This window comes from Ischnura elegans, chromosome 1, assembly GCF_921293095.1.
Source record: "Ischnura elegans chromosome 1, ioIscEleg1.1, whole genome shotgun sequence".
In the NCBI taxonomy this organism is placed as follows: Eukaryota; Metazoa; Arthropoda; class Insecta; order Odonata; family Coenagrionidae; genus Ischnura; species Ischnura elegans.
The window spans coordinates 166,444,613-166,704,246 of record NC_060246.1 but is presented as its reverse complement, the minus strand read 5'-3'; the positions used below and the strand labels follow the sequence as shown (position 1 = coordinate 166,704,246).

Sequence of the window (259,634 nt, the reverse complement as noted above, 5' to 3'; positions counted from 1 at the left end):
TGAATTCGGAAGGATAAATTTTTTTATTTGATAAAGAAATTGAAAATTTTAAAGGAAGGTAAAGGAATAGATTACTGATGGAGTGAATTTGATGGGAAGATTGTGAGAAATACCCAAGTCGATTACGTCGCAAGACCGGGGAGCATAATGTGTGGGTTGTAACGGAGAAAGCGGAAAAAAGGTTTTATTTTTGATGAAGGAATATAAAATTTTACCATTTTCGTCGATTTTATTGCTGTTCCAATACGGGTGTTTAGCGTTCCAGTCGCCGACGAATAAGCCATGAGGAACGGAAAACGGGCGCTCCAGATCGTCTGCGGCAATGGGTTTGTGATAAACTGTTTATATGTTCACGGGACCGGCTTTAGTGTGAACTGAAATACCAAGAGCTTCGAACACTTCAGGAGGGGGAATTTAGGAGAGAATGGGAAAGGTTATTTCGGACAAGGATTGCCACTCCTCCGCCACGCGTGATGCGCTCCAGTCTGTAGATCGTGTAATGTTGTGAATAAAAAGAAAGCGACGGATTTAAGGGTGTTTCATGCAAAAGTATGATGTCTACACTGTTGTCGGCGGCGTACTCAAGGAGTTCGTGATTTTTATTCCGTACGCCGTTGCAGTTCCAAGAGATGACGTTAAGCGTATTAGTGTTTGTGGTTTGCGTGTTCATTGCGTGGCTGTAAGGAGTAGCAATTGGGTAAGTAGGAAGGTTTTTTTTCTCCACGGGTGTGTGGAGAGAGGAGAGTTTGGACCTGATTTCAGTGAACCACGTAAGTAGTTCACTGATTTCTGATGGTTGGATTTCTGGTTCGGGAGACTGGTTGGCAGAGGGAAGAGAAGGAAATTGTTCGAGGTTGGCGGCGGCGGCGAATGAGCGTGTAAGTTGTGGTGGTTGAGGAGCTGATGCTACATTTCGACGGGCGTTCATGGCAGCTTTTGCCTGTCGATGCTTCTCGCAGACACGGTAATTTGCAGTATGCTCCCTGTTGCAGAGCGCACATATTGCTGGAGTATCTTTCTATTTTAAGCATTCCTGACAGAAGTGATTTTCACCGCATTTGACGCATCTTGGCGGAAGACTACAAAACATTTTGGCATTGCCAATTACTTGGCATCTATGACACTGCACAAGAATAGCCTGTTTTTTTTAAATTATCAATTGAGACTCTTATACCAGCGACATAATTCACTTGCATAAGTTTGGCGGCATCGATTGAAGCATCAGCGATTACTTGCACAACTTGAGTAGCGTACTGTGGATAATGACCTTGATCACGTTGTTTGGCTGAAGGCCGAGTTGAAAATATGCGCTTGCATGAAATTATTGGGAAGCCTAACTTCAAAAGGTCAGATTTGATTTGCTCATCGCCAACCGACGGAAGTGTTCCTCGCAACGCGAATTCTCGGCGCCGATTCTCAGAGAGGCAATAGGTACGTGTTGAAGGGAATTTCAAGCTCTGAAAGAATATTCTTTGCAATGTTGAAATCGGAAACTGAAGAACATTTAATGAAGGCGGAGGATTTTGAAGTGGCAAGTGAAATCGGGGGAGAAGGACAAGATTAAATTAGCTTAGCGTGGAGTGATGGCCATTTTGTTGTGTCTGAACCTATTATGGGGGAATTCTAGTCTTAGGAGGTGCAGCAGGGGTAATATCACTAAGTAACATCGCGTGAAGTGCTGGCTTCACAATCATTAACTGAATTAGGAACACATAAACTAACTGAATTATTGACATTAGCATTAGCATTAGATACGCTAGTAGAAGCACTTGAGGTTTGAGAATTGTTTTCCGAAGCACAAGACGTTGCAAGAATTGCATATTTGTCACTCGTTGCAACAATAGGAGTAACAGTGATCACCTTGTTTCTACGTTTGTCATGAACGGTGGTTAAATCCAGGCTCTGACATGGGGAATGCGCATGCGTAAAAAGGCTGATGTGGTTCACATGGGTTACCGTGCTCTGGACCGTGGCGTAGATTATGTTTGGCGGCCGTTGCTGGACAGGCGGTGGCGGCTGCATGGCTGCCGGCGGCGCTGCGGGGGCGGCGGATGAGGTGATGGTGGCTGCAGGCGGCGCTGGGTTGGCATCAGACGGAGGTGCACAGGCGCTGGAGTTCACTGAGGAAATGGTGGCTGGAGGTGATGCTTCCTTGGCAGCTTGTTGAATTCGAGGAATGGTCCCCTAAGGATCTTACTGGCTGCCTCTGGTAGTTTTTCCGCAATGCTCTACAGCTCGCGGATCAAACTGGCGGTATCGTCGTCCAGTGAAACTCCCGGGCTCGTAACCAAGGGCGCGAAGGGCGACCCATGGTCCGAAGCACCAGGAGATGGTGGTGCCGGGTTCGACGCCGTATTGGACTGCTTGGCCGCCACACCGGATGGCCAGCAGCGTGTAACACCTAATTTTGAGTGGTTTGTTTTGGTTTTCGTGTGACGTAATTCAAGCAATAATAAGCAGCAGAGGTGGAGTGAGGTAATTGTTGTGATTGTTAACGGCGCGGGAGGAGATGAAAGGAGGGGGAGTCGGATTGTGATAGTTATGGCGGACGGGTGTTTCCTTGCTCCCGAGTATGTATTATTTAAAGTGAAATAAAATATTTGGAAGTGACGTGAAACGAAGTGAAATTAATCGAAACGTTACATTTTGGCGCCGCAACGTGTAGGGCACGACTTCTCGAGAGGATCGAGACCACGGAACGCCTGAGGAACGAGTCGCGTCGTAGAGAGCGGGAATTCAAGATGGCGGGAGTGAAAAAATTTTACGAACTGAAAAAGGTGGATTTACAAAGTTTGTTGAGGGATCGGGGATCGACGACCCAAGGGGCGAAATTTGAGCTGCAGGAACGTTTAAAACCGCTTTTGATAAAAGAAGGGGTAGATATAGAGACACATGAGTTTGAGATGGAGACGCAGGACCAAGGATACAGAGACCTACGGGTGCTACTAAGACAGATGCTAGAAGAACAGAAGAGTCGAAATAGAAAATGGGAAGAAGAACGGGAGAGTCGGGATAGAAAATGGGAAGAAGAACGGGAGAGGCGAGATAGCAAACAAGAAGAAAGAGACAAAAAGTTTGAGGAGACAATGAAAAGCATCAACGAACGGCTAACGGCGTTTCGGCGAGAAGGTAAGGGGAGAAAGGAAAAACAAGTGGAGGAAGTGCCCGGTAAGATGGCGGACGGATAACAATCCACCACAAAGGCAGCTGGGCTAGATGAGGAAGCAGTCCAACGCATCGTGCGTGAGAAAGGCACGGGACCCGACGTCGCAGTGGCATCCGCGGTGCAGTTGAGGGTCCCGACGTTCGATGGGAGGCATACATCAGGACCCCGTGAGGAGCGTACGTGGAGGACATCGGGAGGAGCGTTCCAGCACAGCCAGCAGCACGGATGGGACTCGAGGAAGTCGCAGCAGCGGGAGTGGCAGGCGTCGAGCCAGCAGAGAGAGGGACGACGAGATAATAACTTTCTCGGCGATGGATACGTTCACCGGCCGGGCGAGAGAGCAGCTGATCGGCGGCCTGCACTAAACAATGTAGCGGAGGCGCGCCAACCGGAGCGACAGCACCTTGTCAATTCCATGATGGCGGAAGGAAACAATCACATAACCGAGCTTAGATCAGCAGGAGAAAGTGACTCTGAGAAGATCGCGAGAATATTTAGGATACGTGAAAATAACGTAAGAAAGGACGAAAATCGGGTGGAGAGAAGAAGGAGGAAAGAGAAAAGGAAGAGAGTACGAGAATACGAGATAAGTGGATTTGCTTACAATGTAGGTCTCATTCTATTGTTTTTTTTCAGTGGTGTGTATATTCAATGTCATGTTGCCTGTATTTGATTCGTGTTTGTTTATGTGTGAATGGGCTGGTGACGTAAATTGAGCCGGAAGGAAGGGGATTAGCGCGTAGGGCGGACAATGATGAATGAATGAGTAAAGTGAACAAAGAAGGGGAGTGATAAGTAAAAGAAGTGTGACAAATAGAATAATAAAATGCCAGTGTGTGAAGTGGAGTGAACTGTGTTTTTGTGATGGAAAGGGGGAAGTTCAAAACTGAAGGCGTTGGGGCCACGCCCGTAACCCATAATACTTTGTTTTTGAAGGCTTTGAAAAAGAAAATTGCATGTCATTCCATTTTCTTTTCCAATGGGGCAAATGTAACACCTAATTTTGAGTGGTTTGTTTTGGTTTTCGTGTGACGTAATTCAAGCAATAATAAGCAGCAGAGGTGGAGTGAGGTAATTGTTGTGATTGTTGACGGCGCGGGAGGAGATGAAAGGAGGGGGAGTCGGATTGTGATAGTTATGGCGGACGGGTGTTTCCTTGCTCCCGAGTATGTATTATTTAAAGTGAAATAAAATATTTGGAAGTGACGTGAAACGAAGTGAAATTAATCGAAACGTTACAAGCGGAAGGACAGACGACTGGCAGTCAGTAGATGGTCCGATTTTCCGGTGCACGAAAAATTTCCGGATCCCGATCCTTCATTGACTGGGCTTTTTCGGCCCTTGAGTTCTTGTTGCTGCTTCTGTTCGTCTTCAGATCACATCTTCAGCATTGCTGAGTGTGCCCTTGGCACGAATAGAGCATAGGAGAATAATTCTCGGCATATAGGACATGACATTTCAAGCGTGTAAGGGAACAGTGTAAGTGAAGGAGAAAATGAAAGAAAGTCTACAAGTGAGCGTGTGCATTGCACTCTTAAGTTTAGGAAGAATAAAACTTAACACATTACGATTGAAATTATTCCCTAAAATAGCGTCATTCTGAAAGACTTAGGTAAATCTAATCGGCTATACATGGCGCCGGCAGGTGGTCAAACATCGGTCCACTGCAATAATCTAATTTTTATTAATGATATATTTTTTTGTTAAGATAGGATTTTCTTTTTTTTTGTTTTATTTAATTTGTTTGGTGGGCAAATGCCTCTTTTCTTGTTTTCATAGAGATTTATACAGTTTTGTTTTCTTTTATATTATTTTTTTTAAGTAAATCCTTCGTGTATTGGATTTTCAATTCTTCCACTTTTTTTTACATTAAAATTACAACCGGTTGATTGAGCTGATTGCTCAATCACAAAGTGGTTGCTTTAAATTAATACCCTTCTACAATAATTGATATTTTAAATTAAATTAGAGCAAAAGATAATAGGAAAGAACTCGATTTTAGCGAGTTAAAATTTCTTGTGTAAGTCTGTAGCTTTTGAAGCGTTTCATTTGAGCTGGATATTTCCAGAGATCTTTTGTAAGCGTGTTTCGTGGAAGAGAGTTATTTGGTCTTATTTCCTCGCCAGAGTCTCTAGGGTTAAAAGTAAGAGGTAACTATTGTCTCATTCTGCTATTTCAATGTTCTAAATGGTTCGTCGTAGCTGCCATTACAACCCGTCTCCGCAAGTCGACGTCCGAAGCACTGTCAATCCCTCCTTTTGTCACATTGATGAATTTCGGGATTATTTTCTTACTGAATCCTTTGATATAATATGTATGTGTGAAACTTGGCTTCACCCTGATGTTTCGGATGATATGGTAAATCTATCTGGTTTTCACTTAATCAGGCATGATAGAATTGGGAAAAAAGGTGGTGGCGTTGGAATATATGTTCGTTCAAATCTGTCCGTGACTCTCCTTTCCCACTCCCCTCCTGCCTACTGCTCAAGGCCTGAATACCTCATCGCTAGTGTTTCTGACGTCAACTCTGCCAATTTACTATTATGTGTTGTTTACCGACCACCCAAGATCGGGTTCATTTCTGATTTTGAAAACGACCTCTGAAATTCATTCGGTCTCTGAAATTATTTAAGTCAAAGGTCTATAGCTTATTGCTTACCGCCACGCTGTAATTTTGATTGTAAATTGTATGTCTTACCGTTGTATACATTGTATAAAACTTGTATCATTGATTGGATATTGTATAATATTTTTCTTTTTTTCTCTATTACTGCTCACAATGAGTAATTGAGCAAATATATTGAAGTATGTATATATGCTTTGTAAAGTGTTTTGTTCTTAGAGGACATCAGTCCTAGAATAATAAATAATCTTTCTATCTATCTATCTTTCTATATACGCCCATAATCCGTCTAGTGGATAGAGACAATCCACTAGATTGGTACACGGACGAGTAATTCTTCGTCAGGTACAGGTTTCAAAAAGTAAATACAACGGACATGTTACTTCCGATGCTACGGCCGGATAACGCCGACTTGAGAGGCGTTTCTGTTACGAGGTTATTACAATCGCTTGCTATTCTAAGGTTTTATGCCACGGGCAGTTTTCAGGTGAGTGATTTAAATACTTTTCCTTATATATTTGCAGTGGTGTGCTTATCATTGATATTATTTGTTAGGTACAACATCATTGCTTTCGTTCTTCTCGCAGTCACTGTATAATTAATAATCATGAAACACCGGGCGTAAAGTATATTAGTTGACGAAAGCATTTATATATGAACTTATTGTAAGCTAAAGGTATTACATACGTGCAACGCTCTAAGAATTTCAGATAAATATTTATATAGTATCTATTTACCATAAAGACCACTTACGACCACTCATTCATTCATTCACTCACTCATCGAGATGGAGATGGGGGCTTAGCGAGGAAGCCGTAAAGACTTTTCAAGGTAACAAAGTAATTAAATTTGTTATATTATTAGGTTTCCTCAGTGTGTGCTTTAATATTAGTATTCAATTGTACTTTTCGAGGCTTGTTTGGAATTGTAATATTGGCAGTAAACGTCGTTCTCTTTATCAGAAGTAATCTTCAGTCTTGTTTTAGTCCACTTAAAAACTCATGCAAAAAATACCAGTGTGTGAAGATGAGTGCGGGCCGCCATTTATATCGTCTAATGGATTTTTTCCATGGGTTTATTTAGAGCAGTGCATTACCGAGGACTTATTCGAGTTCATAGATGATCGGACTTTGGAGCTCTTGATGCCTTTAGCTGGGGATAGGCTCAGGTTCCGAATGAAATTGAGGAGCGAGAGAAAGAAAGAAACAGTTTGTGTTTTGGTACTATTCAAACTTGGAATTTGATTCTTTTTTATTTTTAAATACACGTTTTTATAGGAAATCAGCCTAACATTGCCGATTTCAACGCTTAGTATATGCTTGCTTTCAGGAGAGTGCTGCGCTAATATCAGAGATAATCGACCCTTTTCCTGAGAGTACCCCAGTGATATCAGAGATAACTGACCCTCTAACTACAAACATTGAAGAAGGCACCTCAAACGATGTGCCAAACCAAATTCCTGACAACATTCATGACCAAAATCCATTTAGTGGTAAAGTTATCGAATGAATACATTTGTTTTAGCTTATAGTCAATTTCAATATTCCTTTAATGGCTATAATGACTTCCAGTTACATTATTTTAACACATTTTGCAAGTGATTGCAACCAATTCGCTAAAATTATATATCCATTAACATCATTGTAATACTATTATTCAGTAAATGGCAACTTCTGTTAATGCATGCACATCTGCTAAGTATAGATATCGAATTCCATTTTATAAACATTTTCAAAATAGATCCCTTTGTGTTTCAGATGTCCTGTAGATGTGATTTTATTTCATTTGTGTCACCCGTTTGAATGTTTACAATTGCATTTCGAAGTCCATGGTATGTTTCAAAACCGTTTTGTCATGAATTGCTAGAAATGACTTCGAATTTTCCTCCACAGAACCTAGGGCAGAGATTCTTGTGATTGGCAGAGATTTTCCTAAATTTGTGGAGGTGCCTGCCCAGTAAACACACAGAGCTGCTGCAGCGCTTCACAAGGATGTCAGCGCTGCTACGGCAGCACGTATCAACTGAAGCGCGTCAGCAGCGTCTCAGTAGCGCTTGCATAAAGCGAGTTGTCGAGCAGCGCGTCATATGCGCCTTCGCAGCTCGCGTATGAAGCGCTGCTGCCGCTAGTTGCACACGCGCTGTCATAGCGCTGCAGACTGTCTTTTGAGTTATGCTATAGTGGCGCTGCGTGGTGAGAAAAAGTAGTTACCTGCGAGTGCTTGTTAGAGAGGAAATAAGTGCTGATAGTGCTAAAGGAAAAAGAAGAAAACAAAAAGGTAAGTGACTAATTTCATAATGCTCTTTCATTATAGTGATGAAGTACAATACGACCTTAAAGTACATTTTCCCTCCGTGAGGTTATAATTTATTTTAGCGGGTAATTGTGATTTTTTGCAGTTTTCTTGCAACACGGCTAGGGCTGTCGAGTTTTCACTCACGTGGCGATACTCAATTACTTTTCACTAGCATTCAAAACAATAATATCATTGAAGGATGCCGAAAATAAGTTACAAAAGTTTTCATTTGTTATCAAAAAACAGCGAAGGTATAGAGTGCGAATGGGACTGAATAAACATGATAGCCAATTTAAATCGTTACACGATGATCATGAGAATTCTTCATCGTTAGAAAATCAATGGGTTAGCCATGACATTAATTCCGAAGATGAAGGTTCCATAAATGTTAGTACGGGAGAAGGTGCTGTTGATTTGGAGGACATTGATGTATCAGATGCCTGTTCGTCATCATCAAGAGATTCAGATTGTTCGGAAGGTAACTTGTCAAATGCAGATTTGTATCATGAACTTTCTCTCTAGGCTGGAAATATTCCGAGGCATAAAGTCACCTCCCTCCTGAAAATTCTGAAGAAGCATTCGTGTTTTAAAAACTTTCCTGTAGATGTGAGAACTCTTAGGAAAACGCCGAGGTCATTGGAAGTGGAAAAACTGGGATCAGGAGAATTTGTCTACCTCGGAGTAGCAGAATCGTTAAAACATGAATTAATGTGTTTAAATGATGTTAGTTTTGAGGAAATTAAGTTACAAATAAATGTGGTTGGGCTTCCACTCACAAGAAGTTCAGGGAGCCGGTTTTGGCCCATATTGGCGTCTGTGGTTGATCGCGCGGAAATGGCTAGACCATTTTTGGTAGCCATATACTGGGGGCATCAAAAGCCAATGTCTTGCGAGCAATATCTCACTCCATTATTGAATGAACTAGTGCAGTTTGGAAATGATGGACTCACCTATAGTGGAACACGGATTAGCATCCGTGTTCATTCCTTCGTGTGTGATGCTCCTGCTAGGGCTTTTGTATTACAAACGAAAGGACACAATTCCTACAGTGCATGCCATCGTTGTCATGTTAAGGGGGCAAAGGTGAAAAATAGAATGGTTTTTTTGGAATTGGAGAGTGAAAAAAGGACTGATGAGAAGTTCATGTTGGGTGATGATCCAGGGCATCACATAGGTGTATCTCCTTTGGCAAGGCTATCTACCTTTGATATGGTGAAAGATGTGTCGTTTGATTACATGCACCTTATTTGCCTTGGAGTTACTAGGAAAATGCTCCTTTCTTTAACTCAAGAGACTTGTGCAGTGATGCTGAGAGCAAGAACCCGTGTTAAAATTAATAATGAGTTGGTCAGGATTGCGAGGTACACCCCACATGACTTTCAGCGCAAGCCTCGCCCTCTCACAGAACTCATGCGCTGGAAAGCTACAGAGTGGCGACATTTTTGTATGAATCTTGTTTCACTCATTGCACCTTTTTTTGTGAATGAGGCTGTAAGGAATCACTTCATGTCATTTTTTTATGCCCTAAGAATATTGGCTAATGTCTCCCTTTGTGAGAACAAGCAGTTTTTTTTATATGCTGAGATCCAGTCTGAAAACATGCAGGCAGGGCAGGTGAAAGGAAACCTAAGTCTGCCCTTAAAAAAGGCTGTCTACAATCGCGGCAGGCTCCTACTTGCTGTTGCCACCATGGGGTGGCCGGACGCCCTACGCCTGGCTCCCGGTGTCCCCAGCGAACTACTACGGCTACCACCCGGATTTCAACAGTCGCAACCCCTGCCGCAACCCGCCTTTCCCGGCCCGTGGAAAGGACCACCGCCTGTCAATCAACAACTGCAGCCCCCGCAACAGCCCTTTCACCAGGCACCCCGGCGTGGTGGAGGGCAACGCCGGGGGAGAGGATCAAGGCGCTCTTAGGAGCCCCTGCCTTCACATCGAGGAAAGGGAGCTCGACCTGGATGAGAATGTCCTGTTGCAGTGGGCAAATTCAGCCGAGCCGGGAGGCGCAGGGTCCATCCCCGATACGCAGTCCGAAATCTCCACGCAGGAAAGCGACAGCGGCCTCGATGAAAACGAAGAGGACCCAGAGGACGACTATGATAGCGACATCAGAATCTGGCAAGTCCCGCCCGGAATCCCCGACCCGCAGCCGGAGGATTTCACGGATCTACCGGAACCGGAAGAGGGGTAGATCCTCGACGCGGAAATAACCGTGAGTCCATCAACTGTGCCCGCAGTACAGCCCATTAAACCATACAATTATTTAAAGCATGTGTTTCGCGCTGAGGAAGGCAAAACTAAAAAATATATATATATGAAGTGGACTGTATTATAATTGGACTGTACATGTATGCGTTACAAGAGGAACTGAGACTTGAACCATGTGCACCAGCACCAGCTGACTGACAAAAGACAAAAAAAAACAATAATGAAAAGGCAGTGAGCGCAACTCAAATGTCTTGGCGCCAACATAACGGCCCCCTTGGAACTTCTGGTTCCAAAACAAATTATGTTGTCACAGGTAAAGGACATAGCTTAACAATAGGCCTTTTAACAGAGCCATTGGATGTCCTTAATTGAGCAACTCGAACCCGTCCATCAGGTCCCTTAAACACTTCAGTTATAGTCCCTAAATTCCATGTTAATGGTGGTAGATGAGCATCCTTCAGAAGTACCACCATCCCAGGTTGATAATCTGGATAGGTTTGCCGCCAGCGACGACGCTGTTGCAGGTCCTGTAAATAATCCTTGGTCCAACGGTTCCAAAAATGCTGCAGCCGTTGCTGTTGCTGCTGCCACCTGGAAAGATTACTAACCCTTTCGTCAGAGTAGTCAGGAGATGGTAATTGGGTCAAGGGTTCACCGATGAGAAAATGTGCAGGTGATGAATAACTAACATCATCAGGTTGGTTGGATAGGTAGGAGATGGGTCGGGAATTCATACATGCCTCAACTTGTGCTGGACTGTGGACGGACTGGCAAACAGTAAGCCTCGTTAACTGTCAGTCTCTGATGGGTCATATTGATGAGTTTCGAAACCACTTCACATGTAATCCAGCTGATATCATTTGCTTGACTGAAACGTGGTTGAAGCCTAGCATTTCTGACGATATGGTGGGACTGCACAACTATCACCTCATCCGTCACGATAGGATTAACAAAGTTGGTGGTGGAGTCGGAGCCTTTATACACCAAAGGCTGCACTCAAAGGTCCGGGATACATCGCCTCAGGTCTACGAGAAACGACCCGAGTTCCTGGTCATCGGAATAGCGGGGGAAAACTTTTTCTAAACTTCTATTATTCATTATCTACCGACCTCCAAAAGTTGGGCATATGTCAGATATTGAAAATGTATTTTCTAAATTTAGCCCAACGTTTAAAAATATTATAATTGTTGGTGATTTCAATGCAGACTTGTTCCGCGATACCTATTACAGCACATTCTTGCATAATTTTATATATTCCAATGATCTTTACCTTCTACCGTTGAATGCCACTCATCATACTGAGAACAGCCACACGCTCCTCGAACTTTTCATTGTTGACTCACGAGATAAAGTGTCTTCTTTTAGTCAATCTCCAGTTCCATTTCCGTCAAAAGTCCGTCTTCCCCTTGTGATTACCGCCCAATATCAATACTTTGCGCCATGTCTAAATGTCTTGAAAAGATAGTATTTCAACAAACTGTTGATTACCTCACAACAAATAAGTTATTTGATCCATTTCAGTCAGGTTTCCGCAAAAACTTCTCTACTCAAACGGCTTTAATCAAAGTTTCTGATGACATCAGATCTTCTATTGACAAAAAATTGTAGACCATACTGGTACTGTTCGACTTTAGCAAAGCCTTTGACTGTGTAAACCATAAGTTGCTCCAACAAAAATTGAGAAATCTAAATTTTTCCTGTTCGCCATTAAATTGGTTAATTCATACCTAACCGGACGACGCCAATCAGAAAAAGACTCCAATGGTAATTTGTCTGAATGGGCGTCTATCTCACATGGAGTACCTCAAGGATCAGTTCTTGGGCCATTACTGTTTTCGTTGTACGTGGGAGACCTTTCTGCGTGTATCAAAAAATGCAAATACGTAATGTACGCTGACGATCTCCAAATTTATATACACTGTCGCCCGCACGATTTCTCCGAAACTGTTAAATTAGTAAACGACGAAGTAACTGCTATTGTGTTATGGGCTCAACACAACTGCTTAAAAATAAATAGTAATAAAACCAAATCAATGATAATCGGCCACTCTAGGATAATTTCTAGGCTAAATATTGCCGATATGCCAACGATTGAAGTTCAAGGAACCTTACACAAAAGCGGCTAAAAATTTAGGGGTCATATTTAGCAATACCCTTTCATGGAAAGATCACATTTTATACGTGTCAAATAAAGTTAATGCTGCTCTTCATCAACTAAAACTCCATAAAAAACTACTTGCTATCCATGTAAGAAAGAAGCTTGATTCTACACTAATTTTTCCACACTTCGACTACTGTTGCCTGGTGTTTTACGATCTCACAGCCGAACTTGATATTAAGCTTCAACGCCTCATGAATTCCTCAGTAAGATTCCTATACAACTTGAGAAAAGATGAACATATAACCCCCTACCTTATAAAACTCTCCTGGATGGACATTAAAACAAGAAGAAAGTTTAAATTGGCCTGCTTCATGTTTTCCCTCTTTAAAAATAACGAACCGCAATATATCATAGATTTATATCCCAAGAGAACAACTTTACCTAATGTCATTACCAGAGCCGATCCGAACTATCTCCATATATCACATTATAGGTCCACGACGTTTCAAAAATCATTTACAGTTGCCACCTCAAAATTATGGAATAGCCTCCCATAACACTTAAGGAATCTTCATCCCTACAAGTGTTCCGCAATAGACTATACTTGGTGTTAGGCAGCTCATCCTGATTGGCTTCTTGTACGTTGCATAGACGTGTTTTGTGTGTTTCTCCATTGATGTTTTGTATACTTTTCCTACGCTTTATTTTGATTGATTTGAAAGTTTTTGTAAATGTTCATTTCTGTCGATTGTTTCAATTTATTTTCCTTCCATTGCATTAGATTGACCTTAAAATTTTGCTGTATGTTAATTTTTGTTAATTTGTTAAAGTTGTTTTCTGCTGCACTTGTTTGACTTGAATCTTTTGTGCATGTTGGTTTCTGTTGATTGGTACAATTTATTTACTTCTTTTGTGTTTAAATTGTCTTGAAGTTTTTGTATAATCCCATTTTTTGCTAATTGGTAATATTTTATTTGGTTAAATTTATTGCTGAGCTAAAATCTGGCTACATATAAAAGTTCTAACGGATGTAAATCCGAGAATAATAAAGTATATTTTTATTATTAATCCTTAAATTTCTCTTTTTGTTTTGGGATTTTTAATATTTGAGTGAAAGAAGTGAATACGGTGAATACGCAAGGACTATAAACTGTGAAGTTATGTGATATGGCATAAAATCAATCAGTATGAACTTTACAAGAATTCCATCATATCATATGTTTTCTCTAATGATAAATGTGTGGTTTAATGTAGAGTGAAAAACATGTGCAACTCATCGCATCTAGCGAAATTGCGCATAAAGTGCGGCATGAAAATCTTCTGAAGGACTGTCAAATTATGCATGCCAGATCAACACATACTTTGCCTTAGTCGTGCGAGCGGTGGTTGAAGGGAAAATGTGCTCGTTTCTGTTAGACACTGGGGCCCAAGTGTCATTATTAGTGCGGGGATCGTGTAGCGGGAGCGGGATGAAGCCGTCACAATATCGCATCCGAGGCGTCGCGGGGCGGGTGCTGAAAAGTTATGGTGAGAAGCCGGTGTCTTTAGAAATAGGCGGTTATGTTTATCCAATCAATGTGCAAGTAGTTGAAACAATGGGCGGTTTTGAAGGGATTTTAGGGTTAATTTTCTATGTAAATACGGATGTGTAATCAACCTTCCAGGAAGGGCAATGAAACTAGACGGGCGTGTAATTCCGCTGCACGGGGCTGATGGGGTAGAGAATGATAATTCGGAAAAGACATTTAGTGCGTTCCGGATCACTACGGACAAGGACCATGCGGTAATTCTTTCAGATGAGGAGTACATACCGCCGCAGTCTGGAAAAAGGTTTCGAGTGACTGTATCACGCGCGGCGGGGCGCAGAAATGGTTGTGATAGAACCCAGATTGATTGAAGTGGAAGGGTGCGCCGTTGCCCGGACCCTTAGTAAGGTGGATGAGGAAAACCGGGTAATAGTAATGATGTCTAATTGGAGTGACGAGGGAATTAGAATACGTCGAGGTACGACGATTGCCGCGGCAAACGGTGTGGAAATTAGTGAAGTTCCGGAAAGAGCGATTAGACGCGCGGAGAAGGACAAGTCGGGGTGGGATCTCACGGAAAAACTTGCACACCTTTCAGAGTCGGAAAGGATACCTCTTCAGGAACTAATAGAAAGTTTTCGGGGACTATTTAGTGAAAAGGAATCCATCCCTGTTACTAATCTCGTCGAACATCATATTCCTACTGGCGACGCTCGTCCAATATACCGACGTCCGTATCGGATTCCTTTTCACCAGAAGCCCTTGGTTGAACAATTCGTCCAAGAGCAGTTAAGAACTGGGGTAATATCCCCTAGTTCCAGTCCTTGGGCGAGCCCAATTGTTATTGTTCCAAAGAAGTCTACCGATGGAAAGCCGGCGTACCGTTTTTGTGTAGACTTTAGGGCACTTAATGCTGTCACAATTCCTGACGTGTACCCGCTACCTAACATAGTAGAAACTTTGGATTATTTAGGGGGGTGTCGCTATTTCACTACTTTGGATATGACGAGTGGTTATCACCAGATACCCATGGCTAAAGACTCGCAGGAGAAAACCGCGTTTATTGTCGATAGTGGCCTTTATGAGTATAAACGCATGCCGTTCGCCCTTAGGAACGCGCCGGGAAGTTTTCAGCGGACGATGGACGGTGTACTTAGAGGCCTTAAGCCGGAACGTTGTCTCGTCTATTTAGACGATATTATCGTATTCAGTGACACGGTGGATGATCATGTTGACCGGTTACGCTCTGTTTTCCAACGGCTAAGTGACGCTGGGTTGTCGCTAAAAATGGAGAAATGCAATTTTGCGGGAAGCAGCGTGAAGTATTTGGGTCACGTGATAAGTGGTGAAGGGGTGCGACCGGAATCAGAAAAAAATTAAGCGGTGCGAGATTTTCCAACACCTACTAACGTCCGAGAGCTGCAGTCATTTCTCGGCCTGGCTAACTACTATCGGCGATTTGTAAAGGGATTCTCGTCGATTGCAAAGCCGCTCACAAACCTTAAAAAGGGGAGGGCATTCGAGTGGGACGCTGAATACGAGGCTGCGTTGAGTCAATTGAAATACTCTCTCACTTCCACCCCTGTGCTGGCATATCCTGATTTTCGGAAACCGTTCACGCTGTCTACCGATGCTAGTAATCACGCCCTCGGCGCCGTGTTATCACAAGAGATTGGTGTAGAAGAACATCCCGTCGCCTTTGCATCTCGTAGGCTTAATCAAGCGGAGCAAAATTATTCTGCCACTGAACGAGAATTACTCGCCGTCGTTTGGGCCATAGGATATTTCAGGTGTTACTTATATGGGCGAAAATTTAACATTATCACTGATCATGCGGCTCTTAAATGGTTATTTAGTCTGAAGGATCCTAATAGCCGGTTGATTCGTTGGACATTAAAATTGTCAGAATATGATTATGAAGTATGTTATAAGCCGGGAAAATTGCACGGAAACGCGGATGGTTTAAGCCGAAAAGTTAGAAAAATAATGGCAGACGAGGTAACGGACATTCGAAATGCTCAAAAGGGTGACGAGGAGTGTATTCAGTGGAGAAAGGAGAAACATTTCGAAGTAGTGGATGGTCTCTTGTGCCGCGTAGAGGAAGGAGAACGTAAGATAGTCGTGCCGAAGGGTTTGCGAAATGGAATACTTAAACAGTGTCATGACCATGTGCTTGCTGGTAATTTGGGAGTAGAATCTACTACACATCGTGTGAGTGGGCAATATTGGTGGCCGGGTTGGAAGAGAGATTGCGAGAGGTATGCGAGAGGGTGCGTGTCATGCTTGAGGAGATCCCCCTATGGGAAAACGAGGGCGCCTTTGCAGCCACTGCCGGAGGCTTGTAGACCATTTGAATTCATAGCAATGGATATTGTCGGCCCCTTACCGAAGACGGAGCGCGGGAACCGTTTTGTACTCTCGATTATTGATCACTTCTCGAGATATTTAGTTATGGTACCTTTAAGTGACCAAAAAGCGGTAACAGTAGACGTGGCCTTCGTCCGTGAATGGATACTTAAATTTGGTGTCCCTGAAAAACTGCTATCTGATCAAGGTAGTAACTTCACTTCCGAACTCTTTCGAAATGTTTGCAAGTTATTAAAGATTACGAAATTACTAACGTCGCCATTTCATCCTCAGTGCAATGGGCGTGTGGAGAGGGTACACCGAACCATAGCTCAAATTCTTTCCCACTATGTAAATAGCAAGGACAATAATTGGGACCTTTTAATTGATTACGCCGTCTCGGCCTATAACACAAGCTGGCATCGGAGTGTTCGCCACTCCCCGCACGAAGTAGTGTATGGTGAACGAATGAAAACCCCCTTCGAGTGCCTCGGCTCCTCTCCGATTCTAGTGGACGATTTTGTGTCGCTGCAAGACAGACTAAGGGTAGTTTGGGGTAAGTGTAAACGTAATAATCGCAAAGCTCGAGAGGAACAGGCCAGAGGGGCAAAGACTAGTTTAAGTAATAGGCGTTATGCAGTGGGTGATTATGTTTATTTGACGGACCCGACCATTAAAACCGGCAAAATTCGAAAATTCCACTCCCCCTGGAAGGGCCCCTACCAGATAATAGAAATTCTCCCACCCCACAATCTCAAGGTGCAACTTCAACACCGAACGGTAATTGCTCACCGGGATAGAGTTAAACCCCACCCAAGCCATTTCTCTACCCCTCCCCCTCCGAGTGGAGAGAAAAAAACGGGGCAGGCCAAAAAAGAAACTAGAACTGTGAAATTGTATATGATGCTTATTGTGACGCCACACCGTGGCAAGTTGCCTGGATGTGCCAAGAATTGGATTTAATCGAAATATGGGCACTGCCCAGAGAGACCCCAATTTATGTAGCCGAATGTATTGCCGCACTTATGGCGGCGAATCATATGTTTTCAATCACCCCAATTGGGTCACATGCCAATGTGTATACAGATAATATGGCTGCTATGAATAGCTTGCAGAGGGGAAAAGGTTTAGCGTTTAAGAGAAAATATGTAAAAACCTTGCACATTCCGTTAATAAAGGATGTGTCACGGTATGTGACCTGGCGCTTCGTCCCGACGGCCCAGAATCCGGCCGACTGTCCTTCCCGGACCGTCCTGCCTCCCTATGCCAAGTCGGCGGGCTTCTCGCGGTCCGCCGGCTGGGTATATAGGTAGGGCGAGACTTGGTGGGACAGTTGGTCGGAAATTCACGGGTCGAAAGGACGGGTGCCAGATCTCTCTCTGCAGCGCTGCCGCGAAGCGCATCTGATGCGCATCTGCAGCATTTTGTGTTTACTGGGTGTGCACAATAAATAATATTTTGAGGAATAATTGGTGAGTTTCACAAACCATTGTGCAATGGCCAGATTTTTTACAGTTAATGCAAATCGTATTTACCATAAGTGGCAAAGTAATAGTTTTATTTGGTTATACAAGTTCGTATTACTTTCCATAAGACCTTGAAAAAATTCTGCGTTCTACCGGTGAGGGCAAAATTGTCCTAGGGACACTCAAACAAAAGGGCAAGAGATCTGTTGGCTGTGCGTATCATTGCTCATGAGCTCAGAGATGATCTTGATAGAAGGTACTCCCCAATTTAGGTTTTATTTTTATGCACGCTAAACCCTTCTCAGGTTTTTAAAGTTTTCAATGTTAGTTGTGCGTACAGTTGGAAGCTGTTTAACTTCTATGAATAGTATTGCCTTAAAATCAATTGCCAATTCTTGACTGATTGTAAGTTGGGGATCTACTCTTGCGTGTTATTAGTGTATCTTTGGTTACTTCACAGACTCTCGGCTGATAGACTGACCTATTTGGCAAATAGGATAGTGGAACTGTTCCCCACTGAAAGCAAGGTGAGTACAACCTGGTGATCTGCAGAGCTACCTGGACAAGACATGTAACCTAATTAATTAATTTGAAGTTATTGCAGTCAAGCCTCTTTTCCATATGGATGACAAGGGTTTCAGAGTTACAAGTCTACTTGGTACCATTCCTTAAATGATGTGCTTTGCTTTCAGAAGAGATTTAATGTCTATCTTGTGATTTTGCACTCAAACCATTCCACAGATTAACTATTTTAAATGTTTCATTTCCCTATAGCTTTACTAAAATAAACAATATATATTGTAAGGAAGTCGCTCGCCGTCTTGTGCCAGCTCGGTTCCGCTCTCGGTGTAATGGAAGAATCGCAGAGTCACGTTCGAGTGATGGGTCCAGTATCTGAAACTCATAACACGTTGCAACCTCTCGCGTGGGATCCATCCTCGTGCATGACTCTGACACCTTACTCCGATTAACAACTTGCAACTGGCTCTCGCGTGGGAATTGGTCTCCGCGTATTCCTCCAACACTTTATGCCGTAACACGTTGCAGTATCTTGGCGTGGGAAGGCGTATGATGTGCATGATCATGCGGCCTCTTTCCGGCCAATAGGAGGACGCTGAGAGGGTCACGAGACGGACGCGACACGGGAGGAAGCCTCTTGGACGGAATAGACACGGGGGGAGTCTTACGCTGTATCTCGGAGGGGGAGTTTGTATCTGTGCTAGTGACAATTAAACGTGTGGAACCAGACTTGTCATATCATTCTGTCTTCTACGCACCTGGCCCTTCCAATAAGCTTAGTGCTTACAATATGTACATATTTATTAGTTTTTTGTAAACGTCTACATACATGGAAAATTATGGTGGTTACACAATCAATTCTGCATCAATTACAGTCAACCCCCATAACTGATAAGCTATTATAAAGTGAAAATATATATGTCCTATGTTGTTACCATATCGAATTCTTCGGGTTGCCTATCTCCCCTCTTGGTATTCAATATTTGTCTCATGCCTCTCCTCCATTTCCTACCCAATATTTTCACTCTCAAGAATATAATTATTTATCTGTTGCCTGACAGTGTCCTCTAACTAATTCTCATTTATGGTAATATTTCCAAGTGGATCCTGATTTTCTGCTCCACCTCATACAAAAACCACTCCTGCATACCTTTTGAAACCCAAATCTCAATAGTCCACAAATTACACTCTTCTTTCCCCATGGTTCAAATTTAGGTACCATCTTGAGCCTTTGTTCATGCAAAGATTTTCTTTAATATTTCCCATTTTCCTTCTATTAGTGCTCTTTAACATCTCCATTCTCTTAGGAAAGGGTAATTTCCTTGAAGCTGTTCCTCTCAGCATGGTGTTGTCATTTCAGTGAGATAGTAATTCCAAGAATTTTTTTAATGCCACTGTAAAATTACTTGAGCAATGAAAAATATTTTCAGGGTTGCTGGATATCGATCGATTCAAGAGGAGTATGCGAGACTGGTAAAGGGAAATTATATTCTAAATGGCATAATACCCGTCGCTGCCATTCTAAGCTTGGCCTTATACCAGGGCGGAAAAGGGGTGAAAAAAGAGCACATGAAAGTGTCAGTCAAGGTAATGTTTTGCATCTTAGTGCTAGTCATAACTTGGCATTTTGCAGGATAATTTTAAAAATCTAAATGTTAGTATTAGCTATTAGAGTTATTTTAAAGTTCCTTTACTTAGTAACTAAGATAAAATAGCCATTATATAAATATATTATTAGCATTTAAAAATCTTAGTTCAGGGCAGGGAGCACGTCATTCAAACTGAAGGATCAATCAGGGTGTGGAGAGGGATATTAATAAATTGTGCCATTTGGAGTGTTATGCAGTAATTGATTGCTTTTAATTCAAGTACTCCAATTTTTAACAATTGTCAACCAATACTTGAAGCCACACCAAGGCTTCATTATGGTTACTTTAATTTTTAAAGAATATTTTGAGACAGTCATTGCACAGTGTGCAGAAATAAATTTTTTATGTACTAATAGTTTTATTCCTTTACAGAATCTGAGGTAGATGACAGCCAAGATGATGATGACTCTCACAAATGGCTGAAAAATAATGCTGTGCCCTGGGTTAAAGTTCAGGAATATTGGGGGGGAAAACCCATCAAATTAGACGTCGCTGCCTCCAAAGAGACGGGAAATCAGTCCATGAATATCTGAAAGGGTATCCTGCGTTACGCTTAGATAGAGGCTATATGCTGGTAAGTAATCCATATATTTCATAAAATTTTTGAGCTAAACTTTTATTTTATGAATAGTGTAGTTGGTGAGTTATAGATTTGCAACCAAAACTATTGCAGTTGGAGATTGACTTCACCTCCAAATTTCCAAATAGCTCTATGAGCTTATATGCTCTATGGCCAAAGCTAAGTAATTTTGTCCTGGAAAGGGTAAGCCTTAGAGGAGAGTTGAGGAAGGCACTTGATGAGGCCATTTCACCTGTGAGTAGAAGAAAATTATTAATTGTAAATTAGCACCTGACTTGCATAGTACTAGGACAGATTATGTTTTATTATATTTTCATGTGGAAGAATCTTCATCTTCAGATGAAAGAACAGCTCTAGCTCTCTTGCATATGAGCAAGATTTTCCCTACAGTAAATTCCAGGAAGCAAACCAAATCAGTGCGAGAGTGGAGGCCATCAAAGCTCGAGGCTCAGGAAGCTTTTGTTTTGCATGTAAATGTAAGGAATCAATATTCACACTATATTCATTGAATACATCTTATATTTCAATTTTTTATCTAATTGGTTGATGACATTTATTATGATAATGCAGTTCAGATAATGTAACTTATACCAGAAATATTACTAATTTTCTCAACCCTCAGGTAATTGGGGATCTGGAAACACAGCTTTAGCTGAGAAAGGATCGCCTTCTGAATTTTGGCTGCCAGCTTCAACCTCTAGCAGCTGTGGTAGGACCATCGTGGAGAGAGATACACCAGACATTCTCAATCATTGGCCCCAAATACTTTGAGGTGGAAACTCCATTAAAGGCAGTGGATATCACATTCAAGGCATTTCATGCCTTGAATGCTCAGTATTCTCCTGAAGCCAGCCAAATTTGGCCGTTTATCCAAAGGGCAGTGTACGATATACCTCGTGATCGGAAATTTGAGCCTCACCTTAGTTTTGTAGAGACTCTGAGCCGTCTACTGAGACTCTGAGCCGTCTACTGAGACTCTGAGCCGTCTATTGAGGCTCCGATCCGAGAACAACCCTGTTGGGATCCAGGTGACGGCCGAGAGAGTCAACTGAGGCGGCTGACTAACGGAGGCGGCTGACTAACGCAGAGCCTGTGCGTCATCACCTGCCGTTCGCATAAAAGGCCGTGGCCCGGCATGACAAGGGCAGTATACAACTCGACGTCAAGCCTCGATGTAACTGAGTGACAATCAATTGTTGAACCCGGAGTTGGTGTTTTATAATTAAAAGAACCCTACATGGTGGCAGCGGTGCCAGGAACGCAGCGGCGAGATCCACATGGCGGAAGGCAACAGCACGTTCGTGCTAACAGCAGGCGTGACGGCGCCCTCCCAATTTTCTTTCGTGGCGGAGGATTGGCCGCGATGGGCGCAACATTGGGAGAGATACTGAGTTGCGTCTGGGCTGAAGAAGCAGAGCGACGAGGAGCAACTCAACATGCTGGTGTACGTGATGGGCGAAAAGGCGGAAGACGTACTGCTTAGCCTACAGCTGTCAGCAGCGGATAAGAAGAAATACAAGAAGGTATACGAAGAATTCAAGAATCACTACATGGGACGGGTAAACGTCCTATACATGAGGGCGAAATTTAACCAACGCTGCCAGAAGGAGGGAGAAGCAGTGGATGAATTCATCTCAGACCTGAATCGCCTCATACAATATTGCGAATATGGGTCACTCCAGGACGATCTTCTCCGAGATCGAATTGTGGTCGGAGTCTACGACGCGAAGCTGTCGCAAGCGTTGCAGATGGATCCGGGCCTAACACTGGAAGTGGCTCTACGGAAGGCACGTCAGGCGGAAGAGGTGCAGCGCCAACAGGGGCTGCTGAGAGGCACCCAAGGGTCAACGCATCGCGGAGTGGCATCAGACTATGAGGTTAGTGAAGTAAAGAAGAGGACTAAACCAATTAACGGCAAGCGAGCATCACCAGGGGGATGCAGCGGACAGAGCCAGCACCAGAGATGCGGCAGATGCGGGCGTAGTCCTCAACACGCGTTCGCAACTTGCCCCGCGAGACAGTCAACGTGCCACGCGTGCAGTAAGAAGGGTCATTGGAGAAAAATGTGTAGATTGCGGAAATCCGTGGGGACCGTCGTAGTCCTGGAAGAAGACGACGAAGAAGATATTTATTTCTTGGGAATTGTAGATACTAATGTAGAGCCATGGTGGGTCACAGTCACGCTGAATGGTGTCGATATTAAATTCAAAATAGACACGGGGGCAGACGTAACAGTGATAGGGTCCCTCGTGGTTGAAGATAAATTGCAAGGAATTAAATTAACCCCTACGTCTAAACGACTGGCAGGCATAGGAGGGACGAACTTTTGTGCGAAGGGAAGTTTCGAGGCTAAGCTGCAGTGGAAGGAAAAATTGTGTGATGAAACAATTTACGTAACTCCCGGGGGCAGAGAGGTATTGCTAGGGAGGCCAGCTATTCTGAAGTTAGGAATATTAAAATGGGTCGGGGTGACTTCCTTACGTACCGGGACACCGGAGAAAACATTCCCTGCGTTATTTAATGGACTAGGAAAAATGGAGAAGCGGTATGAAATTCGATTGGAAGATAATGCAAGACCATTTGCAGTGACTACTCCGAGAAGAGCACCACTGGCCAGGAGACCACGGGATGAGGACATAATTATGGCAGAAAAGGATGAAGCGATGGTGAAAGAAGTAATAAAGGCTCTACCAATGTCAGACACCAGGCTGGAAGAAGTCAGAGAAAAGCAAGAAAGAGACGACGTCTTAAAAGAGATAAAGCAATACGTTCGTAATGGCTGGCCTGCGAACAAAGAAGACCTTGAGCTGCCGCTGCGGAGATATTATGAAGAAAGAGGATATCTCAATGAGGGAGAAGGATTGCTTATGCATGGACACGTTTGTTATTCCGAAGGAGTTAAGGAAGGAGATGCTCGATAGGTTACATAAAGGTCATCTAGGAATAGGGAAATGTAGGGAAAGAGCACGAGATGCAATTTGGTGGCCAGGAATATCGGCAGACATACAAAATGCAGTTGAAAAATGCGAAGAATGTCTGGAGAGGCGTCCACAGCCCGTTGAACCCCTGATGCCAACTGCAGTTCCGGAAAGACCCTGGATGATGGTAGGAATGGATATCTTAACCGTCCGCAATCAGAGCTTTTTAGTTGTTGTAGATTATTTTTCCAGATATCCGGAGGTGGCGAGGTTAACAAGCACTACCGCAGCAGCAGTCATCGGAAAAATCAAAGCGATTTTCGCTAGGTTTGGGATCCCAGAAGTTGTTAGATCCGATATGGGCCACAGTTTAGAGGAGAAATGTTGGAATTCGCCAAAGAATACGGATTCCGGCTAATAACGAGCAGTCCATTATTAGCGAGAAGCAATGGCCAAGCAGAGTCAGCAGTAAAAATAGTTAAAAACATTTTACTGAAGGAGAAAGACCCAAATTTAGGATTACTTGTCTACAGGTCAACACCCCTGGAAACCGGATATAGCCCAGAAGAGCTGTTAATGGGAAGAAAATTACGCACAAACCTTCCCATTTCTTCATACTCATTGCAGCCATCGTGGCCGAACCTGAGGGAGCACCAGGAAAAGATGGGAATAAAGAAAGCAAAGGCTGCCGAGAAGTACAATAGAAGACATCGAGCTCAACCGCTGCCCGAGCTGAAACCACGAGACCGAGTTTGGGTGACTGATAGGAAACACTACGGGAAAATCGTCAAGAGACGCAACGAGCCGAGGTCATACGATGTGGAAGTTGACGGCGGCGTTGTTCGGAGAAATCGAGCATTCCTCGTAGCGGCCAAATCGGTGGCGCAGAGCAGCGGGTCCGGAGCGGGGGAATTCCATCGGGGTGAAATAATGACAAGAAGCGGGCGGGTGGTGAGAAAACCAATATGCATGTGTGAGAGATAAGAGGCTAACACTTTCCTTTCTTGCAGAGAAGGGAGGGTGTTGGGATCCAGGTGCCGGCCGAGAGAGTCAACTGAGGCGGCTGACTAACGGAGGCGGCTGACTAACGCAGAGCCTGTGCGTCATCACCTGCCGTTCGCATAAAAGGCCGTGGCCCGGCATGACGGGGGCAGTATACAACTCGAAGTCAAGCCTCGATGTAACTGAGTGACAATAAATTGTTGAACCCGGAGTTGGTGTTTTATAATTAAAAGAACCCTACCCATTGTAAGCAGTGGAAGTACGACCTCACTGCGGGGCGTAGGCCGAGTCTTCGGACTAGCCCTAGCCGGTCGACTCCCAGTCCGTCGTGTGAAGGAAGGAATCTAATTGCGGGCTCCCTATATATTTGGGAGAGCAAGGAGATCCTTGCTTTTTGCTTGGGATTCGCCCGTTGTGGCATGTTGTGCCCTCTCAACTCAACGCCGCTCCGGGGCTGCCTCGCCGCCAGACACCGCCAAACTACGTAAGCTTGGGAGCCCTTTCTTTTCCACTTTCCAAATTATTTCCTTCGCCCCTTCTCCTTTGTTCCGTGTGCCGTGATCGTCTTTTTGATGGGGTTTTGTATTTGTCTTAAGTTCATTTTGTGGCAATAATTACATTTTTTTAATGTATTACTGCCTGCTTACTGCCAACCACCTTCACCAATAGTCCAACTCTGCTGCAAGATTTTAGTGCAGCAATGGATGAAATTCCCTAATTATTTTTATTTGTGTACCTATTTTTCATTAAGATTTGGGTATTTTCTGATAGTGACTTGGTATTTTTCTCTAATTCAGAATGCCTGTATGTGATAATTGTAGAGCAGAAATGTCCACTATTCGTGGTCTGTTTGCTTACTATACGTTTGCTCATCCCATTTCTGACCATTATAGATGTGCAGATAATGGCTGTTTTAGAGTATTCCACTCCCGAAACTCCTTTCGGAAACATCTACAAAAGGAACATAAATTTCTTCTTGAGCCAACAGAAATAATTGACCAAATTCATAATGGACTTGTTGTAGACCAGGATGATGGTGATGATGATGACATGCCAAATCCCTGCAATAATGCCTCTAATGATACTGCTCCTATACCTAAAATCTTTTCTCAGGATTTCATAAATTCTCTTTTCTTGTGCTGATTCATTTGTATCCAAACTGTACAGTAATCCTTGCTTACCAAGGAATCACATCCAAACTATAATCGAGGATGTGGAAACCTTTCTTGGTGGGGGTTTTTTGGAGCTTTTAAGAACTAAAGTGACTAATTCATTAAGGCTATCTAACTGCGATGAGGGAGAAACAGAAGAAGTGCTGAAAATGTTTCAAGCTTTGGAATCTCCATTTAAACATTTGAGTACAGAACATCACCGCCTCAAGCACTTTAAAAACACTGGTAATTATATTCCACCAGAATCATATTTAATAGGCCACACTTTCTGCAGTAAAGCCTCAAAGACTGGAGGTAGAGGTGAAAATGTGGAGGTTACTGGTCACTTTGTTCCCCTGAGAAAGACAAAGTTTTTTGAATTGCCAAATGCACTCAATGATACCCTAAAGTATATGAAATCCTTAAAATCAGATTCCTCATCACTACAGAATTTTATTCAGGGCCAACTTTGGGCTAAAAAAATAGTGCAGTATGCTGAAAATGATATTGTCATTCCCTTGTTTATATACTTTGATGATTTTGAGGTTAACAATCCATTAGGACCTCATTCAGGCAAGTTGGGTGCTGTATATGCTACCATTCCATGTTTGTCACAAGAATGCCAGTCCCTTCTAAGAAATCACTTTTTGGTTCTACTCTTTGACAGTCGGAGTAGGTCTCACTATGGTAACAAGCAGGCATTTCAACCTCTACTAGATGAGTTAAATTTTTTAGAGACTAATGGAATTGAAATAAGTAATTTTGATGAGGTTAAGAATGTGTACTTTGTTCTGGGATTAGTATTGGTTGATAATTTAGGGCTATACTCAGTTCTTGGGATGGTTGAATCGTTCAATGCTAATCATTTTTGTCGTTTTTGTAAGTTGAGTAAGCTAGCATCAACTCAACTTCTAGAAGGTGCCACAGCAAGGAAAATAGCATCGAAAGGATGCCGCCAAGGATCCATACCGGGCCCAACGCTATGGATCATATTATTTACTGAATTCCTGAATCTAGACTTAGGCATGGATGTAATGAGCGCCGCAAATGTCGATGACGGCGTGATTATGACAACCGCAAACAGCAGAAAAGACATAGAAACCAAATCTAACTCTGCATTACAAATCATAGTAAATTGGGGGAAGAAAGTAAAATTAAATTTTGCTGAAGATAAGACAACTATGATGCTACTAAAAGGGAAACTAAAAATAACCCCTATTGTAAAAATGTGTGATGTAAATATTAAACATAAAAATGTTGTCAAATACCTCGGCGTGAACATAGGAGAAGGGCTAAGCTATGCTCTCCACTGCAAATAAATTGCAGGAAAAATTAAAAAGACATTTTTACCTCTAACGCAATTAATAAAGGAATAATACGGATACAAAAGTAAAACTATAACGTGACTGTACACCGGAGTTGCGGTTCCGATCATAACGTACGGATGTGAAGCTTGGGGTGAAGAAATAACTCAAAGAAAAAAATCAAGTTGTATGCTCAAAAGAGCACAAAGAATCGTTCTATTGCGCATCTCAGAGGCGTATAGGACAACGTCCACAGGCGCATTATGCGTCTTAACAGGCTTATTACCAATAGATTTAATAGTTAAAAAGAAACAAATGCAACAAGCCTTAAAAGAACAAGGAAAAGACTCGGGTGAAGAACGAAATAAGATAAGCGAAATGATTATCTCCGAGTGTCAGGAAAACTGGGAAGCAAGCGTATAACCTACAAGTTCGTAGTAGTAGTGTTTGGATTTAGGGTGCGTCGACGGCAAGGTCATTTTGCACCACTACTGTGCTATTTAATTACAATTGTTATGTATAAAGTAATCTAATGCATCTGATGTCTTCGTTGAAAGTGTACATAATTAGACTTTATTAAAAATGTTTATTTCTCTGAGAAACCGAAATGTACAGATTAAGTTGGTAGGGTGGTCTCCTAAAAGGGTTTTTAGGTCTCCCCCTAGATTATTTCGCCTTCGCGCTTCGCGGTACTTAACACAATCTAGCATGATGTGTCTAATACTTAATGGACATTTACAATCCCCACATTGGGGAGGTTCCTTCTCTTCAGTAAAGAGATACGCATGGGTCAGGGGGCTGTGCCCTATCCTCAATCGTGTAAGTACTACTTCCTCTCTCCGATTACTACGAGCTGAGGAGGGCCACGCTGCTACCGTGTCCTTGATGCCACGGAGCTTGTTATTATTTAGAATCCTCCATGACTCCCTCCATTTTCCAAATACCACGTTTCTTAGAGATGCTCGTAAGTCCTCGTGGGGAACCAGCGTTGAGACAAGAACTTCGTTATTCAGAGCTTCCTTGGCCATAGCGTCTGCTATCTCATTCCCGGCTATCCCCTCATGTCCCGGTACCCACAGAAAATGGATATTCAAACCCTTTCTCGAAAGGGTCAGCAGGAGAGAGTGTATTTCTTGCACGATCGGGTGCACGGGTGAGAAGCCAGAGATGGCTTGTAGCGAGCTCCTGGAGTCAGTGCATATCACAAAGGAGCCGCCGTGGTCATCTAGGGCTTCTAGAGCTGTCCTTATGGCATAAAGCTCCGCCGTGTACACACTGCACATCGGGTGAAGCTTTGCTCTGATGTTCCCGTGGATAGGGGAGACCACTGCACATGCACAAGCAGAGTTATCTTTCGAACCGTCGGTGTAAACGGGGGTAAGGTTGGGGTGATTCCATCGGAACATGGCAAACAAACGCTGGTACTCCGAGGGAGTTGTGGAAGACTTCGGTCGAGATCGTGAAAGAATATTCACCACCGGAGTGGGAGTAATCCAAGGGGGGTGTTCCGAGAATGAAACAGGATACACTTCAGGTAGCGTGAATTCGCATCCGCGAATAAAATCGTTAAAACGAACGCTTACTGGTCTGGTTGCTTTAGTCCTTCGGTTAAAAACATTAATAAAACGGGGTTTAAAAAGTAAACTATAACATGGGTGACTCGTCATTGCTAAAATTTTGGAAACGTAGCTACAAAGAAGCCAGGTCCTTCGGTAGCATAGAGGAGGCTCGCCTGCGTCGGTATATATACTGGGAATCGGGCTGGTCCTAAACGCCCCAGTGCATAGTCGCAGACCTGCGTTGTGCACTGAATTAAGTGCTTTCAAATACGTCTCGCGTGCGGACGCATACACGAATGAGCCGTAGTCTAATTTCGACCGCACCAGTGTGCGGTAAAGTAAAATTAAGGTGGTGCGGTCTGCTCCCCAAGATGCGTGGCTTAAAAACTTTAAAATGTTTAAAGACTTCAAACAGTTTACCTTGACAGAATTAATGTGCTCCTTCCAGTTGAGTTTGTGGTCGAGGGTCATCCCCAGAAAACGGACTGATTCCACAAATGGGAGGTTTCTACCACCTAGGTGTAACGTGGGATTTACATGGACGCCCCGAGTGCGAGAAAAGTGAACGCACTTTGTTTTCTCCAAAGAGAAAAGGAAGCCGTTATTTTGGGTCCATTTGTGAAGTTTATTGATGGTGAGTTGCGCCATACGCGATGCATTCACGACCCTAGATGATCTGCAGAAAATCGCGAGATCATCCACAAACAGTGACCCTAACACTGGCTCCTTGATGCAGTGAGCTATGTCGTTGATCGCAATAGCGAACAACGTCACGCTCAGAACCGAGCCTTGGGGAACTCCGTTGTCAAGAGGGTAAAAATTTGACAACAACTGTCCCGTCCTTACTTTAAAAACACGGTTGGTTAAAAAATTTTGTATAAAAATGGGCAAACAGCCTCTAAAACCCCACTCGCGTAATACGCGTAGAATCTTACGTCGCCAGACCCGGTCGTAAGCCTTCTCTAAGTCGAAAAATACGCCGACTACGTGTTGGCGGAGAAGGAAGGCTTCTTGGATGAAATTTTCAATTCTGACCAAGTGGTCCATTGTGGAACGGTTCCGTCTGAATCCGCATTGTATCCTAGAGAGGAGTTTTCGACGCTCCAGCCACCAAATGAGACGTCGATTTACCATTCGCTCCATTAACTTGCACAGGCAGCTGGTGAGAGAAATCGGCCGGTAAGAATTCGGGTCAGCTCGGTCTTTTCCATGTTTTGGGATGGGGACAATGACGGACTCCCGCCAGGACGGAGGAAAATCCCCATTGGCCCAGAGCTGATTAAAAGTTTCAAGGATTTCCAGCAACGCCGATTCCGATAGATTTCGGAGGAAGGCATTGTGGATCTCGTCGGGTCCTGGGGACGTGTCGTGGGAGTCATGAATGGCAGATTTCAGCTCCCAAATGGTAAATGGCATATTGTAGTCTGCCGTTGTTTTAGGCTCCATAAAGGATATAGGGACGTTCTCGAGCCTTTTCTTGAGGATCGCAAAAGAAGGTTCATAGCATTCGTCGCTGCTCACTTTGGCGAGTAATTGGGCGAATACGTTCCCTATCGCAGCTGGAGAAGTGATAACCTTTCCTTCGACTTCTAGGAAGGATATACCTAGATGCTGGCTGCTACCCGATATGCTCCTCACCTTACGCCATACCTGTGCAAGTGGAGTCCTGTGGTTGACACCGGAGACAAAATTCATCCAAGAAATCCTCTTTGCGTCCTTTATTACCTGACGCGCTTTCGCTCTTAGTCGCCGAAAAGCGGAGAGATTATTTGCTGTAGGATACTTGTTGAAAATTCGGAGAGCTTTCTTACGTTTTTTAATGGCTTCTGCGCAGGTTTCATTCCACCATGGCACCGCATTTCTTGGAAGGATGCTTCGAGATCGTGGTATGCTAATTTCGGCGGCTTGAATGATGCTGGATGTCAAAAGATTTACGTTTGTTACACAGTCGTTGTTTTTATCCCACACGTAGTTAAAATTTGAGTTAAAAAGATGCCAATCAGCTTTCCGGACAATCCAACAGCCTGGTCTAATAAAATCGGGGTTTATATTTTGCTCCCTTTTGATTAAAAGGGGAAAGTGATCGCTCCCACTAAGATCCTTATGCACAGAGAGTTTGAGTTTATTGACCAAACTAGTCGATAAAATACTCAAGTCAATGGAGGAAGAATCGCCGCTATAAGAGTTAAAACGGGTTTTCTCGCCGTTATTGAGTAAAAAAAGGTTAAAATCACTAATAAAACTTGATAAAATACGTCCCCTGCGGTTGCACTGTTCCGGGGTGCTTCCCCATAGACGATCGTGAGCATTAAAATCTCCGAGTAAAATAAAAGGCTGAGGTAGCTGGTGAACAAGGGATTCTAGATTAAAACGGGTGACGGGTGCACCCTCCGGCAGGTAAACGTTGCACACCGTTATCGCCTCGGGAGCGTGCACCGTCACCGCTACCGCTTGGAACGGTGTGTTAAGATTTATTCGGGAGGTGTAAAGAGCCTCCCGGACAAAAACCGAAACTCCACCATGGGCTCGTTGGCCACTAGTATCGTCCAGTCTAAAAGTGTTAAAATGTTTTAAATATCCCTTGTCTGTATCTTTAAAACGCGTTTCCTGCAAACATATACAGAAAGGGTTAAAATCATTTATTAAAACAGCCAGCTCCTCCTTATGCCGATAAAATCCATTACAATTCCATTGTAATATAAAATTCATAAAAAGGGTTTAAAAAGGGTAAAAGATAAATAAAAACAGAAAAAAAGGATGTCAATATTGAAACTTGGAGCAGCATTAGCCCGGAAGTCTGTGGAATCATCGCTTTAAGCGACTTTTCCTTCCCTTATTCCTGACTTTTTCGATCTCTGTGTCCGAAATACAGAGATCTTCGTCTATGTCCTCCTGCATCGGTTCCATACCTTTGCCGGAGGGACTAGGAGAGGGAGTTTTCTCTCGCTGGTCAGGTTTTCTGGTGGTTTTCTTTGTTGTATTTTTGGGAGACACTACGGAGGAGTTAGGGGTGTTTTTTTTAGTATTGCTATTGTTACTCGCATTTGTTTTTTTTAATAAATCTATCTGCTTTTCAGGTTCCGTCTGTGTAGAAATGGTGCACTTCTTAACTGGAGCAGAGGCGATTGCGGCAAAGGAACGCGAGAAAGAGGGGGCACTAAGGGCTTTGAACTTTTTCCTTGCCTCCAGGTAAGATATTTTTTCCATAGTTTTTATTTCCATAATCTTCCGTTCCTCTTTCATTTTCGGGCAATCGCGAGAGTAAGCCGCGTGGGTACCCTCGCAATTCACGCAGCAGGCCGCTTCCGCACATTTGTCCCCATCGTGCTTGTCCTTGCCGCAGCGCGGGCAGGTGGCCTTGCCCTCACATCGCGGTGCGATGTGGCCGAATTTTTGGCATTGGAAGCAGCGCATCGGTTGAGGGAAGAATGGTCGCACAGTTACAGATTCGTATCCTAAGAAGACTTTAACGGGCAGTTTGTCTAGAGCGAACGTGAGAATTACTGACGTGGTATTTATCACTTCACCGTTTCGCTTCGTAGTCAGTCTGCGGCAGTCGATGACGCCCTGGGGGGCCATCTCTCTCTTGATCTCTTCTGGTTCCACGTAAAGAAGGTCGTAGTGACTTATTACTCCCTTAGAGGTATTTAAAGTGCGGTGGATCTCGACTTTAACTGGGATGTCGTGTAATTTTTCAGTTTTAAGCAATTTTTCAGCTTGGATGTTGTTCGCAGTCTCTATTAGTAGGGTACCATCTCTTAGTTTTTTCACCGAATTTGGCTCTCCAGTAATTATCGATTGCATAGCTTTTTTTATGAAAAAGGGAGATACCTTTTTCAGAGTGTCACCTTCTTTGGCGCATTTCATAGACAAAAAACGCTTCGAGCTTTCAAAAGACTTTTCTCCTCCGCCCGTGTCCGGGCGGGATCTTTTTGGTGGAGGAAGAGTAATCGTCTCCATGAAAGTAAGAACATAATTCATCCCCTGGGCTCCCCACCCACCACGGAGCCACACATTCGGGACGCCACACCGAGATCCGGTGTGGTCGCCAGGGCTACCCAAGGGATATAGGAACCTTTGATAGGGGGTCTCTTTTGGGTTAGAACCTCCAGCGCGGGGGCCCTCCGAACCCACGCACCTTCGGCCGCCCTACGGAGACCCCCATATCTCCAGCACTAACCCGTCCTGGCGTACGCTCGGAAGGAGCCGCCAAGCTCCCCAGCCGCCAGGAGCCGATTGACCGAGCTGGGCTCTTCTCGGCCGCCCGTTTTTCGGGGAATCCAGGGCCGAAGTGGGGTATTGAACTCCGGCCCATACCGGGTTTCCGACGCCCAGCTGGGAGCCGGAGAACTCACCCACCAGGATCCCCTTCTCCCCCTTGTACGGGTCTCCACGCACGGCAAACACGTGGGTGAATCTGGACGCCAGATGTATCGGCTACTCAGCACAGCAGAGTCACATGCTGTCTGGACGCTATCCTAGCGTGCGAAGGGTTTTTTGACGAGGTTGTCTCCCCGGTGGGCTCGGGTCCGTGGGGGCGCGGCTCCCCAAAGGAAGAGATTACTCTCTTCCCCCCGTGCGGGGACCTACAAGTTCTTCCCAAGCATAAATGAAAGACTAAAAATGGGACACCTAGAATTAGACAAGATCCTTTCACAGTTCCTGACAGGCCACGGAGATTTTCAAGATAAATTAGAAAATTTTAATCTAACAGATTTCAGAGTATGCAAGACTTGTAATCAGAATAAAGACGACACCTATTGGTATACATACATCGACTGCTGTCGATGGACGGACAAGATGAGTTTATGCAAGAGACGTCATTAAATTAAAAAGCGGCCCCCAGGAAATAAGCTAACGCTTTTAATCCTGGGGGGTGGAGTAGGGTCCTGGGGGGTGGAGTAGGGTCCGCGGGGGGCAACCCCAGCTGCCTCCCAAAACCCCCGGCCCCAGGGAGTGGCCCCCGGGCCCAAAAGGTTAAGGATTCGCGAATCCGTTGATCTTGCGTGTGCGTGGGCGATTAGGAAATCGAGTGACAAACTTTTCTGAACTGAAATAATAGTCAAATAGGTGACGACAGACGGTTATCCCTATTTTGGTTCGCATTAAACTTCCCATAGACTAAGGCTGTGAAAAAGATCTTGGGCTGGCCCCACCTCCTCGAGGTTCGGGGCCGGGCAACGTGCTGCGGGCAATAAGTCGGGGACCGGTCTCCGCCCTAAGCCTAACGCGCATCAAAGGACAGTGGGAAATTACGCAGGATTTGATGCAGTAGTGTGTTGAAAGTGAGTGTGTGAAATTGGACTGCCTAGTTGCAGAAACTCTGTTTGTGTGTAATTACTACTGATTGTGCTTAGTGTAACAATATGAGTTCAAAAGACGGAGATCACGTCGAGAAAGAACGTCTTTCACCGTTCCTCCATGCTTCTAAGAACACCTACGGGAAGCGAAAATCCGGAAAAAATGAGTAAGAGGACGGGGTTACTCCTAAACAGCCTAATAACGTATAAGAAACTATTAAGCACGATGGTAACGATATGAGATGATCAGAGAGTTGCTGGAAGAGACTCAAAGGTGTTTGAGATCCCAGCAGAAAAGTAAAACAATAAGTAAATCTCATTATGATGACCACGCGAAGACATTGAAAGACATCGAAAAAATCACACTTAAAATATGTTAGGAAATTGAGAGGCTCAACGGTAAGCAGGAAGAAATGACCGAAATGGTAAAGTTAATTAAAGAACCAAGTAAGACCCCTCGGTCCACCCATGCTCGGTCAATCCTTCTCTCCAATCGTTAAGAGACCCCAAGTATCCGGCTTAAAACAAAAAAACAAATAAAACCAGCCCCTCAATCAATCACGGTTAAACATGAAAATCAAGAATTTAATGGAAAAGAAATCAAAGAAATTCTTGAGAAATCAGTTACACCAGCCGATGAATGAAAAATTTTTACTTTGTTTTTCCACATATACTTCATTAACACGCGACCATGGTTTCGTCGTACTGAGTCATCATCTGGGGATGAATACAATGAATATTCTTCTTATATATAAACCAGAGTAGTGGGGAGGGGGGTAATCAAGAGGTAGGCGGAGGTTGGGAGGGAGGCGGGTTAGGTTTTCCCTGGTTGTAAAAGCCAAGGGGATTTGAGAGGATGGGGATGTAGGAAGGGTCGATGCACCCAAGCTGACTAAATGCAGTGAAAGGTGTCAATTTTGTTAGGGGAAATGCAGTGAAAGGTGTCAATTTTGTTAGGGGAAATGCAGTGAAAGGTGTCAATTTTGTTAGGGGATGAGGTAACAATAACCCCTGGTGTTTAGCGTATCAAATACTGCGTGAAAAGGAAACCTGCGATCCCAACCTCCGTTCGAAGAGCTAACGGGACACAAACTGAATGCCTCGAAGAAACCTGTACCCTAATCCTCCAGACCTTACCACCCAGTGACACAGAGTGCGACGACAAAGAAGAACATCGACTCATAAGGAATCGAGCTTATTCTGAGTGCAATGCAGGAAACGACCCTGAATTCACACCAGCGGAATTAGACGATGTAATAAAGCTACTAAAAAATAATAAGGCACCAGGAAACGACGGGATTAAGGCAGAAACCGTCAAACGTGCGTATCCGCGGATCCGAACCAAACTCCTCGAATGTTACAATTACTAAAAGAAAATACTTCTCCAAACTTGTGGAAAACTGGTGTTTTAAAGATCTTTCCCAAACCAGGAAATGACCAGGGAAAGCCCAGCTCGTACCGGCCAATTACATTATTGCCAGAGCTCGGGAAGGTTTATAAAAGACTGGTCACAATGAGACTGAAGAAACACCTGGTTATAAAAGAATACCCAAGTCCAAGGCAGTTTGGCTTCACAGAGGGTAGGGCCACGAAGGATGCCTTAACGTTGCTCGTTAGAGAAGTGAAACAGGCCGAATAGAAGTGCGTCGTCGGAGTGTTTCTGGACATTGGCGGGGCTTTTGTAATGCGTGGTGCCCCGGCATACTGGATTGCCTTCGAAAGACAGAATGCCCTAAGAACATATTTAACGTGATCAGGAACTACTTAGAAAATCGTTAAATAATATTCGAACTCGAAGGAGTAGGCAAATACAAAACACTGAGTAAGGGATGCCCTCAGGGGTCTGTATTGGGACCCACACCCTGGAACGTTTGGTACAACGAGTTTATTGAATTACAACTTCCCGAAGACGCGACTATAATAGCATATGCAGACGACGGCCTCCTATTGATAAAAATAATAACCGTGCAGACATCGAAAACAAGGCCAACGCAGCGCTTGCCGCGGTAACGAACCGGAAAGTACGTAATAAACTTGTCTTTTCCCGGGAAAAAACAAGGTTTACATTACTCAAACGCAGTCTTCAGCGAAAACCTATCATCAAAATGAACAACGTAACCATCAAATATGAGAAATCCGTGAAATACCTAGGGGTAATGGTCAGTGAGAAATTGGACTTTCTGGAACATACGAAATTCCTCCCACTCATTAAGCTAACAAAGAAGAGAAACGGATACACTACGGAATCCTAGAAAAGTTTTACTTAGGCGTCGCTCATCCCATTATTACTTACAGCTAAGAAGAGAGGTACCAGGAAGTCGTGGGTAAGAAAAAATGTATAAGAAAACTTAGAACAGCCCAACGAACCGCCCTGCTAGGAATCGCGCGTACCGAACCACATCCACCGACACATTATGTGTAATCGTAGTAGTACGTTTAGGGTTACGGGTGCGTCAACAGCTAAGGTCATTAGCGCCACGCGCAATCAAACGGCGACATAAGCATATACTATAATTTCAGTTTAGTGCGGCACTGTTGACAATATTGATGTAAACTTCGAGCCAATCAAATCGAATTCACAAGACCAGTTTTCTTAACGAATTCTATGACGCGGCATAGGCGGCCAGAGTCATCGCCCAGAATACATTCTAGGTTGCCCCTGACGGCTGTCCTGTCTCGCGTAAGCTGATACTCATCACACTCCGTCAAGAGGTGTCTCACAGTCAGGGGACAGCCACAATAGCCACATCGAGGTGGGATCTTCTCTTCAGTGAAGAGATAGGAATGTGTAAGGGCGCAACGACCGATTCTCAGTCTTGTAATGATGACCTCCTCCCTACGATTCCTCCCAACAGAAGAGGGCCACATTGACGTGACCGGTTTGATCATTATTAGTTTGTTACTCGTTACGTTCGTCCATACCTCACTAAACTGCTCGAGGACTATTTTGCGCAGAGCAGTCTGTAAGTCTTGATAGGTTACAAAAGTCGAAGCCTGCGCCGGCAACGTGAGTGCCGCCTTTGCAGCTGCATCTGCATCTGCCTTTTCATTTCCCGTTATTCCCATGTGCCCGGGAACCCATAGGAACGAAGCTTTGCGTCCTCGTTTACATATATTGTGTAGGGCGATTTGAATATCTTGCCCAATAGGGTGCATCGGGAAATAGCGGAGATAGATTGCAGCGAGCTCTCTGAGTCGGTGCATATGATGGTGATAGGGTTGCAATCGCCGGCGATCATCTCCAAAGCCTTCTTAATGGCGATGAGCTCCGCTGTGTATATGCTACACAACAGGCTGAGTCTCATCTGCATGATGCCGTGGTGTGCCGAGGACACTGCGCAGGCACAGGCAGCTTCTGACTTGGATCCGTCGGTATACACGAGTCGACTGCCCTTGTGGCAGCTGATGAATTCATTGACATAACACTGGTACTCTGAGGTAGTGGAGTATGCTTTAAGGAGTCCTTTAAAAGCATCACAAATTTTGGGAGATGGAATTATCCATGGTAGGATGTCGGGGTACACGATTGGAGATACATCCGAAAATTGTATTCCGGAAGCTTCTATGAACTCTTTCAATCGCATACATTGTGACTTAGAGGCTCTCGTTCTTAAAATAAAAATTCTTATAAACTTTGGATTAAAAACAGTGTTAAAACACGGGTGACCTCTTAAGGCTAAGATTTTCGCTGCGTAGTTCAACATCAGGATGTTGCTTCGGTCTGCAAAGGCGGCTCTCCAATGTCGGCATTAATGCTGAGCACCGGGCTGGTGCGGAAGGCAGCAGTTGACAGCCGGAGTCCTGGGGAGCGGAGCGTCGTCAAGGTTCTTAAAATTGACTCGCGGCCAGACGAGTAAATAAAACTTCCATAGTCAAGCCTGGACCGAACAAGTGCGCGATATAATAAAAGCATCATGCTGCGGGCGACGCGCCATGAGGGGTGGGTTAAAAACTTTAAAATGTTTAGGGTCCTAAGACAACTATTTCTTAAAAACTAAATAAGTTCCCGCCAATTTAATCGGTGGTCTAAGTCATACCTAGGAAGCGAGCCGACTCCGCGTACGGAATGGGTTTGCCATCCAGTTTTAAAACTGGAGGGGCGAAGTACCCTCTCTTCCGGTGAAAATGCACACATTTGTTTTTTTCCGCTGAGACTTTAAAACCGTACCTCCGCGACCAGTTGCCAAAGTTATTTAAAGATAGCTGTAGTTGTCTGGCTACAGATACAAGTTTCGACGACCGGCAAAAGATTGCCAGGTCATCCACGAACAGCGAGCTCATAATTGGGGCTTTGACACAATCTGCCACGTCATTGACGGCTATCGCAAAAAGTGTCATGCTCAATACGGAACCCAGTGGTACCCCATTTTCCAGGGTGTAAGATTGCGATACGTCTTGGCCTATTGTAAACTTTAAGGTGCGGTTCTTTAAAAAAATTTCGATAAATATTGGCAGATGGCCTCTAAATCCCCATTTGTGGAGCGTCAAAGGTATTTTTCTGCGCCAGACCCAGTCATAAGTCTTCTCTAGATCGAAGACAATACCAACAACGTGCTGACGAAGGACAAAGGCCTCCTGGATGTGGTTCTCTGTCCTGACAAGGTGGTCAACTGTCGATCGGCCGCGTCGGAAGCCACAATGGACATTGGAAGAATGTTTCGGCGCTCGAGTCACCAAACAAGTCGTCGGTTCACCATTCTTTCCATTGCCTTACACACGCTGCTGGTGAGGGAAATGGACGAGTTGTCAGATTAGATTTATCCTTGCCCTGTTTTAAAATTGTAACAACTATAGATTCGCGCCAGGACGGTGAAAAACTTCTCTCGGCCCAAAGTTAATTAAAACATAAAAGAACTTCTAATAATGATCTCAAATGACAGGGACGGAGGAGGCATTGAGGCAAATTGGACACGTTCTTGTTAACGTGAGGATAGACCTCGTGGGGTTAACCCGTTGCCAGTTTCTGACGTAATATTTCGCGACATAGAATTGCAGACGCTCTGTTTTTGACGTTTTATTTCGTTCTCTATGCCGTGACTGCATGCTACTGCCATCTATAGGGTCTCTCTTGTACTATCAGCTCATAGTTCAGTCGGTTTAGGACATACTGATACTATTTCCCTTCCTGAAGTGAACAGAAGAACACCGTATTTACTTTTTCATCAGTTCTGAAAGCATGGCTGTCCCTAGTAAACGTAAACTGTGTAAGGAGTCAATACTTTCGTTATTAGATGAAGAAAGTGATGAGGAATATGCAATAGATAATTCCGAAAATGATTCTGAGAGTGATACCTCAGTCAGTGATTCAGAATGTTCGGAAGTTGACGCCTTTGAAGAAGCTCTCCAGGATCAAGGAGAACAGTCAATATTTCGAAATCCAAAGGACTTACAGTGGAGTGATCGTGTATCGTGCATTTCAAAATACCAGTTTTCAGGAAAACCTGGAGTGAACGTACAGGTGAAAGATGCGAATGACTCTCTCGAGTTGTTCGAGTTATTTTTCGATGAGCAACTGGTTGAAATGATTGCAACTGAAACAAACAGGTATGCTGAACAACAACTCTCCAATAAAATATTATTGAAATATTCAAGATTGCGTAAATGGAGAAACGCATATTCAGCTGAAATCAGGATTTTGTTAGCCTATTTCCTAATGATGGGCATCATTTGGAAACCTGAAATGAGTTCGTATTATACTCGTAAATCTTTATTTGAAACCCCATCTTTTCGAAAAATTATATCTTATAATAGGTTAGTATTGTTGTTGAAGTTTTTGCATTTTGTGGATAATTTGAATGTTCCTCCAGGTCTAAACAAAAAATTGTTTAAAATACAACCGGTGTTTGAATATGTGAATCAAAAGTTCAGTGAAGTGTACACCCCAAATCAAAATTATCTATAGATGAAAGTCTGATGTTGTGGAAAGGAAATTTAGGTTTTGTGCAGTTCATTAGAATCAAAAGGGCTAGGTTTGGCATAAAAACCTATGTCCTCTCTGAATCAGACTCAGGGTATATTTGGAATATGACTGTATACTGCGGAAAGGACACTGACTTGGTAGCTAGAGAAAATGTAGGGCATACAACAAATGTCGTGATGACAGTTGCTGAAAAGCTATTAGGAAAAGGGTACTCCATATTGTAACCGGTGCCTTCTGCCCGCTTACATAGTGACGCATGAGACGGGAGTGCGAGGTAAAGGAAGGCCGTTTTTTTTCTTTAGATATGTGTTCGTATGAATGTGTGAGTGAGTGTAAGAGGGTTTTTGAGTGTGTGTTATGAATCATTGTGTCCCCATTTGATGTTTCCCTATTTTCCTCCCCACATTGATGTATAATGCTCTCCCCTTCCCCTCCTAAAGTGTGCAAGTCGAACTATTAAGACGAAGAAGAACGTGGTTTCTCCCCCCCCCCCGTGTCCTTGGTGAAGTGACCGTCCAGCCCCAAGTGCATCATCCCTTTCTTTCCCCTGACCCCTCCCTCCCTGGTGTTTCCTCCCCTCAATGGCTATATAACGTGGTGCACCGCAGGAAAAGGGCTTCTATTTTTTTGGCGGTTCCAAGTAAGAAAAAACGCTCCTAAGAGTAGGCGGAGTGTGGGGAGGCAGAGAAGACAAAGTTGGTGGAGAGATCCCGAGAGAGAGAGAGAGAGAGAGAGAGAGAGAGGGTGCCCAATGCGAGTAGGAGTTGTACGGAAGACTCGTGGTGCCGATGAAAAGATCTCCCAACTGTCGCATAGAGGCCATCTCCCACTCGTGAACCTGCCGGAGAGGACGCAGAGCAGCCTACGCCGCGGAACGGAATCGCCACGATCAGCAGATCGAGAGCCCCGAAAATTCAACAAACTGTAAGAGAAAAAGCCACGAAATCCCAATCCCCCCCCCCTCAAGGAACAGAAGAAAATTCCCACTTCACCAAGTCAAGAAGAGAATTCATTAAAAACGTTTATAAAATTCCCCCCGCACAAATAGAGAAGAGGACAGTACTTTCCCCTATTACCGTGTGAATTTCAGTGCAATATCTATTTCGTTGTTTCATATTTCCATTCCCCCCGTTTCTTTTTGTTTTTTTTTTATCCGTTCCCTTTTCTTGTGGTTTTTGTATGGGTTATGAATGTGAAAACGTGTAGCGTGATTTTTTTTTGGGGTTTAGGTTAAGGACTGAAATTTTTCTGTTGTGCAGCATAGTGAATTATGCGTTGTATTTCACTGAATTCAAGGAGAAGTTAATTGTTACTTTTGCTATTGATTTGCTTGTATTTGTAAATGATCATATTTAAACTCATTAAATTTATGTTGAGCGAACTACGCAGTCAAACGGCTTTCTTTATCCGAACGCTACTGTCTCAGGTCTCATCACCCCTAAACTTCCCTCTCCTACCCTTTCCCAAAATCCCATTCCCTCGCCCCAGGTGCACGGAATATCCTCGCTACACCTCTGCCCCCCCCCCCTTTTTCCCTCCAACCCTTCCCCGAATGTGCCCCGCACGGTGGGGTTACAATATATATGTCGCAAGAAACCAGCGTGTATAACGGCCTTAGTAGTGCTTTAATTCCTCCTGGAAAGTTTTAAGAAATAATCAAAAGAATTCGTGATAACACTAACCCCCCCACTCCACATTTCAGCTCCTTGTGACCACGAATCACTATATTTGTATTACAAAATGGCGAAGGCATTACGGCAAGACGGCCGTAGAGGTCAAGGACCGGTTGCGGTTGGTTGTGGAAATCCCTTTGGGAAATAAGGATAGTATATTTGAACGCTATAAGCTTAAGCCTTTCCCAGTTAGTCATCACAAAAAGACGGATTTCGGAAAATGGAGGGTTAGAGACACATTGTTAGAGAACGGGGATCGGTCATATTATACTGTTCTAAATGAAGACGAGATGTTTGATGGTAAGAAGGGCCCTATTTATACGTGTCCGACAAAGTTTGTTTTGCGAACCGGGTCTTGGAGGAGTTGTGAGTACGACTTGTTTATAGGAAAAGGAGCAGAGGGGTGTGAAAGGGAAGGGATTAATTTTACTGAGCCATATTTCGACCCAGTGAATCAAGGGTGGAATTACTCTATGCCAAGCCCATCCCATGTCACAGTTGCGTGTCGAAACTCGGCCACGGCGAGTAGGCCAGACTCTCGCCGACTCGAGGGAAGTGGCATAATTACGAATGTCAGCCACTGTGACATAATGGGAAGCATTTAAAGTTATTGGCAAGTGGGTACCAACGGAGTGAAATGACGGGTAAATTGTTGGAAATAATCTTTCCGGATGTTAGGATAGACGAGGAAAAGGGGGACCTAGATATTGGAAATGATTCGAATCTGGAGGATCTGCGAAACGAACTGGGGCAGGAATTAATGACATACAGGCGCCCAGTGGATTTCACCAAATGGTTAGGGAGACTGAGGACCGAGAGCACCACTACACAAAATGGAAATTGGGGAATTATTGGGGGATTGGGCTCCGTTGGGATAATAGCGCTCTTGTTTTGTTTATATTGGAAGCGGTCGTGGGTCGGTAGTGAATGCATCGGTGGAGCGGCCGAAAGGAAGAGGAGATTAGTCGATGCGAAGAATGTGCGCGTCACGCTATCGAGCTTGGAAGCTTCCGGAGAGGAGGTAGGTGCAGGGCCTGTAGAGCAAGTGGGAAGTTAGCCTGGGGTTTTCTACCCCTCAAAGGTAAATTAAACCGGAATATGGTGTCTATTAATCTGCCTATCTATTTCTATTGTATATGGGCTCTGCAGGAAGAGTAATTATTACCATAGTGTTTAATGTAAAAATGAACTCTTGGTGTTTTTTAGTTGGAATTTTCAATGGGACATGAACTTTTTAATTCTTATACGATTTGTAGTCAATTTTAGAGGGTGTTTGTTTGTTGCATAAATTTTATAATTTGTGTAACTATGTATTTTATGGACAGTACATTATGTGGGTAGCATTGTATTAGTTATATTTATCTAAATTCTGTGTGCTGAATTCCAATTGGATGAATCGCTGAATATAGACAATAATTCCTATTTATTCAGCGATTCAATTTTGGGGGAAATGGTCTAAGGGTGTCGCTTGTCGCCTCGGGTCAGCTCGGTTTCGCTCTCGGGGTAATGGAAGAATCGCAGAGTCACGTTCGAGTGATGGGTCGAGTATTTAAAACACGTTGCAACCTATCGCGTGGGATCCATCCTCGTGCATGACTATGACACCCTACTCCTATTAACAACTTGCAACTTGCTCTCGCGTGGGAATTGGTCTCCGCGTATTTCTTCAACACTTTATGTCGTAACACGTTGCAGTATCTTGGCGTGGGAAGGCGTATGAAATGCATAATAATGCGTCCTTTTCCGGCCAATAGGAAGACACCGAGAGGGTCACGGGACGGACGCGACACGGAAGGCAGCCTCTTGGAGGAAATAGACAGTGTGAGTTTTACGCTGTATCTCGGAGGGGGAGTTTGTACTTGTGCTCTGACAATTAAACGTGTGGAACCAGACTTGTCATCTCATTCTGCCTTCTACGAACCTGGCCCTTCCTATTAAGCTTAGCGCTTACAGTATGCTAAAATAAGGAGCTGTACGTAGGTACACTTGGAGGAACAACGTTTTAATCCTTGTTTCCTCTGTTTAATCCTGGCCTGGAGCAATTCTGTATCCGAGACACAGAGGTCTTCTTCCATGGCATCGGATTGTACATCGTTGGAGGTATTAGGGTGGGGGTTCTATCCCGCTATTTTCCAGCATCCTCTGAAGTAACTTTTGGGGGTTTGTTAGGAGAAACCGCCTTGAGGCTGCTTTTCTTCTCTGATTTTTTTTCTCTTACAGGTGTGTTCTATCTTTGCATTGGGACACTAATGTCTGTTTGCGTGGAGATGGTACATGCACTTTTTGAAAAAACGACTTCGAGAATGTTGGGGCCAAAAGTGACCGGTATTTCTTCCATGCCTCCGAATATGGCATTCTTTCAAGGGTCTTGACCTCCACGATCTTTCTCTCGTCCTTCATTACGGGGCAATCTCGGGAGTAAGCTGGATGCTTACCCTCGCAGTTAACGGAGTGGGGCTCCAACGTACATTTATCACCGCCATGCTTTTCCTTACCACAACGCGGGCAGGTGTTCTTGCCCACACATGGCGTAGCGATGTGGCCGAATTTTTGGCATTTGGAAGCAGCGCATCGGTTGAGGAAAGAATGGTCGCACAGGTACGAATTCGTATCCTAAGAAGACTTTGCCGGGCAGTTTGTCTAAAGCGAACGTGAGGATTACTAAGGTGGTATTAATCACTTCGCCGTTTCGCTTCGTAGTCAGACTGCGGCAGTCGATGACACCCTGGGAAGCCATCTCTCTCTTGATCTCTTTTGGTTCCACGTAAAGAAGGTCGTAGTGACTTATTACTCCCTTAGAGGTATTTAAAGTGCGGTGGACCTCGACTTTAACTGGGATGTCGGGTAATTTTTCAGTTTTAAGCAATTTTTCGCCATGTTGTTCGCAGTCTCTACTAGTAGAGTACCATTCTCTTAGTTTATTGACCGAATTTGGCTCTCCTGTAATTATCGATTGCATGCCTTTTTATATAACAAAAGGAGACACCTTTTCCAGAGTTTCACCTTCTCTGGCGCATTCCATAGACTAAAACCGCTTCGAGCTTTCAAAACACTTTTCTCCTCCGCCCGTTTCCGGGCGGGATCTTTTTGATGGAGGAGTAATCGTCTCCATGAAACTAAGAACTCTTTCATCCCCTGGGCTCCCCACCCACCACGGAGCCACACATTTTGGACGCCACACCGCGACGTGGTGTGGTCGCCAGGGCTACCCAAGGGATATAGGAACCTTCGACAGGGGGTCCCTTTTGGGTTAGAAACTCCAGCGCTGGGGCCTTCCGAACCCACATGCCTTCGGCCCCCCTACGGAGACCCCCATATCTCCACCACTAACCCGTCTTGGCGTACGCTCGAGAGTAATAGTAGAGATGTTTTGATCAGCTATCACAGCGGGGAGGTTGTTTCTCTTCGATGAAGAGGTATGCATGTGTGAGCGCGGTATGACCAATTCTAAGCCTAGTGAAGGCGACCTCTTCCCTACGACTATTCCTGGCTGATGTGGACCAAGCGGTCGTCTCCACTTTGATGTTTCTCAGTTTATTGCCAGCGATATTATTCCACACCTCTTGCCATTACTCCATGCACATTCTCTTCAGAGCGGCTCTTAGATCGTCGGCGGTGATCCTATCAAAATCGATGTTGGTTTTAGTAAGTGCCTTCTTCGCGGCTGCATCCACTATCTCATTGCCTCGAATTCCGACATGCCCCGGGATCCACATGAAAAAAATTGTAATGCCCATCCTGCTCAAAGAGTAAAGGGTATCATGTATGGACTGCACCAAGAGATGGGAGGGGAAGTAATCTGAAATGGCACGGAGTGCACTTAAGGAATCTGAGCAGATTAGATTGGACTCGCATAAAGATATATTTTCCAGAGCATATTTTATGCCAAGATGTTCTGCTGAATGAAAATTGTACTTTGTTTTTCCACATATACATATTTACACGCGACCGCGGTTTCGAAGCAATGTGTCATCATCTGGCGTCACCCTCACACATTAGCGGTTTCCCTTTCCCTCAACGGTCACCCACTCCCACCCCCGCCTATGCTCACAAACATGGAAAAAAATTGTACTCGGTTAATGTCCTCTGTATTCTTCCCTCTCTCCCCTACCTCTCACTCCTTGCCCACCTTTCACTGCATTTAGTCAGCTTGGGTTCATCGACCCTTCCTACATCCCCATCCTCTCACATCCCCCTCTGCTTCTACAACCAGGGAAGACCTAACCCCCCATACTCCCTCCCAACCTCCCCCTACCTCTTGATTACCCCCCCGCCCCCACAACCTGGTTTATATATAAGACGATCTTTCATTGTACTCCTCGCCAGATGATGAAGAAGTGCGTCGAAACCGTGGTCGCGTGTAAATATATATGTGGAAAAACAAAGTACAATTTTCATTCATCATGAGCAACTTCCATAAAGTAACGCCTGAAACCATCAACTTCAATACTGCAGAGCGGGTTGAGTTTAGCTTGGGTCGTGCCGCCAACATAAGGAATGACGGCGCAGGCACAAGCTGATTCGGATTTTGAGCCATCAGTATAGATGGGTATAAGCCGCGGTTTGCGGTCGAGAACTTCTTTAAAAAGGAGCCTGTATTCCAAATCCAAAGTGGAGGACTTAGCTCCCCGCGCTACAGAAAAAATAACACCCCGTCGTGGAATGACCCACGGCGGGTTAGCCGCGGGAGCCGATTTACCGAGCTGGGCTCTTCTCGCCCAGCGTGCAGCCCAGTTTTGCGGGGAATCCAGGGCCGAAGTGGGTTATTGAACTCCGGCCCATACCGGGTTTCCGACGCCCAGCTGGGTGACGGAGAACTCACCCGCCAGGATTCCTTTCTCCTCCAGGTACGGGTCCCCACGCACGGCTAACACGTGGGTGATTCTGGACGCCAGATGTTACGGCTACTCAAAAGTCGAGCCGAGTCACATGCTGTCTGAACACTATCCGAGCGAGCGACGGGGTTTTTTTAACGAGGTTGTCTCCCCGGTGGGCTCGGTCCATTGGGGCACGGATCCCCATGGTAAGAGATCACCCTCTTCCCCCCGTGCGGGGCAGAGAAATGTTTTCTGCCTTCTATTTTTGCTTACGAATTGCTGGTTTTGTAACACCCTCACATCTTTTAATTGCCAAAAGCGATACTTTGTTACCGAAATGGAATGTTTGTTTTTGCTTCGGAACTAATCCAATCCGGCAGTAATTTTTCGGCCGGAAGGTAAGAATAGTAGTTGGGGCAATCATGTTCTATATGGTACTTACTGATGAAAATACATTTCGTGATAAATCTGATTTCCCGTAAAATTTTCAGGGTCGATGTAAAGTTGAAGGTTTGGAGATTATGATGTTTAATTGGCGTAAAAGTAAATGGTCCAATTCTTACACGGCACTTAGGCTGAAGCGTACTTTAGGTGGGATAAAATCTGCTTTCTCAGTTTCATGGACGCCACTTCAGAATGAAAAAAATGACAAAAAAGCATCGCTTTCCCGTAAAGTGCCCTAACGGAGCTCACTTTAGGGCTACATTATCTGATTTAAGAATGTAATATAAAGAATAAATATAGCCGCATGTTGTATTTGTGCTGGAAATAAATGAGGCTCGATTGGCTCGACCGGCACGCCGCCTACCCCGGCTTATCAGCTGCAGTTGTTAGCTCGAGGCCAGTTGCTACCCTACCTGCCGCCGAGCCAGTCGGACTCGCTGAACTGTCAATCACGTGTGTTAAATCATTGAGCCCGGTACACCACAAATGGCGACGAGGATAAACTATGTGGAAACTAGCGTTATGTAACAGATCGATAACGGCTAGGATAAAGGAAGTAATTCTGTGTGATCCAGTAATTGTGAAATGGCTGGAGTAATAGGCTCGGTTGGCGAGTTTGATAGTACGATAGACACGTGGTCGTCGTATGTCGAACGATTTGAATTGTTCGTGGAATGTAACGAGATAAATGCGAGTAAGAAAGTGAGTACTCTCTTAACCGTTGTGGGAGTTAAAACATTTAATTTGATTCGTGATTTGTGCACGCCGCACAAACCATCGTCAAAGACGTATCGCGAGTTAGTAAAGCTGGTAGAGGACCATCTTTACCCGGCACCATCATTTATTGCTGAGCGCTACAAATTCAGCAAGAGAAATCAAAATGAGGGGGAGACGGTAGCTGATAACATCGCAAACCTCAAAAAGCTATCAATATATTGCCAGTTCGGGTCTTCCTTAAATGACTATTTAAGGGATCGCCTAGTAAGTGGCATCAGGAATGAGTCGACGAAACAGCGACTACTTGCAGAGGACAGCTTGAGTTTCGAGCAGGCAGTCAAGATTGCCAGCTCAGTGGAGGCAGCAGAGAAGAACGCAGCAGCCTTGGCTGTCCAAGGAGTCGACAACGGCGGCCGAGTACAGCACATCGCATCGTGGAGAGCAACGCAAAGGATCAACAACCCTACATCGACCAGGTCAAACTCAGTGTCCAGGGATGGTGGTGTGAAGTGTTTCTGTTGTGGGCAAATTGGGCATGTAAAGAATCAGTGCAAATTGTATGGTGTTACTTGCCATAAGTGTGGGAAGAAAAACCACATTGCCAAGGTTTGTCGATCGACGGGTGCGATGACAAGTGCGACAACTGTGCGTAATAATAGTTACGGCCATTCAAGACCACCAAAATGTAAGTCTTTTAATAAGTCTATGTTAAAGCCAAAACACAATTTCGTGGGTTCGGAAAAATGTTCCGATACGCCAAGTGCTTTTTGTGTGGGAAATCAAGCTGACGATTTGCACATCGAAGATATTCAGCATATGTTTGTTATGTATGAGGAACATACTGAGAAAGTCAAAGTTGACCCAATAAGGGTAGATATTGTCGTTCAGGGTGAAATGACTACGTTCGAAGTTGACACAGGAGCAGGTGTGACTGTTATTAGTGACATATTTTACAAGAATAATCTAAGTTCTTGTACGCTTTATCCTAGCGAGTTAAAGCTATGTTCCTATACCAATCAACCGATTGTTCCAATTGGTAAAATTAAAGTCAAGGTCAGCTATCAGAATGTAAATAAACTTCTTGATATGTATGTAATCCAAGGGGGATCACATCCGTTAATAGGACGTGATTGGCTTAAAATATTGGGCATAGACATTTCCTTCAAAAATAAATCCGATCTTTACGGGATTAGCGATTCAAGTAAAATATTTGATAACTTTGATTTAATGGTTAACAATTTAGTAAAAAAGTTCCCTGAAGTTTTTACCAATAAATTAGGCCAGTACAAAGGCGAACCAGTAGAATTAATTCTTAAAAAGAGTGCTAAGCCGAAATATTTCAAGCCAAGACCCATTCCCTTTTCCTTAAAGTCAAAGGTTGAGAGTGAATTGCAACGTCTGGTGGACGAAAAAGTGTTAATGCCTGTACGTAGCTGTAATTGGGGTACGCCAATTGTGCCCGTGTTAAAAGCTAATGGTGACATCAGAATCTGTGGGGATTTTAAGGTCACATTGAACCAGTATTTGGAGGTTGATAAATACCCCATACCTCGCATTGAGGATTTATTTGTAAGCATGCATAAAGGTAGGCATTTTAGCAAAATTGATTTAAGCAATGCATTTATGCAATTGACATTAGATTCTGAGTCACAAAAGCTTTGTACTATTAGCACACACAAGGGTCTCTTCTCTTATTGCAGAGTGCCCTATGGTATTTCGAGTGCTCCAGGAGTATTTCAAAAGGCCATTGAACAAACCTTAGCAGGGTTAGAAGGTACTGTTGTGTTTTTAGATGACATTTTGGTTAGTGCACCGGATACTAAAACTCATTATGAGCGATTGGAGGCTGTGTGTAAACGTCTTAGTGAATGTGGTCTAACAGTAAAAAAGGAAAAATGTAAATATTTTGCAAGTAAGGTTGAATATTTAGGGTTTAAAATTGATAAAGACGGATTGCACACATCCCAAGATAAAGTAGCTGCGATTGTGAATGCACCCATACCAAAATCAGTCAATGAAGTTCGAGCATTTATTGGTCTTGTGAATTATTATTCTAAGTTTATTAAAAACATGTCAACCATTTTAAATCCTATGTATAAACTTCTAGGTAAAGATGTTCCGTTCAAATTTGGCAAAGACTGTCTTTATGCATTCAATGAAGTAAAGAAAATCTTGACGCAAGCACCTGTGTTGGCACACTATGATCCAACACTGCCCGTGAAATTGGCAGTTGACGCCAGCTCCACCGGACTTGGTGCTGTTTTAAGCATAGTCACTCAGGAGGGTGTCGAAAGGCCAGTTGCATTTCATTCGCGAACCTTATCTCCTGCCGAATGCGGGTACTCGCAGATAGATAAGGAGGCATTAGCAGTTGTTTTTGGCGTCAAGAAGTTCAACCAATATTTGTACGGACGGAAGTTTACTTTATGTACCGATCACAGACCCTTAGTAAGCATTTTCGGCCCAAAAAGGGGATTACCTGTTTTTGCCGCGAGTAGACTGCAGAGATATGCTTTGTTTTTATCAGGGTATAATTTTGATGTTCAGTACGTTAAATCTGAAAAACATGGTAATGCTGACGCTCTTTCACGTATGCCATTACCTGACTTACACTCTGTTAATGAAGAAACAAAATTGGTAGGAACTTATTTGCATTGTATAGCTGAGAGTTCCGTACCACTAAATTTTGAACATGTAAGAAAAGAAACACAGGGTGACCCTATCTTAAAGGTGGTGTATAATTATGTAATGAATGGGTGGCCTAACTTTATCTCAGAGGAAAATAGTGGGTTACAGCCATATTTCTTAAGGAAAGATGAACTGACTGTAGAGCATGGTATTATTATGTGGGGGTACAAAATTGTTGTTCCAAGTAAATTGCGCGACTATGTTCTGAACGAATTGCATTCGGGTCATCTAGGTATTGTAAAGATGAAATCTGTGGCTAGAAATTATGTTTGGTTCCCTAATATTGATAGACGAATAGACGACCTAGCTAATAATTGCTCGCCTTGCCTTAGAGAACGTTCTAGCCCTCCCAAGAGTGAACTTCATGTGTGGCATTATCCCGCTTCTCCTTGGGAGAGGTTACATGTGGATTACTTGGGCCCTTTTAAAGGAAAGATGTATTTAGTGGTGATTGATGCTCATACTAAGTGGCTTGAGGTATTTGAAGTTAGCTCTACCTCGGCTAAGGTAACCATAGAAAAGCTCAGAGAGCTATTTTCAAGATTTGGACTACCTGTTTCCTTACATTCCGATAATGGCCCACCTTTCACTTCATTAGAATTTAGAAATTTTATGGTATCAAATGGTGTGAAGCACTCATTTTCGCCGCCATACCACCCTCGATCTGATGGCCAGGCGGAGAGTTCTGTTAAGTATGCTAAGCATAAGTTAAGTTGCGCTTTTGTAGAAAATGCAGATGTAAATATTGCCCTGAGTAATATATTGTTTAGTTACAGAAACTCTATTCATAGTACTACGAATGAAACCCCTGCTAAACTAATGTTTGGCAGACCTTTAAGATCCAGACTAGATCTATTGAGGCCTAATGTGGTCAAGAGAGTGGAACTTAAGCAAGAAAAACAAAAAGAGTATTTTGGTGTTAAGAAAACAAGGATTTTGTTTGAAAATCAACCTGTTCTAATTAGGGATTATCGCTGTAAAGACAAATGGGTTGAAGGGATCGTATTAAAACAATTAAGTGGTGTCATGTATTCGGTAATGTTCAAGTCTGGTTTTGTTTGTAACAGACATATTGATCAGCTCATTGGGATGAATTCCAGCTCAGTGTATGCCAATTCTGATGATGTTAAAACGGGTAATTTCAATGTCAATAACGACGCAGTAGCGGAGAGGTTCCCAAACAAAAACAACCTTTCCCCTCACTCCTCACCCACCTCTAGCATTCCCAGTACACCACGTTTGCCTCACCCATCCCCATCGCTGCAATCCCCGGTTCCTTCTCACTCTGACACTCAGTCAAATGCAAGTGTTCCATCTCCAAGCGAGGGATCAGCTGTTGATAAAAGATACCCTCAGCGCATTAGGAAGCCGGTTGATAGATTTCAATCGCAATGATCTTGTTTATTTGGTTATATTTGAGAGTTTAGTTTAGTGTTTAGTGTTTATATTAGTTTTGTATAGTTTATGCATTGTTACACTGCTATTGTTATTGCTTTATATTTCCAAATATGTGTTTCCAAGGAGTTGTTAAATTTTTGTTTATTGAAACAAATTTATTTTTTTGTTATTAAGTTTTGTTCTATGATGTAACCATTTTTGAAAGGGAGGAATTGTTGTATTTGTGCTGGAAATAAATGAGGCTCGATTGGCTCGACCGGCACGCCGCCTACCCCGGCTTATCAGCTGCAGTTGTTAGCTCGAGGCCAGTTGCTACCCTACCTGCCGCCGAGCCAGTCGGACTCGCTGAACTGTCAATCACGTGTGTTAAATCATTGAGCCCGGTACACCACACCGCACAGACTGATTTTGAAGTTGAACTATGATTTTAATGGTCTAAATCGTCCCGGATATGGCTATAATTGTGGGAAATTACACCATTTGGAGATATTTTGGGTTACGGAAATTAATGGGAATTGATTCATTGATGAGGACAGAGGAGTTGCAACCGGAACTGTAATGTCTATTTTACCAGAAAATACACGGAGCCAGAGTTGATGGAGATGACCCATTCCGTAAATTCTAGTAGAACTCTATCAGCCTGTGTACTATCTAGGAAAGTTAATGATTATATGATAACAGCAAAGTAATTGGTTGAACACGTTGGCATCATATAATTATATTTTCAATACGTCTTAATGATGTGTTTACATAAAGGTTACGCTCATGTGTTGATTTTCTAGAATATCTCTAAAGATATTGAAAATGGTAGCAAAATTGTTTATTACGACGTAAATGGTCTATTAGGAAATGCTTGATTTTTATGTCGTTTCGCCTGCCCAATGTTATTTTCTATAAATTGCATTGTATTATATGAGTATTTCATCCCATGATTTCTCAATTTTCTCTTTCCATATTGTGTTTAACATTTTTGTTTTGTTATTGTGAAACTAGTCGTTTTTCTGTATAGTTTTTTGACTAGGAAATTGAATGTTCACATCGTCGATTTAGGATCACATCAAGAAAGGCATCAATACAGTTTCCTTCATAGTCATATAATTTGCAGCATAGCAATATTTTCTCCAGGATGTAGCATTGTCACGAAATTTTCTGTTGTGAGCTGTGATCTACATTTCAAACTTATAAGTATAGGTTATTACTTTCAAAGTAACTGAAAGAGTATCTTCACTGAGGAAATAATTCCGTTTCTGTCACAAGTAAAGTGTCTCGTAAATGTTGCATGTTGTCCTATTCAATGACACAAAGCGTTGCAAGGTTACTAAACTGTGTGAACTAATTCTGTTCAGTTAATAATGTGTGAGGTACTATAACAAAACAATGTGGAGCTCATGGGGCAAAAAGTTAGAACTTCATCAGTTTCTCAATTTGGCTTGCAATTGCATGTAACCAAAAACGAAATAAGAATGTACTATCTTGAAGGCAGTTTTTCATTGCACATGTGAGTGTGCTTTGCGGTTAGAACAACATTTTTATCTGGCATTGCACGAATGCTTGAACAAAATTAATGGGGTTGTTTCTGCAATCTTGCATTCTAGTCCATTCATTTATCCGGCGTTCATGTAGCATTTTTGTTCTTTTAATTCTTCTAAAAGACTTCTTTTTTTTTCTAAGAAAGTTTTCTAATGATACAATTTCACTTTATATCTTCTACTGAACGCTTATGAGTAGTCAATGATTTTTATATTAATTTCCAGCTACTACTCCATTCCTTTCTCACTGTGGTTCCTTCTATAATGCCAAATCGCAAGGAATTCATGTCCTGCAGTGATCGTCACAAAAGAAGAAGGGCAAATCAAATGTAAAATGAATTTCTGGGTTCAGATAATGTGTGCTTAGTGGAGCAAGAATCATAGGAGAAGTGTGAGGTGAATGAAGGTTCATTGGGTGGCAGTGAATCTCAGCATGAGGTGGCTGATGTTCGTGAACTATCTGATAGTGACGTTTCAGCTTTTCTGCCCTCCGAAGAAATGCCATCAGAGTCAGAGTGAGCTAGAGTCAGAGAGTGAGCTAGAGTCAGAGAGTGAGCTAGAGTCAGAGAGTGAGCTAGAGTCAGAGAGTGAGCTAGAGTCAGAGAGTGAGCTAGAGTCAGAGAGTGAGCTAGAGTCAGAGAGTGAGCTAGAGTCAGAGAGTGAGCTAGAGTCAGAGAGTGAGCTAGAGTCAGAGAGTGAGCTAGAGTCAGAGAGTGAGCTAGAGTCAGAGAGTGAGCTAGAGTCAGAGAGTGAGCTAGAGTCAGAGAGTGAGCTAGAGTCAGAGAGTGAGCTAGAGTCAGAGAGTGAGCTAGAGTCAGAGAGTGAGCTAGAGTCAGAGAGTGAGCTAGAGTCAGAGAGTGAGATAGAGTCAGAGAGCGAAACAGAATTGGATTCAGTAGATGATGTAGATGTTCTTGACAAGATGAGGCAATAGGGTGCTTCTGGAGTGACCCAAACCAAAGTAACAGAGGTAATTAAAATCTTAGGGCTTTTGAACTCCACTGCTTTTTCACTGCTTCTGAACACCACTACATACGCCTACTCAAAGGGTTGCTGGAAGTGAATATTATCACTTTGGAGTAGAATCAAAGCTGTTGAGTCACCTTGAGAGGTACCTTCAACTGGAGGAGTTGGAGATATTGATGCTCCATTGTTGCATTGATGGAGTACCACTAACAAAGAGTACCGGTAGTCATTTGTGGCCCATTGATTTATCCTTTGAAGACTTTCTAAATATACCACATTTTCTGGTTGGACTATATCATGGAACTAGTAAACCTAATTCAGCCTCGGAATATTTTAGGGAGTTCAAAGAAGAGCTCACCAAAATCCTACCTTCATGAGTAGGTTATAATGGTAGAAGGTTCTCAATAGACATAAGTGCTTATATTTTAGATACTCCTGCATTTTCCTTTGCTACCCAAACTGCAAGCCATACTGAGTATTACAGTTGCCAAAGATGTACCACTAAGGGGGAGTTATCTCTAAAACTTCTCATGTAGCTTTCAATGATTTTCATGCAACATTGAGGACTAATGAGAGCTGTTGTATGAGGACTAAAGCAGAGCATCATAAGGGCGGCTCTAAACTTGAACAGATTCCAGGTACGGACATGATAAAGCATTTTCCATATAACTACATGCACCTCACTTGCCTGGGTAACATGAGAAAAATTCTGACAAATTTCATGATGGGGTCTCTCCTGGTAGGATTAACTAGCTCTTCCATAGAGAAAATGTGCCAATTGCTGGAATCATTGGCAAGTAGTATTCCTTCAGAGTTTCCGAGGAAGCCAAGGACACTGAGGGAACTCAGTAGATGGAAGGCTCCAGAGCTCAGGCAAATAATGCTACATACTGGGCCCTTTCTTTCACAAAATTGTCGCTACAGATGTTTTTGTCCATTTTCTCTGCTTCCATTATGCGATGAGATATTACGTGAGTGACACATATTGCCAGCAAAGGAAGAGAGCTAGAAACTTAATGGCTTATTTCGTTGAAAATTTTGCCAAACTATACGGAAAGAAAAGGATCTCTCATAATGTCCATGCCCTTATCCATTTGCACAGTGATGCGGATACATTTGGCTTTCTGGAGAAGGTCGATGCATTTAAATTTGAAAACAGGTTCCAGTCGCTGAAGAAGTTAGTGAGGAAACGTGAGAAGCCTCTGCAGCAACTAGTTAGGCGGGAGTCTGAGTTGGCCCTTGTTCCTCCCAAATCAACTATTCATCCCAAATATACGATATTAAGAAATGCTGAAAGATTGCCTGCGGGAATGAGTTTGCCAGCATACTCCAAGTGTGTCATCAATGAAGTTTGTATGGGCTCAAAGGCGCCAAATAATTGTGCCGTTCTTCAGGATGGCTCTATTGTGATTGTCAATTACATTGCAACAAGGGAAAATGTCATCCATATGCATGGAAAGAAATTCAGAAGTGTAGGCAACTTTTATGAATCCCCCTCAAAATCAAGCAATGTTGTCATATGTATTGCATCGGATTTAGCTCGTCCACACATGTGACCATTGACTGCCCTTAAAGGCAAGGGAATCATCCTTCCTCTATGGACGAAAGATGGAGAACAGGAGTTCTATGTTTCAGAAATAATCCATTCTGTAGTATCGTAGTAAGTTGTTAACGTCTTACAGTAATAAGTAACTGCTGACTCAGGGAATCTCAATGATAGCTAATATGCTATCTCGTTACAGAATGGCCTGGAAGATAGTGGACTTAAGGCTCCCACACACCTAAGCGGCCGCGGTGGCGGACTAGGCCGCGCGGTAGATACGCCCGCTGCGCGGGCACCGCTGTGCACACACCTAAGCGGCCACGACTAGGGAAATGTTGCACTTACACCGAGAGCGAAAAACCGACGAACTCCGACCATTGTAGAGGTAGATATTTATCCAGCATGTACAATGGAGGTGAATAATAGTTCTGGTATTGAAGAGGAAGCAGTACTACTAGCCACGTTAATCGACGAAGAGCGAAGGCACAGGTAATTGCTTTTTGATTCTTACCAGCTTCGGTCATACTTTAATGAGCAGTTTACAAAATTGCGATATCTATTATAAAAAGAAGCGTCGGATATGGTTTCATGAAATAAATCTTTCTCGAGAGGAGGAAGGAGAAATTCACTCCCTTTACAAGAAGCTAAGGGAGCATGATGAGCGATTTTATTTATATTTTAGAATTGATTTAGAATGCTTTGACCAGCTTCTGCATGCTGTGAGGCACGATATCACGAAGGACTTCACTACTGTCGGCGTCAAAACGATGTGCCGCTGTACTTTGCAAATTTATATCTGGACTTCAGTGCATGCCATAATAATGAATAATATGTCACTTTAAAGAAAATTTTATTCTCAATTCTAATTTATTTCTTATTTAATGAAAATTAAAAATGTAGACACGCGAGTGATATAGATTAATAAAGTGGCCTTTGCGAAGTTTTAAAACGCATATTTTGTTGTAATAAAATATGCGTTTATAGTAAATAGGGAAAATGTTTAAACATTATCTAGTCCTACAGTTTACCCAGAATAAAAAATTAAATTGATAGAAACACGTCTGACTTTATTTTCAACTTTTCCGTGATCCGAAAATACATGAATTTTATGTAGTTTAGATTATGTAATGGCATTAAAACAATACGCCGGAGCGAACGAAAGCTGCGTTGCCACGTCTTGCTCGCTAAACTTTACTTCCTGGTAACCAGCACAGGCCTGGCGCGGCCCCGTTTGGCAACATGACATCAATATAAATTATTTACATACACAATTATAAATATTGTTAAAGATTATGGATCATAGAAAATTTTCAAATAAATTAAGAAGTGTTTCTATCAATTTTATTTTTTCTTTCGGGGTAAACTGTAGGACTAGATAGTATTTAAACATTTTCGTTATTTTGCAGCAAACTATGCATTATAATAATACGCAAAAGCCATTTTATTAATGTACATTAATGGTTGCAACTTTTTGTAGAAGATGAATGTTGTTGACGTAGTAGTGTTCCCTAGGTTGAGTTACAAAGTTCATGAAGTTGACAAAACGGCTAATTATATGGTGTGCGGAGGCATTTATTGCACTGACGCGTCTACATTTTTGAATTTTTCATAACACTAAAAATAAATAAGAATTGAGAATAAAATTTCCTGTAAAATGACGTAATATATATATAATTATGGCATGCACTGAAGTCCAGATATAAATTTGCAAAGTACAGCGGCACATCATTTTGACGCCAACAGTAAGTACCGAAGACCTATCGGACCAACAGAGCGTCTAGAAGTTGCACTAAGGCAGCGGTTCCCAAACTTTTTCTTTCCGCGACCCATTTTAGCTCATTCTTTTTAGCCGCGACCCCCTAAAAATGGTCGTCCAAGTTTAAGTACGTTGTTCACCATATTATTAGTATCTCGCGACCCCTTTCCGAACGGCCTACGACCCCCTTGGGGGTCGCGACCCCCACTTTGGGAACCGCTGCACTAAGGTATACTATCGAAAAAATAGTGGAAGAATTAAAATATCAGTCTATTTATGTTCTTTACTCGTTAGCTACGCTACATAAAATAATGTTATTGAAATCGTGCACAAAATTATGACTTTTGAAAGCATTTTTTTCTGATGGATTATTTGTACATGCCAATACAGATATAATTTTTATACCAATATTTTGAGCGCAATAACAAGCAAACTTTTACTAGGTTAAAGTATTAGGCTAACATTTACTTTTGTCAAAAATACCTTTCAAAATTCCATCACTTTGTTCGATTGGTGGAACTGGGGAATGGGTTCCTAAATGAATTACTGTAAACAAATACCAGAATATTTAACTTTAAAGACTTTAATTCATTTAAATGGTTAATCGTTTAATGAGCAATACATTTACGATTTGCAGTAGCTTCCTAGACCTAATGCGCTTATATTTGCAGACTTACGTTTTAATAAGAGAAAACCTAGATATGGATACATTTTATGGCTCATTATTTTTAAACATTAGCCTCAATATAAACCTCTTCTGGTTTATGAATTTTTCCGTAAATAAAGGTACCTACATAGTAAATAAATACGTAAGTACTTCATGGTTCCAGTGGTCTATACAAAAGCGTTGTATTTTTACGGCTAATTGGCCTCTGATGTTTCAATCCTATATTTTTTCTATATATTGAGCATTTGCTTCGCACACATTGTTAATTTCAGGTAACTAAAATATTGAAATGGCTCAGGCTCGCGAGCGATTTCCAAAAGACAAAAAAAGACTTCAATTGGAAAGTAATGCATGCGTTCTTTGATATTTTATAAACCGCAAATTGAATTATTTCAATTATGAATCACCATCGGAGAAGGTACCTGGACAACCAATTTTTAGCGCTACAATGGGTCGAATTACACTAAACATTTTCCTCAGGTAATTGTCTTCTGATGGTTATAAAAAACCTCAGAAGCAAAGGCTAAGTCATGCAAATGTTAACAGACACATATTTAGACCGTTTCGTGTTTGCGTAGCCCCATTTCGTTAAGGCAATCCATTGGAAAATTGAAACTTTGTAGGCGTGAGCAAACGCGGCCTGCGGCCAAACTCGACAGGTCGCGTTCGGCCGCCACCGCGGCGGCCAACCGCTGCACAGGCCGCGGCCGCGCCCGCTACGCCGCTCTGGTGTGTGTGAACGCATTGAACGCTATATTGATAGTTGGCCGCGTACCGCGGCCGCTCAGGTGTGTGGGAGCCTTTAAGGAGCACGGTTGGAAGTGGTGCATGCAAGTTAAGTCCAATGACCGCCCGAGAACAAAGGCGACGACTGCTGTACCTGAGAAATGGCCGTTTACCAACTAGGTTAAATTGTTTTGTTACTGGCCTCCTACGTTCTGCCAGCAAGTCAGCACCCCAGTCAAAAAATGACCCAGCATCAAAAAGACTGGGAAGTTTGGCGTGTGACTCATGCATCTCCACGGACTCTTTGTAAGTGACATTCATTTTAATATCTTTTTGTGCCATTCTCCTTTTGAAATCCATTCTCCTTTGTGAAACGATCGTGTTGTACAAAATTATGATTAAAACCTTTGGTGTTTCTTTTTCGCCATTTAGATGACTACGATTTTGCCAGGGAGGTACTGCAGGGCATATCTGAAGTTACAGATGTGGACGATTTCATTGGCATTAGGAAAGAAATGAAGTATGCAAAGGGAGAGCTGATGAGGAAGAAGAAAGTTCGGGACTTCGAAGACAATGTGATCACTCAAGCGAGACCACTGCTTCCCGCAATACCTGATGATTCCAGTGAAGAAGGTTATTTTTATTGAACTTTCAAATTTGAAATGAATCAAAATTAAAACTACGTTTCAATGTTCTTTTTTGCTTCTTTTGCAGACATGGCAGTAAAATTATCTCAAGGAGTAAGTTGGGAGAATGAAGGTGGTTCCAGGTGTGGAAATGGTATGGAGATTTCGTTATGACATGATTTTACTTTTTGCACCACTCTAAATACTTATTTTCACATATTTTTCATTCATATTGTATTAACTGTTTTCCAATAGGTGGCAGAAGTACATCATGGGCAGCAGCAACAAGAGAAACATCTTACCGCGATGCTCAGTGTGAGTGTGTCAAGGTTTAAATTTTGAATGGTTCAATGATGATAATTTTGAAATATCATTGTGTATTGGTGCATAAAACTAATTTAAGTATTCTTATGCTCTAGGTCAGACCATGGCAGTGAACAAATTTGACTCCAACGAGCTTATGGAGGTCAATGATAAGTTTGACAAGATGCGTAACATCATCCAAGCATTAGACAAGAAACTGTCAAAAATGTGTGCCCATGAGGTTGACAAACACCTTCGCAGGCTTTGTTCCAAGGTTATGGGCTCGGAGATTTCCCAGAAAGAAATAATGGAAAAACTTAGAGTGGGTTCCCGGAGGTATTAGCAGAAAAACCCTCCAAAGAGGCTGTGAACCTTCCATTTACTCTGCCATTTGGAAATTACACTGATTTTTGCGAGGGAATGGCAGTGATGAGGCAGCCCGAAATAATGGAGAATCTGGTGAGTTTATATCAAATATTTATGTATTCTGTCTGCTTTCTTCATTGAATATTTGTATTCTGTCATAGCATCATAGCATCAAGATATGAACAGTGTTGGTGGGAAGGATGAGACTGCCATAGTGAATGCTAATGATGTCATATTAATGTGTTTAGCCGCTAGCTTCCGCCATAGCTTAACATAGGTGACAATGACAGATATTTTAAAAATGATAAATACAATATTTGGCGATAAGTAATTAATGCAAGTAAGTGTAGCGTTCTGAAGGAATTGCAGGAGAAAGAATCCTTCAATATGTCATACCATGTTTATTGTCCTACTAGCTCATTTTATACTGGGAAGACAGAACAATCAAAAGGTTTTATGACATGCCAGAGTCGCCAAAAAGAATAAATACCACAGTCGAAGCCAGATCAGCTGAAGGAGTTGTTGCAAGATTCAAACATGGCAGAAATGATATTAAATTATAGATTTTCACGTTCAAAAGAAAATAGCAACAACCTAGAAGATATCTTTGATGGCTCAGGTTATAAAAGCCTCTCCTTGCATGGCAATTTGTTGTCTTATCCTGAAAACTTTTTCAATAGTTTTATCACTGATAGTGTAGCTCTGGGGAAGCAATCAAGAAAAAAGACCTTATCGCCTATTTATATTTCAATAAATGAGCTGCCTCCCAAAGAGAGAATTAAAAATATAATTCTTTGTGGTCTTTATGTTGGTCCTGAGGATGCAGAACTGTATGTGTTCTTGAAGCCTGTTGTAGAGGAGGCATATAAACTATCAAAGGAAGGATTCTCACGGATGCATAACGGGAAGGAATTGATTAGCAAGGTTATTCCTCTAATAGCAATTGTCGATTCTGTTGCCCGTTGTAAGCTTTTAAATTTGCAGCCTTCTCAGCACCTTATGGCTGCACATTTTGCTACCAAAAGCAAACTCGAACCATGAAAAGGCTTAAATTCACCATTCCAGCGACTCCTGTGCAAGAGCGTACTGTTGAGTTGCATGCTCTAGACTTAGTGAAGATTTATGAGCAACGTTTTGCCTCTAAGGAAGGAGAAAGGGTAGTTAGGGGTGTGAAAGGTCTATATTGTGTGAAAGGTCTATATTGTGTGCAAGGCCTTAATTATTTCAATATTTTTAAAGGATTCCTCGTTGATTACATGAACAACATTCCATTTGGTGTTGCTAAAACATATTTCACCTTAATTAGCCACAGGACTAGAATGAAATTCTGGTACACTTCGAATGAAGTGCAGTTTGCAATGGAAGATGTTTTAAATATAATTGACGAGAAATTGAAAAGAATAACGACTTTCGGCTTCTTTGTTCACCTATAGGCATACGTTTAAAAACAATAATTCTTCTAAATACGTCATTAATGAGAGGAATGGAGGCAGAGTTGCCCTAATTTCACCTTCTTTCGAGTGATAGGCACTAAACATCGTCGTTGTGTAGAAGGCACTAATATTGTGAAGTTCCGAAAGAAAAAGAGGCGACGACAGCCATCAGTTCCGCCGTTACTGGCCCAAACGAAGCGAACCGTGGTATTGTAATATCCGTGACGAGGAGGTCATTTTTGCTCAATCTGACTGTCATTTTGATTACATTCATTGCGAAATGGTCGAAAATTGTGGATTCAAGTATTGGGTAGCGCATGTGAAGTACGCTCCTCCATTTGGAACGGAAGACATCGCTGTATCCAAGCTTCAATACGAGTACACAGGCAAGAAAGGCAAAACTAAGCGAAAACCTTTTTCTCCTCGTTCCTTCCGAGATTATGATATGAATACTTGGTATGTGGCTACAACATGCCAAAATCTTCCTCTGGACAAGAGGATCATTACTACTGCCTGATCGGTAAAATTGCAGGTGAGTACCCTACCGGTTTTTGTTCACAATGAATTAAGGTTATGTATCACCCGTGACCCTGAATGTTTGCGAAGCGCAAAATTGCTAACTTTTTCATGCTTAAGATAAATTCAATAATTTGGTAGTGGAGGGGTTTCGGTACGGACTAAGTGTATGGTAAAATACTATTCCTCGCCTTTCCTTAAAGTGCTTCATTTCAGTTAAGTGATTTTGAATATTGTTTCCATTCATGAAATACTACCAAGCAGCCAATAAGAGACATGTCAACTGACTTGAATAAATTTTACTTAATTTTATCAGGTTGGGAAGAATGAAGATTAGTATCTACCTCGATGATATGGTGTGGATGAATCTTGCTGCATGAATTATTTCTTATTAGATTATACGTTTTATGATGTCTCAATTTTTCCAGCGTCAAAGGAAGACATGCACAGCACTTGTAGTGGAAGAATACGCTTTGGTAACCCTGATGTACCAAGTGATGAGCCAGATACAGAAGCTGATACAACTGAACAAGAAACGAGCATGGTGATGAGAAAAAATTGTGAAAAAGACCGGGTGAGTAACAATGCAATCACTGCCTTATCTACTGGAAAGTTATTCTGTTTAATATCACTGCTAATAATACTTCATCTGCTTTTTCTTCAGATTCGTAAGAAGAATTTAAAAAGAAATAACGCCGTTTTAAGTGTAGACAAATACATGGAAAACGCCATGCTTACAATCCCTCAGAATCAGAATTCTGAGTTGCAAGCAGCCTTGGAAAAAGTTAAAAAAATTTGAGTCAGCTCAGATAATAATGCCTACACAAGCTTAGAGATTTGCCTCCAAGAAGGCTTTAAGGCATTGGACGGCAATATGGCTGCCATTCAGAAAAATTAGTATCTCTTGAGGAAGAAAACAAGACCCTAAGAGAGAAGGTTGAGGAGTAAATGAGTAGTCACTCAATAATTTATTATGAATTAATCTTATGTACAATATCTTAATACTTTCAGGTTTTTAATGTTTTGGTGTGGGGGAGTTTAGTTTTTATTTGTTTTGTTTCATTGATTTCATGGCAGGGGTGTCATTTGTCACACACGGTAAGGATATGTCGGATACTTAAGGGGCACCTACACTCGTCACACTGAGGAGCTTGCTTCTCTTCGGTAAAGAGAAAGTTTTCATCGTCTAATAGGCCACGTGTTGAAGGTCCCCTTGGAGGACAGCACGCGAAGCGGCGACCCGGATTGGCTCCGCCTTTGACACTTAACTACTCCGAACCCTCTCCCGGCAGAGTGAAGTATTCCTGACCCTTTCCCACGATCCAGCCAGCCCATCTTCCCACAAGAAACCTCAAGTTAAAGTGGGTCCCCCGATTTTAAAGTGGTCTGAGAAACATAAAGAGTTTCAATCTTGCTAAGAACCATTAATTTTTGTATCATAATTCTCCCTTTCTCTTTACCCCTTTTGTATCGACTCTCTATATTTAAGTAGAATTAGGAGCTTGTATCGGTCGTATGGGACTTCATTGTTCATAACTGATGACTTTGATTTGACGTGACAAAAGAAAGTCGTCAAGTGTCATTTTCATGTATTTAGATTCACTTCAAGACTTTATTTTCTATCTCTGAAGCATTTAATCCCGTATTCATTTCATCCCTCAATTTTAAATGTAAGGTTTTCCATTTTATTTGGAGTGATCAATCGTGGAAATGTTGTGCCATTTACGTCTCACCCAATCAAGTCTCATCCCACCCCTCGTTAGATTTTAGGAATTTCAGTGTTCATATTGTTTTTTTAACAAATAAATGTTGCGTGAAATTTAGATGCTTTAAACGAGGTTTTTTCGTCGCTGTGCTTCGCGTTTAGAATCGCTTTCTATTACCCAAGTCCCCATCCTCATCACACGCACCAGAACCCACGTGTTTTCCTTGACATCGATATAAATCCTTGTTTCACGTGGTATTCGATGCCATGCACCGCGCCTGGGTAGGTACCGTCACAATACGAAAAATATTCTTGTAACAATGAAATACCCGATTCCTTTATTATTGTGGTTTCTCTCTGTTTAATAGTACAATCATTTCACAAAACGGCTAGGCAATTCAATTAAAAGTAGCATCAAACTAACTTATGAAATAATTTTTCAGGAGCCCTGAGCCTTGGTGGAAACCAGATTCGGCGAAATTGTCCATGCTCTGAAGCAAGCACTGGTGAAGGCCCAAGTTCTCAAGAAGCCATCCGAAGTTCACCAATGAATGCAATGCCATAAAAGGCGAAACCATCTTCAAGCCTTCGAAAAACAAATATTTTGTCTAATTATTTAGACTGAAGAGACAATTAACTAGTCAAATTCAGAATCGCAAAGACTTGTACCATTAGAACAATTATTAACTGTACGTACTCAGAGGCAATTCTACATAGAAATGCTGGAAAAGAGAGGTATTTCTCAGACAGACAACACTTCTTCGTGTAATAATGAGGTAAGTTTCTGTCAATTTGATGTGCGCCACCAACATGGCCAAAGCCCGCGCCAAGCGATTCAAATCTCCCGGCACGAGGGAAGACCACGTGGACCCTCCCCCTAACCTCCCCCGCGTCACCGTCCACCCCCCACGCCAAGGAGAAGGGGCGGACGGATTGACGTCATCGGGCCACGTGGACAGAAAAACCGAATCTCCCCTCACTTCTCCTCGCTTTCCCTTTCCACCCACGCGGACGCCGCAGCAACTTTCTCTTTTCCCCTACCCGGGCCCCAAGACGAGCACTCATTGGCTGGCGTCAGGGCCCAGCACCGAATATAAGGAGGGCCCCGGGACCCGAAAAGACAGAGATCAAGGAGTAGAGAAGAAGAGGAAGCAGCCTACCAGCCTAGGAAGGAAGGAAGGAAGGACGACCTCCACTAGGACAAGGACAAGACCGATGAGTAATCCAGGGCATAGCCAGAGTGAGGCGTCTAAGGACCCTTACGATGGCGTGTCGTGGATGAAAACTCGGGGCAGGAAGAAGAAGGCCGTCGTCACCGGAGTGGTGAATAAGCCGCCCGCCAAGCCCGTCAACCCCGTTCCTGCTCCGCCGCCGCAGCCAAGCCCAGCCCCGGACCCGCCATCAGCAGAATCGGACGCCTCGTACCAATCGGACACGGCGTCCGACACCGAACTCTCACCCTTTCCCTCCCCCTCTCAAACCCCAATCCCACTACACCCGACTCCTTAGACCTCTACCGCCTCCAAACCACCTGCCAATGACACTTCGGTGTTCATTAGCAACCTTCCCGTTTCCATAACCCAGAAATCCTTCTTCTCCGCCTTGACCTCTACCTTCCCTTCTCTCCGCACGGCAGAGGTCTCCGAAATTCTCGCATGAGAGGCGCGCCATGCTCCGCATCCCAGCGGCGTATGGCAGCCTCTTCGAGAGTGCGGAGGAGATTAAGAAGCTGAGCCACCGGCTGGGCGAGCCGTGCGCTGCACTCGTGCGGCGCTCGACCGCTCGGCCGGCAACAACTAACCGCCCCTCTCTTTCCTCCTTTTCAGTTGTGGTGCGCGGCGTGGACAGGACGACCACGGAGGCAGACATCAAGGAGGCACTGGGCTGTGCCGGTCTCCGCTGTATCCGAGTGATGAGGATCACTGCCCGAAGGACCGGCCAACCAACCACCTTGATGAGGGTCATCACGAGAGACGCAGACACGGCGCAGCGGCTCCTGCACGACGGACTAATTGCCTTTGGCAAGCGGTTCCGAGTAGAGCCCCCCCATCCGCCACGCTGCCAACCCGCCCAATGCCGCAGGTGCCAGGGTTTCGACCACCCGACACACAGGTGCACGAAGGATCTTCGCTGCGCAAGGTGCGGAGCGAGCCATCGCTCCGCAACTTGAGAGGCGGAGTATCTGAAGTGTGCCAACTGCGCAGGAGGGCATCACGCCGGGGATTGGAAATGCCCCGTGCGACCGGCAAAACCGGAAGGGTTGGCGCAAACTGTTCCACTAACGTCTTGCACCTCTCTCCCCTCTCCAGGTCCGGCATCCGAGTCCCTCGTTACCAAGGACGACCCCCTGCGGCTCCTGAGCCTCCTCGTGGCCAACCTGCACCCGCAGGAGAGAGCAGAAGTAGCCAACATCCTAGACAACGCGGCGCGTGATGTCCTTGGGTACTCCGTGAAGACGGTCTACTCATGGAATCAGCAGCTGGCGGCAGTGCAGAAGATTGACGGATGAGCCAAACCTACTTTTTCTATTTTATCCTCAGCCCGCCGACGCCGTATGAGCTGCGACCTATCGACTCACCGCTCACCCCGTACGCTACAGTGACCAGGCTGCCACGGCGGATCAGCGACCCGCGGGTGGTGAGAACGCTGTTCGGACCCTCACCCCAGAAGCAGCCATCCGGGAGGCCGACACCCAGGACCAACTAGGCCCCTGCAGACCACCGCCTGACGCCCTTCAGGCATTTTCTTGTTGTTTGTTTTAACCTACTCCATGCATGGAGTAAGGCCACTATGTGTTACAAATATACCAATAAATCGGGGTCAAACTGCAATTGGAGTTTCTGTGTTTACTTTACGCTTGTCTTCTCCCAGTCCACTCATGAGGACCCGTTCCCAGCAAGGACCCCTCAACGACCCGGAAGCGGAGGATACGACAAATTGTAGAAGTTATTCTGTGAATTTCTGTGATTTTTGTAAGTCAATAAACATTTATCGATATGTGAATGTCAAAAATGACCTTTTATTTCTATCTTCCGTTCTTTCACTCCTCTCTACCATTGCTCTTGGTTGTATATACTTTTTGAATATTACTCCGTTTTTGGGAACCACGTTCACGTAATTCTTCTTCATCAATAGCTGCATCTTCATTGACGCCTTCTTTACCTTCCTCATTTCCCACGAAGTCATCATCTTGGGGATGTTTTGCTACATTATGAAGCCCAAAGCAACAGGAAATGGTGGAAGTATCCCTTGAGATAGATCTCGGCAGACGTACTGTAGAAAGGGAAATCTTCTCTTTGACTGGCCGAAACATCTCTCAATTATTACACGTTCCCTTTTGAAAAGTCTGTTATATGCTCTTAGCATTGGTTCCACAGGATTACCCTAGGGAGTCATCAGCCACGGTTCAATGCCATATCCGTCATCTCCCAGTAGTAAATTGACGTAATCTAGCTCGAGCATCAGAATTTCTCCATATTCTACTATCATGTACCGATCCGGGCCACCTCAAGTTAACACTCGTGAACACTTCTTTAGCGGCGCAAGTAGCTTGTACATTTAAGCTGAAATAACCCTTTCTATTAATGTACCTGACGGCGGCTAGGGGAGGCAGGCGAAGTTGCGCAGCGGAATAGTAGTGTACGACTTGGTTGGAATAAAGTTGAGTTGTTTTCGTGTGAGCATTTGGACTTGTCCCCTGCTTTGTTTCCCCCCGAACCCATTTACCGTCGGCGAAGACGACTTAGATTTGGTGTCAGAAGTGGGGGATCTTCGCTGAAATTTGGGGAAGCAACGCCATCCAGTCACAAATACCGTTCGAGGAGAATCACGAATGACGGGTCGTATCAGTTTATCGGGCCGCGAAATGGACTTCCACCAGGCGGTGGACGAGCTATACGCGCAACTACGGCTCCTCAAGAAAGAGAACAAAGGTTTTAGAGCCCGTGTTGATAACATGAAGGAGGAATGGCCAATTACCGGAAAGTCAGTAGCAATGGTATCCTCCATTGATTATTTCTCGCCGCCGCGGGGGAGAACGTGGAGACGTTCTTCTCTCAAGTGAAACAGGTGGAAAAACTTGAGAGTTGAAGCGACGATAACAAGCTGAGCGTGGTCACCCTACGCACTCGCAGGGGGGAAGCCAGAGCACCTGCGGGCGAATGAGAGAGTAGGGCTGTCGCGACATACGATGACGCTCGAAAGACTGTATTAGAAGGTACCAGGGGGTGAAAAACCGACGGTTCTACAGAGAGACGCTTGCTGGCGCCCGCATGGCACCCAGGAAGCGGGTCAAGGAATTTTCAGACTGCATTCGGGAGTTGAACAGCCATACGTGGATGGAGGAGGAAGATGTTGCCGTGGCTGCAGTACGCCAATCTGAAGCGGATGAAAGAGCATCGGACGCGTTTCTAAACAGCCTGCCGGATAGAGTGGGGGTACACACGCGTCTCGCGGAAACCAATTATAAAAATTAATGGAGTGAGCGTCACATACAATAGTGAAGTAAAGTACCTCGGAGTGACTGTGAGTGAGAATCTGACCCTCAAGGAACATTGTCATTACTTAATAAAATAACAGAAACGTTTCTACCTTTATCACAACTAGCCAGGGAGTTACAAGGATACACGTGCGCATCTTGATACCACAATTCGATTTGTTGACTGGAGAGGGAAACTCTTTCTCATTGCGAAATGTTAACGCCTAGAATGGAAGTTGCCAGGATTTGCTGAGGGATGAAGTGGAAAAGAGCCCCTCCGAGGGCGGAGGGAGGAAAGATTTTGAGAGCCTATTATTGGGAGTCGTAAGTGCACGCACACATTCCGCGGTCCATACTTACTACGTTGGAGGAGGAACTATGTTGGTTATTTTTGTGATATGTATTATTATTTCCATTCATTACATTAGAAAGAAAAACTTTATTTCTTGCCGTGGCAGTAAGAGGAAAGAGCCGCAGACTCCTATCATTGACGCGACTCATGTGCGCGTCGCTGTTCCATGTGAAATTCTTGAAACAGGAAATGAGTGATTAAAAAACAAAATATATATTCTTTTGTATCGAAAGAGGAATTCTCTCGCTGAGCCTAATGTTATAAGTTGTGTCTTTATGTTTTGGGTATTGGGATTGTGTTATTAATCACTTATAAATGAATCGCCTATATTAAAGTGAGATTTAATTATTCATTGTGTAGTTTAAAAAAATAATGTGTGCCTTCGGAACATCACTTTTTCTCTGTTAAGGGAGGGCGATTGTAAGTACCTATGTGCGCGTTCATGCCTCTTCACCTCCACCTTCCTGCCCCATCCACCTTTTTCCTTACCTTGCACTGGAGGAATGTGCAACACAAAGGCCGATTGCCGAATTGCAGCAACGGCTCCCCTCCTTCGCCTCCTCCCCACCCTTTGTGCCATCCGCCTTTCCCGGAGGAATGTGAATGCAACGCCCGTTTGCCGAATTACGACAACGGCTGACTGGGGATAAAAGCAAGGTGAAGGAGGAGCAGAGGGAGACTCGGGTGGGCGGTCGCTATGCGGAGTGAGATGTAATAAGTAATGAAGAATGAATAAACATTACTTTCCCAACATCTCTGGAATTTCCTTTCCTAAATCCCTGCCAAATTTGTCCGATCGAATCCGAGAGGAGTAACAAATGCACAATGGAGGTAAGAGACATTTAAAAGCAAGGACAAAGTATAGTTTGGTTGGGAATCTTGTAAAATTATGCCAGCAATACGAGAATAAAACTACGAATTGCCGAAAACAAGATTCAATTTGCTATCATTGCTGCGAATTACACAAATACGAAGATTGTCCAAACAAAGAAAGCAAACCCAAATGCTTCCATTGTTCAACTGCGGAAAAACCAAATTATAGTCCCGGACCGGAGACCGACAATGCCCGGCTCACGTTAAAGCAAAAGAAACGTAATGCCAACGACTCGGTTATGGCGGGGTCTTATGAAGAACTGCAAACAGGACAAATCAATTTAGGCCGGTCATACGCAGCGATGCAGCATATGGTAAGACTCACGCAGGAACTACACATCAACGTTTTATCTATACAAGAACCCTATGCCTATAGAGGCAAACCAAAATTCCCAGATGGACAGATCTTATATGATGAAAAAGCGACCGAAATCAGTTGTTGCACCGTCGCGTCGTCTGGAATAAAAAGCAAAATACAATTAAAATAAGCCAACTCACCGACGGAAAAACGGTCGTCGTAAAAATTAAAAATACTAACAACGAAGATCTTATTTTAGTGAACAACTATTTCAAATTTTCAGAAGAGATTAACGGCTATCTTCACCGGATTGAAGAAGTAATAAATATATTCGGTGGTTTCGAAACACTCATCACAGCCGATGTAAATGCGAAATCCTCAATGTGGCACAGTGAAACGACAGACCAAAGGTTCGAACTCTCAGAAGATTTTATTCTTAGCCGAGACTTCATCGTAGAAAATAAACACTCCGTGTTAAAAACATACGAAGGACTGGGTTATGAAACAAATATCGACGTCACTCTTACGAGAAAAATGGCAAATAAAAATAAAACATGGTGGCTTATTGACGAGTTCATTAGTGACCACAGACTGATAATGTTTAAAGCCTCCCCCGGCAGAAAATTTAACCTCAATATTAATCACATGGACACCAAGTTCAACATAAAAAGAGCAGATTGGAAGCTTTTTGATTCCATACTTCTCTCTTTGATAAACGAATTCCAGGATACACCCAGCCCTGAAGAGCTTTAAGATTTAATATAAGAAGTTAGTGAGACGAGCATGCCAAAAACCTCGGCTATGGACCGAAAAGTCACATGGTGGTCTAATGAACTGAACCTCTTACGTTAACCTATGAGTCTAAACAATAAAATTCTGGAAACGAATAAACATCAGATCCAAAACTAAATACTACGAGAAAAAAAGAACATCGAAAAGGGAAGCTTGGGAAAGGTTACTAGAACGAGGCAATGCAAAACCTTGGGGTCTCGCATATAAAATCATAATCAACACGCACAATGTGGACTTAGATAATGCAAAAATCATCGCTAGAGAAAAGCATTACTTTCCCCGACTCATACGAGAGGCTATCGAAATAGCGAAAACAGCCACATTTAACAGGGTGGACAGCTATTCGCTCTAAAACACCTGGAAGAGACTATTACCCAAACGGACCAATCATAACTCACCTAGCCCAAACCAATCATACGGGCAAAACCCTGCATCAAACACTTCGAACCTGAAGACGCCAGCTGCAACGCCAGCGAAACTGTCATGAAGATGAAACGACGCGGAGGTCAACCCGAGAACCTTGCTATGCAGGTGTAGTGAGTGCGTGCCGCCTGAGTGACAATTGGTTGTGTTACAAGGTGCTGTGTACATGTTTTTTTCGGAGTCACAATAAACTCCCGTTAAATTACATCGGTTTTTGGAGTCTTGTTATTGCTTAACCCGGACTTCGAGTCTTACATGCATAAAGCAGTTCAGTAATGTCCGGGAATCACAAGATACGACAGTTTTACTTGATATTGGCTTTGACGGTTTCCCCATTTACAAAAGTGCTTCCCCTGAATATATTCCCCTGGCCAATATTAGCCAAGAGCAATCAACTTGGTATTCGTGAGATATTTCATGTTGGAATATTTTATGGGGAAGGAAAGCCGAAGGCTTTAGCGGAGTACCTCGCCGAGTTTGTGAAAGAGGTAAGAGATCCGAAGAACGATAATACCATTGCATTTGGAAGACAGTGTGAATTCAGAAACTTATGTGATGCACCCGCACATCAAGTGTATTGCGGATTATTCTAAGTCTGTGATTGTGGAGCATGATTCTATTCATGGATGTGAAAGTTGAGAGCAGGAGGGTGAAAGAGTGGGACCTTTCACAATACACAGCAGTGCAGTTGGCCCGTTAAGGATCCACAATTCTTTCAGGAATAGAGAAGACTTTTCTCATCATAAGGGTGACAGTACTCTGAAAGAAAATGGTAATTTCATTTCTGACATACCTCTTGATTCCATGCATTTAGTGGACCTTGGAACTTAGAGGTTTTTGAAATATATTGTTCGAAGGTAAAATTGTGGCCAGACTGTCAGCTGCCAACAGGCGCCCTTTGGATGCCAACATTGATGAAGTATCACCATTTCTTCCTTATGAGTTCACCAGGTCACTGCACTATGTTTCGAAACGGAAAGCAAGTGAATGTCGACAGTTCCTATAGTATGACGGACCAGTTGTTTTGAGCAGTGTATTGAAGGCCAATGCATTTAAATGCTTTTTGTTGCCGCTTTCTGCAATTTTTACTGTGAGCAATGAGAAATTGATCACAACCTAGGTATATGACGCAGACAAACTTTTTAAAACTATTTGTGTCCTAAAGCACCAAAATTATACGGAGCAAATTCCTGTCCTACAACGTACACAGCCTGCTGCATCTCTATGTGCTGATGTGAAAAATCATGGGCCATTCACGAGGTTTAGTGCATACCCTTTTGAGAGTAAGTTAAGGAATATTAAAAAAAACTTGTGCGGCCCTCGCACCTGCCACTCCAGCAAATATTTGAATTGGGCGTTATGGATTAATACGAAATTTCTTAACTTGCAATGGTGGTCTCTCAACTGGTATCAGGATTGTTGCACCGCAGTTCCAACCATTTTCAGGCTTATAAGAGTATCCTATTTCATCATGGAAACTTAGCATACATAAACTATGGAATCTCTCACGTGAAGCCAGAGTGAATGAATTGAGTGAGGTACTATATAAAGCAATTCTAATGCCCTTTGGAGAAGAATATGTGGTTTTCTCTCTGCTTCATTAGTAGTAGTATTTTGTGTAAGGGTGCCTCGACAACTAAGGTCATTTGCACCACCGAAAAAATCTATAAAATCAAAATTTTAAAAGATACATTAAAAAGGTACTTAAACATTCATAAAAATAAGAGGGGTAGTCAGATGATAAAAAGGTTAGAATTTAAACACTATTATTTAGGCCAGTCTCTATTAAAAACTTAATGACTTGGCTGATACTATCAGGGTCGTCTCCTAGGATGTGCCCTAGGTCTCATTCCTTCTAGACGAGATAACTACCGTATGTTAGCATTGTTATAATTTTCAGACGGCTTGGGGAAAGAAAGTGCCTCCTTAACCTGAATGTGTGTATTTTACTCAAAAATTGCATATTTTAGAGTGGGTGTGGACATTTTTTTTCATGCATAGTAGTATTTATAGTGAAATATTTGTCAGTAAATGCATTATGATCATTGCTATTCTCTTCCAGAGCAAATTTTGCATCATCAACTTTCTACTTTGGTACGATGATGCTGACCAAACAGCAAAAGTAAAACCTTTGAGGGAGACTGCGGCTGTGCCGGAAAGGTGGCTTCTCCCAAATCATGAAAAATGCCACTGGCCACATGATTTCAGGGAGATTAGATCGTAAGTAGCCCATGAAACGTCAGCTGGCCGACTTATGATGTAGTAGTGAGGCACATACGGCAATTTATAAGTGATTTCTCATGTGTTTCATTCTCTCAGGTTTCTTCTGTGTGCACTTATCCAACCTTTTCTTGCAGATTCATATCCTAAAGCTAGGCTAAAATTGTCAAAAGCCTGTGACACTGTCAATTTTTAGTCTGCTGTGTAGAATGATGCAGCACTTCTGAGGAAAAAGAGGAAACCAGCACGGTTTAGCCCTGTATCTCCTACATCAATGGAGAGTGAAATCTCCGAGTAAAATAAAAGGCTGAGGTAGCTGGTGAACAAGGGATTCTAGATTAAAACGGGTGACGGGTGCACCCTCCGGCAGGTAAACGTTGCGCACCGTTATCGCCTCGGGAGCGTGCACCGTCACCGCTACCGCTTGAAATGGTGTGTTAAGATTTATTCGGGAGGTGTAAAGAGCCTCCCGAACAAAAACCGCCACTCCACCATGGGCGCGTTGGCCGCTGGTATCGTCCAGTCTAAAATCGTTAAAATTTTTAAAAAATCCCTTGTCCGTACCCTTAAAACGTCTTTCCTGCAAACATATACAGGACGGGTTAAAATCTCTGATTAAAATGTCGAGCTCCTCCTTATGCCGATAAAAACCGTTACAGTTCCACTGCATGATAAAAGCCATTAAAATTGATAATAATAAATTAAATAAATAGATAAATTAATTTAAAATTGCCAGAGGGAGAGTCAACGCTTAATGCGTCTTCTCTCCTTAGCCTTCGCCCGGATGATTTCTGACTCGGAAATATATTCGTCTTCTTCCATAGACTCTGGTTGGCTACGCGTAGGCGAACCAGATGGACCCGGGGACTGAGATTTTCCACGCCTGCTTTGAGTGGCCACGGTGGGTGTTGTGGTTGGGTTCTTCTTTGAAGAGCCCTGACTAGCATCGTTTTTTTCCGGCGGTGTGCCCTTCTTCGTTGCCGTTTTGGTAGCCTTATCCGGCTTGGCTTGCTTTACATTCTTAATCCTACGTTCTTCCTTCTTTTTCTCTTGAGTGTCTGTATTGTTATTTCTCTCACAATCTACTACGGCAGCATACGAACGGGAGAACGTAGGCGCGATGAGTGTTCAATTTTTTTTCCGGGCTTCATGATATGGCAGGTTTTCCACTGTCTTTATCTCCATTATTTTTTTCTCTTCTCTCATCTTCGGGCAATCTTGAGAGTAAACCGGATGTGATCCCTCGCAATTTACACAGGTTGGTTCAGAGGTGCACGCGTCACCTTCGTGTTTCTCTTTGCCACAGCGCGGGCAGGTGGCCTTGCCCTCACATCTAGTAGCGATGTGGCCGAAACGCTGGCATTGAAAACACCGCATGGGGCTAGGAATGAATGGCCTTACGGAAACAGATTCATATCCCACATAGACCTTGTCAGGAAGTTTGTCACGACAGAAAGTGAGGATGACGGACGTGCTGTTGATCAGCTCACCGTTCCTCTTTGTCTTAAGACGGCGGCAGTCTATTACACCCTGAGACGCCATCTCACTCTTTATCTCATCTTCAGAGACGTAGAGCAGGTCGTAATGCGAAATGACTCCCCGACATGTATTGAGTGTTTGGTGCACCTGGACCTTAACGGGTATTTCGTTAAATGTTGTCATTTTCAATAACTTTTCGCTTTGTTTCGTTGCTGGTTTTAATTAACAGTGATCCTCCCCTTAATTTTTTGGCCGATTCTATGTCACCGGGTATCGCTGCCGACAGAACTCGTCTTATTAGAAAGGGAGACACCTTTGTCAGGGTCTCACCATCATTATCACATCTCATAACAAGGAATTTCCGACAAGCGGTAGACTTACTTTCTCCCCCGCCCACTTCCGGACGGGATCTTTTCGTTGGAGGAAGAAAGTTGTTATCCATGAACTCAAAGCAGAAATTCATCCCCTGGACTCCCCACCCACCACGGAGCCACACATTCGGGACGCCACACCGAGATCCGGTGTGGTCGCCAGGGCTACCCGAGGGATATAGGAACCTTTGATAGGAGGTCTCTTTTGGGTTAGAACCTCCAGCGCGGTGGCCCTCCGAACCCAAGGTGCGTATAATAGGGAGTGGTCTCAGCTGAAAGTGGGGGAGGAAGTGCGTGACGTCACAAGGTTCCTCATTTCCTTTCCGTTCGTTAGAGTTCCTAGCAACTGGCAAAGTATCAGGGTATCAGCGTGGCGTTTCAAGAAATTCACCCCAAAGATTCTATAATTGCGCTAAAATGCCTGGAAAAAGGTGTTCCGTTGCTGTGTGCACGAACAGCTTCTACAAAACTCGAGAACTTAGTGGGGAGAAGCATGTAGGATATTTTAATTTCCCGAAAGATCCTCGTCTAAGAAAGCAGCGGGTAGAAGCCTGCAAGAGGAAGGATGTATGGAATCCTGAAAACGGCCGCGTGTGCTCCGTGCATTTCAAAGATGAGGATTTCGAGCGAAATCTCATGGCTGAGATGAATTTTTCGAGTGTACGACACATTCCAAGCTTGTAATGTGTGGCTACCATTTACTTTGACTTGAAATCTCTTGGGACTTAGGAGATGATGTTCAAGAGACTTCATCATAATGGCGAATATTTCTTATGATAAGTGAGTACTGCTTTTATATAGGAATATGCACTGCCCTTCTGAAGGTCTATTTTAATAGTTCCTTGTCTTTTCCAGTTTTCATTGCATCCTGTTTTGTATTGCACTCTGTTGACTATGAGGAATGTGTACGACACATTACAACATCGTGATGTTTGATACGAAAAGGTGGTTATCATCGTGGAGATGAGTATTTGTATGTGAGGCTACCATGTACTTTGACTTGAAATCTTTGGGTACTTAGGAGATGATGTTCAAGAGACTTCATCATAATGGCGAATATTTCTTATGATAAGTGAGTAATGCTTTTGTATAGGAATATGCACTGCCCTTCTGAAGGTCTATTTTAATAGTTCCTTTCTTTTCCAGTTTTTACTTCATCCTGTTTTGTAATGCACTCAGTTGACTGTTGTGCATGAGGAATGTGTACAACACATTCCATGCTTGTGCTGATTGAGACGAAAAGGTGGTTATCATCGTGGAGATGAGTGTCTGCAGTGTGACGCTACCATCTACTTTGACTGAAATCTGAAAATGTAACATTTGAATGGTGTGGACATTATATAAGTTTGAAAAATGTGAATTGTTTTCCTTTTTAATACCTATATCAGTGATCTCATTTGATGAAGCTGTTATCCATGCCCCAACATTCATGATAAGGACATGCACTGCATGCTAGGTTGTGGTTTCTATTATTGTTCTTGTCCTCTTTGGGGAATGATAATATTCCTGATTAGTCAGCCCTTAAAATTGACAAGTTTCGTCCTCTATTCTTTTCGTTGCACTGCCTTGATGGAAGTGTACTTGGAAATTATGTGCGGAATCCCTTCAATCTTGTTTCACAGCCTATATTTTACTTTCATAAAGATCAAATTATTCCATAATAAGTATTGCTACTTTGTGGGCATGGGGTTCATTTTAGAACTTTCAAATTTCAGATTTGATTTTCTATGTAAATATGTAAGTTACATACCCGGAAAAACGTCCTGTAAATACGTTAAAACTTGACTGAAGCTCGCTTATTGTTTTCCCTTCATTACTTTTTTTGGCGAAATAACTACTGCTGGTGCTCATTTATCTCAGATTACGGTCATCAATTAACAGCGGATATTTATTTTTAGCCAAAACAATTGTCGTGATACGTATTTACATTAGATGAAAATCTTTTTTCTCGATTGCAATAGAACTCCATTTGCAACTTTGAAGTGGCCATGAATCTGCAGTCGCCGTTTTCAGTTATGGAAATACTTAAATAAAATAGAAGTGCTTACCCATTCTTTACGGTAGCTTATGAGTTTCCTCTTATGAGTTTCAAATTTCAAATATGATGATGCATTACGATATTTTACGGATGAAACTATTGGATGTAAGAAACGATAATTCTGCGTACTTTGCTAGTCTTAAGATGCGATTGAAAAGGAAACAGGGTCATTCCGGAAGAGGACACAACATAATCTGATGGCTAATAACGATATTTTTGTTGTAACTCATAAAAATTTGATGCGGAAAGGCGATAACACGACCCGGTTCCTGCTTGTTATTCCCTGGCATACGTCTACGTTGGGAACCTCGTGACGTCACGCCCGCACGGAGTTTCAGCTGGGACCACCTCCTATTATACGCACCTTGCTCCGAACCCACACGCCTTCGGCCGCCCTACGGAGACCCCCATATCTCCAGCACTAACCCGTACTGGCGTACGCTCGGAAGGAGCCGCCAAGCTCCCCAGCCGCCAGGAGCCGATTGACCGAGCTGGGCTCTTCTCGGCCGCCCGTTTTGCGGGGAATCCAGGGCCGAAGTGGGGTATTGAACTCCGGCCCATACCGGGTTTCCGACGCCCAGCTGGGTGCCGGAGAACTCACCCACCAGGATCCCCTTCTCCCCCTTGTATGGGTCTCCACGCACGGCAAACACGCGGGTGAATCTGGACGCCAGATGTATCGGCTACTCAGCACAGCAGAGTCACATGCTGTCTGGACGCTATCCTAGCTTACGAAGGGTTTTTTGACGAGCTTGTCTCCCCGGTGGGCTCGGGTCCGTGGGGGCGCGATTCCCCAAAGGAAGAGATTACTCTCTTTCCCCCGTGCGGGATGGGAAAAATAGCCTTAAATGCCTACGTAATTTTTAGGATATAGAAATTTTATTACCTAAATACCCTTTCTTCTAGTCTCTAAGTGTAAATTTCTTTTATCTTTTTTTTAGATCCACCATCTCGCAGAAGCTCATAAAATGTGCACAAAGAGGGCACAGTGCAGTCTTTGTGGGCATCAGAAGGTGAGTAGCCAAAAATCTGCGCTCATGATATCAAATTCAATGCTCAATTTTTCCTCTTGCTATCTTTTGCTATTTATCTTGGTTTACAGATTTCTTCAAAAATCTTGATTGAATTATGAAACAACTGGACACATGTCCAAGGTCCTAGGTTGTGAAAATCTTAAGTGGTGTTGTAAGAAGAAATAGGTGCCACTTGATCCCTTCCCCATGCAAAAGAAGTGGAAGTGTCCCAGAGAATGGGAATGGAGAAGATAGTGGTGATTGCAATAATGTTGATGTGAGTATTGAAAAAATTATATACCACCAAATGCTTTAAGTTAGGAAGCCACCTGCCTGGCACCAGGACAGTGTCTTTCATTAATGGTTAGTGCGGGTTATTGAATTTAATAGTACATACTATGATTGCACTCATATATGCCTATATTTGATAGGAATGCAAATAAAAGAAGGGGGATGTTTGGTTGGCTAGATTGAAGGGAATGACTCTATTACTGACTCTAGAGAATCAATACATTGAGAGACACTATGGAGCGCCATGTTATTGGTTAATTCACTCCCAACATCAAAATCACATGGAATGGATGGAATTATGTAGTCGCCACTTGTTAAAGTCCCTTATTGATATAATTGCACCAGTTCTTCCACAATTGTGCAACCTAAGATTCACAAATGGTGAGTTTCCTACTGTGTTAAAGAGAGCTGTGGTGATACCCTTGTTTTATAAAGGAGATTGTCCATCTACTCTAAATTTAAAGACCTACTTCTTTGTTATCAGTCTTTTCCAAAATGTTAAAAAAAAAACTTGTAAAAGTTCGAATTTTTAAATTTCTAAGTAAAAATGATGTCTTGACATGAATTTGGTTTCCGTTCTGGAATGCATACCCAAGATGCACTGGAAGGCTTCCTGATGCCAGTTCTGGTTTTGGGACCGATTTTATTTCTTGGTATTGGAGAGGTGCATATATAAATGCTTTAAAACCACTGTTTTTACAGCAAAAAAGAATACATAATTAGATTTATTACAGGAAAAAATAGGAATGAGCATTCATACCCTTTCTTTGTATCTTAGAACCTACTTCCATTAAGACACTAGTATTTTTGCTAAGTTCTTAACTGTTCCATTCTGTTCCTGCTCTTGTCATCAAAACACTCTACATTAATCTCCAATTCTGACAGTTTAAATTACCATTCATCTCTCTTCAAGCATTATTGCAATGATTACACAGCAAACTCACTGTGGTGCCCAGCCTAGACCCTTTAAGTCGCCTTTTACGACAAGCAGGGATACTGCGGAAGTATTCTTGATTCCCCTATCCGCAGGGATGGGCCAGCCAAGGACAAACAAGATAGTTTTTTTTAAATCTCAGAGACAAAAACGTATACCGATGTTCAAATTTTTTCAATTACCAACGACACAAAAAATTGGGATTTTGTTTTGTAGGATGTTGATTCTTCCTGTGCTGTTCTTGAGTGAGAGATATGTACACATTATACAACAACTTGCTAAGAGTTCAGCTTCAAGGAGAGAATCCATCAAGTACTGAGATAAGTGCTTAAAGGACAATGTGTTCACAATTGGGAGCATTGTGAGATCCAAATGGAGGACTAGTTTGCCTCTGGAATATTTTACTTAAGAGAGATCTATGATACTTGATATTTTAAAAAATTGAAGAGGCTACAACTACTTGGGATAATATTTAGATGGTTTCCCTAACTTCCCACATTGCAGAACTACAGCCACTAAAGTAAATGATGCCACGCCTTCAGTTAAATGATTGTTGCTGCACTGACCACTGTGGTCATTACCTTCACTTGAACGAAGGGCTACAGTCCTCACTCCCATGTGATGGGAGGCATAATTGTTGGCTCTCACCAAGCCACTGCATCTTCAGCGGCCTGAAGAATCAGTATCATCCAGATGGCCTATCCTACCCACGGATTGACCCATACCACCTCCAAATGCTTTCCCGCAGAATGCCTCGATTTATAGCCACATTTAATTTCTTTGCTTCATATTGCTCCCTCGGAGACAATCAGAATTAAGACCCATAAGCATTCATAGACATCTCCCTTTACCTTCAAGAATCACAATGACTTGGATGTTTAAGAACACACCATGCCGGTAGACTGTGGTTTGCACATGCACCACATGACCACATCCAGAGTCCATCATCAGCCACACTTCCAGGCTCCTAAAAACAATCGTACCTCAGGGGATGCGAGGAAATTTAGGGAAATACTACTTTGTCCAACTTTCTCAGAAGCATAAAATGAATTATTTAAGCTTAAAAATATTCCTTGTGCTTTCCTGAAACAATAGTGGGCATCATGAGTCTCTCAGATTACCCTTGAGTTATGCCAATGGCAGGACCACAACAATCAACATCAAGGGAGTTCCCAAGGGGGCCCAGATTTTCTCCTTCCCCAACAGTCCCCCCAGCAAAGGTTCACAAATTGAAAAATTAAAAATCTCAGTAGCATATAAAAAGGTCATCAAATATAAGGCTTCATTAAAGCTCTGAGAAGGTTGAATTTTTTAAAAATCACTGAGAGAAACCACCCCCCCTCCCTCCCAACCCAGCCAAATCCCTTGGGCAGCGTACACAGCTGTGACAGTCACAAAAATTCAAAACCATTTAATCAACTATTTTTTTAATTTTTATAGGATTATGAAAGACATTTCATATGAAAATAGCTATAAAAGTGGATCACAAATGGAATATGTAATAATCATTTTACACACTGTGCAAACATTGTTATTTATCAATTGGTAATATTGATCTCTATCAAAAACAGCATCACACCTATGCAAACAAGCCCTAAGGAGTAACATCATTAGGTGGCAGTAACTTCTTCTTTTTTATAATAATAATAATACATGGATAATTATAATAAGGATAATTAACAACCAAATTAACAAGTATTTCTTAGTACTTTCATAATGATTATTGATTTGGTATATTTTTTTAACATAATTGCACAGGCCATACACAGAAAAGCAACATAAGCGCATAGGCAAGATCTGGTGGCATCAATACACAGCATAAATAGCTTGCTCAATGAACATTAAAATGAGACCATAAGAATGTAAAACAATTTTATTAAAACTCCCTAACATAATACACAAGGCCATTTTTCAAATTTCGTTGGTTTCATACCAAATCACATTTCTTGAACAAATTATACGCAGAACAAAGAGCAATTTATAGGCTGCAAGTCCTCAATAATATCAACATTTTAATAAACTTTTAAGAATATAAATTTTTAAGAATCACATGAATATTGAATGTGTGTTTTTAATGCCAAGCTTCACTCAGTAACTCAAAGGCATTTTGACACACGCATGTATTTTGATACTTGGGAAAATATAGTCTAGAGTTTAAATTACAAAATGCCAGTGAAAAATGAGTGAAGTTTTTGAACCTAGCCCTAATGATGTTCACAATATGGTATTTATGTAATGCCTTTTAAATCATTCGAAGCTATCCCTGTCCAAATGCTAAGTAATTAGTATCAAAAACAAAATAAAATTTGGTAAATTATCACAACAAAATGTTAGGATGTATGGTACACAGGTGCACATTTTACACCTGCCATATACTCAGACTTTTCATTTACATGTCCTATTTACAATCACCTCTTCCACATATTGTGCATACAAAAAAGCATATATGTAATAGTTATGTATGTCATATTTACATACTTTTAGTGCCTTTGAATCTTTGCCATTTCCTCTGGCCTATGATATGCACTATGCCAAGCAGAAAAATTATCCAAAAAGAGTCTTCAATCTAAAACAAACTGTTTGTGTAGGAAAGAGAATCATCACTGTTCACAGTATATTCCATTCCAAAAGGACTGAACATCACTGCCAGGAGAACTTACCAAAAATACTATTGCCCTTTCAACCCATAGCAGCCTATGAGTCAGAATTCTCGCACAAGAATGCACACGATGAATTCAGCTAGCATGTTAAAACGTCCAAATTAAACTACTCAAGAATATGAGCTCCAAAAGCAGCCAGAAAAAACAACTTCCTCATCTCTGTCCTCAAGCAACTCCTTTGGCACTTCCACAAGGATGATTCTGATCACCTCCTAAATGAATCAATTTTGCATTCAGTTTTGCTTTGAAGTTGACTGCATCTAAATCACAAATAAGGCTGAAAAGAAAGACAACATAAATAGCATAAACCTATGGACAAATAATTGTGTACCCTGGAGGTAAAGGACATTATGTCCGTCATCCTAATTTTTCAGGAGATAAGTTTTAATATTTTTTAAAAATTTACCCAGCCATTGCTAGAAGGTTAGGAAACAAGTTTACAACATTTTTGCATTACAAAGTTCTTGGTATATAACCAAACCTTCTAATAATTCCAGGTTAAATTTTTTAAAAATCTGAAAACTACTCAGCTGAAAAATAAAGAAGACTTTTTAGTGTCCTTTACCTCCAAGGTACAGTACTGTTTCCTCTGGGATTCACTCTGCCTCTCCTCATTATCTCTAATGACAGTTTTGCTGGCATTGTAGCAAGCTCCTACAAGTCAGTGAATTAAGGATGCAGAATTTCTAACACTTACTGTACCACCACATGCATTGGGGCAGGGCTTGTAAATGCTCAACACAGGATTCTCCACTTCCATGATTTGATTGATTCCCACCGGTCGAATTAAATAGCAAAGCTCTTTCGCTAGGATACAAGTCAACATACATATTAGCCCGCAACAGATATGCTATGCATTGATTGTAATCGTTTATTGCTCAAACTCAAGCTCAATTAATTAATATTGAGCTCAATTTCATATCTAATAGTTGAAAAAACACAGTTAATTATTTACAAGTGAAATGCACTCCCTTGAAAACTGTACGCGAGAACTTGTTAATGTGGTCTAGTGGTTACGGTGCTGTAGTTCCATGTTCAATTGTCATCCATAGTATTTTCTTTTTCATAATTTCCTCAATTTAAGGTTGGGGAGAAGGAGGAGAGGTGGGGTTGGCAGAAAGCTCCCCTCTCCCCTCCCTCCCCTCTTTTTTCCCTTTTCATCAACTATTTAACAACTGTGAATTCTATACACTTTGCCAGAAGATGATACGCTGTATTGAAAGAAGTCGTAAGTGAATAAATCATGCGGAAAAAGCTAAGCCTTATTCTTTCCTGACAGTGCTCGTAAAATGTCAAAAATACACAGTGTTTGGTGTCATTTTCTTCTGAATTTTGCACATAATACGAATATTACAAATCCAATCGAGATACCTCGTCATTTGCAAAAAGTAATATGTAGCATCCCAAATAAAACATTGAAGAACGAACACTGCACTCACCACAAAAGAATGTCAGAGATCAGTGCTTTCAGAGACGCTGGCTGCTCTTGGCTTGACGGGCAGGGTCTGGCAGGAGGAGCTGGTGAATGTGGTCGTCGTCGTGGCGGCAGCCGTGGATGGGATGGGGGGAGGGGGAGGGGTGGGTCGTGGGGGGCGGTGGGGGTGGGTGGCCACCCGGGGTGAGCTGGGAGGCACCGAGGAGACAATGGCCGACGGTTGGCTCGGGTGATGGGGCCCTGAGTTCACAGCAGCAGGCGATGGGTACGTGAAGACAGACGAGCCAGGCTGAACGGCAGGCAGGGGAGGCTTGCCCGAGACCACTGCAAGCAGAGGAGGAAGAATGGGGTTTGGCTTCACATCACATGGACTCACGTTCAAATCCCACCAGAGGCACACGTTTTCAGAGAATGCCCAATCCCTGCGAGAAGTACTGTGTTCAGGGCACTTCCAGCGCAACACTCTGTCCGTCCATCTGAACACAGGTATAAACTCTGTCCCATGAGACCTGCATTACAACCAGACTTAGGTTCGTTAAGTGGGCCATACTTTGATGACATAATAGTGCAAAGTACTGCCAATGGGGACCATATCTAAAATATGCTACGAGATGGGTAAAAACAAGTGAAAATTTGGCCCAAAATCCCTTCACTTTCACGTTTCTTACAGATTTACTCACTTTCTCAGCCCCTAAAACACAATATGGGGTCTTAAGTACTTCAAGGCCCTTGAGGTATGGATTCCTGTTATATTAAGGTTACCAAATTTTAGTTATGTAAATGCATATGAACCTCATATCAATGATTTTGAGATGAGGAAAACACAACTGTTCCCAATCTGGATATATAAGGGTTTGCCCTATTTTTATAGACGATTACAGGCTGGTTTTTAAATATGACAAAATAGCAATAAACTATAAAAGGTATCACTTAGCATTAGATTCCAGTAACCACACATCATTGGCAGGGATCAAAGAAAAAATTAGCTCAGAATATTGCAAAATTAGAGCAAAAATAGGCAACAAAGTTAAGGAACATGGGGTGTTGTAGAAATTTGTTTTAGTTTATCATACACTTGTGGCGTTAACACACGCCTTGCATCGTTTGCTTTCTTGTCGCCTGCTGCTGCTTCCTGTTGGCCACGTTGGATGAGAGTGGTGCCGACAGAAGAAGAAAAAGGGCATACTACAGCGAGAGTATGTGCAGCACTGTTTTTTCAATATCTTCCCCCCCCCCCACCCCCCCCCCCACCCGGCTGGAATTTTTAGATTTGGTGCCTGAGTTCCAAAAGTGCGTAAGTTTTTTTAATTTTTGTGAAGCAAGTCTTTTGACAGGGATCCCCTTGAGAACTTGCACTATCTTTAATTTTGAATACAATATTTTATTTTACCTCAACTATCTCAAGTGCTTGTGTGTGTGCCACAATCGTTGACTTCCCCCATAACCCTCGCACTCAGTCTGAGGTGATCAGGCCCAGTGGCACCTTTAACTATAAATCTTATGCACTGTTGCAAGAAAATCGGGGTTTACGGTCGCACACTTTATACCCATGCTTAGTTCATTCACACAGTTAACAATGGAAGAAGACATCTTGGGATGGAAAGTAATAGAAAATCAAATAGGAAATCTCTGATGGAAAAAATCTCACCTGGCTTGTCAGCCTCATTTCGACTTGAGTTTTCCTTCTCGGCAGAAGTGCTGTCGGACACTGTGCGGTTATGACTAGAGTTGGAGGACCGACGCCTCTCCAATGTGCTCATGTGACTAAGGTTCTCAGGTTTTGGGGGTCTCTCTGGCTTTTCCACCGCCACTGCCTCAGCCTTCTGCACTCTCTCAGGCAAAGCATCTTTCTTCTCTGCAATATTAATCATGATATTTATCCAAACAACTATTTCATCATAATTAACATAATTCTAAGAAGAATAAGATCAATTTTAATGAATTCCATCAGCATCACTGAAACTTGGTTCACAAGCCCCAGCACCAGAGAAAATTTGGTCAAAAGAGTATGGAAAATATAAGTACATATTACACTTCATAAAGTCCGCATTAACACTAAATCACACTCATTTCTTCCATCCCTCAGCATGACACATAGCTCCAGCAATAAGTTTTCGGGGACCAATAGATTGATTGCTCGACCCATCATTTCCCAAGTCACATGATCATTCCCACCCTTGTCCCTTTTTCCATCCCTTATTCCATCACTTTCTATATTAATTACTGTCATTCAATTAGAAAGCCAAAAATGGCATTAGAATCGCTGTTACAGGCAGTGCGTTCTGATTGGCTGAACCAATTGGTAACAACAATGTTTTCAGCCACAGAGAAGAGGTCATATCGAGTGATGTAAAAGGGGTGGCATTTCCATCCCTGGAGCCAACTTCGAAAAAGATTGCAAGAAAAAAGCCATCTTTCCGCCATCATTGGAGCGATAGCTGGAGGTATTGCTCGTAAGGGATAGAAAAAATGAGGATGATGCGATTTAAATGGTACACTAAAACCTCTATGTAGTGAACCTCTTTACATCATAAACCTCCATACTTCATACCTCCCCAACAGTCCCATCAGATTTACATGTAAATTTATAGGCAAACCTCTTTGTAGTAAACCTCTTTATCTCGTAAAACCTCCACTTATCATACCAAGGAGACACCCCCAAGGCAGCCTAACTACCTCCGCAAATCGTACCGAGACAACTTGAGACTATTAACACAGCTGCAATTACGTACATGAAATGAAATTATAAGCAATAAACGCTTCACACTTTTTTTTTTCTTATACACCTTTAATATGCTGTAATTTTCACGTTAATCATTAGATGTGGCCATTTTGTCCCATGTGAGAACATATTGATGCACAATGCTGTTATCAATCTCTGGGCAAATAAATAAATAAAATAAATACCTAACAGTAAATAAGAAAAAAGGTATCCAACTATGCCAGTCATTTTAAGTGACTGTTGAATTGAGAGAGATCAGATTCTTTTCTCTTTAATCATGGTAATAATCATGCGATAGCGCTCGCTTTCTGTAATTATTAAATAATAAATGTAGGAAATGAAAATACACAAAGTAAAAGCCAAATCAATTGAATTCATCGAATAAATGTATGTTCACTAATGCATGCATGTTTGGTTAAACACATACATATAATGGTTTAAAAGACGGTAGTGCCTTTCATTTCTAATAAGGATATGAAAAAATGGTACCTATCACTAAAACCTCTCCATAAGGAACCTCCACACATCAAATTGCCCAAATTTTGGTCACCTCCATTACGATACAAAGAGGTTTTACTGTAATTAATGACGTCATTTTGGGTATCCTACTTGAGTCTTTTAGAATGCCCTTAAGATTCTCTCCTGCACACTCACCTGCCATCACAGGCGGATTGCTGACGGCAGTAGTCCGCACAGAGGGAGGGGGTCTTGAGTGAGGGGGCTCCATATCGCTCGCACTGTGTCCTGCAGCTGCTGACGACTTCTCCCCCCCTACCTGGATGATGGAGACTTGCTGCTTGTCCACCGAATACATGTACGTTCTTTCCAGCATGGGACGAATGGCAGGCTGGCAAAGAAATGGCAAGGCATGCAAAACATTTCCAAAAAGAGCACACACTATATGTTATTCCATGAGAAAGAGGGGAATGCTTGCTTCTGCTAAGGTTGGCAGATATAATGGACACATATTTTAGTTAATGAATGAATCTTTTTAGTTTTTACAGGTTTTAAATGTATAGATTGAGTTAAAATTTTCAAAATTTTGTCATAAGAATCGGTTGATGTAAAAAATATTAATATTGACCAACTCCAATAACTTCAAGACAAATATAGGTGAATCACTTCCAGCCAAAGTCTCAGACTTATCAAACCAGCATTAAATTAAAGTTGATAGCATGCATGATTACACTGAAGACATGAAGTTATAGGCTGAACGATGAAAAAAGAGCAGGGATATGTCATTGGCAATTAGGTACTTATCAAAGGATTAATCATAATTATTGCTCAACTATACTGCCATCCCCTTTCTTTGCATCATTTTTCCTCAAGCCGAGGGTCATAAATTTAAACTAATAACTACAATGAAGGCCCAAAGATGCATAATCTACAGGAAGACCTACCACCATTATTCAAGCTATGCCCAAAAATTATAACCACCACCTCCACTAATGGTCAAGCTATTAACTACAAAGTAACTTATTTTCCATTATAGGAAGGGTAAAACTTCATTTTAGACAGACAGCAAAGCCCAGTAAGGGACATAAGGAAAGACTAAACAAGAGATTAAAATATTAATGGTGCATTTTAGATATAACTATAAGGTTTGAAACAAGGAATTAATTAAATTATTACATCATCAAAGCCTGATAATTACTTCATTAGAGTAAGTAATGAACAAAATAAGATATAATTTCTGCATAAGAAGTTTGCTCAAAGCATACTACATTCAAGAATTCATACGAATACTGGTATTCAAGTATGTACTCAAGTATCTAGAAAAGGTTCCTAGCTACCACGATAGGAACGTGACTATCCAGACAGGTATTTGAATACTAATACGAATACACCAATATCAAGATGAGTAAATAAATACCCCCCCCCCCCACCTAATGTGAATAGTTCCTGGATCACATGTCTCCATGAGCACTCAGTGGCATCGTTCACCCATGCCCTAAATTGCAATTCGTTAAAATATATTGGCAGATGGAAAGGAAATACAAGTTACAAGGAAAAAATCTTCCTTATTCGGCCATCTTCTCGAAAGTTCTAAATAAGAAAACAAGAAACTGACACCCCATTTTCATGAGTTTGTGACATCATGAGACTTCAAGTTCATTTTTTCATTCAACATCAACCTGTCATTGAGAGAAGGAATCGCTCTTAAGAGTGTAAACAAAAACGAACCACCCGAGGCACAAGCACAAAGTCAAGGACTCGCTAAGAAGTCGTGATGATCTTGGCATGATTTCATAGCGTCGTCCATTCATAAGTGAAAGGGATAAAGAATTCAATGTTTCGCTCGAGAAGCAGGCAACACATTGGAAAAATATGAGTGATTTTATTTTGCAATCACTACCAAGTAATATGATTAGAAAGATTAGTGAGCAAGCCCATAAAAGCCAAATGCAAAATTGGATATGAAATTATCCACGTTTAGAACTGAGTATACATAAATATGCAATGGACCAAAACATGACTTCGAGGCCAATCTACTACAAAACAGCTAGCCATTTGTAGAACCCTCTTCTTAATGTTCACAATATTACAGTTTAGAAACAAACAAGCAAATATGGCTGTGCAAATAACAGCAGAAGTCATGGATAATACCACAAGGAATAATCCAAATGCTCAGTCTAAGCAGATGAATTTGAATAAAACAAAAGCTTGATGACGGTTGCAAGAAGAAACTAAAATTCTAACTCCCTGGCTTTACCTCATAAGCAAGAAAACATTACTATTCACAGGTGTATTTTTTTTTTTTTTTTTTAATGGCATTGTTCACTCAGACACAAAATCGCAAGTCATTGAAATAATCGGCCGCAGTGGAAAGAAAAGATTAGTTATGACAAGAAAAAAAATCTACCTCATGCAGTCACTCTCTAATAACTCATAAATAAAAAAAATTTGAAAGTTGCCATTCACTTTATATTGTTGTTAGTGTCATCATTGCAGCTGTGGCTCATTGATTCATTCAAGAAGAAGCACTAACTGAAGCAAGGACTCCCGCACGGAAATGTAAACAACGGCAGACCACACGAGCTTAATGAGGTACGACCACAAGTAGTTGAGACGCATTAATGCACTCAAACGGAGTCAGTGATATTATCAACTAATCTGCAGAAGACCACAGATTTATCTCCATGAATCCCTTGAGAAGCATGTGATGGAACATAAAGTAGGTCTCTTTAATTTTCCCAACAACAGACAATATTTGTTTAAAAAAATGGAACAAACCTATTGTAACAGAAGTGAACAAAAGATGAAATCGAAATGTGTTATTTGTGGTGATTAGAATTACAACAGATAGCAGGAGATAACTATGAGAAGACTGGATATCACGCACATGAAGATGGTCATCAGTTGGTAAATGTCCAAAGCCATGAAAGCCAAGCGCCATTCACATTTGGACGGAAGACATCACAGAAACTGGTTTTTCGAGTGTCTTGGGCAATAACCAACAAGTGCACTAGGCACTCTTAGCGACAAGGCCTCGGCAAATCAACACCACTTCTCTTCCCCTCGACAATCCAAATACCAGCTTCCGACACATTTCCATACCAGCTTTCATTGGCATTTGGGTTTTTTGCTTTCCGACAGTTCACCTCAGCCAATTAGTAGGTCAAATAAATTATTTCAACAGTTAGTAAGAGCAGCATTCACTAGTGTTACAGAGTCAATCAAAAAATGGTAACTCACAACATGATCATTATCTCAGGCTCCTCTCCTAATTCTTATGTGTGGTGGACCCTCATGTTCCCACTTGACATTCATCCCAGCTTATTGCGGTTATGTTTCAGGGTCATTACAAAAGAGATACTTTGCTTGCTAGTTTCAACCTGCAGCATTACGATGAGCCAAGCATTTCAAAGCACACATCAAAATACGGATCATTCAAATTCCTCCATTTCAAACCACAAAAAATATCCATGTTCATTGTATCAACTTCATAGAAGTCTGGGAAAATTGCCCAGTACAACTTGGGTCGATTAAAATATTTTTAAAGAATTGAGCTGAACATTCTAGACAGTGCTGCCTGATGTTATGAGCAGCAAAATTACTGTTGCTTGTCACTTGTCGGGGACAATGGTTGGAAAATGTGAAAAAGTTTCCATGTGCATTACATTCATTTTTAGCACTCACTCTGCCAACAATTCCTCTTCCCTTGAGTCCCCAGTTAAAACAAATACCACATAAAAAATGAATATATTTCGACGTAATGAAATATATTAAGGCTCTTATCACCTCACATCTGTCACACAACTTTATTTCCTTTTGCTTTCACTTATTCCTTTCTCTAATTGCCAGAAAATAAACATAAATTGGATCATGTGATGGGTCAAAACAAAGATGTCAGAAAAGCAGACCCACACTTCCACTATTTCACTCAGTAAATAAATACTATTGCTGCTCATAACTTGGCCATAGTATCATATAAACCATTGATAAAAAGGTACAATTTCAATAGGTATCCATTAAGAATAATATTCAAGGCATTAACCACGACTAGCCAGCAGCATAACTTTACAGAGTCAACTGAAATTGCACATAATGATAGATACACCAAAGGATGAAGTTCACCATGAAAAAATATCTGGTGTAGCCAGGATTTGAACCCAGATCTGAAAATGGCTTGGTGGTGTAACTGGCTAACACACTTGACCAGCAATCATGATATTCAGGTTTGAATCCTGGCTAAGTCAAATATTTTTTCAAAGCGAACTTCATCCTTTGATGGGTCTAACTTTGCACCAATGTGCGTGACTGCATACAACTGTCACTCGTTTCTGCACAGCACATAATGATCATAATTTTGACGGAGGATAAACAATTTGCCTAGACAGGGATTCAAACCTGAGTCCCCCAAATTATTCACAGTGGAGTGTGACTTCACAAAACAAAATAGATTATGCTTCCAATGTCCTTCATGCCCTCAAATGCCAACAAAACTCCAGATGGATAGAAGATGCCTTGGTTGTTCAAGTGGTAGAATACCTGGCATAAATCCAGGAGAACCAGAGTTGAATCCCAGTCACGGCAAATTATTTTTACTCAGTGGAGTTTGGCACTTCAAGAGGATGATGTCTCAAAAATTTAAAATCTCAAGAAAAAAGAGGATAATGAAGGACAACCACAAATTGCACGCGCTAACGATTACAATGCATGAGTTCACCTCTCTCTCATTAAGAGATGATGGAGAGAGCAGATTAACAAATGAAAAAACAGAATGGAATAAGACTGAGTGTTCTACCTGCCATAAAAATATGATTGCCCTACGAAGAGAGTAGAGCACCATTTGACTGGCGACCGGAGGAGCTTGGCTTCACAGCTGCATCCACACTCCTTGGCTCCCTTCCTCCACCAGACTCGAGAAACAGAAAGAATTTTCAAGACGTCCAGTCCAGGAACTTAAGCACAGTTAAAGAGTGCGAGTGCAAGGCTGGGCCAAAAGTTTCTGGAGTTGAGCTGACGAAAATTCTTTCTGTTTCTTGAGTCCACTGGAGTAAGGGGGCGAGGCTAGCCATGGATGCTGCAACAAAGCCAAGCACTGGTTGCTGGGGGAATGGCACGACAGGGAAGCCCCAATAATAGACCAAATAGATCACATCAATCAGAGACTAATGAGGGTAAATGAAAGCATGAAACTTCCACTGTTAGAAATACAAACTACATGGAAACAAGCAGAATAAAAATTATTCTAACAAAATCAGAGGACTGAAAGAGCTAATGAACTTCTCGCCTAAGGTGCTGTCTTTATAATTCGGTCAATTACATCATATAAAACTTTATTAGGAGTTAAAAGCAAAGAAATTGATACCTCCACTGCATAAACGCTCAACAATTGCCCACCAAATAGAATCCGCTCATCTAGTACTATAAGGGCTATCTAGATGAGCATATTTGATTCGGTCGGCGATTGTTGAGCATTTATGCAGTGAAGGTATCGAAATTTTTATAAAAAAGGCTACTTTAAAAATAATAATAATGTTGAAAGATGATACGGAAAAAAATATTATCAAGATCAGGGTAGATTTTAAGCATCAACTTACTACATGATTCTAACAAGAGATTTCAGGTAAAATGGTGCTAAAAATTCAAACCTAACCTGTTGTAATGTTACCTACACAGTACTAAATTGAAAAAATATATTGAACATATTCTTTCAAAAATTTAAAACGTAGGAGGAAACTTGTCTACTCGGCACATAATGAACTGTTGATCACTTTCAGATTTTAAATCTGAATGGATTCAAAGGTTTCTCACATGCAGAAAAAATTTCTTAAAACACACTATGAAATTTTTTATGACAAAATAAGTGTCAAAAACCTCCTCTCAGCTTGAGCAACATTCACACAAATACCGGACATTTTCAGAGTCAATTATGATTTTGAGATAGATTCTTTACCAATGTTTATCCATTTCATACAGATATATAAAACCAGTTGTCCTAAGTTCAGCTTGAAAGGCTGAAGGGTTATGTACAGTAAAACCTGACTCATTCAAACCCACCTATGTTAAAGTGGAGAGGATTCCACGGCAGATGATTCAAAACACCACTTCAAATTTAATTCAAAATCAAATTCTCCCCGTAATTCCCATTTTCATTGGTAAATAAAGTCATCTTCAGCATTTTCATGGGTTGAATGAACAACTGGTAGATGGATCACCACATCAGGTCTAGCAACAGAAGATAGCTGTTGAACTCCATGCAATCACGTCTAAAAACAAGTTCTTCTCTACATTCACCATAAGTCTAGTGACCTCCTAGTGTGTTATTTCGACCTGTGCATGCCTAAACAAACAACTAATCTACACCACAAGGCCAACTAAAAATAAGATCATCAACACAAAAAATTTACTCTGTGCTGGGATTTATGCTCGATATTCACCGATTGTTTTCAACGATTAAAGCTCATTTATCAGTCTTCAAGGACTAATTTCTGCCATAGAGACCAACAGCATGGTAGCTGGCTAAAAATAGGCCAGGACGCCTCCACCAACGAATTCCCCAATTGTTGAATAGCTCAGCTCTCATTTCATTTACCCTCAGTTGAAGAAGCTCAGTTTGGCCATCAACTGCCAAAAATGACTGCTATTTTGCACCTACTGGTATAAATATTAAGCTATGTGATGTTTTCTATACATTTTTGCTTAGTCTCAGAGTGTATACAATACTTTAAGCTGTATAACATCAAGTCCATTTTTTTTGCTCCTTCCATATCAAATTAACGAGGCTTTCCAGCAAATAGTAAATGCCCAAATTTCATTATTGCCCAAGTCTCCCAAATTAAATGGCAACCATTACATTTAAAAATGCATTGTTCTATAAATGGACGAGAATGATAAGATGAATCACAATTATTCCAAAATTCAAACGAAAGGTTGGTTTGGATGGAGATGATGAATAGAAGATAATTAATGGATCCTGCTAAGAGTTAGAAAAGTTAAGCTACTTCATTAAATAGTGAAAACGAGATAATCAATCGAGCACCGAAATCTGATTAAATACAATGTGTATAAAATTCCTTTAAACAAGATTACTCAACTACTTGGTAAAGAATGAAGCAATTAAATGCATGCAAAATTGAGTCTAAACTAATAAATGCAATCCAAACCTTCTACAGGGTTTCTGGTTAGTTGTTTTCTACGTAGACAGGTCTTAAAAACTGAAGGTTTAGGGTGGAAGCCAAAAAACCTTAAATCTTTTCAAACACTGGGTGATACCTCGGAATTAGACGCATCTTGTGTATCGGCAGCTTCCCCACCGTGGGTCAATACTATCGTGGGGGCAGAGGGAATGGTGGTGGTGGTTGGGGCATTGCTGGGCGAAACAGGGGCATGGGACGTCGTGTGGGCCACTGAATGAGAGACGACAGAGGGCCTGAGCGACGGAGGCCTCTCCGGCACGGCCGGTTTGTGTCTCTCAACCACTTCAACAACACCACTGCTCACATCCGCTAGCTCCTCTTGGCTTCCCCTCGCAGGGATTATTGTCCGTGGAGCGGCAATGGGGACCCTTATCGCCTGCGTCAGGGGCACCGTGCATCCCTTGAATCCCCCATCGTCATCGTCCTCTTCGTCTTCCTCCGAGCGAGCCAACGGCGCCACCTCCGAAGACGCCTTCTTCACTGAAGAGTCGTTGGGAATGCATACGAGTGGGCTGGGCCGTGGAGGCTTCTCTGGCTTCTCCACAGGGGGCACTGGTGCTGGTTTATTCTTCCGACGAATGACAGGCTTTGGACTACCATGAGTTGGACTGTAACCATCAAAAGATTTATATTAGCAACACCATTATAGGGATGATCCACACCTCCAAACTCAGAGAGATGACTTCCAGCTGGGCCACGATAATAAGGACTGGCAAACTATTTCTTCCACGCTTATTACCTTCCATGATCAGAGAGACTACTGCCAGACTGGGTCCTCTTCAGCCCCGGCTCCGAGATGGACGACGACGTGTGCAAGACATCCCCACTCCCACTGCTGCTCCTCGTGTGCCCTTTGCGGTGATGTCCCTCCACAGCTGTCATACTCGTGGTCATTCCATTGACAGGGGTACCACCACGACCAAACAATTCATTGCCATTGGTTGATGCCATGCTATCTGGCTTCGATATTGTTTGGTAGAAGTCCAAATCTGAAAAATATACATACCCAACCTAATGAACAAGCCTATGACACCACTGGAAATTTCTTCAAATCACTAGCAAAAATTAATACAACACTAGTGCCTAGCAGAAATTTTGCTTTTACGTGGCAGTTCAGAAATGAGGCCTTTCACTCACATCTGAAATTAAAATTTACTGAAACAATTCAACAGATGGAGGGGAAAGATAAGTTACAACAAAAAAAATATCTTTTGCACTCAGTCATTCACTCTAAAAAGAGTGACGTAAGAAAAGGTTGCCACTCACTTTTCTTGAGTTGGTTACATCTTTAGGATTTAGCAGAAATTCCACCGATGGCAATTTGAAAAATCCACGTTTTCCAAGGGAGTTGCTTAGTTTTTCAGGTGCAACACAGTCCTAATCATAAGCATGTTTTGGCCGAAAACCGCTCATGGGGTCACCAATAATCGGAAGTAAATTCATATTAATGCTGTATGTAACATCTTGAGGTGATAGAAACTTATCAACACATTCAAGTTACCCCAATTAGATGAGGTTCAATATCATTACACATTCCATAAAACTTCAGCACATATATTAACACAAGCGAGAAAAACAGCACAGGAATTATCACACATCCTGATCCCTACAAATATGAGCACCGTTCAAAATCTTCTCCAAAAGATGTCTAACAAACATGTTCTCAATGTGACAGTCAATTTAACACCATGAAATACTCCTACAAGTATAACTGCAGTAGCCTAGACAAAGGTCTAGTAACAAAACTAGGTTCTGCTTACCAGCTTCCAAACATGAGCTGTGAATATGTGAAGAATAATACGTAAGCAACTACCCAAACAGAAAATTCCTTTCGTGGAAATTAAGTGGGAGAGGAGATTGATTTGAAGGAAATAGATTTCCAGGAACAACAAGAACAAAAATGTGATAAATATTAATTTTTCCTTTTCTTAGGGTGCAACACGAGAAACCAATATATCCAATGTTAGTTTTTACCAGATGATGTATGCATCAAAAACAGATTTTCTCATGACACTTGCCAAATTCCCTCAGTTTTACCACACTACATATTTCCAAAAGGACCAAATTTCTTTCAGGATTCCAGGTTCTTCAAGTTTTCCAGGTTTTGGTTCATTCACTCATTCCAGGAGTATCCCTAGTCAATCAAAAGACTCTCTCGCAAGAGTGCAGGCAACAACAAAAAGCACAAGGCCAATGCTTATCCCGGAGGAGGTAGATAAGGGTTTGCAACCAGCTGAGCATGAGTTAGTGACATCATCAACTTCCCAGCTAGCACCAGAGATATGCTACAAGCTACATATCAGAGATATACAATGTGGAGGCTAAAATCCACACTCCTATTTATCTGGGACTTACGCTGGGACCAATTTATCCCTATTTGAAATCAATGTGGCACCGTATTTACAGCATTATATAACATATCTCGCATTTTCCGCAGTAAAATAATACAAATAAAATGTAAGAAAATTTTTCAGAAAACTTTAAATACTACATGCGAGGTAAAGTGACTTTGATATACTTCAACTTGATATTTTCCTTTGAAGATAATGATTTATCGACTGTGTGGTCTCAGAAAGGAAAAAAAATATCACAGGCGTGAGGTGATAGATGGCTGAGGGTGTTTCTTTTTAATTTGCGACATAGTCAACTTTGACATGGCTGTTATCCTACGGAGTTAAGATTCTCCTGATGGTTGTTCAATCTCTTTGCAAGAGTCACAATATGTGCCAGTTGTATTTTGCCGTTAAAATTTCCGCAGCTGAAATTCTGCTGCCCAACCCCTACGTGAGCATTTAAACAAAATGCTTCACGAGTAGGACAAGCATTGCAGGGCAACGGCGCATGCAAAGGTAGGATCGGAACTCTTTCCGCTCCCTCGTATATTCAATGAGGGGCAATAGCTGTGGATATTTGGATCCGAGGTATCCACTCCGACGATCCCTAGTAAAAACTGAAGTTATTTCAATGATATTAAATAATGAGTGAGAATGCTAATACAAGTTTTAGCTTAACTATAAAAACAATCATCCATTTTGGATATTTTGACAATGTGATGTTAATGCTGTTTTAATATGTCTTCGATTAGCCAATTTCCCACGGCCAATATCATCTTTGGTCAATTACCTTGGTGCACCTTTGCCGCAGGTGCAAGAGTATCTTTCTCCAGCACTGAGCCAGCCTTCCTTGCTGTTGTTGTGATGAATGTAAAATATTTTACTAACTCCTATGCACTAGAGGTTATTTGATTGTTGTCACATGTGTTCCCAGTGTGTTGACGCTTTGCACAAAGTTGAGGCTGTCACTTTTGGTCATGAATAGCTCAAGAAGTAGGTGACAGATTTAAAAAATGGAAAATATGGGTATCATTATTTTTCAAACTCTACCACAATCGAAAAACAAAATAAAAATGGTGAACAAACACACTCTTCCTAATTTGTTTCTTTGTGTACACTGATTTCCCTCAGAAAATATCCAACTGTATGCGACTTACCACCAGGGAAAAACCAATCTGCATAACTGACTAGGTTGTCCACAATGAAACTGTGCAGATTGGCCGTATTCATGTTCATCCTGAAAAAAAATCCGAAGCACATCTTCAGTTTTGGGAAAATAAACAACCTCTCACAACAACCACAATGGACAACCTACTTTCCCATGGCTTTTAAAACATGCATCTGTATGCTATAAAACCTACTTCTGACCAATGACCGATTCATACAAATGTTTAGAGTGACAAAGACAAGATAGGACGATAAGTCATAGAATTGATCCCCTTCTCCATTTGTCTGAAACCCTTCGAAAAATTGTCGAAGCACCTAATTTTCTATCCATTACAGAGTTGCCAACTACCTCTAAAAAGTTATGGTAACGAGGAATTTGAACATCGCAGAGAAAGTTAATAATGACACTGAAGTCATTGTGGCAGCCATTAGTCATCACCATGTAACAGTCAGAGAGCCTGGAAGCCATGAACTGTTGGGTAATCCTAAGATTCAATTTATGAAGGTTAGACATCGTGAAATGAAATAAAAAGATCCCAAAGAGACAGATGGCAGACAAAAACTGTAAGGACTGGCAGAGTGACCTGAAAAGGCCACAGGGAAACAAATTTGTCGACTATGACCTTTTGCAGAGCCCCCACAGTGAGTCAAGGCAAGTTTATCTTGGAAGCATGCCAGTTATTGCTCATGCTTACAATAAAGTACAACACAGCTAAGTGCTAAGTGCTTTATTAAATCACCGAAACAGAGGCCAAAAGCAGTCATGGCACAGGTATCCTCCGTCCCCACTTTTTCCTTAGTCTGAGAGTGCCCATCATCATCGTTTCAGTGTGGACTTCTTCTCAGCCAACACAATATTATCGATAATGAATGTACCACAAAATTAACCATGCATTACTACTGTCCGTACAATGAAGCAAATATCCTTTAGAAAAAATTTGCTGATAATGACCATTAAGACTAAGAATGATTTCCCCACCACTCATTGAAAAGCTTTTTACGGCATATAATTGTATGTTACATGATCGCCAATCATATCGACAATTACTAAATTAATCCAAATATATAATTATAATCAAATTAATGGTAATACAATATTGAACTCATATAAAACTACAAAGCACATGACAAATATAACAAAAATTGTTTTTCCAAAGTTTCTGAAGAGGAACAGAGTTCAGACAAAGATCATTAATACAAACTTCTGAATTTTAGGTCCTGTAACTTTCAAAATAAATTCTACTGCTACTACTGCATAATACTACTGCATGGACATGAATTTTTAACTAAACTTAGAGATTGTGCAGCAGCCTCTTGAAGGTACAAGCATATTCCAAGAATGTCCCAAAATCAGCTGAAACTGAGTTTAAGAACTTCCCTAACCTGTTAAGAATTTACGATACGTCCACCACCACCGTAACGCTCAACGATCACCCACCGAATCAAATCCGATTGTATAGATAGCCCTTATAGTATTAGATGAGCGATTTGATTCGTTCGGCGATTGTGCAGTGGAAGTATTGTTTTGACTCCATTTCCATTGATAACTTAATCAGAATCAGTATTTAACAGAAAAGAATTGCAGTTTAATTACAGATATGTCAGCCTTATGCAGCTTAAATACACTTGTATACACCCATTAATTAGACCTAAACAAAAACCAGTGAGAAACCATCATACAGAACGCTGAGGCATTTAAAGTGGATACCAACATCATCCCCACAAAATAACACTCTCTTTCACAGTGAGTGCGAGAAGCCTTGGAAGAGCACTCACCCCATCACGCCACAGCTTTCATCGGCAGCACTCCAGATTAAGTTGGGAGCAATCACTATGGCAATGTTCTGCGGGCTCATTTTGTTCACCTCCTGGTTGCGTGAGAGGATGGCCAAGAATTTGATAAGGTACCTCACATTCTCAAAGTTCTCTTGCGGAAGTTGATGCAACACCTGCCACAATGCCTGAAGTCGCTCCTCATTCGTCCCTTGCACTCTGCAACAAAAATCAATACAAGTTGAAAACCTCTCATGATTGGGGACTGAGATTGGGTTCCAGTGGCATGGCTTCACAATTGAAACGGATCCACAAGACCAAATTCTCAATGGGATCATTCACTGAGGCCCAAAATCACACTTCATAACAATGATTTGATGGATGCAAGGGAAAGATAAGTTGAAAAAAAAAGTCACCGACTAACCGCTTCTCAGCTACTTTTGATTCGGCTTTGCGCATTCCTTGTCATGAACACTATATTTAGCGATTCTTCCCATCACAGATTCCATCTCTCTGAACAACTATATGAACCAGAACTAAAATGTCAAGTGAAAAGTGGACAGCAACTTTAGCATTTATTCATTTTCAAGGTACAACAAAATGGCTGAATGAGGAAGACTTTTCTTACTCCTACTACACTATCTTTCCCATTCTTCCACAGGTGGTCCCCTACTTTCGCACACAATGCGTTCCTGAAAGCGTATACAAAAGCTGAATGTACGAAAGTCAAACCATTGAGTTCCATACTAATAAGGGTTTGCGTTCCAAAAGAGCAAAATATACGTACCAAAACCTTATATTTTGCACAATGTTATTTTTATTAACTAATTTTTAATAATAAATTAATAAAATGCCTCACAGCATATAATTTCTTTAGAAAATATGCAGAAAACGTAAATAAAAGCTAAAAAAAACAAGAATTCCGATGGGTACCACGTGAAACTTTCTCTAGGTGTTTTAGTTGACATTCCCCTTATAATGTCCATTATAAATGTAAATAAATCTCAAAAATCATAACAAAATGCAATTACTGAACCCACACTCTTGATACCTTTAACTTTTAGCACCAAAATTCCTCAGCGGGTGACATCCCTACTCCCCGGGTATCTTGGGTTTGCATATCTTCCGCATATTATTCAAAAAAAGACAAAAGACATACGGAATTAGGATGATATTCCATGCTATGGGGTCGCTGAGGTTTAAATGTCATACATGAATTAAACAGCATCAAACTGAAAAAATTACAAGAATGAAGCACTTCTATTTAATAATTTTTTTGAAAGCTGTGTGTTGGCGTCTAGTCAACTTTTTTGAAACATCTCTTCAATGAAGGCTGAACTGCAGCATAAATAAAGGCCTGCTATAGGCTCCTTAGATAAAGGAGCCTATATCTCGAAAATCACCAAGATTAAAATCAGCACTGCCCTCGATCATACATGTTTTCGCATTGTCCACATGTACAGCCATATTAAACTGTTGAATGTTGGGAAGCGCAGCAAACATTGTGGGAATTTCAAAAATTACTTCCAGACAAGCGTTCAAAAGTTCGAATTTAGTGTACGAAAGTCAAGTACAGGGTGTCTATTTGGAACGTATGAAAGTGTGAATTGTACTAAAGTCAAGGACCACATGTACTCTATTTCACAATAGGGTGGTTTCCTATTTTTTTTTAATTGCCTGAATCGAAAGATTATTACTTTTGGAGTACGTACTTCACCCTTTTAGATTTTTAAATGACGATATCTACTTTTCGCAATTTAATGAAAAGTGAAAAATTTCAAGCCCGCGAAAATGCAACGCCTAAGTATGAATGCTGGGAAAAGCCCATTCCTCGACGGTTTTCAAGTTTCGAGTTTCAGGTGTGACTGATGGCATTGTAGTTCTGATTATGTCACGCTTTCTTGCTCGAGAAAGGAGTGGAGGGTCGCCTCTCCAATGTGTGCCATCCTTTCCCTTGTACTGCTGGCCTTGAGTCCCGTCGTCGTTTGATGCTTCGTGGGCATCCAGATCAGAATCACTGAATTCCTGCTCTGTGTCTGTCACATAGTCTTGGGTATCAACATGATCCTCCTCATTTTCATCTGCCGAATCATCACCTTCCTCTTCAACTTCCTCTAAATATCGCTGGATCCTTCTCTCCGCTTTCTCGTAATTCATCCCTACTTGAGAACAATCAACGTGGAATATATTATTTTTCTCATTGTAAATCCTGTAACATGGGCATGAGAATACAAGCGAATGAGATTGAGAACTAATTCAAAATACCTGCAATATTTTGGACGCCTTCCAAAAAACAGGTTATGTGGGTATCCGAGACAGCAGCGCTTTCATGCAAAGTTTACAAGGTTTAGCGTAGAATTTACTCCCTTCCACTCAACACTGTATGTTATCAAAAAACGTTCAAAATATAAAATGTATAATTCTAAACCTCATCAAGACACAATAATATAAAAAATTCTAATAGTGAAGGTAATTTACCAGCAGAATGATGGGCGACACAGCAAAAGTCAATTCAGCGGGTACCTGATGAGGGTGCTACTCTCGTGTAGCGTGTGTATTCAATGAAAACCCACCGTGGAATGACTAGCAAGCCTCGAACAGCACACAGAAGAACACATGACTGCCGTAATCAAATGGATACAAAGTAATGAAACGGAGAAAGAGCACTATCTCAGTTACGGCGTCAGGCAGTCGAAGAATGGCATAAGAAGTGGCGCTGGTCTCTGAGACCGCAGCTATGTTATATGCTCAAAGTATACATTATAGGCTAAATCTCTCTAACCAACAGGAAAGAAGTTCCCAAGATAGACAAAGTAACGAAAGGATATCCACATTTGTATTCTAACAAAAAAGTTGTAGACCGTAAAGCAGGTGCGCGCTCTCAGAGACCGCACGCCACTCCCGGAGTGTTAAATAGGACGAGGAAGGAGGTAAAATTCCGGACCAATCAGAGACCACCTAGGTGAAGGAGGAGGGTATATATATCGAAACACCGCGACATCGGCATCATCAGCCCTGAGGATGTTGGGAAAGTCTCCCAACGAAACGTCGGCCTACACCATGCAGACCCTGACCCGGTTGGAAACCTGAGAAGCTTTCATCCACGCTATTCACCGGGAAAAGCTCATATTCTTCATCTAATTTCTCATTTTTCTAACTACCAACAGCCACAAAATGAAAGTAACAGTGAATTTCCCAGGGAGGAAGACGGATGTGGCCCAACATTGGGTCACATGGCAACGAACGCATTATTGTTGATGCTCAAACTTTCCAACTACGACTTTCGACACTACTTGAACTTAATCCTGAATAGCCCTCTTAAGACACATGCATTAATGGGTTCTAGGCTGTTGAGATGAAAATCAGCACTGATTTCCCGGATGCAATATCTTCCTTGGGGCATGATAAAACTCTCAAAGGAAATGATACAATACCTAGCAGCAGCCATCCAATCGTCATATAGGTCATGAGTGAAGAGAGGCTCGGGCAGTTCCCGCAGGTATGACTTGAGAGCCCCTGCAATGACATGTGGGTCGTGGTACTCCAACGCAGTCGACAGACTCAAGCAGCAAGCGTCAAAACTCATTTTCATCCTCCTAACCTTAGATGCCCCTGGAAAGTAAACGGAATGATCAAATGCATGAAAGAGATACCACTTAGCACAGTCCTTCTCCATTTCTACAAAGAAGTGTTCACAAGACCATCAACTTAAGAGAAATATTAGCAAAAAAGAAAAGAAAATAAGGTGGGCATTGGAGTGAATTGACGGCTAAGTTCCAATCTCAAGTTCTTAAACCTACAGCTCATTTTGCAATGGAAGTTTGGAGTAATTAGCATGTTCATTAACTTGTATTATACAGCTTCTGTATTTTTCTCTGTGGAGTAGCCCCAAAATTGTTTATTTTTTTAAATCCATTTAAGAATTGCCATTAACATTTATTACTGGAATATTAAGGTTGATATGTCTAGCTTTTAAAATAAAATATTCAGTAAATCTCACGATGGATTATTTGAGAAATATCATTAACCCTTTCGCTGCTGTTCAATCTCCAAAAACCTTCTCTCACATGCGACGAAAAGGTTAAAATGCCTTTCGTGTGACCATGGAGCAGGAACTACCAGGATGGGCATGGTACACCCTCCGAAGGGTCGCTAATCCGGGACCCTATCCTCGACGAACTCATCCACGCAACTCCCCGAAAAGTGACCGCTCTGACTTCATTTTGAAAATCTATAAATCAATCCGATCATAGAAAAATGATTGTTTTCATCGCACTCCTGCTGATCAAGCGATCAAGTATGTCTTTGAACCGTGTTTCTGCGATGAAAAATAATGATTTTGTTAACTTTGCAAAAAAGCATGGCTGCGGACCACCGGATAATGGCCATTTTATCAAAGTTAACAGAATCGTTATTTTTCATCGCAGAAACACGATTCAAAGACGTACTTGATTGCCTGATTGGCAGGAGTGCGATGCAAACAATCATTTTTTGATGATCGGATTGATTGGTTGATTTTCAAATTGCAGTCAGAGCGGTCACTTTTCCGGAGGTAGGGCCCCCGCTGGTAGGGTCCATGAGACGGTCCTGCGTGGGTGAGTTTGTAGAGGAAAGGGTCCTTGATTAGTGGGTCCCTTCAAAGTGCTTCGGCGAAAGTGCTGACCACATGGTACGGAGGAAGAAAAAGTACGTCCACCGCAGTCTGTCGTGCAGACGTACTAGGTACGTCCACAGCAGTGAAAGGGTTAAACAATCATAGATGATATTAAATACATTTTACTGATTTCAAATTTCTTTCATAGAGTCTAACCTTCAAAATGAGCCACAAATCCTGACTTCACGACAATGACGTGAAGTGATAGAGAAGGAAATATGTACACACATGTATGACTCAATGAATGATTTTCAGCAAAAATTGAAATATGCATAAATGGTACAAATGTTTTTGCAAAGCAGTGTTGGGGTATACAGTTTATGGTAAATACAGGAATACAAAATCTGAGATCCTTAGGGACAAAAATTTGGTGAATTGTGATGGAACGACCCACATCGCCTTTTTGTCCACTTCTTAACTGTTCATGATAAAGACGTTATTTAAGGACTAACATCACATTTGTCTTCATTTTTATCCAAAATGCATCAGTTGGGGTAACAAAAGAGAAATGTCAAATCGTAAGAATTACCTAGGAAGTGATAAAAATACAAGCTCATACTTCTGCATTGCAGATTAAAGTAGACATATTCTAGAGTCTGAATACAGATTTTTTCAATGGCCAAACACTGAATTCACAGGGCTTAAGAAACCCAAAAAATCGTAGATTTTCCAAGATTAATGACACTTTCCATAAATGTGGCGTGCCCATTGAAGAACAGAGTGAAACATGTGAAGATAAGATAAGAAGATGTATAAGTTTAGATAAGATAATCAACCAACCTCCAGCAACCCTGAATAGGCCTTCTTCTTCCATACCCAGCTCCAACAAGGCACAGACACACAGTTCAATGGGAAATGCAATTTTCCTTTTAGTCACCCGTAAATGTTCTTCCAAAGGCTGTCCATACACAGGTTTCGTGGCACTATCCTCTATGAGAGCAAAGTCAGAAAAGCAGAAACATTAATATGTACATAATTTGAGACTTTACTCAGTTAAACCTTCCCATTCTGGAAAATGAAAGTCATGCACCTCATAAGGTTCACTCTTTATGCTTAATGGACACATCCTGGGTGTCATAACCCACTAACTTTGAGGAGATATATGTAATGATGTTATGAATCCCGGGTCATTTGGATTAAACATAAATAGAGAACTTTACACAGCGTAATATCTGTACCTCAGAGGTGAAGGACTTCCTAAAAAAACGTCAGTTTTCCTAATTTCTCAGGAGAGCAGTTTTAAGATTTTTTTAAATTTAACCAGTACATAATTACTAGAAAGTTTGGTTACTATACCAACAAAATTGTGATGTAAAAATGTTGTAAACTTGCTACCTAACCTTCTAGTAATTACTGGATAATTTTTTTAAAAATCTTAAAACTGTTCCCCTGAAAAAATTATGAAAACGGACCTTGTGTCCTTTACATCCGAGGTACACATATATACTTTTATTTCTATTAAAGACAATTCCAATTTACAGCTATGCACTGTACATACACATCACCTCAATTGATTTACATTGAATTTTATGGCCCTTTCGTACTAATAACTAATATTAAATTGGGGATAGAAACTGAGCAGGCTTAAACTGGACTGAACCTGATCATGTAAGAATTTTAAGGTCAAACAGACCTATTAATCATAATCATAATTTATTCAACATTAAACATAATACAATGTAATAGTCTTCGTCAAAGAAAAACTAAATCTAGAATATACAATTTAGAGTATTGCTCTCCAGAAATTCATTGAGTGAATAAAAAGCTTGAGTCACTATCCACGAGTGAAGAACACCTTTAAACTTTCTTAAAGTACAATTTCTTGCCTCTTGAGGTAAGTGGTTGAACATGCAAAGTTTAACATGGTCAAAAGAATTTTTTGTAGTTGACAGCCTACAGTGGGGCTGTAACAGATTATGTTTGAGCCTTGTGTTGTAATGGTGGACATCAGCACCAGTTTTATGGCTGTCAATATTCACTTTTACATTTATTAAACATTTAAATATATATAGACCGTACAATGTCATAATCCCTTGCTGCCTGAATAGTGGTTTGCAGTGTTCCCTTACGTTAGAATTGGTAATAATCCTAATGGCTCTTTTCTGTAGAATGAATAACTCTTTAGGTGAGGAAGAATGGCCCCAAACCTCAATGCCATAGGAGAGGTGGCAGTGAAAAATGGCAAAGTAAACTGCTCGAAGATGTTCGGCAGGAATGAGTGTTTTCAGTTTTCTAAGGAGGAATATGGCTTTTGATAACTTAGCAGTTGTAGAGGATGTATGACAATCCCATGTTAGTCTGCAATCAAGGTCAAAGCCCAGTATCTTTAAATTTCTAGTGTGGTACAGAGTAGGGCTTAAGGAGAACACCATTTGTTGGGTTTTATTTGTGTTAAGGGCAAGCCTGTTTGCTGAGAACCATTCTTCGGCCACTGAAAGGATAACATCCGAAGGATAGGTGGGGTCATTTAGATCATGTATGAGAGTAGTGTCGTCAGCATATAAGACTGACGTGCAAGGAAGATGGTGTGGGAGATCATTTATCAAAATTAAAAATAAAAGAGGACCAAGGACTGATCCTTGTGGTACACCATGTGTTACGTTAATAGGGGCAGACAGTGAATTATTCACTAGAACACATTGCGAGCGGTTTGTTAAGTAGGACTCCATGAGTTTTAATTCAGTATTATTGATACCATAATATTGTAATTTTCTAAGGAGTAGTGGATGGGAAACACAATCAAATGCTTTAGAAAGGTCACAAGCTGTTAAAACAAGAGAGTATCTATTTTCAAAAGCCTCCAGTAAGTTATCGACCACATATTTGATGGCAGAAGATGTAGAACGACCTTAACGAAAGCCATATTGAGCCATATTGAGACGAAAGCCATATATATGTATACATAATGAGCAAATGCACCTAATTATGTATTATCTTTATCCAACATCGAGGTCACGACCCTTCTTGTAAATATGAACTCTGAAGAAAGATTACACTGTTATCCAATGCTGAGAATACAAATGGGAAGAGTGCATAAAATTGACGAGTTATCCATGAGGTACAATACAATGAAAAGTTTGTTCAGAATGAGAGGTGATAAGAAAGTAAATAAAAAGTGAACAAAATTAAATTCAATAGATACAAAGATGCAAACACCATTCGAATTTGCATCATGAATACAAAGTAAAAATTAGTGGTTGAAGAAAGTGCAATTTGGCTATTTACACACAAGGTTTATTGCTGCTGACCATGGTTCCCTAATAAATTTAAATTACCAGGGAAACAAAACAAATGAGCAATATGTAAATTCAATTGAAGTGGTGAGTGAGGTACGAGAGGGAAATGGAAGGTGGGAAATTAAATTTATAGTCAAACCTCTTTGTAATGAACCTCTTTATCTTGTAAAACCTCCATATATCATACCAACAAGACACTCCCGAGAAGGCCTAACTACCTCAGCAAATCGTACCGAGACCACTAGAGACTATTAATGCAGCCGCGATTACATACAGTGGAACCTCGTTAAAGCGAGTACACCCATGTCTCGTATAGCGCAATTTCGATTAGCGCAATTTCGATATAGCGCAAATTTGCCCCTCGGGGAAACATTGCAACGCAGTGTAGCCTAATCAAAAATCTTAAACGCTCTCGTGATAAAACGTGAACTTGCGCTAAGTACACACGAAATTTCTATCAATTTACGCATATTAATATTATTTCTTGCCTCAAATCTTCTTTTTTGTTTATATATTAATCGAAATGCATTGCTGTGCAATTGCCAAAAGTATTACTCGTCATTGGGTCTAGATAGCCGGCCTACCGAAGATTTATCTCGTCTCCTTAACAGAATGATAATAAATAATTTAGATCGTTAATTAAGCGTGGGGCTAGTGGAAATGAGTTTTTTTTTTTCAGCAATACGGTTTGAGACGTATTTTTGCCGTCGTAGGTTACCGGGCGATTGACTTCCAGGTAGAGAGTCTACGCTAAAGCCTTCAAGGTCATCGGTATTCACGGAGCGGTGACCGAGTTGCGCATGAATGGCATCAACACATAAAAGGGTCCGCTATAGAGTCTTAAACACAATGGCTTCGTTCCCTCCCCGCAGTCATAGCCCTTCTGCGTCTCAGGAATACAGTTCAGCAGAAGAAGGTGATTTAGATAGAGCCATACAGGGTAAAAACCAAGAGAATATGGCAAAAAATAGGAATGCGTGTAGAAAAATCAAGAATTTATCAAGAAAAACCATTAACCTAGAAGAAGACTTGAGAGAGGTCAATTGCTTTGAAAATGGAGAGCGTCAAAGCCATATTGCGCGGAAGTTTAAACTCACGATGCCTTATTCTGAATAAAGACGAAGCTAAAATATCAGTGACCTCAGCCGCACCAACTTCAACCAAGCGGTCTACACATACGGAAAGTTCATGGTGAATCAGTACAAAAAGACGAGAGTGGTAATCGCTCCGAGACATTAAGTGAAAGCTCCGGTTGGTTCCAGAATTTAAACGGCAAGCAGGTATTTTCAGTGCGGCGATATCAGCTGGTGAATCTGCAAGTGTTGATAGCGCAGCCACCACAACATTTTCTGATGAACTCCAAGCTGTTATTGAAAGTGGCTCCTTTCCCCCTCAACTAGTTTTTAGTGTAGATGAGACGATATTCTTTTGGAAAAGAATGCATTCTCGTTCATTCATTTTCAGGGAAGGAAAACCTGGGTCAGGTTTCAAGGCATTTAAAGACTGTTTCACGTAGCTGCTAATGACTCGGAGGACTTCAAATTAAAATGATTTATCATTCATAAACTCCGCTAGCTATGAAATGGCATTTAAAGTAGCATTTTCCTGTCATTTCGATGAGCGACAAAAGGGCCTGGGTGACACAATAGTTGTTTTTAGACTAGTTTGAAAAATCATCAACTGCCGGCAACGCATTACGATCCCCTGAGATAGCAGATGTTAGCCCACCCGCACGACAGGACGGAATTTCGAAAGCACGTAAGAATTTTTTTTAACGTGAATAAAAGTCTTTGAATGCGTGAATACTATCTTTAAAGATGTTTTTAACTATAAATATTTATAGAAATAACGTTTTCTAAGGCTTTTAATGGGAATATAGATGTTTTAGAGGAAATTCAATACCCAAGACCTATGCTACCAGGAACGCATCCCTATCTTCCCTATGTTAAAACGCTCTCGTATAACGCAAATTCGTATAGTGCAAAGACCCCAAGGAACGCATCCCTTGCGCTATACGAGACATGGGTGTACAGGCTATAGCGAGAATCCCGCTATTACGAGAGATAGCCGATGCCCCATCAATTGACCCTATAATAAGCATGTAAAAAAATTCGTTTTCACGAGGCCCTTCTGGTGTTGGCTCTCGCCATAGCGAGGGTTTCACCAACGGAAAAACTTACATCAAGACTCCTTAATCTCTGCAATTGCTAGCGATCTGTTAGAAATGAAGTTAATGGAGTGCTCAGTCTCAAATGTATGTGGTTAACTGTCGTTCGATAAATAAGTAGGTAATTTTGGTGAAAATATTGTGGAATTAGCATCAAGACTCCTTAATCTCTGTAATTGCTAGCGATCTGTTAGAAATGAAGTTAATGGAGTGCTCAGTCTCAAATTTATGTGGTAAACTGTCGTTCAATAAATAAGTAGGTAATTTTGGTGAAAATATTGTGGCATAAGCATTCGCGAATGCTTCATCTTCTTTTGTTCCTCGGACGGCAGAAAGCAGTCGGCAGCATACCCGCACGTCCGTGAGTGGCATGAATAGAAAGCATTTGATGGCAGACACCATGGCCAAAAGAACACAAAACACGTCTAAGCGAGAAAATAAAAATAAAGGAGTAATATGAGAGTGTCGAAATTAATTTATCTTCCTATTCCCTCTTCACAATTAAAAAAAACAAAAGCGCTCAAATAATGCAGACTATGTAGAGTTATAAGGAGCTTTGTTTGGATGGTTTTGTCCACTCCACTCTGCGGGAACTTCTGAGAAAGGGGCTACGCCTAAGCCTATAGCAAAGTATTTCAGGGATGGATTGCAAATCGAGAATTTCAAGAGTGCGGAAGGTTGATTATACTAATGCAAAGCACCAAAGCGTTATCTCCCCTCATAATTGCTGGTGATGCCTGCGGTTTAAACCCGAAGTTGTGGAAGAAAGGACTCCGATCATAAGTATCTTCAGTAGTATTCCCCGCGTGATATAACATAGACGAAACGGAACTTTTTTTACATCCTACTCCCCGACAAAACCCCTGCAGTACAAGGTATTTCTTGCAATGATGCCTCTAAAGGTAGGTAGTGCGCCTTAGCGATGACGTAGGATATACGATGCAATGATACTCAGCGTGAATTGTCCGGATGGACGTATTTATTCTCCGTTGCGGATTCACAAGGGTGAACTATTCGCATCAGTGGTCGGAGTCGTACTGGCGTTTTCTTCCGTCACGTGGGTAGTCAAGCATCCCCTGGTGGCCGCTGGAAGAACTCACAGAACAACTGACTCTCTTTTGCAGTGCCGTGGTAAACTCCGTGTATTATTTCAAATACGTCGCGAGCGTAACACTCAAAAAGGAACTTTTTTTAACAACGGCAATTTTAATTTCATGTTTTTTCAAGCTTCGCAAACTTTTTACCGTAGGTAATGAAGATATTACATTATCTGATAGAAAAAGTCTTCCAAGGCAGGAACGATATACAACCTTCCACCGTTTTTGACTGCAGAAACAAATGCACTACGTTATTTCACTTCAATGCCGCTTAACGTGCAGGAACAGTAAACATACACCAATGGAACCATTTGAGGCATTAAATAACCACGACACAGTTTTATTAGTTAATTTTTGAATTTTCAGTGGAAAATACCAAAATAATAGAATGATTACGTAACTGAAAGGTGCATAGAAAAATGGCTTCGTCGGTTGTGCATTGGCATAATGATTGACAAGACAATGCTTTGCATGATTTTTATTCAGTGCAGCGCTTATTAATTGTTTAAATAGTTAGTCGTTGTTTGAGTAAGGAAATTTAGTAATGCAAAAAAACATCACCTTTCGTCTGGATTTATGCTTACGTTTATTGGATAGAAATTTATCTGTCGCCGCACCACTACTATTCCTGTGTAACTGTTCACAACAGGTATATTGGCTATTATTTGCTCCACCTCCGGTAAAGCAACAATTCGCTATAGCGAGTGTTTATTGGTGCACCGTGGGGTGTCGTTTTATCGAGGTTGCACTGTACATGGAATGATATTTTGAGCAATAAATGTTTCACCCTTATTTTTTTTCTTAAACACCTATAATATGCTGTAATTTTCACGTTAACCATTAGTTATCGCCATTTTGTTCCACATGAGAGCATACCTAACAGTAAATAATAAAAATGGTATCAAAGTATTACCCTAATCATTTTAAGTGACTGTTGATTTCAAAGAGATCACATAGTTTTCTTTTGAATCATGGTCAAAATCATGCGATAGCGCTTGCCATCTGTTATGATTAGATAATAAATATGTGTTCACCAATGCATGCATGTTTATTTAAACGCATAAATATAATGATTAAATAGACAGTAGTCACTTTCATTTCCAAAGGAAATGAAAAAATGGTGCACATCACTGAAACCTCTCAATAGTGAACCTTCATACATCATACTGTCAAAATTTTGGTCCCCTCCATTGCGATGTAAAGAGGTTTTTCTGTAATATGAAAACTGATTTTAAAATGATATCATGCAAGGGATGCAGACATGGAAGTGATATAACACTCATATCTTTTAGATTTAAAATTGGCACACAATGCTTCCATGGTCCCAGGATTTGAACGAACACCACAAACATAACATTACACAAGGGAGATTTGACTTCACAACTTACATGTTCTTTTCTCCACTGATTTACAGACGTTCACCAATAACACTACAACTTACGGATAAGGAAAATATTGTACCCAGTTTCAAGAGTTCACCAAAATAATGAATGCAAAAAAATAAAATCAAATTGACTCAGAAACTTGCACATAGAAAAATGCACATTGAATTTGTTGTTTCATTTGCTGACACCCAAAAATACCAGTCAATTTGATATTTCCCTGAGAATTCCCCGATATTTCCAAAGAAATAAAAATTCCTAGAGATATCCCGGTCCTCCTGAGTGATAGACACTCAGTATTATATGAACAGAAAAATGTCTGGTCACATAACGACAAATGACCTCAATTCAGCGTAACAGTCACCCACAAACAGGAATTTCAGACGCTAAACACATTTTATAAAGAGCACACTCATAGAAAAAGGTAATTCCAACAATTACTTACTGATATAGTTTTCCAGGTCAGGGATAACACTTCCTAGAATGCTCAAAGCATTTTCATGATATGCACGTTGAAGTTTGGCATACTCGACAACAAGGCTTGCCAGTTGAGCCTCCTTTGAGAGCAGCGTGAACATTTCAGTGGCCAACATGTCCTAGGAAGGGAATTTGACAGGTGCATGAGACAGTCTACAATTAACCAATACATTCAAAGAAACCAATTACAGTAAACTCTTGATTTTACGAAGTCAGTGGGACCGGAAAATTGGCACTTCGTAAAATCGAGTTTCGTAAATTCAAACCTTTCTCATAAGTCACGAAAAAAATGTTCGCTTTTGTTTCTTCCGCCGTTTTTTGTCTTTAGTGGTCTTATTTAAATGTTTTCGGTGGTTATTCTCGGTATAATTCATAGAAAAGGCTTTTTGCTATCGATTTATGATGTGAAAAATCGTTAAATAATTATACCACCATAAAATTCCCATTTCTTGTTCATACTTCAACATCAACGATCGCTAAAGAAATTCCCGACCAGTTTAGAAAACGTAATCAAATAATGAATTGCAATGTTTATTATAAGAATTAACAGTAATAAATTTGTGGTTAGGAGCCAATAGCTACTATTAAGTATGCAAAAGATAGATATTTGTTTCTGACATCCACGGAATTTTAGCGGCAGCCGGCCTAACCGCCATTTATGTCGCCCTCTATCGCTCAGTGACGAGAAAAAAAGAAAAACAAGGGTCTTAGCCCGTTTCCAAAATAACCTTCGTAAGTTAATATTTCGAGTTACTTCGTATTTTCAGCAGAATGTGCTCTATTTTCACTGAGATTCAATTACGATCATAAATAACGTAGGATGTGATTATCTTCTGGCGAATATTTGAAGTAAATTCTGTTTGAGTTCTCCGTCCGACTACTGTGTTCCATCATCTTCGCAGACGTTGCCATAAAAGACCTAATTCTTCATCAGGACTGTATTCTTCATACCGGGTGTGAGGTGACCTATTCATATCGTATGTTTCTCTCCTTTTATGCCGACAGGAGCAAGGTTCCAACCGGAAAACGACAGGAGAAACATCTTACAGTATCGGAGAAATATAGATAGAAACGTTATTATCCACATTGATTGTTTTCCTACAAGAGACGTTTTATCATTTCTCAACGTGGTTAAGTATTGGTTCGCTAGCGTGAATTCCCAAAAAATGACACGCAAAAACCTGTACCGTCACCTCATTTAGTTTTCGTGTTCCTTTCTCCGCCGTATTGAAAGTTAGGCAAAGGATCATTGACATAGAGAAAAGATTTTCTTAATTTAAGCACTAAAAAATAGTCGCGCCATAATCGTAAATAAATATAGTGTGGAAAGAGCAAAGAAATTAATTTCAATTGAAAAGTCAGCTGAGAAGAAGAGAGACAATTATAAGCGCGGCACCATTTTCCCGATAGTGGAAGATACTTCTTCCGCCTCTCTCCCTCTCTCCGGTTAATAACTTCCCCCCGTTGCAGGTAAAGATGAACCATGTCCTTCTCCACAATCGGGGAACGTTCCCAGTGGGTGGGGTGAATAAGAGTGGGATGGGGATTGCCTGAGGGAAGAAGTGTGGTCAGCACAAGGACTGGTGAAGGGGGCAGGACAAAGAAGGGTGGGGAAATGGCCTTCAGCTCTGCCTCAGTCTACTTTTGGGGGCAGTATTTTTTTGCGACGCACACAAGCTCAGTCTCCTTAGGGAGGGAGTGAATGGGAAATGCTGGGGAAGGAGGGGTTTGGGATGCGTAAGGTGGGTGTCAGCAAGATCAGCCAAAGGCGGCAGGAGGGAAGGGACGGCTTTGGAAAGACAGAACCCCAGCATGGGAGAACGGGGAAGCGCGTGAGAAGAAAGTTCATGGTTAGACTTGGAAGTGCGTCTTCATTACGAGAAGCCTGAAATATAAATTGGCGGTAAATAGAGCCCAGTACTTAAGATATTTAAGTTGTTCATTCACAAGGGCCAATATATACACGAAAAGATATTATGGCGCGGATTGCATGTATCAACGTCCATTTCGGGATGTTATTAATTTCTGTTCCCATTTATAAAAGTAGCAAATAGATTTGAAAGAATGATAATCACGAATAAAAATATCTAAATCGATATCCAAACGCACATGAGCAAAATAGATGAATGTATACATACCGATCCATCGCAAGTAATACCGCTCAAGCTTCTTCCGGTATAGGACTTTAAAATCCTGGATAATGCCTTGGTCCAAGGGCTGGGACTTGCTAGTCGAGTTCGGGGGTAAAAAAGAGGACTCGAACATTAGCCAATTTTAGATCTTCCACGTATTTATGAACGGTGGCATTATCCATTATTAAAACAATTTTGCTGTTCTCTCCAGCAATTTTTCTCTGTAGACGTATAACCGTTTGCTGGAAAATTTCTCGGGTCATCCAGCTGTTTTTATTTGCATGGTAAAAAACGGGGAGGGCTTCCAATTTTACATGTTTTAAGCACCGTGGCCTTTCAAATTTCCCAATGACAACGGGCTTATTTTGTCCGTGCCCGTTTGGTTGACGCACAGCCCCACAGTAACACGCACTTTACTCTTTTTCCCCCCATGGCACCTTTGCCCTTTGAAACCCAGGGTTGCGTCAGGTAATGCATTAAAAAATAGCCCAGTTTCAGTGGCCAGCGAGGATGAGCTCGTCGAGGAAAGAGTCCCGGATTAGGGACCCTTCGAAGTGCTTCGGCGAAAAGTAGTCAAGTAGTCTTCGAAGTACGTTCACAGCAGTGCAAAGGGTTAATTAGGGGTGTACGAAATACTCCGCGCGACCTTCCTAACATGTTAAACTACGAATTATTGTCGATGCTATGTTTACGAACAGGCACGTAAATAGGGGCATAATGCTAGCCGCGATATTTTAACTGAACTCCTACTCCCCCTGAATTCCCACAGTGAGATTTTTGGCGACCCATTTATCTCCAAAGTTGCATTATCATTTACGACTTCGCACTTTTGATGGACCACAGTTGGAAGCGCTGATTTTTTAGCTACTTACGCCGGCGTAACTAGTTTTGTTGACAAATTTTTCGCCGTAGTTCGTATAAACGAATGCCATTTGCTCCTAGGGACCGAGCCGAGGTTCGTAAATTCAAAACATTTCGTATAATCGAATAGCGCCATGTATTTAGCATAGGTTTTTCACCGGGACCGCAATTTCACTTCGTATAATCGAAAACTTCGTAAAATCCTGCTTCGTAAAATCAAGAGTTTACTGTACTCAAGTATGCACCTTTACTTTACTTTATTTATTTGCAGACAAAATATTTTGCTGCTTACTACAATACTCTTAAGAGCACTGTGTTATGTGAATGAATGCAACACTGGAAAATAATGATGTAAATAATGAAACATTTCATAAAATAAATTAAGCGTTTAATTGCGCAATGTCTAATTAAATCAAATAAGAATTTCCACCACATTATTCCACAAATAATGTGTATTACCTCAGCATGAACTGAAGAGATGAATTTTAGACTTTACTGATGTGAATATGGTACGCATGCAAATATTAACAAAAAAATTCATTAAAATAAGTGATATCTTTAATCGGACAACAAGAGTAATTGGCATTGAATGTCCCCCACGTGTCCTAAAATGCAGCTCACTCGGTGTCACAAGGAATCCAACATACCCGACACTGTTCCACTTTTTGCTCAGCATCCTCCAATTCCTCTTTGATCGAGTCCACTTTCGCATTGTTGCCACCTCCTCCGGCCGCCCCTCCCCCACTGTGCTTCAGGGCAGTCTGATGCCTGAAAATAAGCAAAACGGACAACGGATAACAAAACTGAGGCATGAAACATAGCCAACAATTTATGGGTCTCTCCTTATCAAATCAATCACAAAAAAAATAGGTTTTGGCACCCACCGACTCCGAATAGAGTATGTGCACTCGGGAGGAATACGAATGAAATGCAGTTTATTCGATAAAGTGTATCGTAAATATCATTACTTTCGATTAACAGCATTAATTGTTGCTTAGTTTGTTTAATAATTACTATTTAATATGCATTGTTTTCGCAACGATATTAGGCAGACGAAAACGCTCATCTATTAGCTCCTCGGTATGTGACGTCATTCTGGTCTATCTCATCAGCGTGCAAGGTGTTTATCGTGTTATGATCGTGTTTATGATTCAATAAACTACGTGTGCATTGGAAAAAGTTGGTGGATCTGATCTGTGTAAAGGGAAATACGTTTAAGTGCTTATCATGGAATCAGGTTTCGTGAGGGTTTCTTCAAATAATATCCCGAAGGTGGATGCTTCAATGATTGACCGTGCTGATTATGTTGGACTATACCTACATGCCTCGGCACGAAGTTTTAATGTTGAACTGGAGCTTTTTTGTTGTCTTGTCTCATTCATAATAAAGAGAAATGGACGGGAAACCTCATCGGAAATTAGGTCTAACATAAGTGAATTAAGTAAGATTGTTTACAGTAGGTAATTGGCCAAAAGTTTGTTAGCACGATTCGAAGGTTTACGGAACTAAAAGTGCCGGTAGGTAGATAACTATCGATATTTGTATTATTGTCATTTCAAATACCGATCATAATTTAATTTATCTATTTAACTATTTTCTATTCTATTATTATTTAACCTACTGACTCGCGAAAAATAATTTTTCATATTCAGTTATGGCCCATGGTGACTGGATGAATATCCATAGTTATAATTATTAAATTGCCATTACTGAGCTGGGTTCTTCTTCATCTGGGCTATTTAAGGTTTTAAACGTAAGCACAAATAACTGAAGTTACATTTTGGTCCAATTTAAGTAGTAATCTGATCTTAATTTCTTAAAAAAAAAATGCACTTTTAGTCGACGTATTTGTTCTTTCGTAGAATTAATGTATTCAAAAGAAGAGTTCTGATTATCTCGATGTTTCCACAAGTTATTTTCAGTTCGCTAACATAGATAGGTCAGTCAGATGTACATTTGCTTGGTTGAGGTTTATGAATAGCATTTGTGAGGTATATCAAAAAATTGGTTATTGAAAACTTGGTCCGGATGAATGACGGAAATCTCTCGGGCTGGAAATCAAATGATTCATAGTTAGATCAGACGATTACTTTTCATTCATTCGGTTTCAATATGCTTCTCGAAGCATTTGTAAGCACAATTTAATAATTGGTTCATTTTATATTTCTTCACAGCATAAGTTTATTGGTTTTCAAGGTACAAGTGTCTTGTTATGACTATATCCATTAAGCGAGGAATCCCTGCGCGCGGTGCATTTCCAAAAAGTAGTCCCGACTTGTGATACGTAAGAATGAGCTTATTTCACATCCGATTTGGAAAATATTAGCATCACTGTGTTTGGAATTAAATTACAAACATTTTGAATACCCAAACTATCACTTTTTATAGAAAATTAGATTTCCGTTTTTTAGTTAGTAGTACGGGTACAGTTACTAAGTTAGTTACTAATTAGTGACTTAGTTTTCACGAATTAAGTCGTACTATTTTCAAGGATCATCACTGTTTAAGTGTCTCTTAATTTTAATGTCATTATAAATCTGCAAACGAACGCAAATGCGAGAACCGAGGAGTAAGAAATACGATTAGGTAGTTCGAGGTAGAAAAGTTGATAGAGTCTTGTCGTCAGCGTAACCGAGAAACAAATGAATTAAAAGATGTAGATGATGGCATGTACACACTTTAAATCTAGTTCATAAGCCATTCCATGGCTTCTTTCCAAACTCAGTATACGCTGTAGAGGGGCTCACCCTAAAGAACAAGGAATGCCTGAGAACACGTCGAACAAAATGACGTCACAGCCTTGAGAATATGGCCGACTGGTGTTTCAGCGCATCATTAATTTTGCAAATTTTAATAATTATTATCTCGCTTAAAAAGTACCTCTCTATTCTCAGACTCGGAATTTAGCCTAATTGAGGTGTAAATTCTTTTTTATGATCACTTCCCAAAAATGTGCACATACTCTATTGTATGAAACTTTGCACACTTTGTAAAATCAAAGTGCAAAAAATCAAGATTTGGTGTTGAGGAGGAGGATAATTTTTAAGATAACACTTAACTTCTTTCAGCAAGATTAGTCATATATTATTTAAGCTCTGATTCAAGGGGATTTAAAAACAATTTCACTATTTTTATGAAATCCCTCATTTTGAGTGAAAAAAATCTTGGATTTTACTTTCTTGCAAACCCTTCTCAGATATTTTATTCACAACTGCCTCTGATGCATTAATGCTTTCAAAATGAAATTCACTAATTTCTGAATGTGCATAACAAATATTGTGCAAATGCCCGAGGGCTTCTTTAATACCAACACCAGGAGGATGAACAGGCACTGCATTCCATCGCTCTTTCATTACAACACTCTCTCCCTCAAGCTACAAAGCTAGCGTGTTGTTCAATTCTGCAATCACTGTTTCTTCATTGATACCAATCTATCTCACTGCAGGAGAGTGATGAAACAGCTGGGTTTATTAGACAAACTTGATTGAATTGTTCAAGTTCATTACTTAGAACATATATCCTGTAATGTTGGAGGACTGGATTTTGTCTCCTCAGCCATACTGTCTTTCACCTCCCCATAACCGGCTGATCTCCAGCAGTTTTTAATGCTCTCCTTAGAAACATGCTCTAGCCATGCTTCCTACAGCATGCAACACAGTCCAAGGACTTGCTTGCTCCATTAACAAAACAAAAAGGTGTGCATAAGCTACACATTTATATATTTTATAAATCAATATCTTCAAAGTTAAGGAAAATATCAAGTTACGTGAGAAAAATGGAAACGTGTTTCATACCTAACTCATCTAACCCACTGACCTTTTTCGTCTTACCTGCTTCAATTCTCCCTTTCTGGAGAACAAATGCTATGTGAGTGACTCATTGGATGCAAAGATGTCTTGATAGTTTTCAACAATTAGATGAAGTGCACAAGATTCAAAAATGGATGAGACAAAATGCACCGTATTTCTTATGTATTTAGGTTTTTTAAGCTCAAACTGATTGAAACAAAGTTTTTTTAGTTATTCAGTGTGGCTGTCGTGGTGCAGCTGAAATACCCAGATTAGCTCAAGGACTACAAGAGGCACATGAAATGCTTCCCACACACAATATATAAATGATAATTAATGGAACAAAAAGATATGAAATAAAAAGATCAGTTAAAATATTTACCGTGTCCTAGCAGAATCCATGTCTAAAATCAGCTTTGCTAGATTTCGTTTATGCTTCAAAATATTAGGCACTTCAGTTTCAAGAATTTGCATTATTGGATTTAAAACTTCTTGCTCTATCCTCAAGTCATGATCAACAACTTCACCAGCCAAAGTGGTTTCAGCCTTCCCACAGTGTGCTAAAATATAGCTGAGGGAAAAAAAGAAAAACATAATACTGAAGGAAAGTAATTAACACAGTGTCAACAAATTTATAAAATCCAAGCAAAGACAATTCAGCTAATGTTCAAGAGGACCAAAACAGTTTTATTAACAGAGCAACTAGAGCCACATAGACAGGAATAATAAGAGACCTCACTGCACTGTAAATATGTCTTGACATATGCACGTGGAATGCGGGTTCACTTCCCAGCCTTTAATCATTAAACAGCTCTCATGGAATACCCTCTGATTAAGGGTGTGATCCAAAGAACACAACGGTAGACTAATGTTTCCACCGCATAGCACTACAACGCTGGCGCGGCAGAGGGCTTGCCCGTAAGCCTCTGCTACGTTCCAGTGGCACAACCAGCTCCATTTCCTACCAAACAATTCACCGTGCAATGAGCACTCTGAGCATTCCTTTCTGGGTGTTACAGCCAATAAACATTTTTCCTTTTTATCTAGGAATTTTTGGTTAATCTAGATTAGCGACTATGCATTATGTCAAGCGCAATATCAGCTCTTAAATTACATTAAACTTCCTCTTTATTCAGAAAAAGAACAACTCAATGTGCAGAGAAATGTATCCTATAACTCCTAAAGGCAATTTTTCCTATTTAAAGAAAACTACTACCAGAAATACAATACATCGCTGCCTTACATAGGTGCCTTTTTTTATTATCACATCACAGGGTTCATGCCATCTACTCAAAAATTTAAATGAAACATGAATGTGAACTGATATACTGACTTAGGACAAAATGGAATTTTAAACTAAGATTATCGTATTATCTCAGTGAGTTTAGGGCTTCCCTATAGCTCTCAGATTTCATTGACACTTTCACATGCCTTGCCACACATGCCTTGACACATGCCTTAAACTGTGTAAATATCTTGTAACTCTTAAAGCCAGTTGAAAGATTCTTTTGTTTAATTTAATTAATATTATAATGGCAATGAGGTTTTAGCTGATCCCTTTTTATGTGTATTTTTGACCAATGCTAATTTTTGCTTTGTTGGAATACTTTGTAAATAGTTTCTACTATTATTATTCTTGACGTGCCTAATATTGTGTACAAACCTTGTAACTAAATCGCTGGGCAAATAAATATATTATTATTATTTATAAATGTAAAATTTGAAAATTTCTCAAAATTTAAGCCTATCTTACAGAAGTAATTAGCACCCTAGCAAAAACTCTAAGACAGATTCCCATATCAGAAGAATAATGCCAATATTCATACAAGAAATTAACATGTCACCATGATAAATTTACAGGAAAAATAGCTTGGACAAATTTTAATAATAATAAGCTTAAATAAATAAAATTAGCACGAATTCTTTGGAATGCGCATAGCCATTTGCTTCCTGTTCTTTTATTCCTTGTTTTGCTGACACAACCTCAGAATGAGGAAAGAAGACATTCCAGGATGAAAAATGACATCAATGGAATGGATAGAAAAGCTTCTGAAAAGACGTAAAGTCAGCAAAGACTCAATTAAATACCAAAACATGGTGTGTGTGTGTGTGTTATTTTGCTATTAGTTCTTCAGAAGCATGATAGATTGCATCCAGTACAAGTTAATTTTTTGCTAACGCCTTACAGCCACGAAGGTTATTTCATTAGGAGTTAAATATGTATCATTTTTTCAACAAATTTATAAAATTCACGCATCATGGAATCTGCTTGACATTATTACAAGCAAAGATAATTCCGTGAGTTTATTCTTTAAAGCAGCCATCAGAATATCCAATATACTTCAAAAACGGCAATCACCATTACTGGAAATAATCATTGAAAAATTGGCTGTAAATCATAAGATGTGCACATTCAGATTCAATAATCATTTACCTTAAAAGATAATTCTCTTCGCCAGCACTACTATCCTGCATTGCATGTCCCAATAGGTAATCTGGGCTCTTTTTCTGTAAAGAAGAATTTTATTGGGTGTAAATCATGACATCACATTCATGCGTATTGCTTCATTGAAACACAGCACCACTGTGCGTAGTTGAAAAAAATTCCCTGAGATTCACAGATTTTCCATGATGATGCTTTGTTGCATAGTGCACCCTAAATATTACCATATTCAGTTCTGATAGGAATATCGAGTCAGCAATAATCCTCAAGACTTAGATTTAAGGGAAATTACAAATAAAAATATTAAACATCATTTTATTATCTGCTCCGCTGTCAAATTATCACAAGAATTCTACACATTGGACTGACCCAGAAGCTGCAGGCATCAGAAATGATTTTCCAAGACATTTGTAAAATTCCATGATTTTCCAGAAGACCAAAATTCACCTGAATATTCCAGATATCCCAGATTAGCAGATACTGCTTATGTCTTTAAATATTGAAATGTAGTGATCCAGAAATGGAAGATTTCCATTTCCAAAATATGCATAAATATGTTGTTGTGAGACGTCTCAGAATAGCCAGCTGTGACAAACTATGCCTCGGGATTTGCACCTTTTCACTCTCAAGAACGCCTAACCTTCCTCTTACCCTTCCTTTCCCCTTCCTATTGAACGAAAACATCCTGGTTCCACTTTCCTATATAATGGCACGGTGGAGATGCTATTGAGGGACACTGACGCACTCAGGGACTCACTCAGTAACTCACAGTTGGAGTCGAAGCGTGGGCCGTATGGCCCGTGCGACCTAAGCGCCTCGCTATCCACCCGTGCCATCACCAGCAGCTCCTCTCCTTCCCGAGACTTTGGTAATGTTCTAAATTTTGGCTATTCTGGACGCACAAATTCACTATTACTTCATGCTTTTTGCTTGAATTGATTTGGGGAATTGGGTTTTTAATGGAAATAAACATTGGGTCAAAAACTTTAAATACTTGTGTGTGATTATTCGCTTCCCGACACCAAGGGCAATAACCCGCACGCATTACAGAAAGATCCAATAATCTGTAATATAGACTGGTGATTTATTTTTGAGATGCACAACGAATCTCAATATATCAACTTCTGAAGCAAGTCTTGCATAAGGCCATGACCAAAGATTACCACACAAAGAGAAGGGGATACAGGAAGATGCACATATATGGAAGAATTAAAAGGAGGTCAAGGCCACAACCATCAACCTCTTGCTGAATGCATATCACTAAACATTACAAATCATTACCTCAGATGCAGATAGAAATGCACATAACCACAGAAAGTCACTTCAGTATAATTTTAAATGTATGAAGTCAATATAGAGCAACTTTTGGCATTGGATAAAGGATTGTCATTCACTTGTCAACTCTGAAATACCACATAAAAGCAGTATGCATCACTTTTAGAAGTTGAACTAAGGTATATCTTTCAGGCAAAGCCATATAGAGTACTTAAGAATCCACCTGACACAATGGTGGACTCATTCTCGCCTCAAATGGACAACTTGTTCCGACTTTCCCAAACCTCTTTACTATCATACAAAATACAAATAGAGCATTTTCTGCTATCTCAGTGCCAGGAAAGTAATGTCAAATTGAATTTTACAGCATACAGAGTAGGGCTGTACATATTACATAGTTTTCAATAATAAGTCAGATACCCACAGTTTTACACCCAAAGTAAATGATACTATTCCAGCTGGGAATTATTTCATAAAAAACGCTAAGCCAGTATTCATTTACCACTGCATTATACTCTACTACCAACGTAGCACTCATTCTTATTAAATTCGATGATTGAATGAATTCAATAACATAAACATTGAAGTCCCTAACATTGTCCCCTACAACCAATGGAATACCCCGATTTATAAATTCATTTGAATACACAAATATTTGCATGAATTGCATGCGATTTTAAACCCAGACTTGCCATCTGGGTGTGCATTAAATACTGATCATCCAACAATGAAAAAAATAATAACATAAAAGATGAAGCTTCATTCACTTCGCCGAAACACGCACATGAATTCGTTTACCCGACAAACAAAAAATGCATGCACCTGATCGAAAAAGTTGCGGCTAATTTTTGATAAGATAGTGTCTGCCCATCAACCAGTGCGGTTAGCCTCAGTTTCAATAATGAGTCATAGGTTTAATTTCACCATAGGTTCAGATTGGTAACAACTGGGCGTGGCAGTTCTTGCCATTCTATTCATCTTACCAGTCTTTTCTCTTTCGCTGTTCCATCTACACCTTGGCCTAATAGAGTTGCAGACAGCTTTTTAGTAGTATTTTGACAGGCAATTCGAATGAATTCCACCCTTTTGTCCGCATCTTGCAGATCATCAGAGAGAACTTCAGTCTTTCCGGCCCTGAGAAATGGAATTTGGTAACACAGAATGAGAATTTAGCACGGGCTGATAGGAAATTCTCATGAAGAAATAAAATAATAAACTTACCTTGAAAAAGTTTGATCAGCAAGCTGCTTGACTCTGAAGAACTGTTTCTTCATCTTTGCGAAATATAAATTGTACTTTCAACAACCAATTGAGAAAAAATGCACGTTAACAACCCCAAGAAAGAAGTTACACATGAGTAACTACATGTAAACTAACAACAGTCACTCCCTCCAACTGTGTAAGGAGTAACATGGGCTTTTGCTAAGTCCATTTATCACAGAGGCCATAATCCTGTAAGAGACCATGTTTTTAAAATGAATTCAATACACCACTATATTGATAAACTCCCATTGCTGAAGTTAATACCCGAAATATAAGCTACAAAATGCCAACTTATGTCACGTTAAGTGAAAAGCACACATATAAACTACAGAAGACAGCGACGGAATGGTATAGGCAGAGCAAGTTTTGGATATTCATGGTATTTAACGCACATCAACAAGATAATCACATTGACTTACCGCAATATTTCTATTGTTATTTCATTCTAGTTTTTTGTCACTTCATGCGCAATGACTCCATGGGTGTCCAAGAATGCCTGACAATCGATCAGTCGCATTGCAGTACTCGATATGAGATCGGCTGCTTTCACTATCGAATTCCCACTATTCCCCGGGAAAATTGAAATCACAATGAAAATACAGTTTAGAAAATTACCTCAGCTCATGCAATCTGTCGTACCATACATATTCGTTTATTTAAAAAGTAATTACGCGATATAAGATGGATTTATCATAAAATACCCCCATAGGAAAATGCTGTTGGCTCTTTTGTTCATTGTGAGTCCAATCTCGTTTCAATAACCATTTTTCTTAACAGGAAGTACAATCCTTCTGCTCATCAAACGGTGTTACAACTGTAGTTTAAATAATAAAAAACTTACTTTACAGCCACATAAATCCCTACAAGTCATCAGCTTCAGCCTTTACAAGCAATAACCGCTATCGTAATAAATCGGTGGCGAATCGCACTCGTCTTTCGCTCCGCTGACGCGCATGCGCAGGTGTGATTGCGTTCAGTCGAAAGAGTGGGGATGTGTTGGCTGATGCATCAGTCATGAAAGCCACCGACAGTGAATGTAAACTCTCAGTGTCTGGTTGACTGCCAGCCGGAATTATAGTTATTCTGTAGTGATACCTTGAGGAACATACATCGCACCATGGAGATCGACAGGAAATTTGTGAACGTCATCATATTAGGATTTGGATTCATGTTCGTTTTCACCGCCTTCCAAACGATGGGAAACATAGAGGTAGGAAATTTCATTAATTAGCCTAATTATTGGGATTTCTGACCTACTGTTTTTCTCTTTATTTTAACGGAGAGGTAATATCCAAGTGTTATTTGTGACGTATACCGAGGATGACTGCATTTTAATTTATAAACATGAGTTTTCCCCAAAGAATTTTCCCAAACAATATTATTTGACGTTGAGATCTCTTACCTTATCTTATATTTACGTATCTAGAAGCACTTCTAGGGCCTCTATGAGGATTTTCTCATGTCTCACGGTGGTAAACAATGTTATTTTTTAATAATCTTTGGGTTTTTTTAATAATAATTATTGTGTGGGCTACTTACATTTTTTTAAATACGCAACTGTGCTTTTATTCGTAAAATTTAAGTTACAGAATTCAGAGATTGTGCATGTTTATATGCTGTTTCGTATGCTCAGGGCATACGATTTGAAGTTGCAGTCTTGATTATAATTTTAGTTAATCCTTGAGAGTGAGTGAATAATTCAGCCTCATGGGAAAGCGTAACTTTTTAATAACTATCTTAGATTTGACAATACTACGGAATGCCTTCTCAACAATGGTGTATGTGAATAGTTTCATTCATGCATTTTACGTCCATGTTTATAATTATTTATCTTAACCATTTTTTTAAATCTGAGGGTACAGATGTATTATTTTTTTGCGTGTAGGTTCTAAAATTAGATTTACGGATTAAAAACGCTTTTTAATAAATTCATAACAATTTCATAACAAAAGTAGGAAATTCGCTTGATAATGTGCCATTAACGTTCATTATTTATATTCCCTTCCATTATTTGTCATTCTGTGTACAATATAGTTGCTTTATCTCGGCGAAATCGGACTATTTATCAGTATTCTCGAAGATGTTGGTGTCGTGGGAGTTTATTTTCCCGCGTCTTATCCCATAAGGCACGCAGGTATTTTTTCTGCGGACATTTTCGAACGCTTGAACCAAGGGGACCTAGGAACCAAGGGGGTCTCTCAAGGTAGTAATTCCATCATTCTGATGATATAGACGAATAATGACCTACCGAAAATTAGAAAATGGCTGTAACGAAGTAAAAGCAATCGAGTTTCTGTTAACGATTACATCTGTTGGTAATTTTTACTTTTAATCGTTACATTTTAAAATAAATTTTTACTCGTAATCATACCTACTCCAAATCTCGCATGAGTTATCGTTACATTTTAGTAATCAAAAGTGAAATTTGAATTTGGCCGATGGGAAAGATTTGTCGATAACCTTCCATCTGCCAAATTCCATCGGCGAATTGCGATTTCGCTGCTGAGTGAACGACTCTATTTTGGTTAAATTTGTTGTTTTTTAAGGATTTTCCACATGGTTTTTCCTCCACTAAGTGATTGTTAATATTGTATGCTGAACCTTGAATATAAAAATTCATTGATCATAAAATGTGGGGATGACGACGATATTGGTGGACAGTTTTGGGTCGACAAACGCCTCCACCACGCCCGTGGCTACGGCACTGAACTGTAAACTATGGCTGTAGGACAACTTTAAATGCTTTGAAATTACTGGGAAATCGCGCGTATTTGAAAAATTTCTCAGCTTTTACTATCCGTGAGAGATCGCGAATTGGAATACAAACGACTTGGATCCTGTACGATAGTTTTTTCATCTCTAAATGCACCGATAATTTCAATCGTATTTTTCGCATTTTCCCCTTTAAAATACATAATGCATTGATGGGAATCGGCCATGTCTGGAGGGCCCGGAAGAGCCTCTATTGCTCCCTTGTGCAATGCGTTGCGTTAGCAATTTATTATTTATTGTTCATTGAGCTAAAGCCATTGTTGGAGCAATCCGCGTGTGTTGTCCAGGCGGAATCGAGACCGCGAGTGTCACCTGGTTGTCCTGACAACCAGTATCACCAAGGCAACGTGTGGCACAGTATTTTTCCCACTTTAACTTATTTCCAACTCAGCGGTTGTTGAAAGACCTTTTTAACATTTCACCATTGGCGGAGAAGTCCGGGACCCTTAGCAGCAGAAATTATTATGGGATATAACTGCGGAGTAGCCAGCGGCTTGCTTTTACGGAGTGATCCGTGTGTGCAAATTGAAGTGCGAAGATTCCATTGACGAAAAAGCATTTTTCTTCATCGGGATTCGAATCTAAATATCATCAATTCGCGCGAATTTTTCTTCCCGGCTTAGCGACTTTTTCCTTGTCGAAGAGTTTTGATTTCAAAAATAAAACTAAATTAATTAAAATTTTCAGTTGTTAACACGGATGTGCCCAGGATCAAAAATAGGAGGGGGCAAAACTAGCTATGGTCGTTCAAGTTGTAATTTTTTTTGTACAGAAAAGCTTTTTGAAACCAAAATTATAAGGAAATTATGACAGCGATTTATTAGTTTTTATAATTATTTGCTTGAAAAAAAAATAATGATTTTTATTTTAGTTCCACGTCTTATACTGATATCAATTTTCTTCAAAAGGAAAATTTGTTCATAACTTTTGTTCTGAATTAAATTTATTTTCTCTTCTCGGGGGGGGGGGTAGATGTCCCCCTCTCCCCCCCCCCCCCGGCCACCCGCCGGGTACGCCCGTGGTTGTTAATGTACTAGTGCAGCTACTAAATTACATAAATTTAACCTAACCTTCAGCGTATTTATTAACTTCCAATGTTTGGATCTTCCGCATTCTCAATATTTACTTCAATGGAGGCCCCTGTCGTTGCCCCTCTTGAAAATGGTAAATTAACGTGTAATCCTTATACTTTCTGTGAGTCTTGGCTTCCGGGCGTTCCTCCGCGTTGAGTTGTCCATAGGTGAAGATAGTTTCTCCATCCATCCTGCTGGCGTCTTTAGGTCAGAAGTAGCAATGCATAAAATTAAGACGGCCAAAGTTATACATCGCCACCTCTGAACTGAAGACGCCAGCAGGATGGCTGGAGAAACTGTCGTCACCTACGGACAACTCAACGCGGAGGAACGCCCGAAAGCCGAGACTCGCATGGAAAAACGCCGCGGAAACCTTATATCTAACTTATACTATCATACAATCCTAAGTTTGGCATCCTGTAATGAGGCCCTCAGTTTATAAGCTTGTTCCATCATTTTCCGTGATCGTCTTTCTCCTTTTTTCCTTCTTTGTCTGCCGCCGCAATTGGTTAATACTTATCTCTGGGTCTTCCTTGGGGGACTGATTCACTTTTCCTTACGTTACATTCCTCACGCAATTATGTACTATGTGTTATGAAATTTGAGCCAAATGGTTTGACCTATCCACCGGTCGTGGGTGGGATTAGCGAATAATATTAATCGTTAAAAAATTAGTTGTATTCAATCGTTATTTTTTTGATGAAAGGTTGTTTTAAATTTTATTCTTTATAAGTTTGCACAAAAACATTCGAAAATAACTTCCATTAATATAATTCGTTAAGTTTTGATGAATGTCGATCTTTTCCAATTATGGTACGAAGCATGTCCAACAGAAAAGTGGGCCAAATAAAACGCTGTCTACGTAAGTAAGATTGCAGTACCATGGGGTCGTTGTGCACGAGAGCAATGAATAAGCCCAGACGATTAAATGTATAATCCCAACGAAAGCGGTGATGAGTGGAGTGGCCGACCAAGTTTCGGAGCGCACTCTTTAGGGGCAGGTCAGCACATGTTGCAGTTATTTTGCCGTCTCGCATCCAGGCATGTGTTTTAGCAATTAACCGATCAACACGACGCAATTTTGATTGCGCGTTAGCATGTACGTCAGATTGCGCAACGACGTGCTCAGTGTAAAACGGCCTTTAGAGACGAGATCACTCACAGGCAATGTCTCGCATGGCTCCTCGGTGACATCGTGTTTGTTATCCATATCGGTGTCAAATGCGATGAAGAGAATCGCCAGAAACCCATGGCAAGTTTAATATAATTGCGAAAAAATATGTTTTGAAGTTTAATTTATGATTGTTTTTTTATTTTAATGCTGAACAAATAATAACTCACAAGTGCGAGTAACTTTTTTTAACTCTAACTTGAACCAGTTTATTTTTCATAAAAGTGAATTTTTACTTTAATTAATTACTTTTGTCTGTATTAACTTAAATTCTTTCAGTTAATCAGTTTATGTTTGTGGTCTTTTTCCCTACTTCTGGCTCCGGGTTCTTGCCCAACGTACTTAGTTCCGAAGTTCCCTTTCTTTTCCCATTCTCTGGCCCACCAAAAGTGCACATAAATCGCAAGAATTCCTATGAGGAGATATCATTTGCCATACCTACAGTGTCCTTTCCACCACCGACCTTGCAGCTCGTCAACGAATCGTGTCGACGGCAGACGACACAGAGAGAAGAGAAGACAGGAAATGCCTTTGTGTGTCAGAGGCTGGCGGACCATGTCTTTGTAGAGGACAAAATGCGACCTTAGCAGTCACATTGCGGGTGCATATTAATTTGGGGGCCATAATATTGAAGTGCTCTTCGCAAAATCCCAGTTCAGTGGAAGCATTCGGTGGAAGATGGGAGGGAAAGATAAGGTATGACGAAAAATAACCATCCCCATTCAGCCGCTCAATCATAATTTAAAAATTAAGTCTACCGCCCTTTTTTCATGCGTTGGTGACTTCGTTTGAGTTTCTGCTCAATGGCTCCTTTAGAGAGAACCGCTCGTTTAAGGAATTAATGTCTCACGAGATAGTAAACAGCATAGAACCACGAGAGAACGATGCGTGCAGCCGAGGAGTAGCCGATGGTCATCCGTTGGGTATAAGTGCGTGACGTCATCAACTAACCTGGAAATGTGTTAAGGTCGTTGACATTTTTTTTATCGCGAATGTCTCGAGAAGTTGGCGACTTTTCGGAAGACGGGGAAATATGTTCAAAAAAGGCTATTCGGGCTTCCAGCCGGGTGGTCTCCCTCCATTCTGCCGACGTTTCGGAACACGAGTCGGGTTCCATCCTCAGGAGGGCTAAGCCCTGAGGATGGAACCCGACTCGTGTTCCGAAACGTCGGCAGAATGGAGGGAGACCACCCGGCTGGAAGCCCGAATAGCCTTTTTTGAACATATTCGCCGGGAAAGCATCAGATTTTACTTCACGGGGAAATATGGCTTTTTAAACTTTATTACAATCGAAGATAAAGTGAAATTGGTGAAAGAGACTGTTGCAAGACGCACGCTTTCTTCCTTTCTACACGACTGTAACCTCTGAGATGTAAGAGGCGCTAACTTGCTCCACCGTTTTTATTTCCTCCGCGAAGCGCGGGAAAAGCGCTTATTCCAATGGCATGTGTCCTTATGGCAGAGTTAAATAAAGCATAACTTTTATGTCTTGCAGCACGCCTCATTTTATGCGCCAATTCATTTTAATTCCAAATATTTGTGCACCAGAGAATGCATTAGTATTGTATACGACGGATTTTCAGGCAATCACTTCCAGAAAACAATAAAAAGTTTCGTCTCTTCTAACAGTCTTTGACGGAAGGGTTCCAGAAACGTAAACGGTTTTATATATTCAAACGGCTCAATTTATGGGTTACTGGTCTTTAATTTGCTATACAAATGCAATTTTGTATTCTGGGGAAAAATAAACCATACAAACTTCAAAGTTAAAAATTACTCAGATCAAGGTATTCTTTTGAACGGCGCACTGGTATACTGGATAAAATCACATTATACGCTTAGTGAGCCATCATTAGCGATTATTTGGTAACTGTGATAGTTATTATACAGCACTTAACGTTAGTAACCAATTATGAACAGCCCAAATAACGCTGTAGGTATGAGAAAGTTTTCATAGCATCCCCTACTATAGTAATTATATTTTCTATTATAATTATATTATAATGATAACTATTATAATTTCAAGCAGTGGACAATCGAAATTTGGGTGGATACGTACGAACATTATAAACTCAAGGGATCCGCGCGTTACGCAATGGCGTATTTAGGCGGGTGTCCTCATTTCGGAAGGGTCTTTGCTCATAATCGCTCCTTCCTCAGTGGACAACAATCAGCAACTACGAGCAATGCTTAGATGGTAAGATCATTATTTGTAAACTGCTCTTTAATTGATCCGAATTTTATGCTTTAATAAATTTAATATATTATTTCCTAACACGATCTATAAAGTCGACAATTTTCAAAATCACTTTAATATGATGACTGAAAATAAACTGAGTCTGATAAAATACTCTAGTAAGTCTGTGCTCAAATATTTACTACGACTGTCTTTTCTGAAAAACCGTGTATATATCGAGTGTATTGTTTTGTATGTAAATGAAATCAATAGCTTCTTTCTGATTTATCTTTAAAAAAAATTGGATTCAGGAATGAAGCGTAGATGGAACTGGTGATGAAAAGGAATGGCTTAGTCATTACTATCATTAATTATAATCTCGAATATGAGTTTCGGTTGACATACCGAACTATAGTTTATTTCCACGTGAAATACGGATCGCTCTGCCAACAGCGACACGAGGGTCGACTTTTGCAAAACCATTTAAATGCGCTGTGGATTGATTCGGCGTAGTTTGTACGAAGTGCTTCCTGTGGTCGTGTTGTTTCCTTGGATAGGCCGTTGTTTGTTTGTTTGTTTGAAATCCGTTGCTTCCCCCTCCCTCCGCGAGTCATTCTCCTTTCTCGTCCACTTTCTCCCCAGCAGAGCGCCTGCCCGCTGCTCACTCCATTATTTTTTTCGCGTGGCAGTCGTATTCTTTTTTATTTCGTCTCCTAACGGCGCTCTGCGTGCAGCATTCCGCGAATGAAGAGGGCGTGGAAATGAGGAGTGACACGTGTCAGGCGTTTTTCACCCGTATTGGCATTCTTAACATAAGTTGCCGCGTTTCCACGGAGAAAAATAAATAAACAATATGTCGCGGCCACATGATTTGTCATAGGGATATCAGGGATACTCGCCCTCTCTGAAAGTACTTTATTTTTCAATCATTTTCGTGTGTTAACGTTTCTTAAAGACATTCTTCATCCGTTAAAAGTTTAATGTAAAACCATTCCAGTTAGCCCATTAGTCCGTGGGGTGAAGATTTCTCAATGGCTTCCAAATGTCTGATTTGATTTGATATGGATCAGATAACTTATTGTGATATCACGTTGATGACCATCATTGTATCACAATTCAAGGGCAACGGCCCTCTTGTGTTTTTTTTTTCAATTGCATGTTGGGATTATCATTTTTAAAGGTGATTGATAGCAGAACTTCCTCCTTTCCGCCTTCGCAAGAATCAAAGTCTAGTGAAATTATTAATCTTCATTCAGTGCAGGAAAAGAGACAACTTTCCCTGGACTATCGGAAAGACATCTAGTGAGGAAATGGTACCTACTGGTCCGGTGTTATATTTCAGGAAGGGCAAAAATATAGATTAGAGCACATGAGACATGTATCCAGTATGAATACAAACCGTTTTGAATATTGCGTCGACCACAATAACCATCAATGATACCCACCTAAAGCCATTGTAGGTAGTGCGCTTAAAATCTACACACTTTTATCAACAACTCAATACATAAATCAAATTTTTATGCAGCATCATGTAGATGTTGGGGGCATCTGGTATATAGTATAGCATAGTTTATATCCTTCCAAATCATCTTTCGCCAGTCTCTTTCATTGCCATATAGCGAATATTTATAGTTGCTAAAGTAACGGATTTTTTTAGTCTTTTCTGGTAGGACAGCGTGCATTTTTGCTGTAATTATTTCCAGCTTGCCAACGTATCTTGTCAATACTCATTTTTCGTTTCATTTAAAGTCCGTTCTCGCTAAATAACTTGACCTGTTCCATATCCCTTCTTTTCATAACTTGGTCTCATCGCTTGGCGCATTCGTCTGCCGCTCCTCGCCTTTCCAAGTTCATCATGTCCACTTTGTTGTGGCCGTAGAATCCACGACTGTTACAATAGAGAAGTCTCCGTTCGGTCACTAGAAATGTTGTTATCCACCGGTCATTGAATGAGTCTATAAAGAGCTCTCCTCTCGGGACGCTCACGGAAGAAGGATGCTGATGTCACATGCCACGAGTAGACCCGGTTGGCGGTGGCAGTCTATGGTTCAGAAGGTTGACTTTACTTTTGTTTTATTTTCCTTGGCTCGGGTGAGGCCACAATCCGACCCTCTCTTCCCCCAAGCCAGGGCTCTATTTACATAGGTATTTAAGTTCATCCTTACAGTGCAAAATAAGGTATCGGTATGCATTATTTTCTTCTTTTAGTACATTTGGTTCAGCTCCTTGGACCTTCAATAGTCAATCGATTGCGAGCTGGTCTAGTCTTATCTTTGCTTCATTCGAGCTCATCTCAGGAAGTCCAGCATTTATGATTATATATATAAATTCATTGAAGCAATATAAAAAAAACAAATACCTTGAATATACATAAAAATATAGGCTGCGTTCTCACCAATCAGTGAATGACATGAATAAAAATCAGATGCTTTAAAAGTTGGAATACAAACGTTAAAAAAAAGTATAATATCCTGGTAATCAGAATTTAAAATTTAAAAGTAGTCAAAAAGGACATTTTAACATAAAATCATTCTAACAATATAAAATTTTGTTATAAAACAATCACATGCTTGTTTTGTTAACAAACAAATTGAGCCATCGGAAAAAGCGATCATAAAATGATAGATGCCTTCGAGACCTGGTTCTGGAGGAGGATGCTCAGTATGAAACGGACGGATGGGGAGAGGGATGAATAGATTTATAGGAGAAAAGGGGAAGACTATGGATCACTGCAAGCGAAAGAAGTACACGTTGGATTGGCCACACAGCAGTTATGTGGGGATGAAAGGAAAAATGGATGGCCCGAGGGACAAATACAGAGGGAGGAGTAGGTACCAATAGGGCAGATGCGGAGAAGAGCATCGGGGAGGTAAAAGAAATGGCATGGATAGTGGGCTGTGGGATACTATGGAATTACGAGGGGTTACTGACCGAAATTTATTTTCGTGGTGATATAAAATATCGAAATTTTAACTTTTCGATACTATTCCTCGTGTGTGCAAAATCTCGACTGCAAAAAATGAGAATAAATTGACCGCTATGCACTCATAGCCTCGATGTGGAAATACTCGGAAAGCGATTAAAATGAGTAAAAAAAATAAGTGGCAACATGAATCAACTTTCGAGGGGAGGCCAAACGGGGCCTCCTTCACCTTTGCCTCTTGTTTTAAGTGTCGAATCCCTAGAGAAACTCATATCAACGCCGCCGTATTTTCCTGTTTGTAAAGATGTGCTTAGATTGATGTAAAGTCAAATCGGGAAACAGAATTACGACCCGGAAATTATTGTTGTTACTTAGCTCACAGGATACGTGACGTAATGATTTTCTGATTATTATCATAATTAACAGTCGTTTCTCGATAATAATAGGCGTGGAGCGCAGTTGTGAAATAACCAGTTAAGTGGACTCGCACCTCCCTCTTAACCAATCGTATTTGTTTACTTCTCTTAGTGACTAAGGGTTGAGGTGATGTGAGACATAAGCCTTAAACGAGCAAAATGCTATTTTAAAGTGAGACATGTTACGTAAAAAAGATGATGTCGGTTTGATGTTCATCCTTACGGCCAACGGAGAGCCAATCAGAGCGCCTCTTCAGCACGGCTTCTGTCAGTGTTGTCACCTATAGGTGGTAATAGTTTATTCAATTGACGACAGCCAATTGTCAAATACGTGAAAATTACTAGCACTACATAGCATAGGTATGTTAAATAAACGAATATCCGAGTGAATACTATTTTCACGCTGCGGTGAATTCAATAATGCATAACATATTAATGTTAATTAAGAGACAAGCAATTTCTTTCAAAATTCGCCTTATGTGTGCTTACGTCCCATGGTAGACCAGCCCTCATTACTCCTAAAAAATATTTCAATCATCTTGAAATCCTGGGTGCATTATTGGTAGAATAGACTTTTTCCCATTTTTCCTGGTAAAAAATTAATGTAAAATCTATTAAAATTTCTATTAAAAATTTAAACCTGTGAAAATAATGGGGTTACAGTACCTAATTCGAGAGATGGGAAAATTTTGAGCAGGGTCTTATTTATATAATCGGAAAATATCAAGATGGTTGCGTAATTTTTAAGCGAGTAATCTGTCACCAATAAAGACCGGATACTGAATAGCTCCTATGAAAGCGGACGTAAACCGATCATCATCATCTTCATGTTGTTGCCAAGGAGGGTTTGCTTGCTGTTGTTTACGTAACCAGGGTAGATGGAGATAGTTGCGGGCATAGGGAAAGTCTCCAATAAATGTAATTAGTAAGCGTGGCGATTTATTTATTTGGTGATGGAAGAACTTCAACGTCTGCGGGAGGAAAAAGCCCGGCTCGATCTACTATTGCATGATTGCAATTAAAGACGGCCACCGAACAGAACCCGCCTGCGGTAATTCGTCGCGTCGTAGTGAAACTATGTATCACCATTTTCGAAATCTGTTCATTTATCAGCAACGTTCATCAATGCAGCATTTAAATGAATTCTGTGTGAATTGTGTGGTTATATAAATTAATAACTAATATCGCTTTTATGCATATAATTATTAATTGTTATTATGTTGTATTTGATTAAGTATTTTTATAACATGACACTCATTTTTTAAATAATTATCGTCATAGTAATCATATAAAAATTAGAAATTGATTGTTGGACTGGAGATGAGATGGGAGGAGAATATAAATTGATTGAATTGAGAAAAATAAGTTAGGGGGGTGATTAAGTGAATCGCTTTGGCGCGACGATATCATATCGCCCGATCGGGATTTCCGCTTATCATCTCAGTTTTCTAGGCTTAGTGAAATAGACGTGAGCACCCGAATCCTGGACGGACATTTCATTATGAATATTAGCGACTTCCACGCAGTCACAGCGGGGTCGATTTCTTACTGCTTCTGTAATAAGTGAGAGAGAGAGAGAGAGATCGGTCCAGCCGCAGCTAAACCTGCTATTCGCGGCATACGTCGGAAATGGGTCACTAGGCTGCCAATCTTGTTTCTCGTAGACCTACGGATGCGAGGGGTCAAATGCGAATTATTGCCCTAGGGTGGAGGCCTATTGGCAGTTGTATGCTTATTCCATACCATACTATACGCAGTTCAACAGTAACTAGCTTAAGATACGCAGCCAGAAATGTGAAAGATAAGAAATGCATCGATATGAAAAGACTATCGGATAGAAGAGCTGCGTCAAACCAATCTTACGACTCTTGGCTTAACGATGATAATGAATGAACCAGGTGCTAAATTCACTTGTCACATATTCGATGTCATGACTGCCAAATGATACGCTATTGCTGACGTTAAAGAAATCTAAGTCATTCGGGAGCAATGAAGCAAGGAAAAATTAAATTCAAATGAAAATTGAGCGATAAAATAAGTATCTTCATTCTTACGTCTCTCTTACGGTGAAAACTCATTGACTCTGGAGAGATTTTCACGAAAACAACGAATAAGAAGCCACTGCCTCAGTCCTGATGTACATCTTATCCATACAAGTACGGGCCTATTTCATAAAATTAAACGCGGTACAAAGATGGAATAACAAGGCTGTCATATTAATTAATAGATCGAGGTGACATTAAACATGGATTAAAAAAAAACTATTTTCAATTCCAATTCACCGGTCAGTGTCGAGGTGTTTGGACTCAAATGATAGCCATATTTGTAAAAATGAACTTAAAGCGTCTGTTTGTCCTTTATGCATTACTACACCATCCATTCGATCAGCATTATTGTTGGCAAGTAGGTGTATGTTTTCATTGAGGAGGTTTATGCGCCATCTAATTCGTCGTGACTGGTCCTCAGGACCCCAGTAGCGGATAGAGAAAAAACTCAAGGAGGGGCGCAAAAGATACATTTAGTTACCTTTTCTTTTATGGTAATAAAAAATAATCAAGTCACATGCAAATTTTAAGAAGGTTTTAATTAAAGAGATTATGTAAAAGTACAAGACAATGCCATCTTATGGTGTAAAATAAGTTAAAATTGTGGTTCTGCAATGTTTGGCAATACGGGCGGCCCCTCTGCGCCCCCCATCTGTATCCGCAACTGCGGAGGCCCCTCATGTGGTGGATCATAAGCCAAGCATCGGTTGCAGTACAGCCGTTTCATTTTATGCTTTCCAGAAAGTATTTCCACTCAACATAGAGGGCTAATTGTTTTATCGGATGAATGAACGTATAAAATATTTGTGTCCTTCCCGAAGAACTCCGACAAACGGTCGAAAATTTTAATCTACCCGTAATAATTCTTTCAATCAATTTTCTTTTTCGATTCTTATTTTCCTAAAAATCACGTTTTTAGCTGAAATTTTCGCAATTTTCTTTAGAACCAATAATTACGTATTACCTGGGCTAAAAGTTTTAGTGATAATAAATAGTTATTGTGACTATCCTTAATTCTTAGTTTGATATGTTTGAAATGTAATGCCCTTTCTGGTACGACAGCATTGGGAGCTCGAAAGAACGTTCATACAACTATTCCTCTTTCTATTAGCCATGCTCACATCTGCTTAAACACTGAGGTAAAAATACATACAAGCAGTAGGGAGTGTTACAGGTTTTGCTAGTGAGTGAGAGAGAAGGTTTTACGGTGGGGAAATGGAAGATTCAGATTAATGTCTATAGGCGAGCGGGAGGGGAACTGCTGGAAGATGGAAAAACCGCGACCCTAATCTCTCGGCCTGAGACCTATCTACGCACGCACGCTTTCCCGTCCAATCCGCTCAGAGTGGCGTCTTGTATGCATCGGGCAATTATCCCGACTGTCAGAGGGCTGCTCGTTCCACCTTCTCCGGGCAGCTGTCAGTACGTCGTCGCGGTTACAGATGACGGCCAGGGATGACACAGGGCGGTCAACGGCCCAGAATATCATAGACCGGCTCCTGAATACATCCCTGCACATGCGTTTCACGTTCCCGGTTGCGATGGACTTGTGGCGGCCGGTTCACGCTAAAGTCTGAACTTTTATTGATTTTATTCATTGTTAAGAAGGAAATTACGAAATCAGTTTGCCATTTTTTTCATTAGTGAATCTCGTCTTGAGAATGAATGTTTTACAGCGCCCCGGAATCACCGTCAAGACGAGCCGTACCGTCAAACAGTCATCCGTGTTTTTTATTCAATATTTTCCCCTGATGTGTGAGCGCGAACATATAACGTCGCCCACGCGATTTCACTTTCTCTGGAATCGGCCAATCGCCCCGCGAGAAAGTCTCCGTCAAAACAAGTGACGGTGCATACGCGATCACTAAACACACATTCGCTCGTGGCGAGGAGTCAACGATTTCAGGGTGGCCAATCTTATGGAAAGTGGTGGAATATCATTGTATCCGGAAAGTGGCGCAACGCTAGGGAAAGTACCTAAAAAAGCATAATAACTATGAAAATGGTTAATATTTATCTCCCCATTACTTATCACTTATTACTTAACTTGAACATGTTATTAAAAGCCTGACACACGCGATCGTTTCTTCCATCCCGTTCAAGCGATTGCTCCAATGATCACTCTAATGATGGAGGGATAAAGACCCCTTCACGAAATCATTTTTCGCGAAGGCTCCAGGGATGAAAATCCGATCCCTTTTTTCCATCTCTCGGCACGCCCTTTTTCCGTCGCTGAAACTATCGCTAGTACAGTCTTTCGGCCAATCAGAACGCACAGCCGCTAAACAGAGATTGTAACGCCACGGTCGGCTTTTGATAGAATGAGGATTGTAATGCGGAAAGCGACGGAAAAAGCGATGGAAAAAGGGAGGGCGAGAATGACTCTGAGAATGATGGGTCGAGCGATCGCTATTTTTGGTCCATGACGGGGTATCGACGGAGCTATCACTCTGAGGGGAGGATAAAATGGTCTCATCTACGAGTACATCCTGTAGTACATAGTATTTCTTTAGCCGCCTCAATGGGTCGTGCGTTCTAATTGTGGGATGTGTTAGGACACCAGTTGTAAAAAAAAAAAAAATGAAATGTGCATTCGATGTTCCGTTCAGCATTTATTAAATTTCTTTATTGCTCGAGGGAAAAACGAATTCCCGAACTGTTTTGCAGTGTGGGAAAATATCTCTCTTAATTTATCGTTTTTGCTGCACGTGGGAATTAGTGAGGTTGTGAAATGATATTGTCAGTGTCGCTCTTGAAGATTCTCAATTGCTCAAGCAATCTAAGCCTAGCGCGCAGCCTCCGAGTCTCCAGCGACTCCTTGTCTAATTCGTTTTACATCTGCGTAACGCTTTCTGCACGCCCGCGGTAGTTTTCTTACTAATCCCTCAGTTTTCCATTGCATTTCATTAAGTTCTTGGATCAAGTCTCTCTGCGCCAGATCCCATTGTGCTCGCTGCATATTCAACGCGTGTCTGGACAAATGCGAAATAGCTCCTATCTTTTTTTCCTTTTTCGTCTGAAAATCTTCCTGCAACACGTTAGAATAATCCTAGACTCTTCAGTGCTCCTTCACAAATATTCGTTATATATTTTCCCCACGATGGGTTTGAAGTTTATTTATTTATTTTTTTATTTATCAAATTGTCCACGTACAGCATAGTTTGCCATTTTATAGTGGTCGTGACGTTGTCGTTGAAGTTGTCGTGACTACCAGACACTTCATCTGTCACCTTCATATTGACACAAGCCACAGCATATACATGGGCATAGTTGGACGACCTACACAATAGATGTGCCGCCGTGCATTTGCTTAGATTGTTCTAGTCCCAATCCATGCTTGGCTGCACTCATGAACATTGTTACATTTAGATGATAGAGAATCAAAGTCCGTGTGATCACTAATTTCGCGATAGATGATAGGGTCGTCATCAAATAAACGTATTTTACTGCCAAGTCGGGAGCTGAGGTCATTCATGTAATTTTCTATAGACCAGTCTTAAACTACAAGGAAAATGTTGGCGATAAAGGTCAACTATACTTACCACGAAAATTTCAAGGTGATATTGAATACCCTTCAGCTGCAAACAGTAAAGTCTGCAATGTACTTCTGTAATGTTGACGATACGAATGTTGTGACTGGCAATGAATTATCTAAAAAGGTTGAGAGAATAATGAAGGAAAATAAAAGCAAATTTACTGTACTTCAGCAAAAGTCGAAGCAGATATTGCATTCTTGATATTGAAGAAGAAGAAAAGGAATTTTTTATTTGGCTCACATATAGTAATATGTAGTATTCTTAATCTGAAACTTGAGGCTTTCGCAATGAGAACCAGTGGATTTTCTAGCCTTTCTTGCCTCATTTAACACACATTCTCCGAGGGAAAACGTCCTCGATTCATAACTGTAAGCTTGAGGTATTTTTTCAGGGACATAACCAATAATTTTTCCTACCTGAATTTAACCGCTTTCCAAAGAATACAATCTGCACAGTAATGAATTTTTCTCGTGCCTTATGTTCCTAACCTATGAAAATAGGGTCCTAGCTAGGAGGCCCGGGCTTGGCCTCCGGGACGTATCCCGGTGTGCCCTCCTGTTCCGAAATTGACAAATTTTACTGTCAGAATACCAACATTGAGCAGTTAACTTGATTTCAATGATACATCATTTAACAGCATAATTAGCACCTGGCTTGAGTAAAGAAAATAATTATTAAATTAATATAATTCAATCAGGTAAGATTCGATTCAATCTCAAGAGGGTAAGGATTAAAATTTCAAAATTTATTTGTTATATTCCGCACCCCGAGACACACACCCCATTGTGTGCATTGTGCTGGTGCCCTCTGGCTATGGCGCCTTCCACCGCCCTGAGAACGGGCCCAGCACAGACCTCATCCGAGCCTATCTCCCGAGGTTGATCCGGGAGGCTGTAAAACTTGCAATCTTGCATCAAACTCCACTTCTGGCATGAAGATGCTGGTAGGATTGCCGGCGATATTGTCGCCATCAGCTGTCGAACAACGCGGTGGAAACTCGAAAAACCGTGGCTGTACTTACCGCGGCAAAAATTGAGGTCAGAACCGTCGCTAACGAAAGCGTATAGGCTTGCTTCTGCATTGATCCATTTTTCGGGGCGTTAAAGAGGAAAAAGTGTGGAAAATCATCCGACTGGATCACACCAATCGTCTTAAGGCAATTTCTCTTGCGGCCAAAGCCATGTCGCGGAGATATCTGTGGAACCATTTCTCCAGGAGTTCACTCCGACCCGAAAACGGAAGTCTTAGAAAGAATTGGATTGGTGGATAGGGAAGATAACCATACCCCCTCTGAAAAAGCGCTCAACTATCGCCCGCCGAATTAAAAATTTGCTCATCTAGGAGCGCAGCGATACGAATCCGCTCAGCTGGCTGTAGCCGGAGCATAAACGCTCACCTCCAATTCTACAAGCTACGGAGGCGAGCGTTTGTGCTCCGTCTAACGACTGAAAAATCAAGTATTTATAATCTAACGGCATGGCATTAAGTCCAATTTCTCTATTTTTATTTTCTCTACTTCAAATTAAAAAATAATTAATATCTGCAAAATGCCATTCTCTGTGAATGATGTACTCCATAGAACGAGTTCTATTCACCATGTGTCGCTACACTGCAGCAGCACATTCAGGAGTGAATACATAGTTACCGTTTTTAGGTATAGTAATGAAGCACCACAAAGGTAGGCCGCTATGGACCACTACAATCTCTATGATATTTATAGCCTTGTATAATATATATAATTTGCTTTATATCGAGCCTAAAATGCTAGGCTTAGATTGCTTGAACAATTGAGAATGGATATCTTTAAGAGCGACACGGAGAACATAATATTAGAGCCACACTATATTTCCAGGACTGACAGAATTATAAATTAAGAACAGATAAATTAAGAGCGATGTTTTGCCGAACGGAATGGTATGGGAATTCGTTTTTCCCCTGAACCATAAAGAACTTTAATAAATGCTAGTCCCAACTTCGTAGAGAACTTCATTTTTATGCGTAGACGGCTGGTCTCCTAGCACCCCCTGCCACACGCCTTTTAGGCGGCTTGCGGGGTATTATGTAGATGTATATGAAAATAATTGCTCTATGGCGGCCGCGCGGGCAGTTGGGAAATATCTGAATTAAGCGTGAATAATTAAAAAAATGTGATGAATTTGAGAATAATGTGAAAAATGAAAAATAAAGTAGAAGGAACGAATAAAATATTTTTCCTGCTGCTGGTTGTTGATTATCATAAAAAACATAAATTAATAGGAAATAACACATAAAAAGGGAATAATTGAAAATGGAAATGAATTCATCGAATAACGCATAGAGGTGAACATAAGGAACGTCGCGTCGTTGCCATCCTAATGTTTATGCTCCGGTTTTGTAATGTTTGGATAAATTTTTTGCACAGCGTGACTGAGACAAAGACGTCTGCGATTTAACACAGCCAGTTTAACTTAATTTTATTCTGAACTACTTGGTTTTCCTTCAATTTAAGGCTTTTGGCGATCATATGGGTTGTATTTATTGTTTTTCGGGATGGCTTCTTTAACTCTCCATTTTTTCTGTTCAACTGGGTAAGTTTTTGAAATTCTGATCTCATCCGCAGCAAACCGTGTTGACCAGCCTTCGACACGACGACCCCAGCTTCCCAGACGGCGCTGGCTACACCAGTCTCTCCGTCATCTACGCCGTCTTCGCAGTGTGCAATTGGATCGCGCCGTCCATACTGAGCGTCACCGGACCCAAGATTGCCATGCTCGTCGGCGCCGTCACATACGCGTGAGTACACTCAATTGACATCTTATCTAGCCCTCCCCCAAATCTGTTGTGTTTTTCCTCAGAATGGCCAGAAATAAGGAATACAGAGGCGATATCATTTGCAAGGGGGAAAAGTAATGCGGGCTTTTGTTTTCGATTCTCGCACTTTTCTCAAATATTTTCAAAACAAAAAGTGCACCACCATTAACCACCACTACGATTATTTTCTTGCAAACCGGGGATCGGGTTGGTCAGGTGGCTAGAATGTTGGCTTCCCACTCTATCGGTCCGGGAGCAAACCCCGGCGGTGGCAAGGATTTTCAGAGGCTGTCCGATCCCTGCTTGAATATTGTGTGGATGGTACTTCAAGTGGAGCCCTTAGATGCGGTCGGATGGGGAACTAAGCCGTGGTCCCCTTGGCGCCCTTCGCTAGGAGCAGGTTAATGCTGACGCCGGGTTTCTCTCCACCCTTCCTTCCTTGCCATTCCATCAAGGCGCCAGTGACCTTAACTGTCGGTCGCCTCATCTAACCTCCGCTTCATGCCTATCTTTTGGTGTTTTTAATTTTTTCTTGTATTGCCAGTAGCCCCGAAAAAATATTTTAGTTTAGCCCAAGTAAAACCGTAAACTTGCCCCATACATGGTAATGAGCAAATTTACTGTGAACGTGTTTACTTATTTCAATTACTAGGGAGACGAATGTGTAATAAATGCGAAGTTTTGTACATCAGTTGTAAACGATGAAAATTAATTATGCTTAGGATTGGAGTAATTATACTTTTTTTAGGCCTAAAAATAGAGTAAATGTACTGGTGGCATGCATTTTTGTGAACTATTTGCAAAAGAAAATTTTACGGTGCAAATGTGTACAACATCATGCAGGAAAACATTATCACCAATGTACAAAATCATTGAAGTTAGCAACTTTGAGCCAATATGCATGGAGGAGATTCCAAGTTATTCCTTTCGCCCTTTTTTCTCATCTCAAATTAGTATAATAATTATGTATTTATAATTATTTTTATCACAAAAAAAATTAAAAACCATCACTCTTTTAAGTGATTACGTGCATGTTTTTATATTTTTATTATTATTTTTAATTATAGTGCATGTTTTTAGCTACGGATTGCTTATAAACTCCGATAAATGCAACAAAGTATTTAGGTACTTTCTTCACCGAAAAATAGAAATCAGTCGCTTAGACCCTCAGTAAGAGGTTTTGGAGCACCCTGTCGCGTATGTTGGCAAGAGGCCTTACAGGAAACAGTGTTGAAACAGTATTCTCATGGATGATATGCATTGCCTCGCGGTTTCGATCGGTGTCCAGTGTAAACACTCCAACCGCCGCGGCGCGCCGCGGCGTGTCTATGTTCTGGCGAATTGACGACGTTTGAGGAGGCATTTCGCTATCGCGCCCGTTTGTTTTTTTGTCAATGGTAATGGTGGAGAAAATTTGCTAGCGATCTTTATCACTATTTTTATCTGGATTGTTTCGTAATTGTCGTGGGAGCTCGCTTAACCAGCATGGGCCGAACTCTCTCTCAAGGTCAATGATAGAGATTTTACCCTATATGAGGACATCTATCGAATGCATAAATCGATTTTAATCGTATTTTTTTGGTGTGTTGGGCCGACTTTAGTCGCGGAAGTGATTGCCATGGAAGCGGCGCAGACAGTCGCTTGGAAGAGCGTGCGCAGGTACTCACTTCCTTGGTCTATTGTGCTCGTAGTCGAATACGCTCCGAACTTGCTAGGAAAATAGCCGGAATTCCATTGTCCCTGCAAGCAGCATGTCGAAAGAATCGCGACCTATCCGGTGAATTCACTATCAGAATGTCTGTTAGCGTGAAATACAAATGTAAACAACTTATCCATTGGCTGGAAAAGGACTTATTGGCTACCATTTTTCACTGAATGTACTCATTTTTAGCTTCCGTAACACAAGTGAAAATTAATTTTCAGCAGGAAAGCAATGGAATGGAATTTTTTTTAATGTGTAATGATAGCAAGAAGAATTAGTAATGCACTTTTCGGAAATAAAACGGTTAATATTTGCTTTCAAAGTGAAGTTGCTCTAACTTAAAATGATTTTAGATGAATTCCGAGACTGATTATTTATGTTTGCTTGCAAAATTCATGAAATTTGTATTACTGTTGAGTCGAGGAGGATGTGCGTAAGTGAACTATCATTTTAAGCGAATATATATCGCTTTCGAATCAAACTCCATGCTATACTCATTTTCGCAGTTGCTTATGAAGTGGGCGTTTTACACCGTTATCCTTAAGATACCAACTCTTGAATTATCTACGCAGCCACTATCATAATTTATCCAATAAGAACGAGAATGGATCCACGAGGATGGAGAAAAATTTGATTGTCTAAAAGCCAAAAAACGTAGCAACCTTGAGTGCCAAGATAACGCATTTTCCATCAGATAGTGGTGAATCAGAGGGTGAGATTTCTGAGATGCTCGTCTTATAACTGGACATCGCGCTCGCTCATCTGAAATACTCTTAAGCATCTGCTTTATCGGACTTAAGCTTTATTCGCGCGCAATTATGATTGCAGTGATTTTCGATGAGGCGTTTTTAATGAGTTGGATACGCGAATATTACCAAGTAGAGGATTCTCCAGTCCGTCTATGGACGTGTCATCATCCACCGCGCATTTTATTGTATTTACAAAAGTCACTACTCGCGTCGCTGAAGGCAGAGTGATCCGAATTGCGCGGGAAAATCAGCTATAATTATGACTGCTTGACTTAATTCATCGTAGTATTGAGTCTATCGAATTCATAATTTTTCAATGTCACTCATTCGCGATTACAAATACGCTACTGCAAATATTCTGAATAAATGGATCACTGGTGCTATCAATTTTGGAAACCAATTAAAATGCGCGGCAACATGAAGCAAGCTTCCGCAGGACGGATTGGGAGGCCTTCTGCATGTCCCCTTGGTTGCACCTGCGAGGCACCGCGCAAGCCACCACCATGGTGTGAGGTAGCACGGGGTGATTCCACGCTAATAGGCATGCAGCACTCATCCTAGCCACCAATCAGAAACGCGCTCGCTTGCCGGACACAGGCCAAGCACACAGTACAGTGAGATGCGGTCAGGCTAGAAACTAGGAGAGGGCTAAGGACACAAACATGCTACCATGCAAATAAAACAACGAGTTAGCAATAGAAAAAAGCGTTTTTCGTGATTCATGCACGATTCACAACATTCCAATAAAATTAATGCTGATGATCTGCATTTAAAAATGTAATAAGTTATGACCTACACGTGCAGGGCCTTTTTCGCCAAGTTCGAGTCAGTCCGTCCCAGAGCTGTCGCAAGGATTATGATCCATTATCGTAGTTATTGTCGAAAAAACGACATTTGAAATCTGTTGGTTCTGGAGTCTGTCTCCCTAATCTTATCCTTGTGATAGTTTCTACCATAGTGATTGGGATCTCTCAAAATATCTTGAACGTCAGGAAAAATTTAGTCTACTTGAAATTTCCGCAAAAGATTTAATCTAAATTTTATCCTTCGATCGGTTATACTTTCCCATTCTAAATTCGTAGTTAACTCAGTTACACTAATATGTTTAAGTCTGTTAATAATCTTTGAAGACTCCAGCCGCTCGTATTCTGTATTCTAACTATGTATACATCCGAAACCATTACTTTTTCATTCCGGCCCCATGCACTAGCGGCGTGCTCGAAATGAGGTGTCACGGAAGAATAAGAACATCCTTTTTGTGAACATCAATTAATCGAAGGGTAGGCGTGGAGTAATAGTAACATAAGCGGATTTAGGGGGGGCACGGGGGCACGTGAAAAACTAGAAACTTAAGAAATAGACTATACTTTTAATGCGGTTATCATTACGTTCGTTTTGTTTTTTGTATCAATCATTTAATCACCCAATAATACACAAAACAAGATCCTCAATCATTTATTTTCAAATTAATAACTTTCACATTAAAATAAAGAGAATATTTCATGTAGTAATTCTTGCATGTTGTTTTTAATTTCAAATATGAAAGGGCCATTTGCCTTTCAGACCCTTGCCCCCCCCCCCCCCCCCCCCCCAGAAAAAATCCAGGATCCGGCCTTGAATGGTAAACTCCTAGATGGCATCGCGGAGTTATCATCGAGTGGAAGAGCGGCAGGCAGCGCCCGTGGCGGCGAGGGCGCTAACTAAGGTCATCCACCCCCACCCACTTCAGTGCCCCGAGTGGTTGAATTGCTTGTCTCCTCTCCTGTTCGTCCTCCACCGCATTGATTGCACCCGCTCGAGGGCATGCCGAAACCATTTGCCCCCTCCCCCCCCCAACACTCTCCCCTCCCACCTACCCAAATCACCTCCACTCATGTCACAGCCAATTGGCTGTGTTCGCCGTTCATTTAATCGTGAATTGTGGAATTGCGTTAGAGTGTAAATTTAAGAGGCATTTTATTTTACATATATCGATCCGTCGCATACTTCTCGAGCTATACGCGGCCTTAACCCTTTCGCAGGTAAGTTGGTGACGTCGCTGTTGTTTGCCCATCGGGTACCCTCTCCTCAGCTAACCCTCGGCCTGATACATCGGGAGCTCGTGCTCCATTGTTGTTCACGCACTCTCCTGATTTCTTCCCCCAATTAAAGGTCCTCCCTCACTGCCTTCGAAACCGAAATATAAGTCCTCTTGTGGAGGAGGATTTTGATATGGGCTTCTGTACACCTGAACTTCAAAATTTAGAAAAAATCTTAACTTTTGAAGCATTATAGTGTTGAAATAAAACAAAAGCCTAATCTTAAGTGCGAAGGAACTGGTTGTTTAGTTAGGTTTTGTGCGATATACGAGGTTCGGTAAATAAATTTTAATCTGGGAAAAAAGTGGAAAAATATACGAAGATATCTTGAATTCCGCATTTGTGTATTCTACTAAAAACAAAAAAAAATAAAAGAAAAAATATCAATTTGGAGTTTTAAAAGGTTCATAAATAATAATGAAAGTAAGAAATTAAATAAATAATGATAATTAAATGTCATTTCATTCCATTTATTAAACTGCCATGTAGTAATACCTATTAGTTAGATTTTCACCCAAACCACAAACCACGCGTAGCACCAACAAAACGAAAAAAATGCGCTGAAAACCGTTGTTTATGTAAACTGGCTGGTTGGGGTGAGTCTGTACTGGATTCACCGTTCGACGACAATTTCAAACATTCCCCATCGGTCATGTAATCGCGAGTGAGGCAGTTTTGGGGCCATTGCGGATTACAGACGTGCTTGCCTATCGGATCAAGTAAGACATAGGATGACCAAGATTGTCACTTGTTCGCTAGACATTCCACACTGTCCGTCCGCCGCGCGTCGAGAGGACACGAGACGACCTCAGCTGGCTAAACATCGAATTAATGAATGAGTTTGGAGGACGCAGACTGCGGGTCGCCCGCGCCTTTTCAACTGACGTACGTGTGTTGGGCTCGTATTGGACGACCTCTCGACGACAGATTGTTTGCAAAGGGACCAGCTTACTTCGTTCGTCCTCTGCCACGGACCCCGAATATAAGGCGCCGACCCAAAAATGAACTTCCTTAAAGAAAATTCAACGCCCAAATCGAATCAGATCTACGTGGGGAGACTGGTAGAACGATGGCTGAAGGAGCATCGGAGGCATTTTAGACTCGGGCAGCCCGACAAGTCTGCTTTGGCTGAACATAGCATCAATATGGACCACAACATGAAATGGGATAGTGCCTAATTAATCTGCCGTTCCAACGACTTCTAGGATAGGCTTGCTAAGGAGGCCATTGTGACTTACGCTTACTGAGGAAAAATACTTTCAATCGAGACACGTGGTATAAACTTAGCAAAGCGTGGAATCTCATTTATAGAAAAAAATGGTAGATTTCCCCCTTTTCATCCGAATTACCTAGTTCCTTACCGCCCATCAGGAATATCATGATTGTTTTCTCTGTGACCTCTAAGCGTTTTTATTTTTCATTTAAACGCATTCATTCACCCTGATGACGGAGGATGAGTCGTAGGTGGAAACGTTGGTCATATACGTGCAACGAATTAAACCGGTGTGAATCCTTAGAAGACTTCACGGAAACTTTCTTCATTTGCAATTCAAATTGGAAGTGGTGTTAAGTAAATTATTATTTCGGCCGATGTCGTAGAATTGTTTCGGGCTTAATCTGATGGAATTCTAACATGTAAGCAAACTAGAAGTTACTGGAAAACTTTCGCGAATACTTTGATTTTCCATAACACCCGGTTTTTAGTGCATTTTTGTGTTATCTTCTCTTAATTAAGCCTGAAAATAATACAATATGGTTTTGAATCGGTCGTACAGTGAAATGAATGCATTATCAGGAAATTCCCAGTACTTGTCTTGCTATTTACTCACATTGAGTGAAAGTGATTGGTGGCCAGCCAAGAGGTGCCTCGGAACAAATTATTCTTCGCAGATAAAGTCTAAATGTTAGAGCCACTCGTGACTTAAACTTTGAAAAAAGCCTCCTCCTAACAAGGCTTCATTGCCACCGCTTTTGCTCTTAAATGAGCTTTAAGAAGTGGAAGTAATAAAAAAGTAGCATTTTTATATTCGATGCCTCTCCACGCATCCCCCACGTATAGTAATCATCTAATTACAATAAGGTGAGAACATGTTATGTAAGTAAGTGAAGTGAGTGTGAAGTTGGAAAAAAGTGCCTTACGGTTTGAGGTGCACGTTGCTTAGCATTATTTACTGTCATTACCGGAAATTTTCTGAGGTTTAGGCTTTATAAATTAGTCTGTTGGTACGAAAGTCATGGTCGAAAAATGAAGACATCTTCCTTCCTAGCACCCTATGAAGTTGCATCGAGCATGTAGCCATTACAAATAACTCGCTAAAAGGTATTTTTCGGACATAGTTGATATATCCTTTGCAGGAAATGATGAAAATTCGTGTTTGTTTTTTACCACGCTTCATTTGGTGGGAAAAAAGAATTTATTGAGCATATCTTCCGAACTGTGAAGACATACCAAGATTTCCAGTATGCCCATCTACAATCTTTGGATATTTAGTATGTACGAGCATTTTTTTAAATTTTAAAATTCCGAGGTCAAACTCGTAGTCAGTGACCTCGAAAAGCCACATGAAACGTGCTTGGGTTGCCGTAGGTTACCGTGTCGTACTTTTCAGTATTCTGGACCACAATGCGGCGCCCATTCACTCACGACGCGACGGCGAAAACGAAAGAGTCCTCAGGTGTTCGAGGGGCTTGCGTAACACGTGCCTCCGTGCACATCCTCCTGCGTGACTTATTCCGTAATGGTGTCGTGGCCATTGATCGGGAATACATCGGTGGGGAAGTGTGACGTCACTTGGGACGAGACCGGCATCAGAATGATTTTTCTCGCGTGACTGCAGTGGAAGGCTACTCATTCTATTCTGAGCGAGACCACATGTTTACGCTTGTAGTATCGACAGCGTTAATCGCCGGGTCCATGCTGGTATGCTGAATTACCTACGAAAAACGATGCTTTATTCGATAAAATGTATTCCAAATTTACTGGTTAGATGTTTATAAGACAACAGGATTTCAAAAGTAGAATCATAACCTATCCCGGCGAAATGTTTACAAAACCTTTTGTCGGGTTCTCATTCAGGTCAGGTTTTCCATGATCGACGTTTCGATGGCCGGCTCTTTTCCGTGTTTGACCTCGGAACTTTAAAATGGAACAGAATGCTCGCAAATAATAAAATCCAAAATGGATCGACTCGATATTCAGGGCAAGTAATTAATGCCATCTGCCCTTATCTAACCTATCGACAATGATCTATATCGAGCGACTAATCGTAGGCCATGGGAAAATCCGACCCGATGGAGAACCTGAGAATGATTTTCAACAGAATTTTAGGATTCGCGCTGAATAGTGTGAACACTGACAGAGTAAGGGGAGCATGTCCTGATGATGAAAAGTTGTTCGTTTTCCGAAACGTCGACGCTATTGCCATCATCATCATCATGATGACGTTGCGAAGCCCGATAAACTTGACACATCCAGCTCATTAAAATCATTTTTCAGATATTTATCGTTTACTGGAGCAGATTTCATGGGATAATTTACAAGGATACTTTCACGGCATACCTTATTAGGATTATAGAACATCATCAGTTGCCGATAATCCTAATATTGGTTTTGTGCGGCTTTCGACTCAGTTCTCCAGTTTACATTAATCTTTTCTCACCTTAGCAGTTTTATCTTTCGCATGCTCAGTACATTTCCATGTATTTTATCTGAGATCTTCCTTTTGCGTTCATGTCATCTACTTGGCTCCGGACGATGTAATTCATCAATCCATCTCAAGATATAACCGATTAGATTTTTCCGTCTTCTTCAGTACTCTCACACGGTTGGTTAATTTTATTTCCGTTATTCTCTTGTAGCAATATATTTCGAATGCCCCTACCCCTACTATCGATTTTACTATCGATGACTCGCTTGCATAGAGTAGCTATCCTCTGGTATCCATGCCATCCTGTATGCAGGATTTGTGAGAGGGTTTAAGGGAATTCTCTAACTTTACTCAAGTGTTGATCGTGCCTTAAACTCGGCCCGGTTGTCACGTCGGTTTTCTTCACTCGAATCACAAAGCTCGCTCAGACTGCACTCCTCAGTCGATTACCCAATTCAAATTCAGTCATCAAAGTTCCAAGATTTCCGACGTCGACCCCTAGTGTTATCAAATGGAACATGTTTCATAAAAATATATCCACGTTCTGTTACACTGTAGCCATGCAAGTTCCTGATGAGCAGAAAACCATGAGTAACAAGGAATTTGAAAAATGATTTTTTTTGCAAATTTTACCACAATTACTCAAGCTCTCTGAACCTCCGAGGTTGAGCGAGGACGATTTAGTTTCTGGAATATTTCCCGTCTTTCAAACTGTTGTCGCTTTAATTCGTAGGCGTAGAGTATGCTGATAAGATGTTTGTCTCGTACATATCCTTCTGTTTTTAAACGCGCCCACTTTCGATCATACTCCTTTTAAAAGGTCGTCTCCGAGTGCGACTTTATGCTTTTTCGTCTCGGGCAATCATGGAGAGAGGGAAAAGGGAGTCGTTTACACGCGCCTTTATAGCGTCGATGGCGGTTTGTGTGTGGCGTCACACTCTGCCTCGGGCAGTCAGCCTCATTATCCCCGGTCCTCTCGGTGTTTGCCGTCTCGTCTGAAATGCGTAAATCATCTCTGGAAAGAAAGAAAAAACATTAAAGGAACAGATTTCTTCATTGTCTCGAAGTAGGCTTCCGCGGAGATTATGACGATAGGCAGCGATTCTTCCGGGTTTCCTTCCGCGTTTATCCATTCTGCCGGACAATATTTCGCCAAAGATCCAGTCGGCTTCCCCAGTCTCCCTCTTCAGTGGACCTGAGGAAGACGACTGGAACGTTGGCGAAATATTGTCCAGCAGAATGGTTAAACGCGGAAGGAAACCCGGAAGAATCGCTGCGTGTAGATTTCTTCATTATCTAATCATGGTTCGCTGAAGTAGCAACATTACTTACGACTTAAGTTTCGTATCGCGTCTCTAATGCTTAAGTTGAAAATTTAGCCTCTTATTTTCTTGCAAATTATTCTTTGATATTATTTGGACTGCAGAAATTTTACACTCTGAACCGCGTTTCACGATCATCATCGACATGAGTCAACCATAATCCTACGATTGGTTTGACGCAGCTCTCCATTCCTCTCTCCCATCCGCTAGCCCTTTCATAGCGACGTATTTCTTCTTTTTTTACATCCTTGTAGCCTCTGTAACTCATTCGGGGCCGTCCCTTGCCCTTCTTCCCTTCCACCTGTCTTTCTGCGATTGTTTTCATCAAGCCATCATGCCTCACAATGTAGCCGATGAGCCCACATAATCAATTCACTTACCATCGCTCAAATGAGACGAAAAAGTTTTTTTCAAGCAAAATATCCCCTCCAGCTTACTACTGACCATCCCACTAATTGTAAGGATTTTCGATGTATATTTTTCATTGGCATAGTAACCCAATAACAAGAGTATTATGTAATGTATTACATACACCACACATTGTATGCACTTTTGGTGTCTAAAGCCTGTAAAAAATTACTGCATCTTCCTTCTTGGCCTCTTCATTTATAAGTAGGTATATTCAATAAAAATATGGAGCGTAGATCGTCAGTTTGTGTGATTGAAGTCCTTCGCCCAAGCTGACGACCTAAACTCAATATTTTAATGTAATTGTAAATAAAATGTCAAAGTAGACATTTTTAAATATTTGTGAAATTTATATTACTCTTCCCATTTAACGCAAAATATTTTCTTGTTATTAACTGAAAATAATATGAAACCTCACCAAAATGAAGAATTTTCAACTTTCTAGTCACATTGTAGTCCAAATTAAAGACTTTAGAAGATTAACTGTTTTCGTCTAGCTCGTCAGAGTAGAGAAAGTAGGTACTGTTGACGGGTGTGAACACTGAAATTATTGAGGTAACGTAGGAAGTGGCCCGCAGTTATTTAATAGCATAGCATTAATCAAATCGCTATTTTCTGACAAGCATGTGCATTGAATTTCTTTCGAGGTCATTTATAGATCTTGAATTTTTATTTGGTGCACTCACCGTCCCTTTTGAGCGAGGAGGGGATTTGCAGAACGTCTCTACATCTGAGTGCAGGCGGACAACGTTTTCCTCATTCGTCACTGTCACCGTGCGCCCATTCTATGACGGGTGGAATCTACTCTGATTCTATCTGTTTTCCTATTAATACCTATCCTAGTTCGCTATCGATCACCATCCCGTCACAATTATTACTGTTTCCCGCATAGATACTCTCCCCTTAATCCCATCTTAATGTTGCATTTCACTCACCTGTTCCCCAGGGAAGCTTCGTCTTCATATTCATTTGCTGCGCATGCCTTCCTCGTCCTCTCAGCGACGCTTATTGGCCGATTTGAAGATAACGAATCGAGTTATTTACAACTCTGCTCAGTGACTCACTGGTAACAATCAGCGGCTTAAAATTAAAAGGACGCATCCCTACCCCTATAACACTCGTTTTTTATCTTTTTTGTGGCATAATTCTAATTTAATACTTAAGCTTTCATTGTGTGATTTTTTTAATTACATAAGGATTAGAACTTTTTCAGAATTTGTCTGTTTCTCAAATATTAAAAAATTGCATCTGGAAAATACATACTAAGTTATAATTTTCAAACTGGAATACAGATGTGGACCAGGGTTTTCTTTATTTACCGTGTAAATTGCAAGATTTGTTTTAGAAATTAGTTTTATTAATAATAATAATATGAAAAAGATAATATCGTGAATATAGTTATAACATTACATAGTGGGACACAAGCCATGAAAATGTTAATGCTTGCTCGTGTCTCGCTATGGACAATCAGCGGCTAAAAAATTAAGGGAGAGACTGACTTCAACTGCATTCATAGAGTGATTTAACATTCGAAATTCTTACCATCGACGCTTGCCATTTACTTACGCTCTTCTTAGAGCTAATTTCTCATGGATTGTTGAGGCCATCTGTGTTTGACTGGTTTTCGAGTGTGCGTGTGTCCACTAATTAATAGGCATCCTTAGCAGGGTACCTCCAGCCCTGCGAAGAATCTCGGGTTATCATCTAAGAATCCTTATTTTAGGTCCTTTCAGTCCTTTTAAGGTGGACGAGCATTGGGAGATATGTACACGGCCATTTAAGTGTTTTCATTCCATAATGCTACGCTGCAGCCGTGGAGCCTGTATCTAGCGATGAAAAATGGGATTTCATGTTGGGTCAAGGAACTAGAATGACCTTTCAGTTTTCTTCCTTGCTCATGAACGCTGGAATGGCTATTCATCTGATGAATGATTCGCGAGAAATATGTGATATTTAATGCATTGCATTAAATTAAGCGTATCGGAATGTGAGCAAGTGTGAGGAAGCGATTCTACGGAGGAGAGGCCATTCTACCCTTGATTAATGGGCGCGAAATGATATCATTAAAAAAAAAGAAAAACTTTGTGCTTTCACATGAATATTTATTCGCACATTTACACGACCAATGGTTTCAACGTTAGACGTCATCATCAGGTGACGATGAAACCATGGCAGTGTAAATGTTTGAATAAATGTTCATGTGAAAGCACAAAGTTCTTCTTTTTAATTTAAATAATGAATCGCTTTCACAAAGTTACGCCTCAAACAATCAATTTTGTAATGATATCCACGGTAGCATAGCCTGACGCTTCCATGTCATTGAGCAAAAGTCGGTTTAGAGCTGAATATTATGAATTTTCTGGCTGACATCTGCATTGAATCCATTCGTCGTTATTTGTTGATCTTGAATTTTAATTTGGCGCAATTTTTCGCCCTTTTTTCGTGAGGAGGGGATTTTCAGAACGTCTTTATTTTTTAGTGCAGGCGGACACCGATTTCCACGTTCGCCACCGTCGCAGTCACATTTGAACTAACGATGACTTTTTGCGTCGAAAATTGGTGGCTTTCGCCATAAAAAGGAGCGGGCTGCACAAAAAGGCGATGAAAATACCTGATGGAATTTAGGAAACGGGGATGTTCATTAGCTTCACCGACTTCTTTTGGATCTTGAATATAGCATGAGCACAGGACAAAGGGTCCCAGAAAAAGAATACGAAACGTAATAACGCGGGAGTAAAACTCACCGTAATAATTTAAGAGTAGCACTTCAATATGTACTTCATTTCGCAGATTCAAGGTTCGACTCTCTGCTTTTAATAGTTACATCCAGTAACAAGGGATATTTACTGCTTGGAATCGGTGTGTCGTCCAAAGTTACGAAAAAAGGAGACTGGATCAAATTCGTTGCTTTCCGTATTAATAAGGAGGAAATTATGGCCAGACGAATCTTTCATATGGAGGACACTGTCAACATTACTCTTCACTGAACAAAATATCTGTCGCATTTGTGGTCCGAGGCGTGCTCGGAACCGAAATAGGTCAAAAAAGAATTGTTTGTTCGGCAGACAAGAAAATTCAGTTTCCGACGATAATGGTGTTGGGAATACCCTTCCTGGTTGAGAGAAGTCCTCCGACTAATAGAATAAAAGAGAGCGTCAGCACACACCGAACGCGTTTTATCAATTGGACGATAAGAGCGGAGATGACGACCTCGTGTCGCCCCCATAAACACACGTCTCCCTAACGACAACCATCTGGACCGATTCACGTGATGGCCTCGGTTTCATTATTTTTAAATTTGTTGACGTTGATAGAGTTTTCAAAGTAAGGAGACTTCATTTTTCCAAATGCCGATCCGTCGCGTTGCACACTTCACTAGTTAAAAATCGACGCCCTCGAAGTATTCCGCTGATGAGTTGATGACCTCACCGACTCCGGCTGAGAGGGTCGCCAATCTCCTCCGCTACTCCTTGAGCCCTGCATGCCGCGAGTGGTTCGTTATTGTAAACGCTCTAATGAGCGATTCCCTCCCTCGATGACCGGCTCTCCTTGAAGGAGTTGATCGGCAGAAACTAAATACGTCACCAACTCATGCAAAGCGGGCGGCAGCTTTCGCTTATTTTTGTTTTTAAATTAACAGAGAGTGGCCAAACATTGTTTTTATTTCACCGGAGTTTATCTAGCGAATTCTTCCAATGAATTACGATTTCAGGTGCATGTGAACGAGTCCCTTTCTCTTAGTTCAACACTTATCCTCGAATCAGAGCCTTCGCAGCTGACCTTCGCTCTGGTTTTATCATTTATCCGTGATAATGACTGCTCAAAAAAATCATTCGATAATGCTATCTCGCTGTTAAGTGGGACATTCCAATGGATTTAATGTTTATTAATGGAGGAATCGAGGGTAGTTTGGCTCTTTGGTGTTAAGTGATAAGAATAGTTGCGTTGTCCTCTATGTAATAGTTTTGATTGTTGACTTATGATGATATATGCTTTAACCATAAGAAACATGTGTCATTTTGCTTTCTTGGCATCGTTTTCTTCAAATCCGTTGTTTGCGTGGCATGTCGACCAAATACAAAAATAGTAAACTATATTTTGTATTGAGCATGTTGTCTAGATTATTAACTTATGAAAAAACCCAGACTGACTACGTGGAATTGAAATTTATCCTTGTCTCCTCTCACTGAAAGAATTAAGGGAGGAATTTTGCAAGCAAAATGAAATATCGGGAAGCTGGTTGAAATATTCTCAAGCAGTTTAGAAAGCTCTGGAATAACTTTATCCCCAATTTATGCACCTTGGCATAAGTTGGGATAAAGTTGGATAAATTAGGGCCGTTCATAATTGTTTGCCACTCGTTCTTGGCACCTTCCGGTGACGTGCGGATGTCCAGCCGGCGAATATCACGGAAGACGGTTTTCCAGTGGACCACCGGATGTGGTGTCATCCACCGCACATTTAAATGGATTTGCAAAAGTCGCAACTCACGTTGATGACGGCAAAGCGATCCGAATTTCCTTGGAAAAGAACTATACTTGGGGTTGATAGCTGTAATTTATATTCTCGATGGTTAAATATATCTGATTCATAACTTTTCAATGCTCTCCCTCGAGAGTACATTTAGATACTTTGTTGAAAATCTATGGATCGCTCTGCCCTTATGGCCACGATTTGGAAAAAGGACGCTGACGACGGCTGCTTGACGACCTTTCTGCCAGGCACGTTCCGAAACACTTAGCCGATTGCAATAAATTTCAAATGTATTTTCAGGAATACGATCTTCCACATCCCTTTTTCTCCACTAACTAGATACTGCAATCGAAATCAATTAAAGCATTTTGAAATGCGCACTTCTTTTCACTGTCGCTTAAAACGCGTCTTCATACGTAGCGTCTTCTTCGGGTCAAAATAAGAATTTTCAGCCCTTAACTGACTTTTGCTCATCACCATAAAACATAAGCGTTGCGTCTTTTAAAGATGGAAATCCATTACACGCTAAAAGGTCGGTCATACCTTCGTCATAAATTAAGACTAGAACGACTTCTCCAGCATGGAATTTCTTCATGTCATGTGCGCACATTCCAGCGCTCATAAACATATCTCTTATATTTTCAATGGATTATTAACTAGATGAACGGGCATTCCAGCGTTTATGTTCAAGGGAGGAAACAAGTTGTAAAGTCATTGCAGTTCCTTCACCCGACATAGGATCGTGTTTTTCTTCGCCCGATTCATTGCTATTCCCATAAAGATCTCGTGCGTGCGTCTGAAAATGGGAGAAATAGGAGTGGCTGCGTAGTCTATTGCGACGAGTGGGAAATGTCGCGGCACCTCCAAGAGAAACTTCCCGCCTCAGAATCTAACAGAAGATAACTCCTTGACTAAGAGCAAACCTAGGATACTAATCATTTTCCTCACTTTCCTATCCCCAGCGGTCACTAATCCACCCTTCAACTCGACTTCACATTGCAATCGCCGCCTGCCGCCAATTGGCACTCCCCAACAAACACTTCTTCCCTCCTCTGACCTCTTTTCAAATCGTCAATTTGTTATTTCTGTTCATTTTTTACGCCTTTTTATTTTCTGCCTTTTGTTGGTCAATCAGTCGCAAAAAGCTTTCTTTATCTTTTGGTGACTTTTTCAAATGCATAAAAAAATAAAACAAGAATGTAGCTTTTTGCGGTGCTGTTCAAAATGGTTTATCTTGGCTTCCGGGATTTTTTAACGCGTCGGTTCATGTACAAACGACGGATGGAACAAGATCCTGGACGGTTCCCACGGGGGACAAGTGAGAGACTTATCTACATGTCAGGAGTGGGGCTAAGGGAGGAAGCGCCCAAGAAAACGATTTTCGAAAAGCGATGAGAACGCGTCCTACATTCGATAATCAAGCTTCCTCAGGACGGACTGATTGGGCCTAAGCCATTGGTAAGCAGCAAGATTGGGTGATCTTACGATGGAAGAATACAACTTGGGCAATATTCTCGGAATACATGTATTATGTTAGCCTGGACGGGAGGAAGTCGTGTGTCCTCTTACGGACAAGGTTGCAGTCAAGGCCAGCTCCCCGAGCTGCTTTCCTCGTCCGGTCTGCAACTCACCTGACGGATGAAACTGTCGAGCAAATTCACTGGAAAACGAAGTTATTCGTCTAGTAGTAGTTTTTCCTGCCATTCATTCTTTGTGACGTCTGACTGGGAAACGTCATCACTACATTCCATTGTTCTGTTTTGTTTAACGTGTTATACGACCAATTTATGCCGACGAACGACCCCGCATCAAGGCTGATTCTATCGAACACGAATCCTTCTCTTGCCTCCTCTAGAATGCAGCGTCTCATTCCGTAGATCATCGCAAATTACTTTCATTCTCTCCTCGTGCTTCTTCGCTTCGTGAGTGTCCTGGCGGTGGCGCTCGCCGAAGAGACGATTTGATTTTCTGTTTCAAGCCTCTCTCATCAATTAGTCAGACCTGAAATATTGCAGCTCAATATCAATGTTCCATGTATGCTATGAAGATGATAAAATTGTGCAAAATATCACTGTTAAAGAAAGATGGGCGTTTCAACAAACCATGTCATTTTCAGGTCAAATCACGTAATCTTCGTCTTCGAGACCTGATGATGACAATTTGTCGAAACCTTGGCCGTCAATAATTTTTTTCCGTCAAAATGTTTTCCAAATTTCTCAGGACACTAATGATGTTTGAGCTGATATACTAATTACGCGTAATAATAGAGCCGCATGGAAGGGGCGCAATTGACTAGTGTGTACCTTAAGGGCTTAGCTTCGGAATTAAGAGTCCCAGATCTACAATTAGCGTCGATGACTAAATTTTATAATAGAAATTATATAACTCATTGCATTAAATCACTTTTCCATTATCATCCTCGTTAGTGCAAATACTCTCTGGCAAATATTGAGAATAAATGGATCGCTCCGAAATATTCAAAATAAATGAATATGCGGACATTATAGAAAATCGATTAAAACTAAGTACATGCGACATAAATCGAGTTCATATGGAACGAGCCGGGGCCTCCGCTATGCAGATCCCTTTAACACTGACATTCCGAAGGGCACACCCAGTGGGATATTTGTGACGTTTCGAATGCTGTGGATTCGATCTCTTTTTAACGTGTCCAAGCGCCGAACGCGCGTGGTCGATGGCAGAGCGAAATGTCATCGGCATTCTCGTCAAGGTCAGCCGCGGAGGAGGGCGTGTCCCCTCTCGGCGAAAGCGATAGCGGCGAAGTGATCTCAACGCGCGGAAATCGCGCAAGTGTGGCCATCAACCATCGCAACGGAAGCCCAGACACAACAGCAGTCGGAAAAAAAGAAAACAGGCACGCAGCTGATAAATATGTAGAGCTGTATCATTGAACTAATACTCGACTGTGGTAGAGTTTGGAGTTTTAGAGAGAGGGGTAGCGGTGATCCGCTCGATAGGAATTTGTGACGTTCTCAACTTATCAGCGGAAGTGTTACGGCCGTCGATTTTTTTTGAGTGATTTCCTTGAATGTGATCTCTCCTCCAAGAAGCTGAGCGGAGGCATTTGCTGCGGTCCAGCAGTGATCTTCCATCGAAGAGGGAGACGGTTTCAGTTGGGTGAAATTTAGAATAGAGAGGAAGTCCGCAAGATATTTCAGGGTCACCGGGCAGCGGAGGAGGAAACGGAAAGAGTTGGGAGGGCCGGTGAGTGCGAATCGACTGGGATAATAGGCATTTGCTTTTTCAAGTGGGCGTGCGCGCTTTTCGTTTCCGTGGTCCAAATACGCGGATAAGGGTTGTTTCTCAAATGCTACACTAAATGTCTCTCAAAGTGTCACTTTCTGGAGTTTATCCAGCATAGACTGATTAAGTTCGCAGTGGCTGAGAGCACATTTTGAGGCCAACTGGAGAATCCTCTGTGGCGATATTCGTGCTCGTGTATGCACTTCCAGAGCGGAGGATTTCCTTGTGTATACACCAATGGCGAAAATCGCCATGAAAAGATTATGTCGCTTAGCCGGGATTCGAACCCAAATCTCCCGATTGCCGGTCAGGTGATGATGCTACCTTGAAAGACGGCGGCTTGGTGGTGAAGCATTCCTGACCTGCAAACGAGAGATCCGGAATAAGCTGAATGATTTTTTTCATGTAAAATTTCATCCTAACATGAATCCTCAATGAATATAGATGCCACGATCAGTGCGCATGACTGAGCACTAACTTACTTGTTTAATGCAGTGCTTTGGCTTTCGTCATTGTCCGGGCGTCGCGACAAATATGTCATCGGAGGACTGTTTCCCGAATACTAAATGCCAGTCTCTGTAGTTTATTTAGCATAGGCCAATGAAATTCGCGGTGGTCGACAGCACATTCAGAGGGCGTATGAAGAATCATCTGTCTCATTATTATTGGTTCTCCGGCGTGCACATCCGGGGCTGAGGCATCCGCTGTGGTCCGGGAGTGAAGGAGGCTGTCGATCGGAGGCGGTGGAATAGCGGTGGAATTGAGAATAGAGGAGGCAGGCCCGCTAGAGTGAAAGAGAGCGATTTCAGGGTCATCGGGCTCCGAGGAAGGGAATGGAAAGAGTCGGAGGGGGAGAGGTGGGAGGGGGAGTGAAAACCGGAACGCGGAGAGAGAGAGAGAGAGAGTGCGAAAGTGGCGGTGGGAGGGGGAGAGCGGGGGCTCGTCCGGGGGCGTGTGCTCCTCAGCCTCCAATGGCGTCCCTCCGTCCGCCCGCCCCCCGCACTGCCCGCCCAGGCGATATCCCCGCGCTGCGCGTTGTGACGCTCGCTCGCTCCGAACCGTTCGAGGAAGGGGCGCCAATGGCCACAGGCGCCACCCGAACCTCACCCCTCTCCATTGAGTGCCGAAAGAAAGGCCCGACTGACTAGCCTAGGAGGGCGTTATTCCATCCCGTAAAATATTCATTTATGATTCCACTTCGCGCTCACACAAACTCGGAATTTTTTCTCACATGACGTGAAACGTATGCTTCGTTTACGGCTGTACTATGGTAGGCGTGATCATGAGAAGAAAATAAAGGAAATACACTGTTATATTCAAAATGTCATCCTTTCCTCGTACTATTGAGGATCGCAACGATGCCTAGATTAAAATTTATGGCGTCACTCGTTATGATGATTCATTCCGTGTTCATCTTTTTTCATATCTCGAACCTTACATGGATTTACTTTATAAATTACGGAGCGTTGATAAGTTTTGCCAAATCATGAATGTGGATGTTTTTTTTAAATATTATGCGTAATATTTTTATGACCGAGTAGTGTGTGCATGCTGGTGATTGGTCACCCCTTGCCAAGCACCCGAGGAGTGGCTCGCTGAGTATCATGTACAAATGTATGCAATGCGGCGATAATCGCTGAGTGATCCACTCATTGCCAATGATTTCAATGGAGCATTTGCGCAATCGCGAAGAATAGCATTGAAAAATTAAGAATCCGATAGGTCATATCAAAGCAACTCTATCATATCATAGTAAACTGTCCTCATTTTCGTTTATTCCACCGCTCGCTCTGCTTTCAGTGACGCGAGTGGCGATTAAGGTAACTCCATTTAAGTAAGCAGTGAGTGACAACGCAAATTAGTGACCGACCAGAGAATCCTCCGTTGTAATATTCGGAAGGTACGAGTGGAAACGGATGGCCATTGACGATGTATCATAAGCGGACTACGTAAATTTAACTTACCATGCAAAGAGTATTCTTCTGTGTTGGTTGTAATAGTTGTGAAATATAATACGATATCAATTTATGACTACATTTCATTCATTTGCCTGATTAATAGAAAATAGCCATCACCTATTACAGAATGAGAGTAGGCGTAGACGCCAGAAGAGCACTCATCAGGTACCATCATGTTACATACGGCAGCACAGGCAAACAAAAATATCTAAGTCTCAAGGCAGGTTTATGCACATAATAATGTTCATTGTTACTAACATAGAACAATAACGAGAAATAATTATTTTGAGAATTTTATGGATACTTAAATTACTTATCAAATCAATCCCTAGCCAAAAGTTTGACAGACAAAGGATGCGGCTTTTTGTAATGCAAAATATAAATTACTCAAGAAAAAATAAAGAAATGCATAAAAAAAATTGAAAGAAAAAATCCTAAAGCTAATTTTAAAAACTATGAAAATATATTTCTGATATTCTGTTAGAAAGTTGCTGTGCTTCATGGCTTAAGATTGGAGATTGCTCTCACAACATTATTAGCGGCTGATTCGCGAGATATCCATCATCAGGATTGCAGCTAGGAATTAAGGCTAGGGGTGCTTTTAGGTGCAGTTAATATTGCGATCTGAGGGTGTGGAAAACCTGCCAAGGTAAGCGACAAGTGCGATATTAATAAAATGCGGAATTTTAAGATAAATGGTTCAAAATGGTGAGTTTTAAGGCTTTCTGAAGGAAATTTTATTAATCCTTACAATATTCTATAGGTATTGTCAATCAAGTTAAGGAAAATGGATTTAACTTAAAAATTCTCTGTGTTCAAGGGGGGAGGGTATCCCCTAAAACCCCCCTCGCTGCGCCATTGTCCTTTTTAGATTCTCTCGACTTCATCCTCTTCTATTCCTCTTATCCTAGTATACTTCTCGACTTATCCGTAAATTATGTTGTACAAATAGAGTATTTTTTCAAAGAAATAGCAATATTCCTTATCGTTTTCAGGAATCATTCCAATTCAGTCATTTGATAATTGATTTCAAGAAAGCCTTGCGGTGTGGTAACATACCATTTTGCGTCTCCTCTCCTTTTTTTACGGCTTCTTTTATATCTCGACACATGATAACGTGCTATCATCCCTGAAGCATAGTTGGATAATTCCTCATATTTTTATATTCCCCCATTTTTTTGTTCTCTTCTGATAGTTCCGTCATCTACAATGGAGGGCCGTTCTTCATTTCCCCCCATCATATTTCTCCCCATCTGCCCTAGTTTTTTTAAATGGCCTCGACTCCCACCGACATCGTCAGCTTATCGCCTCTGTTTTTCATGGCATGGTATTCGTTTATTCCTCCCACGGTTGTCAAAATCCTACTCATATCAGTGCCACATGTAGATTCTCATATCGGGGGTGGGGGGGGGCCCTCTTTGCCCTCACCCTTACAACCTCCCCTAAATATTTTACAATTAAACTGTTACGAATGAAATTATAAATGAAGGTCTTCATGCCTCGATCAAGCCGTAACGCATGTTTCATAAATGTATTTGCTGCAGTCGCAGGCGAATAGCATTCCTATATTACATAAAGGTGATTGCAATAGGAGCGGAAGCCACGGGAATACCAAGCGCTAAATGTTGGATGGCACGATTTTATTCGCGCGATAAACGGGCACTCCTTAGACGGAAAATAATAATGGGCTGAGTGTTTTTAAATGACGCAGAAATGAACAGCTCTCTTTGCTGAATTTTTACGCTTCGTTTTGACAATGTAGCTCCTCAATCTCGGGCGTTGACGAAAATTTTCAAGTAAAGGTACTTTTGAGGAACTATTAATGTTAAAGTGTATATTTGTCGACGAAATAACCGCTATCGTTGTAAAACTAATTGAGTGATCAATTTTTTCAGGCAAAAATTGTAAATAAGAGTAATATTTTCGGGGCGAGACTCGGTGGGATTTGTTGGTATTCAAAGCTAATGAATCTCGGTATTCACAGTTAGCTAATTGAATATCGCCCGACTCGGGTTTCACCAGCTAGGTGCCATCGACCGAGAAAGTGATACTTATTGAGCTGCAGAAATCCGATTGCAGCGACACTAAATTAGGGAAGAGTGAATTATTACCCCGGCGGTTCATTATGCTGAATAATAAAATATCGGCCGTAAGTGTCACACATCTGACCTTTTCACCAACCGCTCGAAGTTGATAGCGAATCCACGGAGAAACCCATTTTCATATTAGAGCAGTCACCTTATTAACATTCTTTTTAGGCCTCCACGAGAGTTTGATTACTTGATAACTAAAAAGAATGAAATTGATCGTTTTCAACGAATATATTGCACGATGAATCCATTTGAAATGTCAAACTCATTTTTGAACCAATGTAACCTTGTCCCAGGAGCTGTTTAAACTTGCCCCACTACATGGAGCGAATACCACCCTCTTGACTTTGGTTAACGAATGAATTTTTTAGGGACTACTGATTATTTATGAAGAATGAATAACCTAAAGGTATGCGTGTAATTTCTCTGAGTATATTGGCGTAATATGAGTCTAAAACGTTTTCCAAAGAATTGGACTTACTGTCACTTATTCTAGCGGTCAAAATTTCACTTATTGTATTGATATATGTCACTTCAAGCCGAGCACGTCGAGATCGAAATTATGTCAAGTGCCTATCCTCAAGGATAATGTTACCCTGGAGGAAGGCGCCTTGCACGGGTCTCCCCCATTCGTTTCCGTGTTGCTCTGTGCGCGATCTTAAAATAACGTAAAACTATAGAGAAAGTAAAATTTCGTCAAAGAGCATAAATGAAATTCATTTCCATTTGCTGTAAAGGATTTTCGACTTATAGTACATTACTGCTCATTGTTAAAAAAAATGGTGAAGTAAAGCTGCAAAAATAAAATACCTAAATCCATTTATATGGTGCCCGGACTCGCATGATGTGCAAAAATGGAGAAAATCTATTAATAAGAGATGAAACTCACTATAACGAATATGTATATCACTTCTCAGATAGAATTTCCCTTTTCATCCATCTGCAAATGTGACCATCGTCACTTTTCGGCCAATTGACGACACAACTGAACATGAACAATTCCTGGTTTACTTTCCATGGTTAGAGGAGAAAACGTCACATCTTCGCGGTATTTCGTGAATATGGGTTAGCACAATTTTTTTGGCCACTCCGTGAAACCGGTTTATATACCGGTATACCTCTTTAATAACGCAAAAAAACATTATGAAACATCATGGCGGACTTGGAGATTAGGGATTACGAGGGAAGAGGAGGAATAAATTAAGTTGGAAGCTCGTTTGAAATGTCGCTGAATATACATTAACTCTCTCGTTATGGTAAAAATATGCGGGTCACCCAACACTCAACGAGATGTGAAATTTATGCAGTGAAAGTGAAAGAAGAAATGAAGATTTTGAGATTCCCACAAAACGCCATAAACCCGTCGCTATACGCAAAATTTTACTGAAAAAATCATTCTGTACTTAAGAATTTTTTCCAACTTTTTGAATCCATGCAGAGCCATTCTGCTGCATCCAATAAACTTCACTGTTTAAAGGCATGCAATTTTGGATATGTGTCAGTTTGGAATAAATATTTCGAGCTCTATCGAGTCACTGGAAGTAAATGACTCTCCCTGGGAAGTTTTGCCTCCTACGAGGCAATAATTTTTTTAAGCCTTCATTGAACTTGTAAAAAGACGATGAGCTTCATGCGCTGCTAGGAAAAATATTGCTTGAGCTGAGCAACTGTTCGGCATAATCTGCTTCGAGCGAACGAATAGATTGACACCCGCATTACGCTCGTGGCCGCTAGAGACTCGGACGCTGCGCTAAACAATTGGCTCTCGGACTCAGCTCGGACGGAGTCCTATAGGTGGGACTCATTCCAAGGCGCGCATTCTCAGTTTTCGTAAAAGGCTTTTGCTCTAACACTCTCGCCACACAGAACTTTTGGGGTTACAAGTAGATGTTTTCAGGATGACACAAAAGGCATCATCATAGGCCCGAACAATAACTCTAGGTCCGGCATCCGAGGTCATGAAATGAAAGAGATACTTTACCAAACAGATAATAAATAGAATTATTTTTTTGCAGAACATTAAGCACAATAATAAAAATAAGATCATAATCAAAACTCATCGAACACCTTAAACTCTCTTTCGTATTAAACGGCTGGTGTCCTAACACCCCCTGCCACTCGCTTATCGAGGCAGCCTGCGGGATGATATGGAAAATGTAGCACTAAAATTACCCCCGGACAGAGTGAAATTTCGGCGCGTGGGCGCGCCTTTCAGTTTATCATCTGGATAGTGGTGGGCATGTGCGACCCCGGATCCAAGCACTTGCTCGATCGCGTCAATCCTCGTTTAGGACGATCGGGAGAGGAGTTCAACCAGGTCACCGTGCTCTGTTATAACAGAGTGAACTCATTTCGCCGGAAACTGCGATTAAAAATTGAAGAAGAGAGCTTTGCCAAATGAGATAATAGGCACTCAGGAGGACCTCTATATTTATTATGAATTTCGTAATGGTTTGAACTACATAGGCAATCGCAATGGAAGCATTAAAAATCATCCGTATCAATATTACTCATGTCGAGGCAATTGAGATCACTCGCATCTTCGTAAAAATAAAAGTCATCTCGTCGAGGAGTTATGGAGGTCGCGTATCAGTGAAAAGATATATGTATTACGCGTTAAAATAGGGCACTGCGCCAGATCTTGGGCGAACCTTCCTTCCCCTTGGATTGTGACCCACAGTGCGGTGCGTGGTACAGCCGCTTTTTTAACCTGGATAGGTCACGGCGGCCGTTGGTGGGAGGAGCATTTTGGGGAGATGATTATTGGTGCCGCGAGGAATTTCCATGCACTCTTAATTTCCTTGAATTCGCCGCAAAGAAGAATCGTATGTGGCGTATCTGTTGATGCCAGCAGGAAAAGAGCCATTCGCATGCAGGAGTTCAGATATCAAGTTATTAATCTAGAAACCATACAATCGCAATCGAATTAGAGATATCTTTCTTGATGAGAAGATACCTAGTGTCATATTTTTCGATAGCGATGACACGATTATCTAGGATTAAGAGACATGGGGAGATAAAAGATGGCTTTCCCTTATGTTACACGGTGTACAGCCTCTTTTCTTTCTATTTTCACTCCGTTTCTTTTTTCTTTTTCTTGGCCTCAATTCTTTAGGGATGATTAACGTCTCGGAGTACATATAGGTCTGAGAATGATATGCAAAAGTTTTCGCCAGCGTATCGTTAAGTGTATTTATAATATATTCGTCAGGACTGTCAATGATAATGGTTACATTAAATTGATACATAAAGACATGAAATATTGTTAGAATGTTTTTTTACACTAATGACATAAAAAATTATGAAAATAATTCAATTTACATAACGTAAAAAAAATGGACAAGCAATTTTGCATACACTATTTCCAAAAAAGTTTTATTAATTGCAACTAAACTATGTGCCCTTGCAACAATTTATTAACAAACCTTCGACTTCGGCAATGCTCAAATTTAATATTATGGACGTCATTTTTAAAAAATATTTAGATAAATGATTCATATCTCTGAAACAAAAACAAATTCAAGTTAAGGTCAGACATTGACAATTTCAGTAAAATTTATGTTTATTTAATAAATCCAAATTGATGGTAACTATGATATTGTATGTACTATGATACTAGTTTTATTGCACTTTCACGTTCTTCGCTAGTATTAGAGCAGCATTTAGATATGCGAATATCACGCAAAAAAATATGCAGTGGTGTGAGGAAGCAGTGTCATTTCTACCATCCCCTTTCTTACGCAGCATTTGTATCATGTCCAGCTAATCTCCACGAAATGGCACTCACATTTCCCTTTAAAGAACACTCTACAGAAATAGCTGACACACTCGATGCTTACACCAATTGTATCCCTTCACCCGTTTCGATAGAAATATTGTCATAATGAAAGACAAACAAAGGTACTGAAGTACCCGAGCGTCCGACGGCATGGCAGTTTAGGGATGCAGAAAACAAGATCTCCCAAAAATTTCAGACAACATTTCAAAGACATGCTTCGTTACGAACATTTCAGCGCTTGCAACGCTTAATAACAGGCAGTACCTCATACCAATACACTGGATTCATTTTTATGATCGAAGACTGGAGGAATATTTCATAAATTCACTTATTTATTACAAGAAAGAAACAATTGATGTATTCAAATGTGAAGGCAATGGACATCAAATCATGATAAACGATGCTCTGGTGGAAATTATCGTAGGGGTTCAGGTGGAAGGGAAGAGAGGCGAGGGAAGGCATTTGGATGGCATACGGCTCCTTGCTTATATGGTCAAAGGTCCATCACTTCTCCACCCTCTCTCCCAATGGCCTCCCCTCCGATCATTCGCACAAACTCCCCTCGCGAAATAAAACGAGACTCCTTACTTGAAGTGTTTTGTGTCGGTGTTTGATACATCGCTAGCAATCAATCACAATCCTGAGATAGATTTGACACAGCTCTAAATTGCATTCTACTATCTGCTATTCTTTTCTTACATTGACGTATTTCTTCGCTTTTACATTCTTTATAACCTTCCTTATGTAGCTCACTCGTTCCCGTCCCTTGCCATTCTTCCCTTCCACCTGTCTGATTGCTTTTATCTGGTCGTCATTATGTGGCCAACTAAGTCTTCTGCTCAAGGTTTTTAGGAGTCTTCTCTTATCTCCCTCTCTTCTTAGCACTTCCTCGTTACTTACTCGGTCGATCCATTTTATCTACATCATTCTTCAGTAGCACCTCTATTTCGAATGCTTCCACTCTCGACTTCTCTGCTGCTGTCAACGTCCAAGCCTCGCTCTCGTACGGAGATGTGCTCCAAATGCAGCGTTTCGTAATTATCATCATCAATGCGTCGTTCATTATTTGTATTTGGCTTTGAATGGAAAATGGCAATGTCTTGGACGCTCAGAGACCGATGTCTCACCCCGATCGCTATTTTTTTCAATTACGCCTTTTCGCGTGAGAGTGCGTACGAGGCACGAACGGACGATTGGAACTGCGAATTGTAAATCGTAGCGTGCAAAAATTAATAGTTAGAATGGAAATCTTATATAAAAAAAACTCGCTTATTTACTTTATTTATAGGTTTGAATGAAATTTTAAAGAGCTGAAGGCACCGCCAATCGTAGATGTCATGACACTGGGAAGTACTGATCCCTACGTCGTATCCATTTTCTTAGAAGCTCGGTTAAATCTGTGAGCGTAGCACTTTGTAGCACATTGGCCTCATAAAATGCATGCATTAAAAAGACGCTGACTAGGGTGGAAACAACATAATTATATAGTTTCGAGTATCTTAAGCAATGCGCGATGATCCGAAATGAAAGCAGCTCTGTCCAGAGGTGTACTGGGTGCTATGTAACTATACCTACATGCAACCCCCCAAGCCGCCTGAGTAGTGCCGCGGAGGGAGTATTGGGGGGGGGGGGTCAAAAGGCGCTAGCCGATACAAATAAAAGAAAAGCAGTGCCCGACTACAGATGTTTGACTGCAGACTCTCTCCTAGTATTTAATTAAGTCCATTATTGCTAGTGGTTAAGCGAATTCCTTTAACTTTCTGTTAAGAAAATATCTCTCATATTATATCGTTTCTGTTGGACGTATAAAAGTAGTTGGGTACTATTTTTATGTTCTCCGTGTCGCCCTCAAGGTGTATTTTGCTCAACTAATTGTTATCCTGTTAACTTTTCCGCTTTGACTGAAATGCACGTGGGATATATGTTGGAGCTTATTCTGGGATTAAAGGCCGCTGCGGTGGGCGCGCGTGCTGACGTGTGCGTGACGTATCTACGCGTGAGCCGTCCGCAATTGGCGCCGCTGTCTCTTCCTCCTTTTGTTTGTGGCGCTCCGAGGCGACACCAATTAGCACCTGTCATTTCCTCCCATCGACTAATCGGCCGCGACTCGAAAACCATTGTCAAGAGTGTCCGTCCGTTGTTCGAGTGGTCGGAGAACATTTATGGGGCGAGGATCTTCAGATTCGGCAGAGGCCCTCTTGCGTCGTCAATTAGTGTACGAGGCCCGTGCCTTCCTAATAAAAAAAGATCGCCCCGTTTATGATCCCTTGGCTCACAAAGGAGAGACATTGACATATCGGTGGGGTGGAGTGTGGCGCCTCTCAGAAGGAGACAGCTTTTGCATGAATTATGTTTACAAAGAGCCGCTAAGGACCCGACGACGACGTGCAAGGCTTACGTTGCTTGAACTATTCATAACAGGTATCGTTCAAAACGATATGGATAATATTATGGTAGAGCCTCACAATATTTCCATCATTACAACAGGAACGTTAAAGTATGAGAGATATTGTGGAGAGCGGATTGCCGTAGGAATTCCCTGTTCTCCCGAAAACAACGGAATTAAATGAATGCCAAGCAGAGCGAACTTATGACCGAATCACACCAAACTTACTTTTTGTGCAAACGGCTGGTGGCCTATCACCTCACACACGTCTCTTGAGGAGTAATGTACCGGGGTACAGTTTTCAGATAGTGTCTCATTGGACAGAGCTTCCCTCGAAATAGATGCAGAGGGTGGTGTAAGTGAAGTGACAATGGTCTGTGTTGCCGTGGAAACTTATTGGTTATCCCACTCCGAAATCTTGTCCTCCTTCGAATTACATCCAAATAAAAGATCCTAAGTTTAACTTTCCTTCGCTTTTCCATCGACGGTTATTTCCTTTTAGACGATACTTCCCTTTCACGTTTCAGTATTTATTTCCCCCACCAGTGATTTTATACGTTCACTTCCATTTCGTCTTCCTCATTCCTAGCGATCTAATTTTAGTACCGACTCCAGAAACTGTAGAACACCTTTTATTCTACCCATCCCTTCTCTTGTCCTCTCCTCCACCTATCACGCTTTCACCTTCCTTACTGCAAAAAACTTTTACTTTCGCAATATGGCTGACATGGCCTCCGTGTTTTTCAATTTTCAGGAAACCAATATCTTCTTGTGTCTATCACATATAGTTGCTTGCATAATACTTTGCTTTTAGTGCATGGTTGGTTTAAATCTTATTTTGAGCACATTACGGTGAAAATGATCTTTAATTTTCAGGGTGAAAGAAAAGAATAATGTGTATGCCCTAGTATCGGTCGCTGCCTATTGATATCAGATGATGGTAAATGACAACACAAGATATCATATGGATGGAATCACATTCCCCTTGTACAAAGTTTGATTTAAATGTGCAACTTGGAATTGTGTATTTGGTTAAGGTGAAATAAATTTATTATAATTATCGTTTATTCACAGTGAAGGGCCAATTATGGCTCGTCTCCATATTTTAGTGAATGAGTGAGTAATACGTGGTTACGGGGGGGGGGGGGGCACTGCCATTCCCTGTCCTACCTATCGTCCTCGCGCCCTCAATAGCCATTACTCCCACTTCAAAGGCGTCGTTCGTCTCCGATGGGATGCGCGCAAATCGTCATCACTAGAGGGCCAGCACACAATACCCTCTCGGGATTCGGCGTTCCATTGGGGTGTGTATCCCAAGGCCTCTGCTTCCTCGTCATACGACCTCTTCCTATAAGGAAGGCCTTCTTAAGGCCGTTTTACACGGTACACGGAATTGCGCAATCTGACGTACGTGCGAAGGCGCAATCAAAATTGCGTCGTATAAAGCGGTGAATTGCTAGAACACATGCGAGAATGCGTCGATGCGAGACAGCAAAATAGCCCCTGTTCTAATTTCGTTCATGCGTTCGCGCAATTCCACGCCATTTTAGAAACCAATGCAGCTCTAACCTGCGCAATTCCGTGCCCCGTGTAAAACGGCCTTTAAAAGGACACCAGCACCACCTTACGCCTTCTGTGTGGGTCTAAAGCCACGCGATTGACACCTAGTCAGTTAGTCGCAATGCACATCTCAATCTGTTTCCTAATAATTAGCTTTTGTGGATTGGTCAAAACTTTCGCGGGCCACACGGAAAAAAAAGTTTAGTTAGAACAATCGAATTCTGATGAAATTTATCAAACTTTTGGGTTCATATGGCACATTAAAAAATTCAGTAATTATTACCAAACCAGTTTGATAAATTCTATCAAACTGATTTGGTAATTGTTACCGAAATGGCTACAGCAGTTCGATAAAAACTATCAAAATCGAAAGGGTAATAAAATCGACGTAGCGTGCACATGTGAAAGATTTTCAACCCAGAAAACACTATTATGATTGAAAATAATAAAATTAGGAGTTTGGCGTAAGTTTCTGCAAAAGAAATACAAAAAAAAAGTGGAAAAATAACAAGGCTGCATGAAGCATTGAACGTGGGCCCTCCGCGTGGTAATAACGGACTCTAACAACTAGTCGAAATCGGTTGTCATAATAATTGCTAACTTAAACGCTATAATATATTATTATTGTAGCTATTTAACCTTTGTTTTGAAATGTGAATAAGGTGTGACTACAGTTTCGCTTTGTATGCTAATGAGGAATACTTGATGCACACAATTGCATTACGTAGTTACTCCATATGAATATCTAGTGCAGATGCGCAAGAAAACTTTATTTGCAGGCTTATTACATCGATGTAGAGATGGCTTTAACGTGTTGGGTGATATCCTTAGCATGGATTGGGTCTAGTATCACGGCTTTTATCACATGTTATTAAACATGATCGCGAATGATTATACCTCAGGAATACCTCTAATTAAAGTTTTAATGTGTCGAAATACACAAACATCTCCTTACAGCTTTAATATCTATGATAATATGCGATTCAATCAATGTCTTTGATTCACCAGCTAGCGGGTAGTATTGCAATTTAAAGCAGGAAAAAACAGAAAAAATGAACGTAAACAAAATTAAAACGTTATCGCCATCACAAATAATGAAAACAAAATCATTTCTACCAACTTATCTTTTATGTAAGGCCTGATTAAGAATCTTTCAACTGCAAATGTGCATTGGTATAAACATAAGAGGAACGATAGACCGTTCGATAGATTACGAAACACTTGGTAAATTCTATCAAACAAAATTTGCATAGCAATGTAGAGTTTGATAATTTTTACCAAACAAGCAATCACCTTCGTAAAATTAATCATAACTTCGATAAAAGTTATCAAACTCAGAATCGTATTGAATTAATTCGGTTATTTTTACGAAACTCTTCCGTACAATTGACCAAATTATGCAATACCAAAATGTTTGATGAAATATATCAAGAGCTCACGCTAGCGTTTGGTAAAATAAATCAAGTGCTTAATAATTTGCATCAAAGTTTAAGTATATTTAACAAAAATACTCCCTATCACGCCAGTTCGATAGTTTTAATCAAATCTTTTTTTTCCGTGCACGATATCCAATCGATCTTCTTTTTGGGTACATCAGCCTCACTGCTTGAAATATCTGCCTGTGACATTAGCTTTAGCTCCTTCAATATCACAGAAATGGCAACTCAAATGACATAATATTTTCAATGAGCAGTTGAAAAGGTTTTACGACGCGTTTGACTCACTATAAAGATGAGAAGTTGCGGTGATCATTTCCCAATTCAGACCGCTGAAAATACTATTAAATTATGTCTCTATTCCAGCTTACGATCATAACTCATGTTGCCCATGTGTAGCATGAATAGTATTGTTGTCATTTTATGATATTAAATAAAAATGAATGCTATCATTTCTATGGGATAAATTTTACGTTTTACGCTTAAAGGAAGTTGAGTTATGTTTTGAGGTAGTAATCGGATTAAGGTGTGTACTCAATGTGCCGTATGACGCATAGCTTTGAACCACTATAGGCCCAAACATTTTAAGACTTTACTATTTCCAAAAATACAGAAAATAAGAAGTGTTACATTGAGTTGAGATTTTCGGTAGCGATTTCTGTATTCGTAGTTAAGCTTAACCTGAGTGTATGAGCCTTAGTTTTTGGCCCGCTTTAGGGGTGCAGAGGTCGGGAAAAAAATGTCTAATGTTATGTTAATTTTCGCAGAATACCTTTCAAACGTATGGAGTAGCCTGTAAAAATATGAGTGCAACCTAGCTCGTGCTGTATTTTTTTCTAATCTTTGCATATACGCCATATTTTTCTCAAATTATCAGTTTTTTTAGGTATCGCATTGCCATTATTTTTTCCTGTTAAAATCTTCGTTCAATTCTTACTTTGAAAGTACATACGTATTTCAATTTCGAACCGTTGTTATATTTTTTATTTCTATTTTAGCGTATTTATGTTTGGGATACATACTTGGTTGGAGGTCACACCATCTGTACTAATATTTACGTCTTAAGTTAATTGTGATAAGTATATTTTTGACCATCACGTGGTGCACCTTAGACTTGCTTCATCCTGGTGATTCTATCATCATACTTATCGATAGGTGGATCGCACGGAATGATGTAGGAACATTTAGCTGTCATGTATGTACTATTAAATATATTCATGTAATCCACATTAATTTTCATGGAAAAAAATCCCCTGAACCGGTAATCGAACTACAGGCCCTTGGCATTCCGGGGCAGACCACTACGTTGCCCAGGATCTTTAGTTCCCATGGCAATATTAGTGAGGTTCTTGGTAGTAGACGTTAGGGTCTTGCGGTCCTTCATGTATGGCAACGTGGTTCGATTCCCGGTCCAGGGGAATTTTCACTCACTGAATTTAATGTGAATTTCACTGCCCTTCGCGCAGCAGGCTTGTAGTGTACCGCACAATTAATTTGAAGAAAATCAAATATATCGTGCCATTAACCATAACTGCTTGTAATTAGGGGAGTAATTAAATAAAATATAATGATAACCATGCTTATTTAATGACGAAGCAGTGCGCTTGCGGAGTACCTTTTGCATGCTGATGATTAGTCACCCCCTGCCAACTACCCGAGAGATTCCCTGCAAGGTATTTTGTTGATGCAGATGTTCAGCCTTACTATTATTTGCAGAGGCACTTGCAGCACTCGGGACCCCCTCTTATGCCCTAGGGTAATTGCCTCCCCCTCCTCCTGATAACGAGCACTGCCCTGCGTTCGCCACCGATCGGAGATTTCCACTTGATAGTCATTTGTTTCCTCGTCGGCCACCATTCGCGCCGATGTGGGATTCACGAGAGTTGGCAATCTCCAGTTGGGATTACGGCGAGCGGCGAACAGCAGATAGCGCGTGACGCAACAACACCTCCTCCCCCACCCCATCCCCTCGTTGCCATGGCTCCGCCAATTACACCTCCAACCCCCATCATAATTCCTCCAACTGGCTCCCTCTCATTTGAACCCGCTAAGTCTCTCCTTTTATTTTATTATTATTTCCCCGAGAAAAGCGTTCGGCGCCTTCGCGATTTAGTAGTAACGGACGTGGCGAACGGGGGATTGAGGGAATGAAGCTGTGGCGTGTGGGTCTCTTTAGTGACGCGAAGAAATGACGCTGAATAAATATTTAAATGAGATAAAGAAAATGAGGACTCTCCACAGCCGGAATACAAAGCAGCGAGAATAAGGTCGGGTGCGCAGTATGCTCTTCAATTGTTTTGTTTTCGTCGCCTGTCGTGGCCGTGTCAGGGTCCTGTCTTTGGCTCGTGATCACGCCGATTCGCAAGTCTCGTGCGAAAAAGCGCCGCTTGTATTTTAGGCGCCTCCTTCCCGCTTGCCTTCCAATGCATCCAGAGTGGGGAGTTAAGGCCTGTTTACACGGTACGTTAACATGTTCGGGTTAATGTCCAAATGTATGAACGCGAGAATGGACGCCAAAATGCACTGTGCAACCACCCAACTTGTGCGAATGCATGCACAGAAAATAAAACCTGTTCTAGTTTGGTTCATGCATTCGCACATGTTACGTTCCGGTCCACAAAAATCATTCGTGCAAACAGACATTAACTCTAACGTGTTAGTGTATCGTTTAAACAGGCCTTTAGGATGGGAAACATCACATTACCGTATAATAGCAATCTTAAATGCTTAATTTTGACTCGGCGTTGTATAAATTACTTTTCATGGAGTAGTGCTAATACCAAAGGCAGTCATAGCTTTAATAACTAACCGATGAAAATACTTTATCCGTTGAGTAAAGTTTTATTGTGTTCCAATGTTTGTGTTAGATGGAGTGATTCACGCTTGGAGGGAGCTCACACCACCTGCACGAATGTGTATGTCTGCAGTTTTTACTTTTATCAGTAAACGTAATACCTTTTTCGAAAATCATGAGGTTCGCATGTGGACTACCAATTGATTAAGCATCCCCTGCCAAATACTCGAGAGCTTCGTTGTGGGGTATTCAGTTGATGTAGATCCCCACTCTTACAATTATTTATGGAGTCACTTACAGCATTGTGTGAAGGGTGGCTGACAATCAAGGAGCGCCGAACACTCGCAGTGCTGCAAACCGGGTGGAAAATTTGGAAGCACCGTGTTCCATCCTATTACAACCACAGCAGCATGGCTCTGCTCAGCGATATCCACACGTGGAACACGCGACATGGAGGAAACAAATCTCTGGTCCCAATCCATAGGACCTCGCGAATGGCGGGATCATTTATTACATGCACCTTTGCCCGCTCATTTAAAGCCCTGTCGGATGACCACAGACGCGACTGGTCAAGGACCAAGGTGATCCGACAGCTGGCAAAAAAATACAATGTGGCCTAACTACATAATAATATAAATTATCTACCATCATATTAATTTTTTACTGATGACAGTATTCCTACATTTCCGTATTGATAACCTTGTAAAGAGAGCCCTGGTCCAGAGGAAGAGGGGGCCGGATTGTGGGCTCATCTGGGCCAGGTAAATGAAATAAATCAGATCAGATCATTGTGGAGTGTATGTAGGTCCTTGAAAACGCCGCGGTAGCGGGCAAACGGGCGTAGTGTCCCAACTTCTCTATTCCTCTTGAAAAACACGGTTTTACGCAACGAAGTCCCCATGATTATGGCATTCCCAAGTAAGAGAGGACGTCAATGATTCTTGTTTTTCTCTCCCTCATATGAGTCGACGTGAAAGCGGCTCAGCATCAGGCGTACGGGGCGATATCATGCGTCACGGATACTGGTTTCACGTTTTGACAACGCTGAACTCAAAAACCTCGAGTGTCGGTCGCTCTTCACCGCGCAAGGGAGCAGTTGAAAACCGTTCAGGCCCTCCAATCACGGCCGAATCTCATGCATTATTGTAAACAGGAGTATGCGCGGAATTCAATTGAAATAATACTGCATTTCTACTTGAAAAAATGGCATGGGATCCACGTAATCTATCTTCCAAGTCTAAATCTTATCCAAAAACACTTTTAAACGTAAAAACTGATTTCCTATCTGAATACTCCTTTTCTTTCCTTGTAATATTTTTTTCATTAGGCATATGTGCCTCAGAATTTCATATAATTGTTTGGAATACCACATGTACTCCATGCATATTCATATATTGCATGAAATATCGTATCTCCACTCGTAACAAATATTTTAATTATAGGAGTGATTGTGTAATAATTCGTCATTTAATTCATTAGCGAACTTTAGCAGCGCAACAAAGACGTTTATCATGAAACGGAAAAATTATGTAAAGTGTCACCCACTCAAGCATATATCATTTGAATGCTGATAGTATTCATTCGATTACTCATATATTCATGGTGGTTGAGTTTAGTGGAGTACTCACGTATTCATTTCGGTGTTCCTTCCGTTACCCGAATCACAATGAGCACACAATTTTGGCGCGCAACCACTGCATTGGCTCGGATGACAACAATGGGCGCCCTGACAACATCAAAACCCGCGAGGCCCTTTCAATCGCCGCATTTGCCCTCGCCTTAATTATGGTCCGTCGCGTCGGTCAGCAGTCTCTTGCCTTCCGGACCAGTCGTGTGGCATCAATCGTGAGCTAGTCAAGGAGATCGGTGACTCCATGTGCATAAGCCCTTTCTCTTCATCAATGCCGCCGCTCTGTCCTGGTCTCTTCATCGGTATGGATGGCATTGTCATCAGCCCCACTCTCCTGAATTCAAGCCACGCCGAAATCCGCCGCCCTCCACTCCGAACCACACGTTCGCACAACTGAACGTGGCGGGAGAGAATAAGGTGTAGGCGTGTGATCAAAGGAGAAAACCAGTGAACTGCCCTCCCGACCCTAATTGCGTGACATCATTGGCCTGATTCTCAAACCAGCATGAGAAGCCCTGATCACAATAGATAAATCACTTACGACGCTAATTTTTCGTTTTTACATCACAAACTAGTAGTTTCATTTGAATGGTTGCACGCTCGTGTCCGTAGCTCTCTCCTAGTCTCTGGTCTGACCGCGTGTCTTTGTCCTGTGTGCTTGGTCTGTGCCGGTAAGCGAGCGCGTTTCCTGCTATGGAATCACCTCGAACCACACTTCCCGGTGATGGCTCGCACAGTAACTAGTAGATGGAGATAACCTCTTCCTACAACAGCCATAGATCTCGTCACCCGGACGCAAACTTCTACATTCGCCTGTGGCTTAGACTGAGCTTTCTGTGAGGATTTTGAAACACTGTGGATCGTTTTGCTTGAAATGCCGATGGACTTTGAAAAGGTGGATTGTCTTAATGCATATTATATGAGGACAGGAAAGAGTTTCGGGGGGGGGGGGTATTCTGGACTGACTGAGGAGAGTGTGGGAGCCTAGTGGGTAATCTACTGCTCATAAACTCTGTGGTTCAAACCCCTTGTCAGGTATGCATACAATTCATGTCAAAAATCCTTCATGTGTTCGATGGCCCAAGAAGAGGGACTGGCTCTCCAGGAATGTGTTGTTAAGGAACCTTTCGCTTAGTCCGTAATGTGCTAACCTGACTTACCCAAACCAATCTTGGTGTTTAATAACTCAATGAATGGGTGATGGTAGTATTAGTAATTAAACTTTTTGTATTAATATTGCACTTTGAAGGAAAATAAACCAATTTCCGTCTGTGCTCACAATCGCTGAACTTGTGTGTTAATGAATCTGTGTTGTTGATCACTCCAGGTTCCTTACAGGTCCTTAGTCTTGAGCGAGCTCAACCCTCTCTTAAATGAGAGAGAGAGAATATAAAATGTGTCGCAGGCGCGAATCAGGTCTCAAATTGCATCATTTTGGCGATCCCTCCCTCCCCTCTGAGATCCAAGTGGAATTTTATAAATACAAGGGGACATTAATTGCACGCTGACTCCAGCCAGCGAATTATCGAGTGATCAATCAGTCTGCTCAACGGAGTCGACCCACGCTCGCCTTTTCTTCTTCGTGACTTTCTCGAGGCGAAGAAGTGACGACTCGGTCGTAAACGTGGCATGAGAGGGAAAGGCCAAATGGGCTCTTTTTATACTAATTTATTTTATTGCCAATGCTGTAATGCCTTCCGGTCAGCCTCTCCATTGTTGCAAACCATACGCCATCAGTTGTTTATCGCCAACAATAGAGAGTATGGCCCGGGTACCAGCACGACAGCAATTTATGAACATCAAACGGCGGCTAAACTTGGGATTTTTCTTAAATTACTGTCGATTGGGATTGAATTTGAAGATTTTTCGATCCGTTTCTTACGTCTCCAGCTATTTATGGCGAAATATAGTCGACTCTGAACATTTCGCAGATAAGTTTGTGACGCAACGAACTCTTGCTAAGCGGGTCACTGCTTCTCAGTTCCTCATCGGCCATTTTCCATGTGCCTCGCTTGAATTGTTGTTGTTCTCTCTTGTGAGCGATAACTTTCTTCGATGAAATGTCCTCCCTGAATGGGCAATGTCATGGGGGTACCTTTTTTCGTCCTAACACATTTTTCCCTTCAGGCACAGAGTCATTTTAATGAATCGTTATCTCGGTTCTTGGTGAACGACCCCATTGTCTTGTTATTTTCCTTATCCTTTCTTGCAAATGCAATGCATTAACTATTGACGCTGGCGGTGAATTTTTGAACGGCGATACTTTTCACGAAATGGACACCATTAAGAAGGGAAAAATGAAAAGAAAACGATAACAGAGTTATTTCGGCGAAAAAACGAAAGTGTTTTCATCGGAGTGAATATTGATCGCTGGGTGAGTTAATAAATATTCAGTCGTAATGAGCCTCCTCTCGCTTTTTACGACCTTTGAAGCAAATGTCGGCTGTCGACGTGACCCCAAAATACATGTCCACACACGTCACCCCGAATTCGCTGGCCTCATTGGAGACTTTGACGCCCGCGGAATCAGGTCGGCAGCATGGGCTACCGAATGTGGGCGGATTCCTCTCCGCCGACCGCTAATGACGTTCGGAACAATGAGCGATGTAATTGTCACGAAAATGTCAACATATATCTACACCTTCCCCGCAAGCTGACTCAATTGGCATGCATTAGGACACAACCCGTAGACAGACGTAATGGAACTGCTCTAACGAAGTTCTGCCTTGCATTTATGTAATTCCTTTATTGTTCGGGGGAAGAACGAATTCCTCTACTTATCCGTTCGGCAAAACATCTCTCTTAATTTACCGTTTCCGTCGGACCTGGAAATATAAAGTGGGATTCTACTATGATGATCTATGAAAGGTATGTATTGACTATAGCTCAAGAAATCTAAGCATGGCGCGCAGCCTCCGAATCTCCATCGGCTCCGAACCTACGTAAATCGTTTAGCATCTCTGTAACGCCCTCTGTAAGCCCGTTGCTGTTTTGGACGAATCGTGCTGCTTTCTTTCGTATTTCATTAAGCTCACGGATTTAATCTTTCTACGCGCGGATCCCGAAGCTCACTGCATTTTCAAGGTGTTTGGACGAGTGCGAAATAGCATCTCTCTTTTACTTTTTCATCCCAAAATCTTCCCACAAAACCTTCGACGAACCCGAACGTCTTCAGGACTCTACCAAAAATATTTCTTATAGATGTACTTTATATATCGTCGTTCAAAGTAATTTGGCGTTCCAGGAAATGTGTTCTTTTTACAACACTAAAAGTCTCGAAATTTCTTCAGGCTATTGAAACGTGGTTACACGATACATTAACACGTACAAGTTAATTTGTAAATGCATGAACGCGTTAAGTGATCGTGAAAATGCACCGTGACACCACCCTTCTTGTGCGAATGCATGAATAGCGAATTAAAACTCTTCTATTTTTGTTTATGCATTCTCTTATTTTCCCCTGCGGCTCTCAAAAATCGTTCATCGTACGCGCTTATAGCCAGGCCATCAAGAAATTTACCTTTCTATGCGTAAAAAAGTTCAGATTGTGCCCCTCTTCAATTAAAGAATACAGGAAAAGGAGACTGAAGGGAAAATAATTAGCAGTGACCATGAATATTAAAATAGAGGATTCTTGCTAAAATAGAAAAGGATATGCTTTCGGCATATGACTTACTAGTGAGGAAAAAAACAAGAGACGCTAGAAAATTATTTTTAAAATCGAAAAAAGAGACAAGGAAAACTCGTGGGGGATAATTGAGTGAATTCATAACAAAAATATTGGGCGGATATTCAGACGACAACCCTAAGGCTCTCTGGTCGTACGCAAGAGAAAGTACAGGGAAATGTGTTACCCTAAAGTGTATTTAGTTTAAAATAATGGAGGGGATATAGTGACCAACAATCGAGATAAAGCTAATCTCTTAAATTACTTTTTTCATAGCATCTTAATTTCATGACAAACATATTAACACCTTTAACTCCGCTACGCCAAGAACAAATGCCGTCTATTTATAGTTCAATCAGTGGTTTACAAACGCAACTAAGACATCAATTAATACAAATAAATCTCCTACCACTGATCTCATTTCTGATCACGTGCATGATGAATCAGCATCAGGAATAGCTCCTTACTTGAAGATAATGTGTGAAAAATTCCCGACAGAATACACTATCTCTAACATTGAGAAACCGCGAATGTCACGCCTATATTTATGGGTAAGAAAAGAGAAAAGCCTATAAATCGAAGGCCAATCTCACTTTCTTCCATTTTTTGCAAAATCTTGGTACATATTATTTGATATCGATGGGCCTTCAAGATAGCCCAAATCTGTTGGCAAAAGAACAGCACGGATTTAGAAAAGAGAGGTCTTGTGAAACCGAGATAAAGCTCTGTGTTCATGATATCTTAGCCCCGGGTATGAAGCATATTTAAGCTGACGCTATACTTTTCGACTCCAGGAAAACAATAGATAAGATTCCACATTCAAACCTTCCTCAGGAGTCGGAAGCGAGCGATAGATAAGCTCATAATAGGTTTCATTAAAGATTTCTTAAACGATCGCGAACAGAGCGTTGTTTTGGATGTTCTTAGCTCGGATACTATATAAGTTACCTTAAGGGTACCTCAAGGAATTGTTACAGGCCCTCTTTTATTCCTTCATTATATTACAGAAATTGCCACCTCGGTCACGAGCAAAATGCACCTTTTCGAGGTTAATGTAGTTGTGAACGGAGAAATTGACGGCCTTTGCTATAGATTGATATCACAAAAGGAGCTCGCTGTCATAATTGAATGTTGCAGTACCTGGGAGTTAAAATTAAATGTTTGAAATTGTATGTTGACGAATTTTTGGAAAAAGGATATCTCTTCAAGAAGAATATATACAGCGTTCACGGGATCCAACTATCGAATTCCGAGTTCGTGAAATATTTTGTAATTATGCGATATATTTTATGATCGTGCGCATGTGGGGATTGTCTGCATTCTGACGATTGGTCATCCCTTGCCAAACACCGAAGAGGTGGGCCGCAGGGTGTTATGTAGATTTCTCCCTTTCCTAGAAAGTTTCTTGCATTCTCTCATGCTCTCTTACCTTGAGTTCATCTGTCCCAAGTACTTACCTCTGTATCTTCCTGGGGACTCTTTCTTTCATTTGTCCCTCTATTATATTCCTCACCTATTTGCTTTTCCTTTTGTCCTCTCCTTCTCTGGCGCATGGTGCTCCCCTCATCCCCTTTCCTTCCCCACCCCACCTCGTTCCTATCCCGTCCATTTCATATTCACCTGAACCCACGGCCAGCGTCTCCAACACTACTCGTCTTTTATTGTCACATTTTTCGATCGTTTTAGTGTACCCGCTGCTCACATAAATGTTTTCACACACTGTTTCCGCGTCGCCATCATAATATTCTGGGAGCAGGCCAGCGGCTTTCCAGTCATGAATGCCGTCTTAGCTTGGGATGTCCGACTCGTATGAAATAAGAGACCAGAAGTGTGCGGTTAGAGGAATACGAGGATGCCCTTCTACCGGCGATGCTGACATCAAACTAGAAATCAATAGAAAAGGCCAAGATGTGAACAGCTATCGGTTATACTTCACAATCATGATTACTGTGAAGATTAGGAAGGCTTCATCTTGCTTCAAATCACAGATATCATAAGCATGATCAGTCATAAATGGTTGGTGGCTGGCCACGAAAGAAGAAAGACGAAAAAATCGAGATCGGCAATATGAGAATAAGTTTACAGTATCATAACATTTTGAACAGCCACCTCATGCATACGTAGCTGTAAACTAGCAAATGTTAAATTATACTAAAAATAAAGAGTCTGGTTTTTTTATTTTAGAGGTGTAACATTTTACATTAGATGCTGTGACGATGATTGCAATAGTGTCAATTTAAAACATAGAAAAAAAACTTTAAACTGAGTAAGTTGAATGCACATGTAATTAACTGAAGAAACCAAAATACAAAAACATAATTTCGCATTAGGTGTTATCGTATATAGGCCTATTTAAATAATTCGCATTAAACTCTGTCAAAATTTCGATTCTGATTGAATCGTCAGAAATATAATCCCATAATTCTGTGGCATTAATATTAATATGCACCCCGGAGATTCATGTTGGAAGCAGGTTTTATGTTCCACTATTATAAGCTTTTTTCGACTCTAACACTATTCTTGTCTCCTCTTTGCAGCCTCTTCATCATGTCTTTCCTGATTCCTCGCATCTGGTTGCTGTACACTGCGTCGGCCGTCATGGGCTTCGGAGCGGCCATCATCTGGACCGGACAGGGAAACTACCTCACGCTCAACTCAGACTCGTCCACCATGTCTCGAAACTCAGGCATCTTCTGGGCCATGCTGCAAAGCAGGTGAGTACCCCAAACCCATGGCGACTTATTCTCATCCAGCTGGCATGGAGTGGAGCGAATTTCGGTCGCTACGCAGTAATCCAGCATCAGACCGCATGTTTACAGCCGGTTTTCTGGTTTCCCGAGAGTTATTCAAGCCAAACACATATAATCTAAGCTCTACAGTCCTCTCCTGGTAAAAGCCAATTTCAAGGGAAGCTGCTTTTCTCAGAGTCCAAATTTCCGAGCTATAGGTGCACATACTCCAAACATTTGTAATGCTTACGTCCTCCACTTGAACAGTTTCCCGTATTTGTGTTCAAACTACACACGGATATTTACGAATATTGGCTTAGACCCGGCAGGAACCTTTTCATTTAACACGTGACTAAAATGAGAGATACCACAGGAAGACCTAACTTCCTGCGATACCAAGTCACTTTACTCACGAAAGATTGCGCGAGTTTTTATGAAGGCCTCATCAGTTGATCATGTTTTAATTCTAAATGAAATGAAATTAAACTCAAATTCCAGTTTTATACTACCAATTATTAATTTGTTGCGCCGAAGGTCTTGCTGAACCATATTCACCCTAACCAGCCAGTTCACATAGCAATAATTTTTGTGCGCCAATTAATTTTTAGTGTGGTGTTTGTGTGGGCAGAAACTTAAATCTAATACTTTTTTGGCATAATTTGTTTGTGATAATTATTTTTTTCCTATTATATGATTTTTATTATTTTTGTATAGTTTTTGGTTTTCTCATAGCTAGGTAACTTTATTTTCCTGAATTTTGCTATTATATCCGCGGAACTTCTATGCAGCCTCGTATTTTCTGCTCACGTTGTATGTATTCATACCTGCAATGCCATGAAAGCGTTATGATTGTAAATAGCGCTGTATATTACCACGACCGCTGGGTAAAAGAGCGCGTCGCCGTGACGTACCGTAACAGCCACGTGATCCAGCGTTGGCTCTCAAATTTCGCTACTGCGCAACCAGGACGAGCGCTCGAAACCAATAGTGTATGATAATATACATCTTGGATGATTTTCCTTCCCTAGACTGAAATCAATCGAGTATTGGTCGCTGCGCACCGCAATGCACCATGGGAGCAGCAGAGGCCACGCTGAGGCTCGTCCGGGCACTCAAAACATGGCTGGCTCCCATTCATCGGGAAAATGCACAAAGTTCGATTGAAAGGAGAGTGAGGATTGCATTTTGGGGTCAAAAAATGTCGCACGGGATCCAAGGAACTTTTCTTGCAAGTTGCATTCTCATCCAAATAACTGGAGCTGAAAAATATATTCAAATCTACTTGATTTCCTAGTTTTTTAAATGGAGCGCAAATGTAGACGATGGCCTGATTGGCAATTTCTTGGCTTCGCTTTGGGGATGGAACTATCAGTGCTTATTTCTCTTCACGCCCGAATCGACCAAGGATCGACTCGATATCTCATTCTGAGAGCTCTAAATTTAGAATTTTCACGTCCAGATCCATGTGATTTGATAATAATGATGAATATTTTGGCCCACGCGATAAAGGTGACGTAGTAATATCACGACAACGGAGCCTTTTAAAGCGACAGACGTATTTTTTTATCGAAAATCTCTCGAGACTGACTCCGGGTCATGGACTGGAATTCTGGCGTCGCTTCGGCGAATGATTCCAGTGTTGCAGCACTAGTAGGTAGGTGCGCGCTGCCCATACTACGTTTCCCTTCTGATGTCTCTCCACTTTCCCACTGCTCAAGGATTCGTCTGAACAAAATCACCATTCGCCCGGTTGTACTGTACGCATGCGAAATTTACCCCATCATCAGAACAATGTGCAAAAATATCTTGAATCCTTTCAAAATTAATCAACCAGCTCCCTTCCTCGATCTCAGTAAATTAAACCACATATATCAAAAGTCAGAAACGCCCGGTAATTCCCAAACAAGCGGACTCCATTAATGTTATATTTGTTCATGAACTACTATCGGGTTTCCAGCCTTGTCAATATCTCAATGGCCTCCGACGTTTCGGCTCCCGACTCCAATACATTGAATACGGTGCCCAAATTGGGAGCCGAAACGTTGGAAGCCATGGAGATATTAACCCGACTGGGAACCCGAGAGCGACTGCTGAACAATTGAGAATCTCCGGGAAAGCACCGAGTCGTGATCGGCTGTGAGGTCATTGAACGAGAGTGGCTGGGAGGTCGGTTAACGACCGAACACTATCTCCAGGATGAACACACATTAAAATTATGCTCCTCTCCTATCCTCATAATGTCGTTTACTTCGTCAGTTCACGACCTTTTAATTTCATTATTGCGAGACTTTTGAAAGCTTGCGATCGTGCTCATTAAATACGGAAAATATCTAGTTCCGTTAGTTTATTTTTTCCCTAGCGCAGCGGTAGTAATAGGAAAACGCCCAAATTCCCAACGTATCAAGTGGACTAGGACGATGAAATGTATTTTAGTAGTAAGCCGCAGTGATAAAAATTCACAAAAAATATATTTAACGTGTAATATTTCAAACCCTGCCGCGTGAACGGCGGTGAAATACACAAGAATTGCCATGAGAAAAAATTCCGCTGGACCAAGAATCGAACCACGTACCTTTGGCTTTCTGGGCCAATGCGCAGACCGCTACCCAGGTTCTTTAATTCCCATGGCAATTATACCGAGGCTCATGGCACTAGGTGTTAGGCCCTCGCGGCCCATCAAGGATGGCAACGCGAGGGAGAAAGGACTTCCAAGAAGCCACAACCGGTTGAGAGCCTCAAACCTGAAATCTAAAGGTCCTTGGTTCGATTCCCGGTCCAGGGGAATTTTTTCTCATGGCAATTCTTGTATATATTTAACGTGTAAAAAATATATTTAATGAATAAATTCTCAGATTGCACATTATTTGGTAAGGCAATGGATACATGGATGTACGTTCAATTTGTTGCTGCTTTCACGAGAGCGACTGGTTCCTTCCGCCTCAAATATCACGTCCGCCCTTGCACTTCTTCTGTGCGTATTGCGACTCAGTGAGGAATGCCAGAATCGCGGCGAATGTTATCTCGTTTGGTGATTGGCGTGGGTGGCATCGGACGAATTTCCCTATATCGTTGGTCAATGAACGATCTCTGCGTGGCCTTTGATACGCTCGCAAACGTAAAGGAGGAGGAGGAGCAGCTGATATCTCGGAGACAGTCTAAGCTCTTGGTGGTGCTATTACGCGCCGTGCCAGATAGCAGTTTATGGAGGCACTGCAAAGTCAAGTTCAAGGACAAAGATCCCAGATCGTTTTGGCTCTTCTGGCCTATCCATCCGCGCCACGCCGAAAGTTCGTGTTTTTGTGGCTAACGGCCAATCCGGCAGCGTCCGTTGCATTTCTTGAAGTCGCATTTCTGGATCATGTTTCTCATTCGATCTCGGAATGGCTGCATGGTATGATTCAACGGGAGAAAGGCGAAGTTGGTTTCGCAGATGGATTGGGGTTGGAAATCCAGAGGTCGATGCTGCGTTCATTTGGTTCATGGATGGTTAATGGTGTTCATTTGGTTTTTATGATTTATTTTAATTATCTGTGTCTAAGGAACTTTCGGGAAACTGGGAGGTTGACTTTCATTTTGTTCAGGATTGGTTCAAATTTAAGATCCTTGCACACGTTTATCTTTCTAGTGTTCTATAATTTCCAAAAGTCTGTGTGAATCTATGCTAGAACTACCGTTTGAATGAATCGGGCGAATTTCTGGTTAAAACTTCGATGAGGGTCGGCATGCTATTCGCGATAAATTGTGCTGTCGCTGGAAGAGTTTTGCGTCACCGAGAGCCAATGAGGAAGGCTTGCGACGGAGATAGAATGCCTGGGCTCGAACAGAAGAAGCCCCAGCGGAAGGACGGAGGGCTTAGGAACCTCGTGTCCAACGATCGGAATTTTATCAGTACCGACAGTGGCTCACACGCCCTCTCTTTAATAATTATTCAGCTTTCGATTGGACGACTAGATGACTCCGATTCCGCAGGCACAGCAGATGCCATTGTTTTCCATTGTGACTCGGGTTCAAGTTCACGCGAATGTCGATTTTTTATGCAATTTTTTTCTCTTCAATGATTTTGTTAGAAAATATGATTTTATCCTCCCCATTAACACGTTTTTTTCGGATTATTTTCATCCTGTGCTTTCTCGAATGATACGTGAACTCTCATTGGCCGTATTCTCCTAATCAACACAATTTAGACAAGAATCCAAGAATCGAACTAAGATTCGCGAGAGAAAGAGAGAGGCGAGAGTGAGCATGATTAATTAAGCATGCGCGCTCTGCGACGGAGGGAAGCTGTGTCGTTCATGAGCTAATCGTTTATTTTGAAAGGTTCACTGCCATGAACCATACGAATTGAATAATAGCATTCGTTCCAAATGGTTGATAAAATCATGACGTTCATGGTCCATGTGATTCACATAAAATCGAGAAAAGAGAAATGCAATCGCGCGGAAAGGAAGTTGGTCTACTGCAATATTTTTCTCTTCGCCTGACGCGGTGATAGTTAAAAGAAAAATATGACTATAAAATTGCATAAGGAGGATTTCAGTGATGTAAAATACATATGTAGTAGTAAAAAAACATTTCAGACAAATGTTGACGTAAGTAATTGAGGTATAACATTTAAAATAGTAAAAATGCGTTGTTTGCAACTTTACATTTTCCTCTAGAAAATGTGCTCATAATATTCCAACTCAAGAATGTGTGTCATTTCTGAAACTCTCTTGTTTCACCGTGGACAGGTCGCGCTGCAGTACGAAGCTCAGTCTTCGATGGATTAATTGCGAGGCGCATCGCTTTTGGATCGTCTTTTCTTTCGCTTATTCGGTGTGAATTTCGATCGCCATTCTTCATTTGGTTCTCATGGATAATGGTGTTCGTCAATGAACGATTTGTCGGCATTAACCGAATCACATGACTCGAATCATCGACACGCGCCCGCCCACCTCGGCCGACGAGCCCCCTCTGAAGGCACATGGCTTTCACTCCTTATCTCCCCCCCCCCCCGTCCTTATCACCTCCCTCCCCTCTGCTCTTCAAGCGAGCGAAACTACGACCTCTATGCGCTGTGGCACCAACCACTCTGACAGTGCGTCTCTCTCCAAACAAAGATGCCTAGCTCTCGGAGGCCACTCTTATTTTGCTTGTGCTATCAAATACTTAAAATTATTGGAGCAACACTGACAACATCATCGCAGATCCTCACTTCTTTATTTACAGGTCCGATTCTCAACTATAATATAACGGAGTGATATTTTTTTCCAAAGAATGAATGAAAGAACTCTCTTTTAACCCAAACAATGAAGGACTTTCGTAATAGGACTGCAGTAGAGATTCAGAAGTCATTTTTCTCCATCGCGCAATTTCTTTTGCCTTATCACTAAAGTAAAGGTAATTAGCAATTTTCCCCAAATAATTTTATTTACGGCCGCTTTTAGTAGATTTGGAAATATCTTCACGTGATGATAAGCTGAGGAAAATCTGAAGATGATGGAAAGTGCATGGAAACCGGTGGTGAAGTAAACTTAGTGTTTGTGGAAAATTGCCACTAACCTTTAATTCTCTGGCCGGATTGAGCTTGCCACAGATGTTTGTGCTCCTTTTCCTTTTACTCCTGGCACCCCCTGCCCCTACCCTATAATGGCGTCTTGCGGGGGAGCGTTGAGTTGAATAAAGGACTCCCTCGTGGAATGATTCCAGCGAAGTCGTACGGATTCTCCAATCTTCACGGAGCGTGTCTGAGGCTTCATCGAATCAATGGGAGTCAACTCGCTAATGAATTCGCGAACCCAAAACTCTTTAAGAATATTACATCGAGATCACTCCCAAAATCCAACGATCATTTTTGCCGTTACTTCGCTATCGCTCCGTGATAATGCTTTCGGATGAGTAATGCACTTTCAAGTGTTTATCTTTATCCTTTTGTCTGGTTTATTTCCTTTCCACCATTCTGCGATAGCAACAATAATAATAACCATCCATGATATGTAAACAACTTGCTCATCAAATCCTACCCACTTCAAGGAAGAATTGTGGCGGTGCCAGCATGTTGAAGTAGTAGCGTCTCGAAACAATTTCAATAAGTATAAGATAATGAACTGAGATAATAAAAGCAACCATTATCATTAAAAGTGATCGAATGGAATGTGTTCATGAATCTTCCCCGCATGGTGCTTTCGCATTATGGCCATATTGAGTGAGAGACTTGGAGATTTACTGCTGGTGTTTACTGCATGTTCGGTGGTGGATCGGCTTCAGAGGTACAATCTTTGAAGGCTTGAAGTGACATCCGCCATTATAATATTCATAGCAAGGCAATAATCAGTGAGAGATGCTGCCGCTTAGGGCTTCTCCGATAAGAGGTTATTTCCTGCGAAAGATATTGTCATTCTTCTCATATACGGCGATATCAGCCAATACGCGTGTTTTTCAGGGATCTGTCCAATAACCTATTACGCATTTAAAATATAAACTTGTGCATTAATGTTTACCTCAAATGTAGAATGGAGCATGTCACACTTCTCAACTTGGCTGCGGTATTGGCGTTCGTTATTTGTACTTACGAATGACTGCTCTGAATTCACAGTGAGCAGTGTGAATGCTGTGATAAAATCGCCCGAATGTAATAATTCTCTCGCGCACAGCCGCCGGAGATTTCGAAGCGCATTTAACGACTTCAGAGAAATTCTTATGAAAAGGCTTCCGTATGAAAAGGTTCATCAGTGTTTTTATTGTCGACTGTGAAAATGAGCGTAAAAAATGATGTGACCAGTGTTTTTCCGTTTTTTTTTTTATCTTCGCCCACTTCTCGATCCATTCGCAATGACAAATCGTCAGCCTTAACCCTTTCGCTGATATGTTGATGACGTCACGAATCCTTGACGAGCGGGTCACCGCTTCTCCGTTACCCCTCGGTCTGGCCTGAGTCTCTGTCGTTTGAACGCGATTCTTTCCCTCAGTGAGTGATTCTCCATGAACGATTCCATGGGCCTTTATTCTAACGACGTCACCTAATCGTAAGAAGGCGGCGGAAACTTTCGCGTTTACTTTTATCTTAGCTTATGAGAGAGTGATTGAATGAGGAATACTTTTATTCGTCTTGAGTTATGCCATTCCCTCCGTTTATCGAATCTCCTTTTAACGAATAGATTGCGATTTCGGAGTTAAATTGTTGAGTGAGTTGAGTTTCGGAGTTGCGATTTTTTAAGTTTCATTGCTTAAGACACTTTATTAGATCTAGAGATCGATCACGATCGATCCGTTCTTAATGATTGAAATCATAGACTTATGATTCATTGAGAAAATAAAAGTAAATCACCGTGGGTTAGTTAGAAATCCGTTTTCATCAACTCAATCATTGCGACTACTGGTTTACCCAGACATTACTATGTTTAGCCCCTGCGACGAAGATTGCCTCTTAGTCCCTTAATGAATTGCAAGAACTTCAATTTTCACAGTCTCACCAATCAGCCTTCCTTGGTTCAATAAAAGTATAATCAACTGCCGCCGAAATATTTCTATAAGAGAACTCAGGAATTCATTCCATATTCTTCCAATTTCCACAGCACTCACCCTGATTTCTAATTTTTTTTGAAGGAACGGTTACCAGTTACTTGGTGTAACCAGCCATCAATTATCCCACTCATTGGATACATTTGATTATTTACTATCAATCTCTATCGTTCACAGAGTGACAACTCTAATTATTTAATCGTCTCCATCGGAATTGTGTACAGCATCGGTAATTGCATTGCAGAAGAGAAAATAGGAGTCAAAGATATAAACGCAATTTCTAGTGTAAATTATTAATAGTCAACATGTGACCACGTAGTGAAATGAGGGAATTATATGTTGAAAGAAACAGTAATGTGAGCTGAAATGCAGTCGTCGTACTGCAGTGTAAACGTTTTAATACACCCAAGGTGTTTTAAGAGGCCACATGAAGGACACATATATTTTGTCGAAACATAGCCAGGGAAACTGTGTGACGTTGACGCAATATCCTGAGATAAAGTGAAGCTATCCTAAGTATATGACGTGATTCTCTCCCGGCGAATTGTTTTCGTGAAGTATTTCAGGGATTTCTACCGGTTTAAAACATTAGGGACCACAAGATGAAACCGGGTTGAGCAAAATTAATATGCCTTTCCAACAACTTCTGGGATGGGCTTTCTAAGGAGGCCATCGAGATCAGGCTTTGTAGAAATACTTCTAATCGAGACACCGGGTATAAACTTAGCAATACTTTGAGTCCCATTTTAAAGAAAATATGAAATATATTGGCATTTTGTATTTATATTTTCTGCGGCCTATTTCCTTTATCTTCTTCTTGCGATCACGTCTACCGTAGTGCGACGGCAAACGAAGGATATTTTTCGCGTCCTCTGCGACGAAATCTTCCCTGAATGTACTTAGTAAATGTAGCCTACGCTTTGCTCTACGCTCCTGTGAATATTCCCATCCTAAATCACCTCAATGAATCGCAACTGCGCTACAGGCCATTGATTTTTGTTTGACTGAAATCGAATTAGTTTTAATTTTATTCTTATCTATATACATCTATATAATGGGGGTCACGACTGCGCACTTGCGTCCATTCGTTTCGTGGTTGTTTTTTTCCGCTTCGCATCAGTTCGCCCTAGTGACCCGCGGCGGTACATCGCGTGGTGTTATCGCTGTTATCGTGTGTTGCATAAACTTTTGGGTCAATCGTTGTCTTTCCGAAAGTTGACGGAATGCGAAATAAGCTGTGACTCGACACTGGAGACCCAAATGTCAGTTTAGAATCACATTTAAAAAAACAGTTTTGGATTTCGCGTGTTCCTTATGGCTGCTATTTGACGTTGTTCCAAGAACGATTTCCCTTATCTCTTGCGTCATGGATTGAGTGACTCTGAAACATATTCTGGAATGCTATTTTTATGTTTTCCTCCGACTGAAGAGGTGAATAATTACTGATCATTTTTCTGTTTATGAGATAATGGGGAGATAAAGTGCCATCTGTCGATCATTTCATCAATATCATTTAATAATGTGAAATAAATGTAAGACCTGAATGCCTTAAATAAATCATGCGTAAGGTTTACTTTCTTTTTTCTACCAGGGTAACTGCTGGCCAATGGTCAAGGACCATGGATCCTTTTCTAATTGCGATCGTAACGAAGTCGTTGATACATTTTCACACGTATTTCGGCCACCCCGAATTCCAATAACACACGTTGTGAAAAAATACGACGACGATGCATGAATCACTCATGTGGACGTCATTTTTAATGCCTCCAGAGTGGGCTCGTCCTCCAATTTAATTTGCATATTGTGATAGATGTGTCTCCTATTTCTCGAGCTGTTTAAGGCGAAAAATCGACGGCCCTTGGGCAGTTAAGTTGATGACGTCAACGACTCCTTCCGAGCGATTCCCCGCGTCTCAGACGCACCTCCACCTCGGACCTGCTTTGTTCAGTGTCCTTCATATTCTCGTGAGCAGATCATTCCTTCAGCGATATTTTATCCCTGAACGATTTGATGATACAAAATTCTGCTGACGTCACCAAATCGTGAAGGGTGGGCGAAAACTTTCGCTGTTTCTTATTTTTAACTTACCATTGAGAAGGGCCGAATGAGGAAGATGGATTTAATTTCCGATGTGACGTTTCTTTCCCTTCCGCCTAAGATATTCTGGAAATGATTTTTTATTTCGATTGGGTCTTGAGTGTACGACATCATTTCATGTTTTTTTAGGGAGTAAGACAGTCAACCATTTGGCGTCGCCATCAAATCCGAAAGAAAACCTTTGAATTTTTGCGAGTCAATAGCGATCAATTTATTCGGCTACTCTGTTCGCAGCTCCTAAAGAAGCCACAAGTCCATCCATCACCGCTGAAGCCATCGCTGGCACCGCCTTTCACCCAATCGGAACTTACGACCGTTAACAGCGATTGTAAGGTAGGTAACGCGTAGCTTTTCATTAAATGACAGTTGTAAAAACGGAAAGTGAGGGAATAAGCGATGGAAAAAGGAACGCTTGGAATGACTCTGAGAGTGATGGGTCAATGGGCGATCCCTCTTTTCGTCCCTGAAATCTATCGCTGGAGCTGTGTATCACTCAAAAGGGACGGAATAATTGATGGCCGTGTGGTTTATGCTTCACCCCATACTCCGACTCGTTTATTCCTTGAAAATGGCTCTTAAGTTTTGAAAGAGGTTGAGTAATAAAATCGCAGTGGAAAAGTGCGTAATATATGTTCTATCTAGTGTTATGGATCTCCAAAAGGGGACGGACGAAGTTTTCTATGTGACAGGTAATAACCTGAGGACGCTGGCTATGTGCGAATGACATTTTAAACGAGCTCATGAATCTAAGCTAGAATTGCGCTATGAACGATTTGATTAATTTTAATTTTCATGGATTAATTTTGGAAAGGTGAGCTATGAAAGATGAAGCGAAGCTGTGGTCTAAGAGAAAATAGGCCAATAGGCTTACTGCATTTTATGTCGCAAAGAAGAATATAAGACTTTGCGCTTTCTTGGCGCAAAATATACCTTTTATCCCGGGAACATCACCAGTTGTTCTAGTTAGTAATGCACGTCTCTACAAAGAACTCATGACTGATCATTACTAGATAGTCGACCAGGTGTGTGAACAACGAAAACCAAAGGACGAAACTGGCAGGTAACTGTCTCCGCCAGCAAAGAATTCAAATCTGTCTGCAAATCAATTTAATATGCATGCATTTCCAAAACAAAAATTTTCATTAATTAATTTATGCATCTTTCTTCGATGCATTTCCATACGGGTCCACGACTTGCAACCAAACTTAGTACGTAGGTGGGTCTCATGCTTCTAAAACCCTCAGTTCTGCTTCTTTGAGTTTTGTACGATGTGTCCTTTGCGTCGTTTTCCCGTTACCGTTTGTTTGCTACGTCACGTCATACAATGTCTGTGATTGGACATCCTGCAGAGTAGGCACACCTCTTTACTCGATCAAAGACAAAAAACAAACTCAAAGGATTGTGCACTTAACTATTCATACTCTTGCACCTATTTGCTAGGATATGCGTTCACACGTCGTTTTTTGTCTGAGCACGTACGGTCACTCTTAATATTCAATGATGCGCAGCCGGGTATAAGCTTATCCAGTCCGCGGTACACGGAAATAGTTTTTCCCATTGCTTGCTGTTACATATGCGTATACTCATCACACATCATCACATCTGCTTTTTTCGCCTATTAATCCTGCCATGTGACCATGAATTCCAAGTTTCTCTCTTCTCTGGACAGTATCCTTCCGAGCAACGCGCGCCGGGGGGCCTGCTTGCATTTGTACAAAATAGCACACTGTTTTTCCGAGTACCGATATTGGAGTAGGTACCGATAAACTCCAATACAATTCACTCCGATCACCATAACAGCTGACAAATGTATACAGTTTTACAGGGAGAATATTTTCCATGCCCCTTGTAGTATCCAAGTGTCCCCCTCCCCTCGTAATTAATCCGCGCATCAATCATTCGTTTAGCGTAGCGGTTTCATTTTCTGCCCATATAAATTTTTCTTTCATTTAAGCTTGGGTTTTTTAACGCATAGGTTATATGTATGAATTCTGCAAGTGTGTCTCTAGGGTTTCTTTTATATGTATTTCTTTTTAGTGTGTATTTGCCTGAAAATCACGTTGTCAGCTGAAATTCTAACAGTTTTATTTGAGCTCATCAATAGCATGATTTCTTGAAAACCAGCTGTAATGAAAATAAATATCGATTGTGACTATAATTATTACTAGGTGTGTATGTTTCAAATTTTATACCATTTCCTCTTGAATGCAAATGCTCTACTGCAAACAAAGAGAAGTGATGGATCGCGCTGAGCTCAGCGCTGCGCGGACGTTTTTTTAAACTAATTAAAATGCACCGTAAGTGGCGGCATGGCAACGAACTGAGGGCGAACATGGAAAGGGGCGTGGTCGAAGGCACGCGCACCCAAAACAAAAACAAGAGAGAACAAGGGAGGGGTGGGGGAAGAGAGTCCATTCACGTGGTTCAACCTTTAGTCTCTTCTATTTGCAATGCCCGTATTGTCCATGAAATCTCACCATTTCTTACCCTTTGCCAGTGAATATAAAAGCATTAAAATTTTGAAATCACTCGAATGGCTGGAATCGAGCAAATGTTCGGCAGAGAAGGTGGTTAGATCCCCAGGAGTGTAGCTCCTTTGGTGTTCCTTAATACGCACAGCGAAATTTCTCCCAGTTCGGCTGATGTAGATGGCTTCGCTATCACACTTAATTTCGTTAACTCCGCACTTTTTGGTCTCTTCGATGGGATCTTTGTTAAAGCAACCGGGCTTTGTCTAGATTCATCGGCGTGTAGTAAAATATTCGGTGCTTTTCTTTGGGGAATTTGTTTGCGATATGCTGTCGTGGAATTTCACATCACTTTCTCGCTGAGTAATTGGGGCAAGATACGAGGGAAATATTTGCCTTCACAAGCCGTTTTATCAGCCCGTTACTTCCCCTGCCAAAAACGCCCTGCCTTGCAGATCATTATGTGGATGCAGATTAATGAAGTTTATTTGGTGCGGAATGGGGCCTCCTCATCTATGTATGTATATCACCTTTGAGCGGGCGCTGTTTTGAGTATCGCGACGCGCGTTTCTCCTTCGAGACCTTGAAGTGAAATACGTCACCAATGCGGAAACACTTTCGACACATCCGATTAGCACGTACTGGAGAGAGGGCGTTGCACTCGAAGGAGCAAATCAGAGGGGTGATGTTGCCGAGGGATTTGACCATGAATATTTATAATTAAAGGATGATAGACTCCGCACTTTGCCGTGATATATTTGCGGAAGCAGGCCTCCAGCAGTGCATGTGAGGTTTCTAGCAGACAAATTCTATGTGCACTTACGGAGTTTCGTGATATTTAAACTTCCAGCAGCAGATCAATATGGGCAGCTAAGGCGTAAATTATGGCAGTATGAGAATGACATTAGTGTATATAGTACCCGGTGTGATGATATGGAAGAGATCCTATTTATATATTCCCCCAAGCGTATTTTGGATTTATCACGTCGTTCATTACGGAAACGACAGTGAAGAGAGTGTGATCATCTGTATGGACCACTTATTTTTTTCCGTTTAGGTGACATATGAATAGCTAGGATTGCATATGTATTTAATTTTTTACTACACCACCGAAAACAATATGTAACCTTTTACATCGGGGTTTTAAACTAATTTAACCATTTCGCGAACAACCATGTCCTGAAAAGAAGCAACCTACCCAGGGGTGACTCGAACCCGCGATTATTGGTTTGGCTGGCGAGGACTTCACTTCGCCGCCACCGAGGCCAGCAATGAAATATAGGGAAATGATCATAGGTATCGCTTATGGGCTAAAATGCGTTACACTCACTTCAACTGGTTAGAACCAATGGCCTTCACATCAGATAGATAATTGCAGTAAAATTATGCCTCAGTAAATGAGATTTAAGCAATAGATACCGACGAAGATGATTTTACCTTGCGGCAAGCGTTGAATACCACGAGGTACTTACATTAGCCTTTAACAAAATTTAAGCCTTCTCTCCGAAAAGTTTGTCCTTTTTCTCTGCAACTTGTTACCCCTCAGATTACCCAGGGACAAAACAAGACCTTTTATCCGTTTTTCTGCAAGATTTTATTCAATTCCTCTGGCAACTACAAATATCCGCCATGTAATACAACAATCTCAATTGTCTCGGATTGCTTCCAACTGCCATCTGATGTCCATCTTTAAAAAAGGGAAACTAAAAACAATGAAAGCTTGGTGGGGCTGGATTTGAGTGCAATTCTATTCGGGTTGGAATAAAAAAGAAACAGGATGTGAACTTTCATTTTTTGAGCACTTCCGGTGTGATATGTCGCGACGAGCCAAGTGAGAAACCACTTTCTTCTCCTAGAAGACTAGTTGTTTCAAGACCTAGGGGAATCTGAATGCACCGTTCAAAAAACCTTGGTCGTAACCGAGGTCCGAACCGCGGTACATGGTCCTAAAGATTCTAAATCATCATCTGAAAGCGCGTAGGTTACCGAGATATCAATAGTTGGTAACGCTGCCACCCGACCGTGGTCAGCGCTGCTGGCGCTGCCTAAACATCCTTACTCTTGAATGCCAAAACCAGGAAAAGGGAATATGTATTAAAGTACGTTATGATCTTTTACAGTCATTGAGAGCAAAAATGGATCAGGGAAGAAGCTTCAGTGCAGTGGAGGTGGTGTTTAAGAAAAATAAATTAGTGCCAATGTAATGCAATGTTTTTTATGCTGATTATTTATATTCAGTTTCGTTCTTTCCCGGCAAACAATAGAAGTAAAGATTTCTCGGGTTTTTCACCCGGTTAGGTTCTCCTTGTTTCCTCCTCTTTGGAGACATGGAGGACCTGACCCGGTGAAAAACCCGAGAAATCTTTACATATATTCAGATGACTTTCAAAACTTCCGCGCAAGAGGGTCGCTCTAGGGTTGCCCTTGCCCTTATATTTTTTTTAATGATTCGACTTGATGAAAATGTGAGAATTGAGGAGAAATAATTATTAAAAAAAAAACAGGTTCTTGCGACGACGGATAGCCGTACCTGAGGCCCAAATGCGGTTATTTTTTAATTCTGAGGTTTTCTATCCGGACATAACGTTTTCTAAGGTAAACACGTTTCTTTATATGTCTTTGAACAAAATCTTCAACCGTTTTGTCAATTCTCGATTCCTTCAAGCCGAAGCGCTGCCTCAAAGGCGCCCGCCTCCATGAAATCTCGTCATTAGGGCGACGTGGTCTACCATTAGCGAAAACAATGTTTGTTTCTGTTCCTACAGAAATGAAGTAATATTCTATAATGAAGAATCTGTTGCACAGGTTTTTTTCCGTAGATATACTGAGAGGCTATCAGGGAATGATGGTGTCTTCCCCTTACTCTGGCGTCAATGTCGTCTGCATCTTTCTTCTCCGTCCATCGCCAAGAAGACGCGCTCCAGTAGACACCCGCCATGCTCCGATGCGATGGTTTTTCTCACAGCTCCATCTCTCTCTCTCGTACTGGATGAATCATGAGTGGGTTCATCTCCAGGAGATTGGCGCGAGAGTCGAAGGCGTTCACTTGTTATCGGGCGGCCGCCCTTCGCCCCCTTTGGTAGCGTGTTCGCAAAGTCACGAGGGGATGCAATCGGCGAAAGATTAATGTGAGACAGCCTTCAATCCAGAGGTTGCGGCAATGTCGACTGTTTCTCGCCGCGACCTGTTCGCATAATGTGGTTCTATTCGAAAGCGAATCGGAATACATCGACACGCATCGAGTCTGCGCATGGTCGCTAATCTCCAACAATAGGGTAGTTTCCCTCATCAAATAAAACGAAAGGCATTGATTGCGATTCGTTACCCACCATTAGGGTATTTATAATTCACAAATTATTTGGTTTTAGAAATACCGGTTTAGACGAATGCTAATGGTCAATTTTATCCTCATTTGAAAAAGGCCAGATTGGCGCCCATGCGATGCCACTCCACGTGACGTCACAGGAACCTAGTTTCTATACGAGTAGATAGGAGTTATACATCGTCTGAGATTACCAATGCATGCATGAGGCATAGAGCTCAAGGAAACATGTCTTAATAATCACCTATTAAAACTGTCTAAGGTCGGAAAGTTTCCTTCGTTAGATAAGGAATTAATAATCCTTATTTAAGCCAAGCGCTACTAGCTAGCAGGATACTCTGCTACCTGCTAGCATCCTGCGTCGTATCAGGGCTCATAGCCTCGCCCCAAGGTCACCTCACACGGCAACAGCCGGAACCAGAAATACGTCACACGGAGGTTTCCCATCATTCGTACTTAGCCGTCGCGTTTTCGCGCTTGAAAATTTTCACTTTTCCTTTAAACGCGAAAAAAATATATTGTCATTTAAAAATCTAAAAGCGTGAAATACGTACTCCAGGAGTAATAATCTTTCGATTTAGGCAATAAAAAAATAATAGGAAACCACCCTATTGTATGCTGGTCGCTATGCACCGCACGCGGGAAGCCCGTTCCCAACCTCCAAGCATGGCCGACTCCCATGCATTATTTGAAGTGGGAAAATGCGCTAAATGTGAACGTGATGATGATAGTGAATTTAGAGGCGAAGGACTTGTTTAAAAGGGAAGGGTGTGTGCCTGAGCGAATGAAGTAAACATGGGTATTATTTTTGTGCTTTCTTCTTGATAAAATATGTATTCTTAACTTTATCAGCCTCACTGTCTTCCTTAGATCCGATAAAAGGCACAAGTTTGGTATACAATGGCTCTTCCACAAATTCGATTTAGTTTCTCTCATCTAGGAGAACTTCCATTCGAAATTTTCAGTTACTGTAATTGGTTCCATCATAAAGTGGTACAAGGTAACTAAGTGCTTCATCATCAGCCATTTTCAATTCAATTTCCAATTCAGAATTTCCAATTTAGACCAAAGGCTTCCTGGAACCAAAACCTGATAAAATATGTATTCTTAGAGTCCTTTGGTCCAGATTGTGAACAGTTTTAATTAGGAGAGAAACACAGCACACCATACACTTTTTACATCAGCCACAACCCAGCTTTTATCCAACAACAATCAGATAAACAAAACTGTTTCAAAAAACATAAATAAAAAATATCATAGCAACCTGTAACAGCACATTGTAAATTGCTATATTAACACTTCTCGGGGGTAATTAGTTTGGTGTAAATCGTCCTCTTCCTCTGATTACTTGCCAATTAATTTTAAACTTCACGCTACTGTAAAAATAAAAGGCTAAAACTTAATTGATGCTCCTCAGTGCTCTTATGGCTATTTCTCGGCTATTCTGTGGTTGGAGCGATTCTAACTGTGCCCGAACGGAGACTCGACCGGTGACTTGGAACTACGAATGTATTCGCGGGGAGAAAATACCTCTCATAGATTTTTTCCCGTGGGGCGACTACCCGCTATACATATTCTGAGGATGCCACTTCCCTAAGGGCACCGATCCTCTGACACTCCATTTTTCGACACAGTTATATTTCATCATGTTTGCCAAAAGATGACGAGGAATTCAACACTCTTTATCCGGACGAAATATTTGTCTGAATTAATGAAATGCATGGTTTTTTTAGATGCGTGCGGATAGACGATAAAATATGAGTGTAGGTAACCCGCACCCCCGTACCTAATGTGTGGCTACGTGCCTGACTAGAACACTGTCTCTATGACGCTCTGTTGTATGTTAAACCACTTACAACCAGAAGCCACTCGTTGCCACTCCGTAACTGCAATGAATAAACTGATTCACCCCGGCACGGAATTTGCCAATCCGAAGCTCTCCACGCCCGCTCGAGTAGATGGTCTCCCACCAAATCCCATCATCATCCCGAATTCCTTTTCGCAGAAACACATCCACTTAGCATTTGATACAGCTCCTAATTGCTATCCGCATATATTCGGCGATTGGCTCGCATATATCTCTTTCCTTCGTTGGTCAATTAATCGGCCTCAGTAGAATATAAATTTTACTATCTAGTGTAGATCGAAGGAGGATTGACTTCTTTCGCGCACGAATTCCCAGAAAACGTTTGGATAGAAGCAGGTTTGCTTTTGCCATCGTATGTTCTCTTTACTAATCTGTGTAAATGTTTTAGAGAACTTAGCCAGCAAACACGTTAATAATAACGTATTTCTGTGCTCTCAATGTTATGATTGACCATGTATTTTTTCCTTCGTGCTTATGTGACGCCGATTATTGATTTTGAGTTCAACGTATTCTATACATTGCCTGTGCTTGATATTTGTCTATTTCACCTCATCCTCCCGCAAAAATGATACTTACATTTCTCAAGGCAATCACGAGGATAATTTGAAACGAAAAGTTTCTGGCAGGCATTAGTCAACGCTATCTACGGTGTGGACGATGGTATAGATGGTGAGGACGACAACAGTAAACTCGTTGACCAATTTTCTTTATTCCCGATTGAAAAATAGTTGGACAAATGAAGAGAGATGTAATTTTCATTTTTTCTATCTGCCGCCTTCGTGTCGTGATATTGGCGGCGATAAATAAAGGAAAATCGAATGGAAGGAAACTTTGAACTAATCTTATGATAGTAGGCCGGCGTGAGGATGGCTGAATTATGACAGGATTGAATGCTGAATGAGCGCCATTAATTTTTCGTGTTACTTACCGCCCCCTTCCATCAAAGGCGTTCTTTAAATAAATTGAGATTTGCAGTCCGAGTATATCTTTCTCTTGCCTGGTAAAGCTCGAGTCTTCATTCCATCATCGAATATTACGGGCAGTCTCATTTTGTTGAAGGCAAATACTCCTCAGGATTTTCTTCGCGGCTTCATAGAGGATAGTGTCGCCGAATCGTAGCGGTCGTCTTCAGGTCACAGAAGGAATGTGCGTGCCATATCGCTGAGTCTTTGATTCCTAGAGAGAGCTTATCACGAGTATTTCGAGGCTCAGGAGAACAAATAATTTTAAGGAAAAACAGATAATGCAATTTCGTCATACGTTTGACTTTCAAATCACCTGCCAAGTTTTCCTTGTAGATAGTAGCGTGAAGAATCTTCGGGGATATCCATCGATGTATGTACATCATTAACCGGATTGAGCGCTGCCGGGCAGCAAAAAAATGAAGCCAACGCCGCCATACACCCGTCGGCATTTTAATTTACCAATGAAGGCGATGGTGTTATTGGGTTTTTCGCCTTATTTGCGGATTCCTCGAGCTATACGACGTAAAGACAGCTGAGGAGTAATAAAAGGAAGAAATTGCCGTACGTTTCGTGATATTACCATGGAAATATGATGCGAAGCGTATGGATACATGAACAGGCGAATTACATGAGATTAAAGTTTTTAGTTTAAAGTTTTGAGTAAGCTCATAAAAAGCGAAACTAAAAATCCTAAAAAATAATGTCACCACATTAAAATTCTAGAGCAATTTCAATGAATAAAAAGTCCGTAAGTAATTGCTGTAATAATAATACTTAAATTTGGTTTGGATGTTCGCATGGTTTTTCAGCGATGGCTGCGAATTGGATTGTAGGTGCGAGGGGGAGAGTAATGTAAACCTACTTTTGTACGGCAGAAAGTGCATCATCAATCTAAGAGAATCTCCGTCTGCGATTCGACCAGGACCAGAAACAAAACACCAACGAGCACTGTGCGCTGTGCCGACCGACACCTCTAAACGTAAACGTGAGACAGAAAAATCGTCCCCAGCCGCCCGACCCCGGCGAGGGTCTTGTTGAGGGGGGTTTTGGGGGATAAAACCCCTTCCCCCGCCCCCAGAGCCTAGAGAAATTTTTAAGAAAAACCCATTTTACTTAATTGCATTAATATCACTTGTAGAATAGTGTAAGGATTTATAAAATATCCCTCAGAAAGCAGTAAAACTCACTATTTATCCTAATATTTTTTCTGGGGAGGGCCCCCGCACCTCCCAATTACTCTGGCAGGTATCCCCAGACACCCCAGTATTAGTTGCGCCTTAAACCCCTCCTCGCCTTAATTCCTAGCTGCGCCCCTGTTGGTGGTAGGCGATCAATGTGTATTAGGGGACCTCTTCACCCCTCCCTTCTCTTCATCGCTTTTGCAATCGCCGTACATATTAAGAATAACCCAAGAAATTCTTTTTTAAAGTTTCAGTGCAAAATAGTCACCTGAAGCTTATGCTATCAACACGAAATTTTCACGGCAGGTTCATGAAGTAAGATCTGTCTGGTCAAAGAAGTCTGGAAAGAAGGAAGGATGGTAAGGAAGTCTGATCAACATAAGCGTGTATTTCAAGTTTTAAAGCAGCATTTCCTAAGTTGTAATTTTTTTTATATTTGAGAAACTGGCAAATGTTGACAAAGGTTCAATCCAATGTAATTAGAAAATTTCTAATTGATTGCATGTGTGTAATAATGAATATTAATACGCCGTAGAATAAAATAAAATTACTTTGTTCTATTCCACACTTTATTTTAGATAGTACGACCCGGGTTTCTGCATCCCATGCTATCATCAGGAAATATGATGCGAAGCGTATGGATGCATAAGCACGCGATTATTACTCATAGTTTTTAACCTGATGATAACATGAGATGAAGAAACCCGGGTCGTAATACTTAAAGTGTGGCATAGAACGAAGTAATTTTATTTAATTCTATGAAGCAGTTCCACAAAGTAACACCTGAGACCGTGTCTTATAACAAATACGACGGTTCGAGAGGGCGTCCTCTCTGTAATTTTGGTACTTATGTGTTATTTTTTTCGCGGGAATTCCCCACTCGGCCTGGTGCTCCATTCATGGGTGTAATGCCACCCGCTCCGTTCTCCCGAATGATTTATTTCGGTCGACAGACTTGCATCACATGCTCGATCGTGCGTGTTTTCTCTTCCGCGAGATTCCAGGAATGACACGAGGAAAGCCGCGTATCTCGGAAAACCCGAGAGAGAGAAGACGAAGAGAGGGCGTAGCGGGGGTTCACGAGACGGGCAGACAGGTGATTGGCTCGCTCCGAGTGGGCAGGAAATCACGGCCGAATAATAGCTGGCCTCTTTCCCGCTCCACCATCAAGCACGCGAAGACGCACCCGCGACGCTCCGCCGATGAAGCAGGCCGGGTTTCAGGGAAAATTAGCTTAATAGTTCTGGAGCGCTTGTAAAAAAAACACATAGCGGACACCATATATCGCTGTTCGGAAGAGCTTACGGGGAACTGCCACTCACGCCATATTAGTGGCGTAACTATGGGGGGGGGGGGGATAGATCCCCCCAGAGCCTCAGAGAAATAAACATAATATTCAAAACTATTGTCTAGTTTTGACTTAAAGTCAATTTTAACGTAACCTTTTAATGAAACCCAAATTTTAGGTGCTAAAATTATGTAAATGCTAAATGTTAAGTGCTAACATTACAAGCATGTCATTTTTCCAAAATTTTCCTAAAAGGTGGGGTGGGAGGTCGCCCTTCCCCATCCCCTCTCATCCCCCTCCCAGGTGGGGTGGGAGGTCGCCCTTCCCCATCCCCTCTCATCCCCCTCCCAGGTGGGGTGGGAGGTCGCCCTTCCCCATCCCCTCTCATCCCCCTCCCAGGTGGGGTGGGAGGTCGCCCTTCCCCATCCCCTCTCATCCCCCTCCCAGGTGGGGTGGGAGGTCGCCCTTCCCCATCCCCTCTCATCCCCCTCCCAGGTGGGGTGGGAGGTCGCCCTTCCCCATCCCCTCTCATCCCCCTCCCAGGTGGGGTGGGAGGTCGCCCTTCCCCATCCCCTCTCATCCCCCTCCCAGGTGGGGTGGGAGGTCGCCCTTCCCCATCCCCTCTCATCCCCCTCCCAGGTGGGGTGGGAGGTCGCCCTTCCCCATCCCCTCTCATCCCCCTCCCAGGTGGGGTGGGAGGTCGCCCTTCCCCATCCCCTCTCATCCCCCTCCCAGGTGGGGTGGGAGGTCGCCCTTCCCCATCCCCTCTCATCCCCCTCCCAGGTGGGGTGGGAGGTCGCCCTTCCCCATCCCCTCTCATCCCCCTCCCAGGTGGGGTGGGAGGTCGCCCTTCCCCATCCCCTCTCATCCCCCTCCCAGGTGGGGTGGGAGGTCGCCCTTCCCCATCCCCTCTCATCCCCCTCCCAGGTGGGGTGGGAGGTCGCCCTTCCCCATCCCCTCTCATCCCCCTCCCAGGTGGGGTGGGAGGTCGCCCTTCCCCATCCCCTCTCATCCCCCTCCCAGGTGGGGTGGGAGGTCGCCCTTCCCCATCCCCTCTCATCCCCCTCCCAGGTGGGGTGGGAGGTCGCCCTTCCCCATCCCCTCTCATCCCCCCCAAAGCAAATTCCTAGTTACGCCACTGCGCCATATTGAAATTGAGTCGAGTAATTCAGGTAGTGCTCTCTGTTTTCCAGGCGCATAGCCTCGAACGTTTCAGCACCCGACTCGAGCTCCTTCCTCAGAGAAATGAGTGAATCATTTTGAGCACTGCAATAAAAGTACGGAATACACGAGGGCATTTCGAACACGTAAGAATGCAAAAGACTACTGAATTGACTACTGAATGCCCTAGTTAACAAGCTGAAAAAAATGGGAAACTGATTGCACATTAAGGATAAATTTCTTTGTTTTAAGAGCGACTCATTTCCCTGAAGACGAGTCGGGAGCCGAAACGTCGGAGGAAGCGTTGACCCGGTTGTGAACCCGAGAGATATCGCAGTGAAAGCATCATCTATCGTTTTGAGTCAAGTTGTTTTTCGGCTGTCTCTATGCCGAAAGTTTATTTTGCAACATAAATTTTCCTCCGTTCCCGTGTCTATTGCAAACAGCCAGAGCAGCCGCCAAGCCTCTTCAACGTCACACCCATAGATCTTTCATATAGATCTGTATAAAAGATCTATGGTCACACCATCTTCCTTAACAGTAGTCACAAGATCCCACTACCATTATCTTTATTACCCACGACACCGAAATATCGAGCCTGAATCTCACGGTCATTTTTTTCGTCCCTTTTGAGTCATCGCTCGGCCCATAATATTCTGAATCACACGGTCATTCCCTCTGTCCCTTTTTCCATCGCTTATTCCGTCGCTCACTTCATTTACACCCGCGATTCAATTGGAAAGCCAAACGTGGCGCTACAATCACTGTTAGTGGCTGCACTTTCTGATTGGCCGAGAGACGCTGAAAGCGATAATTTCAGCGACGGAATAAGGCTCGTGTGCCGAGTGATGGTAGCAGGGATGGGATTCCCATCCCTGGAGCCGTAGCGGAAAATGATCATAGCGTGAAACGGTCATTTTTCTCCATCATTGTAGCGATAGCTGGAGCCATCGCTCGAAAGGGACGGAAAAAATGGTCGTGTAATTGTGGTTTTAACTTGAAGAGCAGCCTTATTATTATTATTCCTCAAGTACAGCCTTCTTTTTATTAATTTAATGTATCTAAGATATATTAATGTGCCAACAAAATTCCTTTTTTTTTTAATGAAATTAACGAAGTTTTATGATTGCTGATAGTATTTTTTATAATTTGCTGGTGAACTTTACGGTATACTTTTGATTTTAAGATTGTAAATTCTGTTGTACTGTTACCTGGCGCCTTGATAATTTGAAATGTCTTACGATCCTGTTTGTACTTGACATGGGTATATGAATGAATGTTTATTAATGATAAAGGGTAACTTACAAGGGCAAAGAAAGGAAATCGCACGTTGTATCCTGCTCAGAAACAAATATTATTTTAACAAAATATTTAATATCCGTGATGCAAATAATGTTTTTTTTTTAGGTATTGAAGAAATCATAACGAACACTCACAAGAATAAAATGTTTTGACAATACGCAACAAAATATTCAATATTAATGATATAAATATATCAGTTTTAAGGTTTAAAAAAATTAAACTAACCCTAATAAGAATAGAATGTTTAACATGAATACACCGAAAAAGAAAGAATTTTAACGAACTAAAATGTGGGTCTTCTAATGACATTATAATCACACATTGAATGGTTGAAGGGATTGCTATGATTTGATTTTTGTCGATAGGGAATTCCAGAATATATTATCGTTAATTTTAAAAGAGTTGAAATACGTATTGGTGTAGAGGGATTAGAAGGAGGTCAGAATGAGGTCGGGTGGACATCGCAATAACTCTCCCGCGGGGGATGAATAGTTCGCTCAGGAATGCAGGATTCTGGTCACGGAATAAGAGGAAAAGAAATTATCCCAGGAAGTAATTTCTTCGTGCAAATGGAGTGGTAACCAATTCAAATCAATGTAACTTTTGGACAATGCGCCAGAGCAATTAATAATTTACGCATCTACACTTGGAACCAAAGTCCTGAATTGCGAGGGCAGAGGCGGTGTCGTTCGACAGCGACGGATAGTCCACACGTCCTGCGGCGAGAACTTTCGCTCTGCATCGCCACGCGACCTATTCGCCCAGCCGCCCACTCCACTCAAGGGGAAAGGTACGTGGTCGCCTGCCAATTGCCAAGTTTGCGGTTCCGCCCTCATCAGACACTTTCTACGGCGGCGAATACCGCGCGATACTACCGACAGGAGGCGTTGTCGTCGTCGCCGCAAATCGCGAAAAGGTCGATCCGCAACCGCCTTAAAGGCATCCGCAGCGGAAGGTATCGCACAATACAACACACTGCCGCCCGTGGACTAATAGGCGACGGCGCTCTGTCGCGAACTTCGCCAAAATCCTAGCTAAATAACAGCAATGCCTACGGTTCATCTTGTGTCCTTCAGAGGACGCTTACCTCCCGCTATATCGGACTTCATTCATGGTCACGCATTGCTCGCTAAAAGCTGATGTTTAAATATGAACTCCTGACGTTTTTTTCACACTTATAAAAGCATATTTTCCGAAGTGTATATTCCATTTTCAAGGCTTATTAAACGAAAGAATAAGAGGCGCAATAAATGGAGAACAATGTTTTTAATAGATCGTGTAAACCGATTTCATAATTAATTACAAGCAAGAAATTAATAACATTAATCGTATGTCTGCATTCAGTCTGCATCCGGCATTCATGGTGGTCGGACGTGTGTAGCTCTGTAGCCTAAAGCGTCTATACATGTGCCTTAAGTTGTCTGCATATTGTGATTAAAACGTATCACGTAGCACTAATCAACAAACACTAACTATTTACGAACTCACAAAGCAATTTGAAATCTTCATGAAGTGCAACAAGTGTGAAGAAGATATTGTTGACGAGGAGTTCGTCAATTGTTACGGCTGCTCGTCAAGAATTCACTTCAACTGTGCCGGCATCAGAGAGTCGACATATAGGTCTATGTCCTCGAAGAAAAAAGAGGCTTGGAGATGTGTTACCTGTCGTTGTGCTGAGAATTCAAAGCAAAATGAGCAAAGCAGAAATCCACCAGCTGCATCCGTAGAGGCTCAGCCAGCTGAGGAACAACGAGAGAGCTGTTCCACTGATGCTGTTCTCACGAGGGAGGATGTACTACAAATTAAGAAGAGTCTTACCTTCCTCAGCCACGGCTATGATGAGTTTGTGAGTACCATAAATGCTTTTAAGAACACTGTGGGTGAGCTGAATAACACTATCAGTGACCTAAAAGAACAACTTAAACAGAAAGACACTCTTATTTGTGATCTCCAAAAGAAGGTTAACCGGTTGGAGCAAAAACAGCTAGAAAACCGCTTAGAAATTGTGGGTATTCCCTTGGGTGATAGTGATAGCAGTGAGCTCCTGACTGCTAAAGTTATCGATGTTGCCAAGGATGTTGGCGTTGTAATTGATAGCAGAACTATATCTGAGGTTTTCGTCCTTCCTAAGGCTAAAACAAAGCTACAAAAAATCGTTGTTGAGTTTAACAGCAAAGTTGTGAGGAAATCTCTTTTAATCAACAGAACCTCCTTGAACAGCCCTGAGAACAGGAAAAAGTACCCTAATGCAAAAATATACATCAATGAAAGTCTAACTCCTTATCTCAAAAACTTGATGTGGCAAGTTAGGACTAGGGCTAAAGAACTTGATTTCAAATTTGTCTGGTATAGAAATGGTGGAATACTTGTCAAAAAAAACGAAACCAGCCGAATAATTAAAGTGGAAAATGAAAATGACCTATGTAAATTGATATAATATATATTTCAATTGATTATATTCCTGTTTCTTATTACTGATTTTGTTATTGTCATTAAGTATTTAACACTATAAGACACATTAAGTGTTCTATCTGTTTGCTGTTGAAATTGAAAGATCTTTTGGCATCATGGATCCATTGTCATCAATAGCTAGTGATGTTGAATGCAAATCCTATGAGAGCACTGGTGGTTTCTTGAATAATGTAAATTTGTTTAAAGGTTGTATTTTTTGTTCGTTGAATGTGAGGTCATTGAAGAAAGGTTGGGATGAAGTAAAAGTATTGCTCAATATGCTGAATAATAGGGGTCAGGTATTGGCATGTTTGTTGACTGAGGTCAATATAAAATCATCAGAAATGGGTCCTTACAACCTACTAGGTTTCAACTCTTTCCATAAACTGAGGGAAGAACGAAAGGGTGGAGGTATGATTGTCTTTCTGAGGGAGGTCTTGCCTGCAACGGTAGTTGATTTCGAGTTGGACGAATGCGAGTCATTGATCTTGAAAATGGTTTATGATTCTAACACAGTGTTATTAGTATGTGTTTACAGACCACCACATTGTAAGAAGAAGGATTTCCTCATTAGTCTGGAATCCTTCCTCGAAAGTAGATCAGAAAACCAGATTATATTGATTGGTGACTTTAATTTGAATCTAAAATCGAAAAAAGATACTAATGTGGACGCATACAAAAATTTACTTGCATCCAATGGGCTCACTGCTTGTATCACAAAAAGCACTAGAATAGAAATAAAAAAACGTAAAGTGACAGCTTCATGCTTGGATCACATTAACGTTAAAGGTTTCCACTCAAAACTTGATGGTTTCATTATCAAAACAAAAATATCTGATCACTTTCCTGTTGGTGTTTTCATACACACAGATAAGAGCTTACCTGAAGATAAGGTTATGGGACAATCTACTCATCTTTGCGACCGGAGGGTAACACAATTAATAAACAGAATAAACTGGTCGACACTACTTACACTCAATGATTCTGACAGCATTTATCAGCAACTGTGCGAAAAGTTAAATCATGTTTATTCATTATCTAAAATCAGGCAACGGGAAAATATCGGTAATAATACATTTAAACTTCCGTGGATGAATAATGCTATTTATTCAGAAATACAGATAAGAGACACACTATTCAAAAAATACAAATCCAATACAACAAACAAAGTGCACAGAAATAATTACAGAACCCAAAGAAATAAGGTAACTTCCTTGATAAGGCGATCTAAAATCTCTTATGTTCGCTCTAATCTCGAAAGGAACAAAGACGACATTAGGAAGACTTGGCTACTGATCAATAGCCTTAGGGGTGTCACCAGTAAGAAAAGCATTGATATGCAAATAAAATCAAATTTTAAGAATATTAATTTAAACTATGTCTGCGAATCCTTTGCATCTCAATTCACTAATGACATACAAAAAATACTGCCCCAATGCTCACAACACATTCTCAACCCTGGTGCTAAAAAAATAATTCCATCTACCTTTTTATTGTTGCCAGCAACTCCAGCTGATATCCAAAGTATATTACAGCAATCAAAAAATAAATGCCCAGGGCACGATAATATAAGAATGATCGATCTCAGTTGTAAACATGACATCATTGCTGCAACAACCCACTGGATAAACAAAAGCATAACTGAAGGTAAATTACATAACGATTTAAAGTTAGCGGTAATCAGACCGATATATAAACAAGGAAAGAAAAACGACACAAACAATTATCGTCCCATTTCTATTCTACCCTCCTTGGATAAAGTCATAGAAAGATATTTTGCGGTACAATTAATTAACTTCATAGAAAAATTCAACATTATCACTACACATCAATATGGGTACCAAAGAAATAAAAGTGCACGATCGCTTCTGGAGTACTTCAGTGAAGATGTACGGAAAAGCCTAAATAAGAACTGGTCCGTTCTCGCTGTATATATCGACTTCACTAAAGCTTTCGATACTATCGATATCAACATCCTTTTAAAAAAACTGGAACGATGTGGAATACGAGGAATACCGCTTACATGGTTAGAAAGCTATCTCACCAATAGGAAATTACTTGTAAAATTATTTGAACATAAGAGCACGATTAAATCTGTCACCTCTGGTGTGCCACAAGGCTCTATATTAGGGCCAATACTCTTCTGTATATATGTAAACGACATACCAGAATATATTAATCATTCTAAAATATATATGTATGCTGATGATATAGCGCTAGTTTCAATCAGCAAATCTTTTGAAATGGCTAAGGAAAAAATGCAACAGGATTTCTATGCGATACAGTGCTGGTGCCATGACAATAAATTAGTATTAAATGATAAGAAAACGGTAACCATGCAATTCCGAAATGCCAAGGCAACGAGAAAACTAATAAAATTAAGATTTCATACGCATTTATGCCTTCATACTGGTAACCCTGGCCATAAAAAGAGTAACTGTCATTTATATTCCTGTTCATTTATTTCCCAAGTCAACTCCTTTAGATATTTAGGATTGACCGTAGACGAAAATTTTGACTTCAGTGAGCATATTAATCACTTGTGTAATAGACTTAGATGTATTTTGTACCAACTATATTGTGTGAAATATACCTTACCAATTCAATTTAAAAAAATGTTGTACTTAAGTCTCGGTGAAGCAGTACTCAGATATGGTTTAACGATCTGGGGCTCCACAAATAAAACCCTGTTGAGAAAGGTGGAAAAAATCCAAAACAATATGGTATTACAATTGGATCCAAGAGAAAGAAATGTCTTTAAAATTTACAAAAATCTAAACATGCTTCCAATATTTTTACATTTACGATTTTACGATTTATTACACTACATATTAATAACAGACAACTATTTTAACAATAGCTACAAAACTGTAAGAAATGTAACACACGATATAGGACTCCGAAGTACTAGAATATATAATGTACCTAGTTTCATCAACGCTCACGGGAAAAGAACCTTGGAACACGTAGTTCCTAAATTGTTTAATACGCTACCACAAAATTTGCAATCAATAGAAAATATTTCTCTACTAAAAACGCGTCTGAGACATTGGTTACTAGAGAAATATAATGATACCGATATATGAGAATTATGTTTGCTTATGTGATAATACATTTATTTCTTTGTCTTGTATGTATGTTAAAAATTTGTTATGTTATGTACACATGTTAAAAATTTAATGACATTATACTACTAAAAATGTTAAACATTGTTTTGTTAAAAACTAATCTAAATTTATGGTTTAAACATGTATAAAGAAAGATACATATATTTTGTCTTTATTTTGTCACATATATAATTTCTTTCTTCCAATACGAGAAATATCTCAAATGCAAACACGTTATATATTTTAAAAAAAATTTAATACATATATTCCTGTAATGTTAATGTGTATTTATGTATGTACTCTTGCTCCCTAATAATTTTATAATATGTTTTTGGCAATAGTGGAAACATTATTAGTGAGAATTCATGTTTGCTAATGTGATAATACATTTATTTTCTTTTTTGCTTAAAGTTATAAGTTACTGTTACTACTCAGTTATATAAGTTTTATTATAACCTTTTCTGCTACCATTTCTAATCTCTGCCATTAAATTTCTTATATTATAAAAAAGTCTATTGTTAAAAAATTTTATTACATTATATTGCTAAAAATTTTAAACATTGTTTTGTTAAAAATTAACCTAAATTTATGGTTTATACATGTATAAAGAAAGATACATATATTTTGTCTTTATTTTGTCATATATATTTTTTCTTTCTTCCAATACAAGAAATAACTCCAATGCAATCACGTTATATATCAAAAAAATATTTAATACATATATTCCTGTAATGTTAATGTGTATTTATGTATGTACTCTTGCTTCCTAATAATTTTATAATATGTTTTTGGTAATAGTGGAAACATTATGAGATACACAATTTTAAAAGACAATGTACGACCACGAATAAAAAAAAACTAATAGGCACCTGCTGACAAGCCTTGAAAGGCTTAGCGGGACCTAGACTTTTTTTTCACATTGTATTTCTTGTAAATGACATTTCATCTTTGATTAATGTTATCAATTTTTGTAAAATTTCTAATCTCTGCAATAAATATTATTATTATTAAAAAAAAAAAAAAAAAAAAAATGCTGTATACGTGAAAATTTCAGGCTATTCAGCATTTGCCTTAATCTCAAATTTGAAAGTTTTGCCTCAGTATTTCCTCGTATGCAAATTTTGTATACTTGAGGAACTGGCAAATATGTTGTGGACATTTCAGGACAATAGCTTAAGTTTTAAACGAGTTTCAGGGAACCAAAAAAGAGGAAGTAAGTCTAATCAAGGGATAGGTCCTCTTAAACACCTCTACAGGTTCAAATAATCTGAAAATTATTTTCAAAATATTAATTATACATTCCAATAATTGCCGATTACTGATTGATAGATATAACGAACGAAATATATAATATTTAGGGAAATAGCGGCTGATTAGCCAGGATTATCAGGCGCGCCTTTGTCGAGGACACTCAATAGCGTCACTCACAAGGAGCTTCAGGACGGTAGAGCCTTCGCCATTCTTCGTGTCGGCGCGCGAGGCAGCCGCTGGAGTGTTTTCAAGGAGGCGAGTGCAAATTGAGTGCGTTGAGTCCACGGGGTAAGAATCAAACGATCGGGAAAAATCAGCAGAAGAGGAAGAAGGTGCCTGTTGTGTCTGAAGTGATATAGCATCTGGAGCGAATTCGGGGGATCCGGATTCCTATCCCGGTCAAGACAGTTATATTTTTCCTTCGAGGAAGTTTCGATGGGAAAGTGTGAGCAGTAATCGTATTAAAATTTAATAATTATTGTAACGATATACACTCTATTCACTTATGCAGTTCAAAATTTTGGGACTGCGTTTCTTGGAGACATCATTTAAAATCCAAATTTGGACTTAATGCACGCATTTGCAATTTGGAATTTATGGACGCATTTACATTTAACATTTTTTATGCAGAATATTGTGTCGTATTTAGCTAAACACCAGTTCCAGAGAAGATAATATTAAGAAACATTTTATTGCCGCTCAATGGATAATAAATAAAAACGATGGAACTGAAGTTAAATCGAGCTAATAACATTTTCGACTCCAATCGAAGGGAGCAAGGATGAATGTAAAATTTTTCATTGGCGTCGATCCGTCCATATTTTAAGGACTCCATTCCTGCCTTTTCCCACGTGAGCATAACCCATAAGAAAACCGCTCTTTTTATGCCTAGATAAACAAACAAGTTCTAATATTGAATCTTAGAGAAAAAACCTTAAAATTACCCTGCAAGTGCGTATACATTAATTTGATGACGAAATTGTCTCCCGTCTACTTGGCCTGCCAGTTACCTATCACATATATTTCCCCTGAAGCTAAGCATCAATGGCGTAAGTCGGACTTGGCAGTGGAGGGGCACGACTCAGATTGAATAAAATCCTAAGATCCAAATATTGAAAAAAAAATACTTTCAAATTTCTACGATTATATTATTATTATTATTATCGTGGTAAATTGCAAATATTTTTTTCTAATCAGGTTGAGAGAAAAATCACACCCAATGTTACACGATATTTTTTCGACGAAAACAGACCTAAAGTAATTCGTTAATTATGAAAATAAATTACTGATTTGAATAAAAAATTTGAGACGCTAAATGAAAACTGAAACATTAAACAACTGTATTTCAAACAAGTAGGATTAAGTAGGAGTCCGCTTTAAGGATATTGTTTTATGGTTCTTTGGGGGGGTTCTCCACCATAGTTTCTCCACCGCTAAGCACTGTCTTCCCTGAAATTTGAAACCGCAGCCTTACATCGATCGGACACTGGCAGCACTGATATGCGGTTGAAGAAAGGTGAAGAACGCGAGAGTGTCTATCCCAGATTACGGAAACGTGGGACCCAATGTCTCTACGGGAATATGTTAGTCGTAATCGAGATAAGCGCATAAAATATTCTCAATACAAATAAAACTTAAATTTATACTCAAAGTGAAACCCATCGTTGGTCATTATTATAAGAAACTAAATGTATATAGAAAAATGGAGTGTCGAGAGGATAGGTAGCTTTGGGCTCAGCAGATGTGTCGCGGGTAGTCGCTGAAAGGGAAAAACTCGGGGTTGAGGGCGTGTCGTGGCCGTAGCCTCCCTGACAGTAAATGTAACTGGCTCGCGTGGTTAATAATGTTCGATGGCAAATATGGGCCAACATCGGAAAAGTGGCTCCTAATGTCATTATTTTGATCATGACCTATTCCGGATGCCAGTATTGGCCTAGTACTTCAAGATGCGACGACAGATATTGGGCCAAGTTTATTAGCCTTGCACATGGCGTCCATCTGCGTAGGGTTGGTTGTTGGAGGAGGTGACCCACAGCTTAGGTCTTTGGACCTTCGGACCCCGTGAAAAAATGATCCAGGAAGGAGGCCCACGAATAGGACCTGGTCCCCTTTCCCTTAATGTGTGTCAAACCGCGCGCCAAAGGCTTAGGGCAGTATCCCTGGATCTGATATCTAAATGTTTAGTCTTGACTCTACCTCTCTGCTTTAGATCTCACACTCAAGTTGAGTTTGAGTCAGAGTTCGTATTTTAGAAAAAAAAAACTTCAACTCAACTCACTTGAGATTGAGTAATTGTGGTAACGCTAAAAAAGTACGTAGTATGTTTACCAAAACTCTAGTTACTCGTGGTCTTGCGTTCGTCAAAAATTAGTATTGCTGGAGCACCTACAACGTATCACCCGTGGAAGTGTTTTACGAGAGATATTTCTATTCGAATACGTGAGGCGAGGGCGTCGGGCACCTTCGAATTTGTGCTCTCAGTTTGACTTGGGACTCAGCTTATCAAATGTGGAGTGTAGCCTGATTCCACTCTGATGAGGTCTCGATATACCAATTACGCGTCGAGTCAACGTCACATCAGAGTCAATATGGAGACTCGAGAAATGTTCTGGCATAGGTACGGCTATTATTCTGAGGTTAGCTCTACCCTCACCTATTCAAATCAACCTTAGGGTTGGACCCTTTTGGGGTTTGGAGTGGCTCGGCCGTTTGCACTGACGCATGGCATTCCTCTTCTTCTCCTCCGCAGCATGTTCGTGGGCAACCTGTTCGTGTACTTCCAGTTCCAGGGGAAGGATAGCATCGACGCGGACACGCGCCTCGTCGTCTTCATCGTGCTGGCTGCGGTGGCGGGCGTGGGGATCGTGTTCCTGCTGCTGCTGCGCACGGCCGTGCCCACCGACTCCAACGACAGCATCGCCGTGGCGGAGGACGTGGCCCCCCTCGGACCCGTGTACGCCCTCAAGCGCTCCTTCGCGCTCTTCATCACCAAAGACATGATCCTGCTCAGCCTCGTCTTCTTCTACACGGGTAAGCTCAACGAATGCCACGGAAAAACCGCCATTACACCACGTGGCGCGAATTCGGAAGGTCCTCGTTCGGTCCAAGCGAATCATTTTTACTCTTTGCACTTCGTGTGTACTTGAGGGTGAGTGTGGAAAGGTGTGTCACTGTCTAGTCCACGACTCATCCATAGTGTCACAATCCTAAGATTGGTTTGCATTCAGCATCCCTCTCTTTCTCCCGAGCGAGTCCATTTACCTCCTTGAGGCTCCTCTTCCTCGCATCCTCCTTCATCTGTGCGGGGAACTTGTCCATTGGTCTTCCTCTGGGGATATACCCATCAATTTTTTCTTCCATTATGCTTCCCACATAACTGCCATGTCTCATCACGTGCCCATTCCGCCGTGTCCGTCTTTGGCATCCCAAAGTGTCCTATCTACTCCTATTCTTCTATGACCCTCCTCGTTTCCCACCCTATCCGTCATTTATATCTTCAGCACCAACTCTTGAAGGCCTTCATTCTTTACTCATCACTCTCTCCAATTGTCCCAAGACCAGGAAGTGCCACAACCCACACGAATGTTTTTGCATACCATTTCCTATGCTCTTCAAGCGTAAGAGCAGCCCCTTGCCTTGAATGCTGTCTTAGCCTAGGCTTGGTATGTGTCGTGCTTCTAACATCCCAGGTCGTGGTGCTATCTAGGTAGGTGAATGATTCCACTGGCTCCAATGTCTCTCTTTTGAGGCCAAGTGTGAGAATACTGCAATGGGGTTGGTGGTTAATCTGTGAATCCTATCTTGTCCCCCCGTTCAGTCAGGTCATGTGCAGCTACTGCCAAAAGGTAGAGCTGTTTCTTTTTCACTGTCTTTTAGTGTTCTCGCACTGATCCCAGACATTGTAAACATCTTCATCCATAACACCCTGCAAGTCACATTTAGTGTGCTTGGCATGGTGTGATGATTTCCCCCAACATGCACTAATCCTCATGGAGATGATACCACATTGGCATGAGGACGTGCATATATGTGGTAGGGGTTATCTCTCACCAAGCACATGCCATTCAGCTCGCTGTGACAGTAGGTAGGCCCAGATCTATACATAAAACGCCAAGGAATGACATTTGAGAATGTATACGTACATCCCTACCAACCGCCCCAGTAGCACTACTGAGCATGTCAATATGTAAAGTTGGGTGAGAAAACTTATCAACTATAATAGTCTGGGATCAAGTGCTGTCATCCTGGATTGTAGCCACAAATTTGCATGAGGGCATGCTAGGGAGCGAGAAGGAGAGTTTCCTAGGCTGAGTTTTGTTGTCAATCACCATAAATTGGAAAACTATGCATTTCAGCATGTCAGCTATTATGTATATTTTTACATAATCCTGAAAGTTAAATTCATCGTCCTTGTTTGGCAGAAATTGTGAAATGTAACTATGTATGTGGAAAAATGGAGTGTGAGCGGATAGGTGCCTCCAGGCCAATGGCCTCCTCTTCTGATGCATCATGGGTAGTCACCAGAAGGAAAAGAGCTTGGGGATTTGTGGAAGCTAATGCCTGGTGTCATCCCATTTAGGATAGAAGGATGGGAGTGGTGTCATTCTCTTCATAATACGAGGGTAAACTTAAAAATAAGGCCTCCTAAGTCGTTGGGTCATCGCATGAAGCGCTGAACACAATCCGCCAGCACCAACATGTTTCTTGGTTCCTCCACTACCACTCTCGACTGCCACAAAGCATTATTGATGGCTCATTGTTGGTATAGCAGCTGTTTCCATGGAGCTTCCCTTCACCTATCCGTCCAGGAGTGAAATCCGAACTGTCATACGATTTTTGACTGGGAAAGAGGTGGCACCACCGGACAGTGGAAACGAGACTCCAGGGCGGGCTCGCAAGTTTACACTCCTGGGGCAGGGACTGTAAGCGCGAGCTTTTCTCCCCTGCACCCAGAAGGACGGGAAGGAACAAGGAAGGAGGCGCCGCCGCGATAGGAGCCTGACGACGCCTCCTGGGAGGGGATAGGGAAGGAAGGGAAGGGACGAGGAATCCCGCACCGTCACAAAGGCGAGCGGGTCCTACTATTAGCGAAACCAAGGTTACGCAATTAATGTGCCAGCGATTTTAGTGGGTTTTCCTATAAGGAAGAAAAATCAATCGATCAAAATTAAAATTCCTCAACTTTGTATTACAACAGCCGACAAAAATTAAATTATGGAAATGGCCAATGAGCATTTGGCAGTATTTATGATGATGGCCAATGAGTGGCTGGTTGAAAAGTTTACAGTAATGGAACAAATAATGAGGTAGAAGAACCGATAACATTTCATTCAACCAATGGCTAATGGTGAAATATTCAATGTGGTGTAAAAGATAGCTGCCTCTCTTAAGGTAATTCTGAATTCCTTCTTTTAAAAAAACATCACGTATGGTTTTTAGTTCTCGACTCAATCCCATAAATATTATTTTTAAATTTCTAATTGCTTAGAAAACCTCTTCTTGGTCTCATTTCCTTTTTCTATTTGGGGCACCTTAAACATCTGATTCTATAAAAAAAATATGCAATTTTGACTTTTCAACTATTTATTCCTCATCAAACCCTTAAAAATACATAATTTGATGCATCAAAATATCCAAGTAGAAGGAGTTTACGTAGCATTAATAGCCAATATAGACAAGCTCGTGAGCAGTCAACATGGCGCAGCATAGCCTACCACATGAAAGCTTCCTCATTGAATTTGTATATAGATTTATGGGGTGAAATATGAAATATTACTTGAATGTCCCCCAACATAACCGCAATGTGAGTTTCAAGAGGTAGCTTGTGTATGGACTCAGGTGTTCCATTTCATGTGTTGGTTTCACTTAAGAAGTACCTACTCATTATGCCAATATTGTGATACAATCTTGAGGTAACTGAAGTCCCTTTTCTTTCTAGGTCTTGAGTTGTCCTTCTACAGCGGTGTTTACAGCCCAAGTATAGGCTTCACAAAACAGCTTGGAGACTCTGCCAAGCAGCTGATCGGACTGTCAGGCATTTTCATTGGAGTTGGTGAGGTTGTTGGTAAGTACACATATGTTGTCCTGTAAAAATATTCAGGAATGTGTTGTGCATCCTCATCCCAAACCATAGGATTTGGCTACTCAAACAAGTGTTGATAGCCTCAATTTTACTTTTTTCTATTGGCCTTTATGAGACAGAAGGTCTTCCCAGCCCTCAGCTTTTATTAGATATGCCTTTTCATGCTAAAACCCTGATATCAACCATTTTGACATCAACATGGTCTTTCTCTGAAGAATGCAATTTCTTTTCCAGGTGGAATGCTTTTTGGAATTCTAGGCAAGAGGACCATCCGCTGGGGTCGCGACCCTATTGTCCTCATTGGATTCCTCACCCACATCCTTACTTTCTGCCTCATTTTCCTCAACCTGCCTGATTCAGCACCATTTAAGGACACCTTCGATTTGGCATACATAAAGACAAAGTGAGTACTTATCAAAATAAAGGAAATATATTACTTCCCCAAGCAACTTGTACTATGCCAATTTTAGCTACCAGAGGGACTTAAGAGGGGTATAAATTCCAAATGAATGAGCTGCATTGACATTAGGTGTGAAGATAAAACCAGAATTTCTGCAGTTTTGAATTTTTTGGAGGAGGAGGTGGAAATCAGGGGTTGTGAGAATTTTCCTAATCATTTTCAACTTCCCATCTCCCTGTGCATTCTCAGCTCTGCTGGGTGAGGTCGTGAATTTGTATCTATCGTTCAGTAAGCCAGTCATGTCAAGGGGTGTTGTATGTTTTAGGCTCCATTTAACCTAACATTTGCTGCAGTGTTTATCAGTGCACTCAAACAGTGCTTTAACCAAATGGTGGATATGGTTAGGTAGGCATAGATGGCATCTCCATGGATTCTTCACTAGGTAAGTGAAGTGGCAGCAGCCGTCCATAACTATTGGTGCCTCCAAGTTCAGCTGAATGGGGTCTGGATGAGGAGAAGAAAGTTTTTGGGTGCAAATGTGGAAATAAGGGGCAAGTGTCCACTGACACTCAGAAAAGAGGATTTGGATTATCGGTTCCCTTTTTAGGATGGGTTTGGGTTCCCTCAGATTGGGTTCATGATCTTGCGACGGCCATTCTCATCACTGGGAGGAGGGATAGTTACGGACGGGATGTAGGGAGTGGGGACAGCGTGAAAGGAAGGGATTGGCAGGATAGCAAAACGATATATGTAATAAAAACCCTCACTATTTTGCCCACTTTAAATCAATTCGCTTACTATCTCATGCTTCTCTTTGTAATTAAAAGATACAAATCAATATCTTCACATATTTTAGTGCTAAAAATAATTTCACAGTGAAAACTCACGCGAATATCTACGACAACTGAAAAACAATGTTTTTCAGTTGTTGTAGATATTCGCATGATGCTCCCAGTAAACTGTTACATTCAAGGTTGCAAGGTTGATCCAATACGTCTTTACAACAAAAAGAAGTTCTCTTAAAAATGGTAGTTTTGTATGTTGATGCTAGTAACTTTGTAAGAATATCTTACCCCTGGATTTTGTAAATACTCTATAAGGAAACTTAAAGAGTATAAAAGTTACTCACAGCAAATTCTTTTTATTTCCAGCGCCTATCTGGCTATTCTGTGTAGTTTTCTTCTTGGCTTTGGAGACAGCTGCTTCAACACTCAGATATATTCGATATTGGGAGGACTCTACGCTGATGATAGTGCCCCAGCATTTGCTCTCTTCAAGTTCACGCAGGTAATGTTTTTCTTTTCATTTATTGTGCAGACAGATATAGGCCTCCATTGTGATAATGGCTGCGCTCAAAAGGAGTGCGTGCTCACTGCTTTGCTATTAGTTTTGGAATTTCCTCCTGAGTTCAAGGGATCACTATGTCTAAGTGGCCGAGTGTGAGCAGTCCATTAATTTCTCAGAGCTGTCTTCTCTGACTGTACTTGCCATTGGTTCAAGGTGGTACATGGGTGCATTGCAAACTGATTCAAAAGCCTCTCTAAAGTACTCTCAACTTTTCCATTCAACGATGCTTGAAATATGCCACATAGCAGTCTGCTCCGTTGGTGACCAAAAGCTAAGAGTTGTCACTCCTCCTGAAAGCATCCATTAGCACATTTTCATTATCTTTCATGCAAAGAATATTATTTTGATATATATTTATGCATATATGTGGGAGGCCCGTGCTTGTTTTTTCAAAATGATCCGATTTAAAAATTTGTGGTCTGAAAATTGCGAAATTGTGAGAAAAAAATTATATAAAAGTTTCAGGTTCGTTCAACGTCGGACAGCCGTGCCTTGATGCAGTTATTTTGAATGTTGAGTTTTTCATTGCGATCATGTACTTCTAATGATGGAAGTAAGAGTAAGATATTAAATAAATTGGGAGAAGTAAAAAGGTTAAGAAGCGATGGTATGCGGAGGAACAACTGAAAGCAGTTACACGGTTTCCGGAGTACGGGGCCACGATTCCAGCGACACTCAGTGTTGTAACGCCATCCACCAATCGCCCACGACGTATGTCCACAAGAAGGCCAAAATGACGAAGGAAGTCAGCTCCAATGATTGGGTGAGACACATCAGCCACCACAAACGTCCACTCGAAAGCTCGGCGGAGGCCCAAAGAGAGACATAGTGTTACGAAACCGTATGTCTTAATGAGGGAATCGTTCGCGGCGAAGAGCTGGAAATCCGCTTCTGGACGCCGCTCCTTCAGGTTCGCCATCGGGAAAACGCAAATATCAGCCCCAGTGTCAACGAGGAACCGAACACGGGAGGTTTTATCCGTGACGAAAAGGCGGTTACTCCCAGACATGCAGCCACTTGCCGCCACTAGTAACTGCTCGGTTCGTTCCCCGTCTCATAACTGCATGGCCGCGTACATCTAGTAGCCTTGTCACCAAAGCGGCGGTGATACCAACAAACATCACTCCGATGCTGAGACTGATGCGGTGACTGGCTCCGCAGGCGATATTTGTTGGAACGGCTGCGGGATCGCGGGCGGGAATTACGCTCCACTGTCAACGCCGCCACCTGCCGCGATAGACTCTCAATTTTTTCCATCAGAGTGCCGATGATGGGATCACTCGCGACAGAAAAAACACCTTGCCGCGGAATTGGAGTTACCTCCGTTATTTTGTCCGCTAGTGACGCTAGGTCGGCCAAATTCATGTTCGCCTGAGTGACTAGGATGGCATGAACATTCCGCGGCAGACGGCTCAACCAAATGGTCCGCAACAGGTCATCCGGAACGGAGCTTCCGGCCAAGGAGCGGAGATGCCGAAGAAACTGCGTTGGCCTTCTATCCCCGATCTCCTCGTGCTCCAGCAGTTGCCTTATCCGTTGGTTTTCCGATACCGAAAGCCTTCGGATTAACTCCTCTTTCAGGTGCACGTACTTCTCATTTTCCGGGGGATTTGTTATAATATCCTCGACCTCGTTGGCAAAACGAGTGTCAAGGCTGGTTACCACAAGCCAGAACTTTGTAGTATCGTCTTTAATTTGGGCTAAGGTGAACTGGCCCTCGAGTTGCGCAAACCACAACTGTGGTTTTTCGGGGCAAAACGGCGGAGCCCGCACGGGCAAAGACGCCGCTTTATTCGCGTCACTCATGATGCACCGTCACACTCGAGCCATAATCACTTTAAAAAAAAACGATATTTCCCGCAACAAGCTGGATGGTGAAAGATTTTGAACACTGGATCACCACGATTCCTCACTGGCCACGGCGTGCATGCGATACCACTTTTCTTGCGTCGGGGGAGATCACGTCGGGGTCACCAATTTGTGGCGTGGATGTGAATACGGACGTCGTAAATGAATGCCATCACCAATTATGGATTAAATGGTTTATTTCACTTCGTTTGTACGGCAGAAAACAAGCTCTCAAATATCAGCAGCTTAACCCTCTCGTCTAGACTGTCATGGCGTCTCTCCACTCTCCTCTGCTTGGCGTCCCCCTTCTCCAACGCTCTCTGGTGGCCGTTGGCTGAAACACCTTCTGCTTGTCCGCCACAAAGTGGAATATGGAAAGGGTGAAAGAAATGCAGGAAACCAGTGATAGTAAGTTTTCATAAGCAATAACAGAAGGAAAAGTCTAGCATGAAAACAGTTCTGTGACATGGGAAAGAATAAAGAACGGTATAGAATCTGAGTTTTTCCCGGCGTATGCTCTGCAGGAATATTTCTCGGGTTTCCCACCGGGTGTCGTATCGGGTTGTAGTTCCCAACGTTTCCATGACTTAAGTCCGTCATCGTCATCAGGGGTTAATGTTGAGCCAAGTTTTTTCTCCGGTATTTATACTCATGAGGGCCGTTCAAGTGGGCCCTGATTGGTCCTTTCTGAATTGGGGTGATTTATAGTGATTGATCACTGACTTCCACGTATTACTTAACTGGAAGCCTTTGTCTCTGTTTAGGTTCTTTTGGTGTATGTTGATTTGTATGGCTTATTTGATAATTCGATCCCAGTAGTTGTCTGTGCGGCATAGCACTTTGGTACTTTTAAAATCTACTCGGTGACCGAGGTCCAGGCAATGCTCTGCCACCGCTGATTTCAGTGGGTGGAACAAGCGTATGCATCGTTCGTGTTCCATCAGCCTTTTTTCTATGGTGCGGCCTGTTTCCCCAATGTAAACGTGGCCACGTGGTCGGGAGTATAGAGCATCCCATGTGAATGGGATGGGAATAAAGGGTGGGTATAAAGGGTCATCAATACTGAAGCGTTAAGTGCGGAAGGCAATAAAGGAAATGAAATATAGGAAGGCCACTGGAGTGGATGAGCTTCCAATAGAATTTTTCAAATGTTTAACAGAAGAGGGATTGAATGAGGTAGTGGATTTGTGCAACAAAATATATAACACTGGGAAATGGCCGGAAGACTTCTTAAAGATTGTGATGATACTAATTCCAAAAAAGGCTGGAACAAAAAAATGTACTGAGTATAGAACGATCAGCTTAATTTCACATGCTGCTAAAATCCTATTAAAAGTGCTAAATCGAAGGTAAAAAGTATAATGGAAGAAAATGCTGGTGAGGAGCAGTTTGGTTTCAGGCAAAGAAGAGGAACGAGAGATGCCATAGGACTACTGAGGATGGTTGGTGAGAGATATACGGAAAGAGGAAAAGGAATAAGTCTGTGTTTTATAGACTTGGAAAAGGCTTTCGATAGGGTAAATTGGAAGAAACTGATGGAAATTATGAAGAAAGTAGACGGGAAGGAAAGAAGACTAATAAGTGAATTGTATTTGGGACAAAAGACAGCAGTGAAGACAAGCAGTGAAAGTGAATGAAAACATGACTGAATGGGTGGAGATAGGTAGAGGGGTTTGGCAAGGATGTTGTTTGTCACCAACTCTGTTCAATATGTATGTTGAAGGCATGATAAGTGTGGCATTGGATGAAAGAGAAGAGGGAATAAGTATTGGTGGAGTAAAAATAAGATGCATTAGATTTGCTGATGATATGGTGGTTTTAGCCGAGGACACAGAGTCATTGAATTGGTAACAGGGTTGGAGGAAGGAATGGAAACATACGGTAGGAAAATAAATGTTAAGAAGACTAAAGTGATAAAAGTGAGAAATGTAGATGGTATGAGGGTGAAGACAAAAGAGGGTGAAATACAGAATGTGAGAACCTACAGCTACTTGGGAACTTTGATAACTGAAGACTGGAAAAGTATGGGAGAAATAAAAAGAAGGATAGGAATGGCGAAAGAAGTTTTCAAGAGGAAGAAAAGAGCCTTTTGTAACAAGGCACTGGAATTAAAATTGAGGAAGAGATTGGTGAAATGCTATGTGTGGAGTGTGCTTATGTATGGATGTGAGACTTGGACGATGGGGAAGAGAGGGACAGGATTGGGGCGTTTGAGACGTGGGTTTGGAGGAAGATGGAGGGAATACGGTGGACGGATCGAGTTAGGAATGAGCGAGTGTTAAATAGGATAGATGAGAAAATAACATTGATGGACAAAATAAATCAAAGGAAGAGTGACTGGCTGGGACATTTGATGAGAGGGAATGGAATTTTGAAAGTAGCTTTGGAGGGAATGGAATTTTGAAAGTAGCTTTGGAGGGAACGGTGGAAGGGATCAGAAGAAGGGGTCAGAAGAAGGGGAAGGAGAAGGCTGAAGATTATCGACAACATAAAAAATTGGAAGATATGGAGACTTCAAGGAGATGGCTGGAGACAGGATGGAATGGAGACAGCATTGGCGCGGGGGACCTGCCGATGGGCAGAACACCACAAGATGATGATGATGAGTTTTTCGACTCAGATAAAAGGCTTTCTTAGGTAAACATGATATTTTAGAGCCCTTAGGACAAACATTTCAACCGTTCAGTCGTACCTCGATTCCTTTATGCCGAAATGCTGCCTCGAAGGTGCTGTCTTTTCCATAACTTTGAAAATATTTTCACTAATTCAAAAGCTAACTTCACATTCGCCTAAGAACTGTTGCAACTACACGCCAGTCACAAATAGGGTGAGAACCAACGTGTGGAGACGGGTGGAGTGAGAGGGGGTGATGGGAGGACCACACAAAAGGCTTTCCTGATGACAAAATGTCAACTTTGATTGATAGATATTGGGCATGAAGGAATTGAGATACGACTAAACGGTTGAAAAGTTGGCCCTAACGACTTAAATATATCATGTTTACCTAAGAAAACCTTTTATCCGGGTCGAAAAACTCAACATTCAAAATAACTGCATCAAGGCCCTATAGGCACCTCAGGCACGGCTATCCAACGTCGCACAAACCTGAAACTTAATAATAATATTTTTCTCACAATTTCACACAAGACCACAAATTTTTAAATTGGAACATTTTGAAAAAGTATGTGGCAGCCTAATATATTTGGGGAAGGTGAAGTGTGAAAGTTTCCAGTAATTTTGAAAGGGTTCCCTACGCATAAACTTTTTCATCTTTCCATGGAGGGAGACTGCTCTTAACAGTTAGCTTTCACAATATTCTAAAATAATAAGTGAAATATTTTTTTCCACTCAGTTTTTAAATGAGTCCACAACCTTTCCAAAGCACTGAAACTTTAGAAAAAAATTCATTTTTCAGTCCACCATAATGTATACCTTTTCTCTCGTAAAGGAAAGATGATTTGTTACTAAACTTCATCCTTACCATTGCAGTCTGTGGCAGCCGCAATCAGCTTCTACTACAGCAGCAAGTTGGGTCTGTACATACAGCTGGCTATTCTGGTGGCTACGGCATGCATCGGCACCTTGTCCTTCTGTGTAGTGGAGTGGAGGTCATACATACGAGACAAGAAGCAAGGGAAGGGAGAAATTGACAACTCCTGTGGCCAAGGTGCACTTTCATAAAGATGGAACAAATAAGAGGACCATATAATAATAATAATTATGAATACATGCTGCTGACATGTGTGAGTCTCACTAGGAAAAAAATTTAAAAATTAGGCAGTCTGACTATTCTTAAACCAAATTTAAAAAAAGAAAAAAGTGTTAGGTAAAACAATTCAAATGAAAATCTGCACACATGTCAGTCGACTAATACATATTGATGCCATCAGTCACTATGAGAAGAAATGCACCATTAGTATCAAAATCATGCTTGCTGTTGACTGAAAGGCTAACTTAAATGATGATGGAACAAAACATCTCCAATTACCGTGTGGGCGCATGGGTGGGATTCGGTTGGTTTATTGGCTTGAACGTAGGCCTCCCTCCTCTTGGGTCAAATCGTGACGGTGGTGGAGACTTTTCAGAGGCTGTCCAATCCCTGCTTGAGAGCTTTGTGGGGGGTAACTTTACGTACAGCACTCCATCCGTCAAATGGGAAGTTAAATCGTAGTCCCATTGGCATCTTTCGCTAAGAGCAGGCAAATGCCGGCACAGTGTTTCCCTCCACTCTTTTGTCCATTCCCTTCCCTCGAGTTTTACACATTCATGGTGCATATGGCTATGCATTTCTGTAATCATGTGTGTAGGTCAAAGAGCTTAAACATTGTCACTCCAAGCTACACACATATGTGGCAGTCATTGTGTTTCAGCAGCTAAAAGTCTTGATGAAGAAATACAGAGGCGTTATCACAGCGTACATTCATGATTGTTTTTGAATCTGAAAAAAGGCAAAGTAATCTAAGAGATAAGACACAGAGCTAGGGATTCCAGATTTTGAATCATTCCTCAGTGTAAGCAGTCTTCCTTCCTAAAGCACATTGGCCTTAACGTTTATTCCTGCCAACATATTGATGTGTGCAATGATACGTCAGCTCACTGATTAGTTATTTTGTAATACCTTTGAAGTTAGTTCTTCTTTGCTAGGGCAACATTCCTGTTCTGTGGTTGTACTTGTCTGTTCCTTATGTTGGGCACCAAGGTCAGTAAACTTTTGACAGCCGAAGAGAGTGTGGGTTCTTGAAGAAGCTAGCACCAAGACGAGGCAGCACACAGATCAAAGTTTTGAAAAATACAGTCAAATGGCACATCTGTGATAGACTGAAAGTTTGAAGGTAGCCATCTTCATGGTAATCAAGCGTGTGCCTGCTGAGGTGTGTACCTTAATTTTTTACGCTGACTTCGGACTGTCCAGTGCACGCTAGTCATTTTGTAGAAAGAGTGAAAAGGGGATTTGCAATTACAATGGTTGTGATTTCCAAACAAACGCAAGAGCCAAGAAGAATGATAGTTACGGAAGAAAGCAGAGACACCCATGCATGGAGAGATACTACACTGCGCTGCATCAAATGATTGGCTTTGTTTGGGAGTGTTCAGCAGTAATTTTGGTTTATACGGCCGAGGTTATTGTATCAAATGCTGAGCAATGTACTGTTTAAAAGTTAATGTTGGTGTAAATGGAAAATATGGAATTGGAGCTCAGGAGTGTTGTCCATCAAGAAGTGCTACTGAGCCCTGAGTTCAGGACGAGATAAAATTGCTCAATTATCTTTTTATTATGTTACAGATGTAAATATTAGACATTACATACATATTTCTATGGCTTTGTGATCTGGATTCAAAAGACTGGTGATCACATCCTTGAAATTCCAGAATTTCGAATACTTTATAGCTTTTCCTCACTCCCGAAGCATGAGGAACTAAGGTACATAATTTAAATTTACGGAAAATAACTAGAAAACACTAAAGGAGGTATTCGATGGGACACAAAAATAAAAATGTTAAACATATAGTTCCATTGCAATTGGTGCAAAAAGAATACATAATATGAGATTCATTTTGTTTGCTAGTTTTTCAGCCATACCATTTATCAACAATGTTTTCTCTTTGTCGCACGAGAAAAAGTGGTTGATGCCCATTTTGAGAGTAGGTACTGAAGACTCAAGCAATCTTTATGTAAATATATGAGGCATCATAACATCATTTTATTACTTCAATAGTATTCTTGTAAATACTTTAAAGCTAATTAATATTATTTGTGTAGTGTTAAAAATAGTTTTACAACTCCCCATTTGTTGTTACATGGTTTTATTTTTTCTACTGCATAAGTTAGTTTTCAGATCACATTCCGAGACAATTAGAAATACCGCAAGTGTCCTTTTTGTGAATATTACCTTTGTTGAATACTTGCTTGAGGAACCAATGCAAGAAAATCAGGAGAAACTTAGAGAGAGAGTAAAAAAAATGTATTAGCATTAGCTACCATCAACTGGAATGACTTAGTCTAACTTTTTGGATATAATTTTATAAATTACGATCAAGGAATCCTAAAATTCTTCTTTTTCATTTTAAATATTGAAACTTATGACTATTTGAAACTTAATGAAACTTTTTTGTAACATTGAACGCACATTTCAATTTCAATTCGCTTTGAAGGCGTAACTTGACCTCCAGAATTGAAAAATTGCTCACAATCTCTTCATTTCAATGTCATAATATGGTGAAAGCACTATTGTCTTTTTCTCGTTGGTGGAACAAAGAGTCAGCCCTAAGTAGATACATAGTCACTTCAGTTGTTGGTAGCCGTCTAAGATATACGAGGTGAAATTTAAAGAACCAGATTTTTTTATACGTATTAAAACTGTCGATAAATTTCTGCATAGCAGCAGCAGTCATGACATAGCTTCATTTCAATGCCACAATCCAAAATTGGTCACCAGCGACGGTGCTTCTTCATTGTGTCTTCCCAAGTGAAAGTCAATTTTTGCTGCGAAAACTAAAATAATCATTTTTCAAGTAAACAGATGAATTCTATACAGGGGAACATTTTTTAAGTGCAAGAGTAATCTTAGCAGTAAGATTTTTCATAAAGGAAAATATGCGATTTTGACATTGAAGCATGAATGATGGAAGAAATATATGTGAATATTTATTGATCACAATCTGAGAAGACTGCTCAAGAGTGCATTGTTAAAATTTGTATATTTTTATTCATGAAGTTTTATAATGTTATTAAAGTATAGATAAATTTATAAATTGTGTTTTACTACCTTTCATGCCATGAAAATCCCTCATGTGCCCAGAGCAGTAGCGTGTATTGAGAGAAGGTTAAGTAAGCTGAACTTATCCAGCATATGCCGAGGCTGCTGGACACTTTACATCAACACTCACTTAACACTAGAATGCGGAAGGGTGTCATTTTGACACCCTACGCGTACATTTTTTTACAGATTGTTGTAGAAAAAAATCTTTCCTGACTTTTATTCATTTTTAGAACTTAACAAAACGACATTAAAAGGGATACCCCCCCTAATTTTTTTCATCTCAAAAATTCAAAATTACCTTGAATTACAGAGGGTGTCATTTTGACACCCAGTATATTATATCATTTCTTCCTTCGGTTTAGGTGTCTCGTGGGATGCGGTTTGATAATTATTTGTGAGATTAGTATGTTGTAGTACATTATCTTCATGTGTAGTACCTTTATGTATAGTATAGTATATTTATGTGTAGTACATTACCTTGATTGTTTTTTTACATAATTTCAATGAGCATTGGCTGTATACAATTTTTTTCTAAAGTTTAGTAGCTCGTAAGGTAATTATATTCCGCTGTATTTTGCGAATGATTCGCCTTGAAACCAGCTGATTTTTTTACCGAGGTAACACTTATTTGCCGTGAAACATAGCAGTCAGTGACACACGCGACAATGCGGTTGGCTGCTGCCGAGCCTCTGTGTTCGGCTGCCTGACTCGCTCTTGTGTTTGGTGGACTGGGTCGCTAGTGTGTCGCGACCTGCTGCTTGACTTGCTTCGGCAGTTCTGTCTTGATAATGGCACAGCATAGACGTGTTACGACGTAGCAAAGTTATGCAATACTAAACAATATCCCTGGAGACGTGTCGAGGAAAGGGTCTGATGGAGATGTTGAGTCGGACAACAATTGGGTTGCACAGGAAGTGCAGTTTAGTTCATCCAAAAGTGGTGAAAATAGTGAGCACGGTTAGTTTCAGTGTTTTGTACATTTCAGTTTAGTAATTAAATCACGAAAGGTAGACATACTTATATTAAAATATGCATGCACACATAATTGAGTTACTGGATCTGCACTGGTTATCGGACAGAAAAAAAATTGTACGTGGTTGTGACGTGGTGCACCGACGTGAAAGGAGGGCTGAGTAGACTTCAAGGCGATGTCACCTCCTTGCTCACGATCCGGCCACTGAAGGAGATGGCCATGCTGTGGAATCATAGCCAGGGCCTAACATAAACATTGACGAACAGCTGTTTCCAAGTAAAACTAGACGTCCATTCACGCAGTTCATGGCACTGATAAGTATGGGCAAAAATACTGGTTTGCAGAATATAAAGACAGTATATATTTGGTAAACTGATTCCATTAACTTCCAGATTGACCATAGCCGTCAAGGACAGCTCTCGTCAAGCTGGCGATCGTGTTTCAGATCATGTTGTATTGAAACATGTGCAACCCTACATGAGCAAGGGCAGGAATGTAACCACTGGCATTTGTTTCACATCACTTTTGCTGGCTCTACTCGTAACAAAAGGGTACATGCCTTTCAGGAACCGTAAATAAGGGAAGAAAGGAAATCTCTGGTGAAATAAAATCTTCTCGGGAAGAGTTGTAATCAACTAAATTGTACAAAAATGGTGACGTAACACTTACTGTTCATCAGGGCAAACAGAAAAAATGTGTTCTTGTTTTGTGATCTCTTCACCCTCGAATTGACATTAGTAACAACTCTAACAAATCACCCGAAGCTGTAAAGTGTTGTAATGAGATAAAAATTGAAGTAGATATTATTGATCATATGGGGCGGAAATATTCGGTCAGAAGTGGAACCAGGCGATTGCCTGTTTTTTCTTTCCAGAATACTTTTGACTTGGTCGCTATAAACGCCTGGATAATATATAAGGAAATAACTTCATAAAAGATGTCCCAAATTATTTTTACTAAATTTATCAGAATAGCTTGCTTTTCCATACATTGCGCCAACGAATGTCTGCCAATCTTCTAAAGAGTGTGAAGAGGTGAGAAATCCAGAACTGACTAGGGATTTTCAAGTATAGATAAAATGCAATAAAAACAGAACTGTTGCTTTTTGTAAGCTTAGTAAAAAGTCAGTAAATCTATGGCCAAAACAGACCAAAAGTGCCAGAAATGTAGAATATCTACAATTTAGATAAAGCTTTTTGTAAGTCTGTATGAGAAAGCATTCAATTTATTTTTGGGTTCTTACAGAGTTTTTGTATTTTATTTTAAAAATTTTGTAGTTTAGCGGCCGTAATTGTTTTTTTTTCCAAATTTTCATCTTTTGAAGCACACTTCAACATTCTCAGACGAAAACCTGATGGAAATAAGTTAAAAATAATAAAAAAAAGAAAAAAATCCTGTCATATTGATTTTACTTGTTTTATGCACATAAAGTTTGACCAATTATAGTGAACAATAAATACTTATGAAAAAGTATTTATTGTTCACTATAATTACATATTGGTATTATTACACTTTCGTGCGTCCTCTGACGTTTCAGCGCGATCTTTTCGATGGATGCCGCATTCCACAAGAGTATTTTTTGTACAAAAGTTTTTACTTCAATGGTACTCTATTAAAACATTTATAATTTTTAATATTAGGACACAAAACCAGCATTGAAAAGAAATTGACTCTATCGACTCCGAAATAAAACTAATCTGCAACGTAGCATGCATGCAAGAACATGGGTGTCAAAATGACACCCTCCCGGCATTCTTGGGGATACAAATTTCCCGGCATTCTAGTGTTCACAATTCTAAACTTGCTGGTGACGGTCTACAGATGGCTATTCTCTACCTCAGACAGCATGAAGAAAGGGTAAGCTCAGCAATCTGACGTCCCCTTATAACTTCCTCTCTTGCTCTCAATGAGGTTAGAACAAAATGCTACGCCACAGGAAGCGTTGGACTACCATACAAGCACCATCAATACTCTACCACATTCCATGGAAAAACAGACTGGTAGGCTACAAAAATTAGAGCTTCTTTATAGTGATAGCTGCTCCATATTTATTTGTGAGAGCATCTGGAGCAATTTTGCGGTGTTTCTTAAAAAAAAAGCTGAGGGACAAGTAAACTAATTAGTCAAAATAGCAAAGTCTTGTAATTTATTAATGCCAAAAAGGAGAATTACTAGCATGTGGTCTTTGAATTTTCAATACTTTTTTCCAACACTGCAGAGATGCAATCATCAGATTATTTAGCATAGTTTATTGTTGAGATGGGAAGAGGGCAGCTGATTAACAAAATTATTGCCGCATATATCCTTCCAAAAAATGTCAATCAGCATAAACATATTCAGAAAAAGTGGAAGGAAGAGAGTTGTAACTCTACTACCTTCACATTAGCAATAAGTAAATTTACTCGTAATTAATGATCTAGCACAAACAAACGTAGAATGGATTAGCCTATTTATTTTATTTCCCACCTTCATTATTTTGCCAACTTTCAAACGAATCAGATGGTCTCTTATTATGGTAACTTATCCATTAGACAAAGAAATCGTACCTGACTTTTTTCATCTATTTGTTGACATACGTCGATGCGTGTGACATACGCAGAAAAACAAGTAGGGGAGATTAAAACCTGGGGTTTCCAAGATTAGCAAGTGAATATTGCTCTGCCACCCATAGGTCCAGCACACTTTTTTCTATTTGTGTTTAATTTTTTATGAGAGATGGACTCACAATTTTAATGACTATCTGCGAATGGTAAGGCATTAAAAACTATAGTTATTCATACAGTGTTGTAACACTGAAGGTTGGTTTGCATAGGAGAGTAAACAGCTCAACTCAGGCAAAGCAAATTTCACATTTGTATTCGGAATCGAGGAGCCCATCCCTTTCCAGGGGCCACATCACACAGCCAGGTTTTTGCTGGAGGAGTCGGAAGGCTTTACCCAAGATTTGAACCCTAGACCTTTGGTCAAAATGCTAATAAACTGCCATGCTCCCCATTAAAAAGTAGTCAGTATTTAAAAATGAAAAAAATGCTTCACTAACATCCATTTCTCTTCTCACACAATCCATTCCTAAAAATTAACATAGTATAATTGTTATCACAAATACGAGAAAATTCTATACATTTAAACTCATATCTAGGGAAGTCCTAATTCCATTGGGTGCTGGAAGGGGCAGTGGTGGAAAAAATTAATGAAAACTCATTGGCAGCTGAAAGCGGCCAGCTCAGAAACTACTCGAAGACATCCGACTTTCAAAATTTTTGTCCTCGTAATGCTCTCATAGAATTGGGAACTTTCAAACCACAAGCAACTCATGCCAGGGGTATCAATCAAATTTGCCTCACGTGACAATGTGTAAATCATCCAAATTCTTTGTCATATTCTCCAAAGTGTACTTTGTCCACTTCCCTCATTGAATGGAGTAAAATCTCTTGTCGGGAAATTATGAACGTAGCCAACATATTGGGGATTGAAACTGTTGGAGAGCGCAATCGTTCCATTGGTGTGGTGGGCAAAGAATTTATCATGCAACAGACAAGATGTTCCATAGAGCAAATCTTGGTGATGAATGATTGGTATTGGTATTGGTAGTTGCACACACAATATATCTATTTTTCTGACCTTTAAAACTTTGCAAAACGTATCACAAGGTCCAGGGAATGCTGCATGGCTACTGAATTCTTATACACTTATCTATTTGTTGAAATTCAACCTCTACCTTGCATAAACTTGTATTATGAATGTGACTACATTTTCTGCGTAATCCAGCCAGATATACTCTGGTGATCCGCACATCCCCGTGCATGACGCGCATCCTATTGTTTTCGGCATAGCTAGAATGGAAAATATGTACGTGAGAATGGCACTGGATGAGAAAATGAGCTAATTTCATGAATTTAATAAACTGGAGCTATGCCTAATAGTATGTGCAAAGAATAGCATCTTTAGCCACTCCGTTTTGCAGTCTTCTGCATCTCGAATCCTACACTCACTGCATCTTGGGTAGAATGCGGGTTGCCTACGATGATAATGATTTTATTTGACACTCCAAGCATCAGAAAATCATGTACATATCTCACTGAATGAAGCCTGAATCATAAGATCATTTTTTCCATCCCTTTCAAACTAAATCCCCAGTGATCCCTCCAATTATGGTGGAAAAATGATAATTTCACATAATCATTTTCGGCCAATTCTCCTTGGATGGGAATCCCATCCCTTTTTCCATGTCTATTTCCATGTCCCTTTTTCTTTCACTGAAACCACAGCCCTAGTGGTGACTCACTCACCCAAGGATACAAATTCCCCTCCACTTCTAGAAGGGCTGGAGAGTTGAAATTTGGAACAGCAGCGGGCGCAACCGTTCCCCCTTTGGCGGCAGAGCTTCGAGGAACATGGAGTCAGCTCATTTTTTTTTACTTACATTTGAAGCTGGCCGTGGCACAGCCAAGCAGCCCTTTCCCTCCCACCTGGCCGGCAAAGCTGTTACTCGCATAAAAATTTTTCAAACACACACAAAATTAGAAGGCAAAGCCAGATCCAGGGAGTCTAAAGGTACGTTTACACTGAGTAACATGCTATAAAAACAAGTTACATATACCGTTTATCTCCGAATATAGTCCCCCCTTTTTTTCCAAAAATGGCCGCGGAAAAGTAAGGGGGGGGGACTATAATCGAGTGTAATCCAGTTTAGCATACTAAAGGTGACCATAAAGTTATAAATAACGGCATAATGGCTAATGTTCTCGTAGTCTTTCTATTTGAGTATATTTATGAGGATTATAATCGGATATATTAGTAAATACTGCCACGTTTTACCGGAAATTAAGACAATTTTTACCACAAATGTTGTACAGATACGATTCTTCCTATTCAAATAGCATATCGAATATGCGTTTTCACGGAATCCATCGGGTAGCCGCTAATTTTTCTTGGAAAAGTATTGTTAGAATAATTCAATCGACACTGATCACTTAATGACGCAAAACAGTAAATAATTAAAATGAAAACTAAACACACACTATCATTACATTAATCGAACACTAGAATTGAATCAATAGTATATGTACCCGTCGCTCATTTATTAATTACATAATTTAAATAATTGCGAAAAATAAACAGATAAAGTGAACCTTTCGTGACGATTTAGCATTTCATTGCGTCCGTAGCTACTATACGTCCATGTGCCCGTGCGGTTCGTGTTTACAACCACTGCCTTTACCGCCTTCGCAGGACAAGAATGCGCAATAGGTGATGCATTTGTTTCTGAAAAGGCGCAATAATCGACGACTTTAAACCAGAAGCGCCGGCATTACTGCATTTGATCGAAATACAGCGACTCAGCATCGAAAGTGTGATCAATTTATTGAGGATTATCTTCAATTCGCCAGGGTAAGTAGGATCGATAAATTACGTCGCATAGCGTTTCGCAATTATTTCCGCGATATTTTCTTAATTAAAAATAATTTTACGTTCAACAGTGAGGTGATGGATCAAGTAGAAAGATGATGATCAATCCTGCGGCAGATTAGAGGCCATCAAAGACGGAGTTTCGATGCCAATTTAAAAATAGCCGTTGCAGAATACGCCGTAAATCATAGTATTTACAGCGCTTGCAAAGCGCTAATACATCGCGGAAGTCATTTCGGGGGTCTCGGTGCGGCAGATTCAAAGAATTAGAGGAAAATATCGTCGAATTTGTGCGCAAATGCAGAGCAGAAGCTCTTTGTGTAACTTATGCAATGATTCGCGACAGGGGCGGATCCAGGATTTCTTTCTGGGGGGGGCACAAGCAAGGCCGTATCCAGGATTTTGTTCAGGGGGGGGCACAAGGATACCTCGTCATACAAAACGAACGAAAAGATAATGGGACCGTATTAAAAATCTAGCATATTTTTAAGAGTCTGGGGGGGGCACGTGCCCCCGTGCCCCCCCCCTGGATCCGCCTATGATTCGCGACGAGGCATTGAAAATTGATATAATTTTTTTCAGTTTTAATGTTTGTTGGAAAAAGTTTATTTCTTAATTTTATTACTTTGATATTTGTAAGTCCTGTAGTTTAATTATTTTGCTTATCAGGATTTGATGGCAATATTTTTATAATATTTATAATTAATTAACACAATTTTATTTAGATTTCCTAAATTCTTCAGGTCACTTAGATTTGTGATGACTTGATGGGTGTGTTACACTGGATCTAAGGAAGTTTCAGGGCCAAATGCAATACTGTTTATGAGCTTTAAGTTAATTTAATTAATTTAATTTAATTAACATTGTCGGTAGTCATTTGGAAATCAAAAATATTAATAATTTGTGAAGGTTTAAAAAATACAATAGCCTTGGATACTTAAAAAAATTTCTCATTTCTTCATTACATCTGGTTAAGGAACTATAAATTACTGATACATGCAATGGATCACAACATATTTTAGGTATAGTTATTTTGTTGTGATGGAAAATATGTGAACAGATTTGATCTTAATCTTCACAGAAAATAATAGTTTTTATCGAATCTAGAATCTTAACTTGCTAACCACAGAAAAATTGCCTTCCTTTAAATTTAAATATTTTTCCCAAAACTGAGGTCTCAAAATTGGGGGGGGGGGGACTATCCCAGTGAGAAATGGATCATCGAATCTACGTCGAATCTTCGTCGATTCGACGACTATAGATCGATATGTGGTCGACGTCGATTTTATTTGTTCAATCGACGTTTTTTCGACGTGTTATTCTCATTGGCCAGCGGGGTCAGCGTGTTGATTGGCTGAGGGGAGAACTTAGTGATGTAGTTTTAATGTCTTAAAAATAACGGTGAGACGCTATTACAACATATGTGTCTTAAATAAGAAATATAAAATTAAATAATTATTTTATTTATCCATAAACATTAGTTTTAATCTCCGAGAACAATCTTTGATTCCTTTTAATTCTGTAACTTGACCGTTGAAGTTCGATTGCGTGTATCAGTTGAGCTGTTAGTCGTCATGCTGTTAGTTCTTCGCAGTAAACTCGGAACAGAGACATTCGGCGCCGTATAGAAAATTTATTGTCGCATTTATTTTGCGCGACAAACTTTGCTAGCTCTAAATCCTGTTATTGGTATTTAAAATCCTTCTGAAACTTAATGAGCTTTTGGATTTGTTAATCATCGAAAAAGGCATTCCGTCGCATAGTAAAGACAAGCTTCACTACGTCTTCCATACTTCGGAATCGGTCTGCTTTTGGACCGCTGTATGACAGGTAGGATTAGCTTCCCCTATTTAATGTGTTCAAGATTTCCATTTTCACACATTTGCCACATACGCCGGACCTTCTATTTGCGTCCAAGTTCTTACTTCTTTCCTGCGTGGTATGTGATATGCACAAGCTTGGCTTTGTGACTAGGTACGTTTACCTCATTTCGATACCTTTATACTCGCGTCATAGATGTCAACACCTCACATTTTTTCTCAAGGATTTCTGATTATTATTGAAGATGAATACGAAGGACTTAAGATTACAAATCACCATTATAAATTTATTTCAGCCTTCATTTGTTTAGACTTTACGTGCTCGATTGAAATACGTCGTTGGCGCAGCAATACATGCTCTTTATTAGCCGAAAAGATGTATATTTCCGCAATTATTAGTAGGAATCGCAGGTAAAAAGACGATATCTCGTCGACATAGAAAACTCGTCGATGGTGTCGACGTCGAAAACACGTCGATGGCGTCGACGTCGAAAACACGTCGATGGCTTCGACGTCGAAAACACGTCGATTTTCGGACCATATAGACATCGATCGATGTGTTACCATCGACGTTTTATCGATGAGTACTTCGACGTCGAATCGACGTAGATTCGATGATCCATTTCTCACTGGGTATATTCAGAGGGGGACTATATTCGGAGATATACGGTAACATGTTTTATGAAAAGTTACAAATCCAGATCTGGAACCAAATCCACGTGAATTGGGAAACCTAAAACTAGTTGCATAACATAATATTTTGTTTAATAAAACAATTGTGCGAAAGATCCACAGATGAAAAATCGTTTGCCTTGACCGGGATTCGAACCCGGATCCCTCAATTTCCGCCCGAGTGCTTTAGACAGTTAAGCTAACAAGGCGTCATTCTCCTCTATGGAAATTTGTGGACTATACCAGACTTGGCAGGTCCAGGGTGGCTAGTCCCAGTATACTTGAATAATTATAAAACAATGTTATATGTAACATGTTACACGGATTTGTACCTTTTTCGTTAGACATGTTATATGTAACTTTTTTTACATATCATGTTACGCAGTGTAAACGCATCCTAAGGGGTGTAGTCCCTCAGCAAGATCGTGTGGAGCGCCGCGAGTCTTACGATATGCAATAAATTGGTTGTATTTTAATAACTGAAAATATTTCCTCCATTTTTATTGGTCATAATTTACCTTTAATTGCACTAATATTCTAAGTTACAATGAAACATTACTCTTGCTCTCCCTCCGCCGTTTTCTCCGCTCCAATATCCTCAGTCCTCTTCTCCTCTCCATTGGCCACACATTTATACTCTATTAGCTCTCTCCTTTGGCAGACTTGTTTTCCATTATGAACTCCAGGAATTATCTTTGAGAACTACGTTGAATGTACAAAAACTGTTATAGATGAATGGTGCCAATTAACCGTTAATAACGAACGATCTGGCTTCATTTATGAGTCATCAATTGGGTACCTCATGCACTATATAACAACATATTTTGTCCTTCGTGGTCGTAGTGGCTTATACAATTTTCAGGAGCTAATGCCTCCTAAATCTACCTCTTTACCATATACAGGGTTTGTCCGGAAAGTAATAGGACTGATTTTCTTCCACCGCGACTGTTCTTTGGAGCGTGTTTGCACCGACTGAATTTGGTAGAGGGTGTTCCTAGCTAACGAACGAGCGGCTGGTCAGTTGTCTGCGGGCACCTGGAGAGTCAGGACAGACGTTTTTGCTAGACGCGTTTCTGTGAGTGGTGCAAGGCGAAAATGCAGCGTTCGTTACAGCAGAGGTACGCGATTGAATTCTGAGTGAAACTCGGTAGATATGCGACAGAGACGTTTGTTATGATCAAGTAGGCTTACCCAGATGTTGCTTTAGCAAGAAGTGGTGCGTTTCGGTGGCACTGGGCCTATTTGGAGGGCCGGGAAGAGGTTGCTGATGAAGACGGTGCTGGAAGACCTGTGACTTCGGCAAACACCGACATTTTGACTCGTGTGCACAAAGTTTTGAACTCAGACCGTCGACTAAGCATTCGTTTAAATGCTCAGATGTTAAATTTATCAAAATACGTGGTTCATGACATTGTGACGGAGCATTTGAACATGCGCAAGATGTGTGCGCGAATATGGTCCCAAAAGTGCTCACTGACGACTAGAAATTGCGGCTCACATCGCCTTTCATGTGAACAGCTAATTAACCAATGCCGGCATCCCAACGCTTCCGCAGCCGCCCTACAGCCCAGATGTGGCCCCCAGACTTTTTTTTGTTTCCTTGTGTGAAATGGCCGATGAAAGGCAAGAATTTTGAGACGACATAGGGGATCCAAGCAGCATGCACCTCGGCTCTCGAGGCTATTTCGGAGAATGTCTTCTGTGACGCCTTCAATGCTTGGAAATCGTGCTGGCAGCGATGCATCGACGCAGAAGGAGCCTATTTTGAAAATTTTTAAAGAATTGTAGCGATTGGCTCAATATTTTTTTTTTAATCGACTCAGTCCTATTACTTTCCGGACAAACCCTGTATGTTGCATCAGCCCCTACTGCTTTTCGATTGTATTTTTTTCTAAACGGAGAGGGGGGCGACCAGCCAGAAGGACTGCGTAGTTGCTGAAGGGTAGCGAGGCAATGTGGTGAATGCTTGTAGACGTGATCCATGTAATTTTCGTGTTGTGTATTAAAAGAAAACATGGAAAGAACTGTGTTCGTGTTCATTTCACGACATTTGGCGACTGCGACAGGACTGGTAAGGATACTCAACCGAAAACATGGATAGGAAAGAAATCGCGGAAGACATTGCGGAGTGCCTTCATGAGGCTGTACAATGAGATCGACGGTGCCGTGAAAGCAAGAGGCGAAAACATTTTGGATATTCGAGCGACCTTGGAAATGTTAGAGAAGAGACAGGTCGAGTTATTGCTGTTAGACGTGATTTACAACGGACTTTTAGAAATGGAGAACGTGGGCCAAAAGGATGAGATCTCGAGGGCAGAAGAATATGCAATCCGTTTATTCAAGATAAAAGGAGCTATCGCTAAATTGGAGGAAGATCACAGGATAGTACTTCCAGATGCAGTTCGACTCGTAGCAATAAGCGCACGCTCAAACTCCCTCAATTGGAATTAAAAAAGTTTTGAGGTGAGTTGAAAGATTTTCTAACATTTTGATCACATTAAAAGAAAATTGATGAGGACCCGACCATTGACGTAAGGGATAAGTTCCAATATTTAGTGCAAGCAATGATCCCAGGTTCGCGAGCTAGGGAGCTAGTGGAAAGTTTTCCTGCGAAAGTTTTCCTATGTTTTTTGTTCTGTTCGTAGTATCAGGATAGGTATGGACAAGAAGATCTATTAGTAGAGGTCTACGTAAGAGAACTTTTAAGTTTAGAGTTACAAAATTCTTTGACTACCAATCAGACCATGTTATCCTCCTTGTATGACAATTTAGAGTACCACCTACGGGCATTAGGGACACTTGGCATCACCACTGAGAAGTGCGCATCTATGCTGCTTCCACTGGTGGAATCGTGTTAACTAGAAGAAATTTTGCGCACATGGCAGAGAAATGACACAGCAATTCTAGGGGTCAACAAAGTGCTCAGCCAACAGAATGTAGCAAGGGCGACAGGCAACTGTGAATACTGTACGGCAAGTACCTCGAAGGATCATTTGGAAAGATAAATGCACTTCATACGAGCAGAAGGGGGAATTGAAGGTGAATTTAGCCATGCCTGGTTTTGGTGTGCCTTTGGCCGCTACTGACAAAGTAGTCGTGAGAAAAAGGGCGAGTCTAGGAAAGCAGTCCAACCCCTCCAAAGAACTGCCAACTGCTGCCGGATTGCTGACTGCAGACAAGAATACCGCAAAAAATTGTGTCTTTTGTGGAGGTTTTCATGGGTCAGCGGACAGTGGGAAAGCACAGAAAATGACCGTTTCAGATGGACAGAAAATATTGGAGTCCAAGTGGTGCTGCTATTCCTGTTTGCGAGTGGGCCACCAAGCTAAGAACTGTCCAAGATGCGCGAATTGTGGCCGAGGGCACTATGGCATCATGTGTGGAGAATCTCTTAGTCCGAGGAGCGTGGAAGAAAATCGGGATGAATTGCTGAAAAAGGGAACGGTGGAATCATTGGCCAATACCCATAGCGTGCCAGATGTACAATTGCAGAATTTAATTGTTACTATGAAAGGCAATGGCATTGATAAGAAAGTTCGTGCCATAATTGACTCATAATTGACTCCCAGCGTTCATACATTTAAAGGATTCTGCCACAGAAATGAAGTATGATGTTATCCGAGAAGAGGAGATTCAGCATGCACTATTTGGAGGTTCCACCACAGGCGTTTGGAAGCATAAAATCTTCAAAGTCCATTTGGCCAGTGTTCATGGTAGATACAGTTGCAGTTTTGATGTCTTAGATCAGCCAGTCATTTGCGGCAGTATTTCCCCGGTTTGTCCAGGGCCGTGGATTGAAGAATTAAAAGAAATGAACATTGAACTGACTGATTTCCATGATGGCCCTATTGAGATTTTAATTAGCATGGATGTTGCCGGGAAACTACTCACTGGTGGGCATCGTCGACTTGATTTGGGACTATTTGCTGTGGAAACAAAGCTAGGTTGGACGCTAATGGGTCGAATGCCAGGAAGGCATCGCAGTAAGAGTACAGCATTTGTAACGACCATGTTGAGTAAGGAAGCTACCCTTTCAGATTTGTGAACCTTGGACGTCATTGGAATAACCAATGCAACAGAAAAGAAAAAGCAGGCAGGAACTGCATGATGAAGCAATGAAGCACTTTCTTGATTCTGTGAGTGTGGATGAAGAAGGCAGATTCAAGGTACATTTACCCTGGATTGCGGACCACCCACTACTGCCCAGTAATTTTGATCTTGCTTTGAAAAGACTGCATACAACGATCAAAAAGTTGAAGTCAGAAGGTCATTACCATGACTACTTGAAAACTTTGAGTGAGTGGATGGAAGAGAGAGTTTGTATGGTTTGTTTGTATGGTTGAATGGTATTGAGGAGGTACCAGAAGATGAGTTTGATTACCCTAGTCATCGTTTGCCTCATCGTCTTGTTGTCAAGGAAAATAGCACAACTGCTATCCGTCCTGTTTTCGGTGCATCCGCCAAAGTGAAAAATAGCCCCTGATTAATGATTGTTTGGACAAAGGACTGAATTTAATTGAGCTAATCCCCACTGTTTTGACACATTTCTGTCTGAAGAGAATTGGAGCAGAGGCAGACATTTGTACGGCTGCAGATAAGTCAGGAAGAAAAGGACAGGGATTTTCTCAGATTTTTGTGGAAAGACGAATGTGGCAAACTGCAAGTGTTGTGGCATAGACGAGTAGTGTTTGGAGTATCAAGTAGCCCATTCTTGCATGGAGCTGTTATACAGTATCACCTGCAACATGCTTTAGATCAGTGTGATGGTGAATGACATGTGGCGGAGAAACTGAAGGACAGTTTTTCATGGACAATTGTGTGACCAGTGGCAGATGAGCAAGAAAGGAAGAAATTCATGGAAGAGCCCGCAGCAGTTATGAACGATGGACGATTTCACCTCCGAGGGTGGGAGCACACAGACCCTGATGCACCTTCATCGGCTTCTGTATCCAATGTGTTGGGGATATTATGGGACCAGAAAGAAGATACTTAGAGACAAGTATGAGCAGTTTTAACTCCCTAAATGTTGAAAGAATTACTAAGTGGATCATTTTGCCTGCCGCTCATAGTGTTCGATCCTCTTGGCTTTACATGTGGAGTGTCACTGCTTCCCAAACTCCAAATGCAACAAACCTAGAAGTCAGAAGGATCTAAGGTTTTCCCGGCGAATAGACTGGAGGAAGAGTTCTTGGGTTTCCAGCCGGGTCCAAGGGTTTTTCGGCACCGACGTTGCGAAGGCAATGGCACACTTAGCCTTTGAAACGTCAGTGCAGAAAAAACCCTTGGAGCCAGCTGGAAACCCGAGAACTCTTCCTCCAACCTAGAAGTCTGGCATTGGCTGGGATCAGAAGGTCGATGAGGACACACGGTTGCAGTTCCAGAAGTGGATGGGTGATCTGTCATCTCTTGCAAAACTCAGATTTCCGAGATGGCTCTCTGGCACCAATGGGAGAGAAAATTGGTCTCTTCATGTATTTTGTGATGCTAGTCAATTAGCCTATGCGGCTGTTGTTTTTCTACGAACAGAGACTTCAGAAGGTGTTCAAGTACAATTGGTTCAGGCCAGGGCAAGGGTATCACCAATAGGCAAAATGAACAAGAGGGTTACAATTCCAAGATTGGAATTGCTTGCAGCCACAATTAGTGCCGGATTGTATTCATCCATAGTGTCAGATATAGGGATACAAAATATTGAGACAATTTTTGGGAGTGACTTCACCACAGTGTTAGCCTGGATTGGGCGAGAGGAGTTTTGGGATGTTTTTGTCGGAAACGGGGCTAAGGAGATCCATGAGCTGACTTTGGGGCATTCATGGAGACATGTGCCAGGTAGTCTTGACCCTGCTTACCTCCCATCCAGGGGATGTTCACCTAAGAAATTGTCAGAATCGAAATGGTGGGAGGGTCCTGATTGGTTGAAGGATTCACCTTGTATGTGGCCTAGTGAAAACATTTTTTATGAAGAGTAGGAGATAACAGTAGAGAAAAGGAAAAGTGTCACTTCCTCAATGATATGTAACTAAAGGGAAAGGGATTGGTACTATGGGCACTTTTCGAAGTATAAGCAAATTTTGTACTTGATTGGTTGGATTTACCGTTTCATACACAATTGTAAATTAGGAAAAAGGCAAGGGGTTAAAGGAATTTTGACATGTGAGGAAATTTCAAATGCTGAAACCAAATTGTTAAGACTTGTACAGCAAGATGCCTTCAGTTGTGTTGATGATAAGAAATTAGAGAGCTTGTCACCTTATGTCGACGGTGATGGGTTGATACGCTTGAGAACAAAGGTTTCTCATTGTGAGGATGCCAGGGATTTTTGTAACCCTATCGTTTTGCCAAATCATCAACATGATGTAGTGTTCAGACTGATTTTGGATGTGCATAGGGAGTCATCACATGCAGGTGTACAATTAATGATATCCATTTTAAGGGAAAATATTGGATATTGGGATCTCGTCGTCGCACAATAAGACAGGTGCTGGATAGGTGCCAAGTTTGAAAAAGACAGAGAGTTAAATGGTTGGAAGCTCTACCCACTCCTCTACCCCTTGATCGCGTGCGTAATGCTAAGGTATTTGAACAAGTGGGGGTTGATTTGGCTGGGCCATTGCATGTGAAGGGAGTGGGAGGGAATTCCACCAAGTATGGGTTCGTTTATTTACTTGTGGAGTTTATTGGGCAGTACACTTAGAACTATTGTCATCTCGGTCTACAGATTGTTTCTTGCAGGGGTTACGCAGGTTCATTGCTAGACGAGGTCGACCAAGTACAGTTTATAGTGACAATGGTACTAACTCTGTTGGGGCAGATAATGCATGTGGACGACTGGAGTGGAACAAAATTAGGGAATACAGCACTGCTCAAAGAATCAGATGAAAATGCAATTGACCAACAGCATCATGGTGGGGTGGTTGGTGGGGGAGGCTATTTGGTTTATCTAAACAATTGCTTCGATGCATGTTAGAAAGGGCATCTCTCACCCTTGAAGAACTACAGACTATTTTATGTGATTGTGAAGCAGTGATGAACTCGCGTCTCTTACCTTATTATTTGCCTGAGTGCCCCTCAGATTTAATTTCTTTAACCCCCAATTTGTTTTTGAGAGAGGTAGAAGAAGTGGGTGTTCCTGATTTTGACTTAGTAGAGGCTTGTGACGTAAACAAGAGACTGAGATATCACCAAAGCCTCAGAGAAATATTGAGAAAAAGATTTCGCAATGAATATTTGGGACAGTTAAAATTGGCTGGAAAGAGCCAACCTCTTCGTGCAATTAGGGTAGGAGAAGTAGTTTTAGTAGGAAGTGACAATAGTAAGCGTTTAGATTGGCCATAGGCCCGAGTGAGTGAGCTCCTACCTGGACGAGATGGAACCGCAAGATTGAATAGACTTAAATCTCAGAATGGTGAATTGTTGCACCCAGTGCAGAGGGTGGATCCTCTTGAATTAGATTGCCCTAATGAGGACAATGTGGAGGACACAACAAGCCAGCTGTTGAGAGACAAGTTTAAGTTAATTGAGGGTGAAACATGTAGTAATTCTGATAGACCTTTGGTGAAAAAGGTTAGGAATGAGAACAAAGATACTTTATTGACACGAAAAGGCAGGCAAATAAAGGTGCCTTTAAGACTTGATTTATGAGCATGTTTCATTGTATTTTTTGTATAATTTTATAAGTGTTCTGTTTTTGTATGCTTGTAAGTCAGTTCCTAAGGTTTTATTTCACTGACTTAGGTGGGAGAATGTTATACGTTGTATCAGCCTGTACCGCTTTTCGATTGTGTTTTTTTCTGAACGGAGAGGGGGGTGACCAGCCAGAAGGTCTGCGTATTTGCTGCAGCCAAGCCAACTCCTGCACCGATCCCGTCCCTTGGGCGTCAAAACCCCTGGGGAACAAACATAAACGCTCCAACATGTAAACCATCAGCCACTCCTCACCAACGCTTGGATGCGGAATTCCCGGACATTAATGAAAGAAGATCCAAGACCGTTCCTGCACCAGACACCAACCCAGGCGCACCGGATCTGACTGCGGCCATCCAGGCTCTCGTTGCTGTTACACAGAGCATATAGCAACAACTAATGCAGCAACAGACTCTTATGTCTCAGGTTCTTGCGGCACTCAACCAGCGCGTTCCCTAGACATAATAAGATGCCACCTCGCCTCACCATCGCGACTTGGAATGCGAATGGAGGGATTAAAAGAAAAACCCCGGAATTGCTGACATTTCTTAAAGAATTTAGCATTGATGCTGCGCTAAGCTGCGAGACTATGTTATCACCAACCCAAAAATGGACCATTCCCGGATTTAAAACCTTTCGCGAAGACCGAATTAGTCAAGAACCCGCAAGAAAAGCACGCGGAGGAACTGCAATCTTATTAAAAGACGGAATAAACGGACATCAAATTCCTGCCCATGCCAACTCCTCCATTGAATCCACAACGGTGCAGGTACAGACCAATGCTGGAGACTTCAACCTAGTTGCGGCTTATCATAAACCTGGGCACGATTTCCGCGAAGCTGACTATGCTGAAATCATGCAAAAAGGACCTCCGACGGTGCTTGGTGGAGATCTCAACGCCAAACATCCATTTAGAAACTCAACCTCTCAGAACACGCGAGGCAACGGACTAAGAACATGGCTAACTACAAGCGCTGTTCGTGCTCTAGGCCCCGATCAGCCAACACAGTATGCGTCAAACGGATCCTGCAACGTATTGGACATCTTTTTACTGGCCAATATCAACGTTTCCGTCTCTCGTCGTACAATACAAGCTCTAGAGAGCGATTAATATCCAGTAATTTGCTATATTGGAATTAAACCTGTAAAACTGCCGCTACCATCATACAGGAACTTCTCAAAAGCCGACTGGAAACTATTCAGAAATCATCTTGCATCAGCCCCGCCGGAAGAATATTCTGCAAACACACCGGAAGAAGTAGACAATCTAGTCGCAGAATTGACGAACAGCATAGAGGAGGCAACCGAACAAGCAATACCGCTGACAAAACGCAGTCCGCCAGATTACCTCAATCTCCCTGAAGGAATCAAGGAATTAATCCATAGGAAAAACCAGGCGAGGAAGAAATTTCAGAGAACACACGAACCCGGAGACAAAAGAAAATTTCAAGCTCTCAAAAGGAAGGTGCACGCAGCTGTCTTAGACTTCCGACAATACAACTGGAAAAAGAAACTGTCTTCCCTTATTAGAGACGACGGCAGAATATAGCAGATGGGGAGAAACTTACGAGCGCCTTCGTCAAGATCCCGCCCATCAGAACTGAGACAGGAACAGCCACCTGCAGCAGCAACTCCGAGAAGGCGACTTGCTTCGCAGATTATTTAGAAGACTGCTTCCGACCTAACGAAGCAACAGAATTAGCTGCAAATATAGACCAGCTGGAAATCAACGAAACACCACTGCCACCTGTTATCGCTGATCCTCCGGTAGTTTCTCTACCAGATATTGCCGAAGAACTCAAACATCTAAAAAAGAAGAAAGCACCTGGACCAGATTGCATCAAAAATGAAATCCTGCGACAGCTGCCGAGAGCTGCTGGCATCTTACTTGCTTACATTTTCACCACCGGCATAAAAGTTGGCTATTTTCCAAACACCTGGAAAAAAACCAAAATCATAGGACTGCAAAAACCCGGCAAAACGCCATCCACAATATCCAGCTATCGACCAATATCACTGCTTGATGGTCTGGGAAAAATGCTGGAAAGGATAATTCAGAAATCTATGCTGTACCACACCGAAACAGCCAATATTCTTCCTGCTTTCCAGTATGGATTTCGCAGTCAGCATTCCACACTGCACGCTCTTCTCAGAGTAAACAACTACATCACCAATTCCTTCAATATAAATGCCTGCTGAATTCCTCAATGTTAGTAAAGCGTTTGATAGAGTCTGGCACGAGGGACTTCTATGGAAGATGGAAAAATACAGCTACCCTCAGTGGATAACCAGAATTTTTCAGAACAACCTCCAAAATAGATCATTCCGCGTCAACTGGGATGGAGCTGAATCCGAAGACCGCCCAATACTGGCTGGAGTTCCGCCGGGATCGGTACTCGGTCCACAACTGTATTCCATATTCACCGCTAATTTTCCAAACGATTTTGGTTGGAACACCACAGCGAGCCTTTTCGCAGACGACGCTGCCATACTTTGTAGATCTACCAGACCCAGTTATGCTGCAAAGTATCTTCAAGCAGCCCTAGACAAGGTGGCTAATTGGTATGCCAAATGGAGAATAGATCTCAATCCATCCAAAACCAAAACGGTTTTATTTCAACGAAGGAAGAGAGAAAATCCTCGAACTGCAGCTCCAACAAATCTAAGAGGAGTAAAAATCCCATGGAGCGAACACGCCACGCATCTGGGAATTGAACTGGACAAGAAACTGCAATTCCGACAACATATCTCCAAAACGCAACGACAGTTTGCCAGGAACAACTGGCTACTCAAGCCACTTCTCAGCTCCGATCATATACCTCAGCATCTTCAGCTGCGAATCTTCAAAGCGACCCTTCTACCAGCAATCACATACGCATCACCAATCTGGTCTGGGCTTGCTCTAAAAGGTCCACTGCGGAAACTAGATAAGGCTATCAGAAGAGCGCTAAGATCGATCACCAAACTCCCAAAATGGGCAGGAAATGAAGCATTATATCTAGCAACGGAGGAATCACCATTAGAAGAGAAGCTGAAGATTCTTGCGAAGACACTTTACGAACGAACAACATCTTCCCAAGTCAACGACATTGCTGCTCTCGGAGTAGCGAACATCAATCCTTGGGATCCCTACTGTCGTGCGATATCTTCCACGGGAGATCCGGACATCAGCCTCATCCACGGAATACTTAATTAATTCCCAGTCCTGGAACAGGACAACAAAAATTGAAACAACATCACAGTGCCTTTAAAGGCGGAATAATGTTAAAATAAAAGCGACACTCTGACGGAAAGGTTTACGGTACATAAAGGTTTACGTGAGGTTCAGCTGTTTTTAGGCAGTAGCAGAGGAAACCGTATCATTTACTCAAACTCTCGTCAATACAGCTCTCAAAATTACTGATAAGCAGGTAATTAGGTCCTCCAAAATTCCTGGAGGAAGATTGTACAATGTACATGGCATTATATTAGGGGGCCTATTACGAACGAGCGGGCGGTACGCTACCGCCGGGCGGAGTTTTCGTTCGGTAAACGGTATCATACCGTCCCTTGCGATTACGAATGGGACGGTCGGTAAGTCACCGCCGGGCGGAGAGTACGTGTCAGGGGGTCGGTAAGGAGCGATGCGGCGGGAGTGACGTTTGTATGAAAAATTCTGAGCTCCTTCAGCCCGAAAATGGTGTAGCCAATGGCAAGGGCGTGCGGTGTTCCAATTCCGCGGCAACTGTTCCTAGCAGACGAATATTTCGGCAAGAGTTGTTGGCAGTCAATAAAGACAATTAGTGGTATTTATGGATTAATAGGGATGTGTCCTTCGTTAATTCACCTTAAAAGTTTAACAAATGAACGAATTTTGCTCTCTTATTCGTGCTTGTAGGATAAAAAGTTGAATAAAACAATAATTAGCAGTGACTTGCGGAAGATATCATCAAAAAAAGCACGTATGAGCAGACGCAGGTAGTGACAAATTGCATGGCAGACCATCGAAAATTTACGATAGAAGTACTTTTAGGGCCAACGGGCAAGGTGAACCACCAATTCCTTTAGAGCTTTGACCGAAATGCCCATTCTTAAAAAATATATGAAAATCCACCACGAATACTTTGCTGGAGAGCCTTAATCACAGACAATATGACACTCAACATCTGTGAAATGACAAAATATCTGTTGCTCTGCATTCCTTTCGTGTAAGAAACGGGGTTTGGAAACCTAATGCTAATTCAGAGAACAAGAAAGGCACTTTCAAAAATAATGAAAAATAACTTTTTGGCTGTTATCTATGAAAAGCAATGGAGAATTAAAAAACACAAGATATGCACTACTGGTTACAAGAAAATTTTATTTCAATATAATGTCACAGAGTTTCACCATTTCTTTGGTTTATTCACGGGTACACAACCACAGCAAAACAGTCTGCCCACAATAAACATGTCAAAATCGCGAATCGGTTCCGCGGCAATCACACACACAGGCTACAACTTATTTCAATATTTCAGGTAAAATCCACAATCCATACAAGCTCACACCATTATAAATAATGGTAAATAGGCAAATACGATCATCAAAAACTGGAAGTCACTACCATTCTTATATTCATCACGTAAACCTTACAATCAAGAGCTCGCTATGATGAAAACAATTATTTAATCACTGATTTTAAGCCTCACATTATCCTACGCAACTGGCACAGGTGACTTTTCTCACTACAACTCCTTGGTACGATTGATATACTAGTATAAACAAATTTCACACATGGCTTTGAACTTGATAGCTTGGTCGTGAACTGTAATCTCTGCGGTGAATGACGAAGGTAAAAACGCCACTGACAATTTTTACATTACTATCAGACACTTCTCGATAGCGTAAACCACTGTTTACAAACCAACCACAATGGAACAGTGATAATTACAGCTCTTGGCGGATATTTGTCAACCTCGTCAAACTTTGTGCATTACAACCACTGGTACTGTGATTAACGGTAGTTGTCACATTGAAAATAACACTATTTTGAAACAAAAGATCTTCGTAGAAATCTCCAAGCAGCGAGCAAAAGTTATATTCACCTCACAATTCAAGCAGTTATAACGTTGAAAATAACACTACTTTGGAAGAGAAGATGTTCGTAGAAATCTCCAAGCAGCGAGCAAAAGTAGTATTCACCTTGCAATACCAGAGGTTGTCACGTTGAAAAAATAATATTTTGCCACAATAGATGTTCGTAGAAATCTCCAAGCGGCGAGGAACAGCTGTATTCACCATACAATACAAGCACAGGCAGTCCTTAACGACGAATTTTCCGGAACCTATGAAGAAATGGAAGATGTTTTTGCATATAAAAACATAGCAGACATTAAAAAACATCCAAATTGTTCTAATTAAATAAATGAATGAGGGTCAACTTACAATCAACGTATCCATCTCCTACGGCCGTGGCTCAGACGGCTACAACGTTGTTATATGGGTATTATAAATTTTTTGTTCAACTGCTCCAGTCGGCTCCAGTTTTATATTTTATACGCTTACTCAGACATTAATATTATAAATAACACAAAATATGATAGCTTCCGAGTTTCTATCGTCAGATATTTTGTTTTAAAAACGCCAGCTCGACCCAAAAAATGTAAACAGACGTCCGCCATTAGGGGGTCGGTATCTCACCACCGGGGTAGCTGGCCGTGGTATCATACCGACCCCTAAGCCGTGGTATGATACCGACCGGTGGCCACTCGTAATCGCTCGAGGGCGGTAAACGCGCTTCGGGGCGGTATGATACCGCAGGCGGTATCTCACCGCATGCGGTAAGCCGTTCGTAATAGGCCTCTAGGATTGCCGATTACTAATAGTTTACCTACTCACGCAATAATAACATCCAAACTAAATGATCGTAGTTTTTTCCCGGCGAATCGAATGAATAAAATCTTCTCGGGTTAAGCACCGGGTCAGCCTTTTTGAGGCCAACGTTTCAATGAGTACCTCACTCATCGTCTTCAGGGCTGAGACTAAATGCCGAGCTTGGTCTACGCCGGATATTTATAGCGAGCTAGCCAACGGACGGTTGAGGCCCATTGTTGACCAGCCGATTCAAATTTGGCTCAAGGGTTTTGGAGTCTGAATTGTGACCGCGACCGTTGTATTTTATTTATCAGCGGTCTCCATATTTGGCTGATGTTCTGCCCATAGTCTCGGTTAAGCCTTTTGTCTTCGAGACGTATTTCAATTCCCTCCTTCACAATTCGATCCCAGTACCCATTAGAACGGCAAAGGATTTTGGTGCCGTCAAAATTTATGGAGTGCGCCATATCGAGGCTATGTTCTGCCAAGGCAGATTTTTCTGGTTGACAAAGTTTTATGTGCCTCTTATGTTCTTTTATTCTTGCTTCTACCGTACGAGAGGTCTCTCCAACGTAGGCAAGGCCACACTCACAAGGGATGTGATACACTCCAGGCACCCTGAGCCCAAGGTCGTCCTTAACTCTTACGAGCCCATCCCGAATTTTCTTCGGAGGTCTATGGATCACCTGTAGATTGTGCCGAAGTAAAATTCTCCCGATTTTCCCCGAAATGGTGGATACATAGGGAATACAGGCTCTTCCTAATGGCTTTTCATTATCTTCATCCGTTGGTTTACGGGGTCTGATGGTTCTTCCCAAGGCCGAACGAAAAACTCTGTCACTGTATCCGTTACGTTTGAACGTAGTTTTTAAATGTTTAATTTCAGCGGGGAGATTTTCTGCATCAGCGACTATTTTGGCTCGGTGTATTAAGGTGGTCAAGACGCCTTGCTTTTGGGAGGGATGGTGGTGGCTTCTCCCATTAAGGTAAAGATTAGTGTGGGTAGGTTTTCTATACACACTATGCCCAAGAGTCCCATCAGGTTTCCTTTGAATTAGGATGTCGAGGAAAGGAATGCAGTTGTTATTTTCCTCCTCCATGGTAAATTTGATGTTAGGATGCTGTTGATTCATGTGACTTAAAAAGTCATCAAGTGTATTCCGTCCATGTTGCCAAATGACGAAAGTGTCGTCCACGTACCGGAAGAAATACCTCGGTCGAAGTGAAGCCGATTGCAGAGCTTTTTCTTCAAAATCCTCCATGAAGAGGTTGGCAATAGCTGGAGAAAGAGGAGATCCCATAGGAACTCCATCCATCTGCTCATAATATTTTCCTCCATAAAGGAAATAGGTTGATTTTAGGACATGTCGGAACAGTCTAACTGTCATCTCGTCAAATTTACTTTCCAGGATGTTAAATGTGTCTTCCAATGGAACTCTTGTGAACAAGGAAACTACATCAAGGCTCACCATGATGTCTGAAGGTTTAAGCCGTATACCTCCAAGTGTATTCACAAACTCGGCCGAGTTTTTAATATGATGTACGCAATGCCCAACTATAGGCGACAACACGGAAGAGAGATACCTTGCCAGATTGTACGTTGGGGTGTTGATAGCACTCACGATGGGCCTGAGTGGAATGCCATTCTTGCGAACCTTAGGTAGACCATAGAACCTTGGTGGAACGGCTCCCCGCACCGTAAGGTTGGATTTTGATTCCGGCTCCATCTTCGTGTCTTTGATGAGTGCGGAAGTCTTCCTCACGATAGCATCCGTAGGATCTCTGTCGAGGACTCTGTAGGACCCATCTTGAAGAATCTCATTCACTTTTTTGTGATACTCTTCAGTGGGCATCAAAACTGTTGCGTTCCCTTTGTCAGCGGGTAAAACAACGATTTTAGGATCCCTTCGGATGGCGTGTAGTGCATTTCTTTCCTCTCTTGTGAGGTTAGGCTTCGGTGGAACTGCCCTTTTTAGCGTCATTACGACGTCACTTCTAATCTCATCGGCTGCCTCAACCGGAAGCTTCCGAATTGCCTGCTCAACTCCTCCAATGAAGTCCAAAAAAGGAAATGATTTTGGAGCCGGGGCAAAATTGAGGCCCTTGGAAAGCACTGACGTTTTTACCGAATCAAGAGTTTCCCCGTTAGGTTAATCACCACACGATTACAATCCAAAGAGGATGTGAACTCTGACCTGCTCGATAGGCGTTCGAACTTTGCCCTCTGTCTTCGCGTGTCGTTTAGGAGCTGAAGTTCTCCTTGGGCCATAGTCACCCGATCAACATACTCCCAATCCAGCGGCGAGAGAGTAACGGATAAGCTGAGATGTAGACCCAATAGCTCCTTGGCGTTGGCATCCAAGGCACTCCGCTTCTGATGGATCCGCTCTCGGATGAGAGCAAAACTCGCTCGTTTTAAAATTCGGTTGGACGCCTTGGAGTTGATAGGCGAGCGTATCTTGAGAAAGTTCGGGATAATTTTCTTATCTCGGCATCTCTTCAGAAAGGACAAGCTCCTAAGAAGCACTGACCTCTCTTTGCGTAGCTTTTCAAAGCGACGAACATTGTGTTGTGTTTCCTCCCCGTAGAGGTGAATAATAAATGATCGTAGTTTTTCCCGGCGAATCGAATGAATAAAATCTTCTCGGGTTAAGCACCGGGTCAGCCTTTTTGAGGCCAACGTTTCAATGAGTACCTCACTCATCGTCTTCAGGGCTGAGACTAAATGCCGAGCTTGGTCTACGCCGGATATTTATAGCGAGCTAGCCAACGGACGGTTGAGGCCCATTGTTGACCAGCCGATTCAAATTTGGCTCAAGGGTTTTGGAGTCTGAATTGTGACCGCGACCGTTGTATTTTATTTATCAGCGGTCTCCATATTTGGCTGATGTTCTGCCCATAGTCTCGGTTAAGCCTTTTGTCTTCGAGACGTATTTCAATTCCCTCCTTCACAATTCGATCCCAGTACCCATTAGAACGGCAAAGGATTTTCAAAAAGCCTGACCCGGTGCTTAACCCGAGAAGATTTTTATTCAACATCCAAACTGATAATTAAGAAAAACCAATGAGATGACAAAGCTATTTCCCTGAAGTAACATACTTTTACCACTTCCACCACATTTTAAAGACATTAAGAATTAATATCAACTTTAGAACATTTTCAATTTCAACTTCCAATACCAACGCATTAGAATTTCTGGGCATAAAATGCTGTATACATCTCTTATCGCATCACTGAAGGAACTATTGGAATTTACCTAAAATTTCAGCTGATAGCTAGTCACTTTCGTTGTATCCATGACTGGGCACCTACCCTGTGAACGTCCTTCGGCACAAACTTCAACAATGGTATTGAAGGGTATCTGACGTTGAGCACTCGGCTAGAAATGAAGGAATCAATCACATAAACGGCATATTTTGGGAAAATCCGACTTTTAGAATGGAAAAATTTGCACTTATTCATAGTAAAATAACAAATCCGTGAGCATAAAGGGACAAAGGCCTCCGAGGACAAAGGCTTGGGGAGGGCGAGAAAAATTAGGCTTATTATTGCCGTCCGCACGCGGCTTCCGCACAAAGATCCAAGGATAAAACCGTCGGAAGAGGGTAAATATCATAAAGGCACCGCAAATAATAAGTAATTCAGTTCAATGCACTTAACAATTCGGGAAAATCCAGTCACTCAAACGGACTGCTACGCATGTCACCATAATGTCACGCTAAGTTCCTGAGTGCCTACGGCGTGTATTGCCCGCAAGGGGCGCGACAACCGCCCGACATCTATACTAAAGCGCTTTGCCTAAAAAAATCGGAGGGGTGCAGGTTGGAGCAAGATTTTTCTTTTCCATCTAATAAAGGCAACTTCAGTCTAACTTCTAATATAAATATCTCAGGAGCGGTAAGCGGCGGTAATGGGGAACTTGCATGGGTCGTCGATTGCTCAAAAAACTATTTTGAATACGTAAAATGGATACATTAGCTCTCAAAAATACCTTAAGCTTCTCCATTCATCATCAAAAGAAATAAAAAGTTGACTTTAAAATCGAGAAAAATTTCTCAGAGCCGACAGGCTCACTGCGCAAAGACACCCGAGCGTTGCCGAGGCCAGGCCCGACGTCAAAGGTGCCTAAACAACCGTAGGGAGTAAGGAAATGCACTGAGCGCATGCTGTAAAATTTGTTTTGAGGGAGTATTCATCCGCTCATCGTCGCTTTATTTTGTTCTGTCATTCTTGGACAAGTTTTCCTATTGCTATTGTGACTCGATTATTACTTGGGATATTAATAATGCGACATCGGGATGATGAAGTACAAGCGTTTCTCTTCGCATGTTTTAGTTATCAGAAAAATGGATGATAATGTACGTTGCTCAACGTTGCCGCTCGTTCAAATAGTACTCATAAAATTCATCTATCTCTACATCTATACCCCGCAAGCCGCCTAAAAGGCGTGTGGAAGGGGGTGTTAGGACACCACCCTTTTTTTAGGTCACCAAAAATTGATGCCACAATCCTCATGGAATTTGCTATGACAAATTATTGCTATACGTCGGCGGTAAATCGAGATAAATAAAGAAACTTGTAATACTGGAGGATAACGATCGTAAGCTTACGAGCTGTGCTGTTGAATTTGGCAACGCCTTATTAGCGGAGAAGGTAGTCCTATCCGTCCTACCGCAGGCAGCATCAAGAGTCAGTTTTATACCACTCTGATATCTTTTTGATATCACCAACATCACTTTTACATCAGGTGAGTTTGCCGAAGTAAAACCGACATATGTTAGATATCTTTTCCCGCCGTAAAAGTGATATCGTTCGAAGTATCTAAAAGTGATATTCAATAGATATTTTAGCCCGATGTGAAAATGATATCAGTGGAGGAGAGAAATAGAGGATGTAAAAATGGTATGAGTCCTGAAGACAGAAGTGTGGTTTTATTCATGAAAGATTCTCATGGGTTCTGTACTTTTTTGGACAAATAACCATGTAAGTTGGGGGGCAGGCTCTCCCTGTCCCCCGCCCATGCCTTCCTCTCATGATTATGAACACTGATAACGCTGTTGGGGATCTGTGAGGGAATTATGGGTCGCCTAGGCGGCAACGGGGAAGTTTGCCCCGGACGTCCAATCACAGGTGGGCCCGAAAAAAGCTCTCATTGTCAGTATTATTTAGGTGCAGAGGGGAAAGAGAAAATAGTTCCGGGCCGCCAAATGTCTCCTGGATACCCTGTCTCAGGGTTCCCCTAAAGAAACGGGGGGAAGAGTTCTCCCCTACAAATTCTCTAAACTTCAGACCACTCAGGGCAAGCTGTATAACTCAGACCAACTCGGACGGCCTTCCAGCCACAGCAGCCGACAAGAAAATAGGCTTCCTCCTTTGTCCACTGGGTGTCAGCACTAGCGCCACGAACAGAGAAATAACGAAATACGCAGCGAGTGCCTACGCCATTGAACACGTTTTTTTACACATCGTCGTTCGACCACTCTGTGCATAAAACACTAGGTTATTGCATTTTGCCAGCTAATTGTGCTTTCCAGCAACTGCTACAAGTGTGTCACCGTGATACCATTACCTTGATGACGCCGCACGCTCGAGGAATGAAGAACGTTGTGATAATTTTTCGAGCTGCAAACAAGCTATCTGATCCTAGGTAAGTTATTTTTTTACTATATCGGTGGTGATTTTACATGATCGATTGTGTCCCTTGAATTTTAATTTTTCTCAATCATTTAGTGCCTCATTCAGTTTGCTTTTTATACATTATTTGTGGTTGAGTTGTTCTTGTCGTTGCCAATTGCTTATTTAATTGCGGAAAGTTACGATAAATCGCTAAGCAAATGATGAGTATTAAATGTAATCTTTCAGTTACATAGTTCTTATGTAGGCTACCTTGATGGAGCCTCGTTTTTTATCATGCCGTAATACTATACAAGGGCGTACACAGGATCATAACTAGAAAGACATTGGTGCAATTAAATTACATTGACATTAAGAGGTTTTTTGCTATCCCTTAAAATGGTGACTATGTACTGTATCCTCTCCTCCATTCATGACTTCAAATTTCATAATCCTATAGTTGAAATAATTTTGCCAAAATGGGCATGGGAAATTTCGCAGTGGTAGATGGGATTTCGCAATTTCCGGGATGAAATGGTGGAGGTAATTCCTATGATTCTCATTCTCATTCGGTTGGGTCTGTTACCACTGACTCACGCTGGTTGTACTTGCTACACGCCTTTCTACGAGCCTTGACACGCCAACACAGCCTGCCATCGCAGCTCCCGCGTCAAGAGATTGCCGTTCGCGGCAAACCGCGTCAAGAAGAAAACGCCATTCCCTTGTCGCCAAAAGGTCGCCCGAAGGGCTGCGGCTGGCTACGCCTGTTCCTAATTTCGGTCCTAGTCACCGCGGTTTTCACCTTCGGGTGCCGCCTTTTCACTTGCGACTTTCCCTTGGTCTTCTCGCCCGTTAGTACTCGGGCTTCTGGGCCGTCAGTATCGCCGATTGCACCCCCGGGGAACACGGCCGGGTCCACTCATTAGGGATCCCAAACTGCCCTCCCTGCCCTACCCAACGCTTCAAGTAGGCCGCCATGGACAACATGGCGGCCCCAGACGCCAACGCTGGAGAAGAGGATTACGTCAGCGGTGACGAAGATCCCATTACGTATACGGATGAAGAGGTGGACCATCTATTCT

At 41.4% G+C, this 259,634-nt stretch overlaps 3 protein-coding genes and 2 long non-coding RNA genes across 7 annotated transcripts; 3 read left to right on the top strand and 2 right to left on the bottom strand.

Moving 5' to 3' along the window:
• The first annotated feature begins 17,945 nt into the window (after nt 1–17,945).
• On the top strand, nt 17,946–19,698 carry LOC124154028. Its single transcript, XR_006863813.1, has 3 exons — nt 17,946–17,987; nt 18,192–18,258; nt 19,681–19,698. It is a non-coding gene; the product is annotated as an uncharacterized LOC124154028 (long non-coding RNA).
• A 44,618-nt stretch (nt 19,699–64,316) lies between these two features.
• On the top strand, nt 64,317–65,015 carry LOC124172277 (flocculation protein FLO11-like). The gene has a single exon (XM_046551734.1). The coding sequence runs from the start codon at nt 64,317–64,319 to the stop codon at nt 65,013–65,015; it is 699 nt and encodes a 232-aa protein (XP_046407690.1).
• A 15,462-nt stretch (nt 65,016–80,477) lies between these two features.
• LOC124173389 (rho GTPase-activating protein 44-like) lies at nt 80,478–124,436 on the bottom strand. 3 transcript variants are annotated; one of them, XM_046552891.1, is made up of 18 exons: nt 124,420–124,436; nt 123,998–124,141; nt 123,537–123,767; nt 123,299–123,449; nt 121,032–121,105; nt 118,980–119,168; nt 115,457–115,577; nt 111,785–111,935; nt 104,238–104,387; nt 102,238–102,415; nt 98,807–99,022; nt 97,021–97,100; nt 94,270–94,519; nt 93,607–94,138; nt 86,539–86,731; nt 84,811–85,017; nt 83,167–83,486; nt 80,478–81,939 (listed from the first exon to the last, which is right to left on the bottom strand). In XM_046552891.1, exons 3-17 carry the CDS (start codon nt 123,587–123,589, stop codon nt 83,179–83,181), a joined length of 2,853 nt encoding a protein of 950 aa, XP_046408847.1. In that variant the 5' UTR covers nt 123,590–123,767; nt 123,998–124,141; nt 124,420–124,436; the 3' UTR covers nt 80,478–81,939; nt 83,167–83,178. The 3 variants fall into 3 exon arrangements, with proteins under 3 accessions (XP_046408847.1, XP_046408846.1, XP_046408853.1); XM_046552890.1 differs by having other exon boundaries at nt 80,478–82,004; nt 124,420–124,435; XM_046552897.1 differs by lacking the exon at nt 124,420–124,436 and having other exon boundaries at nt 80,478–82,004; nt 93,835–94,138.
• Nucleotides 100,620–101,512, bottom strand: LOC124173418. Its single transcript, XR_006868552.1, has 3 exons — nt 101,282–101,512; nt 101,069–101,182; nt 100,620–100,962 (listed from the first exon to the last, which is right to left on the bottom strand). It is a non-coding gene; the product is annotated as an uncharacterized LOC124173418 (long non-coding RNA).
• A 133-nt stretch (nt 124,437–124,569) lies between the features above and the next one.
• On the top strand, nt 124,570–230,541 carry LOC124173379 (UNC93-like protein MFSD11). Its single transcript, XM_046552881.1, has 8 exons — nt 124,570–124,788; nt 142,290–142,462; nt 183,960–184,136; nt 216,861–217,141; nt 220,050–220,175; nt 220,428–220,596; nt 221,745–221,880; nt 227,278–230,541. The coding sequence occupies exons 1-8, from the start codon at nt 124,696–124,698 to the stop codon at nt 227,467–227,469; spliced, it is 1,347 nt and encodes a 448-aa protein (XP_046408837.1). The 5' UTR covers nt 124,570–124,695; the 3' UTR covers nt 227,470–230,541.
• The last annotated feature ends 29,093 nt before the right edge of the window (nt 230,542–259,634 follow it).

Bases quoted from the DNA above. Each gene is read 5' to 3' on its own strand.
- LOC124172277 (XM_046551734.1), top strand. From the start codon at position 64,317: ATGGCCAAAGCCCGCGCCAAGCGATTCAAATCTCCCGGCACGAGGGAA.
- LOC124173389 (XM_046552891.1), bottom strand. From the start codon at position 123,589: ATGAAGAAACAGTTCTTCAGAGTCAAGCAGCTTGCTGATCAAACTTTT. The intron at 115,578-118,979 runs GTAAATATTTTA...GCTTATTTTCAG, and splicing joins ATGGATTCTGCTAGGACACG to GCATCAGACTGCCCTGAAGC. The intron at 83,487-84,810 runs GTGAGATTTTTT...CTCTGCTTGCAG, and splicing joins AAATGAGGCTGACAAGCCAG to TGGTCTCGGGCAAGCCTCCC.
- LOC124173379 (XM_046552881.1), top strand. From the start codon at position 124,696: ATGGAGATCGACAGGAAATTTGTGAACGTCATCATATTAGGATTTGGA. The intron at 142,463-183,959 runs GTGAGTACACTC...TCCTCTTTGCAG, and splicing joins GTCGGCGCCGTCACATACGC to CCTCTTCATCATGTCTTTCC. The intron at 221,881-227,277 runs GTAATGTTTTTC...TTACCATTGCAG, and splicing joins CTCTCTTCAAGTTCACGCAG to TCTGTGGCAGCCGCAATCAG.